The sequence below is a fragment of the Homo sapiens genome, chromosome 9 (assembly GCF_000001405.40).
Source record: "Homo sapiens chromosome 9, GRCh38.p14 Primary Assembly".
In the NCBI taxonomy this organism is placed as follows: Eukaryota; Metazoa; Chordata; class Mammalia; order Primates; family Hominidae; genus Homo; species Homo sapiens.
Genome location: NC_000009.12, coordinates 33,202,044 through 33,450,347, shown reverse-complemented (window position 1 = coordinate 33,450,347; position 248,304 = coordinate 33,202,044). Strand labels below are relative to the sequence as shown.

General features: G+C 46.9%; 6 protein-coding genes, 3 long non-coding RNA genes and 1 pseudogene across 38 annotated transcripts, besides 34 other annotated features; 4 read left to right on the top strand and 6 right to left on the bottom strand.

Moving 5' to 3' along the window:
* Positions 2,580-2,769: a silencer, noted in NCBI's record as "silent region_19834". NCBI's record gives its function as "represses an Ori minimal core promoter by ATAC-STARR-seq in GM12878 lymphoblastoid cells {active_cell/tissue: GM12878}" and the evidence as "EXISTENCE:reporter gene assay evidence [ECO:0000049][PMID:35858748]".
* Positions 2,755-9,188, top strand: AQP3 (aquaporin 3 (Gill blood group)). 3 transcript variants are annotated; one of them, NM_004925.5, is made up of 6 exons: positions 2,755-2,925; positions 6,456-6,582; positions 6,890-7,027; positions 7,378-7,496; positions 7,830-8,047; positions 8,137-9,188. In NM_004925.5, exons 1-6 carry the CDS (start codon positions 2,818-2,820, stop codon positions 8,303-8,305), a joined length of 879 nt encoding a protein of 292 aa, NP_004916.1. In that variant the 5' UTR covers positions 2,755-2,817; the 3' UTR covers positions 8,306-9,188. The 3 variants fall into 3 exon arrangements, with proteins under 3 accessions (NP_004916.1, NP_001305073.1, XP_047279304.1); NM_001318144.2 differs by lacking the exon at positions 7,830-8,047; XM_047423348.1 differs by lacking the exons at positions 7,830-8,047; positions 8,137-9,188 and having other exon boundaries at positions 6,890-7,169.
* Positions 6,403-7,602: an enhancer, noted in NCBI's record as "CDK7 strongly-dependent group 2 enhancer chr9:33442744-33443943 (GRCh37/hg19 assembly coordinates)". NCBI's record gives its function as "activates an origin of replication core promoter dependent on BRD2, BRD4, P300/CBP, MED14 and CDK7 cofactors, with strong dependence on CDK7, by STARR-seq in HCT116 cells {active_cell/tissue: HCT116}" and the evidence as "EXISTENCE:reporter gene assay evidence [ECO:0000049][PMID:35650434]".
* Positions 11,430-11,668: a silencer, noted in NCBI's record as "fragment chr9:33438678-33438916 (GRCh37/hg19 assembly coordinates)". NCBI's record gives its function as "represses an EF-1alpha promoter that drives an FKBP-Casp9 reporter gene in an ReSE screen in HepG2 liver carcinoma cells {active_cell/tissue: HepG2}" and the evidence as "EXISTENCE:reporter gene assay evidence [ECO:0000049][PMID:32094911]".
* Positions 14,560-15,061: an enhancer, noted in NCBI's record as "H3K4me1 hESC enhancer chr9:33435285-33435786 (GRCh37/hg19 assembly coordinates)". NCBI's record gives its function as "activates a minimal SCP1, AML or CMV promoter by ChIP-STARR-seq in naive H9 embryonic stem cells {active_cell/tissue: H9 hESC(naive)}" and the evidence as "EXISTENCE:reporter gene assay evidence [ECO:0000049][PMID:30033119]".
* Positions 34,712-35,242: an enhancer, noted in NCBI's record as "H3K4me1 hESC enhancer chr9:33415104-33415634 (GRCh37/hg19 assembly coordinates)". NCBI's record gives its function as "activates a minimal SCP1, AML or CMV promoter by ChIP-STARR-seq in naive H9 embryonic stem cells {active_cell/tissue: H9 hESC(naive)}" and the evidence as "EXISTENCE:reporter gene assay evidence [ECO:0000049][PMID:30033119]".
* Positions 35,243-35,774: an enhancer, noted in NCBI's record as "H3K4me1 hESC enhancer chr9:33414572-33415103 (GRCh37/hg19 assembly coordinates)". NCBI's record gives its function as "activates a minimal SCP1, AML or CMV promoter by ChIP-STARR-seq in naive H9 embryonic stem cells {active_cell/tissue: H9 hESC(naive)}" and the evidence as "EXISTENCE:reporter gene assay evidence [ECO:0000049][PMID:30033119]".
* On the bottom strand, positions 39,798-48,827 carry LOC105376020 (uncharacterized). Of its 8 annotated transcripts, NR_188541.1 has the most exons (5): positions 48,526-48,827; positions 48,200-48,440; positions 47,771-47,926; positions 40,386-40,466; positions 39,798-40,108 (listed from the first exon to the last, which is right to left on the bottom strand). It is a non-coding gene; the product is annotated as an uncharacterized LOC105376020 (long non-coding RNA). The 8 variants fall into 8 exon arrangements; NR_188542.1 differs by lacking the exon at positions 47,771-47,926; NR_188540.1 differs by lacking the exon at positions 47,771-47,926 and having other exon boundaries at positions 48,629-48,827.
* Positions 41,624-42,123: an enhancer, noted in NCBI's record as "H3K4me1 hESC enhancer chr9:33408223-33408722 (GRCh37/hg19 assembly coordinates)". NCBI's record gives its function as "activates a minimal SCP1, AML or CMV promoter by ChIP-STARR-seq in naive H9 embryonic stem cells {active_cell/tissue: H9 hESC(naive)}" and the evidence as "EXISTENCE:reporter gene assay evidence [ECO:0000049][PMID:30033119]".
* Positions 42,124-42,625: an enhancer, noted in NCBI's record as "H3K4me1 hESC enhancer chr9:33407721-33408222 (GRCh37/hg19 assembly coordinates)". NCBI's record gives its function as "activates a minimal SCP1, AML or CMV promoter by ChIP-STARR-seq in naive H9 embryonic stem cells {active_cell/tissue: H9 hESC(naive)}" and the evidence as "EXISTENCE:reporter gene assay evidence [ECO:0000049][PMID:30033119]".
* Positions 45,455-46,012: an enhancer, noted in NCBI's record as "H3K27ac-H3K4me1 hESC enhancer chr9:33404334-33404891 (GRCh37/hg19 assembly coordinates)". NCBI's record gives its function as "activates a minimal SCP1, AML or CMV promoter by ChIP-STARR-seq in naive H9 embryonic stem cells {active_cell/tissue: H9 hESC(naive)}" and the evidence as "EXISTENCE:reporter gene assay evidence [ECO:0000049][PMID:30033119]".
* AQP7 (aquaporin 7) lies at positions 47,780-67,157 on the top strand. Of its 12 annotated transcripts, none has more exons than NM_001376193.1 (9): positions 47,780-47,975; positions 48,676-48,812; positions 49,061-49,111; positions 55,153-55,270; positions 63,256-63,379; positions 63,807-63,944; positions 64,153-64,271; positions 64,482-64,699; positions 65,117-67,157. In NM_001376193.1, exons 3-9 carry the CDS (start codon positions 49,086-49,088, stop codon positions 65,193-65,195), a joined length of 822 nt encoding a protein of 273 aa, NP_001363122.1. In that variant the 5' UTR covers positions 47,780-47,975; positions 48,676-48,812; positions 49,061-49,085; the 3' UTR covers positions 65,196-67,157. The 12 variants fall into 12 exon arrangements, 7 of the variants coding, with proteins under 7 accessions (NP_001363122.1, NP_001363120.1, NP_001363121.1 ...); NM_001376191.1 differs by having other exon boundaries at positions 65,058-67,157; NR_164778.1 differs by lacking the exon at positions 63,256-63,379 and having other exon boundaries at positions 65,058-67,157.
* Positions 48,563-48,857: a silencer, noted in NCBI's record as "tiled region #4081; K562 Repressive DNase matched - State 4:PromP". NCBI's record gives its function as "represses a minimal TATA promoter and a strong SV40 promoter by Sharpr-MPRA in K562 cells {active_cell/tissue: K562}" and the evidence as "EXISTENCE:reporter gene assay evidence [ECO:0000049][PMID:27701403]".
* Positions 58,484-59,270: an enhancer, noted in NCBI's record as "H3K4me1 hESC enhancer chr9:33391076-33391862 (GRCh37/hg19 assembly coordinates)". NCBI's record gives its function as "activates a minimal SCP1, AML or CMV promoter by ChIP-STARR-seq in primed H9 embryonic stem cells {active_cell/tissue: H9 hESC(primed)}" and the evidence as "EXISTENCE:reporter gene assay evidence [ECO:0000049][PMID:30033119]".
* Positions 58,663-58,957: an enhancer, noted in NCBI's record as "tiled region #752; HepG2 Activating non-DNase unmatched - State 5:Enh". NCBI's record gives its function as "activates a minimal TATA promoter and a strong SV40 promoter by Sharpr-MPRA in HepG2 cells {active_cell/tissue: HepG2}" and the evidence as "EXISTENCE:reporter gene assay evidence [ECO:0000049][PMID:27701403]".
* Positions 59,271-60,058: an enhancer, noted in NCBI's record as "H3K4me1 hESC enhancer chr9:33390288-33391075 (GRCh37/hg19 assembly coordinates)". NCBI's record gives its function as "activates a minimal SCP1, AML or CMV promoter by ChIP-STARR-seq in primed H9 embryonic stem cells {active_cell/tissue: H9 hESC(primed)}" and the evidence as "EXISTENCE:reporter gene assay evidence [ECO:0000049][PMID:30033119]".
* Positions 63,284-64,483: an enhancer, noted in NCBI's record as "BRD4-independent group 4 enhancer chr9:33385863-33387062 (GRCh37/hg19 assembly coordinates)". NCBI's record gives its function as "activates an origin of replication core promoter dependent on BRD2, P300/CBP, MED14 and CDK7 cofactors, and independent of BRD4, by STARR-seq in HCT116 cells {active_cell/tissue: HCT116}" and the evidence as "EXISTENCE:reporter gene assay evidence [ECO:0000049][PMID:35650434]".
* Positions 65,975-66,475: an enhancer, noted in NCBI's record as "H3K4me1 hESC enhancer chr9:33383871-33384371 (GRCh37/hg19 assembly coordinates)". NCBI's record gives its function as "activates a minimal SCP1, AML or CMV promoter by ChIP-STARR-seq in primed H9 embryonic stem cells {active_cell/tissue: H9 hESC(primed)}" and the evidence as "EXISTENCE:reporter gene assay evidence [ECO:0000049][PMID:30033119]".
* Positions 66,476-66,976: an enhancer, noted in NCBI's record as "H3K4me1 hESC enhancer chr9:33383370-33383870 (GRCh37/hg19 assembly coordinates)". NCBI's record gives its function as "activates a minimal SCP1, AML or CMV promoter by ChIP-STARR-seq in primed H9 embryonic stem cells {active_cell/tissue: H9 hESC(primed)}" and the evidence as "EXISTENCE:reporter gene assay evidence [ECO:0000049][PMID:30033119]".
* LOC124902142 (uncharacterized) lies at positions 68,134-75,606 on the bottom strand. The gene is made up of 2 exons (XR_007061462.1): positions 74,372-75,606; positions 68,134-68,557 (listed from the first exon to the last, which is right to left on the bottom strand). It is a non-coding gene; the product is annotated as an uncharacterized LOC124902142 (long non-coding RNA).
* Positions 68,545-69,143: an enhancer, noted in NCBI's record as "NANOG-H3K27ac-H3K4me1 hESC enhancer chr9:33381203-33381801 (GRCh37/hg19 assembly coordinates)". NCBI's record gives its function as "activates a minimal SCP1, AML or CMV promoter by ChIP-STARR-seq in naive H9 embryonic stem cells {active_cell/tissue: H9 hESC(naive)}" and the evidence as "EXISTENCE:reporter gene assay evidence [ECO:0000049][PMID:30033119]".
* Positions 69,144-69,744: an enhancer, noted in NCBI's record as "H3K27ac-H3K4me1 hESC enhancer chr9:33380602-33381202 (GRCh37/hg19 assembly coordinates)". NCBI's record gives its function as "activates a minimal SCP1, AML or CMV promoter by ChIP-STARR-seq in naive H9 embryonic stem cells {active_cell/tissue: H9 hESC(naive)}" and the evidence as "EXISTENCE:reporter gene assay evidence [ECO:0000049][PMID:30033119]".
* Positions 77,228-77,728: an enhancer, noted in NCBI's record as "H3K27ac hESC enhancer chr9:33372618-33373118 (GRCh37/hg19 assembly coordinates)". NCBI's record gives its function as "activates a minimal SCP1, AML or CMV promoter by ChIP-STARR-seq in naive H9 embryonic stem cells {active_cell/tissue: H9 hESC(naive)}" and the evidence as "EXISTENCE:reporter gene assay evidence [ECO:0000049][PMID:30033119]".
* NFX1 (nuclear transcription factor, X-box binding 1) lies at positions 79,191-159,832 on the bottom strand. 6 transcript variants are annotated; one of them, NM_001318758.2, is made up of 24 exons: positions 159,751-159,832; positions 154,921-155,928; positions 148,927-149,085; positions 147,080-147,157; positions 143,049-143,154; positions 139,171-139,242; positions 136,555-136,694; positions 131,518-131,617; positions 131,221-131,438; positions 121,670-121,767; positions 117,846-117,876; positions 111,759-111,841; positions 107,494-107,602; positions 106,160-106,279; positions 103,231-103,310; positions 98,558-98,788; positions 97,629-97,702; positions 96,161-96,262; positions 95,456-95,497; positions 86,240-86,338; positions 85,574-85,640; positions 83,574-83,719; positions 82,729-82,833; positions 79,191-80,442 (listed from the first exon to the last, which is right to left on the bottom strand). In NM_001318758.2, exons 1-24 carry the CDS (start codon positions 159,773-159,775, stop codon positions 80,370-80,372), a joined length of 3,366 nt encoding a protein of 1,121 aa, NP_001305687.1. In that variant the 5' UTR covers positions 159,776-159,832; the 3' UTR covers positions 79,191-80,369. The 6 variants fall into 6 exon arrangements, with proteins under 6 accessions (NP_001305687.1, NP_002495.2, NP_667345.1 ...); NM_002504.6 differs by having other exon boundaries at positions 111,759-111,838; NM_147134.4 differs by lacking the exons at positions 79,191-80,442; positions 82,729-82,833; positions 83,574-83,719; ... (4 more) ...; positions 97,629-97,702; positions 98,558-98,788 and adding an exon at positions 101,617-102,685 and having other exon boundaries at positions 111,759-111,838.
* LOC105376018 (uncharacterized) lies at positions 98,755-101,555 on the top strand. The gene is made up of 2 exons (XR_929561.2): positions 98,755-98,837; positions 101,476-101,555. It is a non-coding gene; the product is annotated as an uncharacterized LOC105376018 (long non-coding RNA).
* Positions 109,711-109,911: a silencer, noted in NCBI's record as "peak7217 fragment used in MPRA reporter construct". NCBI's record gives its function as "represses an SCP1 promoter by STARR-seq MPRAs in K562 erythroleukemia cells {active_cell/tissue: K562}" and the evidence as "EXISTENCE:reporter gene assay evidence [ECO:0000049][PMID:32103011]".
* Positions 158,588-159,787: an enhancer, noted in NCBI's record as "BRD4-independent group 4 enhancer chr9:33290559-33291758 (GRCh37/hg19 assembly coordinates)". NCBI's record gives its function as "activates an origin of replication core promoter dependent on BRD2, P300/CBP, MED14 and CDK7 cofactors, and independent of BRD4, by STARR-seq in HCT116 cells {active_cell/tissue: HCT116}" and the evidence as "EXISTENCE:reporter gene assay evidence [ECO:0000049][PMID:35650434]".
* Positions 158,588-159,806: a biological region, named in NCBI's record as "BRD4-independent group 4 enhancer GRCh37_chr9:33290559-33291758".
* Positions 159,557-159,606: an enhancer, noted in NCBI's record as "active region_28294". NCBI's record gives its function as "activates an Ori minimal core promoter by ATAC-STARR-seq in GM12878 lymphoblastoid cells {active_cell/tissue: GM12878}" and the evidence as "EXISTENCE:reporter gene assay evidence [ECO:0000049][PMID:35858748]".
* Positions 159,757-159,806: an enhancer, noted in NCBI's record as "active region_28293". NCBI's record gives its function as "activates an Ori minimal core promoter by ATAC-STARR-seq in GM12878 lymphoblastoid cells {active_cell/tissue: GM12878}" and the evidence as "EXISTENCE:reporter gene assay evidence [ECO:0000049][PMID:35858748]".
* Positions 159,817-160,236: an enhancer, noted in NCBI's record as "active region_28292". NCBI's record gives its function as "activates an Ori minimal core promoter by ATAC-STARR-seq in GM12878 lymphoblastoid cells {active_cell/tissue: GM12878}" and the evidence as "EXISTENCE:reporter gene assay evidence [ECO:0000049][PMID:35858748]".
* On the bottom strand, positions 160,345-162,112 carry LOC100862682 (nucleus accumbens associated 1, BEN and BTB (POZ) domain containing pseudogene; annotated as a pseudogene).
* Positions 160,942-161,903: an enhancer, noted in NCBI's record as "H3K27ac-H3K4me1 hESC enhancer chr9:33288443-33289404 (GRCh37/hg19 assembly coordinates)". NCBI's record gives its function as "activates a minimal SCP1, AML or CMV promoter by ChIP-STARR-seq in primed H9 embryonic stem cells {active_cell/tissue: H9 hESC(primed)}" and the evidence as "EXISTENCE:reporter gene assay evidence [ECO:0000049][PMID:30033119]".
* On the bottom strand, positions 168,278-185,299 carry CHMP5 (charged multivesicular body protein 5). Of its 2 annotated transcripts, NM_016410.6 has the most exons (8): positions 185,201-185,299; positions 184,234-184,338; positions 182,449-182,495; positions 179,632-179,725; positions 179,125-179,196; positions 173,784-173,892; positions 172,123-172,235; positions 168,278-169,539 (listed from the first exon to the last, which is right to left on the bottom strand). In NM_016410.6, the coding sequence occupies exons 1-8, from the start codon at positions 185,267-185,269 to the stop codon at positions 169,489-169,491; spliced, it is 660 nt and encodes a 219-aa protein (NP_057494.3). In that variant the 5' UTR covers positions 185,270-185,299; the 3' UTR covers positions 168,278-169,488. The 2 variants fall into 2 exon arrangements, with proteins under 2 accessions (NP_057494.3, NP_001182465.1); NM_001195536.2 differs by lacking the exon at positions 172,123-172,235.
* Positions 185,092-185,331: an enhancer, noted in NCBI's record as "active region_28291". NCBI's record gives its function as "activates an Ori minimal core promoter by ATAC-STARR-seq in GM12878 lymphoblastoid cells {active_cell/tissue: GM12878}" and the evidence as "EXISTENCE:reporter gene assay evidence [ECO:0000049][PMID:35858748]".
* Positions 185,512-185,831: a silencer, noted in NCBI's record as "silent region_19833". NCBI's record gives its function as "represses an Ori minimal core promoter by ATAC-STARR-seq in GM12878 lymphoblastoid cells {active_cell/tissue: GM12878}" and the evidence as "EXISTENCE:reporter gene assay evidence [ECO:0000049][PMID:35858748]".
* On the top strand, positions 185,640-197,877 carry BAG1 (BAG cochaperone 1). Of its 4 annotated transcripts, none has more exons than NM_004323.6 (7): positions 185,640-186,124; positions 187,518-187,646; positions 189,179-189,261; positions 191,315-191,428; positions 193,440-193,547; positions 194,421-194,483; positions 195,040-197,877. In NM_004323.6, the coding sequence occupies exons 1-7, from the start codon at positions 185,674-185,676 to the stop codon at positions 195,127-195,129; spliced, it is 1,038 nt and encodes a 345-aa protein (NP_004314.6). In that variant the 5' UTR covers positions 185,640-185,673; the 3' UTR covers positions 195,130-197,877. All 4 variants share the same exon structure in this region, with proteins under 4 accessions (NP_004314.6, NP_001336215.1, NP_001336228.1 ...).
* Positions 185,862-186,451: an enhancer, noted in NCBI's record as "active region_28290". NCBI's record gives its function as "activates an Ori minimal core promoter by ATAC-STARR-seq in GM12878 lymphoblastoid cells {active_cell/tissue: GM12878}" and the evidence as "EXISTENCE:reporter gene assay evidence [ECO:0000049][PMID:35858748]".
* Positions 186,582-186,631: an enhancer, noted in NCBI's record as "active region_28289". NCBI's record gives its function as "activates an Ori minimal core promoter by ATAC-STARR-seq in GM12878 lymphoblastoid cells {active_cell/tissue: GM12878}" and the evidence as "EXISTENCE:reporter gene assay evidence [ECO:0000049][PMID:35858748]".
* Positions 201,326-201,435: an enhancer, noted in NCBI's record as "active region_28288". NCBI's record gives its function as "activates an Ori minimal core promoter by ATAC-STARR-seq in GM12878 lymphoblastoid cells {active_cell/tissue: GM12878}" and the evidence as "EXISTENCE:reporter gene assay evidence [ECO:0000049][PMID:35858748]".
* SPINK4 (serine peptidase inhibitor Kazal type 4) lies at positions 201,781-210,181 on the bottom strand. Its single transcript, NM_014471.3, has 4 exons — positions 210,079-210,181; positions 205,196-205,236; positions 203,620-203,732; positions 201,781-201,922 (listed from the first exon to the last, which is right to left on the bottom strand). Exons 1-4 carry the CDS (start codon positions 210,137-210,139, stop codon positions 201,877-201,879), a joined length of 261 nt encoding a protein of 86 aa, NP_055286.1. The 5' UTR covers positions 210,140-210,181; the 3' UTR covers positions 201,781-201,876.
* Positions 215,746-216,945: an enhancer, noted in NCBI's record as "MED14-independent group 3 enhancer chr9:33233401-33234600 (GRCh37/hg19 assembly coordinates)". NCBI's record gives its function as "activates an origin of replication core promoter dependent on BRD2, BRD4, P300/CBP and CDK7 cofactors, and independent of MED14, by STARR-seq in HCT116 cells {active_cell/tissue: HCT116}" and the evidence as "EXISTENCE:reporter gene assay evidence [ECO:0000049][PMID:35650434]".
* Positions 223,083-223,252: an enhancer, noted in NCBI's record as "active region_28287". NCBI's record gives its function as "activates an Ori minimal core promoter by ATAC-STARR-seq in GM12878 lymphoblastoid cells {active_cell/tissue: GM12878}" and the evidence as "EXISTENCE:reporter gene assay evidence [ECO:0000049][PMID:35858748]".
* Positions 247,982-248,031: an enhancer, noted in NCBI's record as "active region_28286". NCBI's record gives its function as "activates an Ori minimal core promoter by ATAC-STARR-seq in GM12878 lymphoblastoid cells {active_cell/tissue: GM12878}" and the evidence as "EXISTENCE:reporter gene assay evidence [ECO:0000049][PMID:35858748]".

Genomic DNA, 248,304 nt, shown 5'->3' with positions numbered 1-248,304 from the left:
TGTAATCCCAGCTACTCGGGAAGCTGAAGCAGGAGAATCGCTTGAACCCAGGTGGGGTGATCTTGGCTCACTGCAACCTCTGCCTCCTGGGTTCAAGTGATCCTCCTGTCTCAGCCTCCCGAGTAGCTGGGATTACAGGCATGTGGCAGAGGTGGTTGATGCCCAAAGAGATGGGTTTAGCAATACTCATAATCCTACAATCCAAGCACTCTAGGAGGCCAAGGTGGGCAAATTGCTTGAGCTCGGGAGTTCCAGACCAGCCTGGCCAACATGGCGAAACCCCTTCTCTACAAACAATACAAAAATTAGCCGGGCATCGTGATGCATGCCTGTAGTCCCAGCTATTTGAGAGGCTGAGGTGGGAGGATTGTTTGATCCCATGAGCTAGAGGCTGGAGTGAGTCATCATCCATGTTTTTAAGAGCTTGTTTAGCTTCTTCTGCTACCTCTCCTGACACAACCTGTCCACTTGAAGGGTCCATGCCTATCTGTCCTGAAATGTCAATGGTCCTGTCACCTAACATAGTTTGACTGTAGGTCCCAGTGGCCCCTGGGGCTTTCTTGGTGCTGATCACATTTCTGATCAAGGACGACAGGACTAACCCTTCTCTCTTTTGGTCCCTCTGGGAGAAGAACCTCTGCACTAGCCCTGCTCGCTTCTCAATGAACCGTGGGAGCCCTTTTTTTTTTTTTTTTTTTTGAGATGGAGTTTGGCTCTTGTTGCCCAGGCTGGAGTGCAATGGCATGATCTCAGGTCACTGCAACTTCCGCCTCCTGGGTTCAAGTGATTCTCCTGCCTCAGCCTCCCGAACAGCTGAGATTACAGGCACCCGCCATCACGCCCGGCTAATTTTTGGTATTTTTAGTAGAGACAGGGTTTCACCATGTTGGTCAGTGTGGTCTTGAACTCCTGACCTCAGGTGATCTGCCCGCCTCGGCCTCCCAAAGTGCTGGGATTATAGGCGTGAGCCACCACGCCCAGCCGGGGGCCCTTATTTCTCATATTCGTCCCTCAAGGGACAAGTCCTCAGGGTCATTAGCCCACCTGGATTAAGTCCCTCTGGAAAATGATTTCTTTGATCTCCTCTGGCAATGCTGCCATAGAAGCTCAGCCTAAGGGCATGTTGTTTGCTCCCAGGCCACCAGATGTTTCCTTGTTATTAAAAGCAGCATAGAGGGCAAGGTTGCACTTCGGGAGGCCGAGGTGGGAGGATCGTTTAAAGCCAGGAGTTTGAGACTAACCTGGGCAACATAGCAAGACCTCATTTTTACAACAGATTTTTAAAAATTAGCTGAGTGTCATGGTGGCACATAGTCCCTATAGTCCCATCCATTCTGGAGGCTGAGGTGGGAGGATCACTTGGGCCCAGGAGTTCGAGGCTACAGTGAGCTGTGATTGCACCACAGCCTGGGTGATGGAGCAAGACCCTACTCTTTAAAAAGAGAGAGAGGGCAAGGTTGTCCCATGATCCCCCTCAGATAGGGCTGACTCCCCCATAATTAAGTTTGCTTAAAGAGGCAGACTTGCTGGGCTCAGTGGCTCACGCCTGTAATCCCAGCACTTTGGGAGGCTGAGGCGGGTGGATAACTTGTGGTCAGGAGTTCGAAATCAGCCTGGTCAACATGGTGAATCCCCATCTCCACTAAAAAAACAAAAATTAGCTGGGCATGGTGGTGTGCACCTGTAATCCCAGCTAATCGGGAGGCTGAAGCAGGAGAATCACTTGAACCTGGGAGGTGGAGGTTGCAGGGAGCCGAGATCACGCCATTGCACTCCACCTAGGCGACAGAGAGAGACTCCGTCTAAAAAAAAAAAAGAGACAGACTCTTCCTTGGCTGGGGGTAAGTCAGATGGGAGAGGAGAGGGTTAAAAACAGCTGGGACTCAGCCTGCTGGCAAACATGTGGCATGTGGCATGTCGGGGCAACTGCAGCTCAGCCTCTGGAGCCATGTGAGCAATGCACGCAGGTACACGTGTGACAAGCTAGGTCACCTAGCCATGTTCAACAGGCATGTGCACAGCCACGAGGAATGCCCAGCCGTACAATTAGGCACACAGGACATCCGCCATGTGTAGACACAGCTGTGGACATAGCTGGCCAGGACATGCGACACACGACGTGCTCATAGCACAGGGAGAAGGGCCCATGAAGTCTGGTTGGAACTCAGCACGTGTGTCTGTGTGCCCACCTGAGTCTGGACTGCTGCCCCTCTGACACTAGCTGTCCCCTTGAAGGGTCGGTGCCTTATCTGTCCTGACAGAAGAGACAGTGTTGCTTCTCACTTGGGGCTCGCAGCCTCCTCCTCCTGCCTCGAACTGAGGATCTGTTGGGTCCAGTCATCCTGGAGAGATGCGGCCAGTTTCTTTCTGACAGGTCTCCTCCTGCCCGCAAGGAAGTGGGGTGATCACAGGGCGCAGGTGGTCTCTATGACAGCTGCATCCTCTCCAGCCATGGCCCTGAACCCTGCCTATAATCCCACCATTGGCTCTCAGATCTGCCTAAGCCTCTCAGCCCCCTTGACGTCCCCTCCCTTAAGCGCCCTCCGAAGGCCACCCGTCCCTCAAAGCTCCTCACACTCCATGCCCGCAGCTCCCTCCACCCGGCGTCCGCACCAGCCTCCCAGCCGAGGTGGGGCGGGGGCGAGGGGGCGCGCACTCCTCGGCGCTCCGGGACTGCAGGGCGGGGCTGCAGGGCGGGCGGGGCCCGTGTCTCCAGCGCTCCTATAAAGGGAGCCACCAGCGCTGGAGGCCGCTGCTCGCTGCGCCACCGCCTCCCGCCACCCCTGCCCGCCCGACAGCGCCGCCGCCTGCCCCGCCATGGGTCGACAGAAGGAGCTGGTGTCCCGCTGCGGGGAGATGCTCCACATCCGCTACCGGCTGCTCCGACAGGCGCTGGCCGAGTGCCTGGGGACCCTCATCCTGGTGGTGAGTGGAGGGAGCCGGGGAAGCCCTTCTCTCTCCAGCCCTTGCACTCCCCAAACTCTCACTTCCCCGAAGGGGCTGTGTTTTCCAAGGTAGCCTGGACCCACCTCCCCAGCTGTGACCCCCACGCTTAACCGCGGAGGATCAAGCTGACTTCCAAAGTCCTCTTCCCCACGGTTCTAACCCCCTCTCTGACAGCTCCGACTCTTGCCAGAATGACAGCTGTTACTCCCCAGTGATAGTGCCGATCGTTTACCCTCCCACAAGTGACTCAGCCAACAGGCTGGGGGCAGCGGTCACGCTTGCAGTCTGGGACAGCCAGCCACTTCCCCTGCCTCCCACACCCCTCCAGATTCCCAGAATCCCAGCCCCCAGATGTAGGGGAGGGGGCGGAGGCAAATGAGCCATTATTAGGTTATTTGGGTCCTGGGTGTCTGGCCTCTAATGAATAATTAAGCCTCAAAAAGTCCAAAGGTTGAAGTGAGTGAGGACAGTTTGCACGAGTGGGGGCAGAGGGTGCAGGCCACATGGGCTGCGAACAGCGAAGTGGGAAGGGAGGCAGATTCTGACGGTAGAAGGGTGGGAGGAAGCTAGGCCCAGGCACAGAGGACGCGTGTCTAAAGTTGCTCACCTGGTGCTCAGCGACTCCCAGGCCCTGTCTGTTATCCAGACAGATGCTGTCAGCGTCTGTGCAGAAGACGACAAGCATTCTGGTTACTCCCTGGCCTCTTGGTTACTCTGTGGGTTCTCTGAGTGAGCATTTCCCTGCCTGAGTTACTCCTCAGTCCTAGTTACTCCTTGGTCACACCAGTTTCACCCTGGTTTTGTTCTGAGTGACTCTGTTTGCACTTCTTAGGTCTGGCAGACCCACCAGTTATGTTCTATTTCCTGTCCCAGTTACTCTGATTTTTCAGCCGCTCATGTGGTTACACCTGTTTTCCTCTGTGTTCAGTTGCTACATTGCAGTGAGTGGGTTACTCCGTTCCTGCCCCAGCCCTGGGTAGTACAGACCAGCTGGCCCACTGTGGACTAGGAAGCCTAACTAAGGGCAAGTAGGGATCCCCAAATGGTTGAGGATCAGGATCTATGGGCAGAGGAGGGCTGAAACCCACTTCTGGCTTCCAAGAATAGGAAGTGGGGAAGCCACAGGGGGCATTTTATCCACAGCCTCCCATAAGATTAGTCGTCCTATCAGCCAGCCCTAGCCCCTCTCTCCTGTGCCAAGAAGGCAATAGGAGGTGGCCTTTATCACTCTCCTGCCTCGGAGCCCTCACTCCTATCGGAGTCCTGAGTCCAGCCACCTGTTTTAGAGCAGCCAGGCTAGGGGAGGATGATGTCTTCTATTTTCCTAGAGGGGCCTCCTCATTCCCTCCCAAGTCTCAGTTCACTCTCTCACAAAGGAGCCGTTAGTCCTCCCACTGAGCCCCAGGATCATCAGGCTTATCCCAGACCACAAAAGAAGAGTGTTAAATTTTAGGGGAAGGGTTGCAGACTCAGATGGATGTGAGGTATTGGATATCAGTGAGAAGCAGAACTTCAAGGACTGCATGAACTGGAGGGGCAGGCCTGGGGATCCCTTTGTAGTGGGTGAGTGCCTGCCTGCCTACCTGCGTGTTGGGAGCCTAGGCCTGCAGTGGCAGAATCAGGGTTGGCTTTGGGGTGAGGAAAGCCCCTTTCTCTGAGATACCTGGTGTGAGGGCAGGGGGCGGTGCTGGCCGAGAACTCAGGGCAGGGGTTGGGGGAGGAAGAGGAAGATTAGCCCCAAGGTGGTGGAACTGGCTCTGACAGCTCCTCCCTCCAAGGCGTCCTGGGATGGAGCCAGGTCTGAGCCTTTGGCAGGCAAGGAGCTGCTGCCAGGGCCTCCCAAGCAGGGCAGGGCGCCTCAGACCCTCACGTGCCTGTCTCCCACCACCCCTCCTCACACATACACCTGCAATCTCTGATCTTTGCTCTCACCTGCCTGCACACCTTTGCCCCATGTCATTGCCGCTGGCTTCTCCGTTATCTCTTGGTCTTTCTGGGATGATAATCAAAATGCTTAACTATCCAGTACAACAGGCACTGACCCGTCAGAATAAACAAGGTCTGTAGCACAGGTCCTGGAAACTGCCTGCTCTGTGGGCATAAAACCTTTAGTTATGGGCAGGTGGGAGAGGAGACCAGGGCAAGGCATTGGAGCAGCTTTGAGGGACACTCAGGGGGCTCAGGGCAACAATGCTTTACAGCTGCTGCAGAAGTATTTTCAGGCTTGAACAAGGGGAACAGACATAGTACGTTCTTTTTCTTTTTTAAATAGAGACAAAGTCTCACTATGTTGCCCAGGCTGTTCTCAAACTCCTGGGTTCAAGATCCTCCCATCTCAGCCTCCAAAGTGCTGGGATTACAGGTGTGAGCCACCACAGCTGGCTCCAGTATGTTCTATATTTGTAGAACACCAGGGCTCTTAGTCTCTTTTAGTTCCCCCATTTTTGGCAGAAAGTTTAGAACCGATCTCCCCATTTCTACAGCCCTGGGTCCCGGGCTGGGGATAGTGAGAGGAGCCACACAGATCCCTGTCTGTAGGACCTCCAAATCTGAGTGGGGAATCTGGACCCCTGAGAGCAGAGAGGTCATGGGTGGAGAGAGGAGACGCTGGGACAGGGACAGGTAAAGGAAGGGGAGGTTGTTGAGGGGGACATGGTGAAGGCTGGGGCTCTGGCATCCTGGACTCAGGAGAAGTGGATTCAACCTCACTTCTGGTCTCCTCCCTATTTATTTATGCCGCCCATTGCCACCACTACCACCACCACATGAGCTTTTCTTTTCAACTCTTTTTTTTTTTTTTTTGAGATGGAGTCCCGCTCTGTCGCCCAGGCTGAAGTGCAGTGGCGCAATCTTGGCTCACTGCAACATCTGCCTCCCATTTTCAAGTGATTCTCCTGCCTCAGCCTCCCGAGTAGCTGGGATTACAGGCACCTGCCACCACGCCTGGCTAATTTTTGTACTTTTAGTAGAGATGGGGTTTCACTATGTTGGCCAGGCTGGTCTCAAACTCCTGACCTCAGGTGATCCACCCACCTCGGCCTACCAAAGTGCTGGGATTACAGTGTGAGCCACTGCACCGGGCCTACATGAGCTTTTCTTTGGGGCAGCTGGGGGATGAGTGAGAGGCTTCCCACCTTTATGGTCCAGGCCTGAAGGGCTGTGGAGAAACTTGTGCTAAGGTGAAAGCTGTTCCCCTACACCTACGCCTGCTGAAATTCAAGGAAAATCAGTGAAGATGGTTCAGTCATCTTCTAGGATCCCAGTCGCAGACCCTGCTTCCAGCCCTTTCCATAGGGCCCTCTCATATTAGAGTTGGGACAGTGGGGTGGGAAGGCATGTGTCCTTTTTCTGGAAAGTGCAATTACAGCAGAAGGGGTTTGGGCTGGGTTCCAGGAAGCGCCTCTAGTCCTCCCAGTGGTGGCGAGTGGGCATGTTGCTGGCTTCACCCCTTCCTTCTGGAGTGAGAGTTGCTGGTCCTCACCCTCCCTGCCTGTTCTTCTTCCTGACAGATGTTTGGCTGTGGCTCCGTGGCCCAGGTTGTGCTCAGCCGGGGCACCCACGGTGGTTTCCTCACCATCAACCTGGCCTTTGGCTTTGCTGTCACTCTGGGCATCCTCATCGCTGGCCAGGTCTCTGGTAAGGCCTTAACCCTGCCCCCAGCCCTTGGCCCTCAATAGCATTCCCACTAGGTGTCCTGGCATTCCTAAGGGCAGGTCACAGCTGTGGCCTCTGCTTTGGCCCCTTGGGAAAGGAGGGTGGAGAAGAAACTTGACACTTAGAACTTTCGACTCTCACCTTGGAATCAGAGATTATCAGCTGACCTGTTACATAGACCAACCGCCATCCTGTGCAAGAAACCCCTCTCTGCACCCCTTCTCAGGGGACCCTAGCCTGCCGACTGTGGCAGGCTGCAGCTAATAGGTCCCTTGTCCCCTCTGCCCAGGGGCCCACCTGAACCCTGCCGTGACCTTTGCCATGTGCTTCCTGGCTCGTGAGCCCTGGATCAAGCTGCCCATCTACACCCTGGCACAGACGCTGGGAGCCTTCTTGGGTGCTGGAATAGTTTTTGGGCTGTATTATGGTAAGCATTCCCCACCCTGTCCTCCTCCACTACCCCCGTCCCTCTGTTCAGGACCTGCTGGCACCAGGCCTTTTGATGACAGACGGCTAGGACCTGCCCAGGCCCCGGGCTCATGACTCACTCATTCACGCACAGGGTCAAGGTAGGGGGCACGAAGGGAAAGAAACAAGTTGGGCAATAACAGAGTCTCAGGCCCTCCACCCCACCCCACGCCACCCCCTCTGCCTGCTGCAATACAGCAGTATTGCTACTTACCCATAACTCATGGGAGGGTGGGGAGGGCACACCTGAGAGGGAAGTCTGGGCTCAGGCCTCTCCCCCGACTCACTGTGTGTCTAATCTGTCACCAGATGCAATCTGGCACTTCGCCGACAACCAGCTTTTTGTTTCGGGCCCCAATGGCACAGCCGGCATCTTTGCTACCTACCCCTCTGGACACTTGGATATGATCAATGGCTTCTTTGACCAGGTATGGGCTGGGGACGTGTGAGGGGAACGCAGGGAGGGGACCGAGTTGCCTTGGTAGCTCATGGGCTGGTTGGGGGACAGGACTCCTCGACTGTAGCAGGGTTTCTCCAATCTGTGGGGTAACCCGCATCAGAACATGGTGGCAAGTACTTACAAAACATGCGGCTCTCCAGCGGGTTCTTGTCACGCAGACATTCTAGCACCATTGCTTTCAGGAGAAGAGCATGGGCGGGCGCTGACAAGAGTTTAAGAGCTAGAGGGAAGACGGGGGATGGAAGGAGGGGTCAGAGAAAGGGAGGGAGCTGCAGCTCACCCTGTTCTCCCCACTCCCCAGTTCATAGGCACAGCCTCCCTTATCGTGTGTGTGCTGGCCATTGTTGACCCCTACAACAACCCCGTCCCCCGAGGCCTGGAGGCCTTCACCGTGGGCCTGGTGGTCCTGGTCATTGGCACCTCCATGGGCTTCAACTCCGGCTATGCCGTCAACCCTGCCCGGGACTTTGGCCCCCGCCTTTTTACAGCCCTTGCGGGCTGGGGCTCTGCAGTCTTCACGTGAGTACAGCCCCCACCCAGCTCACCCCAGCCTGCCTCTCCTCTGCCCTGCCCCCCATGTCCCTGACTATGAGTGTCTGTCCCCCCAGGACCGGCCAGCATTGGTGGTGGGTGCCCATCGTGTCCCCACTCCTGGGCTCCATTGCGGGTGTCTTCGTGTACCAGCTGATGATCGGCTGCCACCTGGAGCAGCCCCCACCCTCCAACGAGGAAGAGAATGTGAAGCTGGCCCATGTGAAGCACAAGGAGCAGATCTGAGTGGGCAGGGGCCATCTCCCCACTCCGCTGCCCTGGCCTTGAGCATCCACTGACTGTCCAAGGGCCACTCCCAAGAAGCCCCCTTCACGATCCACCCTTTCAGGCTAAGGAGCTCCCTATCTACCCTCACCCCACGAGACAGCCCCTTCAGGATTTCCACTGGACCTTGCCCAAATAGCACCTTAGGCCACTGCCCCTAAGCTGGGGTGGAACCGGAATTTGGGTCAATACATCCTTTTGTCTCCCAAGGGAAGAGAATGGGCAGCAGGTATGTGTGTGTGTGCATGTGTGTGCATGTGTGTGCATGTGTGTGCAGGGGTGTGTGTGTGTGGGGGGGGTTCCCAGATATTCAGGGCAAGGGACCAGTCGGAAGGGATTCTGGCTATTGGGGGAGCCCAGAGACAGGGGAAGGCAGCCTGTCCATCTGTGCATAAGGAGAGGAAAGTTCCAGGGTGTGTATGTTTCAGGGGCTTCACATGGAGGAGCTGCAGATAGATATGTGTTTCTGTGTATGTGTATGTCTGCCTTTTTTTCTAAGTGGGGGCTTCTACAGGCTTTTGGGAAGTAGGGTGGATGTGGGTAGGGCTGGGAGGAGGGGGCCACAGCTTAGGTTTGGAGCTCTGGATGTACATACATAAGTAGGAGCAGTGGGACGTGTTTCTGTCATAATGCAGGCATGAAGGGTGGAGTGAAGTCAGGTCATAAGTTTCATGTTTGCTTTTGTTTTGTTTTGTTTTTAATGTATGTAGCAGATGTTACAGTCTTAGGGATCCGGGATGGGAGACCCCACTTTAGAAAGGGTCGTCACTCCTTTAATCCTCTACTCAACAATGTACTCTTTTACTTTTATATTAAAAAAAATAAAATAAATATGTGCCTAAAACCTCCAGTTGTGCAAATATCTTTCTGCTTGCTCTGCTGCTTTTCTGGGGCCAGTTAAGGAGCTTCCGCATGCCCACACTGACCCAGGGTGCCCGGCTGAGTGTCTGATCTGGTCAGGTTACCCTGGGGGTCATACAGAGAGGTTAGAGAGCCTCTTCACCAAGGCTCTCAGTTTGAACTCAGTGGTCCCAAACTTTCCCCCAAGTTTCCGTCCTCATGGGTACCCCCAGCATAATGAATGGAATCTTCTTCCCAATCCCTGTACCCACACATCACCCCAGAAAGGCTTGAGCCCTATGCAGGGAAGATCTTGCTGCAGAGCTACCCAATGGGGAGAACTGCTGCCCAGGAGGTGGTGAGTTCCCTGTTCCTGGAGGAGACCCATCAGACTGGGAACCTGTATTGTCCTCCACAACCTGCAGCTATTCAGGCTCCATAACCTCCACCCAGACCTTGGCCACAGCCCCCCTGGCAGCCTCCCTGCCTCCAGGCCTGCCCCAGTCAGTCCACAAAGCAACCAGAGGGATCTCTTCAAAACCTCTGCTGAAAGTGCCCATCTGGAGACCATCCACAATGCTCCATCTGGCGTTCAGGACCTCCAGGTAGGGTCAGGAGCCTACCCCTCCTCTCACATGGCTCCATCCACCTCAGCCTACTTTATGTGTTTCTGTGTTTTTGTGTCTTCAGACTTTGCTCCAAAGTCCCAACTCACATCTTTGCTCATTAAAGTCCTCATGATCTGCTTTAACGCCTCTTCCTCCGGGAAGCCATCCCTGCTCTGCCTCACTCTTCCAGCAACTTCTAGTCAGCTGTCTTAAGTGCCAAGACCCGCAGTTGCGTTCACGCTCATCTCCCCTTCTGCTTCATTTCTTCAGTCATTTCTTCACTTCTACAGAGGCACCTCTGTGCCCAGTAAGGCAGGGGGTTGGAAGACTGACTCTGGCGCTCTGACTTGCCCAGAAAAGCAACGGGCTCGGCACACCTGAGAACAGGAAGCTTTTCTCATTTGCTTCTTCCTTACCATACCCTCCTCAAGTTTCATCAAGGGAAACTTCATGCAATACAAGGGAAGGCATCCCCTACCCAATCCCTCCTCTGAGCGAACCCCATGGGAGCCAGAGGATCCCTGGGTGTGGCAGGCGAATTGTGGTTTTTAGAAGCTAAGCCAGCTTTTGCTCTCCAGCCTTCACAGATGAGATCATGGTCCAGAGAGGGCGGGTGGCAAACACAGGGTCACACAGCCAAGAATCTGCCTACGGAGGTGAGGGCAGGAGAAGGCAATACCATTTTAGGTTTCTATCCCTTCTTTGTCCCCAGCTCCCAAGAGGCGTGTCTGGAATGCTGGAGGGACCTGAGCCAGAGGGAGTGTCCCCTTCCCAGGCCCTGGGGGGAGGAAGGGCAAACCTTGGGAGGGGAATACGGCTGCAGAGGGTCATTCCAGCCACACCAGTCCCACCTGGGCTGCCCTCACCTTGCTGTCCTCCCCAGCATGCCCCATGTCCTTCTGTCACCCATTTCTCTCAAATCCTGCTGCTGACCCTGACCAGTCAGCCTAGGGGGTGTTGGCAGCACTTTTGGTGCTGCCACCTGGCCCAGCAAGGATTCTCTAGCTGGGTGACCTTGGGGTAGTCATGTTCTTTTCCTGAACCTCCCTTATCTGTGAATTGGGAGATATTGAGAGGAGGAAATAATGGAAGATGATTCATGGAAAGGACTTAACACAGTGATTAGCAGATGGTAAATCCTCAATAAATGTCACCTCATGATTTTTCCTGCAGAACCAGAGATGGGGGTGGGGAGGCAGTGGAGGGAGGATGCTAAAGGCTGTTTTTTTTAAAGGTCATTGAATTCAATATCCTCTTCCTCCTCAGATTCCTTCCATGGATTCTGAATTTCCCGAGAAAGGGGAGGGAGGAAGTGTGAGGGCGATAGCGTGCTGTGTCCTGACTTCAGAAGGCTCTTGGGAGAGATGGAGGGGAGACAAGAGGGGCTCACACACAGGATGCAGGGCAAAGAAGCACGTGGCCGCAACCAAGGGAACGTGTTGCCTGGAGGGTCAGGCCATGTGAGAGAGGGTAAGGCCCGGCCAGGACCAGGAGCAGTGGGTCAGGGCAGGGGCTGAAAGGGACATGAGCCAGGCAGCAGCTGTGTCACCCCTCCAGGGGTAGAAGGGAAGCTCCCCACCTCCTCACCCCACCTCCAGGTGTACCTTCCACCAGCAGTTCTGGCTGTCAGAAAGTTCTAGCAAAACAACTCTTCATCTCCTTTAGGAAGGTGTCTTCTCCCGGCCGGGCACGGTGGCTCACACCTGTAATCCCAGCACTTTGGGAGGCCGAGGCGGGCGGATCACGAGGTCAGGAGATCGAGACCATCCTGGCTAACACGGTGAAACCCTGTCTCTACTAAAAAATACAAAAAACTAGCTGGGCGTGGCAGCGGGTGCCTGTGGTTCCAGCTACTCGGGAGGCTGAGGCAGGAGAATGGCATAAACCCAGGAGGCGGAGCTTGCAGTGAGCCGAGATCGCACCACTGCACTCTAGCCTGGGCGACAGAGCAAGACTCCGTCTCAAAAAAAAAAAAAAAAAGCCGGGCGCAGTGGCTGACGCTTGTAATCCCAGCACTTTGGGAGGCCGAGGCGGGCGGATCATGAGGTCAGGAGTTCGAGACCAGCGCGGCCAACATAGTGAAACCCCATCTCCACTAAAAATACAAAAATTAGCTGGGCGTGGTGACACACGCTTGTAGTCCCAGCTACTTGGGAGGCTGAGGTGGGAGAACCGCTTGAACCCAGGAGGCAGAAGTTGCAGTGACCTGAGACCATGCCATTGCACTCCAGCCTGGGTGACAGAGTGAGACTCTGTCTAAAAAAAAAAAAAAAGGAAGTTATCTTCTCCCATTCCATGTAATCCATTTTCTGGTGAGGACATGAAGGGAGAATTGCATCCCCTATCTCACCTCTGTCCCTTCTTCCTGTGCTGAGCCATCTCCACAGCCCACTTTGGAGGAGCTCATGTTTCCTTAAAATTCAGATCTGCTTGGGTTAAAATCAGTCTCTGTGAAACTTGAGCTTGGTTCCTGTTTCTTAGTGTGCCTGCCTCAGTGTGTGTGTGCACCCAAGCAAATGCACTTAGTGTTTCTGGTTGTGCCTTTCTTTCAATGTATCTGGTTATGTCTCTGTGGGTCCAAACCTCTGGCAGACCATGTCTCTGTCTCTTTCCGAGTATCTCTTACTGCCTGACTCTTTGTGTCTGGGTCTTTCTTTTATTATTATTATTATTATTATTTTTGAGATGGAGTTTCACTCTTGTCATCCAGGCTGGAGTGCAATGGTGTGATCTCAGCTCACTGCAACCTCTGCCTCCTGGGTTGAAGCAATTCTCCTGCCTCAGCCTCCCGAGTAGCTGGGATTACAAGCACATGCCACCACGCCCAGCTAATTTTTGTATTTTTAGTAGAGACAGGGTTTCACCGTGTTGCCCAGGCTGGTGTCGAACTCCTGACCTCAGGTGATCCACCTGCCTTGGCCACCCAAAGTGCTGGGATTACAGGCATGAACCACAGTGCCCAGCCTTGTGTCTGGGTCTTTCTTTGTGTACCTCTGAGTGAACATCCTGGACTGTGACCCTCAGATCACATCTCTGCATGTTCCTCTGAGCCCCTCTCTCAGTGTACTTTGAGTACACCTCCATGTACTCAGTGCATATCTCTGCCTGCCAGCCAAGTCTCACTTGTGTTCCCCTAGGGCAGGCCTCCTCCTTAATTCCTGGTAATGAGCTCCCTCCTTCCTCTTTCCTCTTGATTTTGTTTTTCTGAAAACCTAGGTGGGGCACTTCTAGGCTTGGGGAAACGTGGGTGGGGTAGAGTTGGGTGGGGTGGGAAGGGGAGAAGAGGGACTACTCCACCCAGTACAGGGACCCCAGGGGCCAGAGACAGCCTGGATCCCCGAGGAACAGTTTGTGAGGTTGCTGGCCTAAGCAGGGCCTCGAACCTTCTGGCTGGGAGGAGGGAGCCTGTCTTGCGGGTAGGACCCCTGAGCTATGGGCCCTGGGAATGTGGTAGTACAAAGAAAGGAAATATGGAGATGGAGACCCTGGGGCCACCAGGGAGACTGGAAGGAGGCTTCCTGGGTAGAACCTCGGAGTCTGACGGGGGCAGGGGAATGAGTGCGTCTGCCCCCAGCTAGGGATGGGCTCCTCAGGGACTCAGCATCTCCATGTCCCGGGCTTTGGCTTTTGGTGCCAGGTTTGTCTGAGGTAAGGGAGGGGGTGGCAGTGGAAACACAGAGGATGTGTCTGGTCTGGGCACCTAGGCTGTGGAGGGTGCCAGGAGGGGACACCTCCTCTTTGTGTAAAGGCAAAACTAGAGTCTCATCTAGAGTCACAGAGCAGAGCGGCAGAGCCTGCACTAGACCCCAGTCTTCTCAATCCCTTCCCCAGAGAGCATTTCGCAACATCTCAGGGAGTAGGGCTCTGAATGCAGATTACCTAGGTTCCAAACGAGCCTTTCCCAGCCACGGGATCTTGGGTGGGTGGGAGTCTCCATCTGCTCCAGATCCAATCCCTATCCTGTTCTGTGTCTCAGGAGGCTAATCTCTACGGGCGGGGCGGCATTCCCGGGGCCTTCTTGCCCTCAGGCTTCCAGCTGGGTTTGGCAAATGGGAGACACAGCTAGGAAACCAGAGGGCAGGAAGGGTGGGGGGATAAAGGTCAGGCTATTCACGCCTTTTCCAGGGCTCTGGTTTTTCCTGCATTCTAGAACACTGCTCTCCCCTTGCCTCTTCTGGCTGAGGGGGAACGGCTGCTGTTGGTTAGTCCCCAAGCCGTCCCTGGTTGGTCCCCTTGACTCTACCGCCACCTCTGTAAATAGTCCCTCCTCAGGCTCTCTTCAGTGAAGCCTCAGAGGACACTATCTGTGCCTGCGGCATCCCTGACTGATGTCACCTCTCTGAATATCAGTTTCTTCCTCTGTGAAATGGGGATAGTAATAGTATCTACCTCATTAGGTTGTGCAAGGCGGGGTAAGTGGATTAACACACGCATCAGAACAATGCCAGATGTGGCAGGAAGGGCTTTGGAAGTGCAGGCTATAACGATGGTGACGATGACTCCTTCTGAGCTCCCTATGTACCGTGGGGAAGGAAAGCATGAAGACAGGCTTGCAAGTGACGCCTGATTCCCCAAGGCCATCTGCTCTAGTTCCGGGAGCTTGGAGCTTCTGTGGGGCCTTAGTCAGCCTGGGAGTTAAGCCCCAGTCCCTCCAGCTTCAGTGGAGTCAGCTTTCCCCAGGCAGCCTGGGCTTAGGGGAGATGGAAGCCAGAGACTCTTTCCCACCCTGGGTCCTCTCCAGAAAATTCAGGCTCCTGAGAAAGGGAGGGCTGGGCATCCCATCCCGTCGTGGGGCTCAGGGGATATGGTAGGGGTTGAGAGTGGTGATGGCGATGAAACGGGTTCACAGGGTGGTGTATGTGGCATCATGGCCAGGAGGCAATCCCAGAAGGTTGAGGGCACAAGCAAAAATCCCAATCTGTGTTTACTAATCTTGTTTCACAGCCTCCTATCAGGAAGTTCTTTCTGAGGTCTCATTGACATCCCACTTTAGCTCCTCAAGAACAGGGCAGAAACCAGGACAATTGCAGTGACTCTGGGGACCTCTTCCAGCTCTCACCAACACACTGAGAGACCCAGCAGCTTTGGGAGCCAGAAAAGGATCGGTGCCCCTTCCCAGCCCCGTGTATGGCCAAAGCACACTAGGGGACACTAACCGGCACGTCTTAGGGACAGCTGAGATTGACAGTGGGGTGGGGTGATGAGTGGGCTGCAAACCAGCCACCCTGACTCCTCTAGGGGCCCCCACCCTCTATTGCCTTGGTCATACCTCCAGGTCAGAGTGAAATATAATGGGCGAAGAAGGAATGGGTGGCATCGTCCCCTGCTTCTAGAGATCTCTGGGGATAAAGCCTTAAACCAGATCCAATTGCCTTGGCCAACTTCTTTGGTCTCTTGCGTCGGGGAAGCTGTTTCAGGGACAATCCCATGGCTCTGTGGTCTCTGCCTTTTTCAGAAGCTCCTGTGAGGAGCAATGGGTTCTTGTCACACTTCCTGGCACGGCTTAGTGCTGAAGAGGTCTGTTTGGGAGAGGCTGGGGGGGACCCTGGGAGCCCCGATAATCATCTTGTTATGGTCAGCTGCTCGTCTCCATGGAGATGCCCCCCACAGCCAGGGAGGCACCTGGAATGTCTGGCCACCAGCCCGTCCTTCGCCTCTCGGTCCAGGGTCACTGCCAGGGCTGGGCTGGAAAGCAGCTGAGAGAGAGGAGGAGGCGGCCTGGCTTGAGGTGGGAGGTGGGCCGTGGGCCGCAGTCTCAGGGTGCTCGTTCCTGACAGAGGCAACTTTTAGCTGGGGGATCCCCACTTCCATGTTGGGGTGGGGAGGGGAGAGTGATCCCTGGCCTGTGGACAAAGTCTTCCCTTATCGGAAGATGGGCTTACAGCTTAGCCACCTTCGACCCTTGGAATGCATATGTGCCCACATGCACGTGAGGGTGTGTCTTTGACTGATGAGGGACTGAGGCTTTGCACACCCTCACACAAAATCATGCACACCCACACTGGCTCATCCACACCCCCACACATGGCACACTCACTCCATACTTGACCCAACTACAGTCAAACAAGCCCTGACAGCGACTCTCACTCATTACACACACACGCTCAAACACACTCAGATACACACCCACACTCCACATCCTTATATTCACACAGCCTTACACTCTCAGGGGCACTCACACCCGAATACACACTCACCCACACTCCTACCTTGTGGGGCCAGAAGCCACACATCTATGTACTGAGTCGGACAGAGCGGCAGTGTGTGTGGAGGTGGGCACAGGACTGGGGGTACAGGATTGGGGGTTGCGATATTCCAAACAAGACACGGAGGTCAGGACGTGGGATTGGGAAGTCTTTAGGTTTTGAGATCACAACCCAGATTTTCAGAGCAAGTGGTCAGGAAGCGGGAGGTCTGTAGACTGTGGCTGAGTCTGAGTGCCTGGGTAGGCACACACCATAGCTGTTGACAAATACTTGCTGAATAAGCGAACAGCAGGATAGACTAAAACTTCTGATTTCTAACTGGTAGAGCAGCCACTGTCTCACAGTTTAGAAACTCAGGCACGAGAGTCAGGGCCATCTTACCCTCTGAAGTCAATGGATCCACACCGTTACTGCAGTTCTGCAGAGCAGGTAGCTGAGTCTCAAATACAGGTGACTTGCACGAAGCTACTGGGTAAGGCAGTGGCCTGTCCAGGCCTGGGTCCCCAGTCTCAGAGTACATCTTCTAAGCCCAGAGACATCTGACTGTAGAGAGAAGCCTTGGCGGGTCCAGCTGCCAGGGGCGGAACAGAAAGTGACAATGCTCTGTGCTGTCCCAGGGATGTGGACTCCCGCTAGGAAAGAGGAGGACCTGTAGGGGATGCCTTGAGGGGCACAGGGTTGAAGAGGCCAGCAGACATCTGCAGAAGGGCTCCTGGAAGAGTCTCATGTGGAAAAGAGTATCTCCTGGCCTTTCTACTAGAGAGCTTGTTTATTTTGTAATTATTACTAATTTATTTTGAGATGGAGTCTTGCTCTGTTGCCCAGGCTGGAGTGCAATGGCATGATCTTGGCTCACTGCAACTTCCCCCTCCTGAGTTCAAGCAATTCTCCCACCTCAGCCTCCCGAGTAGCTGGGACAACAGGCGCCTGCCACCACACCCAGCTAATTTTGTTTTGTATTTTTAGTAAAGACAGGGTTTCGCCATGTTGGCCAGGCTGGTCTCGAACTCCTGACCTCAAGAGACCTGCCCTTCTCGGCCTCCCAAAGTGCTGGGATTACAGGCGTGAGCTACCGTGCCCGGCCCTTATTTTATTATTGATTTTTTTTTTTTTTCTTGAGACAAGGTCTTGCTCTGTCACCCAGGCTGGAGTGCAGTGGCACGAACACAGCTCACGGCAGCCTCCATCTCCATTAGTGATCCTCTCACCTCAGCCTTCTGAGTAGCTGGCACCACAGCTACGCGCCACCATGCCTGGCTAATTTTTCAAATTTTTTGTAGAAATGGGGTCTTGCCATGTTCCTCAGGCTGGTCTTGAACTCCTAGCTTCAAGCGATCCTCCCACCTCAGCCTTCCAAAGTGCTAGAATTACAGGTATGAGCCACAGCACCTGGCTCATGTATTTCTTTATTATTTCATCAAACATTTATTGGCCAGGCGTGGTGGCTCATGCTTGTAATCCCAGCACTTTGGGAGGCCGAGGTGGGTGGATCACCTGAGGCCAGGAGTTCAAGACCAGCCTGCCCAACATGGTGAGACCCTGTCTCTACTAAAAATGCAAAAATTTGCCGGGTGTGGTGGCACGCACCTGTAGTCCCAGCTACTTGGGAGGCTGAGGCAAGAGAACCTCTTAAACCTGGGAGGAGGAGGTTGCAGTGCGCTGAGATCATGCCACTGTACTCCAGCCTGAGTGACAGAGTGAGACTCCGTCTCAAACAAAACAAAACAAAACAAAAAACATTTAAGCATCTTTTTTTAGTTTTTTAAATTTATTTTTATTTTTTATAGGCAGGGTTCCATCTGTTCTGCAGGCTGGAGTGCAGTGGTGTGATCCCAGCTCACTGCAACCTCAACCTCCTGGGGTCAAGTGATCCTCCCACCTCAGCCCCCAGAGTAGCTGGGACTATAGGTGTGTACCACCACACTGAGCTAATTTATTATTTTTTTCTACTTTTTGTAGATATGGTGTCCCCCTATGTTACTCACACGGGTCTCTAACTCTTGAAGTGAGCCTTCTGCCTTGGCCTCCCAAAATGCTGGGATTATAGTCATGAACCACCTCGCCTGACCACGCACTTTTTTTTTTTTTTGAGATGGAGTTTCGCTCTTGTTGCCCATGCTGGAGTGTAATAGTGTGATCTCGGTTCACTGCAACCTCCGCCTCCCGGGTTCAAGTGATTCTCCTGCCTCAGCCTCCTGAGTAGCTGGGATTATAGGTGTGTGCCACCACGCCCAGCTAATTTTTGTATTATTAGTAGAGATGGGGTTTCACCATATTGACCAGGCTGGTCTCGAAATCCTGACTTCAGGTGATCCTCCAACCTTGGCCTCCCAAAGTGCTGGGATTACAGGTGTGAGCTTCCAGGCCCGACCTCCCAAGCACCTATTTTTCAATGCCAGGTTGGCCATGGTAAGCACCAGAAATACTATGATGACTAATATCTTATATAATATTGTGATAAGATATACCACAATATTAGGTAAAAAGCATCTGGATGCCAGTAAGAGGAAATTTGACTCAATGTGGCTTGGGCAACGGTGGTAAATGGCTCACATAACTGAACAATTTAGAGGAAAACTTCACTTGAGGCTTGATCCAGCATACATGTCCTTTCTGTCTCTTCTGTCTTCCTTCCATGCTGTCAGCCTCATCCTAAGGCTAGATTCTCTGTGGTTTCAAGAGAGCTGGCAGTGGCTCTCGGGCCACATGCTTCCTTGTTAATGTTCAGCAGGGAAGATGGAACATCTTTGTCACTAGCTGTTCCAGTAAACACCCTAAGGTACACTCTGATTATATCAGCTTGGTCATGGGCCCATCCCTCATGTTTCCCACCTCTGGTCCCAAGAGAGATGTCAACTTCCTCTGAAAAAAATGGATTCCCAAATAGAAACTGAGGACTGTTCCTGCCTTCATGGAATCTAAAGGCTAATTAGTGGAGGATACTGCAAATACAAGCAACCAGAGGCAATTTGGACAGCATTAAATCAAGCGCGGAGCCCTTTTAAGGCCCACATCACCTTCCCATGCCCCTCCACCTTTATACTGAGTCCTGAAGGATGAGAAGGAATTAGCCTGTGGGCTGATCCAGGGAGAGGTAACAGCTTGTCTAAAAGCCTGAAGGCAGGAGATGAGGGTGACCTGCAAGAGCTGGACAGAGTTCAGTGTTGCTGGAGCTGAGAATGCCAGATGAGACTAGAAGGGTGTGTGGGGCCAAGTTAGGCAGGATCCAGGCCAGGGAGGTTCTGGGGAACCACAGCCTCCTACCGTTCTTGCTTAGTCATCCCTATAAGCTCATCCATCACCAACCTAGGGTGTCAGGAAGGAGTCAACTTGGGACCAGTTGCCACCTTGGATAGAGACCAATGCACACAGTGCAGGGAGGGGCCTGGGTGTCAGGACCTCCAAGTTATTCTGAGACCCAGAGTAATTCCCACTACCACTCTTTACCTCAGTTTCTCCCTCAGTACCACAGGGATGTGGCATGAGATGATTTGAGTCTCAATTTCCTTTCCCAGGCCTAGCATTCTTGGATTATTTTCTAGGGTCCTAACAGCCTTAAATTCAGATGAGAGAGGGCAGGGGGACATTGCATCAGAGGGCAGGGTGTGAGAAAAGGGACAGAGACACAGCTGAAGCAGAGAGATCCTGAAAGCCACACATGAAGCCAGAAGGCAGCAGCAATGGGAGGGGACTTGGCTGTGAGGACCTGGAATGCCAAGTTTAAGAATTAGAGGATGCAAATGAGAGGGGTGGGAAAATGTGTCCAAAATGGTACTTAAGAAAGGTGGATTTAAACAGCAGAAATACACAAAAAACAAACAAACAAAAAACAAAAAAACAAACAGAGGCTGGGTGCTGTAGCTCATGCATCTGTAATCCCAGCACTTTGGGAGGCCGAGGCGGGTGGATCATCTGAGAATAGGAGTTCAAGACCAGCCTGGTCAACAAGGCGAAACTCTGTTCTACGAAAAATACAAAAATTAGCCGAGTGTGGTGGCGGGCACCTGTAGTCCCAGCTACTCGGGAGGCTGAGGCAGGAGAATCGCTTGAACCTTGGAGGCAGAGGTTGCAGTGAGCCAAGATTGCGCTACTGCACTCCAGCCTGGGCAATACAGCGAGACTCTGTCTCAAAAACAACGAACAAACAAACAAACAAACAAACAAAGGTGGGTCAAGATAGTTGCCGGGGGCAGGATTGGGGGAGGTGGGAAGGCTGCTGAGAGATAGTAAGAATTCTGTCCTGAGTGGATCCTGTCAAAGGGGGAAAGGCTGAGGTCCTGACATTTTTGTCACCATCTTGGCCTGGACCCCTGGGTCCCTGAAACATACCGTGGTAACTCAGATGTGTATCTTGCTCTTTTTCTCTGAATTCCACTTGAAAAAGAAGAAAAGGAATCTCTGGCTGGGTGTGATGGCTCATGTCTGTAATCCCAATACTTTGGGAGGCCAAGGTGGGTGAATCACTTGAGCCCAGGAGTTTGAGACCAGCTTGGGAAACATGGTGAAACCTTATCTCTACAAAAAATTAAAAAAAAATTTATATGGGCATGGTGGTGCGTGCCTGTAGTCCCAGCTACTCAGGAGGTTAGGGTGGGAAGATTGCTTGATCCCAGTAGGTCAAGGCTGCAGTGAGCTGTGATTGTGCAACTGCACTCCAGCCTGGGCAACAGAGCGAGACTTTGTCTCAAAAAAAAAAAAAAAAAAAAAAAAGGAAATTGTTTATACATGCTATAACACAGATGAACCTTGGAAACAGTATGCTAAGTGAAAGAAGCCAGTCACAAAAGTCTACATGTTGTATAAAATGTCAGAACAGGCAAATCTATAGTGACAGAAAGTATGTTAGTGGTTGCCAGGGGCTGGGGCAGATGAGGACTGACTCCTAATGGGGCTGAGTTGTCTTTTTAGAGTGATGACATGTTCTGGAATTAGACAGTGATAAAGGTTGCATAACTTTGTGAATACACTAAAAAACCATTAAATTGTAAAATTTAGAAGGGTAAATATTATGGCATGTGAAGAAGTGTATCTCAATAAGAAGGAAGTAACAAACTTCTTTTTTTTTTTTTTGTGACGGAGTCTCATTCTGTCACCAGACTGGAGTGCAGTGGCTCGATCTCGGCTCACTGCAACCTCCGCTTCTCGAGTTCAAGCGATTCTTCTGCCTCGGCTTCCTGAGTAGCTGGGACTACAGGCACGCACCACCACACCCAGCTAATTTTTGTATTTTTTAGTAGAGACAGGGTTTCACCATGTTGGCCAAGATGGTCTCGATTTCTTTTCCTCGTGATCTGCCTGCCTCGGCCTCCCAAAGTGCTGGGATTACAGGTATGAGCCACCGTGCCCAGCCCTGGAAGTAACAAACTTCTTTGTTAGTAACAAACTGTGTGGAAAGTTTGGGGAGACAGAGGGAATTTACTTTGGTGGTTTTTTGTTTTGTTTTGTTTTGTTTTTGTTTGTTTTTTTTTTTGAGACGGAGTTTTGCTCTGTTGCCCAGGCTGGAATGTAGGGGCATGATCTTGGCTCACTGCAACCTCCACCTCCCGAGTTCAAGAGATTCTCCTGCCTCAGCCTCCCAAGTATCTGGGATTACAGGCGCGTGCCACTACGCCCGGCTAATTTTTGTATTTTTAGTAGAGACAGGGTTTCGCCATATTGCCCATGCTGGTCTCAAACTCCCAACCTCAAATGATCTGCCCACCTTGGCCTACCAAAGTGCTCGGAATACAGGCGTGAACCTCCGTGCCTGGTGGGGAATTTACCTTGTACAACACGTTCAAATTGAATATTAAACATCTCTATTCTTCGAAATCATTTTGGCTCCTCCACCAGAGGCTATTTCTCCCTGGCCCCTTCACCCCACTTAGTACCCCTGCCTCTGGCCACACTGCTGGTTTTCTCTACCCTCCCATCCCCCCCTCCTTACTTTCTCTCTCCTGATTGCTCACTATACTCTAAATTACTTTTTATACAGTGTTTAGCTTAGCCGAAGGGTCACTGGCACAGTCCCCAAGATTTCCTTTAATGAGACCCACTCTCTTCAGGGTTGTGTTTTGTTTTGGTTTGGTTTGTTTTGTTTTTTGAGATGGAGTTTTACTCTTGTTGCCCAGGCTGGAGTGCAATGGCATGATCTCGGCTCACTGCAACCTCTGCCTCCTGGGTTCAAGCGATTCTCCTGCCTCAGCCTCCCGAGTAGCTGGGATTACAGGCATGCGCTACCACGCCCGGCTAATTTTGTATTTTTAGTAGAGATGGGGTTTCTTCACGTTGGTCAGGCTGGTCTCGAACTCCCGACCTAGGGTGATCCGCCCTCCTCGGCCTCCCAAAGTGCTGGGATTACAGGCGTGAGCCACCGCGCCTGGTCTCTTCATGGTTTAAAAAGCAGTTTGCACCAGTCTGGGCAACATAGTGAGACCCTGTCTCTACAGAAAATAAAAAATAATAGCCGGGTGTCGTGGCACACACCTGTAGCCTCAGCTATTCAGGAGGCTGAGGCAGGAGGATCGCTTGAGTCCAGGAGGTCAAGGCTGCAGTGAGCCATGATCACACCCCTGTACTCCAGCCTGGGTGACAGAGTGAGATCCTGTCTCAAAAAAAAAAAAAAAAAGTTTGCCCCACTCTGTTACAAGTAAGTAGCACTGTCCCAATGGTGGCTGCCATTCGCTGCCATTGTTCTTCCAGACTGAGCTTCATGGAGACAGGGACACAGGTCTGGTTGTGCAAGTCAGCCCCTAGTACCTTGCAAGGAGTTTAATAAATATTTGTGGGATGAATGGATGGGATTATTCAGAACCCTCTTGAAGTCCACCTTCCTTTCTCTCTCCCCACAGGGGATAGTTACGAGAAAGAATTAGAGGCCCAGAAACTTCTAATGGGGTCAGCCGTGGAAGAAGCCTGGTGGAATAGACAAAGCTCTGGCTAGAACTTTTGTAGTCTGTAAGGAGAAGGAGGCTAAGTGTTTGTGGCCAACCCCAGATTGGAGTGGATGTGGACCCAGGAGGGAGGAGGCAGAGATGACATTAAGGTTCCATGCCTGGGTCCTTCGATGGGCCTGGGCACAGCCGACACAGGCACCTAGCCTGCCCCCACGGCTGGGGCTCCACCTAGAGATCTTATCCACGGCATGGCTGATACATGGTACTGAGTCATGAGACCTGCGGCCTAGGAAACAGTTCCGCTGTTGAAACAGGCCCAGGGGAGGGGGGCTAGATGGGTGTCTCTGACTTGCTACTGGCACAGACATCATTGCCACCCACACTTCCTGTCACCCCTGGGTCACCTTGATGGTCATCACTCCTCTCTGACCCTGTCACTCATTTGTCACCCTCACCATCATCCCTGCATCACAACCACTGCCCCTTTCTTACCCACGCTGTCACTTGACCCAGTTCCCATCATCGTGTTACCTTCTTGAGCATTGCCACCATCCCTGCCCCTGCCCCATGCCCAAGCCTGTGGCTATCTGGACCAACCCTTTGTCAACCACCTCCAACCCAACCTGTCACTTGCTAGTTCATTCCCATCTCTCCTGTCACCTTGACTGTCCCCACCCGACCCTGTCACCTTGTCACCTTTGCTGCCACAGCCCCAACATAGTCTCCCGCTCTTACCACCTATCTCAGTCCCCATCATCTCTAAGTCTTCTGGACTGTCACCACCCTCCTGCTGCCCCTTTGTTAGTCAACCACTACTGCCCTACCTCTGCCTCCTCCCGATCATCATCCACATCCTCTGATCTCAAGCCCCTCACTGAGGTCCCCTTGGTGTCTTTCTCTTTGACATGCTCAACATGTGCCCACATTTGAGACTTTGCCCCTGCCTTTCCAGCCTCTGGCCTCCTCTGGGCTTCCTGACCTGGATTTGCTACACTTAGCTTTGCCGTCTGCCCTGGCAAGCGATGCTTCATTTTGACCTCTAGGTGGGCTAGGCCTTGGGCCTAGGCACTTATTCCCAGGGTATTAAATAAATACCAGGTAGAAGCCTTTTCCAGGAAGCCCTGAATCTTCTCTGCATGCACTCATGACAACTGGCAGTTGCCTCTGCCCAGCCTGGCCCTAAAATCTCCATTTATTAACATGACAATTATTTTCCTTTTTAGAATTCCCCAATATATCCCCTTTTTTTTGAGACAGAGCCTCACTCTGTCCCCCAGGCTGCAGTGCAATGGCGAGATCTTGGCTCACTGCAACCTCTGCCTCCCGGGTTCAAGTGATTCTCCTGCCTCAGCCTCCCAAGTAGCTGGGATTACAGGTGTGCACCACCATGCCCAGCTAATTTTTTTGTATTTTTAGTAGAGACGGGGTTTCACCATGTTGGCCAGGCTGGTGTCGAACTCCTGACCTCAGGTGATCTGCCCACCTCGGCCTCCCAAAGTGCTGGGATTACAGGTGTGAGCCACCGTACCCCAACTGTGTTTTTGTTTTTTTTTTTTGAGACGGAGCGTCGCTCTGTCACCTAGGCTGGAGTGCAATGGCCCAATCTCAGCTCACTGCAACCTCCACCTCTCAGGTTCAAGTGATTCTCCTGCCTCAGCCTCCCGAGTAGCTGGGATTACAGGCATGCACCACCATGCCCGGCTAATTTTGTATTTTTAGTAGAGACGGGGTATCACCATGTTGGCCAGGCTCGTCTCAAACTCCTGACCTCAGGTGATCTGCCCTCCTTGGCTTCCAAAAGTGCTGGGATTCCAGGCGTGAACCACCATGCCCGACCCCAGTGTAACCTTATAATTCATCAGTGTCCCCTTATCCTGATGTGATAGCCCCCCAGTACCTTGACACTTAACACTTATAACTAACCACCATTCGTGTAATCATGTGTTTAAGGCTGTCTTGCCCACCAGGCAGGACGCTGTGGGAGGGCAGTAACTATGTTTTGGTCACTGCCAAGTCCCCATAGTGCCTGACTTCCAGTAGGAAATCCATAAATGTCTGTTGAGTTAATAAATACCATTTACCAAGTCCTTAATATGTGCTGGGCACTATGCTAAGCACTTGATTAACTTGTTTGTTTCCTGTTTTATGTTTGCGGTCCCTTTCTATTTTATGTACTTTTGAGCATTTCAAAGCTTTTTGGCACGGACACTTCTGACAAAGTTCAAACAGAGAAGTGCATTTTCAGTTACTCATCAGAGTGAGGCCACTTAGAGAAAGGCAGTTAGTTACTCACGGAACAGGGAAAACACTTTCTTGTAATTAGGGAAAAGGGAATCTGGGCATGACATGTCAACTCTGTATTTCATCTTCTGTTCTCCAAGGGAGTTTCAAGAAACTGAGGGAAGGCCGGGCGCCGTGGCTCACACCTGTAATCCCAGCACTTCAGGAGGCCGAGGCGGGCGGATCATGAGGTCAGGAGATAGAGACCATCCTGGCTAACACAGTGAAACCCTGTCTCTACTAAAAATACAAAAAATTAGCCGGGCGTGGTGGTGGACGCCTGTAGTCCCAGCTACTCAGGAGGCTGAGGCAGGAGAATGGCGTGAACCCAGGAGGTGGAGGTTGCAGTGAGCCAAGATCGGGCCACTGCACTCCAGCCTGGGCGACACAGCGATACTCCGTCTCAAAAAAAAAAAAAAAAGAATCAAAAAAATAAAGAATAAAAAAAAAACATAAACTGAGGGCTAAGAGGATGGGGCTCGGGGTTCCTGAAGAAGACCCCTTCTTCTCACCTCTGGAAAGCAAAAACTAGATTCTTTTTTTTTTTTGTTTGTTTTTTTTTTGTTGTTGTGTTCTAGGAAAACTTTATTCATAAACACAGGCAGCCAATAGTTTGCCAACTCCTATTTTAGAACATGAGTGAGAATCATCAATAAAACTACAAATCTTTGCAACAGTCAGAATAAGAAAATAGTGAATTAAAGACTATTAGCATTTCAGCCATCTAGGACAGTGTTCTTCTCATTATCATACGTAAATATTTGTTTTTTTGTTTTTTTTTTTTTAATTGATCATTCTTGGGTGTTTCTCGCAGAAGGGGATTTGGCAGGGTCATAGGACAATAGTGGAGGGAAGGTCAGCAGACAAACAAGCGAACAAAGGTCTCTGGTTCTCCTAGGCAGAGGACCCCGCTGCCTTCCGCAGTGTTTGTGTCCCTGGGTACTTAAGATTAGGGAGTGGTGATGACTCTCAACGAGCATGCTGCCTTCAAGCATCTGTTCAACAAAGCACATCTTGCACCGCCCTTAATCCATTCAACCCTGAGTGGACACAGCACATGTTTCAGAGAGCACAGGGTTGGGGATAAGGTCACAGATCAACAGGATCCCAAGGCAGAAGAATTTTTCTTAGTACAGAACAAAATGAAAAGTCTCCCATGTCTACTTCTATCCACACAGACCCGGCAACCATCCGATTTCTCAATTTTTTCCCCACCCTTCCCGCCTTTCTATTCCACAAAACCGCCATTGTCATCATGGCCCATCCCCAATGAGCCGCTGGGCACACCTCCCAGACGGGGTCGTGGCCGGGCAGAGGGGCTCCTCACTTCCCAGTAGGGGCGGCCGGGCAGAAGCGCCCCTCACCTCCCGGATGGGGCGGCTGGCCGGGCGGGGGGCTGACCCCCCACCACCCTCCCGGACGGGGCGGCTGGCCAGGCAGAGGGGCTCCTCACTTCCCAGTAGGGGCGGCCGGGCAGAGGCGCCCCTCACCTCCCGGATAGGGCGGCTGGCCGGGCGGGGGGCTGACCCCTCCACCCCCCTCCCGGACGGGGCGGCTGGCCGACCCCCCCCGCCGCCTCCCTCCCGGATGGGGCGGCTGGCCGGGCAGAGGGGCTCCTCACTTCCCAGTAGGGGCGGCCGGGCAGAGGCGCCCCTCACCTCCCGGACGGGGCGGCTGGCCAGGCGGGGGGCTGATCCCCCCACCTCCCTCCCGGACGGGGCGGCTGGCCGGGCGGGGGGCTGACCCCCCCACCTCCCTCCCGGACGGGGCGGCTGGCTGGGCAGAGGGGCTCCTCACCTCCCAGTAGGGGCGGCCGAAAAACTAGATTCTTACCTCATGCCATAAAATCGATGGATTCAAGAGGTAAATATAGGCAGGGTGGTAGTTCACACCTGTAATCCCAGCACTTTGGGAGACCGAGGCGGGCAGATCACTTGAGGTCAGGAATTCAAGACCAGCCTGGCCAACAAGACAAAACCCTGTCTTTACAAAAAAATACGAAAATTAGCCAGGCGTGGTGGCGGATGCCTGTAATCCCAGCTACTCCGGAGGCTGAGGTATGAGAACTGCTTGAATCAGGGAGGCAGAGGTTGCAGTGAGCCAAGATCGTGCCACTGCACTCCAGCCTAGGCAACAAAGACCCTGTCTCAAAAAAAAAAAGGTAAATATATAAAGGATTAAAAATTAAAACAAACCTGGATATTTCTCATATTCCTTCCTCAGCTATTTCATCTCTGAGTATGATCCTTGGGAAAGTAATTGCAGAGACAGACAAAGCCTTTGCCCAAAGATCATTCCAATGTTATTTATAATATTGAAACACTGAAATACAAATGTATATTTATGAATAAAAAAATAAAAAATTTAAAAGTTGGAAACAAACTACTCAGTGACAGTGACAGAAGGTAGTTAAATAAAGTATGGTTTGTCTCTTAGTTATTAAAATAATACTTCTGGAGTTGATAATCTATCATCATGGCATTAGCTAAAAAGGGCATTATACCAACAGGCTTATGGGAAATTATTTTCAATTATGTCAGTAGAGCACTTAGAAAGATTAATGGATGAAAAGAAGTGAAAGCATTAATAGGCATTATGTTATTTCTGAATTGTGAGCAATTTGTTTTTACTTGTAGTTTTCGCATTTTCTTTGGTAGGCATTATTACATTTAGAATAAAAGCTATGCATTTATAATAAAAAAAAGAGAGGCAAAAATGGCCAGGTGCGGTGGCTCACACCTGTAATCCCAGCACTTTAGGAGGCCAAGGCGGGTGGGTCACCTAAGGTTGGAAGTTCGAGACCAGCCTGGCCAACATGGTGAAACCTCGTCTCTACTAAAATTACAAAAATTAGCCAGGCATGGTGGCATGTGACTGTAATCCCAGCTCCTCAGGGGGCTGAGGCAGAAAAATTGCTTGAACCCAGGAGGTGGAGGCTGAAGTGAACTGAGATCACACCACTGCACTCCAGCCTTGGCGACAGCGAGGGGCTGGGCGTGGTAGCTCATGCCTGTAATCCCAGTACTTTAAGAGGTTGAGGCAGGTGGATCACCTGAGGTCAGGAGTTTGAGGCCAGCCTGACCAACATGGTGAAACCCCATCTCTACTAAATACAAAAAATTGGCCGGGAGTGGTGGCACGCGGCTGTGATCCCAGTTACTTGGGAGGCTGAGGCAGAATTGCTTGAATCTGGGAGGTGGAGTTTGCAGTGAGCAGAGATTGCACCATTGCACTCCAGCCTGGGCAACAAGAGGGAAACTCCATCTCAAAAAAAAATGTTTTATGTGAAAGTACCATTATTATTATTATTATTTTAGACAGATCTTGCTCTGTCACCCAGGCTGGAGTGCAGTGGCACAATCTCGGCTAATGCAACCTCTCCTTCCTGGGCTCAAGCAATTCTCCTGCCTCAGCCTCCCAAGTCGCTGGGATCACAGGTGTGTGCCACCACACCTGGCTAATTTTTGTATTTTTAGTAAAGACAGGGTTTCACCATGTTGACCAGGCTGGTCTCAAACTCCTGACCTCAAGTGATCTGCCTGCCTTGGCCTCCCAAAGTGCTGGGGTGACAGGCATGAGCCACCTAACCGGGCCATGTCAGTATTTTATAATCCTATATTACTTTTGATTTATGAGATTGTAAATTCTTTTTTTTCTTTTTTTTATATACAGAGTCTTGCTTTGTCACTCAGGCTGGAGTGCAGTGGCTGGATCATGGCTCATTGCAGCCTCCTGCCTCAGCCTTGAAAGTAGGTAGGATTACATGCCCATGCTACCATGTCCAGACAATTTTTTATTTTTTTGTACATAGGGGTTGTGCTGTGTTGCCCAGGCCGGTCTTGAACTCATGGCTTCAAGCGATCCCCCTACCTTGGTCTCCCACAGTGCTGGGATTAAAGGCATAAGCCAACACCTAGATTGAAAGTTTTATGAGGCCAGGATTCTTAGACAGTCTCTCGCTCTATTGCCCAAGCTGGAGAGTGCAGTGGCCCAATCTTGGCTCGCTGCAACCTCCGCCTCCCGGGTTCATGCAATTCTCATGCCTCAACCTCCTGAGTAGCTGGGATTGCAGGTGTGCGCCACCACACCTGGTTAATTTTTGTATTTTTCAGTAGAGACAGGGTTTCACCATGTTGGCCAGCCTGGTCTCGAACTCCTGGCCTCAAGCAATCCATCTGCCTTGGCCTCCCACAGTGCTGGAATTACAGGTGTGAGCCACTGTGCCTGGCTCAGGATTCTTTTCTATTTCCAAGCACCAGACTTTGTAGATGTTGAATGAAAGAGGGATAGGGAAAGTGCAGCGGAGTAATTAAGCAGACTTTTTTGCTGCACCTCTCATCTCTTTTACTTTAATTCTCCAGAGTAACCTCTCCTTACACAGAAAGAATGTTTTGGGGGCCGCCTTGATCTACAAAACCAAAAACCAAAAACAAAAAACAAAAAACAAAACAAAACAAAAAACCTCACACATGTGATGACATATTTAGGAAGTGCTGTAGACTTGAGAAAATCTTATCAGAAATATGAAAATAAGACCCGATTATGCACTAAGCCTGCTCCTCCTCCTTTGTTTCCATCAGAGAGGGGCACCACCCCACCAGAAACCCTGGGGCTACCCCACACACCTGCACCCCAACTCGATCATTCACTGGCACCATCCTCCAGTCCAGCCCCTTTTTCCAATCCTGATGCGACTCCCTTTGTTCCAGTTACCACCAACTCCTGCCGTTATTACTGCAACTGCTTCCTAACCAGTTTCTCTGCTCCACTCCTACTCTTCCCACCAAATTCGTGCCTTCTGAGCTCCAGCAATGCTTTAGAGCTTTCTAACATACTAATCTTTCCCTGCCACTCCCGTTTACAGACTTTCAGTGACCCCCATCAGTCCCTCGAGCAAGGACAAGACCATTCATGGTCCAGCCCGGGCTTAGCTCTCTAGTGTCAGGGGCTCCCATCCTGCTCCAGCCACACATTTCCCAGGCTCCCTCGGGGCCTTTGCATGAGTTGACTTATTCTTTCTGTCCCTCACCCTTTTGCCTGGCTAACTCTTTCTCATTTCTGCTGTTAAAGAGGATGTCCCTTCCTCCAGGAAGGCTTCCCTGATATTCCCAAGCTCCAAGCTTGGTTCAGCGCTGTCCTCTCAACTCCCACAGACCCGTGTGCTTATCACCTCTATACTTGCATTGTAGCTTCTTGTTTACTCACCAGCTTCTCTACATGCCTTGTAAGTCCTCCAGGTCTGGGACTGGGACTTGTTCTCCAGTGCGCATCTACCACCTAGCACTTGGGAGAGCTCCCACGGCTGAATACATGAATAATGAATAAATGAAGTACTCTTGTAGGAACTGATTAACATTTTTTCTTCTTCTTCTTTTTTTTTTTTTTGAGGCAGAGTTTTGCTCTTGTCGCCCAAGCTGGAGTGCAATGGTCCAATCTCGGCTCACTGCAACCTCTGCCTCCTGAGTTCAGGCGATTGTCTCGCCTCAGCCTCCCAAGTAGCTGGGATTACAGGTGCCCGCCACCACGCCCGGCTAATTTTTCTATTTTTAGTACAGATGAGGTTTCACCATGTTGGCCAGACCTCAGGTGATCCATGCACCTCAGCCTTCCAAAGTCCTGAGCCACTGCGCCTGGCACATTCACACTTCTTAAGATGCTCGGTAGACATTCAGAAAAAAATGTCCTAAAAGGACGCATACATTCTCCAAAGAAGGCTTAATTGTCTTAGGATCTAAGAAATCATGTAGATTTGATTGGCAGGAATTTGGGGGTGAATATATAGATAGGAACTGTGGTGTACTAAGGGGAGGGGGCAGTTGGTTCACCCCATCTGTGTATTTTACCACGGACATTGTTTAACATTGCTGCTGATAGGGACAACAAGAAGCAGACTGACTTTTTTTTTTTTTTTTTGAGACGGAGTCTCGCTCTGTCGCACAGGCTGGAGTGCAGTGGTGCGATCTCGGCTCACTGCAAGCTCCGCCTCCCGGGTTCACGCCATTCTCCTGCCTCAGCCTCCTGAGTAGCTGGGACTACAGGCGCCCGCCACCATGCCCGGCTAATTTTTTTTGTATTTTTAGTAGAGACGGGGTTTCACCGTCTGGTGGTCCTCCCGTCTCAGCCTCCCGAAGTGCTGGGATTACAGGCGTGAGCCACTGCGCCCGGCTGCAGACTGACTTTTAGTCAGTTTTATTGTTTTTAAGTTCATTGCATCGCTTCTTAGCCTTTTGGCTAAGATCAAGTGTTTTTAAGTTCATTGCCAATGATGCGCCCCCTATTGCCGGCCCCTGGGGAGGACAGCACCCACCCCCACGCCCCCATTTAAGTATGCCACCTGTAAGGAACACTGATTACTGGGTGAGCTGGTCTGTTTTCCTTCCCTCAGCACTGAGCTGGGAAGTATCCAACCTCCCAAAACCCTGCAGGGCAAGATTGTCCCTCCTGGACTGGGACCCACTCCCTGTAACTCCTCTAGCAACCCCTACTCTCTCAGGGGAGCCCTCTGAGTCTCCTCCCTGGAGGCTGTCTGTGGGAAGAAGTCTCCCTGTGTAGGGATGGGAGGCCTTCCCTTGCGTAGGATCTAGCCTAGGATCTAGTCTTGTCCCAGCCACTAATCCACCCTGAAGCCTTGGTCTGGCCCTCAGGGCTTTACTCCACCTACCTATAAAGCTTGAGGAGTTTGGTGAACTGGGTCCTGAGGTCCTTCAGGGACCTTCCCGAGTTGCGGAAGGGGTGTCAGCCATGGGGATGGGTGGAAGGTGCCCCCTCAAGCCCCCTCTTCCTGCTGTACTCTCTGACCTGAGTGAGACATTCTACCACAGGGCACTGGCTGGGTTGGGCGTGTCGGCCCGCAGGATGGAAGGCAAGTCTGGACAGGTGGATAGTGGAGCCTCGGCCCCAGGGTGGGGTGTGTGCCCTGGAGAACCAGGAGACAGGCAGGAGCAGATCCTAGGCAAAGATCAGAGGTGGGTGAGGTGGCTCCAGCAGGCCAGCTGCCCTTACCTGGCGACTGTCTCCAGGAATTGCAGAGACAGATACTGGGCTAGGCTAGGTCCTGGCTCTGCGGTAGGGATGGGGAGTGGCTAGAGGGTGGAGAACAGTCCCTTGGTGAGGTCACTTGTATGGTGGGACCCCAGGTAGAGATGGGGTTTTACCAGGTTGGCCAGGCTGGTCTCAAATTCCTGACCTCAAGTGATCTGCCTGCCTCAGCCTCCCAAATTGCTGGGATTACAGGTGTGAGCCACCATGCCCAGCCGAGTGACGCATGTACAAAGTTGACCATGTATTTACAGATACGTCTGGCACAGAGTAGGAGTTGAGGACATTCTTTAGACCCAGCAAGACTTGTCTTGGTAACTAATTGGGTGTGCTGGCAAAGCACAGGAGGAGCCAGGAGGGCTTTTAACCAGCTTCCTTCATCTGGGGGACGATCAACTCACCTGGGCTACTCGGGTTTCCTGGTTTTCTGTCTATGTTTGCAGACTGCCCCTCTGTCCTCAGGGAGTTCCCAGACTTGGGGACAGACTTCTGAGCAGGAATACAGAGGTGAGAGAGGGCAGGAGGGGACAGAGCCCGTCTGGGCCTAGAATGGGGCTCTGTGCTCAATAAGAGGCGCAAAAGGTATGAATTATCAACAAGAAGGGGTTCCATGGGGGGCATAGTTAGGAGTCTCAGGGTTTGGACAGAGGAGAGGAGAGGGATGGGTCCTGCTGCCACCCTGGTTTTTCCCTGAGGCATCTGTACAGAAGCAGAGGTCTGGTAGTAGCCCATGAGGTGCAGCGACAGCTCAGCTGCAGATATATATTGTAAAGGAATAGAGGTGCCTTTCTGGCATGAGTCTTGGCTGAGGGTGTGGGTAGGATTTAATAAGGGTGGAGGTAAGGGGTTTGGGGGCGCTGGAGGCTGGTGGTTGGGCGGGCCCCACGCAGGGTGTTGGTCCCTTGAAGCCACAGCTGTCAGCTTGTGGCTTCCCATCCTGCTAGCTCAGCAGGTCCCACAGGTTGGCAGGTGACTCACCCCTCACCCTCAAATGGTCCTTGCTCTGAAAGGGGTAGGAGGGATGCAGAATATAGCACCTGTGTGTTCACCTATATGGGCGCAATGCTGTGTTACACACCTGGGTCCAAGATGTGTACCCGTGTCTGACTGAGCATACATAGGGAGTCCCCAGGCACACAGCCCCCTAGACTGTGTGCCACAGGTGCGAAGGGGGCATGTGGCATGGGCGGAGGTAGTGTGGATGAACACACAGCACTTCCCAGAGCACACGCACATGTGACAGGTGTCTTCCTGAAAAGAAGGATTGCAGCTTCAGAGCCTGTCGAGCCATAAGAAGCGGAGGTCTGAGAGGTGGGAAGGGCTCTCTAATGACAGCTCATCTTCCCCAAGAAGGACTTGGCTGGATCAGCTGGCAGAGCTGGGCACCCTAAGCCTGTGGTGACGGCAGCAGCTTCCCTAACCTTATCCCTAAGCTCCCGGCTGCAGGCCAGGGTGGTTCCACTGTCCTAACCCTGAGACGGCATTTACACCCCACAGGCCACACAGGCAGGCTGGGAGCAGTGAGTGGCAGGTGGGCACTCAGTCATTGCTTTCTCTTACCCCCTCTGCAGGCAGGAGGGACGTGAGGGTCCTGGCTGCGTCTGGTCTGAGGGGCTGTGGGGTGAGCACGTCAGCCCCAGGTTGCGCATGCCCCTGGTTTGTGTGGCACTGTATGCACACTCCACAACTTGGTGTGTTGGCCCCTGCCCCGGCACCTGGGGCCTGGTGCTGCCTTCCCATCACACTCCATGATCTGAGAGATGCTTGAAGAGGGCCAAAGAGTCTGGACTAGGAGCCAGGAAGCTCTCACTTGGTGACTTTGGAGATGTCCCTTTACCATGTCTGGGGCTCAATTTGTAGAGGGGCAATAATCCCTGTGGGGTCACCTTGCCAGGCTGCTGGGTAACAGATTCTCATGGAGGCGCACGGAAAGTCAGGAAAGCTCGGTCCTGGAGGCTTCCTATGGGGGATGGTGGTGTCCCCTGTGTTGCTCGGTTGAAGGACTAGGGGCTGAAATCAGATCGCAGCCTCCAGGGAACTTGCACTGCCCCACAGAGGGGTTCAGACCTCCTGGAGATGTGAGGCATTAGAGTTCTGGGGCTGAGCTTCCAAATAAACTTCAAAACAGTGATGTGACAGGCCAAGACCTGCTCTCAGTGAGGCTGGAAAAATCCTTCCACCCATCCCTGCCCATGGGCCCCGACCCTGCTGCTGGAGTGAGCTGCCATGAACTCCAGCCTGAGCCCGGGAACCAGCTCAGATCTTACCCTGTCTCTCATTTGCCTCCGTCCCCACCCCCAGCCTGCTGCCTCTCAGGTTCACACTTCCTGGGCTCAGAGTTTCATCCTGAGGCTGTTGGCTCAGCCAGAGCAAACAGAGACAGCACTAAAGTCAACAAAACCAGAGAGCAAGCAGCGCAGGTGACGTGGAAAAGAAAACTTGGAAGCCACAACAAAGGCATGTGGGCTGGGCCGGGTGGAGCCCTTGAGGGGACTGGAGTTGGGGACGCACGGGTGACACCTCCAGTGGACTCAGGCTAAAGGAGTCAGCTTCGGCTGCCAGCAGGGGGTGCTAGAGCCAGTCTCATGGGTGCTGAAAACAGGATGAGGTTGGGAGTCTGGGGGTTAAGGTTCCACCTTACCCAAACCCATCTCACTGAGGCTCTTGGCTGGGTTGCCTCAGCTGCTGTGAAAGGAGTGAGAGGCTCAACTAGGGGCCAGGGTTGTGGGTAGGGGCGTGCAGGGCGGGAGTAGACAGGCTGGAACAGGAGAAAGGAGGAGCTCCCGGCTCACTGCCCCACCCCAGGTGCTTCCCCCGCACCCCCTCGCCCAGGGCTCAAGGGCTTGGAGCCGTGAATTCCTGGGGATGCCCAGGACGCCCCCACAGGCAGAGTCACCTGACAAACTGTTTCTCTCCCACTCAGTGGGGGAAAGCTCCATTCTCTCAACATTTATTGTGCATCTGCTATGTTCCCAGTGTAGGAGAAATCGTCTGGGAATCAAATGGCCCCACCCGTCACGGGCTCAGCAAGCCAGTTGTCCCCAGGAGGCAGCCTGCCCAAGGCCCTGTCATGCCTGGAACCCCCACCCGCTCAGTGAGTCGGCTGCCTGTTAACTGGGCTGGCAATTGCAGGGTGCCTGGGGCAGCCTGGCCCCTAGACTGAGGGGGTGACCAAGGGTTCAAGTCCAGAAAGCTAAGCCACTAGGCTGCAATGGCAAGGGCTGGGAGACCAGACACACCATTGGAGCGGCTGAAGAGGAAGGTGGATGTCCCTGAGCATTGCTCTTGCTGTCTGCAGAATGAGCATATTATACTCTACTCCCAGCACTTCTAGTTTGGCCCTGGCATCAGGCAAGAATCTGTTAGGGCAGGAGAAGGACAGGAGGTGTGGAGTACAGAGTTTCCCTCCCTCAGATGGGCTTCCTACCCACCACCCAGAGAGTTTACTCTACCAGGCCCTTGCCATGCCCCCTGCCCACTCAGTCCATTCTCCCAACAACCCTGCAAGATAAGGATTCATATCTTCATTTTACAGATGAAGAAGCCCAGTTAAATTTCTTGCTTTAAGTCACCCAATGCTGATTAAGAAGCTGAGCTGGATTCAAGTTCAGGTCTGTCTGTCTAAAAAGCCTGAGCTATAAACAACTCACACCCAGGTGGGGCCCTGAGTAGGGAAACTTCAAACCAGCCTCAAACTCAGGCTCCTGGCCAGGAGGTCTCTGGGTTTTTCCACTGCTCCTTCCGGCCACCACTTCAGTCTCTCCTTCCTCCTTCTCATGATGCGTCCCTTATCCTGAGCCTCCTCCCTGCTCCGATTAACCTGGTACCTGAGTCTCTACCATTTTTAGACTCTTTCTTTCCTGTGGGTTAGGAAATTGCTGCTTGGAGCTTTTCCTTTAAAATGCTTTACTGTGGAAAGATTATGAAATGGGTTTAGGCAGAAATCAAAGAATAAAAGCAGAAGGCGAAGTACTGATGCGGGGGACGGGGGGAATGTGACAATGGAGGGGTCAGGCTGTCACTCCCTGAAGCCACTGAGCAGTTGGCATCACTGAGCATGGGCAGCTAGACATGACGTGTCTCCTGATGGGATGAAATAGGAAGCATGCAGCACCTCCACAGAGGACCCGCTGCTCCAGCCCACATGCAAGACTGAACCTAAATAAAATCACACCAGACCGGGCGCGGTGGCTCGTGCCTGTAGTCCCAGCACTTTGGATGGCCGAGGTGGGTGGGTTGCTTGAGCCCAGGAGTTCGAGACCAGCCTGGGTACATGGCGAGACCCCATCTCTACAAAAAATACAAAAATTAGCGTGGCATGGTGGCATGCGCCTGTCGTCCCAGCTGAGAGAATCACTTGAACCCGGGAAGTCAAGGCTGCAGTGAGCAACATTCACGCCACTGCATTGCAGCCTGGGCAACAGAGCGAGACTGTCTCAAAAAAATAAACAAAGCCAGGCAGGGTGTGTTGGCTCACGCCTGTAATCCCAGCACTTTGGGAGGCCAAGACGGGCGGATCATGAGGTCAGGAGATCGAGACCATCCTGGCTAACACGGTGAAACCCTGTCTCTACTAAAAATACAAAAAAATTAGCCAGGCATGGCGGTGGGTGCCTGTAGTCCCAGCTACTCAGGAGGCTGAGGCAGGAGAGTGGCGTGAACCCGGGAGGCAGAGCTTGCAGTGAGCTGAGATCACACCACTGCACTCCAGCCTGGGTGACAGAGTGAGACGCTGTCTCAAAATAAATAAATAAATAAAATTAATAAAAAATAAATAAACCATACACCATTAGAGCTCTTTTTTTTTTTTTTTTTTTTTTTTGAGACAGAGTCTTGATCTGCCACCCAGGCTGGAGTGCAGTGGCACAATCTTGGCTCACTGCAACTTCTGCCTCCCAGGTTCAAGCAATTCTTGTGACTCAGCCTCCTGAGTAGCTGGGACTACTCAGGCACCCACCACCCCACCTGGCTAATTTTTTTGTATTTTTAGTAGAGACGGGGTTTCACCGTGTTGGCCAGGTTGGTCTCGAACTCCTGACCTCAGGTGATCCTCTCGCCTCAGCTTCCCAAAGTGCTGGGATTACAGGAGTGAGCCACCACACCTGGCCACTTTTTTTTGTTTTTGAGGCAGAGTCTTGTTCTGTTGCCCAGGCTGGAGTGCAGTGGTGCAATCTTCGCTCACTGCAATCTCTGCCACCTGGGTTCAAGTGATTCTCCTGCCTCAGCTTCCCCAGTGGCTAGGACTACAGGCGTGCACCACCACGCCCAGTTAATTTTTGTATTTTTAATAGAGACGGAGTTTCATCATGTTAGCCAGGCTGGTCTCAAACTCCTGACCTCAGACGATCCTCCTGCCTTGGTTTCCTAAAGTGCTGGGATTACAGGTGTGAGCCACTGCGCCCAGCCCAGAGCTGACTTCTCATATTTTTTTTTTATTTCTTTCTCTTTTTTTTTTTCTTTTTTTTTTGAGACAGGGACTTGCTCAATGGCACAGACATGGCTCACTGCAGCCTTGACTTCCCAGGTTCAAGTGATCCTGCTGCCTCAGGCTCCTGAGTAGCTGGGACTACAGGTGCATGCCACCATGCCTGGCTAATTTTTTTCCTTTGAGATGGAGTCTCGCTCTGTCGCCCAGGCTGGAGTGCAGTGGTGTGATCTTGGCTCACTGCAAGCTCCGCCTCCCGGGTTCACGCCATTCTCCTGCCTCAGCCTCCTGAGTAGCTGGGACTACAGGCGCCCACCACCACGCCCAGCTAATTTTTTGTATTTTTAGTGGAGATGGGGTTTCACCATGTTAGCCAGGATGGTCTCGATCTCCTGACCTCATGATCCGCCTGCCCCGGCCTCCCAAAGTGCTGGGATTACAGGTGTGAGCCACTGCGCCTGGCAATTTTCGTGTTTTCTGTAGAGATTGGAATTCTCCATGTTGCCCAGGCTGGCATTGAACTCCTGGGCTCTAATGATCCACTTGCCTTGGCCTCCCACAGTGCTGGAATTAGGGGTGTGGGCCACTGTGCCCAGCCACTTACTCAAAGAAATACAGGGGATGACGGAAAAGCTGAATGACACTACAAAGAAAAAACACAGACAAATCTAGAATGTGGGACTCTTACAGGACTACATTTATTCAGCAAGTCAATGACATGAAAAAATAATGATGGAGAAAGGGGAATTCCTCTTGTTTAAGAGAACATTTAACCCAACGTAATGTGTGACCTTGTTTGGATCCTGATGCAAACAATCCAACAAATCAATGCAAAAAGACACTTTGAAACAATTCCAAGTATTTGATCATTCTATGGAATTGTATATTTTGTCAGGTATGGCACTGATTATTTAAGAAAATGTTCCTATATTTTAGAGGGAACACTGAAGAATGTAGGAATGAAATGACAGAGTAGCTGGAATTTAACATATTTCAGAAAAATAAAAATAAAATAAAATAGGCAGTTTGAGACCAGCCTGGCCAACATGGTGAAACCCCATCTCTACTAAAAATACAAAAATTAGCCGGGCCTGGTGGTGGGTGCCTGTAATTCCAGCTACTTGGGAGGCTGAGGCACAAGAATCTCTTGAACCTGGGAGGTGGAGGATGCAGTGAGCTGAGATCGCTCCATTGCACTCCAGCCTGGGCAACAGAGCGAGACTCCGTCTCAAAAAGGGGAAAAAAATGGCTGTAAAATGGAGAATGAGTGAGGGTGATGCAGGAGAGGTGAGCCCCAAAGTGGGGCTTGGCCTGCGAGGGTTCTCGGCTTTGCCTCTCAAGGGCAATGCAGAGAGAAGTAGAAGAAAACAGCTTTATTGAAGCGGCAGTGTTACAGCTCCATGACTGCCCCTGCACAGCAGGGCTATACAGAGGCGGAGAGCAGCAGCCCAGGGCAGTTTTGCAGTTATATTTATACCCACTTTTAATTGTATGCAGATTAAGAGGCAATTTATGCAGAAATTCCTAGGGAAGGGGTGGTAACTTTTGGGCCATTGGGTCATTGCCATGGAAAGGGGTGATAACTCCCAGGTGTTGAGATGGCAATGATAAATTAACATGGCACATTGGGGCGCATGTCTGATTAGAAAGCTGCTTCCAGCCCTGTTTTAGCTAGTCCTCAATCTGGTCCAGTGTCCAAGCCCCACCTCTGGAGTCAAGTCCCGCCTCCTACTTCAAGGGGGATGCAGACCGGGAGACCCGTGGAGAGGCTCTTGGAGATTAGATTTGGGGCTGATTGAGGGGGCCACGAGAGAGGGAGTAGTTGAGTGACTCCTGGAGGGAAAGCTTCAGAGATGTGGTGGGGAGGAGCATTCCTTGGGCTAGGCCCTTGGGAAGGGGGCAGACTGTGGGGAGGTGAGGTTGGGTTGGGGCAGGTGAAGGTAATGTGCTTGTTACACATACGAGATAACAAGAGAGGAGGCTGGACCACTTGTTCTTGAGCTCCGGGCTGGAGATGGAGGCTGGGGAGGTGGCAGCATTTGCGTGGGGGAAGAGGATGTGAGAGCCATGCAGGGCTGCCTTCTCCATGACGCACAGGAGGCACAGGACCCATGAGAATGTTCAATCTAAGGGCCCACAAAATGTTTTAGTTTGCATCCAAATAAGAAAAAGAAGAACTTGTAGGCTGAAGAAAATGTTTTAATATTGATACATCAGGGCCGGCGTGGTGGCTCACACCTATAATTCCACTTATTTGGGAGGCCGAGGCGGGTGGATTGCTTGAGCTCAGGAGTTTGAGACTAGCCTGGGCAACATGGAGAAACTCCGCCTTTACAAAAAATACAAAAATTAGCCAGGAGTGGTGGCAGGCACCTGTAATCCCAGCTACTTGGGAGGCCAAGGCAGGAGAATCGCTTAAGCCCAGGAGGCAGAGGTTGCAGTGAGCTGAGATCGCACCATTGTACTCCAGTCTGGGTGACGGGAGTGAAACCCTGTCTCGGAAAAAAAAAAAAAATTAATATATTTGTCTTTATACCAATAGTTGTAAAATAGAATTAATTATTACTATTATTATTATTTGCTGGAAGAAGGGGCCCAAAAGGGCAAAAATGCCAAGGGCACATATATCTAAAAGAATGGAAAGCATTGGGAGCTAAATGATAAGAACTTACGAACACAAAGAAGGAAAGTGCAGACACGGGGGTCTTCTTGAGGGCGGGAGGAGGGAGAGGAGCAGAAAAGACAACTATTGGGTACTGGGCTTAGTACCTGGGTGATGTAATAATCTGTACAACAAACCACCATGACATGTGTTTACTATATGTCAAACCTTCACGTGTGCCCCCAAACCTGAAATTAAAAAAAAAATAATTGAAAGCAGGATCTCAAAAAGATAATTGCACACCCATGTTCATATCGGCACTATTCCCAATAGCCGAAAGAGGGGAGCAACTCAAGTCCAGGGATAACTGAATGGATAGACAAAATGTGGTACATTCATACAATGGAATATTGTTCAGCCTTAAGAAGAAGGAAATTAGCTGGACATGGTGGTGGGCACCCGTAATCGCAGCTACTTGGGAGGCTGAGGCAGTAGAATCACTTGAATCCAGGAGGCGGAGGTTGCAGCGAGCCAAGATTGTGCCATTGCACTCCAGCCTGAGCAAGCGACAAGAGCAAAACTCCATCTCAAAAAAAAAAAGGAAGGAAATTCTGACACGTTACATGGAGGGAGCTTTGAGAACACTATACTAAGTGAACTAAGCCAGGCACAGGTAGACACACAGTGTATGGTTTCACTCATATAAAGTATCTAGAGTAGTCAAACTCATAGAGATGGAAAGTAGAATGGTGGTTGCCAGGAGTAGGAGAAAGGGAATTGAGGAATGATTTAATGGGTATAGAGTTTGCTTTGCAAGATGACAAAGTTCTGGAGATTGTACAACAATGTGAATATACTTTCCACTATTGGACTCTACCTAAAAAATAGTTAAGATTGGGCTGGGCATGGTGGCTCATGCCTGTAATCCCAGCACTCTGGGAGGCCGAGGCGGGCAGATCATGAGGTCAGGAGTTTGAGACCAGCCTGACCAACATGGTGAAGCCCCGTCTCTACTAAAAATACAAAAATTAGGTGGGTGTGGTGGGGCACGCCTATAGTACCAGCTACTCGGGAGGCTGAGGCAGGAGAATCGCTTGAACCTGGAAGGTGGAGGTTGTAGTGAGCCGAGATCGAACCACTGCACTCCAGGCTGGATGACAGGGCAAGACTCACCAAAAAAAAAAAAAAGTTAAGACCCGCCACCCCCCAACCAAAAAAAATAGTTAAGATCACTAAGTTTATGTTGCATTTTTTACCACACACATACACACACACACACGCCAGGCTGGGCACGGTGTCTCACATCTGTAATCCCAGCACTCTAGGAAGCCAAGGTGGAAGGATTGCTTGAGCCCAGGAGTTTGAGAATAGTCTAGGCAACAAAGTGAGACCTCGTCTTCACAAAAAGAATTCAAAAAATAGTTTGGCATCTTGGTGTGCGCCTGTAGTCCGAGCTACTCAGTGAGAAGAAGCTGAGGTGAGAGGACTGCTCAAGCCCAGGAGTTTGAGGTTGCACTGAGCCAAGTTCGCACCACTGCACTCCAGCCTGGGTGACAGAGCGAGACCCTGTCTCTAGGAAAAAAAAAAAATGCCAAGGGCCTATGAAAGTCCTAATGTGCCCCTAGGGTGGAGAGGAGACCACCCAGAGATGGAGCCTGAGAGAGGTGGAGGCAGAGGGGCTATGCTGTGGGAAGAGCCTTAGCGGTGAGTGTCTCCCTCTGTCCATGCTCCAGCCTTCTCTCTCCTCCCGTTCAGGGAAGCACTGGGGCATCCTCTAGCTGGGCTAGGAGCCAGGACACCTGGGTTTGACTCACGCTAGCCCTTGGGCTGTCCCAAAAGCAGAAGAGACAGTGTCTGCTCACCCAGCCCAGCCTGGCCCAGCCTGCACCCCAGGGACCAGTGCAGGCATGGGAGGGTTCTCCATCAACCCAGGGAGAGGCCCAGCATCTAGGGAGTTGCCACTCTCCCTGGGGCCCACATGTCCCACCAAGCCTTCCTGGCTGAAGCTTAATGCCCGTGGGTGCCGGTACCCCAGACCCTGACCACACAGATCTCTGCACAGGCCCTTGCTGCAATCACTGTTCTCCTGGAAAGCTGCCAATTGAATCCCACCTTCCCACTGGCTCACCTGGACATTTCAAAGCTGCTTTCCTGCTGAAGGGAGGGGCTCATTGTGAGCATTTCCTAGGGTCTTTGCTCCCTGTTTGCCCTTAAGGGGACAACTATGCATAGAGAGGCCTCAGGATTTGGGCAGAGATGAGGGAGTCGGGAGGGTCTTTCAGGGAACGGCTGGCCTTGGCCTATGTGGAGGCAAGCAAGGAGGCTGTTCCATCAGGGAGTCCCCAGCGTGAGTGGGGAGACCGGGCAGTCACACTACACTGGGGCTACCTCCTTTCTCTGGCTGAGCAGGAGAGTGGAGAGAGTGCAGCTTGCCCGGGGGAAACTGAGATGGGCTCCCTGCCCGCCCTAATCCCCCTGTTCCCGACCCACAGCCCCTGACCAGATCAGATAGGGCACGTTCCTGCATGGAGCTGCTCACTTACTGGGACCGTGCTGACGCAGGCAGGGAAATATTAACCTGGAAGAATGGTCGCATGTTCACGTGTGCACAACTTGGGGAGTGTGTGTGTGTGTGTGTGTGTGTCTCACTACAGAGAGGCTTCCGCGTGCAAGACCAGACACACATAAGCAGATGCATGTGTGCGCACATACACACATACACAACACACACACACACACACACCTGTCCATCCACACAGGCACATGCTCACATATAGGTATATACAAAGACACAAATGCTTCTCACACATGCAAATTTCTTCAGTGTTGTCTCCCTGGCTGCTTCCGTTAATAAGACCCCTCTTCCTTCAGGAAGCCTTCCCTGATAGCTCCAGCTCATACTAGAAAGTGACAAGTCTGAGCTCAATCCCTGGTTTCAGATGCCAAGTTAGGCAGCTCCATATAGGCTCTTTTAGGATGGAGTAGGCCTAGGTTGGAATTCTGGGTTCTCGACTTCAGGGGATCTTTGCCCTTGGACAAGTGGCTGTGCCTGATCCTGTCTGCCTTGGTCTCCATCTGCTCTGTCCTGAAGGCCCATGGATGATTCTGAGAAGGATGAGAGCCTGGGCGGGGGGCGAGGGGGAGTTCTGGTAATTGGTGGGTGTGAGAGTTAAAGACCTTCCTGGGTCCTGCCTCTGCCCTTGCCCCTCCCCAGCCTCGCCGCCTAGTAGGGGAACCCTGGTCTCCTTGGGGTGAGCCAGAGCCCTGGTCTGGATGTTCTAGTTCTAGGTGATCTTGGGCAAGTTGTTACCTTGCTCTGAATCTGTTTTCCTACCTGAAAAATGAGTTTGGAAGGAGATGCTTACTTGGGTGGGGCTTAAGTGTCTTTTCTTTTTGGGGCATTCTGAGAACCTTCATGGCTTCAGATGATTCGAGAGAGACCAGGGCTCCTTGAGGGACCTGCCCTGCCCTCCTACCCCCACCCCTGCGCCTGGAACCAGAGTGGCTCCTTCCTTGCTTGTTTATACCATGGGCTCCTGAGTTATGCAAAGGATTCCGTGGCTCGAAAGAGTCGGAAAAACCACAAGTGTAAAGCAGCGTGATGAAAAGCAGTTTTTGTGATAAGTTAATCCAATGGCATGTTGATTGAAACAAATAATTAATCAAAATGTTTAGTTTTTGTGCGTGTGTCAACACTTTGGGGGACATTCGGGGACAGTTTTTAGCACCTTTAGTCATTTTTGTTTCTTCATTCTGATATTTTAAAATTTCGATTTGCATTTTCATCCTTAATTGAGTTTCAGCCAATTGTGTTTATCCCATGTTGTTCACAATAGAGAAGTGTTGGGTCCATTTAAAATTGGAGACAATCTAAACGCTCATCAATAGAAGGATTCCTTATTATATAATCTCCATCAGGTGGAATGCTGTACAACAGGCATGAGGTGGACATGGACCTACTGTCATAGAAAGATATTCTTAACAAATGTTTGAATGAAAAAAGTATTTTAGACCAAGTGCGGTGGCTCACGCCTGTAATCCCAGCACTCTGGGAGCCCGAGGCGGGTGGATCACCTGAGATCAGAAGTTTGAGACCAGCCTAGCCAACATGGTGAAACCCCATCTCTACTAAAAATACAAAAATTAGCTGGGTGTAGTGGCTCATGCCTGTAGTCCCAGCTACTCGGGAGGCTGAGGCAAGAGAATCACTCGAATCCGGGAAGTGGAGGTGGCAGTGAGCCAAGATTGTACCACTGCACTCCAGCCTGGGTGACAACAGCGAAACTCTGGCTCAAAAGATAAAATAAAATAAAAAAGTATTTTGTTTTATTTTTATATATTTATTTATTTTGAGACAGAGTCTTACTCTATCACCCATGGTGGAGTGCAGTGGTGCCATCTCAGCTCACTGCAACCTCTGCCTCCTGGGTTCAAGTAATTCTCCTGTCTCAGCCTCTTGAGTAGCTGGGATTACAGGCACCTGCCACCATACCTGGCTAATTTTTGTATTCTTAGTAGAGACGGGGTTTCACCATGTTGGCCAGGCTGGTCTCGAACTCCTGATCTCAGGTGATCCACCAACCTCAGCCTCCCAAAGTGTTGGGATTACAGGAGTGAGCCAATGCACCTGGCTATATTTTTATTTGCTAAAAATAAAACTCTGTGTGTGTGTGTGTGTGTGTGTGTGTGTGTGTGTGTGTGTGTGTGTGTGTAGGTCCTGGACAGTCACAGTTTAAGCATCAAGAGGGCCTGAGTTTAGACCAAAGGTATACCAGGTATAAGGTTGTGGCAAATATTGTTTCTTTGAAATTTAAATTTAACTGGGCATCTTATATTTTATCTGGTAACTCTACTCAAGCCCATCCTATGAAGAAAGGACCCCGGGTGTCCCCTCCCTCTCTGCCCCCCAACTATCTCCACTGGCTCAGAGACCCAGAGACCCCCCGCCGCAGGCTCTGTGCAGACTAACATGCTTCACAGCTCTGACCCAAACTCCCACCTTGGTGGCCCCTTTAGCTGCCTCTCTTCTCTCTGCAGTTGAACTTTCTGCCTCCTCAGCCTCTGCTTCTTCAGTGCTGTTGCCACCCTCTATCCCCACCAGCTCATCCAGGCAGCTGTCTGCAAACACCTGCCTGGCCAGCCCCTCCCAGCACCCAACTCTGGGGCAACAGCCCCCTACTGGCTCCCATCAGCCTCTGGGCAGCCCTGTGTCTGGGTTTCCAGCTCCTTCCACACCCACTCCTTCTTCGTCATCCTTCTTCCCCAGAATCCTGGCCCTGGCCCTTGCCTCACTCCCTGTGCTTCTTGGGCAGCCCCAGCAACTCTAGTGCTGAATGTCCAGGGGCTGATATCTCCTCTTCTCTTTCTCCAGCTAGACTCCTCTCCCCAGCCCAGGCCCAACTGCGCCTCTGCCTGCTGGATGCCCTGGGGCCTCAGGGACCTCAGGTTGACCCTGTTGCTCTTCTCTTTGTTTAGAACCCTTTGCAGGCTCCTCAGGCCCTCGGGTTAAAGTCAGAACTCCTTGGCCTGGCTGACAAAGCCCTTCATGGTCTATCCCTGCCCACTTCCGCAGCCCTCTGCAAGTCACTCGCAGTTCCCAGGTTTTCTCACAATCCCATCAAGCTTCAAATGCCCCGGTGCCCCATCCCCCTGCTCGTTTTGGAAAACTCAGTTCCCACGTCACCTCTAACGGAAGACCCTTGTACCCCTCCAGCTTGGGATAGCCCCGTCTGTATTCCTTCCAGCCTATCTGGTGTGTCCTAAGTCACCTGCTGCTTACCTGTCTCTGCCGTGAGACAGATGGGACTGTGTCTTCTCCACCTCTCAGTCCCCAGGGTCAAGCCCTGTAAAAGAGCTTAGAGCCTGATCTCTGACCCCAGCATGGATCCCAATTCCCTCCCTCACCAACCTGACACCAGCCCATTCCAACTCTGCCCAAGTGCTGACCTCATCCAAGACCCCAGATCCACTTCTAACATGACCTCATCCCGGCCCTGGGAGCACACATGGGAAAGGAAAAAAGGCAGGACTCTCCCATTTCCAAGCGTGCACCCCTCCCTTCCTGAGGAAGAAAGGCTGAATCTTGAGCCCACGTAGAATCTGCAGAGGGAGGCCGGGCGCAGTGGCTCACACCTATAATCCCAGCACTTTGGGAGGCCGAGGCGGGTGCATTACCTGAGGTCAGGAGTTCGAGACCAGCCTGACCAACATGGTGACACCCCGTCTTTACTAAAAATCCAAAAAAACTAGCTGGGCTTGGTGGTGCATGCCTGTAATCCCAGCTACTTGGGAGGCTGAGGCAGGAGAATCACTTGAACTGGGAGGCAGAGATTGTGGTGAGACAAGACTGTGCCACTGCACTCCAGCCTGGGCGGAGCGGGACTCCGTCTCAAAAAAAAAAGAATCTGCAGAGGGAAGTTAGTGCCTTACAGAGGGCTTCTGACTAGGAAGCCCCGGGACTGTGGCCGACCCCTTCCTCTCCCTGCCTCACCCCTGCAGAAAGATCTGCAGAAAAAGCTGGAAGGGGTGGGAGGGTGTGTGCAGGGGTGGGGACTGGGGCTATGCAGGTTCCAGACCTGGTCTTTGGCACCCTCTACAGGACAGTTCCATTCCCAGACCTGAGCTTTGGACAACTGAATCTTATGCCCCTTCCCACCCATGGAGCCTGGTGCCGGAAGTTCCCAGGACTTACCCACCGTCCACCACGCCACATAGCAAGCGTCCTCAGTGTCTGCAGACCAGAAACACCTCCCTTGTGTCTCAGCACTGGGCCACCTGCTGAAACCCCAAACTGCCTGCCCCATTGTTTGAGACCCAGTCAGGCCTTGGCTCCAAAAGTCCTCTGGGACTGCTGCTGGCCCCCAGGGTCTCTCCTGACTGCACCTCGGTCCCGGAGCTCCCACACCGCTGAGCCCCGAGCCCGATGTCCCGATCCAGCTCTGGGTCCTTTACGGGGGCCTTGCTGGCCTTTCCTAAGGGAGGTGTTTTCCCGAGGACAGGTGGACTGCTCCTCAGACTAGGGGCCCTCGGAGGGCCAGGCCTGGGCTTCTACCTCCTCTCGCAGGCTGGTGTTTCTCTGCAAATATGGCTCGTGTGTCCTCCTTCCTCTCAGACTGGGGGCCCCTGAGGACTGGGCCTGAGTTTCCCTTTCCCCCTTCACAATGGGGGTTCCCTGAGGACTGACCCAGGGCCTCCCCCGTCCCCTCCACCTGGCTGTTAATCTCCAACACTTCCACCTCCAGTCCTATTCTGCACAGCTCTCCCCAGCGCTGGGGGCTCAGAGGCCTCTTCAGCCTTCCCCAGGGCTGGGGCTCAGGGAGGGCTTCCTCAGGCGCTGGCCCCAGAGTCAGGCTGCACATTGGCTTGGAGGACAGGCCTTTCCTCTGGGACTGAGAGGCCCAGAGTGCCCACCCAGAGCTCCACCTCTGACCTCACAAAGGCCTGCTTCAGAACTCGGTCTCCACGGCACTGCTGGCCGGACGAGGGATGTTATTTTGGGCAGTGCATCTGGACTTGGTTCAAGTGGCACCAGCCAAACCCCTGCCTTACTGACCTCTCCCCTGGAGGAGCAGGAGCAGCGCTCGAGGCCGCCCTGGGAGAGCTGAGAGGCAGGCTCTGGACTGGGGACACAGGGATAGCTGAGCCCCAGCTGGGGGTGGAAGCTGAGCCAGGGACAGTCACGGAGGAACAAGATCAAGATGCGCTGTAACTGAGAAGCCCCCAAGGCGGAGGCTGAGAATCAGAGACATTTCAGCAGAGTGAGTGGGGCTCCAGGCAGGGTGGGGATGGGGCAGCCTCCTCAGCGCCCAGATCTGGAAGGGCCATTCCCTGGGTACCATACAGGGAGGAGGTGACTGAGGGATTGTTTGGGGAAGGAGCCCCGTCTGGGAGTGGAAGTCCCGGCTTTCTTGTTATGGTGCAGTCCTGTGTTGCTGTGTGACACAGGCACATACACCCTCTCTCTGGGCCTCAGTTTCCTTACCTGTAAGTTGGTTGTTGGGAGGACCAGCGGTAGAGCAGAGATGGCAGGGATGCACTGAGCTGGGCTGTCAGCAGACCATGGGGGTGGGACGAGGAGAGAGCTGAAGACCACCGGCAGTGGACCACAGCGGGAGGCGTGCAGGCAGGAGACGGGTCAGCTGCCGGCTTGCTGGAGTCATTCCTCCCACGCAGTCCCCTCCTGAGGGGCTGGAGCTGGGGCTGGAGGGTTTCGGCAGTCAGGGCTGGAGATAAGAGTCTGTGCTGGAGCTAGAGGGAACTGGGCTAGAGAATCAGGAGGACAGACAGGGTGAGGGGACTTCGGGCTACCTTCATGCTGTCAGTTAGAGATAAAGATAGGAGTACAAAGGGGAATTTTTGGGTGAGGTACACGGGTGAAATGAGTTTTCAGGGCCTCATCCTGTGTGTTCACCTTCTGTGTGTGTGTGTGTGCATGCGTGCATGTGTGTGTGTGTGCAGGTCCTGGACAGTCGCAGCTTAAGTTAGCAGCAAGAGGACTTGAGGTTAAAGGTATAGCACGCAAATATGAGGCTGGAGCCACTGAGTAGAGGCTGAGGGCATCTCCACAGTCCAAAGCCGGGCTGCAGACACGGAAGGTCAGCAGGAGCACTGGAGGGTCTGGCCTGGGGCTGGGGTCCTGGGGCCAGCATGGGTGGGGTGGGGCTCCAGGGCGTCGCCTCATTGGCTGAGCACCGCTCCTCCCTCCCTGTTCCTTGGCTGGGTTAAGGGAGTGGCACTAGCAGGAGCTGCCCCAGGGCTTCTCCCCTGGGGACCAAGGTCTGATGGAAGTGTGGGGCCAAGTTCTGTGTCCTCCAGCCCTAGTGACCTCTCTTTGGCTCCTCAGCATCTACAAATCTGAAAGACAAAACATGGTTCAAGCATCCGGGCACAGGCGGTAAGTACCCCACCCTCTTCTCACCCTCCAGCCCCCTGTCCTTCACCCAGCCCACTTCAGTGCCCTCCCTGTTCCATCCTCAGCCTCTCCCTTGGGGCAGCTGTCCCCACTCGACCTCCTCCTCCCCACCCACCCACTCGCCTCTGAGGTCCCAGAAGAAGAGCATCTTCCACCTGTTGCCTGGGCTGGGTCCTGGGGTGAGGGGAGGCTCAGAAATACTTGGATGAGGGTCAAGGCATGCAGGTGGCCTTCAACTCAACTGCACTCAGCACCTCTCACCCTCTCAGGCTCAGCTGTCTTTGGGGTGAACAAGAGCCAGTCCTTGCAATGGCCAAGGCCCAGCCTTGTTAGCTTTCTGGCCTCCCCACTCCAGCCCCCTGCTCTCCCTCCTCCAGCCACACTGAGTTTCTTTTCAGGTTTTTTTTTTTTTCCGAGATGGAATCCAGTTCTGTCGCCCAGGCTGGAGTGCAATGGCATGATCTTGGCTCACTGCAACCTCCTCCTCCCGGGTTCAAGCGATTCTCTTGCCTCAGCCTCCTGAGTAGCTGTGATTACAGGATTACAAGCACACACTACCACACCCAGCTAATTATTATTATTATTATTTTGGTATTTTTAGTAGAAATGGGGTTTCGCCATGTTCGCCAGGCTGTTCTTGAACTCCTGACCTCAGGTGATCCACCCGCCTTGGCCTCCCAAAAGGTTGGGATTACAGGTGTGAGCCACTGCACCTGGCCTCACACTGACTTTCTTTGCTTTCTTCAAACATGCTGAGAGTCCTCTGGTGACTAGTCTCCCTCCACCTGAGAGGCTTTCTGCAGCTAACATACAGCCCACTCTCGTCTCCTTCATGGCTTTGCTCCAAGGCCACCTTCTCAACAAGGATTACTCTGGCTGCCCTATTTGAAATCACACCCCATCTCCAGCCCCTGCACTCCCAATTCCCCTCTCCTTGCTCTGTTTTTTTCCGTAGGAGCTGGTACCTTCGCTTATACAAATGTACTTACTTATTACATTTCATTGCTGTCAGCTCCACGCAAGCAGGGATATTTGCCTGTTGTACACTTGGACGGAGAGAATGAATAGTGCCACTCTGTTGACATCATTGCCTCTAGCCTACATCGCTCTCCAGGGCTTTAGATCCTGTTTCTAGAGACCCACTGGTGTCTCACAGGCAACTCAGCTCCTAGATGGAAACAGCCTCCTCCGCCCCCTGCAAGTCCACTCCTCCTGTGCTCTTGGCTCAGTCAGGGGTCCCCTTCTCCTCAGTTGCTCAAGCCAGAAGTCAAGGTCATGTCCTTCATACTTCCCTCTCCCCCATGTCTCACATCCAGTCACCAATCTCCTAAAATATCTAGAATGTGCACAGCTTCCACCATTCTTTCTACCACCACCCTACTCCCCCATGGCCATGTCAGGCCACCACCCGCCCATTCTTCAAAACCCCCTTCAGGCCTCACCTCCCATGCCTTCCCTGAGCTCCCCCAGTCCCAGGCTGCTTCTCTCTGGTGTTGTTGCCATTACCCATCTCTTCCATTAAACAGAGTGACCCAAGGGTGGAGAGTGGGTTTTGACTTTGTATCCCTGGTGCTTGACTCATAAGTAGATGCTCAACAAAAAAAAATTTTTTTTTTTTGAGATGGAGTCTTGCTCTGTTGCCCATGCTGGAGTGCAGTGGCATGATCTCGGCTCACTGCAACTTCTGCTTCTTGGGTTCAAGCGATTCTCATGTCTCAGCCCCTCCCCCCCCAGCTGGTATTACAGGTGCCTGCCACCATGCCCAGCTAATTTTTTTTTTATTATTAGTGGAAATGGGGTTCTGCCATGTTGGCCAGGCTGGTCTTGAACTCCTGACCTCAAGTGATCCACCTGCCTCGGCCTCCTAAAGTGTTGGGATTACAGGCATGAGTCACCATGCCTGGCCAACCAATGTTTGTTGAATTAAGAAATGTTGGTTAGCAGGTTGAATTGTTGGCTCGTGGTTAGTTGGATAGTTTATGGTTGGCTGGTTGATTAGATAATTAAATGAGTTAATAGCTGGTTAACAGGAGAATCAGTTAGTTGGTTTTTGATAGGTTAGTCAAAGGGTTAGTAAGCCACCAGGCGTGGTGGCTCATGCCTGAAATCCCTGCACCTTGGGAGGCTGAGGCGGGAGGATTGCTTGAACCCTGGGAAGTCTAGGCTTCAGTGAGCTGTGACTGTGCCACCACCGCACTTCAGCCTGGGCGACAGAGTGAGACCCTGTCTCAAAAAAAAAAAAAAAGGAAAAAGAAAAAGAAAAGAAACAGGCTTTTAGTGAGCTGTTAGCTATTTAGTTCCTTGGTTAGCAGATTACTTAGGGAATCTGGTTGGCTGCCAGTTTCTTGCTTTGTAGGCTGGCTTTCTTGGGCCCCTCTTCTTAGTCTGTACCCTCTCCTTGAGCTCTCTCATCTATGCCCATGGCTCAGATGACCATCTGTGATTTGCTGTCCTCCAAATGTGTCTGTAAGTGAGACCACATGACCAGCTGCCTCCTCACTGGCCATCCCACCCAAGTGTCTAGCGGGCTCCTCACACTCAACATGCCCAGAAAGGGCCTCCTTGTCCATTCTCCCACAGCTTCTCTGCTGCGCCCCACACTAGTCAGGACCTGCCCTAGCCAGGACCTGAGGGCATCGCTGAGCTGCCCCGCTCTCTTCCCTCTCTAACCAAACACCAAGCCTGTCAGCTTGACTGTGCTCTTTTGGCCATTGGCGCTGCCATCTCTGTGGCTCAGGCTGCCGCCACTTCTCCACCCATCTGTGGAGAAGCTGATGCTCACCCTGCCTCCACTCCACTTCCTCCATCCTGGCCTCCACAGGGGAGGCAGCTCTCCTGCTGAAACCCTCCACTTGGCCCATGGCCCTCTGGTAGAGTTCAGACTCCCTAATGTGGGCCATGAGGCCTTCTGCCACCTGGCCCTGGCCCCTCTCTGCCCATCTCATGCCACCTCCACTCCTCCGTGGCCAGCCCATTCCTGCACATTGGATACTGCCTTAGCTGCAGGCCTTTGCACATGCCAGTCCTACGCCCAGAGTGATCCCTGCCTCCCTGGAGGCTCCTTTACCCTCCAGCCTTCTTTTCTTGACCTAAATTTCCCTTTCTCTGGGAGCCTCCTACCCCCTCCTCTAGGCCATTCACTTCCTCCACATGCCCCACGGTGCCCACTCTTTCAGCTGGGGCAGTGCTCATCACACTGCATAGTAATTGCTCAATTGATTGCTTTTCTTCCCACGGGCTGGATCGTACCAGTGTCCTTTACTGCAGTGTCTGAACATTCTAGGCACAGTAGATTCAAGAAATCTTGAGTTCATTGGCTGGTTGGTGGTTATCTGTTGCTTACTGTGTCTTGCCAGCTGTGTGGTGATGAGGAAGGAGCCAGGCTTCCAGGATTCTCTTGGTGTTCTTGGCTTTCTGCTCTATCCACTTCTCTCTCCTCTTCTGTGGTTACCTCCAGCATGGGAGCTGGGGTTGGATGGGGGCCAGTGGAGGGTCACCTCGCCCTGCTAGGGAGAGCAGCAGCATTCCTCAGGGCTCCTAAATTCCCCTGACCTCACAGCAGCAAAAAGTAAGCAGAGGGAATGAGAGATGTCCAGGCATGGAATAAAACATCTTCCACTTTTCAGCTGAGACCCTCTGTTCATAGCTCACCCATCCCAGTCTTTGCTCTATTCCTTACCCCAGAGAAACAAAACCAGGGAGGAGTAGATGGAGGGGGATGCAGAGTTGCGCGGATAATCCACTGGCCCCCATCCAACTCCAGCTCCCATGCAGCATCGTATAGGGGTCTCATTATCCCATGAGCAGCCTCCTCAGCCCTGAAGAAGAGACCCTACCAATGCAAGCAGCAGCCCAAAGACAGTCCTGGGAAGGTACCATAGAGGCAGGGGAGAGGTAGACAGAGCAGGGAGCCAAGAACACCAAGGAAATCCTGGAAGCCTGGCTCCTTTCTCATCAGCACACGGCAGGCAACAACCAGCCAATGAACCAAAGATTTATTGAATCTACTATGCCTACTATGTTCAGGCACTGCAGTGAAGGAAACTGGTATGATCCCAGCCCTTAGGAAGAAAAACCGTTAATTAATTATTAATCAAGCTTTTTTTTTTTTTTTTTTTGAGACAGGGTGTCACTCTGTCACCCATGCTGGAGTGCAGTGGTGTGATCTCAGCTCACTGCAACCTCTGCCTTCTGAGCTCAGGCAATCCTCCCACCTCAGCCTCCCCATTAGCTGGGACCACAGGCGTACACCACAACACCTGACTAATTTTTGTATTTTTTTTTTTGTAGAGATGAGGTTTTGTCATACTGCCCAGGCTGGTCTTGAACTCCTGGGCTCAAGCGATCAGCTCGCCTCGGCAAGTGCTGGGATTACAGGCGTGAGACACTGTGCCTGGCCTAACTGAGCAATTACTATGCAGTGTGATGAGCATTGCCCCAGCTGAAAGAGTGGGCACCGTGGGGCATGTGGAAGAAGTGAATGGCCTAGAGGAGAGGGTAGGAGGCTCTCCCAGAGAAAGGGAAATTTAGGTCAAGAAAAGAAGGCTGGTGGGTAAAGGAGCCTCTGGGGAGGCAGGGGACCATTCTGGGCGTAGGACTGGCATGTGCAAAGGCCTGCAGCTAAGGCAGTACGTGATGTGCAAGGATGGGCTGGCCAGAGGAGTTGAGGGGCTGGTGTCAGCTTCCGGGCATGCAGACAGTGAGATAGCAGAGTGACTAAGGCCACACTTAGAGGTATCTGTATCCCTCTTCTTCCTCTTTTTTTTTTTTTTTTTTTTTTGAGATGGAGTCTCGCTCTTGTTGCCCAGGCTGGAGTGCAGTGGCAAGATCTCGGCTCACCACAACCTCCATCTCCCATGTTCAAGCGATTCTCCTGCCTCAGCCTCCAAAGTAGCTGGGATTACAGGCATGCGCCATCATGCCTGGCTAATTTTGTATTTTTTAGTAGAGATGGGGTTTCTCTATCTTGGTCAGGCTGGTCTCGAACTCCCGACCTCAGGTGATCTGCCCACCTTGGCCTACCAAAGTGCTGGGATTATAGGCGTGAGCCACCGGGCCCAGCCCCTCTTCTTCCTCTTTATCCTCCAGGCCCACCCCGCCACCTTCCCCAAACTCCAGTCCTATACCTCTCTCTATATGCAGATTTGGGCCCTGTTACTCACCTGTTTCATCTACCTTTCCATCTAACCGTGCACTTAACTCAATATAAATCAAGTGCCAGGCCCTTTGGGAAGCTCTGAGGATCTAGTTGGGAGTAAGACAGATTCCCCAGTTTTCACTCATTCAACAAATACTTATTGCACATCTACTATGTGCCTGGCGTGGTGCTGGGCACTGAAGATACACCAGGAAGTAGATCCAGTCCTTCCTTTTCTCCCTCCCTCTCTCTTGGTCATTCATTCATTCACTCACTCTCTCACAAACCTCTGTTTGCACTGACCTGGTTGCACAGCCTGGTGCATTTTGCTGACCCCTTCATTTTTGACAGAACCTGGCGCTTGTTTCAGCGCTCAGTGCTGTTTATAGAGCTCGGCAGCAGACTTTGTCACACCTCATGCTGTTTGTAGAGTGCCTCACTGTTGCCAGGCCCTGGCCTGTGACCCCAAAGTTCTGGCTCTAGCAGATAGGCAGACGGACAGACGGACAGACATAGACAACTGAGCTCCACTTTCCAGCCTGCTCTCTCCCACCCTGCTTTTTTCCAGAGGCTTGTTGGCACCGTGGATTGCACTTTCAGCTCCCCACCCGCCCATCTGCAAAGTGGCCTCATTGGTGTGCCATTTTTACTGGTCCAGTCCCAACTAGAAGGGGCATGGCCTGGCCATCTACCCCAGTTCCTCTCCATGTCCCCGTGGCTCTCAAGTGTCTCCAATTCCAGCTGTCCCAGCTGCCCTGCGCAAGAGGAGGCGTGTGTGGGCGAGGCTGCTGGGTTACCTATTAACTCAGCTGGGAGTTGAAGAGCCGATGGGCAGCAGGCAGACTTGAGTCTCCTTTCTGTCCATGGGCTCGGGCCACTGTCTTAGGTCCACCCGTGGCTCCAAAATGGTCTCCTGGTCCGTGATAGCAAAGATCCAGGAAATACTGCAGAGGAAGATGGTGCGAGAGTTCCTGGCCGAGTTCATGAGCACATATGTCATGATGGTGAGTGGGTGGGCAGCACGAAGTGGGTGGGGCTCCGCCAGGGCCGTCCATGACCCCCTCCCCATGCTGACCCCATGGGTCACATTGTCCATTCCTTGCCTCTGAGCTGGGAGCCTGGGGAAGCAGCAGAGGAAAGTAAGGAGGGGGGGCTTTCTCATCAAGCCTTTTTGGACAGAAAGGGCTCATAATATGTGGGGGTCAAATGAAACCATGCACTGGGGTATCCGGGGCACGGCTGGAAATGGGGAGAAGGGAAACCCAGGATAAAGAGATTGAAGAGGCCCAGGTGCGGTGGCTCATGCCTGTAATTCCAGCACTTTGGGAGGCTTAGGCAGGTGGATCACCTGAGGTCAAGAGTTCGAAACCAGCCTGGCCAACATGGTGAAACCCCGTCTCTACTAAAAATACAAAAATTAGCTGGGCATGGTGGCGGACGCCTGTAATCTCAGTTATTCAGGAGGCTGAGGCAGGAGAATCACTTGAGCCCAGGAGGCGGAGGTTGCAGTGAGCTGAGATCACACCATTGCACTCCAGCCTGGGTGACAGGAGCGAAACTCTGTCTCAAAAAAAAAAAAGAAAAAAAAAAAAAAAGAGAGAGAGAGATTGAAGAGAAACTTGATGATCGGGCTCTGATAATGAATCCAGAGGGCAGTGGGTGATGTTGAAGGCTGGCAAGCAGGGGAGTGACATGATCAGATTTGGGTTTTAAAGGTAATTTTGGGTGCAGTGTGGAGCATAAGCAGAACAGGCAAGGCTGGCAAGAGGGAACCAGTTAAGAGGCTGTTTTTGATCTGGGACAGAGAGAAGGTGATGACTGGTTTGGGGTTGGAGAAGAAAGCACATGTTTGAGAGGGCTGTGGAAGACAGAATCAGGGAGACTCTGCCAGCAGAAGATGTGGGCAAAGCGCCGATGAGCTGTTCTGGAGCACGGGGCCCAGCACAGGGTGAGAGGTGAGATGCCTGTGGGGAAATCCAGGAGATAGTTAAACACATGCAAGGGGCTGGAGCTCAGGAGAGGCTTGGTCTGGAAGGAAAAAGTTGAAGTTCATCACAACACAGGTGGTAGTTGTCAATACTGTCCAGAGACAGTGTACAGAAAGAGAAAAGGATGGGTTGAGGACAGAGCCCTGAGGAATGAAGAAGGGCATGCAAAGGAGCCTGAGAAGGAACGGTCAGAGAGGTGGGAGGAGAACCAGAGCAGACTGCATGACAGAGGGGGGCAGTGGTTCCACCAGGAAGAAGCCGTCAGCGGCGTGGGCAGCGGCAGATGGGCCACGCGAGGTGAGTACTGGCAAGAGGCCTTTGGGTTTGGCAACGTGGAGGTTGCTGGTAACCTTGACAAGGGCTCTTCTTTAGTGTGTGATTGGGACAGAATCCAGACTGCAGGCGGGATGTGAGGTTGCTCCCTCTCCACCTGCTTCAGCCCTGCCACTTACCCCAGCGAGCCTCTGCCCTTAACGTGACTGTAGCCATGTTTATTGCATCTTATGCAGGGTCCAGGGTCTAGAGAAAGAAGGGGCAGCCTCTGGGAAGGGAGGCAAAGGCAGCCAGGTGCATGCTAGAGGAAGGTGGGGTGAGAGAGGCTGTTTGTGTGTGTGGTGGGGCCCATGGAGCTCAAGGGAGACAGGAAATCGGAACACCGGGGTTCTTAGCCTGACCCTGCCACTGAGTGACCAGTTGGCCTTGGGCATGTCTCTGCATGGCTTAAAGCCTGACTTCTCACTTATATCATGTAGAATTAGGCTTTCGTGGGCTTTGGAGCTGTGTTTGAATCCTAGCTCTGTTATCTTCTAGCTGTGCGACTATCCACAAGTATCTTAACTGTTCACAAATTTAGCTTTCTTATTTTTGAGACAGGGTCTCACTCTGTCTCCTAGGATGGAGTGCAGTGGTGTGATCTCAGCTCACTGCAGCCCCCACCTCCCATACTCAAGTGACTCTCTTGCCTCAGCCTCCTGAGTAGCTGGGACTACAGGCGCGTGCCAGTGTGCTCAGCTAATTTTTCTATTTTTAGTAGAGATGGGGTTTCACCATGTTGGCCAGGCTGGTTTCGAACTCCCGAATTCAGGTGATCTGCCTGCCTCAGCCTCCCAAAGTGCTGGGATTGCTGGCGTGAGTCACCTCGCCCGGCCCACAACTGTAGCTTCCTTATTGGTTAACAGGAGCACTAACATCAAACTGGAGGACTTGTGTGAAGAAGGCCAAGTCTCAGCACCCAGTACACCTGTGGTACCCATGTATTGGTCCCTTGTTATTAGGACGGGTGCTCTAGCTGCTCTCTCCTCTCTGCCTCTAGCCCTCCTTTGCTCCTCTCCTACCTCCCCACCTGCTTTGGCTCCTGAGCTGTGAGGACAGCAGTTGGATCCTGTCCCTCCTTAATCCAGGGCAAAGTAATGATCTTATCACAAGACATTCCAGCCCCATGAGGGCTGTTAACCCTTGGAACCTCGGAGGCAGGAGGGTGCGTCCTCTGAGAGCTGTTAGGGAAATAGGCACCGCCCACATGCTTGATACCTGCCCACATCTGTGTTCCTCTTCCTTTTGTTGAGATTTTCATTGAGCACCTAATGCATCCCGGGCTCTGTGATGCTAAGCCCCTTACGTGCAGCATCTTCCCAAATCCTCGCAATAGCCCTGTGAAGTAGGTACTATTATTATCCCAGTTTCACAGATGGGAAAACTGAGGCTCCTTGAGACTAAGCCTTTTGCCCAAGGTCACACTGTAAGTCAAGATTAAATCCAGTGCAGTCTAATATCACAGTCTTTTTTTTTTTTTTTGAGATACAGTCTTGCTTTGTCACAGTGGCGCGATCTCAGCTCACTGCAACCTCCATCTCCCGGGTTCAAGCGATTCTTGCGCCTCAGCCTCTGGAGTAGCTGGAATTACAGGTGCATGCCACCATGCCCAGCCAATTTTTGTATTTTTAGGAAAGACGAGGTTTCACCATGTTGTCAAGGCTGGTCTTGAACTCCTGACTTCAAGTGATCCTCCCACCTCGGCCTCCCAAAGTGCTGGGATTACAGGCATGAGTCACCGTGCCCGGCCCAGTATCACAGTCTTGACCGTTAACCTCTATGCTCTGTCCCTTAGCTTAAATATTGCCAGCTTTTGAAGACTCTGGCTTGTTAATGCTCCCCCAGCCAGGGTAAGGTCCTCACTTTCAGGTAGTTCAAGATGCCTCTCTCGGCCTCAGTTTCCCCATTTATAGAGTGGGAGAAAAATTCTTGCCGTGCAGATTTGCTGTGAGGATTGAAGACAGTAGCACTTGTAAAAGAACTTTGTGAGGTGTAAGCCTATATCGGACATTGTGTTGTTGTTATTTTTAGTTGCCAGGCTGTGCCAAGAAGTGAGGGCTTTTTGTTTTTGTTTTTATATATATATACAGGAATCTCAGTGAGTCACCAGGGTGAAGGTTTTGCCAAAAAAGCTAGTGTGACCTTGGCCCCATTTATTGCAGCCAGGATGAGGGAAGTGGACTGATCCATGTTGCAGCTTCCAGGGGTGTTGCCCTTGGAGCTGGCCTCCTGGCTGTGGGGGAGAGTTGGATGGGCTGGGCCACATTCACTGATCAGGGAGAGGAGGGGCTGGAGCCATCCGGGCCCTGGAAAACCAGCCATACACGTGAGACACGGGGCAAGGGTTGTAGATCACATGCTACGGGGGCCAAGAGAGCGGCAACTCAGGGCGGTGGGGACTTTGGCTGGCTGCAGAGTGCCAATCTGTGCAAGGCTGTAGAGCTGCCGCCACTCCAGCTGACTGTTGCCATGGAGAGTGGAATGCAGGCCAGTGTTGCCTGAGCTGCTCATTTTTCAAGAGAGAAGGAAACTTCTGTTCTTCAAAACCAAGTTATCTAAACAAAACCTGTGCGCTGGATGAATTACGTGCATGAGTTGCCAGTTGGCAACCCTGACACAGGGAATCATGTGGGGTTCATTCACTCACCCAGTATTTTATTTTATTTATTTATTTTGAGACCGAGTCTCACCCTGTTGCCCAGGCTGGAGTGCAGTGGTGTGATCTCAGTTCACTACTCTGCCTCCCAGGTTCAAGTGATTCTCCTGCCTCAGCCTCCTGAGTAGCTGGGATTACAGGCATGTGCCACCACGCCTGGCTAATTTTTTGTATCTTTAGTAGAGACGGGGTTTCACCATGTCGGCCAGGCAGGTCTCGAACTCCTGACCTCATGATCGGCCTGCCTCGGCCTCCCAAAGTGCTGGGATTACAGGCGTGAGCCACCGCGCCCAGCCTATGCTCATCCAGTATTTTTAGCACATGGTATTGGAATGGGGGAAAGGCCATGGGGGCCCCTCTGTTTTCAGACCCTCCATGCCTGCTCCAGTCCCTCTACCTCTTGACCCTGCCAGCCTGTCAACCTGTCCTGGCCTCACTCCCCCCTGCACCCCCATCTGTTCCTGTCCTCTCCTGCTGTATCTTATCCTGGATCTGAAGCCAGCCTAGCTCTGGGCTCCCCTGCTTCTGTCCTGGGGCTTCTGAGGGACCCAGTGGGCCCTGCTCAGCTGCCTCTCCCCCACCATATCTGGGCTATTTCACATTTTCTCAGACTTCCCCAAAGCTGCTCTGTACTCTGACTTTTTTTTTTTTTTAAATCAGCAAATGGCTTGATCTGCTGCTTGACAGGTAAAATAATCAACACTTCCTGTGTTCAGCTCACCCTCTTGTCCCTCTCACCACCAGACCCATTAACCACCCATGTATCCACATATCACCCCTTGGCTGGGGCGGGGTCCTCTCCTTCCTGGAGGACCCCTCCACTTCTGCACCAATCCAGCTGTCCAGCCTATTCAGGTACTTTACTCTGTCCTTTTTCTCTGTCCTTTATCTTCAGCCTGTCCCTCTCTCAGCCTATAAATATACTGAAGTTTCTCCACTGAAAACAACACAAAATGAAACATCCCTCCCTTCACCCTGTCAGCCCCTTCGCGGGATCATGTTCTCTCTCCCCCGCTCCTCAGGCGAGTTCTCGAAGAGGAGTCTACACTGGTGTCTTTCAACTCTTTTTCTTTCTTTTCTTTTTTTTTTTTTTTTTTTGAGACGGAGTCTTGCTCTGTCACCCAGGCTGGAGTGTAGTGGCGTGATCTCGGCTCACTGCAAGCTCCGCGTCTTGGGTTCAAGCAATTCTCCTGTCTCAGCCTCCTGAGTAGCTGGGATTACAGGCAAGCGCCACCACACCTGGCTAATTTTTGTATTATTAGTAGAGACGGGGTTTTGTCATGCTGGTCTTGAACTCCTGACCTAAAGTGATCCATCCACCTCGGCCTCCCAAAGTGCTGGGATTACAGGCATGAGCCACCGCATCCGGCCTGGTCTGCCTTCTTACCCTGTACCCTCTCCTGGGGCCTTCTCCTCTGACGGCTTTGACTTCGGCCCTCATGTCTACAATTCTCCAGGTTTTCTCTTTTATCAACTCTAGAACAGAGTTCTCCAGGGGAAATACAATACAAGCCATCTGTATAATTTAAATTTTTCTAGTATCCACATTAAAAAGGTAAAAAGCAACAGGTGAAATTAATTTTAATAATTAACCCATATATCCAAAATCCTATTTCAAGATGCAGTCAATGTAAAATTATTAGGATATTCTGGCCAGGCATGGTGGCTCACACCTGTAATCCCAGCACTCTGGGAGGCTGAGGTGAGAGGACTGCTTAAGGCCAGGAGCTCGAGACCAGCCCGGGCAACATAGTGAAACCTCATCTCTACACAAAATAAATTGAAAAAATTAGCTGGGACAGGGCGCAGTGGCTCATGCCTGTAATCCCAGGACTTTGGGAGGCCAAGGCAGGCGGATCATCTGAGGTCAGGTGTTTGAGACCAGTCTGGCCAACATCGTGAAACCCTGTCTCTACTAAAAATACAAAAAAATAGTTGGGCATGGTGGCGTGCACCTATTATCTCAACTACTCGGGAGGCTAAGGCAGGAGAATCACTTGAACCCGGGAGTTGGAGGTTGCAGTGAGTAGAGATCGTGCCATTGCACTCCAGCTTGGGCGACAGAGCAAGACTCTGTCTCAAAAAAAAAAAAAAAAAAAAAATTGGCTGGGTGCCGAGGCACATGCCCATAGTCCCAACTACTTGGGAGGCTGAGGTGGGAGGATCACTTGGGCCCAGGAGATGGAGGCTGCAATGAGCCCTGATCATGGCACTGCACTCCAGCCTGGGTGATAGAGCAAAACCCTGTCTCAAACATCAAACAAACAAACAAAACAGTGGCACAAGAAAGCAAGGCATGCATGGAGCAGCACAGTTGTTTGGTTTGAGGCCATCTGGCACAGGTAACTGCCTGGATTTAATCCTGGCTCACCAGGTACAGGCTGTGTGACCTTGGACAAGCCATTCAAGTTCTCTAAGCTTCAGATTACCCTCTGTCAAGTGGGGGAGAATAATAGTGCTTAAGTCATAAGATTGGTGTTAAGGGTTAAAGGAGGTGATCAGTATAACTCGCTGGCATGTAGGCAGTGCTCAATAAATGGTTATTATTATTTAGTAGTAATACTATTGCTGAATACAAAGAGTATTGGGGCAGATATGAAACAGGCAGAAAGGATGAAATTATGCAGGGTCTTCAATGGTGGCCTACTGAGTTTGGACTTTATCCTAGAAGTGGAGGAGAGCCAGTGAGTGAGTCTGGGGAAGACGCGATGGGGTTTTTGTTAGGAAGATCACTCTGGCTGCAAGGAGGAGGCTGGGTGAGGTTTGGGGAGAATGTAAGCAGAGCTGATTGGATGCTGGGGAGGATGGCGAGGAAGCTCTCATTTGCAACATCTGTTTCTGGCTCGGCCAACGGGGATGGGGAACATAGAGTGAGGAGCAGGTGTGCTGTGAGATGGCGAACCTTCAACAGAGCCTGAGACGCCCGCGGAACACCAGGAGAGTTCCAGTGGGGATTTGCAAATAGGGATCCGGCTCCCCCGCGGAGATGACGGGAATTTTAGCGCATCAGGCATAGCTGAGACTGTCTACGTGGTAAAACCATGCCTGAAAAGACCTTTGGAAAATCAGGAGGTTGCTGGAGCCCTTGGAGAGAGCTTTGGTGTCTGTGACATGTGGAAGTGGAAGCCAGATTGAGGAGGGGGTGCGAGGGAAGGGGTGAAGCAGCTGGCCAGCGTGTTCTCTCCTGCGGCCTGACTGAAGCAGGGAGGAGGCAACCAGGAACCCACAGCTGGAGAAGGACGCTGGGCAGGGGTGGGACAGTTTGCTGGGAAGGATGAGACTCCAGTGTGTGGGAGCCGATCAGTGGGAGGATGGAAGGTATGGGGGAGACGGAGGCCTCTGCAGAGGGAGAGGATAGCACAGGAGCCAGGGCTGAAGGGAACAGTGGCTCTGGACTGAGGCTAATGGGCCTGAAGGTAGGCCCCTTCCCCTGTGAAGGCGTCATTATCTGAGGAGCCGTGAGGGATGGGCAAGAAGCAGCAGCTTGGGAATGCCGCCTGAGGTCAGTGGAAATGAAGCTGAGGGCAAGACAGTTAGGGCCCCACTGTTCCAGCATTGTGGGAATTGCGGTGGAGTGTGTGTGTGTGTGTTTGTGCAGGGAGGGGTTCCTGGCAGAGTCAGGCACGGATGGATTTGGAGGTCCCTTGAAGAAACTTCCTTCAGGCCAGCCTGAAGTGTGAGAGACTCTGAGGGGGTGCAATGCATGCCAGCCATCCCCTCCTCGCAGCCCTGCCTCACCCCAAAACTTCAGGTGGGCCTGGGGCTGAGGTGCTTGGATGTTTGTCGTAAGAGCTTCTAACTCTGCCGCTCCACCCGGCTCTCAGTGGCTCAGGTCTGAGAGGCCTCAGCAGGGGCAAGGAGAGGAGGCAGTGAGGAGGGAAGGCTCTGGAGGAAGAGGGCGTGGCAGCGGGTCTTCGAGGCAATGCCAGGGAGGCCCAGGGCATGGGGGTGAGGAGCTAGAACTGAGCTCTGAGCCCTCCTCTGAGGTTGGGGCTTCTGGGCAGGCAGCCCCCTTAGAGGCCCTCCCTTGTAGGTATTCGGCCTTGGTTCCGTGGCCCATATGGTTCTAAATAAAAAATATGGGAGCTACCTTGGTGTCAACTTGGGTTTTGGCTTCGGAGTCACCATGGGAGTGCACGTGGCAGGCCGCATCTCTGGTGAGTGAGCCCAGGCCCTGCCGGACCGGGCAAGACCAGGTGTCCCCAACAGGCTCTTTCCTGCCCGCCTCAGCCAGCTTCTTTGCCAGCACAGCCAGTGCCTCAGCCTGGCCACCGGGCGGGAGGAAGTCTCCTCTGAACCCCGTGCCTATGACGTGTTTGCCCCAGATTCTTCCTGGGCCCCCCGACCTACCATTTTCACTGGCTGGGTCATCTTAGGCAAGCCATCGCCTCTGTGTTCCTCAGTTTCCTTGAGAGTGAAACGAAGATGGTGGCCCCTGCCTCACGGGGTGGTTGTGAGGGCTCAAGGAGAGAGCTCTGTCACGGAGCATGCTGTCATACACACTAGCCATCGTTGTTCTCATACTGTTTGTCACTGTTGTTTGTTCTGCTCTCACTCCCTGACACACTTGCCTGCTGCCCGCAGGAGCCCACATGAACGCAGCTGTGACCTTTGCTAACTGTGCGCTGGGCCGCGTGCCCTGGAGGAAGTTTCCGGTCTATGTGCTGGGGCAGTTCCTGGGCTCCTTCCTGGCGGCTGCCACCATCTACAGTCTCTTCTACAGTGAGTATCCTGCCCGGGTGTCCGCCTCTGGCCTCAGCCGCCTCCTATGAAATATGGGCAGATTGGACCTCAGTGTCCTGATTTGTAAAAAATAGCTGGGAGAAAAAAGCCTTGGAGATCCCCCACCCTCTAACCTATAACCTCATTTCTGGGACCCCGGTGGGGCTTAGTTGGGAGCAGGTTCGCATGACAGTCTGTGTCTCCGCAGCGGCCATTCTCCACTTTTCGGGTGGACAGCTGATGGTGACCGGTCCCGTCGCTACAGCTGGCATTTTTGCCACCTACCTTCCTGATCACATGACATTGTGGCGGGGCTTCCTGAATGAGGTCAGTGGTCGAGGATGAGTATCCCTCCCCCTGCCCTCCACCCCTCAGGACGGAGCCAGCAGGGAGTCCCTCCGGATAGACAGGACAAGAACTCTGGATGGAGACTGTACCGAGACGTGTCTCTGCTGGTGGGCTTGGGTCTGGGGCACTGCCGAGGTCCTGTGGCTTGGGGAGGGGCCCAGGTGAGCTGCCACAGCATCTGCTCCTCAGGCGTGGCTGACCGGGATGCTCCAGCTGTGTCTCTTCGCCATCACGGACCAGGAGAACAACCCAGCACTGCCAGGAACAGAGGCGCTGGTGATAGGCATCCTCGTGGTCATCATCGGGGTGTCCCTTGGCATGAACACAGGATATGCCATCAACCCGTCCCGGGACCTGCCCCCCCGCATCTTCACCTTCATTGCTGGTTGGGGCAAACAGGTCTTCAGGTACTGCCCCTGCCCAGGCCCATTCCTTTGAGTTTTTCTGTGGGTCCCCTGTGTGTTGAGGGGTGGGGGGTGATGTGAGGGGCAGCACAGGAGGGTCCTGCTGAGCCCCCAGGTAGCCTGGGGAGCAGGAGTGAGTCCCAACATTTCCCCAGGCCAGTACAGATACAGATCCTGCACCTGCACTGAGTGTCAACGCTGTCCCTGAATTGGGCTGAGGCTGACCAGGGCCCTGGGTTGGGGGTGTTTCCTGGGGTAGCCTGGGGATGACTCCTCTGCTCAACCTGTCTTGGCCCGAGGTGGATGAGGGTGCTGTCCTGGGCATCAGCCCCCTCAGCAGGCCTCTGCCTCTTGCCTGCAGCAATGGGGAGAACTGGTGGTGGGTGCCAGTGGTGGCACCACTTCTGGGTGCCTATCTAGGTGGCATCATCTACCTGGTCTTCATTGGCTCCACCATCCCACGGGAGCCCCTGAAATTGGAGGATTCTGTGGCGTATGAAGACCACGGGATAACCGTATTGCCCAAGATGGGATCTCATGAACCCACGATCTCTCCCCTCACCCCCGTCTCTGTGAGCCCTGCCAACAGATCTTCAGTCCACCCTGCCCCACCCTTACATGAATCCATGGCCCTAGAGCACTTCTAAGCAGAGATTATTTGTGATCCCATCCATTCCCCAATAAAGCAAGGCTTGTCCGACAGCAGTACCCCCACTTCCTGGGGGCCTCCTGTGGTTGGGCTTCCCTCCTGGGTTCTTACAGGAGCTCCAGGGCTATGTCTTAGCCCAAGGTGTAGAGGTGAGGCACCTCAAGTCTTTCATGCCCTGGGAACTGGGGTGCCCCAGGGGGAGAATGGGGAAGAGATGACCTGCGCCCTCAGTAGGAACAGGGTGAGATGAAAGAACGACAGAATGAGGGATTTTCAGGCACGGGGGAAGGAAGGGTGGTTTTGGGGAACAGACCGTAGCTGACTGGTTGGGGGCCGGCTTTGGAAATACTTTGAGGGGATCCTGAGATTGGACTCTAGACTCTCCCCTGGTTCTTCCCTTCCCTGAGTTCTGGCCGGTTCTTGGACCAGACAAGGCAAGGCCCAAGAATGTAGATCAGAATTTTTTAGCCTTTTTTTCATTAGTTCCTTCCCTAGTATTCTTCTAGATTTTTTTTTTCTTAATCACATGAAATTTTAATACCACAGATGTACTATATATCTGTTTATGTTCTGTATATGTTCTGTGCTTTATACATAAAAAAGAGTAAGATTTTTTTTTCACCTCCCCTTTTAAGAATCAGTTTTAATTCCCTTGAGAATGCTTGTTATAGATTGAAGGCTGTTAAGGGGTTGGGCTCCTCTTTCTTCTTCCTGGTGCCAGAGTGCTCCCACATGAAGGAATAGGAAAGGAAGATGCAAAGAGGGAAATCCTTCGACCACATGAAGACACAGGAAGAGGCCTCATAGGGCTCCAAGGGCTCCAGGGAAGCAGGTGCAGAGGTTGGGTGGGGTGAGGGGCCAGGATCCACTGACCCTGGGGCCAGGCAGGAATCACTCTGTTGCCTGGGGCTCAGAAGGCAGCATCACCCATGGTTCCTGTCCTTGCTCATGCATTTTGCCTTTCAATAATTATTGTGCATCTACTGTGTGCAGGCCCTGCCTGGACACTGGGGATGCGCAGTGGATGCGCTGGGCTCTGCCTTTGAGGGTTGCAGTTTAATGGGGGACAGGTAATTATATGGAAGAAGGTGAGTGCAGAGTGGGAGGCTTGGAGGCTGTGGGGCTCGGGGTAGGGGAGCTCACATCCAGCCTCTGGGCCAAGGCCAGGAGGCTTCCCAGAGGAGGAGACAGAGCAGGGTATGGTGGTGGGGGGTGTCCTTTTTGGGGGTGGGAGCTGCACTTTACAGTTTGAGGGGATGGGCAGAGGAGGCTGGGCTTCGTTCTGGAGGTGGGGACACGGTGAGGTGAGGTTTAGAAAGCACACCTGAGCCGCAGTGTGTAGGATGCTGGAAATGGTGGAGATGGGCCTGCGAAAGTGATGACCCAGGAGCAGCAGCCGGGCACCTAACAATGGGTCAGCACCGTGGGCGTGGAGACGAGAGCGGGGATTGATCAATACCGGAGAAGTACAATGTACAGGACTTGGGTTCCATTTGGATGGAGTGGGTGAGGGAGAGGGAGGAGTCAGAAATGGCTTCCGGTTTCCAGCTTGGGCCTGGGGATTGGAGATGTCCCCACTGAGAGTAGGGCACAAGTGAGGAAATGGTTTGGAGAGGAAGATAAGTTACATCATGGACATGCTGAGTCTGAGTTGCCTATGGGACTTGGAATGGGGGGTGGCAAAATGTGTGTGATCTTGAGCAAGATATTCAACCCTTCTGGGCCTTGGTCTTCTTATTTGTAAAATGGCGATAAGAATATTACTTCCCATTTGTGTTGCTGTGAATATTAAATGCGCTACCACATGTAAAATGTTGAGAATCATTTCTGGCTCAGAGTAAGTGCTCAATAAACACAGTTATGCCTTTTATATGGTCTGGAGCTCAGAAGCGGAAGACAGGGTTTCGTGAAGTCATGGCTTTGTGGATGTAGCTAGATTGTGGAGTAATGACAGGAGGGTTGGGGGCATGGCACAAGGTAGGTGGTCAAGAGACACTGGACACAACCCAAATGTCCATCCACAGGGGAACAGATACATACACTGCTGCGCAATTGCACATAATAGAACCCTCTACAATAGCAAAAATTAAGGCACAACAGACACCTGCAACAACACAGAAAAATTCTGGAGGCATAAAAGGTAATACAGTAGCCGGGCGTGGTGGTTCACGCCTGTAATCCCAGCACTTTGGGAGGCCAAGGCGGGTGGATCACGAGGTCAAGAGATCGAGACCATCCTGGCCAACATGGTGAAACCCTGTCTCTACTAAAAATACAAAAATTATCTGGGTGTTGTGGCACACACCTGTAGTCCCAGCTACTCGGGAGGTTGAGGCGGGAGAACTGCTTGAACCTGGGAGGCGGAGGTTGCAGTGAGCCAAGATTGCATCACTGCATTCCAGCCTGGCGACAGAGCTAGACTCGGTCTCAAAAAAAAAAAAAAAAAAAGAGCCTGGTGTAGTTGGGCACCTGTAATCCCAGCTACTCAAAAGGCTGAGGCAGGAGAGAATCCCTTGAACACGGGAGGCGGAGGTTGCAGTGAATGGAGATTGTGCCACCGCACTCCAGCTTGGGTGACAGAGTGAGACTGTGCCTCAAAAAAAACAACAACAAAGTAATACAGTAGACTATATACAGTGTGACACCAGTCTTGTAGCTGAAAAATAAGCAAAAATACATTCTTTGCTATATATATGTATGTAAGAAAACTATTTTAGAAAAAGAAATAATTCCTACAGGCAGATGGAGAGGAACACAGGAGTAGTACAAACTATTAATAATTTTCTAGTTTTGGGTTTGGACATTTGCGGGTTTATTACATGATCGTGCTTGATAACATATAAATGTGATACATATTGTTTGTATGAGATATATATATTATATATATATATATATATATATATATTTTTTTTTTTTATGGAGTCTCTCTCCCGTCATGCAGGCTGGAGTGCCAGTGGTGTGATCTCGGCTCACTGAAACCTCTGCCTCCTGGGTTCAAGCAATTCTCCTTCCTCAGCCTTTCAAGTAGCTGGGATTACAGGCATGCGCCACCACGCCTGGCTAATTTTTGTATTTTTAGTAGAGACCAGGTTTCGCCATGTTGGCCAGGCTGGTCTCAAACTCTTGACCTCAGGTGATCCACCCGCTTCCGCCTCCTAAATTGTTAGGATTACAGGCGTGAGCTCCACCGCCTGGCCAGTATGTAGGTATATCTAAAAACACAAAGAAGGAATAGCTGTAGTGTGAGGACGGCGGAGTTGGGGGGCGGAGTGGGGGGCGCCAGGGGGAGGGGAGGGGTAACAGGTGGGAGCCTGGTGAGATCACAGGGAATCCAGGGAGGATGACTGTATCTGACGTCCCACGGTGGGAGGAGCCGAGCCAGGGGAACCAGGGCTGGGAGTGACCAGGGAAGGGCCCACAGCTGGAAGTCCCCAGCTGTACAGTAGCCTTCCTCGGTAACCTTCTACAAGCCCCTTCCCCCCTCTCACGCTCAGTGGCCCTGTGAGCCTTTCTCATTGTTGGCATTCCAGAGCAGCATGGTCCCAAGGCCTCAGTTACAGCTTAGAGAGGCATATACGGGGCCCAGGGTTCTGGTTCCTACCCTCCTCTGTCCCTCCCTGAGCACTTCAGCCCTCTGGCATCCTCCTGTCCCTGGGAGGGGCCCTGGAGGCAGGGCGGCCATGGGTTCATACAGAGCCCCCACCTGCTGTCCACTGCTCTGCCACAGGCTTGCACTAGGCCTGTTGCCCCTAACACCTTGCAGTTTCTGGTCCCAACGTCAGGCTCAGATGAGCCCTGACCAGTCGCAGAGCAATCCTTTCCATTCTCTTGGCAGGTATCAGGTGAGAGCCCCCAACGTGCCAGGCACCATTCCAGCATTGAGGACACAGGCGTAAGGAAGATAAAAGTCCTTGTCCTCATGGAGCTAGCGTTCTATGTAAAATATATGGCATGTTATAGATGCTATGGAGAAAAAGCAGGCACAGTGTCTAGAAAGTGTGGGGAGGTGTGAAGAGAAGATGGCCTCACTGAGAAGGTGACTTTGAGTAAAGACCTGAAGGAGTGAGGGAGTGAGCCATGTGGACACTTGGGGAAAGAACATGCCAGGCTGAAGGAACAGCCAGTTCCCTGAGGGGGAGCTGGAGGGGCCATGGTGCTGGAATGGAAAGAGGAAAGGGGAGATGTCAGAGAAGTAAAGGGGATGGTGGGTGGACTGAGGCCAGGCCTTGGGGAGAGATGAAAACAAGGGTTGGGGCAGAGGTGAGGGAAGTCTCTGGAGGAGAAAGGCAGGTCCTTCTTCAGGAAGGAAGGAAGGAAAGAAGGAGAGAGGGAGGAAGGAAGGGAGGGAGGGAGGCATTAGGATAAGGTGGGGTGGGCATCATAGCACCTTGTGGGTCCCTGCTCTTGGTTTTGCTGTCACGCACACACGTGCATGCACGCACACACATGCACGCACATGCATGCATATGCATGGTTCCTCCTGTAGATGGATCTGTGCAGCTGTGGGACCCAGGCTGGGACATGAGCCATGGGAGCACTGGACCCTCTCCCATTCTCCCAGTCCCAGCATGGACTGGTTGTGTGACCTGGATAGGACCCCTCCACTCTCTGGGCCTCAGTTTCCCCATACAGAAGGCTTGGATCTTTTGGTATCTGGGGAGCCCCCCAGCTCTTCTTACAGCACTTTGAAGCCTCACGTCATGGCCCCACTCCCAGGCCAGGCCCATCCAGGGCTCTGCAGATGAATGTATGGTCCTCAGCCTGGTAGTCCCAGCTTTGAGAGGAGCCCCTTACCCTTGCCTGGCCTGCTCTCCCATTCAGCTCCAGGGATTCCAAGGGATACTGGCAGCACCCTGGTCTGGCTAGTCTTAGGTTTCCTCCCTCAGATGGGGTCCTGCCGCCTAGGAAGAGGTGGGAGCAGCCACCTCAGGCCTGGCCTGGTGCTGGCACCCTCAGTGTGAAGAGGCCGGAGTCACTCCGAACAGCACAGCTGCTCCACACCCACCTCTGTGCTGATCTTACAGTAGGAACAGTGAAACTCAGGGTGACCCCGGCCCTCCTGTACATGGCAGGGGCTCATACTCTGGCACTTAGCACAGACAACGAAGCCAGCCCGCCCGGATCCAAATACCGGCCCTGCCACTCACTAGCCGTATGACCTTAGGTAAGATAATAGCTCCCACTTCACAGCGCCACTGGGAGGATGACACGGGCGATGCCTGGCACATGGGAGTGTGTGTGCTGCTGTCACTAAGCACCCTCTAAAGGGAGCTGCATGTCGTCATGCACATCTGACACACAGGGAAACTGAGGCTGGGGAGATTGGCTCAGTAAGGGGCAGAGAGCAGGAATTACAGCCCTTGTCAATGTGCCCGTGAAGCCTGTGCTTTCACCCAGAAACCAAGGAGGTGACCTTGGCTAGTTTTTGTTTGGTTTTTATTTTATTTTTTTATTTTTTGAGACGGAGTCTTGCTCTGTTGCCCAGACTGGAGTGCAGTGGCGCGATCTCGGCTCACTGAAACCTCTGCCTTCCGGGTTCAAGTGAATCTTCTGCCTCAGCCTCCTGAGTAGCTAGGACTACAGGCATGCGTTACCACGCCCGGTTAATTTTTGTATTTTTAGTAGAGACGGGGTTTCGCCATGTTGGCCAGGCTGATCTTCAACTCCTGATCTCAGGTGATCCACCTGCCTCCGCCTCCCAAAGTGCTGGGATTACAGGCCTGAGCTACCACACCCAGCCTTGTTTGGTTTTTAAACTGTGTATTAAGTATATTTTGTAAACATGAGTATATATAACATATAGGTATAGTTAAAATAACAAACACACAAAACAAAACTACAGATAAAAAAAAAAGGCCGGGCGCGGTGGCTCACGCCTGTAATCCCAGCACTTTGGGAGGCCGAGGCGGGCGGATCACGAGGTCAGGAGATCGAGACCATCCTGGCTAACACGGTGAAACCCCATCTCTACTAAAAATACAAAAAATTAGCCGGGCGAGGTGGCGGGCGCCTGTAGTCCCAGCTACTCGGGAGGCTGAGGCAGGAGAATGGCGTGAACCCCAGGGGGCGGAGCCTGCAGTGAGCCGAGATTGCGCCACTGCACTCCAGCCTGGGCGACAGCGAGACTCCGTCTCAAAAAAAAAAAAAAAAAAAACACTCAAGTGTGCACCCTGAACTTTGGGCAAGTGATTTAACTTCTGTGGGCCTCAGTTTTCATACCTCAAAAATGGGATAATGGGGCTGAGAGGAACTGAGATGCTTCAAGTTTAATTCTTGACACTGGCATTCCCTTGTGACAGAGCAAGGCTGGGTGGAGTTTACCAGAGCTCATGGTCTCTCCTTGTCTCTGCGGTCAGGAGCCAAGGTGGGGGTTCTGGAGAGGATGCTCTGGGCCTAGTGGGAGGGCCTGGTGAGTCGAGGGTGGAGGCTCCGAGGCTGGGTCAGGGGCTGAGGGAGAAGACATACAAAGCTCACACAGATGAGGCCCCAAATTTTGGGTTGATCCTTTGAGTCCTCCAGGGACCCAACCAAACCCTCACTGGCCAATGAGGAGAAGTCCTTAGATGGGGGTTGCAACAGGCCCCTGGAAGAGCCCCGTCAGGGCTAGCAAAACTGTGTTCTTGCCCTCCCCAACCCTCGCCATTCCCCAAGCCCTGCCTTGGCCTCTGGTCCTGTGCCAGGGGATATGAGATGATAAACTTCTAAGGGAAAGGGAGACTCAGTTTTTGGGCGGAGGAAGGCCAGTTGAAGGTGCCCTCCTGGGCCCATCCAACCCTTTCGCCCTGCAGAAGTCTCTGATGTGGGAAGGGGATGCCTCATTTTAGAGGCCCTCCAGAGCCCCGCTGGAAGGACTCCCTCTTTCCCCACCACGCCTGACCCTCAACCCAGTGCCTACCCCAGCTCTCAAGGAACTTCTCACCCATACCAGGCAGTCTTGTTCACCAGGGACAGGGGTTAGGGGGGCTCCAGCTAGAGGGAATGGCAGGAACAAAGGCACAGAGATTGGAGCCCCAGGCTGCTCAGAGTGGCTGCAGAGGAGTGTCAGGCCTCTGAGCCCAAGCTAAGCCATCATATCCCCTGTGACCTGCATGTATACATCCAGATGGCCTGAAGCAATTGAAGATCCACAGAAGAAGTGAAAATAGCCTTAACTGATGACATTCCATCGTGATTTGTTTCTGCCCCACCCTAACTGATCAATGTACTTTGTAATCTCCCCCCACCCTTAAGAAGTTTCTTTGTAATTCTCCCCACCCTTGAGAATGTACTTTGTGAGATTCACCCCTTGCCCGCAAAACACTGCTCCTAACTCCACCGCCTATCCCAAAACCTATAAGAACTAATGATAATCCCAGCACCCTTTGCTGACTCCTTTTTCGGACTGAGCCCGCCTGCACCCAGGTGAAATAAACAGCCTTGTTGCTCACACAAAGCATGTTGGTGGACTCTCTTCACACGGATGCGCGTGACAGGGAGCAGGCAAGGTAGGGAGTGGCTGGAGGTGCTTAGGGCCAGGGTGGGCAGCGGGGACTTTCATCTCTTAGAAAGTCAGAGAAGAGTGTTAAGCCAAGTCATGGCAGAGCCAGATTTGTGCCTGAGAAGAGGCCCTTTAGCCCTGTGTGGAGGCTGAATTGGAAGGGGAGGGACTGGAGGCAGGAGAGCAAGGAGAGGCAGCTGAATTGACACAGCTGGTGAAGGGTGGGGGAGAAGAGAGGATGACCAGATAAGAGATTCAGAAGCTGGAAGTTATGGACCTTGAGTCGGCTGTGGGAAGGGTGGAAGGTGTTGTCCAGGGCTCTGTCTAGGAACTGGGTAGGTGGCAGAGACATCAGAAGACAGTTTGCGGGGGAAAGATGGCTGCGGTATTGAACATGCTGAGTAGGAGAGGCTCGTGGGACATCTAGGGAAAGCCAGGGATCTGGGCTGGAGACAGAGCACTGAAGCCCAGCAGTGGCAGTTGAAGGCTTGCAGGTGGACGAGGTGGCCCAGGGAGAGATTGCGGAGCCCTCTAGAGCACCCATATTGGGGGATAAGAAAAGGAGAGGAAGTCGGCCGGGCGCGGTGGCTCACTCCTGTAATCCCAGCACTTTGGGAGGCCGAGGCGGGCAGATCATGAGGTCAGGAGATCGAGACCATCCTGGCTAACACGGTGAAACCCCATCTCTACTAAAAATACAAAAGATTAGCTGGGTGCGGTGGCAGGTGCCTGTAGTCCCAGCTACTCGGGAGGCTGAGGCAGGAGAATGGCGTGAACCCGGGAGGTGGAGCTTGCAGTGAGCAGAGATTGCACCACTGCACTCCAGCCTGGGTGACAGAGCAAGACTCCGTCTCAAAAAAGAAAAGAAAAGGAGAGGAAGTAGCCAAGGCTCATGGCCTCCTTTGGCCCTGGGAGCCTGAACACTCTGAGGCCTTAACTGACTATGTGCCCTGGGGCCAGGCCCTTCTCTCAAGGGGTTCAGACAGGTCAGGATAAGTGAGAGAAACTCATCCTCTCCTAGGCAACCTGGAAGAAAACCCTAGAGCCCCTCACCCTACAGGACTTCCTGTAGCACTGAGTCCTGCAGCTTCAGCCCCTGTCTCTGGCTTTGGACATCTCTAACTTTCCCTGTTCTCAGCTTCCTGCCTTCAGGATGAGGGTGTGCCCGGGGCACAGTTGTCTTTGGATATCTTCTCTTTCACCCTCCTTCCCTACATGGTTTCACCAGCCTTTAAATACCATTATAGGCGCCATTAACAGCTCCACAAATTAGATTTCCAGCCCAGTCCTGCCTCCAGACTTCAGACTCCCACGCACAACTGCCTACTGGACAGATTTTCATCCCCAAGCCTGCTCCTCCCACAGGCTTTCCTATCTCAGTAAACAGCGCACTCAGTCTTCCAATTGCTCAGGCCAAAAACTTTAAAGTCATCCCTGACTCTCCGCTCACTCTCACACCCCACGTCCCAGCTGTCGGCAAAAGCTGTAGGTGTTAATCTGCAACATGTATCCAGAATCCAGCCACTCCTCACCGCTACAGCACTGTTACCTTGGTTCCAGCCAGTGCTGCCTCTTTCAGACTATAGCAGGGGCCTTCTGGTCTTCCAGCCTCTTCCCTTGTTCCCACTCAGCCCTGTGGTCTAGTCTCAGTACAGCAGCTGGCATTACCCTTTAAAAAATGAGCTAGGGGGCTGGGTGCGGTGGCTCAAACCTGTAATCCCAGCACTTTGGGAAGACAAGGCAGGCGGATTACCTGAGGTCATGAGGTTGAGACCAGAATGGCCAACATGGTGAAACCTCGCCTCTACTAAAAATACAAAACTAGCCGGGCGTGGTGGTGCAGGCCTGTAATCTGAGCTACTCGGGAGGCTGACACAGGAGAATCGCTGGAACCCAGGAGGCGGAGGTTGCAGTGAGCTGAGATCATACCATTGCACTCCAGTCTGGGGGACAGAGCGAGACTAGTCTCAAAAACAACAGCAACAGTAACAACAAAAGCTAGCTTCATCATTCACTCCTTTGCCTTAAACCTTCCCATGGCCTACAAAGGCCCACCCTATCAGGTTCCCTTTGTTACTGTTCTGAGCCCTGCTACTTCCCCCATCAATCACTCCCCTACAGCCTGACGGCCTTGCTGTTCCTTCAAGTTGTATAGCGCGCTGCCACCTCAGAGCCTTTGCAACGGCTTTCCCTCTCTGCCTTGAATTTCCTTCCGAACTGTGTGCGTTTTTTTTTTCCCCTGGTGCCCATACTGTGTATATCAACTAGCAGAGAGAAAATAATATTAAAAAAATGAAAATGTGACAAATTTTGAAAATATTGGTTATAAACTCTACTGAAGAGTTTTAAATAAAGAGAGCTTTCCTGAGGCAAAGTGTAAGCGTTCCTCCACCCCACCCCCAGGCTCCAGGTTTAGGGATACATACTGCACCCTAGTGGCCACTGGAGAAAAAGCCCTGTCTTCTAGAGCAGGAGTTGGGGATTAACCGGTGTTTCCTGCTTTGGGACATGTGTAAACTTCCCTCCCCCTTGGACTGACCTGGGCCACTCTGCCCCAGGAACTCCAAGAGGAGCTGTACAAATGCTCCAATTCCAAGGCAGTTTTAAGACAGTTTCAGGGGCAATTCACAGCTCTTGTCAAGGACACAGACCTGAGAGGAATTTCAGATCACCGGTTGTTTGCTGAGTGATCTTCGGCAAGTGACCTAACTTCTCTGATCTTTAGTTTCCCCTCTAGTAAAATGAGGATAATAAGAATACATACTTCATGGGGATTTTTTTTTTTTTGAGACATCTCTCTCTGTGGTGTAGGCTGGCGTGCAGTGACACAACCTTGGCTCATTGCAGCCTCAAACTCCTGGGCTCAAGCAATCCTCCCACCTCAGCCTCCCGAGTAGTTGGGACTACAGGTGCATGCCACCACAACTGGCTAATTTTTGCATTTTTTGTAGAGACGGGGTCTCACTTTGCTGCCCAGGCTGGTCTTGAACTTCTGGGCTCCAGTGATTCCCTCCTGCCTCAGCCTCCCAAAGTGTTGGGATTACAGGCCTGAGCTACTGCACCTGGCCTTTGTTTTTTTGGAGGCAGGGTCCTGCTCTGTCGTCCAGGTTGCAGTGCAGTGGTACAAACGTGGCTCACTGTAGCCTCCTGGGCTCGCACAACTTCTGGGTTCAAGCGATTCTCCTGCCTCAGCCTCTTGAGTAGCTGAGATGTGTGCCACCATGCTGGTTTCATGGGGCTTCGAGGAGTAAGAGATGGCTGTGGTGCTCAGCACATATTAAGCGCTCAATAGCCGTTACGTACTGTTAAAAAAGGTTCTTGGGAAAATGTGAGCAGATGAGGACTTTCAACTCCCTCACTGATGTGTCAAGCTTGAAGCTAGTGAGGGGAGTGTCAGTGGGGGTGACCAAAACCTTGGCCCTTGTCTAAGCAGCTTGACTACGGCTCTGTTCCTTTCCCTCTTCCCCAAGAGCTATTCTCTGAGAGCTGTACCAGGTATGGGCTCCAGAGGTTTGACTGTGCTGAGATGCCACGTGGCACTGGGAGACTCTCCTGATCTCTGACCCTCATTGTCTACCCACCACCCTCAGGACGGCTCTGGGAAGCACATGATCAGGAACCATTATCTCACCTGACAGATGCAGAAACTGATGCCCAAACTGCCCAGGGACAGAGTGAGCTGAGGCAGCAACACAGACATCCTAGCTGTCCAGCTGGATTCTCTGCAGACAGCTCTCCCAGAAGGCTGTGCATTATGAAGAATGACCTTGCAAAGCCTGGGCTGAGGGGAGCCTGGGACACTGGCAAGGACTTCCCACTGAGCTGTGTTTGGGGAAGCCAGGAAGAAAAACAGCTCCCCTTGTCCTGAGGACTCAGCCCCCTCCTGGTACAGGATGTTTCTAGTGTGGCAGTGTGACCCCAGGGAACCTGTTCCTTCTGGGCTTGGCCTTTGTAGGCTGAGGGACTGACATGGCCTAGAGAAGCCCCTGGCTATCCTTGAGCCATGGGAGATGGTACGGGACATCTGTGTTGAGGCCATGTGGGAAGTTAGGGAGGCTGAACTTTCCAATATTTGTGTGTGAGGAAGGCTAATGAGGAAGGCAGGTCTGCCATGGTGAAGGAGCTGGCCTGGCCGTCCCTCCCCGATTTTAGAAGAGGAGGCACATCAGCAGGTTCTCCTTAGGGAACAAGGTCTCCAGGCTTTCAGGCATAAAGAAGGAAGGCCAGCACTACACAGGAGGGATTCTCCCCCAAACCTTAATCTATAGGACTCAGTGAGCGAGTCTTTGCCCTTCCCCCTCCCTCAAGACTGACACTCCTCCTCCTCCTCCTCCCCTGCCACCTTCTCTGGCCTCTCCAAGACAGGATCTAGGGCTGTGGCCAACAGACCTGCAATTAGGAGGGCCTGCTCTCATCTCCACAGTCCCGCACACACCCACTATTGCATGCCAGGCAGGTAACACTATTGAGAACAGCCGGCCCTGCCAAACAAGCCAGAGGGAATTTCAGAGAGAAGAATTTGGTCGCTGGAAAGCTCTAGCCCATAAAAACTCTCCTGCTGAAAGAGAGTATGGGAGCAGGGAGAGAAGTTACCACCTGATTCTCAGGGAGCAACAGCTTGGGGTCCTGGTGCCCTCCCTCCATGCATGGGGTGGTGGAGGCACAGGGGTCTTCCCGTCTAGCTCATGCTCCTGTACACTCTTGTCCAGTGCCACTGCTCAGTGAGGAATCCACCAAAGCTACAAGCAGCAGCTTCCCCTTGCTGAGGAGACCGGGGGTCTCCCCTTGGTGATATGAGGGGGGCTAGTTCTCCCGCTAACCTCTGGCATCCAATCCTACCTCCCTGATCTGAATCTCTTCCCTCTTTGCAGTGCCAACCCCCATCACCCTCATTTTCTCTCACCCGGATCACTTCTGCAGCTTCCTGGCTGAGCTTCCTGCCTCCAAGTAGCCCTCCAATCCCTTCTATACTCTTCTGCCTGAGGGACTGCTCCAGAACAGGGTGGGTAAAATAAAGTCCCTGGTCAAATCTAGCCTGCTGCCTGTTTTTGCACAACTCATGAGCTAAGAATGGTTTTTATGTTTATAAATCGTTGGGGAAAAAAGTCAAAAGAATATTTTGTGACATAAAAATCATATGAAATTATTTCGGTGTGCACAAATAAAGCATTAGAACAGAGCCTTACTCTTTTCATTTGCATATTGTCTACGGCTGCTTTCACACTACGATGGCAGAGTTGGATAGCTGCAACAGAAACTATAAGTCTCACAGTCTACAATATTTACTATCTGATCTTTTTTCACAAAACATTTGCTGAATCCTGGTCTAGATCCTAAATCTGGCCATGCCACTCTGCTTAGAATTCTTGTCACTCCCTGTGGCTCTCCACGAGCTGACCCCTGTCCACCTGTCCAGCCTCATCACCTGTGCCCCTAGTTGTCTGCCTGCTCTGGACAACCCTTACTCAACCATTCCCCCAGCCCTGTCTCCTGCTGTTTACCTTCTCTCAGCATGGGCCTCTTTCCTCCTCCAAATGGCAGCCTACCATCTCAAGCCTCAGCTCAAATGCTTCCTCCCATTTCACTTTCCCACACGTGTCCTGCTCTGACCCCCAGAGCTAACCCATTTCTACCGCAACTTCACAAAATATTCCTCTTAGGACTCTTCAGCTTTTAATAACCGATTAACAACCTGTTGGTGGCAGACTAGCCAATTCCACTGAGAACATCTGTTCACGTGTGTCCTCCCTGGATTACTAAATGTACGAAACCAGGCTGCTTCCCACAGCCCTGGCACAAGGCTGGCACAGGGTAGGCATGCAAATATTCACCAGAAGAGGCCTGGTTAGCATTCCACACCTTCTACTTGGCTAGTATTATGGAGGAAGATGTGTACATATTTTCTAGATACTAAGTATCATTTTTATGAACTTTGAGGATCAGGTACCTCCACGTGTATTACTCCTTTAATCTTCATAACCCTAATGAGGTCAGTGAAACTTTCATCGCATCAAGCGGCAAATTATGTGGCACAGCTAGAATCTGAAGTCAGGTCTCCTGCCTTTTGCTGATTCTGAGATACTCTCACACGTACTATTCACCCACTGAACCCACTGCTTGAAAGAGGTAACAGATGCTCATGGGCTTCCTGTTGTGTGTGGGGCCACTGACCTGCACTACATGGGTCCAGAGAGAGGTGGTTTTGTTTTGTGTCACTTCCCTCCAGTCACCTGTTCCTGCTGCTGTACCTGATCCCTTTTGAAGCAGACTGGGTAAGGACCAAAGGACAGCCCTGCTACAGGAGGAGGAGGATTGAGGAAAAAAAATGAAAAGAAATAAAAAAATGAAAACACCAAAAGGCAGCCCTATAAAGTTAAATTTTATAATTTAATTAAGTGCTTGTTTTTGTCACTCTACTTCTCAAGTCTCCTGCTACTGCTCTGGGGCTCATGGCTTGCTCTAGGGCAGAAGGAAGTTGCTGGAAGCCTGGCCTCCAGGCTGGAGGGGTGCCAATGCAAGGGTCACACTAATGGAACTATCAATGCACCTGCCTTAAAGGAGCCTGAAGAATGCCTCCAGTGGGCTGCTGGGCATAAGCCCTGGACTGTCCATATACTACTTGGAATATTCAAACAGAGTCCAGAGCTCAGAGGCAGGGAGAGCCAATAGGCTGCTGAAGGCCTAGGGAAAGCAACACAGGACAGTTGTCCATTTGAGACTCTTTCTCTATCAAAGAGGAGTTAGGGATATACTGGTCAGTTCAGAGACCACAGTGTGACCCTGGCAGAAGAACTTGCTCTCTATATTTCCTACCATCATGGGGGACGGCCAAACTGATTGTTACTGAACAGGTTCAGTGATGTGGTATGAGAAGTGCCAGGGACTTAAGGAAATAGAATTCTGTAAAGCAGCCTGACCCCCTTCTAGGTCTAGAACTGATCACATTGAAAATGCCAAAATAAGTTCAGCTAGATATACCTATGAGAGGTTTTGGCAAAAGACTTAGGTATGATGGCTGGGTTTAAGATAACATGTGTGATTCCGGATATGGTATACCAATTCATTATTTGGTATTTCAGACTAAAAAATTCATTTGTGCTCCTAAAGATTTTGATCAGTTTGGGTAAAGCAAGCAATGTCTGTCTGATGTTTCAGGCATTTTCAGGAGGACAAATAACTGGGACAACTGAGGCTATGACTTAGTGGCATAAAGTTGGTTTCAGGCTAAAAGTTTGGTTTGTCCAAATAAAGCCCAATAGTCCCTCAACTCTCAGAGCAATCACAGTGATGGTGTAAAGAGCCTCTTTGAATGCGTGATTGCATACCTAGTGACCATACAATCAGAGATCTGGTCATAATGAAACACTTTATACAGACAGGAATAGACAAGGGATTTCTGACACACTCATGCTTTGGATGTGTCAGTACAAGACAGTATGTGAGACTGTGATTCTGCCAGGCAGAGGGGAACGGGCATGATTTATCTGCTGGCAAATAAGTCTCCACTATACCTAATCATTCTTTTATCTAAGTGCATCATGATCTTCTTAGTCCTGGACGTCAAAATAGTCAATTATTGGCTCCTTGGTTATTTTCTGTAAATTACTGCTCCCAGGATTCCTGAAAAACAAACAAAGAATGATCAGTCTTTTCTTCTTTGGGGGAAACAGATACAGGACTTCAGAAAGTTAAGGATCAGCTGATTTACCATTTGTGAATCTTAAACATTTATTTTATTTTTATTTTAGTCTTACTTTTTTTCCTTCTGCCCTTTGTGAGCAATTTTTTTAACTTTTGTGTTTCCTTCTAGATTTACATATTACATGGGGAATTTTATTCTGTGAGATAACAAATTCTCTATTTACACTTTACAGTTTAGAGGTAACCTTTCACAATCTATTTACAGGATTTCATATATGATGATGATTTTACTCTGCCTTCACAGTTCAATGAATGCTCAGTTAACAGCTTAAGCCAAGCGAGCATCTCACTTGTGAAGTTTTGATAGTGGGACAAACATGAGCTGGTGATTTTGAAATTTGGTAATGGGCACATGGGCATTTATGATAGTAATACTATTCTCTCTACTCTAAAACATTTCCATAATAGAGTTTTATACAAAAATAAAGCAAGCCAAGGGTTTTTAAAAAGATAGCATGGGATGGCCAGGTGTGGTGGCTCACGCCTGTAATCTCAGCACTTTGGGAGGCCAAGGCGGACGGATCACGAGGTCAGGAGATTGAGACCATCCTAACACATGGTGAAACCCCGTTTCTACTAAAAATACAAAAAATTAGCCGGGCGTGGTGGCAGGCGCCTGTAGTCCCAGCTACTCAGGAGGCTGAGGCAGGAGAATGGCATGAACCCGGGAGGCGGAGCTTGCAGTGAGCTGAGATCGCGCCACTGCACTCCAGCCTGGGCGGCAGAGCGAGACTCCATCTCAAAAAAAAAGAAAAAAAGAAAAAAGATAGCATGGGATAAACGGGCCAATAACTCCACATGGTTGTGTCTAAGCAGGACTGGACCCGACTCTGGCAGTTTCTGAGAAAACCCCTCATGTTTCCAAAGTGACCGCCCATATGGATTTGCAGACTGTGCTGACCAGAACCTAGGACACCTGGCTCCCAGGAGTGGAGAGGGGCTGGTCCTGGGGACCAGGACGCTCTTGGCTGAGTCTGAGCTCAATGGGCAACACCTAGCTGTCTTCTTGTCCAGTCCCACAGGAACACTAAGTGCTGTGACCTTCATGGTGACCTTGTGAACTGCCGTAACCACCCTTCAGAGGTTTTGTGCAGGAATCACAGAGGAGGTACTGCTAGGACTTGTCTGTGGAAAGCCAGAACAGGAGTAGGCACCCCTCTCCTTCTGGGCTTTGAAGTAACTTTTAGCCACACTGCCTTGGTTACACTAGGGCAGCAGAGAAGGAGCACCATCCTGCCTTCCCTTCCTCTCCCTGACAAGTGACAAACAACTGGGACAACTGGGGCTATGACCAAGTGCTCTAAAGTTGGTTTCAGCCCACAATTCTGGTTTCTCCAAATAAAGCCCAACAGTCACCCAACTCTCAGAGCTCCTTCCCTGCTCCTGTCTGAGAAAACATCTGGCAGACTTGCCCCTTGCCAACTTGGTTTTCTTTTCTCTTTAAATCATGAATATGTTTGTTATAAAAATTATTCAAACCATATAGAAGCAGACAGAGCAAAACAAGAAAGTACTATCCACCCCCGTCACCGGCAATTCTCACCCCCACACCCACTTGCATCTTCAGAGTAACTATTCTTTTTTTTTTGAGATGGAGTCTGTCTCTCTGTCGCCCAGGGTGGAGTGCAGTGGTGCGATCTCGGCTCACTGCAACCTCTGCCTCCAAGGTTCAAGTGATTCTCTTGCCTCAGTCTCCCAAGTAGCTGTGTTTACAGGTGCCCGCCACCACACCCGGCTACTTTTTTATATTTTTAGTAGAGATGGGTTTTCACCTTGTTGGCCAGGCTGGTCTCGAACTCCTGACCTTAAGTGATCCACCCGCCTTGGCCTCCCAAAGTGCTGGGATTACAGGCGTGAGCCACCGCGCCCGGCCCAGAGTAACTATTCCTAACTACACGATGTTTCAGTCTTAAACTATCTGGTATGACAGACTGAATCCACTTCCCAGTGTCACCATCTACACCATGGAAATTATGTCCAGTGACTGCTCTCTCTAGAATCAAGCACTACAAACAACAAACTTAGGACCCCTCTGGTGGGAACAAACGTGTCTGATACCCTAACTAAACATTACATATTTGAACATGGTACCCCAAGGCCAGGCCTGAGGAGGCCACCAATGGCTGGTGCAGCTCAGGACAATTCAGCCCCTGCTAGCTTTTCTGGACAGACAGGTCCCCTTGGAAAGCAGCTGGAGAATCTTACTTGTCTGACTGATGTCTGTGATGAGGAATCGGTGGTGGAGGCCGTGCCTGCATTTCCCTTTCAAGCACACCTGTCAGCGTGGTAGGAGGACAAACGGACTTCCCCCTGATAAAAGTCAAAACACCAAGCATTGAAAAGTGAGAATTGTTTGTGGAGATGGACAGAAAGCTAGAAACTCAGCCCTTGATTTTGGCACTATGACACTACTGAGCACTCTCTGGTATGAACTGTCTGCTCTCAGACATGGCCACCTGCATTTAACCCCCTGTCCCTTCCACCCACCTATGCCAGGCCCGTGGCTTGCTTCATGTCAGACTTGTTTTCTTCACTGGCAAGTTCTTCCTATTCCCAGGTTCTGAGAGTGATCCTAGGTCCTCCCTGTCCCCTCCTGGTCACATTATTGCTTCAGTTTCCTCTGATGGCAAAAACACCATTCACAGGGGATGCCTCGAACCAGAGTCCAGCATTCTTTCTGTTTTCCCCATGCCAAGAGGACAGAGCCAAGGAGAGGACAGACAGAGGAACAGGAGACAGAAGGAGAAAAGAGCAGATATGATGGGCAGGCCCCCTTGCCTGAAGAAATGCTGCTTCCAGCATCTGCTATGACTGTAGGCAGATGTGACACTTGTGCATTTTGAGTGCATCTGCCCTGTGGGTCGAGGCATAGGTTTTGCTCTTTGGCTCAGGCCTTTAGATTATCTGGGAAGTGCCAGAGAAGCAGATTTTCCTTCTACTTTTCCAAGAGGGAGAGTGGTAGTAAGAAAGACAAGTATTGACAGACCCTGCTTCTTGGGTCCAGTTTGCCCTGCTTAGGAGTTCTTCCTCTGACGGCGGGATTGACCTACCTGATGGCAGTGACCACCACATTGCGCTTCGGTTCACTGTCATAGCTCACGCTCTCCAGGCCATAAACTTGGGCCAAGTCATGGATGATCCGGCGGTGGTCTCTGTTCATGGGAGGGAAGCTGTGGCTTTTCTTACTATTCTTTCCCTGTATTGAGGGAAAAGATGACTGATTGATCATATCATTCTGAAAACAAAATGCTTACAACTAATCTTACCACACAAGAATTGCAGGGATCAATAAGAGGTGATTTTAGAGGCCCACAGCATAGAGCATTTTACTAACTGCCAAGCAAGCCTGGAGGGGTTTGGGAAGATGGGCACTGATGCACTTCTTTCACCTACTCTGTGAGCCACAACAGTCGCAGCTGGACAGGGTTAGGGACAAAGGGTAAGTGAACTGCGACTTAGGTAGACAGCATAATGGTTCTTCCTGATGGGTTCCATAACTGGGGAGTGGGTGATATTCCCCAAAAATGACTAAAGACTTACAAAACAAGAAAATATTATTTCCTTTAAAAGTATGTTCTACTTTAAAAATCGTGAGTATTCAGATACAGACACACAAGCAGAGAAACACATCTGTTGGGGTTTCTTAATTAGGAGAGGAATAATGCATTCCATTTTCTCCTTCATGTTAATATTCTGCTGGGAAGTGGTAACAGAAGGGAGGAAAGGAGGGGAATGGGAAGAGGGTAAGGAGACTGGGAAGGAAAACCACCAGCATTAGATACAGGGGCTAAAGCAACCATCTTGTCCTTACTCACCGTCCCCCCTGATGGAAGGGGGAGGAAGCCAATGCAGCGCTGGGGGCTTCTGACTAAACTCAAGACTTTTCCACTTAAAGCTACCTCCGTGACATCCCTGGCCGCCTCCAGGACAGGGGTCTCCCTCTTCTGAAGGAGTCTATCCCACTGCTCTCCAGCTGTAGTCATACAACTTTCATCCTTCCCAAAGGGGACATTCCTGCCTTTGGAATTATAAAGAACAGTGGGCTTTCCTAGCATACAATAGCCCTTCAAAGATCTGAGGGGCTAGAGTGTCTTCCTAAGTGTCCCACACAGTCACTCAACTATCACTATTGAGCCCCCTCACCCAGAGTTTCTTCATCCATTCTTAGGCACTTGGCCAGCATCTTTATTTTCTTTTTCTTTCTTTCTTTTTTATTGAGACAGGATCTCAAGCTGGAGATCCAAGCTGGAGTACAGTGACTCAACCTCAGCTTACTGCAGGCTTGACCTCCTGGGCTTAAGCAATCCTCCTGCCTCAGCCCCCTGAGTAGCTGGGATTATGGGTGTGCACCACCACACCTGGCTAATTTTTTATTTTTTGTAGAGACAGGGTTTTGCCACGTTGCCCAGGCTGGTCGTGAACTCCTGGACTCAAGTGATCCGCCTGCTGCCTCAGCCTCCCAAAGCGCTGGGATTACAGGTGTGAGCCACCGTGCCTGGCATTTACTTACAGCTGACTGCAGAGCTTTCTTTCTTTCTTTCTTTCTTTTTGAGACAGAGTTTCACTCTTGTTGCCCAGGCTGGAGTGCAGTGGCAGAATCTCAGCTCACAGCAACCTCTGCCTCCCGGGTTCAAGGAATTCTCCTGCCTAAGCCTTGCAAGTAGCTGGAATAACAGGTGCCCGCCACCACACCCAGCTAATTTTTATATTTTTAGTAGAGACAGGGTTTCGTCATGTTGGCCAAGCTGATCTAGAACTCCTGACCTCAAGTGATCTGCCTGCCTTGGCCTCCCAAAGTGCTGGCATTACAGGCATGAGACACTGTGCCCAGCCGACTGTAGATCTTTTCTGCAGTCAACTGTCCTGAACCAGGACAGGCTTCCACAGATGTTATAATGGCTGTGTTTTGAGAAAGATAAGGATCCTCAAAGAAGTTGTGACTTTTTCCTACAACTACTCTAGGTTGAAAGTGTTTCCAGGACTTGATTGCTTTTTTTTTTTCATCAAGCTGGCCTTAGAGAAATGTCCAGTGGGATGTTTCGACTTCAACCTTATTCACGGCCTCCACGAGGGTTTCCATTTCCTTCTCAACGTCACTGACAAACTTTAAGTCCTTCCTGAAATGAGAAATCACCAGTTAATTTTGTCTGTCCCTGCCCTTCTGAGAACCCCTTTCACCCATCCTCTCCCTGTAAAGCGTAGACAATAGACAATGCTGGCAGTAAAACTGCAGAGATCAGGAATTGTCAGAAAACAGAAGGATGACTGACGGAAGAACAAAAGAGAAAAATATAAGAAATGAGAAGATGAAAGGAGAAGTAGCCACTGAAAGGCCAGGGACTCCAGGAGAAAAATAAGAGCTGTTATAGCTCCAACTGAGAACGCATGTGAATGTGAGACTGGGGTGGACAGAAGTGGAATGAAGCCCAGAGATCCTCCAATTTAGTCTAGTCCAGCCCTTGGGAGGCCCAAACTCTTACCACCACCCCACCCAAACTCTTATCTCAACCCTACCCCAAGTTCAGTTCTTTAAGGGGACAGTTTCGAGAAACCAAGAGAAGGATATTTATTAAACAGCACATAATCTCTTACAATAGATAAACAAACAAACTTGAACTGGCTTAATCACAGGAGGAGTACATATTAGTTATGACATCTCAAAAGACCAAACACCCTGACAAGCCACAATTAAGAAAGCAGGTAACAAGTTACATACCTGGCATCTTCTTTCAAACTATCACTGAATTTTGACCCTGAAGAACGTATATTGAAAGGATCAGAATCCTCACTGATATGAAATGCCTCTGCTAATCTCCTGAAAGAGAGAGAGAGGTATGCAAATAAAAGGAGTGGGAGGGAAACTATCTTGCAGTAACCCCGAGTGCCTACTATATCCTAAATTCTTTACACATTATTTATCTCTATTTTGGTAAACTGGATTATTAAGGAGAGAATAACAACAACTTGGGACATGAGGTGGTATTGTCTTCATAAAAGAAAATAAACAGATCTATAAGGATCTGAGCAAGTCATAGGCTGAACACTGGGGACTTAGATTATTTGGGGAAGAGGAGTTTGGGGGTGTGGGATCACTGAGAATGGTCAATGGGGGATGACTTTCTCTGAGGCTTTGTTTAAAGATAAGGTACATAAAATAGACATACAAATGTTAAAATTAATATAGAAATCTGAAAAGTAAAGAATTCCATTAACATATACACTTCATTTTTATACATTTCTTGGCTGGGTGCGGTGGCTCACACCAGTAATCCTAGGACTCTGGGAGGCCAAGGTAGATGGATCACTTGAGGCCAGGAGTTCGAGACCAGCCTGGCCAATATGGTGAAACCCTGTCTCTACTAAAAATACAAAAATTAGCCGGGTGTGGTAGCACGTGCCTGTAATCCTAGCTGCTAGGAGGCTGAGGCATGAGAATCACTTGAACTCAGGAGAAAGAGGTTGCAGTGAACCGAGATTGTGCCACTACACTCCAGCCTGGGCAACACAGTGAGACTCTGTCTAAAAATAATAATAATAATAATAATAATAATAATAATAATACATTTCTTTATTATTTTATTTTTATTGACCCATTGTCATTGCTTCATATTTATGAAGCAGTTTGATGTTGATGTCTCGGTACATATATACTATGTTGTATAATGACCAAATCAGTGTATTAGGCATATCCATCACCTGATGCCCTTATTATTTCACTGTGGTGAGAATACACAGAAGCCTCTTTTCTAGCTATTTTGTAAAATACTACACCTTACCGTTAACCATCATCACCCCAGTGTGCCATAGAACACGAGAACTTAGGCTGGGTACGGTGGCTCACGCCTGTAATCCCAGCACTTTGGGAGGCCGAGGCGGGCGGATCACCTGAAGCTGGGAGCTCGAGACCAGCCTGACCAACATGGAGAAACCTCGTCTCTACTAAAAACACAAAAATTAGTCAGGTGTGGTTGTGCATGCCTGTAATCCCAGCTACTCAGGAGGCTGGGGCAGGAGAATCGCTTGAACCCGGGAGGCAGAGCTTGCAGTGAGCTGAGATAGCGCCATTGCACTACAGCCTGGGCAACAAGAGCAAAACTCCTTCTCAAAAAAAAAAAAAAAAAAAAAAAAAAAACCACAGGAACTTATTACTACCATCTATTTGTAACTTTATATCCACTGACCAACCTCTCCTCAACCTCCCTTTTCCACCCTGTCCCTCTTCTCAGTCAGACAACACTGGTCTACTCTCTGCTTCTGTATTATTTTTTAAATATTCTACATATGAGTGAGATCGTGTGGTGTCTGTCTTTCTGTGTCTGGCTTATTTCACTTAACATGATGTCCTCCAGGTCCATCCATGTTGTTGCAAATGACAGGGTTTCATTTTTTTTATGGCCGAATAGTATTTCATTCTGTATATATACCCCATTTTCTTTATCCATGCAGCCATGTTGGCCACTTCAGTTGATTTCATATCTTGGCTATTGTAAATAGTGCTGCAACAAATATGAGAGTACAGGTATCTCTACAGATTTTATTTCCTCTGTAGAGATACCAAGTAATAGGATTGCTGGATCATATGGTAGTTCTATTTTTAATGTGAGGAAATTCCATACTGTTTTCCATAGTGGCTGTACTAATTTACAATCCCACCAAGAATGTGTAAGTGTTCCCTTTTTTCTAATTGTTTTTTTTTTTTTTTTGAGGCTGGGTCTGGCTCTTGTTGCCCAGGCTGGAGTGCAGTGGCATGATCTCAGCTCACTGTAACTTCCACCTCCTGGGCTTAAGCCATCCTCCTACCTCAACCTCTCCAGTAGCTGGCACTACAAGTGTGCCACCATGCCCGGCTAATTTTTGTATTTTTTGTAGAGACAGGGTTTTGCTATGTCGCCCAGGCTGGTCTTGAACTCCTGAGCTCAAGTGATCCGCTGGCCTCAGCCACCCAAATGCTGGGATTATGGGGATGAGCCGCTGTAACGGGCCCCTTTTTTCACTATAACGTTTCTCTCTATGTGTATATATATATATTTTTGGAGATGGAGTCTTGCTCTTGTCGCCCAGGCTGCTCTTGTCGCCCAGGCTGGAGTACAATAGCATGATCTCGGTTCACTGCAACCTCCACCTCCTGGATTCAAGCGATTCTCCTGCCTCAGCCTCCCGAGTAGCTGGGATTACAGGCGCCCGCAACCATGCCCAGCTAATTTTTGTATCTTTAGTAGAGATGGGGTTTCACCATGTTGGCCAGGCTGGTCTTGAACTCCTGACCTCAGGTGATCCACCCGCCTCGACCTCCCAAAGTGCTGGGATTACGGGTGTGAGCCACTGCGCCCAGCCTTTCTCTATAATTTTAAGTACCGCCATTATTATATTCAAAATTGTCTCACCCCCCCAAAAATAAGAATGTGAGGTAATGCATATGCTAATTAGCTTGATTTAGCCATTCCACAATGTATACATACACATCATGCTGTATTACCATAAATATATACCATTTTTATTTAATAAAAAAATTTTAAAAATTAAAAAAACCTTGTTTCTTTGCCTCTCAGCATTATCTTGTTAGCATTTCTCATATTATTATTTTGTTTTCACACTTAACTGTCTTCATGGCTCATAGTCTTCTAATTATGTTCCCATATTTTAATCATTTCCCATTTAGGTTTCTTTAACAGTTCCTCAGTTTCTCAATATTATATACGACACAATTAATATCTCTGTGCAAAAAGCTTTGAAAATGTTTCCAGTTGTGGGGTACATGGAGTGGACATAAGACTCTTGATCAATGTGGAGTAAGTGGTCTCCAGAAATGCCACTTAGTGCCCTAGCCATCAGTGTCTGAATCTCATGGCATCTCACCAACATTCAAGTTATTTTATTTTTTTAAAGCTAGATTTCAGCTTAGCACTTAGTACAATTTTCATTTACACTGCACCAAGAGTCACTTACAAGCTTAGTGCCCACAAGAATCTGGTTCACACTGCTAGATTTCCAATTTTTCAAAAGACACTTACTTTTCAAATTTTCAAGAGAATTTCTAGGGGAAGATCTTTTGATGTTTTGGTTAGTTGGCCACTAATTCAAATTTAAACACCAATAAAACCTGTCTGTGGGCTGAATTTGGCCTGCTAGGTTTTTATTTCTACAATAGAGATATACACACATACATATATATACACACAGGTGTATGCGTGTATATATGTGTGTGTATATATAGATATAACTTTAGATGGACTTTTCTTTAAATTTGCATTTTTTTCTCTTAGGTTTGTGTGTATTTATGAAAGACTCTATCCAGTAAGGGTCATTATGTCATCACCAAGATTGAGGAGAAATTCAAAAGGCTTTCAAAAATAGCTAGTTTTAATCAATAACATTTACTGAGTACCTACTATGTGCCAAGCTCTTGTGCCAAGAGCTTTATGAGTATCATTTTTAATGTATTAATCCTCACAACAACTCTGGAAGGTAAATACTGTTATTGTCATCATTTCTAGATTTTTAAGAAACCTAAGGCTTACAGACAATATGTGACTTGCCCAAGGTCTCATAGCTAAGTGATTTGTGAAGCCAGGATTCAAATCCAGACAATCTGACTCCAGAGCTCTGGCTCTAACTAGTATACAATATGTCTTTCAACCACCAAAAGTACATTTCCATGTTTGGAGACCTTCTGTGTATTCACTATAGCATTTCTGAATACCTAGGACTCCTAATTTACATTCTGCAGCTGAGAACACTGACTGACGGTTCCTAAAGGGCAAGGGTTTTGAACGGCACTCACTAGAAAGTTATTATAAGGGTCAAACCAAGGAAAATTTGGACAGCACTACTAGTCATCATATTACCTTCTACACACTTAATATGTAAAGAGGTACTATTAAAATTGCTGAAAGTCAAACTTCAAGGTAAAATAGGGCTATACTTTGTCTGCATTTGTCTAACTTTTTATCTTAAACAAATTTCAAAGACAAGTTATGAGAATATTACCATAAACTTCTATATAACCTTCACCTAAATTCTCCAATTATTAACAATTTGCAGGGCTATTCAATTTAATCAATCTTTGCTAGAATCAGAAAGTTTGTCAGTTGTTGAATAAATGCCTCTTGATCTGATAGAGTATCCTCAAATAACTTACTGCAGACATCATATTTAATGGTGAAATACTTAAAGTTTTCCCCATGAGATGGAGGATTAGTCAGGAACATCTATTTTTTTTTTTTGGTGAGACTGAGTCTTGCTGTATCGTCTAGGCTAGAGTGTGGTGGCGCCATCTCGGCTCACTGCACCCTCTGCCTCCCAGGTTCAAGCAATTCTCTTGCCTTAGCCTCCTGAGTAGCTGGGACTACAGGCGTCTGCCACCATGCCCGGCTAATTTTTGTATTTTTAGTAGAGACAGGGTTTCACCATGTTGACCAGGCTGGTCTCGAACTCTTGACCTCAAGTGATCCGCCCGCCTCAGTCTCCCAAAGTGCTGGGATTACAGGCGTGAGCCACCGCGCCCGGCCAAGGAATATCTATTATTACCACCCTCCATTCAACAATATACTGAAGGCCCTAACCAATACAATGAGGTAAGAAGAAGAAATAAAAGTTAAGAATTGGAAAGAAGGAAAAAAGATAAAAGAAAAAAGAAAGGAAAAAAATAACAGGAATTGACAATAAATAAAATTACTATTATTAGAAGACATGACTGTGTATATACAAAATCCAAAATAATCTACAATATCAGAAATAAGTGAATTTAGCGAGGTTGCTAAATAAGTCAATAATTATCAATTGTATTTCTAAATACCAGCAACAAGCAATTAGAAAATACCAATTTAGGCCGGGTGTGGTGGCTCACGCCTGTAAACCCAGCACTTTGGAAGGCTGAGGCAGGAGGATTGCTTGAGCCCAGGAATGTGAGACCAGCCTGGCCAACATAGCGAGATGCCATCTCTACCAAAAAAAAAACAAAAAAATTAGCTGGGTGTGGTACAAAAAAATGTAAAAATTAGCTGGGTGTGGTGGCATGCACTTGCAGTTCCAGCTACTTGGGAGGTGAGGTGGGAGGATCACTTGAACCCAGGAGGTAGAGGCTGCAGTGAGCTGTAATTGTGCCATTGCACTCCAGCCTGGGAGACAGAGTGAGACTCTGTATCAAAAAAAAAAAAAAAAAAAAAAAAAAAAAAAAATCAAGCCATTCACAGAATTTTTTTGCCTTATCTGTGATATATTTTTATGCCTGCTGAAGCACATAAATATCTTCTGTAACACATTTCTAAAATGAGCATTTGCTTTAAAATGAAGTCCTTGTAATTTGCATTTTTTTTTGAGGATGTCAACCTGGTCAAAAACAAAATAAACAAAACACTTGTCACATTAAATAATAATAATAATTTAAAAAAAATTAAAAGTTGGCCAGGCGCAGTGGCTCATGCCTGTAATCCCAGCACTCTGGGAGGCTGAGGCGGGCAGATCATAAGGTCAGGAGATTGAGACTGTCCTGGCTAACATGGTGAAACACCATCTCTACTAAAAATACAAAAAATTAGCCGGGTGTAGTGGTGGGCACCTGCAGTCCCAGCTACTTGGGACGCTGAGGCAGGAGAATGGCGTGAACCCGGGAGGTGGAGCTTGCAGTGAGCCGAGATCACACCATTGCACTCCAGCCTGGGAAACAGAACGAGACTCTGTCTCAAAAAAAAAATTACAAGTAATACAAGAAAAATAAACCCATCTATAGCAGCATCAAAAAGCAAGAAACAAATCTACTGAAAGAATACAAAATTTATATATAGAAAACCATAAAGTATCATTGAGAGAAATCAAAGAAGACATGAAATGCAAGAATACACCTTCTCTTGGACTAGAAAATTTAACATTGTAAAGATTCCAAATTGACCTACAAGTTAAATACCAACTCAATCAAAATCCCAGCAGGTTTCTTGGGTATATATTATAATAACAAGCCAATTGTGAAATATAAGTGGAAATGGGCTGGGTGCAGTAACTCATGCTTATAATCCCAGCACTTTGTGGGGCCAAGGCAGGAGGTTCGCTTGAGCCAGAAGTTTGAGACCACCCTGGTCAACATAGTAAAACCCTGTCTTTACAAAAGAAAAAAAAAAAAAAAAGAAAATCTTAGCCAGGCGTAGTGGTGTGTGCCTGTAGTCCTATCTATTTTGGAGGCTGAGGCACGAGGATCCCTTGAGCCCAGGAGTTCAAGGGTACAGTGAACTATGATTGTGCCACTACATTCCAGCATGGGTGACAGAGCAAGATCCTATCTCAATAAATAAATACATAAATGAAAAAGACATTAAGTGGAAATGTAAAGGGCTAAGAATAAAGAATAATCAAAGACAATATTGAAGAAAAGTCATGGTTGAGGATATATACTACCAGATATTAAGACTTGTTATAAAGGTACAGTAATTAAGACAGTGTGATACTAGTGCAGTTGAACAGGATGAGCTCAGAAACAGACTCACATATATATATATATTTGATATACTTTATTTATTTATTATTATTTTTTGATGCGGAGTCTCCCACTGTCGCCCAGGCTAGAGTGCAGTGGCACCATCTCGGCTCACTGCAAGCTCCGCCTCCTGGGTTCATGCCATTCTCCTGCCTCAGCTTCCCGAGTAGCTGGGACTACAAGTGCCCGCCACCATGCCCGGCTAATTTTTTGTATTTTTAGTAGAGATGGGGTTTTACCAGGATGGTCTCGATCTGCTGACCTTGTGATCTGCCCACCTCAACCTCCCAAAGTGCTGGGATTATAGGCACCACCATTACGGCCATGGTGAGCCACCATGCCCGGCTTATTTTTTTTTTTTTTTTTTGAGACAGCATTTCACTCTGTCACCAAAAGTATAGTCCAGACTGGTGATCATGGCTCACTGTAGCCTCAACCTCGCAGGTTCAAGCAATCTTCCCACCTCAAGCCTCCCAAGTAGCTGGGACTACAGGTGTGCACCACCACACCTGGCTAATTTTATTTTATTTTTTGTACAGATGAGGTTTTGCCAAGTTGCCCAGGCTTATATGTGATGTATGACAGAGGTGGCACTGCAGAGTGCTGGGAAAAGGACAATCTTGGTACTCGTCAAATGGATATTCACGTGGAAAAAAGCTGAATTGTAAACTCTCCTTATCCATACTCAAAAAAATCAGTACAGGTCAACTGTAGATTTAAAATGTGAAAGGTAAAATAACACAGTTTCTAGATAATAACAGAATATTGTCATTGCCTCAGGATAGACAAATTTTTCTAAATAGGACATGAAAAGTGCTTATTAAGAAACTCAAATAAACTGGATAATATTAACATTAAAAATTTCTGTTTATCAAAAGACAACAAGAGTTCTTTAGCTTCTGGGATTAAAAAAAGGCATCAAGAGAGTAAAAAATGAAGGTACAGAGTGCAACAAAGTACTCACAATGTATACATAGAGCCAACAAAGGACTCATATTCAGAATACATAAAGAATTCCTACTAATCAATACAAAAAGAGCACAAAAAAATAAGCAAAGGACTTGTACAGGCACTTCAAAAATGAGGCTATCCAATGGCCAGTAACTACAAGAAAGGTGCTCAATCTCTTAAGTCATCAGGAAAATAGAAATTAAAAGCTCAATGACATCTTGTTATACACATCTACAAAATGGCTAAAATTAAAAAGTGACAATTTCAAGTGCTGACAAAAATGTACAGCAATGGGAATTATCCTTAGCTGGTGGGAGTGTAATTTGGTACAATCACTTTGGACATGGGCAGAATCTACTAATGCTGAACACACATAAACCCTATTAATCAGCAATTCTACTTCTGGCTTATATCCAACAGAAATGTACAGAAATATAGAGCAAGCAAGTTTAAGAATGTTCTGGGCTGGGCGTGGTGGCTCAAGCTTGTAATCCCAACACTTTGGGAGGTCGAGGCAGGTGGATCACCTGAGGTCAGGAGTTCGAGACCAGCCTGGCCAACATGGTGAAACCCCATTTCTACTAAAAATACAAAAATCAGCTGGGCATGGTGGTACACACCTGTAATGCCAACTACTCTGGAGGCTAAGGCAAGAGAATCGCTTGAACCCGGGAGGCAGAGGTGGCAGTGAGCCAAGATCATGCCATTGCACTCCAGCCTAGGCGACAAGAGAAAAACTCCATCTCAAAAAAAAAAAAAAAAAAAAGAATTCTTAACAGTTTTATTTGTAATAGTCTAACAGTTAATACAAAGATATCCATTAACAGTATAATGGGTAAATGAATAGTAATACAAAAAAAATCATGCAGGAATAAAAATGAATAAAGCATTGCTACATGCAACAACAGGAGTGAATGTCACAAAAATATAACGAAAGAAGCCAGACAAAAATAATACAAACTACATGATTTCATCACTTACATAAAGTTCAAAAACTAATCTAAAGAGAAATTAGGATAGAGGTTTCACCTTTATGTAGAGTACAAGAGACGGTTCTGGTAATTATCTTTTCACCTGTATCCATACTCAACTGTATTCATTTAGTGACACAAATGATTACACAACTGTAATCATTTAGTGACGATTCACTGATCTGCACACTTCCAATCTTCAATATGTATGCTAAACTTCAACGAAAAGTTAACTAAACATTGTTTTAAACCTCTTATCTCTGAGTCAGGAAGTTGGCCAGTCCCTGAATAAGTATGCTGTGTTATGTGATGTTTATATCATGCCCAAAACCACACAGCTCATGTTTCTCAATATGCTGAAATCACCTGAGTGGTTTATCCTTAAGACAATTCAATTCTTGGTAACGGCATTTCTCTTGCTCTTTGATAACGGTAAAAGACGCAGCGCAGTGCTGAGTGAATGACGTTTGAAGGGTTGCTCCCTCCCATTAATTTCACAGAGCTCAAGGGCAAGGAGATTAAAAAAGCAGCTGCAACTACTTACTTTTTCCTTTCCAAGGCTGAACACTCCTCATCACACTCCAGCCTTGATAAGCAAATGAAAAAAAATTAAAGTCAGAATACAGACTGTACAGCTCCCATCCAGCAAGAAAAGGAAGTCTCAGTCAACCTGGAAGCACAGCTGACTCTTGCCAAAAAACAATCCCTCAGGCCAGGAAGCAGCCTGTGAGGCCACCTGCTCTTCAGTTTCCATTAGTAACCTTGCCCTAGAAATACCATTTCCCCAGGGACCCCAATCCAGGAATGGCTGGATGAGGTCCCTCTGAAGGACAGGTGGGATGATGGCCTCTCTGTTATGGGGTCTAGGAGTCCTCCAGTGGCCTCAGAGTGTTCCCTGGCTGCTCAGCCCCAAATGCTCCACAGGTGCCCCTCTTAACAGCCCAATCTCCCTCTCCAGAGATGGCCACCTCTCTGGGTTCTCTATTCTCATATGGGTTAAGCTAAACACCTATAGGTCTCTGCTTCCTTCGGTTACTGTGAGGCCTGGAAAAGTCTCCTTTAGTCTTAGCCATCTCCTGAGTAGGATTCATTGGGGATGGAGCAGATGTCTCAACATCAAATTGTCTATTGAATACTTATTGTGTATGCAAGGCTCTACTATGAAGGATTGAGATAAATGAATAATCTCTGCCCTCTAATTGAAGTCTAATTGAAGAAAGAAGGCACATATATGCATTTTAAAAATTACCTGGCTTGATGAACTTCCTTTTTGGTAATTAACTTGCTGATCTCCACTGAACCTCCAAGCTGCATGTCTGTTATCTTAGAGGCCATGGAGATTGCAGCTATTCTGAAATATAAAAAAGAAAGGGAAAAAGAGGCATTGCAGTTTCACAAGAACCTCCTTATACTTGGGATACAGAAGACCTCTTTAAAAGCAAATCTAGGCCAGGTGTGGTGGCTCACGCCTGTAAGCCCAGCACTTTGGGAAACCAAGGCAGGTGGATCACCTGAGGTCAGGAGTTCATGACCAGCCTGGCCAATATGGTGAAACCCCGTCTCTACTAAAAATACAAAAAATTAGCCAGGCATGGTAGCAGGTGCCTGTGATCCCCGCTACTCAGGAGGCTGAAGCAGGAGAATCACTTGAACCTGGGAGGTGCAGGTTGCAGTGAGCCGAGATTGCACCATTGCACTCTAGCCTGGGCAACAGGAGCGAAACTCCATTTCAAAAAAAAAAAAAAAAAAAAAAGCAAATCTATCAGATGAAAACTGGTGTGGCCTTGGAAGCCCGGCTACTATGAACTACCTACATATTTATGTCATATCTCTTCAATTATATTCAAAGCAGCTACATGGGAAGCGATGAGGTGACTCAATCCCTCAGTATCCCCTAGAGCAACACTTGGCACTTAGTAGGTATTCAAACACAGCCAATCTGATGTGTGCATCCTCTTAAAGTCCTATATCCATGGCACCTCTCCCCATCTAACCAGATATATATATATATAACCATTCATTCTCTAACACCTCCATCTCAGCACTCAGATCCCTGTACGGCTACACAGGTCCCAAGACTTCAGGAGGCTGCAGAGATACCTCACAGAACAATTAGAAACCCTCACACCAGAGGAGCACAGAGCTTAGCCCTGGCTGTGTCAATGACAAATGGTAGGATGTGAAAGCAATTCACCTAACTTCAGGACATCTTCCCTTCTTATCTCACAATGTAATACGACCAAAAGAGAGAAAAAAAGAAAGAGGAAGGAGGAAGCGGAGAAATTTCAAAGTTATTTTACACACTAAAGTTAGGGAAGAAAAGGTATATAAAGCAGCACTGTTTCTTTGAACTAGAGAAACCAGATTTTTAAAAATGTATGTAAGAAACTTTCCAGCCAGGTGTAGTGGCTCACGCCTGTGATCCCAGCACTTTGGGAGGCCAAGGTGGGAGACCAGCCTGGGAAACAGGGCGAGACCCCTCTCAATAAAACAAAACAAAACAAACAAAAAAACCTTTCCAGCTTTTAGAAAAGTTGCAAGGATACTATGATAAACACATGTATCTGTGCAGTGGTGTTTACAACTGATTACAACAGTTACAGACTTCGTTTCTTCTCCACTCCCACTGCTTCACTTGACTAGCTTTAAAAACAAAACAAAACACATGTATCTGTTTCACCTAGGCCATCAGTTGTTAACATTTAAGTAACACTAACCTTTGATAAGTACTAGATGCTTCAGAGCAAATCACCATCTCTTTTCTTCGTCCACATTCACACTGTAGCTCTACCTGAAGTCAGATGAACATGGAACGACTTTTAGCACACTGGAACTATGTGAATAAAGCACTTTTCACTCTTAAATCCTCTCTTAAACCATAGCAGAGACTAGAGAGTCAGTGGGTGGCCACTCTCCAAGCTGGAAGAAGCTAACCACACATGCAAACTGACACAGTTGTTGACATGCTAGGAAAGAATTGCCCCGTCCACAATGCCCCCTTTTGGAAACCACCTCTGTTCTTAATCCTGGCTGAAGGGGCAGGCCTAGGATGAAGTTTGTACCATCAGAGACAGACACTTGCCCTAGGCCCAACTGTGGCCTAGCCAACTCCAAGCCAACTCCACATCCTCAAGGTGGCCACACTTGATCCTTTAGACCAGGCTTAACCTCCCATTTACCTGCTCTCATAGCCCCCTCCACAAGGCTTAAACTACTCCCTCATGACACCACAGCCATAATTAGTTATCTAAGTAATAATCAAGTATCTGTCCTATCAGATTGTGAGGAACCATGTGTCTCTTGTTCACTAATTTATCCCTAGCACCTCATACTATGTCTTGCACAAAAGACATTTATACATTTATTAAATAAATGGAGTAAACAATCAGTGACTATTGAGAATCTCACCCAAGGGAGACACAGACTGTGGTCCGGTGGCAGTGGGTACCTGCTGAATCAAAAGGCCATACCAAGTTGGGCAGGCAGAAACTTGTATGACTTACTCTACCTTTCTCTAACTTGTGGTTATTTGCAACCAATGACCCTTAATTAAGATGCATGCCCAGGGGCCACTGTAGACAGTTCTGGATTCACTAGTAGCCTCAGAACTACAGTCAATGCTGCATCTGTGGCCAGAAATACCCACCTTAGCTTTACAAGCAGTCACAGGGCAGGGTGAGCTGGTATGGCAGGGTGCCATACACGGGTGACCACAGTCAGCTCTGGGGGTGGTGCAGGGCTGCTTGCAGGGCTCATCCACAAGACACTCCCCTTTGTGACAGAGTCTCTGACATTTGTGCATCCCACATGGTAGCGTGGCACTGCAGGGTAATCCGCAAGAGATATCAACCAGGTGACAGGGGATGTTGCTCCGAAACTAGGAGAGACAGAAGTAGCCAGATTCTCATCTCCATGTGGGATTTGGGGTGAGTTTTAACTTTCTCTTTAAACATTTCTAAGCTTATGGCAGGGTTTGGTTTTGTTTTGTTTTCGGATATAGGGTTTCACTGTTGCCCAGGCTGGAGTGCAACAGTGTGATTATGACTTTCCTGGGGCTCAGGTGATCCTCCCATCTCAGTCTCCCAAGTAGCTGGGATTGCAGGTGCATGCCACCACGCCCAGCTAATTTTTGAATTTTTTTTTAAGAGATGGGGTTTCACCATGTTGCCCAGGCTGGTCTCGAACTCTTGAGTGGAAGCGATCCACCCGCCTAGGCCTCCCAAAGTGCCGAAATTACAGGTGTGAACCACTGCATCTGGCAATAACAGTTTGTATTTATTTATTTATTTTGAGACGAAGTCTCACTCTGTTGCCCAGGCTGGAGTACAGTGGCGCCAATCTCGGGGCTCACTGCAACCTCCACCTCCAGGGTTCAAGTGATTCTCCAGCCTCAGCCTCCCGAGTAGCTGGGGTTACAGGTGTGTACCACCACGACCAGCTAATTTTTGTATTTTTAGTTGGGGTTTCGCCATGTTGGCCAGATGGCTGGTCTTGAACTCCTGACTTCAAGTGATCCACTTGCCTTGGCCTCCCAAAGTGCTGGGATTACAGGCATGAACCACCACACTCAGCTCAGTTTTTAAAATAAGGATTATTATTACTTTAATTTTTAGAGACAGGGTCTCACTATGTTGCCTAAGCTGGACTTGAACTTCTGGGCTCAAGTGAGCCTCTTGCCTTAGTCTTCTGATTAGCTGGGACTACAGGTACATGCCACTGCATCCAGCTTAAAAGCTGTATTTTTAAAAAAGCTCTATTTATCTGAAAAGAAATCAGTTTGATTTTCAAAGTCTGAAAGGTTAGTTTGAGATGAAGAAAACAAACCTTAACTTTATTTAATAATCCCTGTTATGACTCAAAAGGATTTGCAGCAGAAGCCAAAAATGTGATCTGGAACATAAACTTTCCAAAGTGACAACAAACAAATGTAACTAGGTAACTAGGGAGTGCTTGAAAATGCTATGACTAACTGGCAGGGGCAGATGATCTTTTCCCTCCTTTCTGAACTGCTAAAGCAGAGTCAATAGACTAATTCTTATAGATGCGGGGTGGAGGGCAACCTTAGCCCAGGGTTCTGAGACTGATGGCAGGGCCATTTTTTCGTTTTATTTTGCCTTTTTTTTTTTTTTTTTTGAGATGGAGTCTCGCTCTGTCGCCCAGGCTGGAGTGCGGTGGCGCCATCTCAGCTCACTGCAACCTCCACCTCCTGGGTTCAAGCGATTCTCCTACCTCAGCCTCCCAAGTAGCTGGGACTACAGGTGTGTGCCACCATGCCCAGCTAATTTTTGTATTTTTAGTAGAGACAGGGTTTCACTATGTTGGCCAGGCTGGTCTCCAACTGCTGACCTCAGGTGATCCACTTGCCTCAGCCTATCAAAGTGTTGGGATTACAGGCATGAGAAACCACGCCTGGCCTGTTTTGTTTTTTTTGAGGCAGAATCTTGCTCTGTTGCCTAGGCTGGAGGGCAGTTGCACAATCGTGTCTCACTGCAGCCTTGAACTCCTGAGTTCAAGTGATCCTCCTGCCTTAGCCTTCCAAGTAGCTGGGAGTACAGGCATGCCACTAAACCCAGCTAATTTTTGTATTATTTGTAGAGACAGGATCCCACTAGGTTGCCCAGGCTAGGAGGCTGTTTTCTGTAATTAAATACTTAACTCTCCTCATGTCTCCCAACTCATGGTCTCCACAGCTTCACGCAGTCCTGTCCTTTAAAAAATTAAGAGACAACAGGGGATAGAACCCCCAATTCTTTTTTTTTTTCTTGAAAAATGGCCTGTTTCCACGCTTCCTCACCATAGGAAAAAGCTGCTGAAATTTTACTCTCGTAGGACCAAAGGCTAGTCTTGAACCCTCGAAATGAGGGATATACTTCTACTGCAGTGACACACAACTTCTCCCCCTGAAGAGACTTCCAACATCTAGGACATACATATTTCCCATCGCACTGGAATCCATATTTTAGTAGAATGTAGTTCTCAATCATTAAACACTTACCCATTCTACTACCAGGGCAAAGGGGATAATTTTTGCCCATGCTCTGCCCTGTCATCCTCTCCACATTACTTTCTTCTCACTATCCTTTAGGATGTTAATTTTTCCAGAACACCTGGAGAGCCCTTCCATCCTCCTTAGCCCTCTGTATTTCCCGCATTACTGCTATTGTCTGTTTTCATGCCTGCCTCCTAACCCAAAGTGAAGGCTTCATAAGGGCAAGGGTTAGTCTCGTTCACTTCCAAAGCACCCAAACCTAGCCTGTTACCTAGCACATAGTAGGTACTCATACTCGATATCTGTTGAATGAAGTCTTAATAAGCCATCAGTACGAAGATAACACATTGATGTTTTAGAATGGATAAACTGGAAAAGGTGAGACATATAGAAAAGAATAAATACCAAGGACTTGAGAACCACCCACAGGAAATCAGTGGAGGAATATACGTCCATGAAGATAAAAGAATATAGCATGTTGTTATAGATGTCAAGAGTTTCATGAAATGTTGGCCAATACGTCATGATGCAAAAAAAGCAGGTTACAAAACAATATCTTTTTTTTTTTGGTATAGGACAGTTGGAATGTAGCAAACAGTATCATCTTAACCACAGCAAGGAAAAATGTGTACCACGTCTGGTGGTTTATATGCCAGAATGGTAGAGTATTTCTTTCTCAGTAGCAGAATTAAATCTTCTCAACTGTACAATAAATATGCATTTCTTATTGGACTTCACTTTATTGCATTTCATAGATATCACATTTTTTACAAATTGAAACTTTGTGGCAACCCTGTCTCCAGCAAGTCTATCTGTTCCACTTTTCCAACAGCACATGCTCATTTCGTGTCTGCATCACATTTTGGTAATTCTCGCAACATCTCAGACTTTTTCATTATTATATCTGTTAGGGTGACCTGCAATCAGTGATTTTTTTTTTTTCTTTTTTCTTATTTCAATAGTTCTTGGGGAACAGGTGGTGTTTGGTTACATGGATAAGTTCCTTAGTAGTGATTTTTGAGATTTTGGTGCACCCATCACCCGAGGAGTGTACATTGTACCCAATGTGTAGTTTTTAAAATTTATTTTTTTTTTCGAGACGGAGTCTTGCTCTGTTGCCCAGGCTGGAGTGCAGTGGTGCGATATTGGCTCACTGCAACATCCGCCTCCCGAGTTCAAGCAATTCTCCTGCCTCAGCCTCCCAAGTAAAGTAGCTGGGATTACAGGGATGCGCCACCAGGCCCGGCTAATTATTTTAGTAGAGATGGGGGGGGTCTCACCTTGTTGGCCAGGCTGGTTTCGAACTCCCGACCTCATAATCTACCTGCCTTGGCCTCCCAAAGTGCTGGGATTATAGGCATGAGCCACCGTGCTCGGACCCAGTGTGTAGTTTTTTATCCCTCACCCGCCTCCCGTCCTTTCCCCAGAGTCCCCAAAGTCCATTGTATCATTCTCATGCCTTTGCGTCCTCATAGCTTAGCTCCCTCTTATAATTGAGAACATACGATGTTTGGTTTTCCATTCCTGAGTTACTTCACTTAGAATAATGGTCTCCAAATCCATCCAGGTTGCTGTGAATGCCATTATTTCGTTCCTGGCTGAGTAGTATTCCATGGTACGTATAGATACACCACAATTTCTTTATCCACTTGTTGACTGATGGGCAGTTGGGCTGGTTCCACATTTTTGCAATTGTGAATTGTGCTGCTATAAACATGCGTGTGCAGGTATCTTTTTCATATAATGACTTCTTTTCTTCTGGGTAGACGCCCAGTAGTGGGACTGCTGGATCAAACGGTAAATCTACTTTTAGTTCTTTAAGGAATCTCCACAGTTTTCCACAGTGGTTGTACTAGTTTACATTCCCACCAGCAGTGTAAAAGTGTTCCCTTTTCACCACATCCACGCCAACATCTATTATTTTTTGATTATTGCCATTCTTGCAGGAATAAGGAGGTTATTAAAAAAAAATTTGGTATTTTAAAGTAAAATGATTGGAACAGACAACATTGGTTTTCAGAAGTTGGAAGTAGGGGACATTGAGTATACAGGGGCATGAAGGATATTTGGGGGTGACTGAACTGTTCTATATCTTGATTGTGGTAGTGGTTTGATGGTATGTATGCTTTTGCTAAAACTCATGGATCTGTACAATAAAAAGGGTAAATTCTGTTGTATGCAAATTATATCTTAAGAAAAAATTTTTAAGCAATGGAAAGCTTCTACTTCTGAGTGTATTTACTTTGACAGACGATGAGACTAACAATTCTTAAGTAATAAAATCATGAACCTCTGCCTGGAACAATGAGCACTTGAGAGAGAAAACTTACCTCATGCTTGCCCATGCACCACTTCTGAGTTAGGAAAGTGCAAGGGGGACACTTCTCCTCACTATGACAAGAATGATATACTGCAGAAAGAGAAAGGTAACTTTAGGAATACTTTCTAAATAAAGCCATGTAAACCATTATACATCATATAAGTGGCATACGGCATGAAACTTTTAAATTCAGAAACTGGGAGTACTTTTGAAAAACGGTCACAGGAAAGTAAAAAGTACCTTGCTTTATGTTAAAGTGTTGAAGGACAAGCATGAGTGAGAAAAAGAAACCCAACCAAGGAGGAAGAGACATGCCAAAACAGAAGCAGATGAGGCAGCTTTCCCATCTCATCTCTTGCAGCACAGCCATATGGTCCATCCAATTCTACTACGTCATTCTTTTGGCCCTACTTTAACCGCAACTGCTCACTTCTGCTCAGATATCTTTGCTATTAATTCCATCTAAAATGCTTCTGCTGACTCCTTCCAATTTCATTACTGCCTATAAGGGGAGGTTCATCAAAACTCACCTCCTACAATGAACCTTTCCTTGGCTACCACACTCTCGTCTGGGCTCCCTCACACTTCCTGGTGTCTCAGTTCCTATGCAGATGGGTTGCTGCCACATTATTTAGCCCATCTTCATGTGAAGGGTGGTTGTATCATGTGTATTGAACTACTGTCCTCCTCCTCTCGGAGAATGTTAAGAACCTCAAGGTCACAGGGTATTTTTCTCTTCCTCTGAAGTTCCCTCTATGTCTGACACCATGTTAGAAATACAATAAACACTTAAGAAAATGGAAATGAATGGGGAACAAAATAGGCTAAAACAACACAATTCACAAATGGTGAAGTTCTTACTATGGACCTTGCCCAGCAGCATTTGGAATTCATCTGCAGGTTAAGTGTAAAGGAGGCAATCGGTGGGGACTGGCCTGGGCATGTACTTCATGCTGGTATGAATGCCACAGGAGGGGCTTGCAAACTACGCTGGGAGGGCTATCCTAAGATCCCCAAGGAAGGAGGGAACATTCCACTTAATGAAGAATTTGTTAAGTTCTGTTTTACTCCATTAACTTAAAAAATCAAGAGTTGGTTTTCTAGTTTTAAGTCTGAATCATACTGCCAGACTAACTGTGGGTATCAAATCTGGTCCCCTGAATTACTTCAGGTTTGCCTCTGGTATTTGGTAAAATGAAATGATGGGCCCGGTATGGTGCTAGAGAAAAGCCAGCAACTAGACTTGACAGATACGGAAATTGAGTGATGTCAAATGGTTGTTGGCCTGGTATCTGAGCAGTTTATCAGAGGAAAACTGAAAACACTAAAATGTCCAGCAACACAAGACTGACTGAATAAGTTATGGCCCATCCATGTAACAGGACACTCAATTGAAATTAAAAGTTTATATTGTAAAAAAATACTTACAAGGGGACAGATCAAAAATATAATAATAAGAGTGGGAAAAAAAGCTAGTTAAAAGCATTAAGTTCAGTAGGATCCCACTTTTACATTGGGGAAAAAATGCAAACATATATATTTGCACATGGCAAAAGACCCTGAGAAATACATATAAGGTATAATTCTTTGGAGGTGACATATAATAGATTATTTAATTTCAAACTTTTGACTTTATCTCTCTTTTTTTTTTGAGACAGAGTCTCACTCTGTCACCCAGGCTGGAGTGCAATGGCACAGTCTCGGCTCACTGCAACCTCTGCCTCCCGGGTTCAAGTGATTCTCTTGCCTCAGCCTCCCAAGTAGCTGGGATTACAGGCGTCCACCACCACGCCAGGCTAAGTTTTGTATTTTTAGTAGAGACAGGGTTTTACCATGTTGGCCAGACTGGTCTCAACCTCCTGACCTCAGGTGATCCACCTGCCTCAGCTTCCCAAAGTGCTGGGATTACAGGTGTGAGTCACTGCACCCGGCCTTTTTTTTCTTTTTCTTTTTCTTTTCTTTTTTTGAGATGGAGTCTCACTCTGTTGCCCAGGCTGAAGTGCAGTGGCACAATCTTGGCTCACTGCAACCTCTGCCTCCCGGATTCAAACAATTCTCCTGCCTCAGCCTCCTGAGTAGCTGAGATTACAGGTGCCCGCCACAATGCCTGGCTAACTTTTGTATTTTTAGTAGAGACATGGTTTCACCATGTTGGCCAGAGTGGTCTCGAACTCCTGACCTCAAGTGACCCGCCCATCTCAGCCTCCCAAAGTGCTAGGATTACAGGCATGAGCCACTGTGCCTGGCCTCTATTTTCTTTTTTGAGACAGAGTCTTGGTCTGTCGCCAGGCTGGAGTGCAGTGGTGCGATCTCAGCTTACTGCAACCTCTGCCTCCCGGGTTCAAGTGATTCTCCTGCCTCAGCCTCCCGAGTAGCTGGGACTACAGGCGTGCACCACCATGCCCAGCTAATTTTTGTATTTTTAGTAGAGACGGGGTTTCACCATGTTGGGCAGGATGGTCTCAATCTTTTGACCTCATGATCTGCCCCTCCTTGCTCTCCCAAAGTGCTGGGATTACAGGCATGAGCCACTGCGCCTGGCCCTGGCCTCTATTTTCTTAATTTTAATACGATAAATATATATTGCTTCTATAACAACAAAAAAGTCACTTTTAATTTTGTAAAAAGATGCTAAATTTCAAAACATGCACCAAAGTGGAGACCACAAAGAAAGAAAAGTTCTTGAGAGATAAGATCAGCTGGGGAGTCTTCCAACGTTTTTAGGTGTGTTTGACATCCCTAGAGTAAACCAATGGAGGGCACTGTGATTCCAAGCTGTGGCCCAGATCACAGACCCACCTTCAGAGAACCAGCCCCTGAGCCGGGAGCAAGGGGCAGCCATCACAGCATGACTCTAGAGCAGTGAAGACAGTAACACAGCAGGATCCTAAATGACATGGTGTGAGCAGGCTGAAGTGTGAAGACAAGTTGGTACTCACCTGGATGGTCACACTCATGGACTCTAGCGCAGGTTTGGGTACATTCAGGGGGCCTAGTACCACAGGGAACTGGAGGGTAAATCACTGATGCACCACAATGGCAGGTTAATTCATCAAAACCTGGTGGAGCAGCAGGTAAAACAAAAGAATCCTTTCTGAGTTTGGGATGTGCAAGTACATACTAACACACACAAACACACACATTTTTGCTTGTATTTTTAGAGGAGAATTTATGGGGGTGCTACTTTTTTCAAAAGAGGTTTTTATTTTATTAAACTTTTATTTTATTAAAGCTAAGCTGGTGAAAAAGGCATGAACAGATATGAAGTTTCATTTATTACTATGACCCTGACAACTTCCCAATACTTTTCCCAACATATTTCTAGACTGGAGATTATATTAATGACTGAGTTTTTAATATTATAATAGGAAATTTATCAACATTTCAAAGATCACATAACTCAGTGAAGAATTATTTTCCAAATGATCAATGTGGGCTATTATAAAATCATGCACGGGTAAAAAGATCCATTCAAAGTACAAGAAAGTCCAATAAATTTTTGTGACAGAGAATAAAAACACCGAGTCAAGTCCTTTCTAAAATGAGGTTGAATTTTGGTGTAATTTCAAAGAATATCAATAATTATTTGAAAACATCTTTAAAATACTCTTCCCTTCTCCTGTGTAAGGCTATCTGTGTAAGGCTGGATTTTTTTCATATGCCTCAACTATATCACGACAGACTGGATGCAGAAGTAGATACAAGAATCCAGCTACCTTCTATTAAACCAAGTATCCGCTATTCTACTTTTTTGAAAAGTTATTTAAAAAAATTTTTGTGATTACATGCAATGAGGTATATTATTATTCTTAAATATACTAATCAATTATTTTTTAAATTTCTCAGTTTTAATTTCTAATATGGTAGATAAAGATAAATACAATTCACATAAAAATGACTCTTTAGGATAGTTTTTGGTAATGTAAATGAGCCCTACAACCAAAAAGTTTGCAAACTGCTGCTAATAATATAGAGAAAGAAGATTGTTGAGGACAGAACCTAGGTCAATAACACATATGAGGCATGTAGCAGAGAAGGAATCTATTAACGAACTAGGCCCCATCTCAGGATCACTGTTCATATCCCAAGTTTTGCACATTCAGGGACTACAACACAGCATTAGAAGTAACTTTAAAAAAAGTCTCAACATATTGGAAATACGAAGGCTTAGTTCAAGAATCCATACAATTCTAAGTAAATCAATCTCTCAAAGTATATTATGTCTGAATTTCTAAAAAACTCTTCTAATAAACTATACAGTAAAGACACTCACTGGCTTGCCAGCATGTCTGGCAGTTTCCACGATGACAAGGTTCTTCACACCTATGAAGGCCACAACGGAGTTTCCTCCCACAAATCAAAGGACACTTGTGCTCCTTATCCTGGGAAAAGAGATTTATATTTGTTCATAAAATGGTCTTCATTTTATATTTTCCATAAATAACAACAAGATTAATAAAAACAAAGCTCTACACATTTATGGATAAAATGATATCTGGAAATACCTTCAAAATAGCCACAGAAGGGAGAGTAGGTGGGGATGAAGATAAAACAAAATTCGTCATGAGGTGATCAATACTGAAACTGGATGTTGTGTATATGGGACTCTCTATACTAGTAGTCTCTCTGCTTCTGCATATATTTGATACATACATATATATTTTTTGAGATGGAGTCTCGCTCTGTCGCCCAGGCTGGAGTGCAGTGGAGCAATCTTGGCTCACTGCAAGTTCCGCCTCCCAGGTTCACACCGTTCTCCTGCCTCAGCCTCCTGAGTAGCTGGGACTACAGGCATCCACCACCATGCCTGGCTAATTTTTTTGTATTTTTAGTAGAGACGAGGTTTCACCGTGTTAGCCAGGATGGTCTCAATCTCCTGACCTCATGATCCGCCCACCTTGGCCTCCCAAAGTGCTGGGGGGTTACAGGCATGAGCCAGTTTGAAATTTTAAAAAAATATATTTTATTTTTACATCGTGTGTGTGTGTGTGTGTGTGTGAGAGAGAGAGACAGAGACAGGGTCTCACTCTGTTGCCCAGGCTGGAGTGTGGTGGTGCGATCTTGGCTCACTGCAACCTCCACCTCCTGGGTTCAAGCAATTCTCCTACCTCAGCCTCCTGAGTAGCTGGGATTACAGGTGCCCACAACAATGTCCAGGTAAGTTTTGTATTTCTAGTAGAGACAGGGTTCACCATGTTGGCCAGGCTGGTCTGGAACTCCTGACCTCAAGTGATCTGCCTGCCTTTGCCTCCCAAAGTGCTGGGATTACAGGCATGAGCCACCGCATCCAGCCTTATTTTTACATTTAAATCTATTTATTTAGAGACCGGGTTATGAAACTGGCTAATTTTTGTATTTTTGGCAGAGATGGGGTTTTACCATGTTGCCAAGGCTGGCCTTGAATTCCTTGGATCAAGCAAGATCCACCCACCTCGGCCTCAAAAAGTGGAATTACAGGTGTGAGCCACAATGCCTGGCTGCAAATTTTTTTATAATAAGAGGAAGTCTTTAAGCCTTCTAACACTAGTTTATAATACTTGCACAATTCATCACTCTTCACTTAAATATATAAATTTAAAAAATAATTATGTATGCTATATACATACATACACACGTACTACCTTGCTATTGGTACTGTGTTACCTTGTTTATGTATATATATATACACTGATACAGTTTGGCTGTGTCTCCACCCAAATCTTATCTTGAATTCCCACATGTTGTAGGAAGGACCTGGTAGGAGTTAACTAAATCATGGTGGGGGAGGTCTTTCCCGTGCTGTTCTCATGATAGTGAATAAGTCTCATGAGATCTAATGGCTTTATAAGGCCGAGTTTCCCTGCACAAGCTCTCTCCCTCTGCCTGCTGCCATCCATGTTAAAATGTGACTTGCTCCTCCTTGCCTCCCACCATGATTGTGAGGCCTCCCCAGCCACTTGGAACTGTAAGTCCATTAAAACTCTTTCTTTTGTAACTTGCCCAGTCTTGGATATGTCTCTATCAGCAGTGTGAAAACAGACTAATACAGTAAACTGGTACCAGCAGAGTGGGGCACTGCTGAAAAGATACCCGAAAATGTGGAAGTGACTTTGGAACTGGGTAACAGGCAGATGTTGGAACAGTCTGGAGGGCTCAGAAGAGGACAGGAGAATGTGGGAAAGTTTGGAACTTCCTAGAGACTTGCTGAATGGCTTTGCCCAAAATGCTGATAATGATATGGACAATAATGTCCAGGCTGAGGTGGTCTCAGATAGAGATGAGGAATTTGTTGGGAACTGGAGCAAAGGTGACTCTTGTTGTTTATCAAAGAGAGTGGCAACATTTTGCCCCTGCCCTAGAGATCTGTGGAACTTTGAACTTGAGAAAGATGATTAAGGGTATCTGGTGGAAGAAATTTCTAAGTAGCGAAGCATTCAAGAGGTGACTTGGGTGCTGTTAAAGGCACTCAGTTTTAAAAGGGAAACAGAGCATAAAAGTTTGGAAAATTTGCAGCCTGACAATGTGAGAGAAAAGAAAATCCTATTTTCTGAGAAGAAAATCAAGCTGGCTGCAGAAATTTGCATAAGTGACAAGGAGCCAAATGTAAAACCCCAAGACAATGGGGAAAATGTCTCCAGAGCACATCAGAGGTCTTCATGGCAGCCCCTTCCATGACAGGCCTGGAGGCTCAGGAGGAAAAAATGGTTTTGTGGGCTGGCCCCAGGGTCCCCCTGCTGCATGCAGCCTCGGGACTTGGTGCCCTGCATCCCAGCCACTCCAGCTGTAGCTGAAAGGGGCCAACACAGAGCTTGGGCCAAGGCTTCAGAGTGCAGGCACCAAACCTTGGCAGCTTCCATGTGGTGCTGAGCCTGCGGGTGCACAGAAATCAATAACTGAGGTTGGAAACGTCTGCCTAGGTTTCAAAAGATGTATGGAAATGCCTGGATGTCCAGGCAGAAGTTTGCTGCAGGGGTGGGGCTCTCATGGAGAACCTCTGCTAGGGCAGTACAGAAGGGAAATGTGGGGTTGCAGCCCCCACACGGAGTCCCTACTAGGGCACCACCTAGTGGAGCTGTGAGAAGAAGGCCACTGTCCTCCAGACCCCAGAATGGGAGATCCACTGACAGCTTGCACTGTGTGCCTGGAAAAGCCACAGACACTCAATGACAGCCTGTGAAAGCAGCTGGGAGGGGGGCTGCACACTGCAAAGCCACATGGGCGGAGCTGTCCAAGACCATGGGAACCCACTTCCTGCATCAGTGTTACCTAGATGTGAGACATGGAGTCAAAGGAGAGCATTTTGTAGCTTTAAGATTTGACTGCCCCACTGAATTTCGGACTTGCATGGGGCCTGTAGCCCCTTTGTTTTGGCCAATTTCTCCCATTTGGAATGGCTGTATATACCCAATGCCTGTACTCCCATTGGACCTAGGAAGTAACTAATTTGCTTTTGAATTTACAGGCTCATAGGCAAAGCGACTTGCCTTGTCTTGGATGAGACTTTGGACTGTAGACTTTTGCGTTAATGCTGAAATGAGTTAAGACTTTGGGGGACAGTTGGAAAGGCATGATTGGTTTTGAAATGTGAGGACATGAAATTTGGGAGGGGCCAGGGGCAGAATGATATAGTTTGGCTGTGTCCCCACCCAAATCTCATCTTGACTTCCCACATGTTGTGGGAGGGACCTGGTGGGAGGTAATTGAATCGTGGGGGCAGGTCTTTCTTGTGCTGTTCTCGTGATAGTGAATAAGTCTCATGAGATCTGATGGCTTTCTAAGGCCATTTCCTGGACAAACTCTCTTTCTCTGCCTGCTGCTATCCATGTGAGAAGTGACTTGCTCTTCCTTGCCTTCCACCATGATTGTGAGGCCTCCCCACCGACTTGGAACTGTAGATCCATTAATCCTCTTTCTTTTGTAACTTCCCTAGTCTTGGGTATGTCTTTACTGACAGTGTGAAAATGGACTAATACATACATACACATTTATATATACATGTTATGTCATATATAGCATACGTTATATTTTTTATATATAAAAGAGTATATGAGATAACAGAGTACAAATAGCCAGCTAGTGATTTAATTAGTTCCATAAAAGCAAATATTTTAAATAAATATTTTATTTTAAAAAATCTTTTTAAAAAATGTCCTAATAATTTTTCCTACTGACCTGACCTAAGCAGTACATGAAACCTGAAGCCCAAGTTGCTAAGTCCAGGCCAGTTTGTGTTGGGACAACACACAATCTTCTGCCGAAGACTGTGTGCTCATCTAGGGGTCTTGGGCTCTGGGGTGTGAGACCTTCTCTTATCTCTTTCTCTTCCTCTGTGTTGCTACCAGATGCCACTGGCTGACTTCTTAACCTGGGTGAGGCTAAAAAGGCCCAGTCTGTCTCTTTGCAGAGAGGTTATGGGGACTATGAGAGCTCTCTGACTGCTGCTTAGGGGCCTGTCCCAGTGACTTTTAAATCCGGGCTGCATTCTCCACATGGCTCAGGCTTCCAGAAGCCCAGCACCTGGATGAATGGAATCTGATTATGCCTAATAAGTCCACTTACCACACAGCATATCTCATTACATTTATGCCGTCCACACAACCGTTTCTTGTTACACCGCTTGTCACACATAAATGTAGCATCTGCTGTGGCAAATTAAAAAGAAAAAAAAAACCAGACAAAGGATATGAACATTCATACAACAAATATTTGAGTAACTATAGGCTCAAAGAATACAATAGTAATAATACAATTGTAATAATGTAAATGCAGTTTTTTTTGTTTTGTTTTGTTTTTTGAGATGGAGTCTTTCTCTGTCGCCCAGGCTGGAGTGCAGTGGTGTGATCTCGGCTCACTGCAACATCCACCTCTCAGGTTCAAGTGATTCTCATGCCTCAGCCTCCCAAGTAGCTGGGCTTACAGGTGCCTGCCACCACACCCAGCTAATTTTTGTATTTTTAGTAGAGGCAGGGTTTCACCATGTTGTCCAAACTGGTCTTTAACTCCTGATCTCAGGTGATCCACCTCCCATGGCCTCCCAAAGTGCTGAGATTACAGGTGTGAGCCAACACGCCTGGCCTTTTTGCTTTCTTTTTTTTTTTCTGAGACAGGGTCTCACTCTGCTGCCCAGGCTGGAGTGCAATGGCGCAATCTTGGCTCACTGCAACCTCCACCTCCCAGGTTCAAGCGATTCTCCTGCCTCAGCCTCCCGAGTAGCTGGGATTACAGGTGTGCGCCACCACGCCCGGCTAATTTTTGTATTTTTAGTAGAGACAGGGTTTCGCCATGTTGGCCAGGCTGGTCTTGAACACCTGACCTCAGGTGATTCACCTGCTTTGACCTCCCAAAGTGCTGGGATTACAGGTGTGAACCACCATGCCCGGCCATCAGTTTTTGTTTTGTTTTGTTTTGTTTTGTTTTAAAGAGACAGGGTCTCTTTCTGTCACCCAGGCTGGAGTGCAGTAGCATTAACATAGCTCACTGTAACCTCGAATTCCTGCACTCAAATGAGCCTCCCATCTTGGCCTTCCAAATGTTGGGATTACAGGTGTAAGCCACTCTGCCCAGCTGAAAATGCATATTAAAATATCAATTTTCACCTTTAAAACTCAAAAAATAAAAAAAATAGCAACGGTAGTGTTTAAGGTGTGGAGGAGAAGCCATGCTCATCTTAGTAGATGGGTGTACAAACTTTTGGAGTCCATGGGGGACTGATTCCAGGACCTCCCTTGGATATCAAAATCCACAGATATTGAAGTCTCTTATACAAAATGGTATAATATTTGCATATAACCTATGCACACCCTCCCTTATACTTCAAATCTTCTCTAGATTACTTATAACACCAAATATAATGTAAATGCTATTAGAAAATGATGAGAAAAAATTTTGTACATGTTCAGTACAGATGTAATTTGTTTCTTTGAATATTTTCAATCTGTGGTTGGTTGAATCCATGGATATGGAACCCATGGATATGGAAGGCTGGCTGAGTGTGTTTCTATCGAAAATTTAAGTGTGGCTAGGGCAGGAGGATTGCTCGAGCCCAGGAATTTGAGACCAGCCTGGCCAACATAATGAGACCCTGTCTCTACAAAAATTTGCTCACTGCAACCTCCGCCTCCTGGGTTCAAGCGATTCTCTTGCCTCAGCCTCCCGAGTAGCTGGGATTACAGGTGCCTGCCACCATGCCGGCTAATTTTTTGTATTTTTAGTAGAGACGGGGTTTCACCTTGTTGGCCAGGCTAGTCTTGAACTCCTGACCTCAAGTGATCCGCCTGCCTTGGCCTCCCAAAGTGCTGGGATTACAGGCGTGAGCTACTGCGCCCAGCCCTGGAAAAACTTTTAAAAATTAAGTTTTTAAAACTTAATTAAAAGTTAATTAAGCAAAGGGCATGGTGGCACATGCCTGTGGTCCCAGCTATTTGGGAGGCTTGTGTGGGAGGACCACTGGAGCCCAGGAGATCAAGGCTGCAGTGAGCTGTGGTCTGCCACTGCACTCCAGTCAAGGTGACAGAGACCCTGTCTTAAACAATAAATAGATTTTAAAACCTAACATTGAGATATCAGAGACATCACATCATGTGGTAGTGATATATCACTTCACTAGGATGGCTATGATTTAAAAAGCCCCAAAAATGGTCGGTGCGGTGGCTCACGCCTGTAATCCCAGCACTTTGAGAGGCTGAGGCAGGCGGATCACGAGGTCAGGAGTTCGAGACCAGCCTGACCAACATGGTAAAACCCCATCTCTACTAAAAATACAAAAATTAGCCGGGCGCGGTGGCGGGCACCTGTAATCCCAGCTACTCGGGAGGCTGAGGCAGGTGAATCACTCGAACCTGGGAGGTGGAGTTTGCAGTGAGCTGAGATAGCGCCACAGCACTCCAGCCTGGGCAACAGAGTGGGACTCCATCTCAAAAAAACAAAAACCAAAAAAACCCAGAAAATAACAAGTATTGGCAAGGATGTGGAGAAAATGAAACCCTCATACACTGATGGTAGGAATATAAAATGGTGTAGCCACTGTGGAAAACAGAATGGCAGTTTTTCAAAAAAATTAAACACAAGATTACCATTGGATCCAGCAATTCTACTCCTAGGTATATACCCCAAAGAAATGAAAATAGGTATTGGAACAAAAACTTGTATACAAATGTTCATAACAGCACTATTCACAATAGCCAAAAAGTAGAAACAATTCTAATATCCATCAACCAGTGAATGGATAAAATGTATATTCATAAAATGAATTATTATTCAATCATAAAAAGGAATGAAGTGCTGATATATACTACAGTATGATAAACTTAGAAAACATGCTAAGTGAAAGAAGCAGGGCACAAAAGAATATATATTGTGACTCCATTTAGATGAAGTATTCGAAAATAGTAAATCCATACAGATAGAAAGCAGATCAGTGGTTACCTGGGGGAGGACTGAGTGGGGAGTAAATGCTTAATTAATACAGGGCTTCCTTTCAGGGTGACGAAAATGTTTTTCCCCAGCACTTTGGGAGGCCAACATGGGAGGATCACTTGAGACCAAGCATTCAAGACCAGCCTGGTCAACAAAGTGAGACCCTGTCTCAACATATTTTTAAAATAAAATTTAAAAAAAGGTTGGGCACGGTGGCTCATGACTGTAATCCCAGCACTTTGGGAGGCTGAGGCAGGCGGATTACATGAGGCCAGGAGTTCGAGACCAGCCTGGGCAACATGGTGAAACCCCGTCTCTACTAAAAATACAAAAAAATTAGCCAGGCATGGTGGTGGGTGCCTGTAATTCCAGCTACTCAGGAGGCTAAGACAGGAGAATTGCTTGAGCCCAGGAGGTGGAGGTTGCAGTAAGCTGAGATTGCGCCACTGCACTCCAGCCTGGGCAACAAGAGCAAAACTCCGTCTCAAAAAAAAAAAAAAAAAAAAGAAAAAGAAAGATAAAATAGAGAAGAAGAAAAAATGTAAGACAGAGAAAATATTTTGGAACTAGATTGTGAAAGAACTAAGTGCCACTGAACTGTACATTTAAAATGGTTAATTATGTTATGTGAATTTCAACTAAAAAAAAAGTGGGCTAACCACTGAAGTATTTATGGGTGAAATGATATTTGAGATTTGTTTTCAAAGTACTTCAGCATAAATAAAATGTAGGGAAGGAGGGATGGATGAAAACGAGAGGTAAAATGTTGACAACTGATGATGACAGGTCATAGGTACGTGGGGATTCATTATACCAGTTTCTCCACTTTCACGTATGGTTGAAATTTTGCATCATAAAGTTATAAAAAGTGGGACAGGACGGTTCCTGCTTATTAATAATGGGGAAAAACTGGAGACAACCTAAATGACCACCAAAAGGGTCATGGTGAACTATGACAAGGCAGATCCACATATGGAATACTCTGCAAGAACAAGAGTTATGCATACTGACATGGAAATACGTCTTTGAGATATTAGTGAGGGAAAATAAGCTGCAGACAGTATCTTTAGTATAAGCCTAAATCTAGGGAAAAACAAAACTATGCTGGCATGTTTATACATCTGTATGAATAGGGAAAAAGATCTGAAACCCTAACTAACAAACTACTATTAGAGGGCAAATTTTCATCTTTCACTTCATATTTTTTTTTAAACTTCATAAGTGTATTAATTTTGTATTTTTTCAAATTATGTTTTTATTATTTTGTTTTATTGTTTTAGAGATAGGGTCTCGCTCTGTCACCAGGATAGAGTGCAATGGCACAATCACAGCTCACTGCAACCTCAAACTCCTGGACTCAAGCAATCCTCTGCCTCAGCCTCCCGAGTATCTAGGACTATGGGCACATGCCACTATGCCTGGCTAACTTTAAAAATTCTTTTGCAAAGACAGTGCCTCACTATGTTGCCCAGGCTGGTCTTGAACTCCTGGCTTTAAGTGATCCCCCAGCCCTGGCCTCCCAAAGCATAAGGATTACAGATGTGAGCCACTGCATCTGGCCCAAATTATGTTTTTCTTGTTTCTTTTTTGATACGGAGTCTCACTCTGTCGCCCAGGCTGGAGAGCAATGGTGTGATCTCAGTTCACTGCAACCTCTGTCTCCTGAGTTCAAGTGATTCTCCTGCCTCAGCCTCCTGAGTAGCTGGGATTACAGGGGTGCGCCACTGTACTTGGCTAATTTTTGTATTTTTAGTAGAGATGGGGTTTCACCATGTTGGCTAGGCTGGCCTTGAACTCCTGACCTCAGGTGATCCGCCCACCTTGGCCTCCCAAAGTGCTGGGATTACAGGCATGAGCCACCAGGCTTGGACCCAAATTATGTTTTTAATAACCAAACTTTTTTTCCTTGATACAGATGGCACACTGAACCAAAAGTTTAAATACGGTTTTGAGGCAGATATTGCTGGGTACCTCCCAAACGGCCACTCTTCTCTTTCAGGCAAAGACAGCCTTAATTTTGTTCAGAAACTGGGAGCCAGTGTGCTCCTCAGTTCCAGGGGTGGATGTTGTGTACCTTTACCCACCATGGTAATTCCATTCACTTTGCTAGTTACAGGTTTAGGCAGAAGAATTGGACACAGTGTACTGAGAACCTTTCAGGACTGTTTTCCTTGCTCTTACATAGGAAGAGAACAACAACACTCTCTTCATGGATTTTGTTTAGATGTTGTTGGGCAGAGACCCAATGTGTGAAGCTGCAGCAGCTAACATACCCACGAGGAGAAAATCAAGAAAACCACAGAGAAGCCAAATTGAAGTCTTCAAAATCACTGAGCTAAAATTAACCAATCTCGGACTTGTTCTGCCTCCAGATATCCTATCAGGTGTGGCAGTAAACACCCTTATCGTAAAAGTCACTTTTTCTTGGGTTTTGTTACCTGCATCCAGAAGCTTCCTAACCAATACAGCTTTCTTTCTGACTACAGTAAGACCTTTTATTTTGCATATCCTTATCTTCCATCACTTTTCCAAAAAGGTTTTAAAATGGCTTCAACAACAGTATGTGTCGGTTATAAAAACAGGAATCGAGGCCGGTGTGGTGACTCATGCCTGTAATCCCAACACTTTGGGAGGCCGAGGCGGGTGGATCACTTGAGGTCAGGAGTTAGAGACCAGCCTGGCCAACACAGTGAAACCCCGTCTCTACCAAAAATACAAAAATCAGCCAGGTGTAGTGGTGGACACCTGTAATCCCAGCTACTTGGGAGGCTGAGGCAGGGGAATCACTTGAACCTGGGAGGTGGAGGTTGCAGTGAGCCGAGATCGCGCCACTGCACTCTGGCCTGCGAAACAGAGCGAGACTCCGTCTCAAAAGGAAAAAGAAAAAAAGTTCAAAGTATTTTACAGTGAACATCCATATGCCCATATCTAGATTCTACCATTAACATATTTTTTCATATACATATCCATTCTTCTACCTACCCACTAATTTTCTTTTTTAATGCATTTCAAAGCAAGCTGTAGACATGAGTGCACTTAGCTTATATTTTTCAGCATTTCATCAATTAGAATTCAATTTATATTTTTTTCCTTTTGAGGTGAAAGTTATACCACAAATCTTAAGTATGCCTTCACTGAATTTTGACAAATACATAACCCAACTCCCTAACAAGATTCAGAGTGACGACACTTTCACCCCAGAAATTCCCTCATGCCCCACCCCAGTCATACCTTCACTTTTGAGACTGGTACATGGAAGCTCCTATGGAAAAAGAAAAAGAAATGGTAACTACTTTAGGAATAACTAAAATAATACAACTATAATATAATGCCATAGGTAACAAGAATATCCCAAATATCCCATACTTCTCTGATAGTCACTTATTCACCAACTTCACTTGCCATGTCTGGAGCGAGCCTAATCCCTATATGAATGAGCTTTACTCACAAGAGGACTCCAGGCTTACAGACTTTTCATGAAAATACAATTCTAACAATTTTTGTGGTCTGGTCTCCAAATTCACAGTAGACTAATAATTACAAAATCTAAATAGAAAGAGGGCTGCTAAAGGCATGCAAAGGAAAGAGAAGTCATCACCAAACAAGGGTACAGACAGAAAAAGCCATAAAAAGCAGATATAAGAATTGAAAACAGATGACAATCTGTACCATTTAATGCAGGGACAAACGGCTCTACACACTTCAGAGCACACCTGATAATATCACAAAACTACAGCAAAGTGAAATAAAGCAGGATCTTTGGTTTGGCCTCTAAAGTTTGGTTTCCACTACATGTGAGTGGTCTAAAAGGTCTATCACGTAATTTTGCTAAGGCATGATCCTAAAAATCGTGTGTAGTGATGATGGTGTGTGGGAAGGAAGTCAGTCACTTGGGGTAGAATGAGTCTGGCTAGCTGCCCGGCTTCTACATCTGATTTTGGCTTTGATGTCATTTACAGGTTGCCATGTACTCAGAAATGAGAAAAATGACTTTAAAAGTCCCCTCTTCGTAAAAATTATCCTGAAAAAAAAAAAAAAAGCAGCTACTGAAGTTGATAACAGATGTGAAGAAGTCTAAGCAATAAAAGGTTCTTGGCTGGAAAATATACATTTCAGATAAAAAATGAGGTGTCTGGGATTGATGATATGAAAAAGTTCCCTATATGCTCTCTACAGATATAAAGCAAAAGTGACTCATGAAACTGAGTTAATGCTCCCATCAGTGAACACTGGATTATATGGAAGAAATGATATGCAGGAGTGGTTATCTACAATTGTCAGGAAAGGCAGAACTCCCATAAATTCCTGCACATGAATTACCATAAAGACTTAAATATAGCATGCTTTATGAAGACATAGACACAGCATACATTTATCAGAATCCCACCAAAGTGATGAAATGAAAACAACCTTTGAAGTTTTAAGAAATGTTTTATTTATCTAGAAAACTCACTTCTGTGGAAAAGCCCATTCCATTACCAAAACCATGTCATGAAAAATCCATATTCATGAAAAATCTAGTTAAACAATGAGGTGATAATTATCAGCTTATTTTTTTTATTTTTTTTTTGAGACAGTCTTGCTCTGTTGCCCTGGCTGGAGCGCAGTGGTGCAATCTCGGTTCACTGCAAGCTCCACTTCCTGGGTTCACACCATTCTCCTGCCTCAGCCTCCCGAGTAGCTGGGACTACAGGCGCCCACCACCGTGCCTGGCTAATTTTTTGTATTTTTAGTAGAGACGGGGTTTCACCATGGTCTCAATCTCCTGACCTCATGATCCGCCCACCTCAGCCTCCCAAAGTGCTGGGATTACAGGCGTGAGCCACCACACCCAGCCAATTATCAGCTTTTTGAAGAGTTTTTTTTTTACTTTGTCAAACAGGTTTAACAGAGTTTGTATTGACAGTGAGCTCCTCCTGCAATTTAAGGACTTCTACTTGCAAAAATTCAACTTACACATAGCTTTTCAAGAATACACTCACTGCCATGGAGTCCACTATTAGAGGGAGTGAGGACAAAGAGTCAATGAGAAGCAAGAAAACGTAGAGATAGAAAGAGGGATTGTGGGAGAATGAAGAAAACTGACAGCAGCCACTTCCAGCTTACATGTCCCAACCCTGCTTACAATTTTCAGTCACACAGATCACAAAGAGCATCTCTGGGCATTACTAAATTTATGATTGCCAAATCACAGCATCTCAGTCTTTAATACAGTATTTACAAAGTACAAAAGTGGTCCCATACCTGACATTCAAAAATGCCTCTGTTATCCTATGTATATTGTAATTTCTTTCAGGAAAAAACCCATATATGATTACACAACTTTTGTAACATGTAAATTATACTACTTTTCCCTTTTTTCTGAAGTTTTCCTATTAAACTAGCTTCCCATTTATGGACTATATCCTCAGAATTATTCGCAAGTCAGATGCTGCCAGACCCTGCATTGTGTTTAACAGAACCAACGGTTCACAATTCTGTCTCCACCCTGGCTTGTACTCTACTGGGACAAATGTTGATATACACTAAAATGACTAAGTAGGTCAAAGAGCAGGATAAATCAACACTCAGTGTGTTCCCCAAGCTGAATCACCCGAAGACTTTTTATAACATAAAGTCTGATGAAAACTATCCAAGGTAGGCTGGGCACAGTGGCTCACGTCTGTAATCCCAGCATTTTGGGAGGCTGAGGCGGGTAGATTACCTGAGGTCAGGAGTTCAAGACCAGCCTGGCCAACATGGTGAAACCCCACCTCTACTAAAAATACAAAAATTAGCCAGGAGTGGTGGTGCACACCTGTAATCCCAGCACTTTGGGAGGCTGAGGCAGGAGGATCACTTGAGGTCAGGAGTTTGAGACCAGCCTGGCCAACATGGCAAAATCCCGTCTCTACTAAAAATACAAAAATTAGCCGGGTGTGATGGCATGCACCTGTAATTCCAGCTACTCCAGAGGCTAAGGCATAAGAATCACTTGAATCTGGGAGGTGGAGGCTGCAGTGAGCCAAGACTGCGCCTCTGCACTCCATCCTGGGTGATGGAGTGAGACTCTGTCTCAAAATAAATAAATAAAATTAAAAAAAAAAAAAGAAAAATAAAAACCATCCAGGCTTTCACCAGAAAGTAGAAACTGACAAAACAGATGTACAGTGAAGAATTAAACCTTACTTAAAGAGAGTCTGGCCTTTGTGCTTGGCTTCTGAGAGGTAATCTCTAAGCCTAGTGGAATGCCATGCCTGATATAAGTGTCATTGTTTGCCTGGAGTCTTGAGTCACTGGATAGTCCAATTACGTGATTTAGGAGCAGGCTGGCCACACTGGATAGTTTTAGGGCAGGGGTTTTGGGTCACATGGTATCGGTACACCTCGGGAGAGACTGGAGACTGAGATTAGCCACATGGGCAGTCAACTATGATTGCACAATAGAGCACCAATAAAAACTGAACACACAGGTCTGGGTGAACTTTCCTGGTTGGCAATATTCCATGTATGCTGGCACACACTGAAGCGGAGAGAGTAATACTTTCCTGACTCCACAGGGAAAGGACAAATGAAGTTCCACCTTTGGTATTTTTTTGGACTCTGTCCTACATACTTCTTCCCTTGGCTGATTTAATCTGTATCCTTTTCCTTGTAATAAAACTGTAACCTCCTTGTAGTAAAGCTCTAACCATGAGTGTAACCACCAGCAAGTTCGGTGAGTCCTTTTATCAAATTATCAAGCCTCGCAGGTGGTCTTAGGGACCACTGAACTTTCAATTGGTATCAAAAGTTGGTGCCACAAGTGGGTGGTCATATGGACTGTGTTTCCTCTAACTTCTTAGTTGGCTGACTCCTTGCAACAGTGCTACTGTTCCCCTTTTCAGACTATCACACCTGTATTTGGTAGAGTGATCTGTATATTTGCCTTATCCCACTATAGGCCTCTGGACCTTGAGTGCCACAACCACTTCCCATACCTAATCTACTGAGGTTATTTTGATTCCTCCCCTCCCATAATCACCATTTTAAAGAAAACATTGATGGCAACAACTCTAGCATTGTTTAGGATTTACCTTTGTTCTGAAAGAGCATCTGCAGGAAATAACTGATGTGCGAGAGCATGGTCCACAGTCTCCTTCATGGCAGAGCTTTTCACAGGTATGAATGAAATCTTTAATAAAAACGAAAAGAGCTGGAAATGAAAACTGCAACTACTCATTTTCATACTCCCAAATTTGCTAGCCACACTGGTCTTCCCCTCCATGCCCTGCAACTCCAGAATCAGAGTTGAGGGAAGTATGCAGTCAATGCTTCTTCCCTATCTTCCCTTCATCTGGCAGACTGGGCCTTTTCTGACAACTTCAGGGCCCAGCTTAGACACTGGAATATGCTTTAAAGTATACGACGATTTGCCTAAGTCAAAAAAAGGCCAAGTGTGGTGGCTCATGCCTATAATTCCAGCACTTTGAGAGGCTGAGGTGGGAGGATCGCTTGACCCCAGGAGCTCGAGATCACCTGGGAACATGGTGAAACCCTGTGTCTACCAAAAAAAAAAAAAGCACAAAAACAAGAAATTAGCCAGGAGTGGTGATGCAGGCCTACAGTCCCAGCTACTCAGGAGTCTGAGGTGGGAAAATCTCCTGAGCATGGGACGTTGAGGCTACAGTGAACTGTGATCGCACCACTGAACTCCAGTCTAGGTGACAGAGCAAGACCCTGTTTCAAAACAAATAACAAAAACACAGAATAAATCTTCTTTTTCCTCAGGCCCCACATCTCCAGTGTAGACTTGAATCTCCCTAAAACTGTAGCCATGGATGACTTTAGTGGAATGCTGTCGACTCTGAAAGTCATCTGGGGATTATAAATAATCAGAAGCCATGATCCACAGTCTGACTGACTAGAGCTCTGTGAATGTCTGGTGGTGCCTGCATCCATGCTGCTAAACTAGGTTTAGGACAAGTCCTGTTTCCAGGACCCTATGGGGATCACCTGGGGTCTCTTATGGCTACTGTTTACATGGTGTACTTTTTCTATTCTTTAACTTTCAGCCTCATTGTATCTTTGACTATAAAGATTGTCTCCATGGCCTGGTGCGGTGGCTCACGCCTGTAATCCCAGCACTTTGGGAGACCGAGGTGGGCAGATCATGAGGTCAGGAGTTTGAGACCAGCCTGACCAACATGGTGAAACCCTGTCTCTACTAAAAATACAAAAAAATTAGCCAGGCGTGGTGGCGCCCACCTGTAATCCCAGCGACTCAGGAGGCTGAGGCAGGAGAATCGCTTGAACCTGGGAGGCGGAGGTTGCAGTGAGCCAAGATCATGCCACTGCACTCCAGCCTGGGCAACAGAGCAAGACTCCATCTCAAGAGAGCATATAGTTGGATCTTGTTTTTTAAATCCAGTCTAAAAAATTTCTGCTTTTGGCTGGGTGCAGTGGCTCATGCCTGTAATCCCAGCACTTTGAGAAGCCAAGGTGGGAGGACTGCTTGAGCCTAGGAGTTCGGGATCAGCCCAGGAAATAGAGTGAGATTCCACCTCTATAAAAAATAAATAAATCAAAACTCAAAAATATCTGCTTTTGCTCAATCCATTCACATTTAATGTTACTGTTATAGCTGGATTTATGTTCGTCTTTTTTAGTTTTCTGTAAGTCTCATGTCTTTTTTGTTATTCTAATACTCCTTTCCTATTTTCATTTGCATTTTGTCAATATTTTTTATAGTGTAATTCCCTTAATTATATTTTTCACTAAATGTTTTGAGTTATTTTCTTAATGGTCCCTCTAGGGCTTACCATATACATCTTATCAGAATCTACTTCAGATTTATACTAACTCCAGTAAGATACAGAAGGTTTACCCTTACACAGCTCTATTCTTCTCCCCTTTTGTGCAGTTATTGTTATACATATCACATCTATATGTTATAAACCCAATACTACTTTGTTAGAACTTTATATAATGTTATATCTATTAAAGAAGCTGAAAAAGATAACAAATATATATATTTATAGCTTTATTAATTTTTGGAGACAGGGTCCCACTCTTGTCACTCAGGCTGGAATGCAGTGGCATGATCATAGCTGACTGCAGTCTTGAACTCTTGGCCTCAAGTGATCCCCCACTTTAGCCTCTTGAGTAGGTGGGACTACAGGCACATACCACCATGTCTGGGTAATTTTACAAATTTCTTTGAGGGATTAAATCTCACTACGTTGCCCAGGCTGGCCTTGAACTCCTAGCCTCAAGTGATCCTTCCACCTCAGCCTCCTGAGTAGCTGGGATTACAGGTGAGAGCTACAGTGCCCAGCTTTTTTTTTTTTTTTTTTTTTTTTAAAGACAGAGGCTTGCTCTGTTGCCCAGGCTGAAGTGCAGTGGCATGATCTTGGCTCACTGCAGCCTCTGCCTCCTGAATTCAAACAATTTTTGTGCCTCAGCCTCCTGAGTAGCTGGGATCACAGGCATATGCCACCACACCACACTAATTTTTGTATTTTTAGTAGAAACGGAGTTTCACCATGTTGGTCAGGCTGGTCTCAAACTCCTGACATCAAGTGATCTGCCCACCTTGGCCTCCCAAAGAGCTGGGATTACAGGTGTGAGTCACTGCGCCTAGCCCCCCTCTTATACAAAATTTACCACTTATGGCTTCCCTCATTTGTTCCTGTAGGTTTGAGTTGTGATCTGGTATCATTTTCTTATTCTAACACAACTTTGATCCCATCTATCTCCTTTATGCTATAATTATCAAATATACTTCTACAGGTTATAGGCCTAAAATATAATTTTATACATATTATTTTATACAGTTGTTTTTTAAATCAGTTGAGAAGAAGAAATATGCATTTATACTGCCTTTTATGATTACATAATCATCTTTACTAGTGCTCTTTGTCTTTTCATGTGGATTTGAAATTCTATTTGGGTTTACTTGCTTATAGCCTGAAGAATTTCTTTTAGTACTTACTGTAAGGCAAGTCTGCCTGCTAGCAATAAATTTTGTTTTTATCTTCATTTTCTAAAGTTAGTTTCATGAGATGTAAGATTCTTGGTTGACAGTTTTCTTTTTTTCTTTTTCTTTTTTTGAGACAGAGTCTCTCTCTGTTGCCCAGGCTGGAGTGCAGTGGCGCAATCTCGGCTCACTGCAAGCTACGCCTCCCGGGTTCATGCCATTCTCCTGCCTCAGCATCCCGAGTAGCTGGGACTACAGGTGCCCGCCACCATGCCCGGCTAATTTTTTGTATTTTTTAGTAGAGACAGGGTTTCACCGTGTTAGCCAGGATGGTCTCAATATCCTGACCTCGTGATCCACCCGCCTCGGCCTCTCAAAGTGCTGGGATTACAGGCGTGAGCCACCGCGCCCGGCCAGTTGCCAGTTTTCTTTCAGCACTTTGAATATGTCATCCTACTGCCTTCTGGTTGTGATGTGTTCTCCATTGTTTCTGATGAGAAGTCCACTGTTAAGCTTACAGAGGTTCCCTTGTATGTGATAAGTCATTTTTCTCTTGCTGCTTTCAAGACTTTCTCCTTATCATTAACTTTTAGCATTTTTATTATATGTCTAGATGTGGATCTCTTTCCTACCTGGAGTTTACTGAGTTTCCTGGATGTGTAGTGTTTTTCAATACATTTGAAAGTTTTTATCTATTATTTCATTAAATATTTTTCCACTTCTTTCTACTCTCCTCCTCATATTCCAATTACATGTACACTGATACAGTTAAAGGTGTCCCACATTTCTGAGGCTTTGTTCATTTCTCTTCATTATATTTTCTCTCTGTCCGTTGGGTTATATAATCTCTTTCTTTTTTTTTTTTTTTGAGATGGAATCTCACTCTGTTGCCCAGGCTGGAGTGCAGTGGCACAATCTCAGCTCACTGCAACCTCCGCCTCCCAGGTTCACACCATTCTCCTGCCTCAGCCTCCCGAGTAGCTGGGACTACAGGTGCCCGCCACCACACCTGGCTAATTTTTTTTTTGTATATAGTAGAGACGGGGTTTCACCATGTTAGCCAGGATGGTCTCGATCTCCTGACCTCGTGATTCGCCTGCCTCAGCCTCCCAAAATGCTGGGATTACAGGCATGAGCCACTGTGCCTGACCAAATCTCTTTCAATCTATTTTCATGTTCACTGATCGTTTCTTCTGCCAGCTCAAATCTACTATTGAGCCCCTTTAATGAAGTTTTCTTCTTCCTTTGAGAAAGGGTCTTGCTTTCTTGCCCACCTGAAGCGCAGTGGCATGATCATGGCTTGCTGCAACCTCAACCTCTTGGACTCAAGCAATCTTCCCACCTCAGCCTCCTGAGTAGCTGGGATCACAGGTGTGTGCCACCATGCCCAGCTAAATTTAATTATTATTATTTTTTTTGAGATGGAGTCTTACTCCCTCGTCCAGGCTGGAGTACAGTGGTGCGATCTCGGCTCACTGCAACCTCCGCCTACTGGGTTCAAGCGATTCTCCTGCCTTAGCCTTCCAAATAGCCAGGATTACAGGCGTGTGCCGCCACACCCAGCTAATTTTTATATTTTTAGTAGAGACGAGATTTCACCATGTTGGCCAGGCTGATCTCAAACTCCTGATCCCAAGTGATCTGCCTGCCTCAGCCTCCCAAAGTGCTGGGATTACAGGCATGAGCCACTGTGCCTGGCCTAAGTTTTTAAAATTTTTTGTAGAGATAGGGTCTCACTACGTGCTCAGGCTGGTCTTGAACTCCTGGGCTTAAGCAATTCTCCTGCCTCCATCTCTCAAAGCACTGAGATTCAGGCATAAGCCACGGTACCCAGCCTAATGAATTTTGCATTTCGGTTATCCTACTTTTAAACTTCAGAATTTCCATTTGGGCCTCTTTTAAAACTAGTTTCTATCTCTTTATCAATATTCTCTATTTGATAAGACATCATCTTCACATCTTTCTTTACCTCTTTAAGTATGGTTTCCCTTCAATTCTTTGAAGATATTTATTTATTTGTTTTTTTTTGTTTGTTTTTTTTTTTGAGATGAAGTCTTGCTCTGTTGCCCAGGCTGTAGTGCAGTGGCGCAATCGCGGCTCACTGCAACCTCTGCCTCCTGGGTTCAAGGGATTCTCCTGCCTCAGCCGCCGGAGCAGCTGGGACCACAGGCGCATACCAACATGCCCAGCTAATTTTTGTATTTTTAGTAGAGATGGGGTTTCACCATGTCGGCCAGGCTGGTCTTGAACTCCTGACCTCGTGATCCTCCTGCCTCAGCCTCCCAAAGTGCTGGGATTACAGGCGTGAGCCACCATGCCTGGCCCAGTTCTTTGAACATATTTATTATGATTATCCTACAGTCTTTGTGAAATCTGACATCTGGTCACTCTCACAAGGCAGTTTCTGTTGCCTGTTTTTTTCCCTGTTTCTTTGCACATTTCATACTTTTTCTTGGAAACTAGACATTTTAGCTATATAGCAACTCTGGATACTGCTTCCCCTCTCCACAGCTTGTTTTTGTTGTGGTTGCTTATTTATTTGTTTTGTGACTTGGCTAGACTATTTCAGTGAAGTCTATTTTCCCTACAGTATGTAGCCGCTGGTGTCACTCTTTGGATGGCACAACCTTAGGGGTACAAACTGACCCTGGAATGACAGTCGTTTCAAGCAGGGCTCTCTTTGTCTTGATTCCCGATCTCTCTGTTAAACTGTGTGCCTTATTTGGATTACGCTCAGTCTCAAGGATCCATTAATTGCAGTTCTATTGTTTTTGACAATGTTCCAGGGCATCAATTGCTCAGCAGTCTGATCCAATTAAATTTGGGAAGGAATAGTCTTTGCTGTAAGTCTTTGAGATTTGTTCTGACCTGAAGAGGGCTCCTCTTAGCTACCTTTCCCTGATTCTCTCTGATGAACTAGATGGCCTACAGTTTAGTTACTGTTCTTTAAGGTATGTTATCATTTTCTAAAGTGTCCTTAGGCCTGTACTTCCCCACACTGTTTCAAATAAAGTCAGTTCCTTTGGAGAGTACCTCGGAGCTCTCTTTTGTTATGAACTGTCTCTCGCCCTGGGAAAGGTCTCTGAGGCACTACTCTGGGTGCTGGGTGGGATAGTAGCCTCTTGCCTTCTTGGCTTGCTTCTCTCAGTGGAACCTCTGCCCTACGAGTGAGCTGGGGTGAGGACGATTAGGGCTCCAGTATTCTGCTGCAAATGGGATGAAGCCTCCATTCTGTAAGTGGGAGCTTGGTGGAGAAAGGGAGCCCTAACTGCTCAGCTGCACTCACCAGAATTTCAGCCTCTTCAACTTGGAGTTGGAGGGGTAGAGAAATGTTGACAATGTGGCCTTCCCAGTGAGATATGGTAAACCTGACTGGGAGCTGAGGGGAGAAGAAGCCCCATCTTCTTGTCCACACTTATCCTGAGTGGAGATCTGTCAAGCTGAGCTGAGGGGAGGAGGAAGGAACTAGCTAGGGCTCAATGCCACAGACTCTTGCTGTTGTTTACCAGAGTTTTAGAAGATTTTGTTGAATAAATATGTCTTCATTTGAGGTATGCTCTTAGGGCAATTTCTAGAGACTTTTTTTTTTTTTTTTCGAGATGGAGTCTCACTCTGTCACCTAGGCTGGAGTGCAGTGGCATGATCTGAGTTCACTGCAACTACTGCCCCCCAGGTTCAAGCAATTCCCCTGCCTCAGCCTCCCGAGTAGCTGGGATTGCAGGCATGTGCCACCATGCCTGGCTAATTTTTGTATTTTTAGTAGAGACGGGGTTTCATCATGTTGGCCAGGCTAGTCCTGAACTCCTGACCTCAAGTGATCTGCCCACCTCAGCATCCCAAAGTGTGGGGGATTACAGATGTGAACCACTGCACCCAGCCTCCAGAAACTTTAAATGGTTGATTTTTTTTTTTTTTTTTGAGACAGGGTCTCACTCTGTCAGCCTAGCTGGAGTGCAGTGCTGCATTCATGGCTCACTGCAGCCTCAACATCCCAGGGTCAAATGATCCTTTTGCCTCAGCCTCCCAAGTAGCTGGGACCACAGGCACGTGCCGCCATACCCAGGTAAATAAAAAATGTTTTTTGGTACATACAGGGTCTTGCCATGTTGCCCAGGCTGGTCTCAAAGTCCTGGACTCAAGCAGTTCTCCCACCTTGGCCTCCCAAAGTGCTGAGATTATAGGTATGAGCCACCATGCCCAGCCTTGATGGTTGCTTTTTTATAGTTTTCCCTAGCTTTGTTTGCTTTACTGGGAAGCAGATCTATGGGAGCTCTTCATGCTACCATCTTTAAAGTAGAACTCTATCCAGTCTCTTATACTGAAGCTGTGTCTCTGGGATGGAAATTTCCTACTGAGTGAGATACAAAAGACCTAAGCGAGCTTTCTATAGATAAGCTAGGTCTGAACAAACCTGACAGTCATTGTTATCGCTAGCCACACGCTTGTCTCTGAGCTTCTCAGTCAACTCAGCCTATTTCCTTAAAGGTTTTCCATGATACCTGCTGAGGTATAGCAGGTACCCTCTTATCCCTTAACCTGGTCTTGTCCCATCCCAAGGTCTGTTACTGCCAGTTACTACCCTTCTCTTGCTCAAGTCCCTTTGCATTACCCATTTCACATTTCCTTCTTCTCTCATCACCAACAGGATACATGAGTGCCAGGGTAGGATTTCTGGTCATTATATGTGAAATTCTTATAAAACTGACTCATGTGCTTTCCGAAAGGGGATTTGATTTACTAGTCATTTGATCTCCATATCATAAACACATTTTCATGGCAAGCAGAGAACCAACAGATGACTGGCTTTCCTAATGCAGCTGGAATGTATATTAAAATACAAGAAGACAGCACTTCTCCTCTATACACAATTTTAAGGTCAGATTGAGAAAAAGGATTAAGTAGGGTGTTCCCACTGATTCACGCTGGCACTTGAAAGAAATGTGAACTCTCTCCTTTTGATGAAATGGAAACCAAACCTAAAGATTCTAGCTTTACCTCACAAGATACATGGTTAGTTTTAGAAATAATTTTCCTATTCAATCTCAGTTGCCTACTTTCCATTTTTTTCTAAATGCATGGCCTTTCAACACCCACTCAGGAGAGAAGTTGCCAAGTCATTGCAAAACTGCAGACATACATTCCCAAAAGACTGAGTCAGATAGGCTCAGTATAGTATTACTTTGTATCTAATTCCAATGAGCTTTTTCTGGTTTCTATATTCAAGTAATCAGAAGCCACAAATCAGAAGAAAGGGGGAATTACTAAAAGTAGACAGGCAAGCATACTAAAAGCACTGATAAGAATATAAACAACAAAAAGCTTCAACAAGCAGATACAACAATTCAAACTGCTCATTGGTATGGGGCATCAGTCTGAGAAACCTCAGCAGGCCAAGGGCACCACTGCATTCAGTGTAATACAGTAACTGGAGTTCATAAAAATGATGACTCTGGGTCAATGAGAGAAAAATTACAACACCTTCAGTAAACTCTGTTTAAACATGAAATGTAAATTTTAGAAAAATATTCATCCAGCCGGGCATGGTGGCTCACACCTATAATCCCAGCACTTTGGGAGGCCAAGGCGGGCAGATCACCCAAGGTCAGGAGTTCAAGACCAGCTTGGCCAACATGGTGAAACCCCGTCTCTACAAAAATACAAAAAAAAATTAGCTGGGCATGATTGCAGGTGCCTGTAATCCCAGCTACTCGGGAGGCCAAGGCAGGAGAATTGCTTGAACCCAGGAGGTAGAGGTTGCAGTGAGCCAAAATCACGCCACTGCACTCTAGCCTGGGCAACAGAGCGAGACTCTGTCTCAAAAAAAAAAAAAAGAAAAGAAAAGAAAAGAAAAATATTCATCCAAAATGATGTTCAATAGGTGCTATCCTCGTATCCTCAGCTAGATGGGAAACTTAGCTACAGAGGCTGACATTCCTTGAATGATCTAAATGGCTGAGGTTCTATTGTACTTACAATTTTAGTTCTTTGGCCAGGTACAGTGGCTTACACCTGTAATCCCAGCACTTTGGGAACCCAAGGCGGGTGGATCACTTGGTGCCAGGAGTTCGAGACCAGCCTGGTCAACATGGTGAAACCCCGTCTCTATTAAAAATACAAAAATTAGCCGGGCGTGGTGGTGTGCGCCTGTAGTCCCAGCTACTTGGGAGGCTGAGACACAAGAATCATTTGAGCCCAGGAGTCAGAGGCTGCAGTGAGCTGAGATCCTACCACTGCACTCGAGCTGGGGCGACAGAGCGAGACTCTGTCTCCAAACCAGACTCTGTCTCACCCACAATTATTTTAGCATGTTCCTATTATGTGAAAAGGGTTTTCAACACTTGCTGAACCCTGGATTGGTATAAATACATATAGTGTTCATTACAGTACAGGCTCCTAAGAGAAATCATAACCCCTATGGAACAGTAACTCACCACAGTTGTCCAGAGTTAACAATAAAATACCTGAATCAGAGAGATCATTTGGGCAAATGTATGGGTTTTCACAAGTATATGTTGAGGAGGAAAGAAAACGTACCTACATAAATATGATCATAATATTTAGAAACCTCTGATATTGTAACTAGCACTTACTTCTACATTGCTTAAACACTCACTGCTGCCAACCATTTACAATAATATTTTTAAAGCCAACTTTACGCTTACTAGTTACCTAAGGAACCACAAGGCAGAGGCTTGCCGCACACTTTTCCACATGAAGGCACAGGGTCCATGCATGTTTTCCGACTACTACTTCCAAGTTCTAGCAATTGGCTGAGAGGAGTTTGGCCACAGGGGCAACAGCGCACCAGCTGGGGGAGCCGTGGGCATTGCTGGCAGGGCTGAGGGTGGCACACTTGCGAACATGTATGGTTACCGCATTTCAAGTCCCTGTTAAGAAAACACACTATTACATAATTGTTGCATAAAGTGCAGCTTTAGTTCAACTGAAGAAAACGTAAAACCTTACTTGCCACATATCTTTAAACAGCTGAAATCCCCAAATCCATCAGACTTTCCTACATCGGTTCCACATAACACATCTCGGGAGGTGCTGCCGCAATAGCATACTTGAAGAGAAAATTTCAAAAACAAAACGTTAGTAACATGTATGGGTTCTTAAAATGTCACAAATAATCTATAAGAAAATACAAAATGCGGGCCTGGCACAGTCGCTCATGCCTGTAATCTGGGAGGCCAAATAGAGTACTGATCAGACCTATGCAGAAATGAGTATAGTTCATACAGCAGCTCTAAGACCCGCCTAAGAGCTTTACCATAGGAAGAAATTAAAAAAGCCTTGTTAAACTATTAATATCTCATAGTGCCTCTGCAGCACATTCCAAGAACAGCATCAGAGTGAAGCAACCTCTAAATTAAGAGAACACTATCTGGTCCATAAGGCCGTGGCTGAACACCATTCACTGTGAGGCTCCTGCGGGTCCTCTGGTGATGTTACAGGAGATAGACAAGCTAAGCTGGTAGTAGTGGTGGAGGAGTTGACATCTGGATTTCCCATCCTCACTTCAACCCAAGAAGCACAGGTTTCATACTTTATGTCAGGTTTTACATAAAACACTTGTAAAAAGGTCCCCGTTGCCAAAAAGAAATTTAAAAATTGGCATGAGAGTATAAGATCTAATGATCAGAATAAATGCAGTATTATAAAAACATCACATTTTTAAAATCACATATACAATAAAAATAAAATAGAAACCTTCTAATAAGGTATTAAAAATAATACTCATAAAATAAAATCGTACATTAAACAGAACCAAAAGGTTTCACTATAATGAAGATTTTTTTTTTTTTTTTTTTTTTTTTTTTGAGACAGAGTCTCACTCTTGCCCAGGCTGGAGTGCAATGGCATGATCTTGGCTCACTGCAACCTCCACCTCCCCGGTTCATGCAATTCTCTTGCCTCAGCCTCCCAAGTAGCTGGGATTATAGGGGCCCGCCACCACGCCCAGCTAATTTCTGTATTTTTAGGAGAGATGGAGTTTCACCACGTTGGCCAGGCTGGTCTTGAACTCCTGAGCTCAGGTGATCCACCTGCCTCAGCTTCCCAAAGGGCTGGGACTACAGGCGTGAGCCACCACGCCCGGCCATAATTAAGACTCTAGATTTTTTTTTTTTTAAAGACAGGATCTCACTTTGTTGCCCAGCTGGAGTACAGTGGTGTGAACACAGCTTACTGCGGCCTCGACCTCCCAAAGTGCTGGGATTACAGGTGTGAGCCACTGTGCCTGCCTTGATTTTTTTTTTTTAATTAGCTGAATTTAAGATTCAAGGACTCTTTATTTTTAAAATACACATTTCATCTTCCAGTAAGTGCATGTGCAATTTCTTTTCTTTTCTTTCTTTCTTTTTTTTTTTTTTTTGGAGACAGGGCCTCACTTTGTCACCCAGGCTGGAGTGCAGTCATGTGAACACAGCTCACTGCAGCCTCAAACTCCCGGGCTCAAGCAATGTTCTCACTTCAGCCCCTCAAGTAGCTGGGAGTACAGGTGCGTGCCACTACACCTGGCTAGCTTTTGTATTTTTTGTAGAGATGGGGTTTTGCCATGTTGCCCAAGCTGGTCTCAAACTCCTGGGCTCAAGTGATCAGCCCATCCTGGCCTCCTAAAGTGCTGGGATTACAGGTGTGAGCCACTACACCCGGCCTATATGCAATTTTTTCCCCCGTTCTAAAACTCATTTGTTCATTTAATAAAGACTGATTTGATAAATTAATAAAGATTCAGAAAACACAATAAATATTTGTAGAATCAATGAACTGGTAAAGAAACCCTGGAAACTGGAAGCTTTTGCTAGTAGGCTTTTCTTTGCTAAGTTTCTGCTCAAACAGAACAAAGGCTTTTTACAGAGGTAATGAATAGAAAGCTGTGAGCAAAAGAATCAAGGGTCAGAACAGGTAACAATAAAAAAATTGAGTTCCTGATGAAAAAATCTGAGTAAATACTAAAAAGCTCTCCTAGGCACGAGAGACAGAAATATGAGCAGGTGACAGAAGAATTAGGTAGAGTCACAGCTGGTTAAATAATATTAAGGAACCAAAGGACCCTGTTGCCAGCCTTAACCCATTTAGTATTTTATCAACATATGAATAAAGACCCAAAAAGAATGCTTATTAATCTCTAGATAAGGCTGAAAGGGATCCTAGAAGATTATAATTCAAGAAGATAAACTATTTACATGGCCAAAATATTCTGCTAGATAACTAATGTGGAAAAACAAAAAGTCTTCAAAACTGGGTTTGAAAAATCAACTAAACAGAAACAAGGAGGAAGAGACTGGGATCCACAGAAATTTGTACAAAAAAGACTTGGGTGATTTAGCTGAGTAAAAGCCCAATATGAATCAAGAGCTAAAAACAGCTGAAGCCAGGCATGGTGGTGTGCATCTGTAGTGCCAGCTACTTGGGAGGCTGAGGCAGGAGAATCTGCACTCTGGCCTGGATGACAGAACGAGATCCAAAAAAAAAAAAAAGGCTTGGTAAGTACCAGGATAGAGAGCTTTTCTGCACTTCCTGTTAATTACAGATCCATATGACATAATGGATAATCAAACTGGGCACAGGCAACTCTTCATTCTCTTGAAGAGACTATTAAAAACAGGGGCTGGAACATATTATCCCATTTTCAGCCTGGGATAAAACTGGAGGGAGCACCCACAGGCAGGGTCAGGATTCACAATAGGTGATGGAAGCCTTGAAGTTCTATTCCACAGAGAACAGACCAGAAATTTTAGTCTGGAAAATAATCAGGACACATTTAATCAGTCCTCCGTCTCAGTGAAAAATCTCAAGAATGTACTCAAAGAACACCGAGTTTCGAACAATACTGGTTTTCGTGGATCCCACAAAAAGACTGGCATTGTTGTGAACAATCTGGCCACTTTTTTTTTTTTGAGACAGAGGTGGGTACTGTCACCTAGGCTGGAGTGCGGTAGCATGATCTCAGCTCACTGCAACCTCCGCCTCCTGGGCTCAAGCCATCCTTCCACCTCAGCCTCCCAAGTAGCTAGGACTACAGATACATGCCACCATGTCTGGCTAATTTTTTTTTTTTGTTGTTGTTAGAGACTGGTTTTCGCCATGTTGCCCAGGCTGGTCTCAAACTCCTAGGCTCAAGTGATCCACCTGCCCTGGCCTCCCAGAGTGCATGAGCTACCGTGCCCAGGCCAATCTAGCCACTTTTAAGAGGATGTGTGGTCTCTGAGCATGTTTCACAGGGAAGAAATGAAGCAATCACAGCTGTTAGGCCTGAAAGGAAACGCTGGGGAAAGAATATATGACAGCTGATTTTGAACAACCCAGGAGGAACATAAAATGTAGAGAAAGGCAGACGAAGGAGAGAGTATATTTCAGGGAAGCAGATTTTGGCTCAATAAAAGAAAAAACTGGGACGATTAGAGTTGTATCATGACTAAACAGCCTACCTAAAAATACAGTGAGCTTTCAGGCTGTTTAATCAGCGACTGGGTAACTGACAATATTCACTCTGGAGAGCAAAAAGGGGATAATTGCATTGCACTAAGAGAAAATAAAACTAGATTCCTTTTTTTTTTTTTTTTGAGACAGAGTTCCGCTCTTGTTGCCCAGGCTGGAGTGCAATGGCACGATCTTAGCTCACTGCAACCTCCGCCTCCCAGGTTCAAGCGATTCTCCTGCCTCAGCCTCCAAGTACCTGGGATTACCGGCGCCCGCCAACACGCCCCAACTATAAAATTAGATTCTTCTGTTCCATTTCTAGATTGCAGTAATGGAGAGGAAGAGAAAAACTGAAAACATCAAAAACATAAACTTATATTCACAATTAAAAAATTTTTTTCTATTCATGTAGATACTTTCTACTTTTTTTCCCATTGATGTACAGCTAGCATATAATAAACACAAATATTTTACATATTCAGTTTTGATTGGTTTCGGATATCTTTTGGTAATTGTATACATCTGTGTGACCACCACCCAAAACAAGATATCAAACATTTCTATCAACCCAGAAAATTTGTGTCCCTTCCCCCAATTTCCACCACTAGGCAACCATTTTCTAATTTTTATTATGAAAAATTAGTTTTATATGTTCTTAGATTTCACATATGTTCATTTTATTATTATTATTTTAGACTGAGCCTCATTCTGTCATCCAGGCTAGAGTGCAGTGGCACCATCTCTGCTCACTGCAACCTCCGCCTCCCGGGTTCAAGTGATTCTCTTGATTCAGCCTCCCGAATAGCTGGGATTACAGGCGCCCACCACCACGCCCAGTTAATTTTTGTATTTTTAGTAGAGACAGGGTTTCACCATGCTGGCCAGGCTGGTCTCAATCTGCTGACCTCGAGTGATCCACCGGCCTCACCCTCTCAAAGTGCTGGGATTACAGGCATGAGCCACTATGCCCGGCCAGTTCATTTTTAAAAAGATTATTTTGGTCTTTCTAGGTCCATAATAATCTGGTCCTTTTCAAGCAGTTACTTTTAAACAGCATTTTAAAATCTACTATTTAAATTAGATAGGCCAGGCACTGTGGCTCACGCCTGTAATCCCAGCACTTTGGGAGGCCCAGGCAGGCATTATCACTTGAGGTCAGGAGTTCAAGACCAGCCTGGCCAACATTGTGAAACCCTATCTCTACTAAAAACACAAAAATTAGCAAGGCGTGATAGCAGGCACCTGTAATCCCAGCTACTCGGGAGGCTGAGACAGGAGAATTGCTTGAACTTGGGAGGTGGAGGTTGCAGTGAGCTAGGATCACGCCACTGCACTCCAGCCTGGGCGGCAGAGTGAGACTTATCTCAAAAAGAAAAAAAAAATTATATAGGACAATGACCTATACTGGTATGCAGGTAAAATAATAAAAACCGTCTAAGCATCGTATCTCCAGTTCTCTCTACTCAAGGTCTTTGTGACTAAAAGTCTGACACCAATCAAAGTTTATCAAGACAATCATTAATAAGGTTCCAGAAAAGAACACAAGCATTGCTAGCTGGTGTGCCCACCACTTACCCTGGTTCAAAATGATCTGGCAAGGCTGGCACTGACCCCCATGGCACAGCTCAGCACACTGGTGCTGACCACAGTTCAAAATATTCTCACATGGGTTAGAACAGTGGACTGAGACAGCCTGACCACAGCGAACTGTGTGCCTGTAAAGACAATAGATGTAAAGACAGCATCAGTGTAAAAGTTCCTGTTGGACAACCAAACTAACACTGCGGCCCCTAACTCTCCCCTCAAAACCCACTAAGCCTTTCTCTAACTTCATTTCCCTCACTTTTTCCTATGTCTCCCTCCTCCAATTCTTATTTTCTCAATTACTCTCCCTTTCTCCACTCTTTTTCTTCTTCTGTTTTTGTTTTTGTTTTTTTTTTTAAATAGAGACAGGGTCTCACTATATTGCCCAGACTAATCTTAAACTCCTAGGCTTAAGCGATCCTCCTGCCTCAGGCTCCCAAAGTGTTGGGATTACAGGCTTGAGCCACCACGCCCGGCCCACTCTTTCTTCTTTCTCCTCCTTTTTCTTTTTCTTTTCCATCCTGTCTTTCTTTCCTATTTTCTGAGTGGTGAGGAACTGAAGGCTATTCCTGAGTATTTGCTTTATGTGATTTCATCTCTGAGTTCCATGAAGCAGCATGCGTAAGGAGAAAGAATGCTGGGGTGAGGAGTTAGAAGATCTGGGTTCTGGTCCTAGCTCTGCCTGGAGCTTCCACAGTACTTTACAGACGGGAGGACAGCTATCATGTACCCAGATCTGACACACTCAGACTAACAGCACAATGGCATTATCCTGAGACCCAGCACTTAGAACATACTATATGTGACTTTGCTTCAGGGTAGGGAAATAAGCTAATTCTAGTTTTGTTCTAATAAACATCCTGATTTTGCTGAGAGAAGGATATAAGAAAGTCCTTTTTTGTTGTTGTTTATTTGAGACAGAGTCTTGCTCTGTTGCCCAGGCTGGAGTGCAGTGGAGCCATCTCGGCTCACTGCAACCTCCACCTCCTGGTTTCAAGCGATTCTCCTACCTCAACCTCCCCAGTAGCTGGGGCTACAGGCACGTGTCACCACACCCAGCCAATTTTTGTATTTTTAGTAGAGACGGGGTTTCACCATGTTGGCCCACCTGGTCTCGAACTCTTAACCTCAAGTGATCCACCCACCTCGGCCTCCCGAAATGCTGGGATTACAGGCGTGGGCCACTGCGCCCAGCCGCAAAAAGTACTTTTAGACAATTGTCTTCAAGTCTCTTTCTAGGGTAATGGTTAAGCACTTGGAGTCTACTCTCCTGCAAGAAGAGTTTTATTTCATCCCTGACTCTCATCTCAACTCCATATTTTGTTTTTAAAAGTCACTGTTATGTACATAAATGATCAGCTTGCAGTACTTGACATAATGGCTAACACTAGCCTATTATGCTGCCATTCTGCCTAGCACCATGGCTAACAGTAACCCCTTGAAGTAGACACTATTATTTCTACTTTATAAGAAAAATGAGGTTCAGTGAGACCAAGCAACTTGCCCAGAATCAACAACCAGTAAGTGACAGAACCAGGATCTGACCTTTCTGAGTCAAAACACTTACATGTAATCTCAGGCCACATGGCTGTCCACATAAGTTCAGTAAAGGCTAAACAAACGCACCTCACCGAAAATCTGCATGATTCATCTCATCCTGTGGTTCAAAAATCATTTTAAGATCTTACTGGGCCTCAGAGACACTCCACAGCTATCAGTAATCCTTGTACTAATGATGTAGGAGACCTTGTATTATAATGGAACAAGGGTGGGCTCTGGAGTCACCTATTCTTTCATTCAACAATATTCATTAAAAGACTCTTAGATGCCAGATACTGTGCTAGGCACAGGAAACTGGTCCCAGCCTCCTTAGGCCTGGGTTCAACTCCTGGTTCTGTCACCCACTTAGAGAGGTTAAAAAAAAAATCCTTGCCGACCGAGCGCGGTAGCTCATGCCTGTAATCCCAACACTTTGGGAGGCCGAGGCGGGTGGATCACGAAGTCAATAGTTCAAGACCAGCCTGGCCAAGATGGTGAAATCCCATCTCTACTAAAAATACAAAAACTAGCCAGGTGCGGTGGCAGGCGCCTGTAATCCCAGCTACTTGGGAGGCTGAGGCAGGAGAATTGCTTGAACCCAGGCAGCAGAGGTTGCAGTGAGCCGAGATCGCACCACTGCACTCCAGCATGGGTGACAGACCGAGACTCCGTCTCAAAAAAAAAAAAATCCTTGTCACTTTGGTATTTTACCCGAAATAATGGGTAGTCTCACAATCTCATTGTGCATATAACTTCTTAATCACTTATAAGATTACAAAATAGGGTCATGGGCAGCACAGGGAACTACTAGTTACAGAAAAGTACTATCCATGGCACATTTGGTCTCTCAAGTTGCCCACTTGGCTCTCTTCCAAGTTGTACTTTCCTTCTGTCCTTTCCTTCCTGTTCTAAAGCTTTTTAATAAACTTTCACTCCTGAAAAAAAAAAAGTACTATTCATGCCTACCATTTATTTGTATCTACCTACTATTCTTTTATTTCAGAAATTCACAAGTCAATCATGCATGTGAAAACTGAGGTCTTCTTTAGGGTGTAATTTTAACTTTACCTGGTTCGTCCACATTCACATGTTTTTGTCATAAAGGCAGGGCAGGGTGGGCAGGGTCCTGGATGGCAGAGACTGAAAGAGAAAGGTTTCACTGAATAAACCACAGCCATGTATCCAAACCCGAACAAAGCTGTCCCAGCTGGGTCTTATTGTGAATATGGCAACAAATACATCTACTATGACATGTCTTTGTATTTGTTTAAAGTTGATTAAACTATTTGAACAAAGATATCAACTGTACTTTTATGTGCAAAAAATCGACATCATTATCACCACAGACTATTTAACCACAGAAGTAAATCCCAAGTCAAAATACTGGTTATATTTGGGTCTGAGAGTCAAAGATGACATTTTCAAATACAGTCTTGGCCCACTTACAGCAGTGTGTGGGGATAAAAATAGTTTGCTACTCAGGTAAAAGGCAGAATGGCTAATAGGGTCCTGTAGAAGATCAGAGTCTAAGCAAAGTAATAGAACTCAAATCTACCTGGTCCGTAAGAAGTACAGACATACTATCAGCTAGTGAAGTAATAATCAGGCACTGGGCAAACAATGGAACAGTGAAAAGAAGGCTGACATGAGGGGAGGCATGCTAGTGAGTAACATGGAGAGAATGAAAGGGAAGGGGGTCATGGAAAGAACTGGGCTGAGTGATATGCTATAGGTCAGAATTAGCCCTCTGAAAAATGCTATTTTAGGAGCTATATTATAGAGACCAATAGAAAAAAGTTACAATACGGAATTTGTATATTCAAATATATACTGCCCTCTTCAAAGCAGACACTTTGGCAAATTACACAGTGGTACAGAAATACCACTACTTAAAACATTTTGGGAACTTCTACGACAACTGTTTTTGGAGTAGGAGGGGTATATTCTAGGTGGCAAATTACAACCCTTTGGGAATCAAAAGCCAATCAGAGCCAAGACTAATTAATCAGATGGGTAACAGAATTTGCTGTAAAACATTAGTGTGCTTATAAAGTGGTCTGGCTGGAATGTTTAGTTTCTATGAAACTCCTAAACAAGCTCTGATAATTCTTAAATAAAGTTTAAACATTGAAAACAATCCAGGAACAAGTGTCTAGTCTTCTAAGATGACTCATTTTGATAGACAATACCCATAGGAGACATAAGTTTAAGCATGTTTCTTTAAAGATGAGTATCATTATTCAACAGTTATATTTTATATATACCTCAATCCTTTCGGGTGAAACAATTTTCATTGCTTGTCAGGTGTGGGTGATTCTAGGTTATGTCAAATATCTCAGAAGCCTGGACTCAATCTCCTCAATCTCAGGTTTTCTTAACTTTTAGACCAGAGGTCCACAACACTGGCTATATATTGGAAGTGCCTGGAGAGCTTTTAAAAATATTGATGTTCACACCAGGCATGGTGGCTCATGCCTGTACTCTCAGCACTTTGGGAGGCTGAGGTGGGAGGATCGCTTGAGCCCAGGAGTTCAAGGGTGCAGTGAGCTACGATAGCACCACTGCACTCAAGCCTGGGCAACAGAGCGAGACCCTGTCTCTGTCACTTTTGAGTCCTAACAAGTGTAAATGAGAGAAAGCAAAGCTTTCTTGGAGACCAGAAAAGTGCTACTGGGGAATGGGCTTCTATGGTCCTGAAAGTAAAAGAAAGTTCCCAAGTCAAGTGTGAAAGCTCCAGAGCCACAAAAGAGCAGGAGCAGGTTTTAAGGTGTTCTTTTCTTTCAGACATGGTGCTGATCACTTGATCTGCAACAGTTTTAATCTCTGGTAGTCATGAAGGGTTTGGAAAAATAGTCCATGCAGAGGATTAAGTTTTTTTTTTTTTTCTCTGAGACGGAGTCTTGCTCTGTAGCCCAGGCTGGAGTGCAGTGGCATGATCTCGGCTCACTGCAACCTCCGCCTCCCGGGTTCACGCCATTCTCCTGCATCAGCCTCTCCAGTAGGTGGGACTACAGGTGCCCACCACCACACCCGGCTAATTTTTTATATTTTTAGTAGAGACAGGGTTGCACCGTCTTAGCCAGGATGGTCTCGATCTCCTGGCCTCGTGATCCACCCGCCTTGGCCTCCCAAAGTGCTGGGATTACAGGCATGAGCCACCGCGCCCAGCCAGGATTAACTTCTTATTACTGAATTTACTGAAAATGACAACTAATGGCAAGAATAGCTTAACTCCTTCCTAAGGAAGGACCTATGCGAGCAGTCAAAGGGAATGAGGTATCTGACTGCCCAGCAGATCACAGGCCATGCTGTCTAGCCCAGTTTAAAACAGCTCTACCCCCACTGACATTTCCCCAGCGCCACCACCATGCCTTGATCACAAGGCCCTGGTCCAATATTATCCCTCCTCCAAGCAGTAGAAATACCAAGATAACACTCTGATGTCTGGTTTACTCTTAGATTTGGGTAGTAAAAGTAAGAATTGTCATTTTTTGATCACTTGCCAGAAAGACTCTATATCGAGCCGCATAGATGCACTAATTCATTTAATTTTCATAGAACCCTATAAGTGTTATTATTACTATCATTATTATTTTACAGATGCAGGCTTAGATAAATTAATAACTTGTCCAAGGTTACATAACTATTTAAGTAACTTGAACCTAAGATTTAAACCTTTGTCTGAGGTTAAGGCCTGTAGAAATTTATTTGTAACTGATCAACTGTTTTTCTATTACTGTGCATTTTTTGGTATTTAGAAGCTGACTGCATACAGTCTACTTATTTATTTATTTATTATTTTTAGAGACATGGTCTTGCTTTGTTGCCCAGGCTGGAGTGCAATAGTGCAATCACAGCTCACTGCAGCCGTGAACTCCTGGACTCAAATGATCCTCCTTGCTCAGCCTCCCAAGTAGCTGGGACTACAGGTGTGTGCCACCACAGCTGGCTAATTTTAAATTTTTTTGTAGAGACGGGGTCTCATTTTGTTGCCTAGTCTGGTCTAGAACTCCTGGCCTCAAGCAATCCTCCTGCCTTGGCTTCCCAACGTGTTGGGATTATAGGCATGAGCCACCGTGTCTGGCTTATGGATATAATCTACAGCTGGCTATTTATTGTAGGGAAAAGACTGACATCCTATGGCTGGGTGTGGTGGCTCACACCAGTAATCCTGGCATGTTGGGAGGCTGAGGAGAGCAGATTGCTTGAGCCCAGGAGTTCGAGACCAACCTGGGCAACACGGCAAAACCCCATTTCTACCAAAACATACAAAAATTAGCCAGGCGTGGTGGCACACGCCTGTAGTCCCAGCTACTCAGGAGGATGAGGTGGGAGGATGGCTTGAGCACAAGAGGCGGCGGTTGCAGTGAGCTGTGATCACACCACCACACTCACACTCCAGCCTGGGTGACAAAGCGAGACCCTGTCTCAAAAAAAAAAAAAAAAAAAAAGAAAGAAAGAAAGAAAAAGATTGACATCTTGACATCTTGGAAATACTGTCCGACCGGGACCCTAAACAATTGTCTTTCCCCAGACAGAAGGTTCTCCCATACATTCTCTTGGACCTGGATATCAATGCGGGATAAAACATATGAGTCACATTTCTTCTTAGAAGCAAGCAGTGTAATGTAATGGAAGCAGCACTGGCTTTGGAAACCCTAGCTCCACCATCCACGCCCTGCCACTGTGATGCTGGGCAAGAGGCTTGGCCTTTCTGAGCCTCATCTGTAAAGCAGAGATGGTAAATATCTATTACTGGGCTGTGGTAAGGATTCAACAAGTTAACTGATGTAGAGTGCCTGGCACAGGGTGATTTGAGACCATTTACTGAGGTCCCATATCACCCTTCATCCCAAACCATTACATGCTAACCAGGTATGTTTACTTAGAGCCACCAGCAAAGCATGTCCACCAGCAATCCCAACGGAATTAGCATTCCAACTTACAGGTTACAGGAATGTGGGCAGTCCTGGCCAGGCTGTTTCTTTCTACAAACCTCACCACAGCTATGTGGAATTTCATTTCTGCTCCACTCAGGATTCTTTACCTTGCCTAGAACATATCAGATCAGAGAGTCAATGGTACAAACTTCAACCACATTCTCAACTTTAATGAAACAGTAAAGTATAGCTAGGCAGCATGCAACTTTAGTGTGGTTTTTATTATTTCAACAAATGTATTATCCCATATCTTAAAATAAAAAGATAAATATAATGCTATTCATAAAAAGTTTCACTGAGTATGATAAATCTTAAATCTTGGATTACCTGGGAAAGATAAATAAAAAGTCACTTTTACTTACGAAAATACTATCTTGACTAATGGAAACGTTTAATTTAAGATAAATACCTATAAGACAAGTCGTCTATAACTGGACTTCTGAACTGATATGCGAATTGCTGCTGGAAGGATCAGAGAGAGGGAATAAGAGAAGAGCACCGTGGGGAAAGGGGGGAGGCAGTAAGAAATGGAAAGGACATAAATCCCGAGTAGCAGGAACTCACCTATTCCAGAACTATAAAGTCGGCATAAAAGACCTTATACTTTTATAATCAATGTCACTGCAAATCTTCATGGCACATCTTCCATGGACTCAGCAGAGACAGGGAAGAGTAAAACGAAGGCACAGGATTCCTCCTTGCCCTTGAGGAATTCATCCTCACTTGGGCAATTTGCACACTAAATTGCAGCCATCCCCAGTCCATGGCCTCTGCTTTTCTCTCTATACTATCTCTTTCAGAAATTTTATTCATGTTGAGAGGTGCAATCCACCTAAAGGCCATTGATCCCCAAATCCACATTTTCTCTCTTGCCCTGAATCTTCAGTTTCAGACCCATATGTCCAAATGTCTGCTGAACATTCTTGCTTGGGGTTTCACAGTCACCTCAAACTGGCTTTATCCACAGTCAAAGTTCACATCTTCCCTCTATAACTCCTCCCTTTTCAGGGTTTCCTATTTCTGTCAGTGACGTCAACTCTGTCAGAGTCACACACGCTCAAAAACTACAGTCATCTCTGACACCTCTTTCTACTTAATCACCAAGTTGTGTCAATTTTTCCTACAAAGTGGCTCTCACCTCATCGCTCTCCTGTTCCTGCCTCTCTAACTGGCCAAAACCTCATCTCCAGACTATCACAAAAGCCTCCCTGCCTCTGTGCTTTTTTGCTCCAATACAGTGCCCTGGTTTTCCTCTAACATCTCTCAAGAGCTCTACCTTTTGTCCCTGACTCCAAATGATGTTTTGGGGTTTTTTGCTTTTCTTTCCCCTGCAAGTGTTCTGCATTACACCCTTTTCTCACTCTGTACCCTTTCATCCGCTAGGGTCTTAACTACTCCTCTCAGCTGTGATTCTCATCCTTAAGTCCTGGTCTTTCCTCAAATATTGCTACCTGCCTGTTGGACATATTTCACTGTATGTTCTGCTCACTCCTCCAGCTCAACATTTCTAAACTGTAGTCACTGTCCCCACCAGACCTTCTTCTTTTGACCTGCCCTTTTCCTTGGTATCACCATTTCCAAAAGCATGAAACTTTGGGTGACTCCCATTCCTACTACTGTCAGGAATCAACCTAACACCATATTTTTCTATCACACTCCTTAGAGGCTTGTACTACTCTTCATCTGGATTATAAGTCCCAAATTATTTAGGCTCCAAAATACTCTACTCACTGCTACCAAACTAATCTCCATAAAGAATCATGTTGATGCCCTCAGTGGCTTCCCACAGCCTTCCAAATGAAGTCCCAACATCTGAGACTGGTATCAAAGGGTCAGCCCTTCCTTTCCAGTCATCTCCCACTCCCCTACCATCATAGATCCTGGGCTCTGTAAGTGGATGAATCACTCTTCTCCCAATATACCCTAAACCCTGTTGATTTTGAACTGCCTATGCTATTCCCTTCAACATATCTTTCTGCCTACAAAGATTTTACCTAGTTTACAATGCCAGTTCAATTCTACCTCCTCCAAGAAGGCTTCTCTTAATCATCCAGCTGTAAGTCGTAACTACCCCAAAGATCTCCCATAGTACTTTGTACTTCTAGCAGAGTATCAGGCTAATTGTGTTTTAACTCTTAGACTGTAAGCTCTGGTAAGTTAACCGTTTTATTCGCCTCTGTTTCTTCACAGTGCCTTGAACATTAATAAGTTCTCAATAAAAACATGTTAAATTAATGGTCCCCTGGAAGAACAGTGTGGGGCAAAGTCATCTGCAAATAAGGCCTTTATGTGCATTCTCACATCATTTTACCACTTTCAGATCATCTTGACCTTCACTCCACATTCTTATACTGCCTTAGAGTCTCTCATCTAATTTGCCAGTAGAGGCTTTAACAAGATTTTTAATTCCATTGTGGTACTTTATGTAATCCTTCAAAATAAGGTATTAAGTATTGGTATTGTCCTATTTGCCCAAATTTCCACTGATCTCTTACTTCCAGTTTCATGCTGCCTTTCTGGTAGTATATTCAAGAATATTTATTCCCTCATCTAATACCAATTTAGTATCTATTAAGGCTGAGATTCTGTCAATAAAACATGTAAGACCGGAAAATTCCAAATAAAACAGAGGCCAAAGTGAGACAGAGAATAACAAAGGAAAGCTTCCTTTGTAAGAGGGTGTTTGGGGTCAGATCTTAAATGATACTGTGGTTAAGAATTGAAAGAAAAGAAGGGGAAGTCAAAGAGTTCACCAAGGTATTGCATCTAGAAGATTCAGAGTTGATGGTAAATGACTTGACTCTTTGTGAAAGCTGCTAGCTAAGTAATGGGAAAGGAGAAATATGAGCAAATTGGTTAGAAAAATAAGGAGAGCATGCAGAAACAAACAGGAAGAGCTACTTATTTCAAGAAGGGAATGGTCAAAGGTGTCAAGGGCTATCACTCTACCAAAAAGATTATGAGCTTATAAAATCAGCCCTAGATATGGCTGGAAAGGAGTCATTGGTGATTTCTTTGTTTTTATTTTATTTATTTATTTTTTTGAGATGGAGTCTCACTCTGTCGCCCAGGCTGGAGTGCAATGGCATGATCTTGGATCATTGCAACCTCTGCCTCCCAGGTTCAAGCGATTCTCCTGCCTCAGCCTCCCAAGTAGCTGGGATTACAGACATGCAACACTATGCCCAGCTAACTTATTTTAGTAGAGACGGGGTTTCACCATGTTGGCCAGGCTGGTGTCGAACTCCTGATCTCAGGTGATCCACCTACCTTGGCCTCCCAAAGTGCTGGGATTACAGGCGTGAGCCACTAAGCCCGGCCCATTGGTAATTTCTGAATACGGTTTCAGTGAGGCAACAAGACAGAAGCAAAAATGCAATGCTTCAGGGAGGGAGACAGACAGTAAAGAAACAAAATCTGAAAAATCAACAACTAGAGGGAAGTTAGTCATTAAAAGGCAGGAAAGGAAAAAAAACATGCAGAAATGGGCTAGCAGCAAGAATGAGCATCTGGGTTACAAGAAGTTTTCCCCTAATACTTGGGGGAACTGAGATATTCAAAAACAGAAAGAAGTATTCCATAAAGAGGGAAGATGCCAGGATAGAGTTTATAATGCTGGTTTATAAAAAATCTGATTATAAATACCAATGACTTATTTCCAGGATTAAAATAAACACTATTATTTACTCATACTGCTCAAATCTGGACTATCAAAGCTGTAACTGCTGGGGGTGAGATGAAGCCCACGTCCACACCTATCTCTGCTACATGGTCAGGCCTGGTCTCAAGACCAAGGAGACAAGCACTACAGCCCAGAAGCAGCATGAGCCTGGTTGGCCATCTCCAGAACAGCTTGCCAGGAGCACAAAGGCTGTGGCTCTAGCTGTGTGATGGACCACATAATTACAGTCTTATAGACTCCTAGAGCTTTGAAGTCTCATTAGTAACTTCTAAAACATGCCCCGCAGACCACCTTTCCTGAACTGAGGTACAATGTATGTAGTAAAAGAGACTCCAGTGTATATAAACAAACTTACCACAGAAACAAGTGTAGGTATTAGGAACATGTGCAGAAACATTCTGACAGGCAGGGCACCTCCAACCACTCTGGCCATCTGTCAGGAAAAATGGGAGTAGGCCAAATAAATTTTCTTCCAAAAGCTACATGTAATTAAAAAAATTTAAATCTATAGGAAGACACAATATTGAAGTAGTGGTAATAATTTCAATGTTAAGCATATCAGACATTTAAGGAACAAATTCACAATACTGACTGCTTAGCTTGAATACAGCATTTTCCACTAAATATGGGGTTCATTAAAAAAAAAAAAAAAAAAAGGCCAGGTGTGGTGGCTCATGCCTATAATCCCAGCGCTTTGTGAAGCAGAGGTGGGTGGATCACAAGGTCAGGAGATTGAGACCACCCTGGCTAACATGATGAAACATCATCTCTACTAAAAATGCAAAAATTAGCTGGGCGTGGTGGTGCGCGCCTGTAATCCCAGCTACTCAGGAGGCTGAGGCAGAAGAATCACTTGAACCTGGGAGGTGGAGGCTGCAGTGAGCCGAGATCGTGCCACTGCACTCCAGCCTGGGCAACAGAGTGAGACTCCCTCTCAAAAAAAAAACAAAAACAAACAAAAAAAAACCACTAGCTAGGCATGGTGGCTCATGTGTCTAATCCCAGCATTTTAGGAGGCTGATGCAGAATTGCTTGAGCCTGGGAGTTCAAGACAAGACTGGGCAACACAGCAGACCGTCTCAAAAAAAAAAAAAATTAGCTGGATGTGGTGGCATGTGCCTGTAGTCTCAGCTGCTTGGGAGTCTGAGGCAGGAGGATCATTTGAGTCCAGGAATTCAAGGCTGCAGTGAGACATGATCACACCACTGGACTCCAGCCTGGGTAACAGAGTAAGACTCTGTCTCAAAAAAAAAAAAAAAAAAAAAATACAGTTAGATAGAAGGAATAAGATCTAGTGTTTAGTAGCACTATGGCTAACAACAATTTATTATATATTTCAAAATAACTAGAAGAGTAGAAATGGGATGCTCCTAACACAAAGAAATGATAAATATTTGAGGTGTTGGAATCCCCATATGCCAATTACCCTGATTTGATCATTACACATTGTACGCTTGTATCAAAATATCATGTGTACCCCATAAACATGTAAACTATTACGTATGCATAGTAAAAATTTAAAAATGAAAAAAAAATGTTTTTTTGTTTGTTTGAGACAGGGTCTTGCTCTGTCACCCAGGCTGGAGGGCAGTGGTGCAATCTCAGATCACTGCAATCTCCACCTCCTGGATTCAAGCAATTCTTGTGCCTCAGCCTCCCGAGTAGCTGGGATTACAGGTGCCCGCCACCACGCCTGGCTAATTTTTATATCTTTAGTAGAGATGGAGTTTTGCCATGTTGGCCAGGCTAATCTTGAACTTCTGACTTCAGATGATCCGCCTGCCTTGGCCTCCCAAAGCGCTGGGATTACAGGCGTGAGCCATCATGCCTGGCCAAAAATGAGAAGAAGATAAATTAAAAATAGAATTACCATATGATCCTGCAATCACACTTCTGTTTATGTATCCACAGGAAATAAAATCAGTAGGTCAAAGAAAAAATAATAAGTAAAAGCCATCATTTTCAATAAGAGTGACTGATTTTGTCGTATCTTAAAATATATTTTAATATTGTTGTTTAGCTGGTTTATTTAAGATCTATAACTTAATTCTGGTCATATGAAACACATGATCAAGGTAACATACTCTCCCTGCAGAAAAAGTAGTTAAGAGAAATTAAACTGTATTTTTAAAGCTGGGCTTAATAATACTTAAACGTATCAAATAGGGGAGAATAACTACTCAGAAGAGAGAATTAATTGACCTGCTTGAGATGCTGGAGACCTTGCCCATTTCTTTATGCAGTTCAAATGAAACACATGGTAACAGCTCTGACAACTCCACACTGGGGCCGTGACACGAACCAATTCACAGCACACCATGCACTCGTATTTTTCTGTTGTTAGTTGTTCAATTAGAGAACCTGTTTAAAAAACAAAATAACAAAAAAGATTAACTCAAACACAAAAAACCATTCCTCACTTTAATCAACCAAGGATCAGCAAGTCACTCAAGAGAAGAATCCAAACACAGAGATTTTAAGGGATATCTGATTCTGGGTAAGGCAGCTGGCTATTCAGACTGAGGCCAAAAAGGGGCAGGAATTTGCTGAGGAAGAGGATTTAGGAAGGAGACACTCAGGTGGGGATTCCCACAATTAAGGAAACATTCCCAGGAAAACAGCAGAGTAGCCAAATGCCCCTTGTAACATAGCCTGAGGATCCACTGGGCAATACAGGATCTTGCTTTGCATTTTCTATTTTCCAGGATCCTCTAAATCTATCAGATCCATGGATTTAGGTTAGAAAGAGGCTCGTGAAGCTGTAGTGTCAGCTATAAGAAGCCCAAGTCTGGGCAGGTTCCAACAACCCATGAGTGGTGAGATGGCTCTAGCCGTTGCCCTCAAAGTCTTTAGTCATTCACTTAACAAAGATATTCTTGGTGCCTACCATAAGCCCCATGGTGGTGTTACAGTCCCTGGCTCCAGGAGCTCAAAGTCCAGTGACACAGACCAGTGTGTAGTATCAGAATAATCCTCCCAGATCTATTCCTGAATACCTTCACCCACTTCCAGATTTTTTTCCTCAAACACAATTGCAGCAAAGTCTTTCTAGATTTCAATACAGCCAGATACTCTCAAAACTGAGTGTGAGTGTGTGTATATGCTTTTTTGAGTACATACTTTTAGCACTGCATTTATTTCATAATATTATTGTTATTTGCTTTCAGGTCTAAATAAGTTAAAAGAATAAAATTAACCTTAAATACAACATTGCAAGCACATTACATATTATTATTTAGTCCTCTCAAAAAGGCTGTAACAGGTTGGACACGGTGGCTTACACCTGTAATACCAGCACTTTGGGAGGCCAAGGCGGGCAGATCATGAGGTCGGGAGATCAAGACCATCCTGGCCAACATGGTGAAACCCCATCTCTACTAAGAATACAAAAATTAGCTGGGCGTGGTGGAGTGTGGCTGTAATCCCAGTAGTAATCCAAGGAGGATGAGGCAGGAGAATCTCTTGAACCCGGGGGCGGAGGTTGCAGTGAGCCGAGATTGCACCACTGCACTCCAGAGTGAGACTCCGTCTCAAAAAAAAAAAAAAAAAAAAAAAAAATGCTATAACATAGGTACCATTTTACAGATGAAGAAACTGGCTTCATGTAGTTAGATCATTTATCCAAGGTCACACAACTAGAAATTTAAAAGTCAAAATTCAAACTTGTCAAACTATCTGACTCAAAAGCGCACACTGTAATATTCCATAATATTGGCTCTCCTAAGATTTACTTTCTGATTGTTCAGTTTAATGTCAAAAGAAATAGAGAACACCCTGAGACTGAAAGCTCAGGAGAAGGGAGAGTTTTGTCTACCTTGCTGAGTGTAGTATTTCCAGTGTCTGGCATATACTAGGTGCTCCATTAAATATTTGTTAAATTCATGGATAAAGGAATAAATGAGTGATATTTAGTCTGTTCCACAACCTCTTTCTGTGAAAGTTACAGGCGTCACCAAAGTTTAGGCTCGAGTGCAGTGGCATGATCGTGGCTCACTGCATCTTCAAACTCCTGGGCCCAAGCGATCCTCCCACCTCAGCATCCTGAGTAGCTGGGACCACAAGCGTGTGCCACTATACCTGGCTGATTTTTTTGTTAGTTTTTGTAGAGATGGGGTCTACCTCTGTTGCCCAGGATGGTCTTGAACTCCTGGGCTCAGGTGATCCTCTTGACTCGGTTTCCCAAAGTACTGGGATTACAGAAATTTAACCAAATTAAACAAAAATCTTCCCTGAATAAGAAGTAAATAAAACAAGAGCAGAAACATCTTTTCCAAAAAGGAAAGATGAAGAAACTGTCAGAGATGGTAGGAGACTCAGGAGACATGACTAAATGCAACGTGGTATCCTGGATTGGGTCCTCAAACAGAAAAAGGACATTGGCAGAAAAACTGGTGAAATCTGAATAACATCTGTAGTTTAGTTAATATGATTATACCAGTGCTAATTTCTTAGTTTTAACAAAGGCAGTCTGGTTATGTAAGACGTTAACATTAGAGGAAGTTGGGTGAAAGATATATGGGAATTCTTTGAACTATCTTTGCAACTTTTCTATAAATCTGAAATTATTCCAAACTGAAACATTTTACAGACAAACACCTTTTTCTCTACTAGGCTTTGACACTTCAGTAAATGCCAATTCCATTCTTTTAAGTTGCTCAGGCATAAAATCTTCCTTCCAAATACATCCAAAATCTATCCAATTGTTACCTTTTCCACACTATTACTCCAGTCTAAGTCTCCATCATCTCCTACCTGAACAACTGCAATAGCCTCCTAACTTGTCCTGTTGCCTTCTTAGAGCCTATTCTCCACACAGCAGCTTAATAATATTTTTTTTTTTGAGACAGGTTCTTATTCTGTCACCCAGGCTAGAGTGCAGTGGCACAACCACTACTTACTGCAGCCTTGACCCACTGGGCTCAAGCGATCCTCCTAGTTCAACCTCTTGAGTAGCTGGGACTATAGGCATGTGCCACCACGTCCAGCTAATTTTTATTTTTTTGCCTTTTGCAGAGATGGGGTCTCATTAAGTTGTCCAGGCAGGTCTTGAACTCCTGGGCTTAAGCAATCCTTCTGCCTTGGCCTTCCAAAGTGCTGGGATTACAGATGTGAGCCACCACATCCAGACCCTAAGTGATTATTTTAGAATGTAAGTTCATGACATCCCTCTTCCCAGGACCTTCCAGCAGCCTCTCATCTTACTCAGAACCAAATCCAAGGGACTCACATGATCCAGCCCTTGCTATTTCTCTGACCACCTTTCCTGCCCCTATCTTCATTGCCTATAATACCCCTCCCCACATCTAAATTTGCTCCTCCCTCTGCCTAGAATGCTCTTTCTCAAGCTAGCCACATGGTGCATTTCTGTACTTCATTCTTGTCTCTGTTCAAATGTCTCCTTATCAAAGAGGTCAACCTATGTAAAATAGCACTCTTGTCACTCTGTCTTCTTAACCTTCTTAATATTTCTTTTTAGTCCTTATCACCACCTGACATATTAAATATCTAAGTGCTTTCTGCCTGTCTTCCCTACCAGAATGTAAATTCCATCAGCATTCCCTGTACCTAGAACAGTGCTTGGTATATAGTATTTATGCAACAAATATGAATGAAGTGTTCTCAAAAATGATATGAATAATGTGAGAATGTTAAGGCCCCAAGAGATTTGTTAAATAGAATTCTAAGATGGTCTTCCAGATTCCCACCTCCCTGGTATGCATACCCTATATAATCTCCTCCCCTTGAGTATGGGTGGGCCTGACTTAATCAAGTAAGCCATTTTAAAAGAGTTGAAAATCAAACAGAAGTCAGAGAGATCTGAAGTGGCAGCAGCTGCTTTCCCGCAGGCCTCAAAGAAGCAAACTATCATGTTGTGTACAGAGTCATGTGGCAGGGAAACACAGGTGGCCTCTAGGAGCTGAGAGAGACACCCCTGGCCAACAGCCAGCAAGAAAACAGGAACCTCAGTCCTACATCTGTAAGGAACTGAATCCTACCAACAACCAGTGACTGAAAGAGAACCCTGAGCCTCAGATGAGATCACATGCCTAGCCAAATTTGGAGACACTGAGCAGAGAACCCAGCTAACCAGGACCCATTCATCTGACCCACAGAAACAGTGGCATAGTAAATGTGTGTTATCATAAGCCACTACATTGTGATAATTCACTATAAAGCAAGAGGTAATTATTAACCAGCCTTAAGGATTCAGTAACAACTCTGGTATAACATTGCTTTGCTTCACATATACATTGAGGTTCCAAGAATAATCCTGATAAAGCAAGAAACTAGAACTATAGGCTGGTGTAAAAACAGGCCCTGGGTAGATGGTGGCTTCAAGGGTTGGGCTGTATCTCACATTAAACTGGAGAGGGATTAAGATAGTGAAGGTCCAGGAGGAAGAGCTAGCAGAATAAAACTATTCAGCTTGATGAAATATACACTTAGGGCAAAATGATAGATGTCTTCGAATACTGCAAAAAGCTGATTTGCAGTAAGGAGAGGGGGAGCTGTGAGAAGACAGACTAGTTACTATGCTGCTCCGGAGGATAAAACTTGAACCAAAGGATAGGAAGGAAAGGAAAGAAGCTTTCAGTTCAATATAAGGATGAACTTTTTAATGGTCAGAACTGAGTACCTACTATGTTTCAAGAGCTGTGTGGGGCAGCAGGGTCACAAAAAAAGAAAAGAAATATACAGTGTCTGTTTTTAAGGAGCTTACAGACTAGTGGAGGACAATGAAGCATAAATAAATTATGGTTTCCAGTGTAAGTTCTGTAATAGAAGCATGCAAATTTAAGAGAAAGACATAAGCGTGAGGGCTGTAAGAGATTAACGCTATCTATAAAGGTGAGAAAAGGTTCCCTGGACATGTGACTAAAGTAACTTTTTTCCCCCCGCAAAACAGGGTCTTGCTCTGTTATCCAGGCTGGAGTACAATAGCTCACTGCAGCCTCGATCTCCTGGGCTCAAGTGATCCTCTCACTTCAGCTTCCTGAGTGTCTGGGACTACAGGCATGTGCTAACATGCCTGGCTAATTTTTTTATTTTAATTCTTTTGTAGTGACAGGGTCTCCTTATGTTGCCCAGGCTGGTCTTGAACACCTGTGTTCAAGTGATCCTCTCACCTCAGCCTCCCCAAGTGCAGGAATTACAGGTGTGAGCCACCATGCCTGGCCTAAAGTAGCTTTTGAAAAATGAGTAAGACTTCGTCAGCGAACTGAGTGACAGAAATTCTAAAGAGAGGGAGCCACATGCAACACCATGCAAAGACAAAAAAGTGTAGAATCCAGGGAATAAAATGTGGTAGATATTGAGGCAGCAGAAGATGGGACTGTTGAGTAAGGCAGAAGCAGTAAACGGAATTAAGCAGAGGAGTGACACAGTTTAATGTGTGTTTTAGGCAGGGCGCAGTGGCTCACGCCTGTAATCTCAGCACTTTGGGAAGCCGAGGCGGATCACCCGAGGTCAGAAGTTTGAGACTAGCCTGGCCAACATGGTGAAACCCCATTTCTACTAAAAATACAAAAATCAGCCAAGCATGGTGGCGGGCGCCTGTAATCCCAGCTACTCGGGAGGCTGATGCAGGAGAATCATCTGAACCCAGGAGGAGTTGCAGTGAGCTGGGATCGCACCACTGCACTCTAGCCTGGGCAACAGTGAGACTCCTCTCAAAAAAACAAATAAATAAAATATGTGTTTTATAAAGATTGCTCTCTGATGCTGGTTTAAGAGGTGAACTGAAAGAGAGAAATTAAGAGATGATAAGACCAGTTAGGAACTGCTGCAACTAAGCAGACCAGATGAGGCAGATTAGATGATGCAGGATGAAACCAAAAGAGGCAGCAGAGATGTTACCACCCACCACTTGTTTTCACAACTCAAAAAAAATCTTGTAACCAGACATCTACACCACCCGTATTTGCATTTTTGAAAACCCTTACAAAATTCCTCATTTGGAAAAGAAAAAGAATTCTTATTTGTATTTGCTTGTGATATGCATAAAACTAAGTGGTTACCTATTGGGGCAGGGAGCAGCGAGTGGTGGTAGAACTTAGGCAGACAGTGAATAAAGATTGAGACTTTTTACAGTGTAACTTTCCATACTTTCTGCTTTCTAAATTATGTGAATATATGACTTATTTAAAAATTTAAATTAAAAAGACAACAAAATATTTCCTATCTAGGTAGGTTTACCTGTGTGCGTTTCCACATTCTTTAGCACATGGTTCTGTTTGCCTCGGGAGAAAGGAGATACTACTTGAGGATCCTGCCTCCGTACAGTGCATTTCTCTTGGTCAACCCTCCTGGAAGACTTGTTGATGACTGCCAAGTTCTCACTGTCACAGGTAGATTTTGCTGGTCTTTCATTGAGGTCATCCTTTGGAATGGGGCCCATGTTGTTTCTGTGTCCTGCGTTTGTATGTCGGTGGCCCTCCTGTTTTGGTGGATTTCTGCCTGGTCGTGGCCTGGCCCCCTCCACTTCCCAGGGAGGCCTTTTCTGTGGGTATCTTCTCTGCTCATTTCGTCTGGCTCCATACCCATCCAATACTCCTTTTCTAGAGGATGCCTCTGAAGAGTCAGGGTGGAAAACCCCCACAGGTTTGGTACTTTCGGGTCCAGCATCCTCCGGTTTTGGAGTTGTTCGGTTACTCCATTCACATTTGAGTTTCCCCTTGACTTTTGGTCCTCTACCATAGCTGTATACAAACTGTGTTGCTTTTTTGGGTTTTGCTCCCCTGGGATCTGCACCCACAACTTCCTTCTCACTCTCAGAAGGACTATGCTCTCTGAGGTCTGTCCCACTCTCTGATCTGGTCGAGCTCTCTAATCCAGCTGTATCTGAGGTCTGCTCAGCAAGACTCTGTGCTTTCTTGACTCTGATATGGTGCTTCTCATTCCTCAATTTCTGCCAAGGTTGATTCTGAAGGCCATGGCTCTTGGGCGATTTATTACAAGGAGAGGACTGGAAAGACGTCTGCTGACTCTTAGGTTTGCTTCCTGACGGATGATAACTATGCTGATGAACAGCAGAGATTTCATCATAAGGGACCTGCCTGGAAAGGTGACAGGGAGGTGGTGAACTGTAATTTCTTCTACCAATCCTATTAGAGTCTAGTCTCCTTTGAGTCCCACAATTTAGACCAGAATTTTTTTTCTCCTGAGGAATGAATTCAGCAGCATCTGTATTGAATTTAAAAGTACCTAGGACATAAAAAATAGACATGCCAGTAAAGAGATTAAACTTCATCCATGAAACTCATAGACTCCAAGCCAAATCTAAAAATTACTTTCCTTAGAACTTTGTATAAAACATGCTGTTAAGTAAGAACTATGTTTCCAGTGAAGGTGATGGGTTCAAGGTGCTTGTGGAGGACTAATCAATCATTATTCCATGTCCAAAAACCAAACACCAATAGCCAATGACAGCTAAGTGTTGTCGAGTAAAAATGCTCACCTGGGCCATAAAGTACTATGTATACATCTATTCATTTTATTACAAAAATTTAAGGCCAGCTAACAGTTCAGGGGTATCAATCATCAGGTTCCATGTGGTCTTCTTTCAAAACAGTAAAGTAGCATTGTGTAATATCAAGTAAACAGGCTTTGGACTAAGCCAAAATGGGTTAAAGTCCACCTGTCCAACTTATTGTATGAACTTAGGGATATCACGTGCCTGCTTTTAGCCTTAGTTTCCTTGTCTATGGTAAAGGATGACAATACTTATTTCAACGGTTACTGAGAAATTTAAATATGATTTCATAGATAGTACTTAATAAGTGTATTAGTTTTCATCTCTTTCCCCTAGGAATATATTTTGGGTTTTCCATACATAACCTCTATAATCTGGTCTACAATCCCAAAGTGGAAAAAATTAAGCATACTCCCCTTCAACCCACTCATGTTCCCCCAGAAGATGCTTCTTGGTACAGTCAATTCAGTCCCTGAAGCACAAAGACAAAATGGTTTGCCTAAGGACATAAAATTAGTAGCAAAGTCAGAACTATGTGTAGCATACAGAATATACTATAAATTGGTAAGACCTGGAAGACATGGGTTTAAGTCACTTATCACTTATTTTAACTTCAGGAAAGTTACTTAGCCCCATTTTCCTTACATGTAATGAAGATAGTAACAACCTCTATATCAAAGAGTTGCAGTGAAGAGTAAAGCAAGTTAATAACACACACAAAATGGTTAAAATGGTACTCTATCATTGCTGTTAGGACTACAGAGGATCTGAAACACACAGGCTTGAGCATTGATGGGTGCAGTATAGAGCCTGAGGGTTTCAGGTTTAATAATAAGGCCTAACATTTATTAGGTATTATGTGCCAGGCACTATCCTAAGCACTTTACATGTATTAACTCATTTAATCCTTACATTCCTGATGAGAAAACTGAAGCACAGAGAGTAGGAACTTGCCCAAGGCCACAGAGGAATTCCAAGGAAGACTCGGGGTTCCAACTCAGTTTGTGTATTAGAGACTGCGCTCTTACACTAACAGAGCTTGGGCAGTGGGTACCATAGAAACATACAGTGAAAAATGGAATGATCATAAAGGTCATAGAGTAACCTCTCACCCAATTCAGGATTTGTCCTGAAAGCTTTCACATAGGCAGAATTCTAGGGGATGGGATGGAGGGCCTCACAAAATCACAAAAGGATTAGACAAATGCAGAGGGTGGCAGAGGTATTCTGGAAACATAAGATAATTTAAAGGTTGGAATGGTTAAATTGGACCAGTGGGTATTGTGTAGTTCTCGCTTGCTTGAAAAAGCGAGACTGGAAAGAGGGGCAGAAATAAGATCAGTAAAGATGTCTAGAGAAGCCTAGTAAAGGATAGGAAAAGAGTGTTTCTCGTTAAGCAGTAATGAGTTGATGCAACTAGAGAATCCAGAGAAGGCTGCATGTACTCATATACAGGATATGTTCAACTAGACATGAGGCAGCAGGCAAAGCCCTCAGGAAAAAAACCCATAAGAGACATGAGGAAGGGAAACAGGACACATTGATCAGGAAACTGGCCATGGCAAAGATCAGAGGCACCATTTTTATTTCACTATTTCAAGTAGCTGGAAGTTAGTAAACAGGATGTCTAGTCACCACGGCTAGAATACAAGTGGTACCCTAAATCCAAGATAACACAGCAGCACAGTAGGTGTCCAACAGGTGGGAAAGGCAGACTAAAGGGAAATCCAACTGGCAGATTACAAAGTCCAGAGACAAGGCTGGCATTGCAGAGTCTGCTCACCGGCAGAAAAGTATCCTCTGCACTGGGCTTCTGTTTAAAGACTTTGATGATGAGGGTGTGGGCTAAAGATGATGCTAAAATACGAACATGGAATGGGAACTAAAGCAAAATCAAACTAAAGCACATGAAAAGGAGTAAGGAGGTCTTTGGACTAGAAGATTTTGCCTCATTAGATACTTTCTGGGTTGGAGGTAATAACTTGGGCACAACACCAAAGTTCAACACGAAGACTCACAACTAGGCCCCACCGAATTCTTCTTCAAACACTGAAGGGTACAGAAATGAGTCAGAAACGAGCCTGTGGATGAGACGATCAATAGATCCAGTTTAGAGAATCTGGTGAAGGACTAGGTGAGGAGAATAACAAAATACCCAGCCCAAAAAGTTTTCCAACCCCAAGGAAGACTTAATATCCACATCAAGACTAGGGTACACCAATGCAGTGTGTTTTCCAACTTTTTTTTTTGAGACGAAGTCACACTCTGTCGCCCAGGCTGGAGTGCAGTGGCACGATCTTGGCTCACTGCAACTTCCGCCTCCAGGGTTCAAGCAATTCTCTTGCCTCAGCCTCCGGAGTAGCTGGGACTACAGGCGCGTGCCACCATGCCCAGCTAATTTTTTGTATTTTTAGTAGAGACGGGGTTTCACCGTGTTAGCCAGGATGGTCTCGATCTCCTGACCTCGTGATCCGTCCACCTCGGCCTCCCAAAGTGCTAGGATTACAGGCGTGAGCCACCACGCCCGGCCCTAACTTTTTAAACTAAGAACCATAGTAATAAATACATTTTACCTGCCACCCAGTATACAAATACATATATGGTCTTCTTGGTGCCCCAACGGCTGGTCAGGGACAGAGCTGAGATTCAAACCAATGGTTTCCAAACTCCATTCTGCAAACTGCTGCCCTGTTTTCCAGAGTGGGCCATAAAATCAAATGAAGGCAGTGGGCTGTGACATATTTTTAAACGAAACAGAAAACAGAATATATTGCTGATTGTAAAACAAACCAACCAACCTCACTGCTTCCAGAAACTTCTGGTTCGCTTTTATATTTATGTAAGTGTACAATATTTAAGGTCGCGATGCAAAATGTTTCTTTTGGTTGCTGTCCAACACATTTGGAAAACACTGATCTATGGAACACCCTGAGGAAATGGATGTTATATCAACGAACAAATGAGGCTGTCTCTACACACTGAGGCAACTCCAGGAGGGGGAGTGAGTGAACAATTACAGAATAGGTACAGTACAGGGCGGGAGCCATCACAGGAATTAACTTATCTACTCCCAACTGACAGATGAGGAGACTGAGACTGAGTCACACGGGGTTCGCAGCAGGCTGAGACTCTAAACTACTGGAATTCGGCTCGCGCCCACGCCACCACTCCAGGCGGTATGAGCACACCACACCCTACACGTCAAGAGCCCGCCACCGTCACTGGCTGTGACCTGGCCGACGCCCGCCTGTCGAAGGTCAGTGCGCCGCTGCCCCAGAAACAGCCTGTGGGAAGGCAGGGCACCCACATCGACTCGCAGCGCCGGGACAAGTCCTCTCTCCTCCGAAACCCAGCTACTGGGCTTCACCATCTAGTCCAAGAAGACACAGATCTTCGTACGCACGATGCGCGGGGCTTGGCCCTTCCGAGCCACTATCCTACGCCCTAGCATGTGCTACTCTCGCGATATGAGTGGCTGAGGCCCTAGAACTTCGTCACTGACCCAATTTCCGCTCCCTGAAAGGGGCCCAGTCCCGCTCGGGCCGGGACAATACCTGAGACAGGAGGCGCCTCCGCCATCCCGTGCCGCAGAACCTAGATCGAGCTGTACAGCCAAGTCAGCACTGTCACCAGGTCACGTGCCCCGGACTTCCGGCGCCGCGAGAATATTCGCATCTGCGCGCCGTGTAGACGGCCACAGAGGTTGCGCAGCCCGAATCTGTGTGGCGCGTTCGTGACGTCAGATAGACGCGCCAGGTGTCGGGCGGGAGGAGGAGACTAGTAGCTGGATGGAAATAGCAACAATCGCAGGAGGGAGGGCGGCGACTTGCGTAATCATTGTGGTTTTCCTTTTTTTATTTTTTGATATAGGGTCTTGCTGCCTTACCCAGGCTTGAGTGCAGTGGTCTGATCATGGCTCACTATAGCTTCAGTCTCTAATCCTCCCGCCTCAGCCTTCCGGTAGCTGGAACTACAGGCGGAGCCACCATGCGCAGCTATTTTTAGTAGAGACGGGTTTCGCCATGTTGCCCAGGCTAGTCTCTCCAACTCCTGGCCTCAAGCGATCCTGCCGCTTTGGCCTCCTAAAGTGCTTGGCTTACAGGCGAGCCACCACGCCTGGCTCCAGACTTTTTTTTTTTTTTTTTTTTTTACAAAGGCGTTTATTCTCATCAGTATCACCGATATTCTCATGGTTCACATTTGCCAACGCCGCTCCTCTCCTTACAGTAGTTAAATGTGCAATCTCACTTGGGGGCCCAGGGAGGGGTGGGGGCTCGGCCCAGGGTGGGGAGGGCGTTGGCACTTCACGTGGACAGGGTGGGCAGCCTGTCCTGCGTGAAAGAGGTGTGGGTGAGTGGGCGGCCAGGGAAGGGGAGTTGGCAGGGGAGGGCCCCGCAGTCTTTTTTTCTTTGGTGGTTGGTGATTCTCCATTCAGATTCCTTCCTGGCTTCCCAGGGTAGGGGAACCATGCAGCTCAGGGCAGGGCAGGGGAGGAAGAGAAGGAAAAAGCAGCAGGCCGCCCGGGGGGAAAGGTGGAGGGTGAACGGCAGGGCAAGGGGGAACGGGTGGCTCCTGAGGTAAGGCACAACCCTGTCTTTGGCTTTCCTGGTGAGGAGTTTCCTCCCCTGCACCCCCTGCCCGACGCTTCTCCCCACCCCCCCACCCCCCAGACCCACACACAGTCCCAGGAGCCAGGGGGCACCACCTCCTGGGGTCCCTGAAACAAGTGGGCTCTGCCACCCAAGCCAGTGCCGCAGGGGCTCGAGGAGGGACACCCGAGGAAAAGGCAGAGAGGGGCAGGCAGGGGCCTACCCAGGACAAGGGGGTGGGGGTGAGAAGACCCTAGGCCCAGGAGCTGGGCCCCCCGCCCCAACTAAGTCCTGGAAGTGGGGGAGCACCTGCTTCCTTTCGGGGGTCTGGCTGGAGCCCCGGTCTGCCCCTTGGCCTCCGTCAGGCCCAGCCACTTGCCAAGTGACCAGGGCATTGTGCTTTGGGGTAAACGCTGGGGTGGGGTGGCAGGCCAGGAGGCAGGGGGAGAGGAGGGATGACTAAGGTGCTTGTGCTTTAGCTGGGGGTGTCGATATCCCCCACTCGGGCCGGCTGGGGGCTAAGGTGCCAGGCCCCGGCCAGGAAGACAGTGCCAAGACCCCAGCAGACCGTGGCACTGACCCCCACAACAAGCAGATGTTAAGAGGGACCCCCAGTGGGCCAGCGGGGCTGCTGGTCCCATCAGGGGGATGGTCTTCAAATCAGATTACAAGGGTCCAGTAGGGGCTGGCCCCCACCCCATCTCCTGAAATCCCCCTGCCCCTGGAGAGACCCCTGGGAGCAGTAGGTAGGCGGGGGTTGGGGAGGCAGAGGAGAGGCAGGGAGGACGAGGGCCAGAAACGCAAACAAGGATGTGGATGGTGAAATGACACCCCGCATAGGGGGATGGGGAGTTAAAAAAGAAAAAAAACTCTCTGCCTTCACATGAAAATCTAAAACAACAACAAAAAACCACCCACTCTGGGCGAGAACAAAAAGAGAGGAATGGTAACAGAGAAAATTCTGCAAACAACTGCTAACAATGGAAGTGGACCCGGCCCTGCCCTGCCCTGCCCTGCCCAGCCCCCAGGAGCTGGGCCCAGCCAACCAGCCAAGGCCTGGGACACCCTGAAACTATAGCCCTGTTGGGGAAGGTGGACAGGGGAGGGGGAACCCGGTCGGACCCACAGGAGCCTAGGCAGCAGCTGGGACTGGAGTCCTACACCCACACTCCACACACACCCACACCCACACACACACACACACACACACTCAGCCTGCCCCCCAGCCCCCCAACACCACCCTGCCTTCCAAGGCCCCCCCACCCCTGGGGACCGAGGGGGACAACAGACACAGCCCCATTGGTTTGAAAAATAAAAGGAATCTTATCACTCTGTCGCCTAGGCTGGAGTGAAGTGGCACCATCTCGGCTCACTGCAAACTGCCTCCCGGGTTCAAGCGATTCTTGCGCCTCAGCCTCCCAAGTAGCTGGGATTACAGGCACCCACCACCACGCCCGGCTAATTTTTGTATTTTTAGTAGAGACGGGGTTTCATCCTGTTGGCCAGCTGGTCTTGAACTCCTGACCTCAGGTGATCCACCCACCTAGGCCTCCCAAAGTGTTGGGATTACAGGCGTGAGCCACCGTGCCGGGCCAAACATTTAATGATGGTCTTTTGAGTTTCCTCCTTTTAAAACTGCTTATCCATATCCACTGCCCATTTTTCTTCCTGATGGTTTCTTGTATATTACAGGTGTCACTCGTCAGTTTTAGACATTTAAATTGTCTTCTATTCCATTAAATATTAATTTTGTCCTTTGTTGAACATAAATCCTTAATTTTGACAGCTCATCAAACTTTATAGTCACCTTTAAAAATTACCAGGTGTATCAGTCTGGGTCCAATCAGGAGAGAAGAACCCCACTTTTTGAACAGGAATTACATTTTTTTAATAAGGAAAGTTTTATTTAAAGATTTATTAAGTATAATAGGGGGTTGGAATAATAATGGATTGGCTAGTAAAGAAGCAAGATAATTCCAAAACAGGATTACCATATATAAAGAGCAGCTAGGGCTGAGGTAAGAGTGTCAAAGAAGAGCCGAGACCAGAGCTGGCCTGCAGACCTCGTTAGAGAAAAGACCTGTGGCTCACTGGATGGCATGGAAGTTGCCAGACATTTTTCTTACGGAGTGCTGGTTGAAGCCATTCTTGGGGAGGTGTCTCACCAGAGGTACTCTACTACAAACCATCTGCGGGGAGTGCTAGGAGAAGTTTCTGACAACTGGTCACTATATAGTGCGATAGCCAGGCACTGAAGAAGCCAGTGCATTGCAGAAGCCATTGAAGAAGTTGCCCAGACTACAGAAGCCTGCCCCACTGAAATCAGAAACAGGAGCCAAAACCCTTTTCCTCCTGCAGTATCTCTCCAGTGCCCTCTGCTGACAAGGTTTAATATCTGCCAGCTGGCAAAGAATAAATAAAAGGCCGAAATCCATTTCACAGAGCAAGCAAAAACAATAAATGTAGAACTGAAAGCAAATTCATAATTGGCACTCTACAGAATCTACTCATTATTTTCAAAACTTGTGAATAAATGAAAGTAAGCAAGCATTTATCTTGCCTTTCCTATACAAACTATTTCATGCAACATACTAAAGCTTATGGCAGGTGGTGAAAGCTGCAGGTGGTGAAAGATGGAAATATATAGCTGTAAACACTTATATTTGAAAAAGAACTCCAGATAATGGAATATTATTCAGTGCCCAAAACAAATGAAGCCAGCATGTTGGTGTTTACCTGTAGTCTCAGATACTTGGGAGGCTGAGGCAAGAGGATTGTCTGAGCCCAGGTGATTTCAAGCCCAACCTGGGCAACATAGCGAGATACTATCAAAAAACAAACAAACAAAAAATACCCAAAGACCAGGCATGGTGGCTCATGCCTGTAATCTCAGCACTTTGGGAGGCCAAAGCAGGTGGATCGCTTGAGTCCAGGAGTTCGAGACCAGCCTGGGCAACATGGCGAAACCCAGTCTCTACCAAAAATACAAAAATTAGTCAAGCTTGGTGGTGCATACCTGTAGTCCCAGTTACACAGGAGGCTGAAGTGGGAGGATCACTTGAGCCCAGGAGGCGGAGGCTGCAGTGAGCCAAGATTGCACCACAGCACTCCAGCCTGGGTGACAGAGCGAGATCCTGTCTCAAAAACACCAAACAAGACAAAAAATCCCAAATCCATATGAACTATCAAGCCATGAAAAGACATGGAGAAAACTTAAATGCATATTGCTAAGTGAAAGAAGGCAATCTGGAAAGACCATTTACTATTTGATTCCAACTATGTAACAGTCTGGAAAAGGCAAAATTATAGAGACAGTAAAAAGATCAGTGGTTGACAGGAGTTAAAGGGGAGAGAAGGATGAATAGGCAGAGTACAGAGGACTGCTAGGGTAGTGAACTATTGCTAGGGCAGTGAACTATTCTGCATGATACTACAAAGGGGGATACATGTCATTATATTTGTTAAAACCCATAGAATCACTAGCATGGCGGCTCATGCCTGTAATCCCAGCACTTTGGGAGGCCAAGGCGGATGGATCGCCTGAGCCCAGGAGTTCAAGACCAGCCTGGGTAACGTGGTGAAACCCCATCTCTACTAAAAATACAAAAATTAGTTGGGCATGGTAGCATGCGCCTGAGGTCCCAGCTACTCAGGAAGCTGAGGTGGGATCACTTGAGCCCGGGAGGCGGAGGTTGTGGTGAGCTGAGATCATGCCACTGCACTCCAGCCTGGGTAACACAGTGAGACCCCATCTCAAGCAAAAAACAACAAAAAACCCCATAGAATGTACATCAAGAGTGAACCCTAATGTAAACTATAGACTTCGTGTGATAATAATGTGTCAGTGTAGATTCACTGATTGCAACATACCACCGTGGTGAGGGAAGCTGATAGCGGGAAGGTTGTGTGTTATATGGGAGCTCTCTGTGTTTTCCACTCAATTTGTTGTGAACCCAAAACTCTAAAAAAATAAAGTTTATTAATAAAAAAGAAGAAAAATTGCAAATCAATAGCCTAAACTTCCACCTTAAGAAATTGGAAAAAGAATAACAGGGCTGGGGTGGGGGTGGTTCACACCTGTAATCCCAGCACTTTGGGAGGCCAAGGCGAGAGGATCGCTTGAGGCTAGGAGTTTCAGACTAGCCTGGGCAACATAGTGATACCCCATCCCTACTAAAAATTGAAAAAAAAATTAGCTGGGCTTGATAGCACATGTCTGTAGTTCCAGCTACTAGGGAGGCTGGGGAGGACTGCTTGAATCTGGGAGGCTGAGATTGCAGTGAGCTATGATTGTACCACTGCACTCCAGCCTGGGCAGTAGAGTGAGGCCCTGTCTCAAAAAAAAAAAAAAAAAAAAAAAGGAAAAAAGAAAAAGAAGAGCAAACAAACTAAACCAAAGCATGTAGAAGGAAAAGAAATAATAAAAGACCAGAAATTATTGAAATAGAAAAAGAACGGAAAAAAATCAACAGTTCATTGAACCAAAGTGATAAAAATGTTTAGAGAGAATAATCAAGAAAAAAGGAGAAAAACTGAAATTACTAAAATGATGGATGAAAACATAGGCATTACTACCCACATTACAGAAATAAAAAGGATCAAAAGGGACTACTATGAACAACTGCATGCCAACCAAATTAGATTACTTAGATGAAGTGGAAAAATTCCTAGGAAGACACAGAGTACTCAAGAATAAATAGAACATCTGAATACACCTATAACAAGTAGAGACTGAATCAGTAATTTTAAAAACTTCCCATAAAGAAACACCCAAACCCACATGATTCTACCAAATGTTCAAGGAAGAATGAACACTAATCCTTCACAAACTCTTCCAAAAAATACAGGAGGAGGGAGTACTTCCCAATTTATTCCGTGGACGAACAACTTTACCTTAGGGCAATCATTGCCTACTCCTTCACTGCAGAAATTGATGGTAACAGTCCAGAATGCTTAACCATGAAAATAGGTTCAGACTGATCAGGCACCACAGAGCAGCAGTTAACTCTGGATACACTTAAGTACTTGGGGGAGCTTTTAAAAATCCAAATGCCCACACTGTATCCAGATCTATTATATCAGAATCTATGGGGGTAGGACCCAGACATCAATATTTTTAATAACTCTCTTGGTGACATAACTATAAGAAAACACAAAAGGAAAGCTAAGGGATATGGATGATAGAAGTGCCAAACTTTTTCTATACAGAATCATATCAATCTCCTTCCCCATTCCTGCTAAACTCTCAGAACTGACAGATTAAAACCTAGGACCCCCTGCACTCAATTCTGCTCTTTCCTAGTAGTTAACAGGTGAAATATTGACCAGTGAGGTTGTCTGGTGGTAGCTATAGGAGTGATGATCACAGGCTTTATGGTACCTAGGGCTTTCTAATACAGGACTCACTCCTTCCACTTTCCTTTAATTCACTGGTATTGATGCAGACCAGGGCATGCCCTTTGGCCTTTCCCCAATACAGGAAGAATTAGCAGAATGACAAAGACATAAGGAAGCTTCAGGTAGGAGAAACCATGAACAGAGGCAAGGAATCATGGCTATATGGTGGATGTGGGGGGACCAGATGCAGAACAATTACTAGATCACAAAATTGAAAAGTGTGACATGACACAAGCTGCAGAGCAATTATTCTGTCTCTTACTGGCAAGTGACAGGAACCCAATGCCAACTACTTTAAGCAGAAAAGGGGGTTAAGTTTATTTGCAGAATCCTCAAATACCTCACAGAACGAAGAGTTGTAGAGACTTGGAATGTCAAGGATCAGAATTCAGAGCTGAGTGCCATGGACATCTTTCAGTCTGTCTCTCATCTTGGCTCCCCTCTGGCTTCAATCTCTCATACTGACAAAGAGTAGCACTTCCCCTACTTTCTATTTAGAAAATGTGAGTTATGGACTCTGATAGACACAGCGTGACCACATACACACTTCCATAGCTTGGAAGGGTAAGGACAGTACTACTCTAAAATTGGCATGTTCCTAATAATCGCACAGTTGAAATGGGGGAGCAGTTCCCTTGAAAGAAAGGAAATGCTTTCTGAAAAGACTAGGCAATAAACCATTACAGATAGGCAGAGGCCAGGTCATTGGCAGCTTTTTATGCCCCGGTGGAAGTATTAGAGGACATTAAAGAATTCAAGTCAGATTTATATTTTAGAAAGGTAAGAGTAGCTATATGTGATCAGTGTACTCAAGGAAGTGAAACTATGCGAGAAGAGAAGACATTCCAAAAGACTATGTGAGAGACATCTAGGCCAGCGAGAGTTGAGAGAAGGAGAGGAGGAGTTAGATTTGAGAAACAGGGATTAGGGTTTAAGGATAATTGACTGTGTAGGCAAAATGTAGGCATCAAGGACAACTCAAGCGCTTTCTGTTTTAAATGATAGGAGAATAATAATTCCATTAGCCTCACAGCCTCCCATCATGAGACAATGGTTTCCCTGTCTCACATCTCCCATCATGAGACAGGGAAAACAGAAGCAGGAGATTCAGGTCTGAGGAAAGGTGATAGGCTGTTTCAGCTATTTGAATGTGAGGTGCTTGTGGGCTTCTGGAACATCCAAATATTTGTTAGGCAAACAGCTGGATATAAATAAGATTCTGAAACTCAGGGGCAAGTTCAGGGATAGAAGTATAGATTTGGAAGTTAGCAGTTAAAGCCATGAGAATAGCTGAGATCACTAAATGTAAGTAAACAGAGAAAGAAGTCTGGGGGGTAAAAGCTAGAATCCAGAGGAGCAGTAACATTACAGTTAGAGAGTTGAGGATTTCAGAAAGAAGCCTTAGAGGGAATAGTTAGAGGAACAGGAGAACCGGAGAGTACTATCACAAAACCCAAGAGAGTAGAGATTTAGGTAGAATGATTGCTCACTCATATCCAATGCACTAATGTGGTCTAGCTAAAGGGCTAAATATCACCCACTAAAATGGGCAATATATGAATCACTGGTAACACTAAGCAAGACGAGAAATCAACGAGAAATGTTTGCTGACAGTGAACCCCAAGATAATGAGCTTAATTTGGATATGTTAGATTCTAGGTAACGATGGGGCATTTAAGTGGAAATGCCCAGAATTGAAAATAAGGATAAGAAGTCTAGGCTAGTGACAGTCATTTTGAGTCATTAGTGTGTAGGTAATAGTTGATATCATGGGTGTGAGATTTCTCAAGTAGAATACAGATTGGAACTCTAATGGAAGAAATATTCAAGGGGCTAAGAAAGAGGTATCCATATAAGAGAGTAAGTGGGCCAGATTAGAAGAAAACACAGAACTCACAGAAAAGCCAAGAAAGGTTTCAAGAAGGTAATGATGAATACTATAATGTTTGCTCCCTCTGGAAGGCTTCTTGAGAAGGTGAGGTTGGAGATAGGAGAGGGTTACATACGTTATCTCATCTCCACTTGTAACTAGACAAGAACTCCTGAAGAGAGGAACTTGGTAACCCCTGGGCTGGTACAGAGACTTCTACAAAGCTGGTGTTCCTAAATGTTTATTGGTTTGATCTGCAGACACATGAGAGTCAGGTGCACATAGCACTGTGAGGCACCCAGCTAGGCTGGAGGGGCCATGCTGTTGGCAACAAGTTGAATGAGGAAGGGAGGACAGGATCATTAAAGACCCTGAAATTGGGCAGGAGTTTGAACTTGCTGTAGTACTCCAGGCACCTTCCAAGAAAAGAATGAAGCAGTTTCTTTTTTATTGTTAACAATCCCTCATATAAGAATAGCCCCTTGCAGTTAACAAGGTACTTATGACCATTACCTCAATTATTCCTCACAAAAGCTCTGTGAGTTAAGCATGATTTTACTAATAAGGAAACAGAAGGTTAGAGAGGTTGAATAGACTACTCAGTAGTTAGTAAATGGTAGACCCAGGGCCCAAGCCCAGATTGTTCCTTGCTCTTTCCTCACAATGCTACTGGTTAATTTGGTTTCTGTAGTGGAGTTATAGGCTGAAATGACATTAAAATTCTATTAAATTTGGTTTCCGCAGTAGAGGTTTTAAGCTGAAGTGATATTATTAAAATTATATCCTTTTGAAAAATATTTATTGAGTATAAATAAATGTCCTATACATTAAATATCAAGAAATATTCATAATTGATTACAAGTCAAGATGTAATACTGAGGGAACCATAGAATCAAAATACCCACTCATGATACAGTAGTGATAATTCCATTCCAATAATGGACACAGTAACGACTTGTTCACAAGACACAACAAAACCCATCAAAAAGGCCATCACTTTAACCAACCTATAATACCACAATAGAAAATGATTCTGAATCATAATATGAACAGCCCCAATAATCTCATCTTTGTCTTATCAATTTATCAGGTCATTTTGAGACTGTAGAGTTACACTGTCATAGACTTTTAAGATTCCATTTCCTTAGTTTTATTTCAAATTATTATTAATGAATGAAAACAAGTCATACGAGCTAAAAATACTTTTAAACTGAGTTCGTTTTTCATAAGAAAAAAAGGAATCAAATTTTAGTACGAAGAAAGCATTTCCCAAGCAATGAGTCTCTTAATGGAAAAAATAAAAGAGCAATGTAATTAAACTTTCCTTCAAAGAAAGGAAAGAAACCTAAATCTGTTATGGCAAATTTGGAAAGATAAATATTTCCTAGTCCCATAATATGTGTTTGTTTTACAAGATATGCTTGAATGATGCAAATCTATGAAGCAGGGATCTGTGGCAATCCAAATTCATCCACCAGAACTCCATCCTGTAAAAAGGAAGCAATGTTTAGTGCCACTATTTTTCTATTTGATAAAAAAAAAAAGGATTACAAACATTTAATAGTTAAAACTCATTTCCAAGTATTTAATCAATCAAAACCAAAATCGCAGTCATAAGATGAGAACAAGCTTTTTCATGAAAGGTAAAGGAGGAAGTGATGAATCAAGAAGAGAACTAGAAAGGGCCAAAAGGGGGCTCCTCCACAGGGGAAAGAGAGTGAAAGAGGGAGAAAGAGAAATCTAAGAGTAAACCTGGAAAGGGGAAAAGGAGGCTGGGAGAGTCAAAAAGGAAAGGTTGAGGAGTGGGTCCTTGCCTCCAGATTTGCATTTTCACTCTGGACCAATACCTTTCTTAGCCTCCCAAATCCTTGAAGGAGCAGTGCCCGTGGATAGGCAGTCACTTCCATATCATGCTTTACTATAATCATAGGCAGCGACATCACTATCAATGAAAACACCAGGGCTGCTCTGCCTATGGAGTAGCCATTCTTTTATTCCTTTACTTTAAAAACAACAACAGGCCGGGCGCGGTGGCTCAGGCCTGTAATCCCAGCACTTTGGGAGGCTGAAGCAGGTGGATCATTTGAGGTCAGGAGTTCGAGGCCAGCCTGACCAACATAGTGAAATCCCATCTCTATTAAAAACAAAAAAATTAGCCAGGTGTGGTGAAGCATGCCTGTAATCTCAGCTACTTGGGAGGCTGAGGTGGGTGGATTGCTTGAATCCGGGGGTGGAGGTTGCAGTGAGCTGAGATTGTGCCACTGCACTCCAGCCTGGGTGACACAGCGGGACTCCATCTCAAAAAGATAAAACAACAACAACAACAAAACCCCCATATATCCACAGCATATATAACTCAGGAATCTGTGACCTTCTCAAAGTGGAAATAACATAGATGCTTCAGGGACTTTTTTTTTTTTTTTTTTTTTGAGATTGAGTTTTGCTCTTTTTGCCCAGGCTGGAGTGGTACAATGGCACGACCTCGGCTCACTGCAAGCTCCGCCTCCCGGCTTCAAGTGATTCTCCTGCCTCAGCCTCCCAAGTAGCTGGGATTACAGGAGCCTGCCACCACGCCCAGCTAATTTTTTATATTTTTAGTAGAGACGGGGTTTCACCATGTTGGCCAGGATGGTCTCGATCTCTTGACCTCGTGATCCGCCTGCCCCAGCCTCCCAAAGTGTTGGGATTACAGGCTTGAGCCACCGCGCCTGGCCGCTACAGGGACTTGTTACTAGAAAATTAACAAGGTGGACTATGGTAGTATTAATAAAAATTATTTCATGGGTTGCTGAGAAAAAGCAACCCATGGACCTGGGACCTTGAAGTTGCCAGAGAGGTCGGGGAGGAGTGGGCAGTTCAGAAAGGCAAGACTATCCCAGGCTCAACAGAGAAGGGAAGGATACAATAGAGGAAGATGCATACTCACAGAAACCAGTAATAATGGACCTAAGAAATTACCTGCTCCCTGCCCTTTGCTCTCACATTTTACAGGTAGGAAAAACTGATGAGGTTCAAAAAGAAGACATAAATTTCTGCTATTTTGCTCAAAGTCACACCTTGCCCAGCCTGGTTGTCATTATTAGTGGCTCATGCCTGTAATCCCAGCACTTTGGAAGGCTGAGGCAGGCAGATCACCTGAGACCAGGAGTTTGAGACCAGTCTGGCCAACATGGTGAAACCCCGTCTCTACTAAAAATACAAAAATTAGCCAGGCATGTTGGCGCGCACCTGTAATCGCAGCTACCTGGGGTGGCTGAGGCACGAGGATTGCTTGAACCAGGGGGGCGGAGGTTGCAGTGAGCTGAGATCACGCCACTGCACTCCAGCCTGAGTGACAGAATGAGTCTCTGTCTCAAAAAAAAAGACAATCATGTAGATTTGGACAGAGCTTTAAGTTTGCACAGTCCTTTACATACAAGATCTAATTTGCTTGCACAACAATTACGTGAGATACTTGTAATTATCTGCATTTTACAGATGCAAGGAAAAGAAAAGCTTACAATAGCTAAGTAATTAGTCATACTTAGTGTCAGGTGTTCTGATTCTTTTGCCTTAAATTAGAATCTTTCTACATTAAGTTTTATGCTTAAATTATTAATCCATAGTTTAGAAAATCCACCCATTCTAAACTCCTGTGTGTACAGGAAAAAAAAAAAAGAAAAAGAAAGGAAAATAAAATTAAAAATCCAGCCAGTAATTAACTGGTGTGTATGAAGAGTGAGACTTTTTCACTGCTGCCTAGCAAGTCTCATGCATGTGTTGCTTACGCTTTTACAGGAAATGTCTAAGACCCATCAATGGTACCCAGTGCCAGCTCACAACAAGGGTGATCATGTATGTTACACAAATTGTCATTCTATAAAAATATTCCTGAGCCTCAGTGACAGTGTTTATGCAGTCAGTTCATCATCCAATGCAGAAAAACCGGACCTTCAAGGGTTCACAAAATAATGACCAGGACTGTCTTTCTTTGTTCTAATGTTAAGACTACCTTTTAGATTCCCAGACTTATGGTCAAGCATAAAGCCTTTGCTATTTTGCATTGAAATATAAACAGAAAAAGCTTTCACCTTGTTTTTTGTATCAGTGGGAACACCTTCTGGAATTGCAGGTGCAGATGCTGCCTCATCCAAATAAGAACTGTCTTCATCAGCCAGAAGCTCATCACCTAGTGCATCCAACTCTGAGATTGAAACAGTCAACATTTAAAAAAAATGTAACCAAGAAAACTGGCAGCTAATAATTTCTCTCATTTATCGATGGACTTGAAAGAAGGCAGTGAAGAGGGCATGAGATTGTTGTATGCTGTGTGACCATTACGTGAAATCAGACTCCAAAAATAAGTCTGTGGTAAAATGAGTTGGAAGTGGCCAAGAGGAATGACAATAGCAGGTAGAGACTTATCAGGGGCAATTGAAGATGGGAAATTAAAAAATAAAGAAATAAGTGGAAAAAAAATGAAAGGTTCTAGGCAAAAATAGACCATGGAGAGAGCGGGAAAGCAGCAGTAGTAATGTAACAGGGGAATCACACAATAGAAATCCAGTGTGGAATGGTTCTGTCATCTACCCAGTTACTCATGCTAGAAACTGACAGCCACCCTTGACACCTCCCACTTCTTCCACATCCTGTCAATCATTAAGTCTTGTCCACTCAATTTTCTAAGATGTCTTCAATCTGTCCACTTCTGTCTGTTTCTGCTACCATCACCCTAGCTAGTCTCGGCCACCATCATCTCTTAAATGGCTATCGCAATAACTTCCAGACTGCTCTCCCTGAGGCCATTCGACAACCCTTCTCATTTTTTCATGCTATCCCCTACTCACCCTTCAGGTCCCATGCCTCTCTCCCACTACTAACTAGGTTAGAGTCCCTTAGTATGTGCTCCCATGCTACCCCATACTTCTTCCCTATAGTCTGTGCTCTAGTAATTAATTACTTGAAGCAAACCATTTATGTCTTCCACTGCTAGAGAAGGTTCATGAATGTAGGGGCTGCATTTTTATTCAGTGCTAAATTCCCACCACCTAGTAGAGTACCTGGCATAGAGTAGATGCACACTAAGTATTTGCCAACTATTCTTTTTTTTTTTTTTTTTTTTTTTTGAGAGAAGGTCTCACTCTGTTGCCCAGGCTGCAGTGGGGCAATCTCGGCTCACTGGAACCTCTACCTCCTGGGATCAAGTGATCCTTCCACCTCAGCCTCCCGAGTAGCTAGGACCGCAGGCGCACACCACCATGCCTGGGTAATTTTTGTATTTTTTATAGAGACGGGGTGACGCCATATTGCTCAGCCAGGTCTCGAACTCCTGGGCTTGAGTGGATCCGCCTACCTTGGCCTTCCAAAGTGCTGGGATTAGGGCACCTGGCCCTAATTATTGTTTCTTAATTGGTTTTGCTGTTCTGAGGGAGAGGACTCCAACTAGGAAAATAGTGAGAACAAAATCAAAAGGAATACAGCAAGGAAAGGCCACGTGGAGGACACTTACAGATACCAAGCACCAGGTCAGCCTGTACCTGGACTTCCTTCAGAGTTGATCCATCCCACTGTTGTTGGTGGAGTATGCAATCTGATGTGGCTGCCTCACAAGCTCTTTGCCCAGGGACAGTACCATAAACTAACCTTCAGGAAATCCTGATAGAAATTTTCACTAGCATTTGAGAAAAGGTCCCAGGCAGCTGTTGCTTTTGGACTCCAAAACTAAATATACATTACTTTTCTCATAACTTACCTGCTTCTAAATCATCTTCATCCAGTTCTGGGGTGCCATAACTGCGACTCAGTGCTTCTTGGATTTCATTTGCATCTTCCATCATATCCTCTAGCTGGTCTTGTAAATCCTACGGAAATATATATGAGAGGATTTTCTCTCATTTACCATTTTCTTTTAACTACCCTTTTCCCCTACATTCTCCTTTGAATCTAGACATGAGCAATTTTTAAAAAGATAATGTATATAAAATGCCAAGCACATAAACAGTTCTCAACAACTGTTAGTTCACCTCCCCTATCCCAGTCTTTGGCTAGCAATTTTTTAATGTTAACAACTGAGCAGACACTCCTCTAAAGGACAGGTTCAAGTAACTCTTAAAACATCCCTTCTAATTAAAAGTATGAGAGAATGCTTAAAGAATTAAAAACCATAAGCCCAAAGACCTCCTCTAACAATAATTATGAATGTTACTGACCCACATAATCCCTTGCCTATTTTTGGTGGCAAAATGTGAACTTAAAGAATAGAATTGATGATCTCTCATTTTATTTTTTACTTTATTTATTTATTTATTGAGATGGAGTCTCGCTTTGTCACCCAGGCTGGAGTGCAATGGTGCAATCTCAGCTCACTGCAACCTTCACTTCCCGGGTTCAAGTGATTCTCCTGCCTCAGCCTCCAAATAGCTGACATTACAAGTGTGCACCACCACGCCTAGCTAATTTTTGTATTTTCAGTAGAGGTGGGGTTTTGCCATGTTGGTTAGGCTGGTCTCAAACTCCTGACCTCAGGTGATCTGCCCACCTCAGCCTCCCAAAGTGCTGGGATTATAGGCATGAGCTACTGTGCCCGGCTGGATTTGATTTTAAAGTGCCTCATGGAAGCCCAAAGTCCTATGTGAGAATAGATGATTGTCAGCTGTCTACTATTACAGAAAGTTTTACTTGAAACATTAAATCAAGCAATTATCTTGATCTAAACTGTCAATCATTTTCTAGTTAATGAAGACAGGGAGGTTACTGAGACAAGCAAATTATTCTTCTCAAGTCAGCGAAAGACAGATTACACTGTGTAGAGAAAGGAGGCAAGAGTAGAAACAACTGAAGTGGTACAAAAAGTGAGTTGTACATGGGCCCACCCTGGATGGAGAATCAGAAAGGGAATCAGGATAGGTGTCACAGCCAAGACAAGGCTGGTGAAAAAAATGGACCAAGGGCATAAACCCTGTGTGAATAATCTACCTGTGCTTAACTGGGAGATTACTACAAGGCTAAAAATGCAGTTGTCCCTTGGTACACGCAAGGGATTGGTTCCAGGATGTCTGTCTATACCAAAATCTGCCCACACCCAAGTCCCCAGTTGGTCCTCCATATGGGTGGTTTCGCATCCTGCAAACACTATATTTTCGATCCTCGTTTGGTTGAAAAATATCTGCATATAAGTGACTCGTGCAGTTCAAACTGCATTTGCTGTTCAAGGGTAAACTGTAATATGAAACCAATCTAAGAAGTGGTATAGCATAACAAAGGGCAGCTGGTATAATGGTTAGGAGTGAGACTCTGGAGTCAGATATACCCAAGTTCAATTTTGCCATTACTCAATGAGAAGTAATGTCTCTAAGCCTTATTTTCCTCATCTGTAAAATGGAATTATTAATAGCCATATCTGGCCAGGCGCGGTGGCTCATGCCTGTAATCCTAGCACTTCAGGAGGCCAAAGTGGGTGGATTGCCTGAACTCAGGAGTTCGCAACCAGTCTGGGCAACATGGTGAAACCCCATCTCTACTAAAATACAAAAAATTAGCCAGGCATGGTGGCATGCGCCTGTAATCCCAGCTACCCGGGAGGCTGAGGCAGGAAAATCGTTTGAACCCAGGAGGCAGAGGTTGCAGTGAGCCGAGATCGCGCCACCGCACTCTAGCCTGGGCGACAGAGCGAGACTCTGTTTCAAAAATAAATAAATAAATAAAATAGCCATATCTCACTGGGGTTATTGTAAGGATTTATTGCAATAATATATGTAAAACACTAAGCACCTAATACTATATATATTTTACTGTGTTAATTATGTGCGGAACAACAATACACTCTTCATATACTAAAATTCCACACAGACAGGAACAGAACTAGTGTTGATAAAGCAAAAGGACCAAATCAGCACCATTTATCCTTCAGAATTTCTAAAGCAATGCAAGACATTTGAAAATTCTGCTGGGTGCAGTAGCTTATGCCTGTAATCCAAGCACTCTGGGAGGCAAAAGAGGGCGGATCACTTGAGCTCAGGAGTTTGGGACCAACCTGGGGAACATGGCAAAACCTCATCTCCACAAAAAAATACAAAAATTAGCTGGGCATGGTGCATGCTTGTAGTCTCAGCTACTCAGGAGACTGAAGTAGAAGGATGGCTTGAGCCTGGGAGGCAGAGGTTGCGGTGAGCTGAGACTGAGTCACTATAATCCAGCCTAGGCAACAGCAAAAAAAAAAGAAAAAAGAAAATTCCTTCCTGGCCCCCATAAAGGTGAAAGGTGAAAAGGGTAGTAAAATGGAGGGGAAATTTTTTTTTTAAACTTTGATTTTCTGTATTTCCAAGTACCAAACTGCCAAATTATATGCATATTTAACACTCTGCTACACAGAGAAGCACTGGCTGAGTAATAATTAAAGACAATGAAAATAACATAGAGAAAGCTAATCAAGTCAAGCTTATACAATAGTATTACACATCAAGACACATCTTCCCGGATCATCTATGAATAGGATTCCTAGCAAGACTCCAGGATAGACACAGAAAAAATTTATCCCACAAACCATTAACTGGTTCTCTATTGTATAAACAAACAAAAGCAATATAAAAAAAAAAAGCACTAAGCTAAAAAGAACATTGACAAAGTGATATGCAGCAACTGAAAAAGCAGAAGAAAAACAGACCTACACACACACAACAGCAAAATAAAAAGTTAAAGCTATAAAACAATGAAAATATTTTCTAAGTAAAGCATTTTAGGAAAATAAATCTGACCAAAAAATTCGATCTAACCAAAGACACATACACACCAAAAGAGTTAAAGGGGCTCTCCACCTGTCATGCTGGCAATCTATTGGAGGACAGGAAAAGGATAATTAGGCAGGGAGACAGACAGACAACCACAGGTGAAAGACGAAGAGACATACAAAGCATTCACCAAGACCAAAGTTTCTCTTTTGTTCCTATTAAATAGCTTTAATTAAAACACAAGGAACCCTAAAAGCAGAAAATACCATTGCATTTCATTATATTTTAATGGCAAATGATATTATACAAAAAAAAAAATGGCTGGGAGTGGTGGCTCATACCTGTAATCCCAGCACTTTGGGAGGCCGAGGTGGGCGGATCACTTGAGGTCAGGAGTTTGAGACTAGCCTGGCCAACATGGCGAAACCCCATCTCTACTAAAAAAATACAAAAATTAGCTGGGTGTGGTGGCAGGCACCTGTAATCCCAGCTATCTGGAAGGCTGAGGCAGGAGAATTGCTTGAACCCAGGAGGCGGAGGTTGCAGTGAGCCGAGATCACACTGCACTCCAGCCTTGGTGACAGAACGAGACTCTGTCTCAACAACAACAACAAAAAAAGACAAGCATATACAGAACACTTTCATCAGTGAAGCTCTTAGAGAGTATCACAAAGTTTAATTCCATGTATGCAAACATTTGTGGAGGATTAGAGACAGACAAAGGCAACCTAAGAGGGATGCTTGAAAAAATAAGAGAGGGGAGGAATGCCTTCACTCTTTTATTTTTTTTTGAGACGGAGTCTTGCTCTGTCGCCCAGGCTGGAGTGCAGTGGCGCAATCTTGGCTCACTGCAAGCTCTGCTCTCGGGTTGCCATTCTCCTGCCTCAGCCTCCCGAACAGCTGGGACTACAGGCACACACCACCATGCTCGGCTAATTTTTTGTATTTTTGGTAGAGACAGGGTTTCACCGTGTTAGCCAGGATGGTCTTGATCTCCTGACCTCATGATCCACCCGCCTCGGCCTCCCAAAGTGCTGGGATTACAGGAGTGAGCCACCATGCCCAGCCTGCCTTCACTCTTACTAAAGATCAGCTTTATGAGAGAATATCTTTGCAGAGGCAATAAAATGCCTGGTATTTTAACAAACACTGCTTGAATCAGGCTGTACTGCTTTCTCTCTTTTTTTTTTTTTTTTTGCTTTATCTCCCTTTATAGCCTCTGATTCATCAACCAGCAAATACTTTCTGAGCACCAACCATGGCAGGGCATTGTTATGGGCACTGGGGACACAGTAGTGAACAAAATCAAGTCCCTGCATTCAAGGAAATGGACATTCTAGTCAGGGGGGTAAAGGTCAAGAGCGCCATTTTATATGCAGAAAGGAAGCCTCTCTCCTCTGACCAGTCACCACTCACTCCCTCTGCTATCTCTTCTTGCCACCTGGGCTGTTCATCTGACAGCTGAGAGCTGCCAAGCTCTTAGGGCTCATCTCCCTGGTCAAAACCCAATTCCAATAAGAAATGCTAACTTTAAGGAACTAATGACATTATTATTAAAAATCTAAAGAGAATTACTAGAAAAGGGAACCAAGTCTACCACGCCAGGAGTTGGGTTAAACATTTTACATACACTTTACCTACATACCTTCATTTAACACTCATGACAATCCTGGGAATAGGCAACAACACCACTACCATCGAAGAAACAGACTAAATATCATCGAATTAGTTAAAAGTAACTACTGGATGCTTATCATAGGCCAGGCATTGTGTGTGTAGAGATACTAGCTCATTTATTTCATCCTCATAATATAGAAGTTCCTTGACTTATGATAGGGTTACATCCTGATAAACCCATCTTAAGTTCAAAATATCTTAAGTAGAAAGTGCATTCAATACACCTAACTTACTGAACCATCACTTAGCCTAGCCTACCTTAATTGTGCTCAGAACACTTACATTAGCCTACAGTTGGGCAAAATCATCTAACAGCCTATTTCATAATAAAGTGTTGAGTATCTCATGTAATTTATTAAATATTGTATGGAAACTGAAAAACAGAATGGTTACGTGGATACTCAAAGTATGGTTTCTACTGAATGCATATAGTTTTCGCACCATCATCAAACTGAAAAATCGTTAAGTTGAACCGTCTTAAATCGGGGACTGTCTGTAACTGTATGTGGTATTAGGATCCTTGCACTGAGGAAACTGAGACATTTGGTACCCTTTCTCGAAGTTACTCTACTAGTAAATGGCAGCCCCAAGATTCAGTTCCTCTCCTGTGCTCTTCCTATCACATGCACACTCGTTTGGATTCTCTCAGAAACTAGTGCACATTCTTGCAGAAACTAGCATATGTCTCACCTCAATCTGGTCGATCTTCACTTGCTTGTATGCCTTCTTCATTTCCTTTACTCCCAGTTTCATAGCATCAACCTAAGAAAAGGAAGAAGAAAACACAATGTTTTAGTAAGTCATGTTGGTTAAATTGTCTTTATTTATTTATTTATTTATTTGAGACAGAGTTGCACTCTTGCTGCCCAGGCTGGAGTGCAATGGCTCACTGCAACCTCCGCCTCCTGGGTTCAAGTGATTCTCCTGCCTCAGACTCCCAGGTAGCTGGGATTACAGGTGCACGCCACCACACCCAGCTAATTTTTGTATTTTTAGTAGAGGCAGGGTTTCACCATGTTGGTCAGGCTGGTCTCAAACTCCTGACATCAGGTGATCCACCCACCTCAGCCTCCCAAAGTGTTGGGATTACAGGCGTGAGCCACTGTGCCTGGCTGGTTAAACTGTCTTTAAAAAGCCATCGGAAAAGAGAATAAGAATAAATACATGAAATAACAGGAAAAGGTGTTTTGGGAGTACCGTGGTCTTGGTGTCCTTCAAAGACTGGATGGTATAATTGGCTTGTTCCATGTTGAATGACTGTTGGGCAAGATTGTCCCGCTGCTGCTCATACCTTTTTAGAGTCAATTGAGAATGGCAAATATATGAACCAGATAGAAATCCTCAAGAACAAAGTATCCCCACACTAAATAAGAGTATTTAAAAAAAAAACAACGGAACAAAAAACTTAAAAATTAGGTATCACGCAGAAAAATTGGCAAAAACAATTTAATCACTCTAACACAAATATCATTTGATGTGTCCCTCCAGTCTTTTTCCTTTGCATGTACAGTCATGCATCGCTTAACAATGGGGATATGTTCTGAGAAATATGTTGTTAGGCACTTTCATCATTGTGCAAACATCAGACAATGTATTTACACAAACCTAGGTGGTATAGCCCACTATTCACCTAAGCTATATGATATAGCCTACTGCTTGCTCCTAGGCTACAAACCTGTACAGCATGTTACTGTACTGAATATTGTAGCCAATTGTAACACAATGGTATTTGTGTATCTAAACATCCTATAGAAAAGGTACAGTAAAAATACAGTATTATAACCTTATAGGGGCCAGAGTGGTATAATGCAGTCTGTTCTGTCATTCATTGACAAAAACATTGTTATGCAGCACATGACTGTATTTTAGTTATAACACTATTTTCCACTTAACATTATAGCATTTGCTTTTTTCTGTGTTGCTGCATATCTTTTTTTTTGAGACAGAGTTTCACTTTTGTTGCCCAGGCTGGAGTGCAATGGTACGATCTCGGCTCACTGCAGCCTCCACCTTCCTGGGTTCAAGAGATTCTCCTGCCTCAGCCTCCGGAGTAGCTGGGATCACAGGCATGCGCCACCACGCTTGGTTAATTTTGTATTTTTAGTAGAGACGGGTTCTTCCATGTTGGTCAGGCTGGTCTCGAACTCCCAACCTCAGATGATCCGCCCACCTCGGCCTCCCAAAGTGCTGGGATTACAGGCATGAGCCACCGCACCCGGCCTGCTACATATCTTAATAAGGCTTTATAATTATTTTCTATGATAAATATACAGAAGTGAAATTCTTAGAGCAAAGGGTAAAACTATTTTTAAGGCTCTTCATACATATAGCTAAATGGTTTTCCAGAATTTTGAACTCCTTGAAGACAGGCATATTTTATTTTGTTTATTTATTTACTTATTTATTTGTTTAGAGCCAGTCTTGCTCTGTTGCCCAGGCTGGAGTATAGTGGTGCCATCTCAGCTCACTGTAACCTCTGCCTCCTGGGTTCAAGCGATTCTCCTGCCTCAGCCTCCCAAGTAGGTGGGATTACAAGCGCATGCAAACACGCCCAGCTAATTTTTGTATTTTTAGTGGAGATGGGGTTTCACCATGTTGGCCAGGCTTATCTCCAACTCCTGACCTCAAGTGAGCTTCTGTCTTGGCCTCCCAAAGTGCTGGGATTATAGGTGTGAGCCACTGTGCCCAGCCCCAGGTGTTTTATTAATTTTGCACCCATAATTAGGTAATCCATCTGACCTAATGTGTGGTGTTCAAAATGTTTTTAAAATACAGTTTTATATCAAATTATAATATTACCTCAAAGACTTATGTCACTATGTTCTTTATACAATATTGGAAACAATCTAACTATCCAACTAGAAAAAGAATGGTCCGTTCATGGTGCAAGCAAATGGTAGAATATTATAATCTCATTAAAAAGTGTAAAGTTTCCAAAGAATATTTAAAAGAACAGGGAGATGCTCATGATATAACATTAAGTGGAAAAGGAAAACCTACATATACACACTACAATTTCATTTCTTCTAAAAAGTTATATGCACACATACCACGTATGCAGAAGCAGAGGAAAGAAACTGGAAGAAATTAGCATTTTAAAGGTGGTTATTTCTAGTAGTAAGAATCTAGGTAAATTTTATTTTCTTCTGTTCATATTTATGTATTTTCCAAGTTTCTACAATGAACCTATATTCTTTTTATAACAAAAAAGGTTACTTAAAACTAGCAATGCCACCAATTAAGAAGGTAAATCATTTCACCACACCCTCACCAGTCTAGGCATTACAATTTCTTTTTCCAATTTGATCTAATCTAAAAGGAGGAAGATGGCATCTGGTATCTTATAAAAAGTCATTTTAATATAGGAAGAGAGACACTGACAATCTTTCTGGCTCCTCGATAGCTAATTATACCTGACCTCTATAACCCTGCAGAGGATCTCATCAGCTGAACAGTCTACAGAGGTAGGCACCAAAGATACTAGTTAGCTTCTGCTCAAAATTGGGACATAGTCACCTAAAACAAATTAAGGATCTTTAAATTTATTCTGGTGGGAGGGAACAAACATTTAGGATTCCTAACTTCACAAACAAAAACAAAAAAGGTACACTCTAAAATAAATAATAGGAAAACCAAACCCTACAGATCTGGTCAGTCCAAAACAGTAGTCACTAACCATATAAGGCTACTTAAATTATTTAAATTGAATAAAATTTAAACTTCATTTCCTTAGTCACACTAGCCACATTTCAAGTGCTCAATAGCCACATGTTGCTAATAGCTACTGTATTGAACACACAGATATAGAGCATCTCCATCATGGCAAAAAGTTCTATTTAGATGGAAGTTGTTACAACAGATAACAACCCAGCTAACTGTATTTAATTACACGTCAATGAAAATTTGTAATTAAATCAAGAGTGCTTAGAAAATAGTATGAAAACCTGAAGGAATGGAAGACCATTTCTCTTTTAGTTAAACCTGCTAGAGGTAGAAATTGTGTGTGTAACTTACATCCTCTTTTGCTTTAAAACTCGCAAGGCTTTCTGCTTGACCATATTCTGGAGAGAAAAACAGATTTAATAAAAATAAGGTGGAAAACACATATACGGTAAAAGAAATTTCCCATAGCCTCAAACTCACATGCCTACTTCCTCTCTTCTTCAAAGTAGTAGGCATAATGGCTCCTGGATTCTGTACTTCCCCTCCCAAAAACAGGTATCTCTAAGGTCCAGTCTTTAAGCCTTTGCTCCTATCTGTCTTTGCATCCCACATCCCAGAGTCCTCAACTACTTTCTCTTTTCCTAATGCATATTATCTCTGCCTCTAGCCCCAAAAGTGCTGAGTCTGTATATCCAGTTGCCTTAGGGAGATTCTTCACTTGTACAGCCCATCAACTTAACCTCAACAATTCCAAACTCCTGAACCTTATCTCACCTTTGAAATAAGTAACAATGGCCCACCAATCTCTCACCTCTCTAGGTTGAAAACCTTTTTATCAACCTTATCTTTCCTCTTTCTGTTGTTTCTTCATGCACAGTCATCCTGTTAGCTGATTTCAGAACTCACTTTCAAACTGATTCTTTGGTTTCCTACCACCATGGTTTGGGCTTTCATTGTCTCAAATCTAAATGGGCTTTCCTACCTCTGGTTGCTCTTCATTCCACACCATCCACTAAGATGGCTGGGAAAAGCCTTCCTTTTCTATAGAATTCTGTAGATCATTTTATTTGTCTTCTCCAGTGAGGAAGGAAAAACAGGTATTATTACTTCACAGATGATCATAACTCATATTTACTGAGTACTACTTTATCCTAGACATAGTGGTACACAGGTCACATCAATTACCTCATTTAATCCTCATACTGTAAGGTGGGTATTATCTCTGTTTTACAGATGGGGAAAGAGAGGTTCAGTGATACCCAGGCTCACATGGTTAATAAGTTATGGATCTGGAAAAAACAAGGTAGTTCTATATCCACAGTCCATGTGCTTAAACACAGTATTTTATGTTTCTACCTAACAGGAGTGGAAAATAAGTGACTTTATCAAGGTCACAACTAGAAGGCAGTGACAGTGTATTAGAACACTGGTCCCAGATGCCTAGTTCAGTTTTTCCCAGCAGGCCACTCCTTAAGCAGTCTAATATACCAACCTAACCTGACCAGCTTAGCAAGTCATTGATCTTGAGCACAGCCTAGTCTTCCTCTCCAGATTACCACCTTCTCAGTATAATATGCTAATTCTCATGTACATGCTTTTAGACGTGTGACCAGCATCTCTTTCCACCAGATCAATCCCCAGCCTCCCTTCCATATTTGATTGCAAACTCTCCTCCCTAAAGGATACACCCTCACATGTTTTCTCCTTACCAGACTGTAAGCATCTCTTCTGTAGGGATGCTCACAGCCCCTGCACTAGGTCCTATTTCACTTATTTTTTGAGACGGAGTCTCACACTGTCACTTGGGCTAGAGTGCTATGGTGTGGTCTCTGCTCACTGCAACCTCCGCCTCCCAGGTTCAAGCGATTCTCCTGCCTCAGCCTCCTGAGTAGCTGGGATTACAGGCGCCTGCCACCATGCCCAGCTAAGTTTTTGTATTTTCAGTAGAGACAGGGTTTCGCTATGTTGGCCAGGCTAGTCTCAAATGCCTGACCTCGTGATCCACCCGCCTCAGCCTCCCAAAGTGCTGGGATTACATGCATGAGCCACTGCGCCCAGCCGAACTAGGCCCTATTTCTATAGGTGCTAAAACTAGGCTCTGCCAGCACCTTGTGCAGCAGTTGCTGCCCACCTTACCTTTGCAGGACCCTCTCTCATCTTCTTGATCTGATCCTTATACTTCACTAGCTCAGCATCCAATCGAGAAATCTTCTTGTCAATGGATTCTGCTCTACTGTCCACCTTAGGGGAAAATATCAAATGCACTGGTAGTTACTGCAATACACTTATTCCAGAAGGGGCAGGTAGAGAGGAAGGAATACAGAGGAAGAAAAGAGGAGCTTAAGGGGAAGGGTGAAAAACAGTGGTTCACAAAGAAGGGTATTCCCAACCAGAAACCCTGGGCTTTATAAATTATTCTCTTACCCCCCGCCACACTGCCCCGATTCTGATATACCAGGTAGCCTTCAAGTGGGTTGGGGCAGAAAATAATTTGAGAATCACTGAGTTGAGTTGGAATTTCCCTAGAATCAGAGACTAGCCAGGCTGAGAGTTCCTCCAAGAGGCACATGAAATGGGCCAGTGCCAAGTGAAACCAGCTGATTGTAGATCTAATGCCATTCCCTAAATCGGGGATGGTGGCTTAATCTGAGGGGCTAGGGTTCTGAGTTTTGTGTTACTGAGATCCAGGACGAAGGCACAGATATGTTGACCTAGGATATCAAGCTGAGTCCTGATGTGGACTGGGGATGACAGATGGAAGAAGGGTAAGGGATCAGGCAGGATGAGGTGGGAAGGGTGTATGGGCCTAGGGCTGGGTGAGGTGAGAGGATCAAGGCGAGAGCGAGTGGACGGGCAATGGGCATCAAAACGGGTTGGGTGCTGGCAGGGCAAGGCAGTGATGGGGTTAGGGGTTCCCTGGTTTGTGGCGTTAGGAATGACTTGGGTAACAGGGATGAAGGGGAGAAGGTGAGATAGAGAGGGACGACGTGTAAGGGGCCCAGGACCCGAAATGAAGTGGAAGAATATGGGCCCGGGGCTGGGGGTGGGCGGGGTCGGGTGTGTCAGAGGTCCTGAGCCTACTTATGCATGATCAAATGCCCACCGTGCCAATGCAGTCAGTCAGGCTGGGCGGCGGAGCCTTGGGTTTCGCTTTCCCGAAGAGTCGGTTCATCTTGAGCAGCCGCGAAGAAACCCAAACACTAGAGCAAAACCAGAAACGGAAGCAGAGTCACTCCCGCCTCGACTTCCGGCCCCTCCGTGCGCAAGCGCAATATGCCTCCTGGCGTTTCCCGATTCTTTTTCCGGATTTTCAGCCGGGTCTTCCGGGGATGGAGAGCAAAAGGACTTGGTGCTCTCGGAGAGAGCCTGCAGGGGGCGGGGTGTTGGTAGAAGGAGTGGGAGGGGTTTTACTGTAGCAAGGCGGGGCCTCAGTTGAGTGGGTGGGGCCTGGAGGCAACTAACGCGGCATAGGGCGAGGGCGGGGCCGGCAGGCCGGGGCGGGGCTGGGAAGTAGTCGGGCGGGGTTGTGAGACGCCGCGCTCAGCTTCCATCGCTGGGCGGTCAACAAGTGCGGGCCTGGCTCAGCGCGGGGGGGCGCGGAGACCGCGAGGCGACCGGGAGCGGCTGGGTTCCCGGCTGCGCGCCCTTCGGCCAGGCCGGGAGCCGCGCCAGTCGGAGCCCCCGGCCCAGCGTGGTCCGCCTCCCTCTGGGCGTCCACCTGCCCGGAGTACTGCCAGCGGGCATGACCGACCCACCAGGGGCGCCGCCGCCGGCGCTCGCAGGCCGCGGATGAAGAAGAAAACCCGGCGCCGCTCGACCCGGAGCGAGGAGTTGACCCGGAGCGAGGAGTTGACCCTGAGTGAGGAAGCGACCTGGAGTGAAGAGGCGACCCAGAGTGAGGAGGCGACCCAGGGCGAAGAGATGAATCGGAGCCAGGAGGTGACCCGGGACGAGGAGTCGACCCGGAGCGAGGAGGTGACCAGGGAGGAAATGGCGGCAGCTGGGCTCACCGTGACTGTCACCCACAGTGAGTGTCGGGCGCCAGGTGGGCTCCATGCAGGTCCCGAAAGCCCGGCGGGGTCTGTGGGTTTAGTCACGTGTCCTCCAGAAGCGTGTGACCTTGCGCTTGTCCTGGCGTCCGGAAGCGTGGGTTATTGGTTGTGTCCGTGGAACTGTCTTTTGTCCCGGGCTTGTGTCTGTACACTTTTCCATGTGGCCGGTGTATTTTGTCTCTGGTCATTTGTGCGATCCTGGGTGTTTGAGCTTCTCCGTGCTTTACGTCGTGGGCCTGGTTGTGTTTGTGTGCCCGCGCAGTTATTGTGCCCTTTGTGTCAGGCATATATTGGGCCATGTGGTCTACGACTGCTCCGTGTGTGATAAGTCAGAACTTCGTGCATGCCGGGGTGCTCCTCGTGTGCTGAGTGCCTTCTCCGTGTGCGCCGCTTGAGTTGGCCGTGGGTCCAAGCGTTGTACTCTGGGCACCCTTTGGGTCTGCCTACTGTTGGAGTTGACACACCACCAAATGAAGTCAGTACACCGGAGAGCTGAGTCCATGAGGTTTCTCTAGAACCAGCTAGGGGAGGCCCAAGGGTCTGGGAATCTGGAGACCTGGATTCTAGATCCTGCGGTTTTGAGTGACCTTGGGATGGACGGCTTCTTCTAAGAATCCGGTTTCTCCTCTGTGAAGTAGATTTGGTAACCCTGGCTCCTGCTGACCTCACGGAGCTGTTGGGGGAACCAAACCTTGGTGTAATGTACTGTACACAGGCTCCCTCCTTGCTGTCCGCATCCCTGGAAAAGAATTGGCGTCTCTTCTTCAGAAAGAAAGGCTCTGCTGTTCGTATGCATTTGTCTGTTTACTTAGCACAAATCATGGATGCACTCAAGTGTGTTCAGTGGGAGAGACTTGGAGGAAAACAGTCACTTGCCCATTACAGCAAGCGAGACGAGACCAATACAATACAGGGTACAGGGCAGTCAAGCCACAGGAAGCAGATGGCTTGTGATGAAAAAGGTGGGCTTGGGAATCAGCTAGATCTGATATCAACTTCTGATTCCAACAGTTGAGTCTCCATAGGCAGTCCTTAACTTGCCTGAAGTCACAGTTTGCTCATCTGTGAAATAAGAAGTAATAGGTAGATCTACTTCGTGGGGTTTATCTGAGGATTAAATTAGATTATGCATGAAATGCTTAAAATGTTAGCAGATATCATTCATATTGTTAGTTATTATAATAGAGGAAACAGAGATACTTGAGGAGGTCACCAGAGGAAAGCTGGGTGGCATGGGGGCAGGCTCTGTGGAGTAGGTGGCATATGAGCTGGGCCTTGAAGGCTGGGTAAATAAATGTGATAAAGTGTCATCCTATATTGGTGTATGTGAAAGAATCATATTCGTCAAATGCTTTTCTTTCTCCCCAGGCAATGAGAAGCACGACCTTCATGTTACCTCCCAGCAGGGCAGCAGTGAACCAGTTGTCCAAGACCTGGCCCAGGTTGTTGAAGAGGTCATAGGGGTTCCACAGTCTTTTCAGAAACTCATATTTAAGGGTAAGCATTTCTTTTTCTTTCTTTCTTTTTCTTTTTTTTTTTTTGAGACGAAGTTTCACTCTTGTCGCCCAGGCTGGAGTGCAATGGCACGATCTAGGCTCACTGCAACCTCCGCCTCCCGGATTCAAGTGATTCTCCTGCCTCAGCCTCTCAAGTAGCTGGGATTACAGGTGCATACCACCATGCCCGGCTAATTTTTGTATTTTTAGTAGAGACAGGGTTTCACCATGTTGGCCAGGCTGGTCTCGAACTCCTGATCTCAGGTGATCCACCCGCCTCGGCCTCCCAAAGTGCTGGGATTACAGGTGTGAGCCACTGCACCTGGCCAAGGGTAAGCATTTCTTTTCCGGCTTTTCCTTATGGCCAAAGGACAGTTTTAAAACTGCTGAACTTTTCCTAATAGTCACTCTGTTTTCAAACTGGGACAATTTTTATTTATTTGTTTATTCATTCAGTTCTTCAACAGATATTTATTGAGGACCTGCTAGGTATTGGACACTCTCAAACACCTGGACAGGTGTCAGATTTGAAGTCTTATGATGATGGCAGAAATCTCACCATTTTCGATGAAGCTCATGGGCAGTCTTCCCTCGCTAGGTTAGATCATCTTCCCATTATATGTTACCATGGTACTCCCTGCTATTTTTGCATCACTTCTATGAAATTACTATTAAATAATCATTTTCTTAGTTGCTTAACATCTGATTTCTCTGTTAAAATAACAGCCTCCGTGAGGGTGGAGATACTGCTGTGTTTCCAGTGCCTCCCATTGTTCTGACTCAAAGGAGGTTTTGAGCAAACTTACCTGAGGCCTGGATGTGGCGGGCTCAGTGGATGCATGATGCTCATTTCTGCCAGGACCCACACCCTCCTGGCCCCTGCCCTCTGTCTTCCCACCCCCCTGAGAATCTATCATTCTGGTATCCACTGGGGAAAGACTTACCCCATTGGGTGTCAGTCATTATAAAGAATTTAGTAATAGGAGGCATTTTTATTTATATTTCATAGTGTAACATATTGTCTTTAATTTTTAAAAATATTTTATTTCTGAATTATAAAGACAATAGAAATTCATGTTTCAAAATAGAGGAATGCATGAAAAAGAAAATGTTCCCCTGGATAAAACCCCTCATAATAACACTGTGTCATCAGCATTCATTGTGGTATTGGGGTTTCCTGCAAAAAATGAGCTTTAATGGCTACTGTAGACCTTAATGCCTACTGAAGACTTTAAAGTCTTCTGTAGTGTGGTTCGTTGGTCCCTGATTCCTGAATATTTGGCTCTTTCCAGTTTCTCACTATTATGAAAAGGTTGCACTGAATATTATCGTATAGTAGTTACTGTGGAGTCGCATGTCCAATTATTTGTTTAGGATAAATATCTGGAAATGAAATTACTGGGTCATGACACCCTCTAAAAAGATACCAGTTCTCATTAGTGAACACACTTGTCTATTTCCTGTATCCTGCTGAAATTTATTTTCAGTGTTGTACAATTATTACAACTTGGCCTACCTTTCTCCTCTTTTTAGGAAAATCTCTGAAGGAAATGGAAACACCGTTGTCAGCACTTGGAATACAAGATGGTTGCCGGGTCATGTTAATTGGGAAAAAGGTAAATTGCTTTTTCCATCAGAAATCCTCAGAATCAAATGACTGAAGTCTTTTATACATGTTTCTGTTTAGAAGACCAAACTGGGGACCCAGATTCTGCATTGATAAAACACCTCTCTAAACAAATACAATCTTTATTGGTTTTACAGGATTACCAGTTTTGTTGTTCTCATACCCTCCTGCTCCTGTTGGTTAGAACTTTTGCTCTAGGAATTAGGAGCGGTTGTGCTGCCTTAATAATATGTTTTTTGTTTTGGTGGTGGAATCTTGGTCTGGTTAAAATGGTGCCTGGGACAGGTCTCATTCACTTGGAGTAGAATTTGCAAGAGTCTTTTGTTAAAATAAACTTGTAGATATTAAGAATAATCACTCTGTTCCAGTTCAGGAGCCTCTCTCCCTTTAACCAACCTTTTAACTAAAATCTCCCACAAGGGAAAACCTTCGACTGGAAAGGAAGGTTCAGACTAAAGAACTGAGGGGAAAAAAAGACAGATGAGGTCAGCAACCCTTAAGGTGATGAGAGAGGGCTGTGGCCAGCCCTGCATTGTGACACAGCAGAATTATGAGCATATGAAGTTCCCTTATTGTGAGTTAGGTGGCTGAGTAGAGAGAGGGCAGATAAACAAAGTGAAGGCAAAAAAAATCTAATCCAGACTTGGAACTGCCAGGAGACTGGAACTCAGGACTTGCCACAAAGAGAAGTGAATAATTTGGGATAGCATAACTAAGCAGAAAGCTGCTAGACCTATCTATCAATTGTTTACCTGAGAGAAGAGGGAAATATTCTAAATTTCTTGCTTCAGGGTCAGGGAGAATGGTGATGGGCAACAGGCAGAACCAAAGAGTCAAGTTTGAAGAAACTATAGGACTTTTACTTGGAGCTGACACAGAGCGTATGGAGCGAAGTGTGAACTCAAGGAAGGCACCATGGCACATGCCTATTGTCCCAGCAAGTTGGGAGTCTGAGACAGGAGGATCACTTGAGTCCAGGGGTTTGAGGCTGCAGTGAGTTATGATCATGCCTGTAAACAGCCACTGCACTCCAACCTGGGAACCGTAGTGAGACCCTATCTCAAAAAAGAAAAAAGTCTGAACTTAAGTCTAATCTACCTCTTTTGGACTGTGTGATCTCATGTTACTTTACTACATTAAGCCTCAGTTTCATCATCTGTAAAACAGCAGTACTTCCCTGATGGAGTTGTGGTAAGGCTTAAAAAATAGGTAAGGTGCTTAGGATAGTGTGTGGCATGTAGGAAGTGTTCAATAAAAGTATTCATCGTTGTTAACCAGCATCACATTAAACAGGAGCGCTCAATTGGAGGCTGCCATTTAGGAATTCCATTTAAAGGAATGGTAGAATTCCACCTTTCTTGCCATTCTGGACTCCTCACAAGTGTTTACTGAAATGTGATTACCCTCCAGGCTTCAGTCTTGGTTGTTGATCAGTATAGGGCTGAGACTGAATCTGGCACTTGGATTGTCTCCATTCTCTGCACCCAAGCTGTCAGGGCCCTCACCAGAATGTTTACCTAACACCTTCTCTCTAGTCTGGAGTCTTTGTAGATGGAAAACTTGATGTATAACCCTTTGACTTGATTTCCAAGAAGCAACAGAGTTAAAACTGTTATTTCTAGGTGAGTGGCTTCATGCAGGTGTGGTCAGGTATTTTTCCTGACAGAGGCTGCTGTTCTTGTTGATTGCTTTTTCTTTTTTCTTTTTTTTTTTTGAGACAGTCTCGCTCTGTCACCCTGGCTGGAGTACAGGTGCACGATCTCAGCTCACTACAAACCTCCACCTCCCAGGTTCAAGCTATACTCCTGCCTCAGCCTCCCGAGTAGCTAGGACTACAGGTGCACGCCAGCATGCCTGGCTAATTTTTTTGTTTTTTTAGTAGAGACAGTGTTTCACCATGTTGGCCAGGCTGGTCTTGAACTCCTGACCTCAAATGATCTGCCCATCTCGGCCTCCCAAAGTGCTGGGATTACAGGCATGAGCCACCATGCCCAGCCTGTTCTTTTTGACTATTGGCTTTATTTTCTTCTTAAACATTTTAGAACAGTCCACAGGAAGAGGTTGAACTAAAGAAGTTGAAACATTTGGAGAAGTCTGTGGAGAAGATAGCTGACCAGCTGGAAGAGTTGAATAAAGAGCTTACTGGAATCCAGCAGGTAACTCTCTTCATGGACCTTAACTTTCTGCCTTCTATCAGAGCTTCCTGGATATAACTTGTGGTTATGGGGACATGTTCTGCAGTCAGACTCCCTGGGTTCAGATCCTGGATTCACCCTTTCTCTTACTGTGAACAAGTTTATCTTTGTCTCAAGTTCCTCATCTGTAAAAATGGAATAATGGTGACATTTCCCTATTAGGATTGTTGGGAGAATTAAATAATGTAGATTGAGCTTGACACATACTAAGTGCTTTATAAGCATTTATTGTCATAGTTATTGTCAAACCCCAGCCAGCATCCATTTATGCTCACAGGAGAGCACCTGCCTTGCTAGGATCATGTATTGTCTGAAATAGAACAAGTAGCTTCTCTCTGGGCTGTTGTAATGTGTTTGGCAAGGCAAATAACATTTTGTTGGTTCATAGAAGGTCCAAGTTGAACATGATAGTGGGGTTGGGGGAGTCATCCTATTCAATTCCTTATATTAGAGATGGGGTACTAAAACCCAGTAAGGATTAGGACTAGCTCAAGACCACTTTTATTTATTTTTCCCTCTCATTTTATAGCATTAATTGGGGTGTGTTTGTGTTTTGGCTTTTTTTTTTTTTTTTTTTTTTTTGATATGGAGTCTCGCTCTGTCACCCAGGCTGGAGTGCAGTGGTGCAATCTCAGTGGCTCCCTGTAGCCTCTGCCTGCCAGGTTCAAGTGATTCTCCTGCCTCAGCCTCCCGAGTAGCTGGGATTACAGGTGCCGCCTGCCACCACATCTGTCTGATTTTTTTGTATTTTTAATAGAGATGGGGTTTCACCATGTTGGCCAGACTGGTCTCAAACTCCTGACCTCAAGTGATCTGCCCGCCTCGGCCTCCCAAAGTGCTGGGATTACAGGCATGAGCCACTGCGCCCGGCCTATATGTTTGTGTTTTAATTACAGAATACATGCTGACTGTACAAAAGTTTTAAGTACATGTATAGGCACTAATATGGAAAATAAAAATTACCCATGGGGCACCAACTCAGAGATGACGATTACCAAAGCCTGAAATATATTTTTCATCTTAAAAAAATTTGATATAATGTTATTTACACTTTATAAACTATTCTTTTATTGGATAAAAAATTAAACATTTTCCTGTGATGGTATTTTTCAAAGCTCGCATGCATTTCATCTTGTATAAATGTATTATTTACCTAGCCAACTCTGTATTGTTCATTTAATATTATTTTTACCATTATGTGTAATGCTTCTTTGACTGTCCTTGGACGTAAATCTTTTTTGACCATTCCTGGTTTTTTTGGTAGAATAAATTCTTTGAGTTGGAATTGCTGGGTGATGTTTAAAGCTCTTGCTACGTGTTGTGAAATCTGTGTCTGTAGCTCGTGGCTGTGATAAACATCCTCAGAGATCCCTGCTATCCAACTCTTGTCACCAGCTAACTGGTCATTAGGCCAAGCTGTGTGAGTGAACCATTAGACAATTTGATAAAAATAAGCACTGCTGCCATTCTTTAGCATGCGTCTGTGCCACAAGTTAGTGACACATGTACATATATTCCCTTTACCTCACAGTAACCATCTAGGGTGTGGGCATCATAATCTTCATTTTTAAAATGAGGGTACTGAGGCATGAATAGGCTAAATAATTTGCTCAAGATCACAAGTTAGTAAATGGCAGTCAGTTTTCAGGCGTAGGCTTTGAAGACTCTAAACCTGTGCTTTTAACATCTGCCTCTTCTTGTGACTGGGGGCTTCACTGGAGCCAAGCCTCAGGAGGCATTTGCAGCCACAGTGGGTCATGCGAGGTAGAGCAGACTGCAACCTGATAGAATTCTTGGACTGGCCCACGGCCAGCCTTTTTAATTTTTCCAAGAGTTAAAGTTGTGGATCTGAGATGTGGCCTGGCCTGCCAGGGCTATGGTGGGCTCAGTGTGATTGCATCATTAGTATTGTGGCATGGAGTCTTCCGTCAGCCTCAGAGAACCCTTGCAATAATGCATTATTTCCCCGCAGGGTTTTCTGCCCAAGGATTTGCAAGCTGAAGCTCTCTGCAAACTTGATAGGAGAGTAAAAGCCACAATAGAGCAGTTTATGAAGATCTTGGAGGAGATTGACACACTGGTAAGTAAATATTCAGCTGAGAAGAACTAGTTTTCTTTGACTTTATTTCAGTCACATTCACTCTTTCAGTAATTTACTCTCCTATTGCCTGAGCAAACCCATCACTTGAGAATATTAAGCATCTACTATTGTGTGCCAGTCATGTTGCTAGGTCCTGGGTGAATGCATGATGATAAGACAGTTCCTGCTTTCTAGGCACTCACAGCCCTCCAGCATAGGACTTTTATCATTTACACTTATGTTTGCCAGTAGCATCTGTAATCGTCATGAAGCTGGGACCCAAGGAGTCCACGATCTCATGGTCCAGGAAACAGAGGATTTAACTTTCTCTGATGAATATGTGACTGATAATTCTGCAGGGCTCATTACTTATAGATGATTCAGCCAGACCCAGGTCATGTGAGGCCATTGAAAATCATTAACTCTTTTGCAGATGATAGTAATGATATCTCTAGCCTGATGCTTCATTCTTGAAGGTGAACTGCACTGTGTACTTCTGTTGGCCAGGGTGGGTGTAAAGAAGCAGCAGCAGGCACTTTTCCTGTCACAATGAGCCCATGGTGTGGCCAGGGCAGAGTATCCATACATAGGAAACAATAAAAGAACAAAGTCTGTGTTAAAGATCAGTTCCTATGGCCCAGACATTGAGAACACAGGGAGCTTTTATAGGGACAAGAGCCATGGAAAGGCCATACAGGATACAGACCCAGGGAAAGGGTTCCTGAAAATGGATATCACATTTACATTGGTGACCTGTGACCTGTTTTGTGTACTGTGGGTGTTTCTTATGTGCTCTCATGTCATTTTCACTGAGGATTATTTGTTACATGTTTACTATTTACTAACTTGTATTATCAACTTACTCTTCCATAGATCCTGCCAGAAAATTTCAAAGACAGTAGATTGAAAAGGAAAGGCTTGGTAAAAAAGGTTCAGGTGAGTTGTGTAATAGTGCACGACAAGGTGTAATATGTTAATGTGTAGGTATGTGTGTTTATCTGTTCAAAATCAGGTAGTGTAGGAGCGTGGTGTGTGGTATGGGCTTGTTTTGGTTATATTTATCAGCAGGAACCCCAAACGTCAGAGAAGAGCCACCTGTGTCCCTGTAATTATATTTGAATTTAAACTATTTAGGGAGGGAACTCACTGGAGAGCAGGTAGGGCTGACACATTACACAATTCCAGGAGGCAGTATTCATGCACACAGTGCTTCCTGCGATTGTGCAGTTGCTGTGCAGTGGCCCTGAGGCAAAGCTCCCTGCCTTTACCACCTTTTAGGGGATTGCTGGCCTAGAGCATGGTCAGAATGCTGGTCCTATGCTCCCTCCCTCCCCTTACCTTGGAACCCAGGCCAGTGGCCCATCTCCATTCATGCACAATCTGTTTTGAGTCTCAGCCATGGGTTCCCCAGAATGGGTAAGCAAGGAGCCTTGTGTGGGCAGTGGTCGGCTACCCCTGGATGGGCCCTTACTGCCCCGTGTGTATTTTCTAGGCATTCCTAGCCGAGTGTGACACAGTGGAGCAGAACATCTGCCAGGAGACTGAGCGGCTGCAGTCTACAAACTTTGCCCTGGCCGAGTGAGGTGTAGCAGAAAAAGGCTGTGCTGCCCTGAAGAATGGCGCCACCAGCTCTGCCGTCTCTGGAGCGGAATTTACCTGATTTCTTCAGGGCTGCTGGGGGCAACTGGCCATTTGCCAATTTTCCTACTCTCACACTGGTTCTCAATGAAAAATAGTGTCTTTGTGATTTTGAGTAAAGCTCCTATCTGTTTTCTCCTTCTGTCTCTGTGGTTGTACTGTCCAGCAATCCACCTTTTCTGGAGAGGGCCACCTCTGCCCAAATTTTCCCAGCTGTTTGGACCTCTGGGTGCTTTCTTTGGGCTGGTGAGAGCTCTAATTTGCCTTGGGCCAGTTTCAGGTTTATAGGCCCCCTCAGTCTTCAGATACATGAGGGCTTCTTTGCTCTTGTGATCGTGTAGTCCCATAGCTGTAAAACCAGAATCACCAGGAGGTTGCACCTAGTCAGGAATATTGGGAATGGCCTAGAACAAGGTGTTTGGCACATAAGTAGACCACTTATCCCTCATTGTGACCTAATTCCAGAGCATCTGGCTGGGTTGTTGGGTTCTAGACTTTGTCCTCACCTCCCAGTGACCCTGACTAGCCACAGGCCATGAGATACCAGGGGGCCGTTCCTTGGATGGAGCCTGTGGTTGATGCAAGGCTTCCTTGTCCCCAAGCAAGTCTTCAGAAGGTTAGAACCCAGTGTTGACTGAGTCTGTGCTTGAAACCAGGCCAGAGCCATGGATTAGGAAGGGCAAAGAGAAGGCACCAGAATGAGTAAAGCAGGCAGGTGGTGAAGCCAACCATAAACTTCTCAGGAGTGACATGTGCTTCCTTCAAAGGCATTTTTGTTAACCATATCCTTCTGAGTTCTATGTTTCCTTCACAGCTGTTCTATCCATTTTGTGGACTGTCCCCCACCCCCACCCCATCATTGTTTTTAAAAAATTAAGGCCTGGCGCAGCAGCTCATGCCTATAATCCCAGCACTTTGGGAGGCTGAGGCGGGCGGATCACTTGAGGCCAGGAGTTTGAGACCAGCCCAGGCAACATAGCAAAACCCCATTCTGCTTTAAAAAAAAAAAAAAAAAAAATTAGCTTGGCGTAGTGGCATGTGCCTATAATCCCAGCTACTGGGGAGGCTGAGGCACAAGAATCATTTGAACCTGGGAGGTAGAGGTTGCTGTGAGCCGAGATTACGCCCCTGCACTCCAGCCTGGGTCACAGAGTGAGACTCCATCTCAGAAAAAAAAAAAATTGAGTCAGGTGCAGTAGCTCCTTCCTGTAGTCCCAGCTACTTGGGAGGCTGAGGCTAGAGGATCACTTGAGCCCAGGAGTTTGAGTCTAGTCTGGGCAACATAGCAAGACCCCATCTCTAAAATTTAAGTAAGTAAAAGTAGATAAATAAAAAGAAAAAAAAACTGTTTATGTGCTCATCATAAAGTAGAAGAGTGGTTTGCTTTTTTTTTTTTTTTTGGATTAATGAGGAAATCATTCTGTGGCTCTAGTCATAATTTATGCTTAATAACATTGATAGTAGCCCTTTGCGCTATAACTCTACCTAAAGACTCACATCATTTGGCAGAGAGAGAGTCGTTGAAGTCCCAGGAATTCAGGACTGGGCAGGTTAAGACCTCAGACAAGGTAGTAGAGGTAGACTTGTGGACAAGGCTCGGGTCCCAGCCCACCGCACCCCAACTTTAATCAGAGTGGTTCACTATTGATCTATTTTTGTGTGATAGCTGTGTGGCGTGGGCCACAACATTTAATGAGAAGTTACTGTGCACCAAACTGCCGAACACCATTCTAAACTATTCATATATATTAGTCATTTAATTCTTACATAACTTGAGAGGTAGACAGATATCCTTATTTTAGAGATGAGGAAACCAAGAGAACTTAGGTCATTAGCGCAAGGTTGTAGAGTAAGCGGCAAAGCCAAGACACAAAGCTGGGTGGTTTGGTTTCAGAGCCAGTGCTTTTCCCCTCTACTGTACTGCCTCTCAACCAACACAGGGTTGCACAGGCCCATTCTCTGATTTTTTTCCTCTTGTCCTCTGCCTCTCCCTCTAGCTCCCACTTCCTCTCTGCTCTAGTTCATTTTCTTTAGAGCAGCCCGAGTGATCATGAAGTGCAAATCTTGCCATGTCAGTCCCCTGCTTAGAACCCTCCAATGGCTCACTTTCTCTTTAGGCAAAAGTCTTTACCCCATGCCTTCTCCCATCTCATCTCAACCCCCTCATTTGTTGGCTGTCTGCTGTCAGCCACTCTTCTTTCAGGTCCTCAGATGCACTGCACCCTCTCCTGCCTGGGGGTCTTTGCTCCTGCTACTACCTCTGCTTGAACAGCTCCTCACCTTCCTTCCTCCAACCCTACCCTTGTATAGGTGACTTTTGTTCATCCTTCAGAATTCAACTCACATGTCTCTTGCATGGAGAACCCTCACCTACTGTGTTGAGACCCTGTCCAGCCCCCAGGTGGGATCCTCTCTCGACTTCCCATACATTTCTTTCACAGCATTTACATAGTCCATGATAGTTTACTTGTGGGATTATTTGGTTAATCTTTGCCTTTAACACCAGGGTTCCTTGGGTGAAGGAGCTTCTTTATCTTGGTAACAGCATTATTTCAAGCATAACTTGTAATATAGTTATATTACATATATAACATATATATATATAACATAACATATATAACATATATAACAAGCATAACTTGTTATATAGTCTTGTATATAGTAAGACCTCAATAAATATTTGGAGAACAAATGAATGTTGAATGCACACATCAATAGTGAAACTTCTATAGCTGCATTTGGCCTCAGAATCTCCGTCAGCATTGGAATTTACAGCCTTAACAGCCTTTATTGTCTTAAGGGTTGAGAAAAGAGGCCCTAATGCATGGACTGCTGGGCAGATGTGATAGGTGATTGCACAGGCCCCACCCACGCAGATCTGCTCACCCAAGGGGTTTCTGCCTGTGAAACTCTTCTCCCGTGAGAAGGGGAGAGAGCACCCCTTCTTCTCCCGTGAGAAGGGGAGAGAGCACCCCTTCTTCTCCCGTGAGAAGGGGAGAGAGCACCCCTTCTTCTCCCGTGAGAAGGGGAGAGAGCACCCCTTCTTCTCCCGTGAGAAGGGGAGAGAGCACCCCTTCTTCTCCCGTGAGAAGGGGAGAGAGCACCCCTTCTTCTCCCGTGAGAAGGGGAGAGAGCACCCCTTCTTCTCCCGTGAGAAGGGGAGAGAGCACCCCTTCTTCTCCCGTGAGAAGGGGAGAGAGCACCCCTTCTTCTCCCGTGAGAAGGGGAGAGAGCACCCCTTCTTCTCCCGTGAGAAGGGGAGAGAGCACCCCTTCTCAGGTGCCCACTTGCCTGGGACATGGTAAGTCTTACCACAGGGAGAACAGATGGGAATGTGTGCTCCCACAAACGAATTCTTCGGCCTCAGGGCTGGAAGGATTCTCCCACATTGTTTTTTGTTTTTGTTTTTTTTTGAGATGGGTTCTTGCTCTCTTGCCCAGGCTAGAGTGCAGTGGCTTGATCTCTGCTCACTGCAACCTCCACCTCCTGGGCTCAAGCGATCCTCCCACCTCAGCCTCCCGAGTAGCTGGGACCACAGGTGCGTGCCACCATGCCCGGCTAATTTTTTGTGTTTTTGGTAGAGACAGGGTCTTGCCATGTTGGCCAGGCTGGTCTCGAACTCCTGAGCTTAAGCAATCTGTCTGTCTTGGCCTCCCAAAGTGATTGGATTACAGGCGTGGGCCACCATGCCCGGCCTCGACATTGTCTATTTAGTTAATGGTTTCTACTTATCCTTCAAGGCACAACTTAAAGGTTACCTCTTCTGAGACTCCTTCATATAGTAGTCAGGACCTTTGTCAAAAGTACCAGAAGCCAAGCTGGGCACAGTGGCTCACGCCAGTAATTCCAGCACTTTGGGAGGCTGAGGCAGGTGGATCACCTGAGGTTGAGAGTTCAAGACCAGCCTGACCAACATGGAGAAATCCCATCTCTACTAAAAATACAAAATTAGCCAGGCATAGTGGCGCATGCCTGTAATCCCAACTACTCAGGAGGCTGAGGCAGGAGAATCGCTTGAACCTGGGAGGCGGAGGTTGCGGTGAGCCGAGATTGCGCCATTGCACTCCAGCCTGGGCAACAAGAGCAAAACTCCATCTCAAAAAGAAAGAAGAAAGAAAAAAGGAAGAAAGAAAGAAGAAAAAGGAAGGAAGGAAAAAAAGGAAAGAAAGAAAAAGAATCAGAAGCCTAATTCCAAAGAGACTGGGCAAAATAGAAACTTTATGGTCATGATATCAAGTTATCCCATGTAATTTTGGGAAGGTCAAAGGCAGCCGGGCTTCAGGAACTCAAACACTGCCTGTAATCACTCTGCCTCTGCATGCCTGCATCATCCTCTCATTCCTCCTTCTTCCACAAAGCAGGACATGTGACTGCTGACAACCCCTGTGTTGCTCATCCTACAGCTTCAGTGCCAGAGGGGAACTGCCTCTGTTTGCTTGTTTCTAATTTGAAAGATCCTGGGGAAGAATCTTTTGGCTAATCAGCAATGGCCAGGGCAGCAGGGTCTCATGCCACACATAAGGTCTTTAGGGGCCAACACTTAGGTTTTGGGGTAGTTCCCAGAGAGGGGGCCACAGAGTCCACATCTGTAAGTGGTAAATTAGGTATTCCTTCCAGGTGGTGCCTGGCACATTGTTCAGGCTTAATCTCTGATTCCTCAGATGATGAGTAGAAGCCTGGGAAGGAAGGGTCACTGATGAGATGCTTGGCTGGGCTATGCCACTTGGGTATAAGAGGGGTGTCCCACTTAGGGCAGAAACTTTTAGATGTCACCAATATCCACTTTCTCCTCCTACAAAAAGTGAACTAATTTTTAGTTTAATGCATGGCCAACCAGATAGACTGTATTTCTCAGTCTCCCTGCTCAGAAGGCCATGAGACTACATTTTAGCTAATGTGGTTTATACAGAGTGTGTATGTCTTAAGGGAAATGTCTTCAGAGGCAAGTGGCGTGCCCTTTCTCTCTGTGGCCTAGAATGCAGATGTGATGGCTGTGGTTGGAGTAGCTGTCTTGGACCTGAGGTAGAAACTGTGATGCGGATGGCAGAGTAACAAAATAGAGGAGCATGGAGTTGTCATACTACATAGGTCTATGTGTAGGAGAAATGAAGTTCTGGCTATAAGTCACTGTTATTTTGGGTTTTCTGCCTCTCACAGCCAAACTTAATCCTACATCATTCATATGCAGGTATGAAACAGGTATGAATCAGTCCCAGTAGAAGGCCTTATTCATAGATGGCCTCCTAGGCCTGCCACCTGCAAATCTATCAGCAACAATTCCTGCTCAGTGTTCCCATTCCAGTGGTCCAAGAGAAAGTAGCTTCCTGCCTTCCTGTGCCCATTCTCTCAGACATGTGTCTTCTACAGAGCATTTCCTGCCCTTTCTGCCCACTCTGCAGCAGGAATCAGAGTCTGTGTGAAACTGCTTTCACCTGCCCAGGCCTCTCTCCATACCCCTTTCTCCTGCCACCATTATCAAGAGGCTCTGCCTAGGGGCTTTGGCCAAAAGAGGAGGTATTCAACATATACCACAGGAGGGAGTCTCTGTCTATGGTGACAATTCTGAACACTGTGTGTCCCTGTGGGACATTGTGTGAGTGCATGTGTGCAGGACGTGCCTGGGGCTGTGTCTAATGTCAGAATATTTGACAACCAGTCAGAGCAGATGTTGACCAAAAGAGCAGAGCAGCATCTCGAAATCATCCCACAGTGCCAGGAATTAACCCCAGACTGTGGAAACCGAGAGACCCAGGTGTTTCCAGGGGACAATCTGGGTGGCTAGGGTATGGGGGGGCACTCAAAGGGCTTGGGGCATCACCTGTTTTCGATTGTGAAAAACCTAGTTCAATGTTACAACAAGCAGTTCAGCTGTACTGTGTACACTGCCTGAATATCAGCCATTGCTGTGCCACGTGTCTGTGTGTACATGCCTTGGAGTGCTGGCACAACCCAGGAGGAAGCCATGGGGGGCACAGGATGACTCTCACAAAGCTTTTTTTTTTCTTTTTTGAGGCAGGGTTTCACTTTGTCACTCAGGCTGGAGTGCAGTGATGCGATCATGGGTCACTGCAGCCTCGACTTCCTGGGCTCAAGCAATCCCCTCCCACCTCAGCCTCCTGAATAGCTGGGACTACAGGTGCATGCCACCAAGCCTGGCTAATTAAAAAAAAAAAAAATTGTAAAGACAGTCTTGCTATGTTGCCCAGGCTGGCCTGAAGCAATCCTGCCACCCTCAGCCTCCCAAAGTGCTGGGATTATAGGTATGAGCTACTGTTCCTGATTTCACAGAGGCTTTCTGAGGCTGGGCCGTGCACCCCAGCAGTGGCAGAGGATACAGACCTCACCTAGGTTCTTGGCCTGAATGATAGTCCAGGCTGGGGCAGACAGGAGTACTAGGCAGCATCCTGGGGTCAGGGACTGGCCTCTCAGGCAGGCAGAAGATAACTGGGACCTCTGAGGGGACATGTGACAGGGTTGAGGAGCACCAGAGGGACGGAGAGAAGCTGGACATCAAATTCAGAGTAGAGGCGACAATGCAAGATCCACCTCCTATCCCCTCTGCAACCAGTGTCCCCAGAGACACTGACCACTTCACTCAGTTGGGCTGGATCTTTTATTTCATGTCATATCCTCTCCATGCCCACCACTGTTCTCCAGCTGACACTTCATGGCTTGAGGTGCTCCTGTGGGATCAGCATTTGCCATCTTTCATGATCTGGATGTCCTGTTTGGTTTTTCTAGGATCAAAGAAGACAGGCATGAGGCTACCTTCTCAGGAGCTGTAGTGTACCATTCAGGGACCTGGCACAGTCCATCCAGACATCCTGCTGAGCGTCGCCCACATATGCAGTGTATGGATACAGGGCAGATCCCAAGGGTCCATGGGCACATCCTTCTACAGCTTTTCCTTTTTTGTACACCCTTCCCCTGGGGGATTTTAGCTTCCTGGGGTTTCCACCACCAGCGCACGCTGATGGCTGCCAAATCTGTCTCCAGCTCGGACCTATGTCCTACCTGTTCATGCAGTTGTCCATATCCAGTGGGATGTCCTAGGGGCTCAACTGTCCACAAACATCACTGCCCCCCACAGAACTGGTACAGACCCCCAAACCACCCATCTCAGCCCATGAAACCACTGGCCACCCAAGCCCACAAATCAGAAACCAGTATGCTGCCTCCTTCCCCTCAGCCTTTACATACAGTCACATACCAAGCCTGTCAATTCCACTCCCAATGTACCTCCTAACCATGAGTCTTTGATTAGCATGATCTTTCTCTAAGCTAGGACAACATCCTGATGTTCCTTATATTTCCTCAAATACAAACTTTCACATCTATCCAGAGCTTTGCAGCTTCCGAGGACTTTCTTCACTTCCATGGTCTCATTTAGTTCTCAGGATCATAGAAGATGGGTTTTATTGATGAAGAAACTAAGAGCCAATAGGTGATCTGATGTAGGGAGGTCATGTTCTAGCCCTGCTCATCTTTCTGGACTCACTTCTTGCCTCTCCCTGATTCTCCCTTAAACCTTATACTCCAACATGTCCAACTTCTTATATTTCCTCAAATGTAAACTTTTCCTTGTAGACCTTTTCAAATTCATCTACTTGGAATTATCTTCCCTTGCTCCTTTTTCCTAGCTAATTTCTACTTATTCCTGTGTGCCCCACTGATCCCTTAGAATTCTGTGCTGAAGGCCGGGCACGGTGGCTCATGCCTGTAATCCTAGCACTTTGGGAGGCTGAGGCGGGTGGATCACTTGAGATCGGGAGTTCGAGACCAGCCTGGCCAACATGGTGAAACCCCATGTCTACTTAAAATACAAAAAAAAAAAAAAATTAGCCAGGTGTGGTGGTGGGCGCCTGTAATCCCAGCTATTCGGGAGGCTGAGGCAGGAGAATACTTGAACCCAGGAGGCGGAGGTTGCAATGAGCCAAGATCGTGCCACTGCACTCCAGCCTGAGTGACAGTGAGAGTCTGTCTCAAAAAAAAAAAAAAAAAATTCTGTGCTGCAATTGGCTGACTATCAGCCTGGCTTCCCCCTTACACCAATTGTATGTTCCAGAAGGCCAGTGATGCTGTCTAACTTAGGCTCTGTTCTAGCCCCAGTGCCTAGCACATAGTAAATGCTCAATAAATAATTGCTGGCTAGACGAATGAAAAAACAGATGAGGTCACCTAGTCAATCAAGGCAGAACAAGGAAAATGGTTTCTGCCCCTACTCCCTATCCACCACCAGCTTCTAGATTTCTGCTTGGAACCATGTGCCTTCTTTGAGTTAATCTGGCACTCATTCTATTAGGGGCATATGTTGGAGGACTCTTCTCAGGTCAAGCGTGTATGAAGGAAGAAGCAGGTCAAGTCTTGCTCCTTTCAGACTGTGCACCAGAGATGGGGCCCACCCAAGCAAGCAGGGGTTGTGGGGCAGACTTACATCCGGGCCAAGCAGAGCTGGCATTCATTCGTATATGTGAGCCCATCAGTGCCGCAGACCAGGTTGGACATCTGGGAACAGGTTGGAGACTCTACCATGTGTTCACAGATGGGCTGTGGAAGAGAAGGGAGGGAGAGGACTCAGGGATTCAGAGGCAGTGGGGAGGGATACAGGGGTTCTGCTCGGAACCAGTGGGGCCCCAGTGAGGTATCAGAGTCAAGAAGGCCCCCAGTGTGGGTCCAGTGAAGATGAAACCAACCACTCAGAGCCCCTTGGTGTGTTTGCTTGTATGTGCGTGTGCATGACCACGTGTGTGCCTATGGCTGGATGTGTACATATGTGTACCTGTGTCTCTGGAGCCCCCGGTGTGCAGGCATTCAAGCGTATGCCTGTGTTTATGTCTATGTGTGTGGAGTGAGTTTGTGCCCTCAAGCTCCTGGGGACTTGTTCACACCCTCTTCAGAGGCACTAATCAGAACTTCTGCTGGTCCCATTGAAGACCCCAGGATACGGAACCACCCATCATTCCCAGGAGGCCCCTCTCTCCCTGGGGGCTCCTGAACTCTCCCTGGCCTGCATGATCTATCAGGCCCATGTCAGAAAGGCTGCAAAGTGTGCGAAGGCTGAAGAAATGGGGCAGAGCTTGGGGCTTAATTGAGGCTGTCTGAAAGGGTTTTAGGACAGGCCTGAGGTCAAGGTGAGAACTCAGTCAGGACTGGCATTAGTGCCTGAGACAGGGATAGGCTGAGAAAGGTTGTGCGGTGCAACCGTGAAGGCCCGAACCCTAGAAACCTGAATTTTGCCACTGATTAGCTGTATAACCTTAATTGAGGTATTTCCACTCTCTGAGTCTCAGTTTCCTCATCTGTAAAAATTATAATAGTGGCGTTTCTCTCACATAGGGCTAATTGAAATAATGTATGTAAACTATTTGGCTCTTTGGCACTGAATAAGCGGGGCTGGATTCTGATGGACTGACGGGGACGATGCTGAGGCTGTGGATGGGAAGGTGGCTCCGAGCCTCCTCATTCCACTACATGAAGGGGCAATCTCAAGAGTCTCAAGGATGCCAGTACCACTGCCTTCTGGGTCACTGGGGGCATTAGGCCAAGGGCCAAGGTGGAATCAGGATTCGGGGACAACTTGGTGTTTAGACAATCAGATGGAATGTGGTGGTGGGAGGCTGGCACACTCCACAGGTGCTTTCAGTGTGCCAGGGTCCCCTCTTTGGCCTGAACTCTGTGGCCTGCCTGTCTGCACTATACAGAGCAGAGAGCACACCCTGTCCTGCTAAGCCTGGGTGGGGAGATCTCACTGATGGAAGGGGCCTTGGACACCAGGTGGGGGACATCATAAGGGCTTTGAGGCCAATCTTGGGACTTGGGTGAGGGGGCTGGGCCTACTCAGCCTTGGGGGCTAATGTGGGGAATGTGCAGGCCAGGAGGCCACCTTGGCCACCTTGGAGCCATTGAAGGTGTCTGAGCAGGATCGTGGAGAAGAATAACTGGTTTCTCAGCATGGACGAGAGGACTCCTCTCAGCAGAGAGAAGGTGAGAACAACACGCAGCTGCCTTACCATTCTTGAGAAAGGGAGCTTTCCTGCTGCCACTGGCACTTCTGAAACACAAAGAAGCAAGAATTAGATTATGCCGGCTCTAGACCCCAGGTCTAGGGGTCTGAGGACTGCTTCTGCTTCAGGGAGCTTGGTCCAGCAACTACCCAACCTGGAATTCCTCAAGGAAAGGTGATGAGCCACCAGACAATGGGGCTGCCAGAAAGCTGATGTGATCTTGGGTTCCATAAACAGAGACAGAAATTCAAAAATTAGGAAGGTGACAGTCCAGCCTATTCCTTGTTAGTTAGATCCCACTGGAATTGTTGTGTCCCATATAATAATTATAAAATAGCAATTCAGCAGTTATTATGTGCCGGGCATTGAGAACACATGATTTTAACTCCTCTCCACCCCTATCTTACTGCTGTGTAACAGAGGGAAGAAAGGAGATAGTAGTGGATGCTGTGTTCTGCCATCAAGAGCCCTCGCGCAAGTCTGAGGCACTCATTTCCCCTGCTGCCAGAAATATTGACCACTCACTGCAAGTCTCTTCCTAGGAATTACCCTCAGAGAATGAAGCTGCCTTGCCCAGGGCTGCATCCACTACCCAGGAACAGCCCATATCCCATGTCGGGTTGATGTGGTTACAAAGGGCCTGATCCCCTCGCCCAAAGCTGCCTGTAGGATCATCTGAAGCCTCTGTTGTGCTGCATGGAAGTCAACTTCCCTCATCCTTCATGGATGTTACTCCCATGAACGCTCCCCAGTAAATTGCATGTATAGCTCAGAATCTGTTTCCTGGGGCATAGGTCAGTTTAACGAACTACGAAAGAGGCTCAAAGAGGTGACGCAATGCAGTTTGTTAAGGCAGAGGTAGGATTTTCCCACACGTCTGTTGCAGTCCAGAGCCTGACTCTTTCTACATACACTGGTGTACCCCTCAAGGTCTGGCTGAACTGCTTAAAGGACATGAGCAAACTGTGATGTGACTGACAAGCATGATGGGTGGATGAGGGAACTGGAGCTATGTCTAATGGCACAGGTGGAAGGAAGGGCGTTTATGTAAATTAGAGAAGGGCAGGATGCTCCCTGAAGTCTCTGAAGGGCTATCCTGGGGCTGAGGGAGAGATGGACTCTTTTCAACCTCACAAAGCAGAGCCCATCTCTGTGAGGAGGCTGCAGGGAAGCAGGTTTGGGTTCCATATGAAGCAGAATTTTCTCTCAGTGGGAGCTATGCCACAGTGAAAGAGGCTTTCTCCAGAAGTAGTGAGTTTCCCATCACTGGAGGTGTGCAAGGCAATGTAGTTTTATATTTTCCTGGAGATGCTATTACAGGGTATTTCCACAGAGAGAGGGAAACAGAAACTTAGACTAAGTCACCCCAATGTGCTGTTTAAGCCTGGCATTGGGGTATCAAAATGCAAACCTAGACCTGTCACTGAACTGCTTAAAACCCTTCCATGTCAAATTGCCCAAACTGAAAGTGATCCAAATGTCCTTCAACAGGAGAATGGATAAATAAATACAATGGGGCACTACTGAACAATTAAAACAAGCAACTGATACATGCAATAACGTGGCTGAATCTCAAAAATAGTTTGCTGAGCATAAGAAACCACACACAAAAGATTATATACCCTATGATTCCATTTATGTGAAATCCTAGAACAGGCCAACTAATCTATGATGGAAAAAAATCACATTGGGAAGCTGGGGCAGGAGGATCACTTGAAGCCAGGAGTTTGAGACCAGCCTGGGCAACATAGCAAGACCTCATCTCTACAAAAAATTTAACAATGAGGGCAGGTTGCAGTAGCACACACCTGTAATCCCAGCGCTTTGGGAAGCTGAGGCAGGTGGATCACCTGAAGTCAGGAGTTCGAGACCAGCCTGACCAACATGGTGAAACCCCATATCTACTAAAAATACAAAATTTGCTGGGCGTGGTGGTGCACACCTATAATCCCAGCTATTTAGGAGGCTGTGGCAGGAGAATCACTTGAACCCAGTAGGCAGAGATTGCAGTGAGCCAAGATTGTGCCACTGGACTCCAACCTGGGTGACAGAGCAAAACTCCGTCTCAAAAATAAATAAATAAATAAATAAAAATAAATTTAAAAAAATTTTTAAATTAGCTGAGTGTGGTGGCACGCACCTGTAGTCCCAGCTACTTGTGAGGCTGAGATAGGAGGATCGTTTGAATCCAGGAGGTTGAAGCTGCAGTGAGCTATGATTGCACCACTGCACTCCAGCCTGGGCAACAGAGTGAGACTTTGTCTCTTAAAAAAAAAAAAAAAGTGTCAGAGCACTGGGATGGGGGCAGGGATTGACTGACATAGGGGAATTTCTGGGGCTATGGAAATGTTCTGTATTTATTTTTCTTCCCTAAGTCCTTGTCTCAAGAGGTCCTGTATCTTGATGGGGGTTTGGGTTACACGAGTGTATACATTGTCAAGATTCATCGAGTGATAAGATTTGTGCATTTCTTGATATTTAACTGTTAGGGAAAAGAAAAGCATTTAAAAAATATAAAGCCCTTCCGTGGTTCCCTGTCCTGATCACTAAGCCTCCCTATGGACCTGAGCTGCTTAGTCTTATGTTTAGGGTACTGCGTAAGCTGACCCTAAACTTGCTTCTTGGGCTGACTTCCCAGTACACCTCTCCATGCCCCAGCTATTCCTCTCTGCTCACGGGTCCTAGATTGGGCCCTGCTTTGGCTCATGCCATGTCCCCTCCCTGAAATGTCTTCGTCTCCGTTCTCCTCCCGCCGAATCATACCCTCCTTTCAAGGCTTGATGCTGCCCCCCAGTGAAGCTGTCCTTGACGTCCCCAACAGTTTCCTGAGCAGATCTGGATGGAGGCTTCTTTCACACCACCATGTACTGTCCCACTCACTGGGTCACCCCGCCTCCCTATGCACCTGAGCTCCTTGGGGTTCCTTTATGTCTGCCTTTGCGCAGCACTTGGTTCAATGTCCTACACTGTGGGTGTTCAGGAATTGAATACTAAAGTGCATTGGTGTAATCCCAGCACCTTGGGAAGCCGAGGCGGGCAAATCTTGGGGTTGGAAGTTCGAGACCAGCCTGGCCAACATGGTGAAACTCCGTCTCTACTAAAAATACAAAAATTAGTTGGGTGTGGTGGCATGTGCCTGTAATCCCAGCTACTCAGGAGGCTGAGGCAGGATAATTGCTTCAACCTAGGAGGCAGAGGTTGCAGTGAGCCAAGATCGTGCCACTGCACTCCAGCCTGGGCAACAAAGCAAGACTCTGTCTTGAAAAAAAAATTTTTGTTTAAATAAAAAAAAAAATTAAAGTGTATTGGGAGGAGGGGGTGTTCAGAACTCTAAGATGTCAGAGTTTCTTTCTGGGGGATGTGGGGAAAAGCTACATTTACCCCCAGGCTGCCCTTGACCTTGACCCAAAATGCCCCCTCCTCACTCAGCCCAGGCAGTAGTCTGAAATGTGCAAAAAACAAAAACAAAAACAAACAAACAAAAACCAAACTTCTTCAGAGCAGGCTTTTCAGTGTTCCCAACTGCTCAAGGAGTAGGTAGGTGTAGGTGCCAGGCTGGGCGTAAGCAGGCTGCTCCTGAACAGGTCCCCAGACCCGTTTCCCTTTCCCCCTGTGCCCAGGTCTGTTTCCAGCTGGGGAAATGGGTGTGGGACTGGCCATGAGGTCAGTGGCCCTGGATCCTGCCAGGCGTTGCCTTATAACTTATGGCTTTTGTCCAGGCGGGTCCTAACTGGTCTCCCCGCTTCCCTGTTCAGTTTATTCTCAATGTACCAACCAGAGCAACCCTTGAAAGACATAACTCTCTGCTCAAAGCTTTCAGTGCCTCCCATTTTAGTCAGAGGAAAAGCCAAGTTCTTATGTTGGCCAACAAGGTCTTTCCCGGTACAGTTCCAATTTGCCTCTCTCATCTCCTCTCCTATCACTCCGTACAATGTCCCCTCCTGCCACACTGGTCTTACAGTACCTCAGTCACTCCAGGCATGCCCCTGCCTCAGGTCCTTTGCACCTGAGCTGTTCCCTCTGCCTGGAATCTTCTCCCAGATATCCACATGGCTTAGTCCCTCATCTCCTTCAAGCTTTGCTCAAACATCGGACTCTCAGAGATACCTCCCCTGATTTGAAATTGCAACCCCCTTCCAGTGCCCATCACCCTGCCAAGTATTTTTTCCTTAACTTTTATCAGCTTCTAACATACCGTTTAACATACATTGTAACCATCTTGTTTATTGCCTTTCCCCTTTTCCTCTACCCCATTGGATTTATGCTCCATCAGGACCGTGCTTTTTCTGTTTGGGTCACTAATCTGTCTTAAGGGCTCAGAACAGTGCCTGACATGGTAGCTGTGAGATTGCAGGGATGGCCCAGATCCTGAGAGGGCCCTGCCCCAAGTATATGTGTCCAGTCCTGGGAAAGGGCTCTGTCGTGCTCACATGGCTGCCCAAGTCCCAAACCACAGCCTTTCAGAGAGATCGGGAGCTCAGAAGACCTCGGCCAGGTCTCTCTTAGCATCCACCACCCTGCACCCAGCATACTTGTCAGTCTCTCCTGAGAGCTGGGACCTACCTGCTCCCTTCTGTCCCCACAGCCTCCAGCCCAATAGTTGCTCAGTGCAGCTTTGAACTGGAACAATGCCCTCTTTTACAGCTGGAGAAACTGAGGCCCCAAGAGGGTAGGGGACTTTGGTAATTCTGCGCCAGTCAGGATTTGAACCCAAGTTTCTTTTCTCCCAGCCCAGAACTTTCCCCAGCACAGTGGAGGGTGCATATGCAGAATGAAGGTACATGGAAAAAGCTGAGGCCTCACAGGGTGCTCCAGGCCCTGCTTCTGCTCTCACCCCAAGCTCACCTACCAACACAAAGCCACAGAGAATCCAGGTTCTGCCCACTCACCCCTGTCCACAACAAGGAGGGCAGCCAAGGCCAGGGCGATTACCCACTGGCGGACGGCCATGCTGATCCTGGGATAGTGTAGCCTGAGCTGGCTGGGGCCTGCGCCTGAGGAAGGATGGGGGCCTATTTATAGTGCCGCTCTCCTAATCTTATCTTATCTAGGGCCAGATGGAGAGACCAGAGTTAATCTTTGCACGCTGACATCCGGAAAGGGCTTGCTCTAGGTGCAGATGCTGAGCTTTTGATGAGATGGGGCTGTGGCCATGGGGCTGGCAGGTTTCCAGAGTGACAAAAAGTTTGGACAACTTGCAAAGCTGACTCCAATCTGAGGGTTGGAGCAAGGAGAGGAAAGTTGAAGTAGAAAGAGAGAGAGTTCAAGGCAGAGAGAAGGGGAAAGAGATAGAGAAAGAGAGAAAGGAAAAAAGCAACTGGAAGATGGCAGGAGGCAGAGAAGGGGGCTGGAGCCTGGATTCCTTTGCCAGTGCCTCCAGCAACCAACTCTGGGACCTCGGTAGAGCCACTTTTCTTAACTGGGCCTCAGATCACCCATGCACGAAGTGGAGATGAGACTTTTGGCTCTGCCTTTCTCCCAGGCTGCTGTGAGGATGGCGGCGGTGATAGCAGACGGGAAAACATTTTGCAGAATATGAAATGAGCTGTAAACGTAAGCAGAAATGATCATTTTTACTTACTTTTATTTCACTTATTTTTTTGTACCGCAAAGTGGGCACAACTAACAGGCAAAACAAAGGCAAAATAAAACATTAAAAGGAAGATGCCTTCTTGCTTTGCAGGTATTATGTGTTCATTTGCTTTTTTTTTTTTTGAGACAGAGTCTCACACTGTTGCCCGGGCTGGTGTGCCTGGCGCGATCTCGGCTGGCTGCAACCCCTGCCTCCTGGGTTCAAGCGATTCTCCTGCCTCAGCCTCCTGAGTAGCTAGGATTACAGGCACCTGCCACCTGCCCAGCTAACTTTTTGTATTTTTAGTAGAGACGGGGTTTCACTATGTTGGCCAGGCTGATCTCGAACTCCTGACCTCGTGATCTGCCTGCCTCGGCCTCCCAAAGTGCTGGGATTATAGGCATGAGTCACTGCACGCGGCCTCATCTGTATCTTCATAGGTTAAATAAAGACAAGATTCTTTTAAAGAAAAATCAGTTTCTAAAACTCCCCCATACTTACATAGTATACATTAATAAGTCATTTGGATATTTGCTCTCAAAGAATTTCTGATATATAAAATACATTTTATTTACATACACGTTTCTCTAATTCATTTAGATCAGTGTTTTTCAGCTCTGTCTGCAGATTGGATTTCCCTGGGGGAGAATTTACAAATACAGATGCTGAGCTTCGCTCTGAAATATTTAAATCAGAATCTGTGTTTTTTTTTTTTAAAGAAAAACTTTATTTCGAAAGATTTCAAGCCTGCAGATAAGTTGCAAGAATATTCCAATGACAAGGCGAAGGATTCTTGTTTGAGGACAGCCCCAGCCAGGTGCGGTGGCTCATGCCTGTAATCCTAACACTTGGGAGGCTGAGGCAGGAGGATTGCTTGAGCCCAGAAATTAGAGACCAGCCTGGGCAATATAGCAAGACCCCAACTCTAAAAAAAAATTTTTTTTTTAATTAAAAAAAGAACAGTCCCTTTGGGGACACCAGCCATCCAGTCACCTCTACAGACCCATAGAAGCCCCAGACCTGTGGCCAAGACTAGCTTGAGGCCCCCAGTGATCCTTGACTCAGCTTCAAGATCCTTCCGTTCCTCCTTAGGAAACTGCACAGTCCCAGGGATGCCTCTGAGGCAGGTGGCAGCTATCTTTCCATTGCTTAGGCAGGTAGAGAAAATATTTAATGATGACTTCCTGTCCTAAAGCAAAAACGCCATCTTATAAAAGGGGAATTGGACTTTAAAGGTCATCTTGGGGCCAGGCACCATGGCTCACACCTGTAATCCCAGCACTTTGGGAGGAGGCTGAGGCGGGTGCATTCACTTGAGGTCAGGAGTTCGAGACCAGCCCTGGTCAACATGGTGACACCCATCTCTACCAAAAATACAAAAAATTAGCCAGGCGTGGTGGCGCATACCTGTAATCCCAGCTACTCAGGAGGCTGAGGCAGGAGAATTGCTTGAACCTGGGAGGTGGAGGGTGCAGTGAGCCAAGGTTGTGCCACTGCATTCCAGCCTGGTGACAGAGCGAGAAACTGCCTAAATAAATAAATAAATAAATAAATAAATAAAAATAGGCTTGGTGTGGTGGCTCACGCCTGTAATCCTAGCACTTTGGGAGGCCAAGCTGCATGGATCACCTGAGGTCAGGAGTTCGAGACCAGGCTGGCTGACATGGTGAAACCCCATCTCTACTAAAAATACACACACACACACACACACACACACACACACACACAAATTAGCTGGGTGTGGTGGCGTGTGCCTGTAATCTCAGTTACTTGGGAGGCTGAGGGAGGAGAATTACTTGAACTAGGGAGGCGGAGGTTGAAGTGAGCCGAGATTGCGCCACTGCACTCCAGCCTGGGTGATGGAGCCAGACGGTCTCAAAATAAATAAATAGATACATAAATAAATAAAATAATAAAATAAAAAATAATGGTCATCTGGGTTTCATCTCCCTTCTTCCACTAGGGCTTTCCTACAGCAGCCCCACTGGGAGGTCATTCATGGTGATGGGGAGCTCACTACCTACCAGTTTCGTTGTTGGATGGCTTCGAACAAAGACAGTCCTTCCTCACACAAGAGGTCTGCCTCCCTGAGAGTCCTTGGGGCTTATAGCTTTGTCTCTGGCCTCCTGTACTTGCATGAACCTCCTGTACTTGCACAAGCACCTTTAGGCTGAGCAGGTCTGCCATCTGCCTGCCTCCTACCCTTGCACATGTGAAGCTCCTGGGCCTCTCTCCATTTCTCATCTGATCACTGACAGGTCTGTCTGTCAGTGTCCCAGGTTACAGTGAGGAAGGGACAGAGGGGAGCAAAGGGATTTGATCCCTTCCTTGTTTTGGACCTTAGATTTCTATCCACGTGGCAGAAATGGCTACTGAACATTCTAGTTGCTGCAAGGAGCCAGGACGCTTGAATTTTGCATCCTTCAAAGTACAGAGTAAAGTCAAGGGCAGCCTGTGGAGTACTGAGCTCACTTACCATCCCAGCCCACCCCAAGGTCTCCTCTTCAGACAAATACCTTCTAGATTCACTCATAGTAACAAACTTCGTAATCTGTCATCCCATCAAAGTGTGAACCTAGCTCCTATATCCGACTGCTATTGAACAGCCCATTAAGGATGTCAGTGCATCCAAGAAAACCTCACCATTAATTCACCATTCATGTATTCAGTAAAAGTTTAACAAGCGGCTAAGTGCCATGCTCCATGCTGAGTGCTTGGATATGGCAGAGAGTGAGTCAGATACAGTTCCTGTCCTCCAGGAGCTTTGGTTAAGTAGAGGCACAGTACTGAACGGGCAGCAGCATTGTATCATCACTGCTGGAGTGAGTCCCATGAACCACACATGCTCTGTTCTGTGAGAGGATCCAAGAGTGACCTATCCATCTGAGATCAGAGACGCCAAGGGCTGAGTGGGCAGGGCAGGCTGTAGCCAAGTGGAACAGTGCTGCAGGTAGAGGAAACAGAATGTGTGAGAGCCCTGAGGCAAGAAGAAGCTTCTCACATCTGAAGAACAGAGAAGCCATGTGGGCAAAGTGGGGCCAGGGAGCCGGGGAGGGCCATGACAGGAGTCTGGAATGGTCAGTGGGGGCTAAATAAGCCTTGATCTCTGCTCCCCTGACCCACATCCCAGCAACCTCCGGCAGTGGAATCCCAGGCACTGACCCCTCAGCCTTGTTTGCCTTCCCATGGAGGGTCTAGGTTCTGCTTCCTACATAGCTCTTGAATCCATCCCTGCCCCTCCACACCCCCCACTCTACCCTAGTCCTGGCCACTGTTGTCTCCAACCTGGCCACCTCAATGGTGTCCTGTCTCATATCCCTGGCTCTCCACCTGCCACTCCAAATCACTCTGCACGCAGCGTCCCGGACAAGCGTCCTAAAGAGCAAAGCTGACCAGGTCATCTTGCCCAAAACACTGTAATGGCGTCCACTGCCAACAGGAAGAAGCCCAAACTCCTTAGCCTGGTGACCACACCCCTTCAACATCTGATCCCAACCCATCTTTCCAGCTTCACCTTCACCTTGCCCCACCCTGGACCTGCACTTCTTCAGTTCAACTGAACCCCTTGCACAATTTATTCTGTCTGCTGGCAATGCTGGGTCTCCCTTCTCTATCCCCCTACTCCCATCCTGTGAAACCTAGCTTAAACATTCCCTCTTCTGAAACCTTCCTAACTGCCTTTCACCAACAAGGTCATGACTGTTGTCACCCACCCTGAATGCCCCACTCGCATTGTGCCTTCTGTCTCCTCCATCCGTGTCTTCCCCCTGCACTTTGGTGGCCCTTGCTTATCCATCTGCTGACTAAGCTGCAAGCTGTCTGGGAAAAAGGACAATGTTTCAATTATCTCTATTGCCCTGGTGCCCAGTCCTGAGCGTGGGACACAGTAGGTGCTCAATAAGTGTTGAGGCTAGGCATGGTGGCTCATGCCTGTAATCCCAGCACTTTGGGAGGCTAAGGCAGGAGGATGGCTTGAGGCCAGGAGTTTGAGACCAGCCTGGGCAATGTAGTGAGACCCCATCTCTACAAATTTTTTAAAAATTAGCCAGGCAGTGTGGCACGTGCCTTGTAGTACCAGCTATTCTGGAGGCTAAGGCAGAAAGATTGCTTGAGCCTGGGAGGTAGAAGCTGCAGTAAGCTGTGATCACACCACTATACTCCAGCCTGGGTGACAGAGCGAGACCCTGTCTCAAAAAAATGTTGCGTGACAGATCCAAGAACGGGAAGAACACAGTGGGCCCAAGGGCAGAGATGGTGCCTGCTTTGGGAAAAGAGGAGGTAAGTGCTGATCCCTCCATGCCCCTGGGATGCCGTGAGTGCCCAAGAGAGCCCCCAGATACACACAGGCCCCAGGAGGTGTGGCCTGGGTCACAGTGCCTGTTGTGTCTCTGGCAAAGGAGTAAGGCTGCCACCCTCCAGCCTAAGCCAACCCCTCCTGCACTCTTTCCTCCTCTGGCTTCTCTGAGACATAGAGAGGTACAGGAGAGAGCTCCGGACCAGGAGTGAGGCAATCTGGGTTTGTGTGTTCATTCAACAAATACTTATGAAGTATCTACCATATTCTGTGCACTGTTCTGAGTCACCAGGGGGTCAGCTATAAATAAGATGGAGAAAGTCCCTGTCTTAAGGAGCTTACGTTCTAGTGGGGTGATAGACAACAAAGAAAGACAACAATAAACACATGACATGTGATGTGGAAGAGAAATCAAGTGGCCAAGAGGAGAGTGACAAAGGAGAGGCTTCTCTTTGAATAGTAGCACATGAGCAGAGAAGAAACGAGTCCTGCAGAGGTGGCAGGGGAAGAGCCTGCCAAGCAGAGGAACTGCAAGTGCAAAAGCCTTGACTTGGGAACAGGGTTGGCAGCTACAACACCAAGGAGTCCAGTAGAGCCAGAATGGAAAGAACAAGGAAGTCAGTGGCGGGAGGTGAGGGCCTCGTTGTACACTCAGCTCCCAGCCCAGCTACCAGTTTCTTAGGTGAGCTTAGGTGCATCCCTTCCCCTCTTTGGGCCTGCACATGTTCTTCCATCTCCCATGTTGGGTTCACCAATTTGTACCACCAGCAGCCTGACTCCCAGGGCACCTGTGAGGGCCCTGGAGAGGAGAATGTGAGATGAGATGTGTGTAGCTGCTGTGATACCAAGGAAAGGGTTTAAGTGGGGATTCCTGGAGGCAGAGGAGAGGCCAAGACCTAAATGCCCTGGGCACCTGCACAGGTCCTGGAATCAATACAATCAGGACACAGATGACCTAAAACAGGGCTCAGGCAGGAAAGCTGGGCAATTCCTGCATCTTCTGCCCCAGGTCAGAGTGAAAACCTGGGTCCTGTGCCTTGGCTGGGCCAACACTCCCCAGCCTCACCCAGCAGCCTTCATGCCATCTGCTTAGATTGGCCTGGTGCCCAGCTCCTTGAGGTAAACAGCCACTCCTTGATGACGGCAATGCTGGATCCATCAGGTCTGAGTCATGGGTTCTGCTGATGGGTGGTGGGGACAGAGGCCTTGTTTAGCTTAAGGTGGGGGAGCTGAGCTCCAGCAGAGCTTGGGTCTGCCAGATGGCATGGCCAGCATGGCCAGTTTGCCCTGGGACCACCTTCCCTGGCCTCCAGCTCACATCCTGCTCCACCCTTCCTCCAGCCCAAAGTGCCCCCACCTGCCTGGAAACCTGTGTGAGCTACCCAGGTGTGGGCATCCCCTCCAGGGAGACCTGGTCTGGACTGAGCCAGCTCCACAGCCTGTCCTGGGCCCCTCAGCCACCCAACTCTATGTCCCAGGTCTAGAGCCCACCTGCCCATTCCACTTGGTCCAGAGCTGTAGGGGGCAGGCAATGGGAGGACACTACTTTAAGGAGAGGTTTCATCTACTTTTTTGGGATTTGACTCCAAGGAATGCTCAGTGATGAAATGAGCTGAAGTCATCCCTCCATGGGGGCATCCACTCTACCATTCAATGGACACTTATTGAGCACCTGTTGTGGGGCACCAATCACTATGCCAGTCCCTGGGACTCCAGAGATGAGTGAGACTTGGACTCAAGGAGCTTGCAGTTCACCAGTGGTGGAGAGGTGGAATGGACTCTTGAGCAGGAATCTATAAAATGCTGTGGTGAGAGCTGTGATAGAAATAGAGATATTCCTTCCACCCCATTATCCTATGGACCCCCTTCTCAATATGTCCAAAAGTCAACTTTCCATCTTCTGTCCACCCAGAGCTGCCCTACCTCCCAGTTCCCCCACCTGGGTGGACAGCACCACCATCACCCCACTGCCTTAGGCTAATCTGGGGACCATCCTGAGCTTCTCCTTCACCTCTACATTCCAGGAACCAGGTCTTACTGATTTCACCTCCTCACCACCTCTCATATCCATCACCTCCTCTATATTTCCCCTAGTTCAGCCTCTGCGATCTCTCACCTTCATTACTCATGCTGTTTCCCTGCCTCCAGTCTCACCTCCTCCAATCCATTCTGCTTCCAGAGCCATCTTTCTGAATGCAAAAATGACCACATCATCCCTCTGCCTAATATTATTCAATTACAGATAGTCAATTCAACTAAAGTTACTCAATCACAATGACTCAAGCATGAAAACCAAGCTCCTTGGTTTGTATGACATAAAAGTTCCGCCACGACTGGTCCTCTGTTGGCCTCTCTAACTTCACCTCTGGCCACTTGAGCCTTCACCCCATCCGATAGAACCACCTGCAGGCTTTTACGCCTCCAAGCCTTTTCTTATGCTGTTCTTCCTGATTGGCGTGCCCCTCTATTACCTCCCCTTGGGCTCTCCTCTCAGACCCTCAGCCCACTCCAGTTTGGGGACCATGTTTGCACAGACATCTATCCCAGCAGCAGCTGTAATGTTTCATGACCTTATCTTGCCTATGTGACTATCTCTCATATTTCCTTAAAGAGAGGAACAGGGGGACATTTAAGTCACTTCATATCCCCAGTGCTCTGCCCAGGGCCTGGCATGTGTGTGTTGACTATTTGAATCCATCCTGCACTGGATGAAGTCTCAGGACAGTAAGGATGCCAGCTTCAGATGCTTGGTCTGCTGGACTGAGGGCTTGAGGAAGCTCTGAGGACAAGCTGGACTCTAGTGGGTCCACTGGGTCCAGCCAGTGACATCCTATGCTGTGTCCATATAGGTGGGAACAGAGGTGGCACTCTATTTCAAGGACCACATTTTCTACTAGCTCTTAGCCAACCTGGCTGGGGACCTAAGAACTTAGTATCTCCTCTAAGACCTGAGTGTGGTGCTTTGTCTCCATAAGCTACCCCAAGACCATCTGCTGAACTCACAGGAAACAGTTTCAGTGCCTATCTTCTCTCCTGGTGCATGGACTCTTGGCTTGATCACCTCCAACCATAAGGGATTATCATACAGACCCATCGAGGAGTGGGGCTGCTCAAGAGACCTGGTGTTCTGGGACCTTGTGCCATCCAAACATTTCCATTCATGGACATAACCAGTGGCTCAAGTCCTCTGAGCATACATACAAAAGAGCTTAGAACAAAGTCTCTTGATACCCCCTTCCGTTCCAGAGCTCTGATGGCCTTCAGAAAAATCAGATTATCACAGCCTGGTGCAACATGTCACAACTCCAGACCACTATGAATTTTGATAGGGTCCTTGGGTTGCAAGCAACAGAAGTAGATTTTGGCAAACCTCAGCAGAATAATAATTTTCCAGAAGGATGTGGTATTGTCTTAGGTTGGACTCAGGGGCAGACCATGAGAAAAGCACATTAGATTCCAAATCATTTTCTGGGAGGCAATCCCACGAAACACCTGCAGGAGAGTGGGAATAAGGAAGGCAGGGAAGGGAACTAATAATGTATGCATCGCTGAGGTTACCACTGGGGAAACTGGGCCTCAATCCAACCAGGGATGGCTGGGACACTGTGTGGCACACATGGCAGAGTTATCCCCACTGAGAGGTGAAGGAATTGGGGTATATATCCAGCAACTCCCAACAGTCGCTGATTGAGGGCTGCTGGAAGAGAGACCATTAACTCCCTGGCACTATCGGCTAGCTCCTTTCATGTCTCTGGGCTCCTAGAGAAAGCCTCCGGGCAAAGGATTGCAAGGGTTGCACAGGGAGGCCGCAGGTATGCACAAGAATGGGGAGTGGTAAACAGTGTGGGTGGGACACTGACAGTGCCTGCTACCACAGCTGCACAAAAAACTAGGTGACAAGCTGAAAAAACTATGCCCCAAAAGAACTGGGCTCAAAAAACCTAGAGTTATGTGTCCACATTCCGTTTTTTTGGTTTTTGTTTTAGAGACAAGGTCTTGCTCTGTTGCCCAGGCTGGAGTGCAGTGGTGAGATCACGGCTCACTGCAGCCTTGACCTTCCTGGCTTAAGCGATCTTCTCTCCTCAGCCTCCCAAGTAGCTGGAACCACAGGTATGCATCACCATGCCCAGCTAATTTTTTATTTTTATTTTGTAGAGACAGGGTCTTCTTATGTCGCCCAGGCTGTTCTCGAGCTCCTGGGCTCAAGTGATCCTCCCAAAGTGCTGGCATTATAGATGTGAGCACTGTGCCCAGCCCATGTCTACTTTCTGACCAGGGAAGGGAAGGCATTTTTATGGACAGTCCCTTATTTGTATCCAATGAAGGTAAGTAGGTCTCCAAAGAAAACCTGGGATTCTATTACCGAAAGGAGGAATGTTGCTGGTCAGACAAAAGCCACAGATGTTACTAAACCTTCCCCACATGCTTACTTTGTTTTGTTTTGTTTTGAGACAGAGTTTTGCTCTGTTGCACAGGCTGGAGTGCAGTGGCACGATCTCAGCTCACTGCAACCTCCGCCTCCCGGGTTCAAGGGATTCTCCCACCTCAGCCTCCCGAGTAGCTGGGATTATAGACGCGCACCACCACACCCAGCTAATTTTTGTATTTTAAGTAGAGACAGGGTTTCACCATGGCCACATGCTGATCTTTCACTTGTACGATGAATTCGCTCACAAGAGCCCAGGGCTTCATAAAGCTGGCCCAACAAGGGCCTCCTGATGGCTCCTGGACACAGGGGTGCCGTTGTCCAGAGTAACAGCTCCCAGACTCATGTTGGAGTCCTGAGTGCTGCCTCCCTTCTGGGCTGTGCCAGGGGTGGGCCAGGAGGCAGCCATGCCATCAGAACCTGGGCTCTGGAGTCTGGACACCTTGTCTGTGTGACCTTGGGTGTGTCATTGCACCTCTGAGCCTCAGTTGCTCACCTGTAATCAGGGCTACTTCATGTGGTTGTGTGGAATGTGTTCTGTTCATCTCCAGGGGGTGCCATTCCCCTTAGATTCCATGGGCCCTGTAGTGTGCACTTAACTGGAGTGGGGGCAGGTAAGGTATCCAGCAGCAAAGTTCAGAGGCCATGCAACCTGCCCAAAGGATCCTGGGGTGTGCTGGGGAGAACCAGAGTTTTGTTCACAATCTCCCACTCTCATACTTTTCTTTGGGGGGGCTGTCATCATGCTCTCCCACTTATAGACAGGCTTACTGTTTGCTATTAGGGATGGGGAGGTATGGCTGCAGACCGCTTTTCCCAACTTTGTGAACTAAAGGAACAGAAGGGACTTTTCTCCTCTCCCCACAGCCTCCTTCAGTGTATAAAAACCCAAGAGGAGACTCTGATTGGGTTGGGTAAGTCATGTGCTCATCTCTTGAACCAATCAATGTGGCCTGGAAATTGGGCATCTGTGATGGGCCGGGCTGAGGTCACATGTACCCTATTGTTGCCAAAGGAACAGGATAAAATGATTAGCGATTTTGGAGCCTGGCAAATGGCACAGCCTCAGAGCCCAAAAGGCTAAAGTCTTCAGTCGGTTCCAGGAGCCCTGGAAATTCTTTCCTTTTCATGATGTTTCTTTTCCATATCCAAGGTGGCCCTGGTTGGTACCCACCCTCTTAAGGCAGACTCTCTTCCAGGCAGGTGCTTTCAACATGCCCATGGGCACTGGTCCAAGGCAGGCAAGGGAGAGGTCTAGTTCTCATGCTCAAAGGCGCCCAGTAAATATTTGAGGTGAGTCAGTGCGTTGACAGGTGAGGCCTCAGGGCTTGTCTGCCCCTCCCTGGTGATTGTCTCCACCTGACCCTCAAGCTGCCCGAAGATCTCTGCTGCCCTCTCCCTGTGGTGGGTGTGATCTGGGCATGGTCCCCTGCCCAGGGTCTCCTGCCCACCTCTTTCTTCCCAGCCTCGAGGAGGGGTCCTTAGATCCGCACAAGGAGTTCCCCCTCTTAGCCTCTTAACCTGGCCTTATAATTCTATCTATTTTACAGACGAGAAAATTAAGGCTCAGAAAGATTAAATGACAAGTTCGAAGTTTCCAGCATTGTAAGTGGCAGAGCCGGCATTCAAAACAATATCTGATTTTAAATCTCAGACTCTTACCAGATTCCTCTGCCCACCATAGATTCTGGTTTTAAATACATACACCCAGAAGCCCATCCTGGCCCAGTAACTGAAATAGCAGGAGCTGAAAGAGCCGCACAATTTGAAGTGAGTTTCGTGGAAAATTCTGTGGTCCAGCCTTGGCAGGAAGTTGCCAAAATAGTCGAGTGTGGACCACAGGTGGAACCTCCTTGCATCTGGGCCCAGCTAAGGTCTAGAGGTCCCTGAATATAGACCCTCTCCAAAAGGCAGTCATTCCAGGGGGTCCAGGCAGAAGGTGGGAGGAGCTGCCACACATGCCCCACGGCACTTATAGGTTCAGCAGGCAGGACCCATGTGACCCCAGCTTGGCATCTTCCCAGACACAGCCACTGGCAGTATCTATGACCAGGCTGAATTTAGACACGGGGTCCAAAATACTGCTACTCATCCCACCACCGACCCCAGCAACCTGCACCCTCCTCACCAACATTCACATAGTACCTGTGCTGTCCTCGGCATTGTTCAGAGGGTACACTGCTCCCTTTGCAGAACCTCTCCTGTCTGGCCCTCAAGGCCAACCTCCCCCTCCCTTTATGGTGAATGGGGTATGGGCATGGAGTCTCCTGCCGTCTCTCCTCTTCCCTCCCAGATTTGAAAAGAAGTCTTTGGACTCTCACCAGGATATGTGATATCCTGATATGTCCAGCCTTAGGGTCTTCTGCTGTCCCTTTCTGAGAATCTGTGCTTGCTGGGAACCCAGGACAGCTCCAAGGACAGGAAGGACTGAAGGAAGGGGCAGTGTGGTTTGGAGAAAGATCCCAGATTCAGGAATACGACAGAACCGGGTTTGAACCCTCATTTGGCCACTCACTCACTGTGATAGGCAGACCGATGCTCCCATCCCCCCAAATACCTACCTCCTTATCCCCCAAACCTGTGAATATGTTACCTCACATGACAAAAGGGATTCTGCATCTGTGATCAAAGGAAGGATCCTGAAATGGGGAGGTTATCCTGGGTTACCTGGGTGAGCTTGGGCCATAAAGTTCTCATAAGAGGGAGGAGGGAGAGTCAAAGAAGGAGCTGTGATGATGAAAGCAGAGTGGGGGGTGATGCAGGCCTGGATCCCAGGGTTAGAGGCAGCCTTAAGAAGCTGGCAAGGGCAAGGGACGTTTTCTCCCGTAGGGCCCCCAGAGGGAGAGCAAGCCTGTGCCCCATTTCTGACTCTGACCCCCGAGTGGAACAGAATGCATTGATGTTGTTTGAAGCCTCTGCGTTTGTGGTAATTTGTGACTGCAGCCATGGGGTGTGAATCCACAAGTTCTGTGACCTCAAGCAAATTCCTTAACCGGAGAGCCCACATTCCCTCATGGGGTGAGGGTGCCGTGGCTCATGCCTATAATCCCAGCATTTTTGGGAGGCTGAAGTGAGAGGATTGCTCGATCCCAGGAGTTTGTGATCAGCCTGGGCAATATAGCGAGATCTCGTCTTGACAAAAAATTGTAAAATTAGCCAGGCATGGTAGCACACGCCTCTAGTCCCAGGTATTTGGGTGGCTGAGGTGGGAGGATCGATTGAGCCTGGAGGTGGAGGCTGCAGTTAGCACCACTGCACTTCTGCCTGGCCTACAGAGTGAGACCCTGTCTCAAAAATGACAACAACAACAATAATAACGCCTACCTTGAAGTGTTGTATTAAAAAGTATATATTAGGGCTGGGTGCGGTGGCTCACACCTGTAATCTTAGCACTTTGGGAGGCCAAGGCGGGCATATCACTTGAGGTCAGGAGTTCGAAACCAGCCTAGCCAACATGGTGAAACCTCGTCTCTACTAAAAATACAAAAAAACATTAGCCTGGCATGGTGGCGGGTGCCTGTAATCCCAGCTACTCAGGAGGCTGAGGCAGGAGAATCGCTTGAACTCCGGAAGGGGAGGTTGCAGTGAGCTGAGATTGCGTCACCGCGCTCTAGCCTCGGTGACAGAGTAAGACTCTGTCTCCAAAAAAAAAAAAATTAAACGCCTGGCTCATAACAAAACTTAATACATGATGCCGTTATGAAAAGGAGGAAGAGAGAGGTGAGGAGAAACAGAAAGAGGAAGAGGGAAGAGAGAAGTTGGGTGGTGAAGCTACAGCCAGCCCCATGTTCTGGGCAGCTCCAGGCAATGCGGGGCCCATGGAAACCTGCCCATCTCTTCACCTGGCTTTCATTCATTTTGACTTCAGGACACTCTTATTCTCCTTAGAAGGGTCAGGGCCAACCTCTACTAATAGACCCCTATGAAAGCTTTCCCTACTGAATGAAGAACTGCAGTAAAAAACAGGTATAAGAGCCTGCCCCAGTATACGCCTCTGGCACTCCTGTGGCTCCACGCCACCAATGCACAGCAGCAGATTTGTCTTTCCGCCTTTTTAACTTTCCAGGCTTGACCAACAGTAGCCTATGCAGAAATGTGCAAGTCACAAGCTGAATCCTTCTTTTGTGAAGGAATTGAGCTGGTGACCTGAGAGAGCTGGGGTGTGTGTGTGTGTGTGTGTGTGTGTGTGTGTGTGTGTGATTTCCAATTGCCTCCAATTTCTCCACATTCTCAACATTTTAACATTCTAGTGAGTGTAAAGTGATATCTCATTGTGGTTTTAGCTTGCATTTTCCTGAAAACTAATAATGGTGGGCACTTTTTCCTGTACTATATAGCTACTTATATATCTCCGAATGTTGATTCACGACTTTTTGCCTATTTAGATAAGCTGGGTTGTTCATCTTTTTATTGCTGATACAAATACATTGTTGGTGGATGTGTAAAATGATACAACTTATTTGGAGAATTGTTTTTCGCAATTAAAAAAATTACACATCTATCCATGCTATGACCTTGCAATTCCATCCACAGTAAATAAAAAGCATATGTCTACACAAAGCCTTATTCGTAAATATTCATAGAAGCTTTATTTGTATTAGGCAATAAGTGGAAATGATCCAAATGTCAGTCAGTTGGTGCACAGATAGACCAACTGGAATACAGCTATGCAATAGAATACCACCTGGCAATAAAAGTGAATTAACTATTGATACGTGCTACAACATGACTGAATCGCTAAAACATTATGATTCCTGAAAGAAGGCAAACACAAAAGAGTATGCACTGTATAATTCTGTATAATTCCACATATGTAAGTTCTACAACAGGGGAAGCTAATTGTGGTGACAGAGGCGGATCAGTTGTTGCTTTCAGGGTAGGGCATGGGGAGAGTAGGAGGGAACCTTCTGGGGCAGTGGAAATACCGTATATATTATTTAGAGTAGGGATTACACTGGGGTATACAGTTGTCGAAAAATCATCAAATGAAGATCTGTGCATTTCATTGTATGTAAATGTTATCTTGTTAAAAACAAAACTGAATTATGCCACAAATTTGAAGTGCTACCACCAGGTGGCACTGATGCGTAATTTCCAAGAGTTCAACTGTAAAGTTTATGCAGTGACTAAGACTCATAAATCATTCTATTTGCAAGTGTTCTCAAAAGCATGTGGCATTGTTTTGTGGGTATTTTTCATTTCAAAAAATAATATTGTGCTGGAGGCCTCCTTCTGTTCCTTTCTTCTTTTTTCCCCCATTCAGCATTGTGGAGTTTTGGCGTTTTTTGCTCTTGTTTATTTGTTTTTTGTAGAGACAGGGTCTCACCATCTTGCTCAGGCTGGTTTCATACTCCTGGGCTCAAGCAACCCTTCTGTCTCAGCCTCCCAAAGTGTTGGGATTACAGGCTTGAGCCACTGCAACTGGACAGAACCATGTTTTAAAGATTTCTTGACCTTTTGTGTGTATCTAATTCATTGCTTGTTACTGTGGTAGAATATTCTGTAGTGTGCTTATGTCACATTTTACTTACATTCATTTCCCCAATGATGAATGCCTCATTGCATCCAGCTCTCCAGCCATCACAAATAACTTGGTGATAAAATATCCTCTTATGGCCAGGCACAGTAGTTCACGCCTATAATCCACCCCCCCCAGACTTTGGAAGGCCGAGGCGGGTGAATCACCTGAGGTCGGGAGTTCGAGACCAGCCTGACCAACATGGAGAAACCCTGTCTCTACTAAAAACACAAAATTAGCCGGGCATGGTGGTGCATACCTATAATCTCAGCTACTTGGGAGGTTGAGGCAGGAGAATCGCTTGAACCCACGAGGTGGAGGTTGCGGTGAGCCGAGATCGCACCATTGCACTTCAGCCTGGGCAACAAGAGCGAAACTTTGTCTCAAAAAAAAAAAAAAATCCTCTTACATGTCTCTTTATGGAGTTGTGTGAGAATCTCTTTAATTATATAGCCAGTAGTGGGATCCTCCCCATCCCTACTCATAATATTTATTTATTTGTAGCATTTTATCCCCTTCTACTTAATACATTTCCTCCAGAATTGGTCATTATCTTGGGTGAAATAAGCCAGTCCCAAAAAGACAAACGTAGCATGTTCTCACATATGTGGGAGCCAAAAAAAATGTGATTACATTGAGGTAAAGAGAGGAAATACGGAGAACAGAGACTGAGAAGAATGAATGGAAGAGATGGGGAAGGATGAAGAGAAGTGGGTTAAAGTGTACAAACAGTTAGATAGAAGGAATACATTCATTGCTTGATAGCAGAGTAGGGTGACTATAGTTAAACAAAAATGTACTGTACTTGGGTGATGGACAGCCTAAATACCTTGACTTGATCACTATGCATTATATATATATGTAACGAGATTTCACATGTACCCCATAAATTTTTACAATTTTTACAAATAAAAAGATGCATCATAAAAAATTTCCTTCAAAATCTTCATGCTAAAAGTTATTAAGTATATTTAAGCAATGTCCTAAACTTTTAAATTAAAGGGAATATTTGCTGTGAATCCTTTTACTTCTCTCTTTGCAAAATAGCAAGTGTTGTTTGAGATGTGTTTTAAATTTACAAAATAGTATTGCTGACTAAGATTTGGATGTCCTTTTTTTTTTTTTTTTCATTCTCAAAGGAGGTGACCAAATTGTTAATCTGGATTTTTTTATACTGAATAAATTTCTCTCAATTTTTTTGTGGTATAGCAACTGAATTTGTGCACCATTGTAAATTGTAAATTAAAGCTGATATTTAAAAACAACTTTTAAGGCAAAGTTTCTCAATGGTGACACTACTGACATTTGGGACCTAATAATTCTTTGTTGTAAGGGGCTGCCCTGTGCCTTGTAGGAGGTTTGGCAGCATCTCTGGCTACTACCCACTAGATGCCAGTAGCACCTCTTTTCAGTTGTGACAACCAAAAATGTCCCCAGACCTTGTCAAATGTCCAATGGGAGACCAAAATTCACTCCAGCTGAGAATGACTGTTTTAAGATAAATGAAGTCTGGGATTCACTGGGGTCTTTTTCTAGATGTTTCCTTTCTTTTAATCAGTTCATTTCAATCCCAATCTCGGCTATAGACTTGTATTACATGGCCCTTTAAAAAAACATCCTCCCCTGCTTTCTAGCTGGAATAAAGCTCCTCCTGGAGACACTTTATCTCCAGATACTTTCTGGAGTCCTTTGTCTTTTAGCAGACTGAGCATCAACAGGCTTCCATGTTCGCTTCTCTCTAGGTTTCCTAACCTCCCCCTCTCAGCCACTGCAGAGGTCAGAGGAGGAAGACAGAGTCAGAATTTCTCCTGTGCTCCCCTCCCAGAGGAACCCAGAAGAGCAGAGAGAGCCCCACAGCAGTGTGATAAGAACTCCAAAGAAGTGGGGCGTGGTGGCTCATACCTGTAATCCCAGCACTTTGGGAAGCCGAGGCAGGCAGATCACCAGAGGTTGAGAGTTTGAGACCAGCCTGGCCAACACGGTGAAACCCCGTCTCTACTAAAAACACAAATTAGCCGGGCGTGGTGGCGGGCTACTTGGGAGGCTGAGGCAGGAGAATTGCTTGAACCCGGGAGGCGGAGGTTGCAGTGAGCCGAGATCGTGTCATTGCACTCCAGCCTGGGTGACAGAGCGAGACTCCATCTTAAAAACAAACAAACGAACAACCACCACCCCCCAAACAAAACAAAATCTCAAAAACAAACAAACAAAAAACCCCCAAAACAAAACAAAACAAAACTCCAAAGTGGGACGACTCAGTCTGTGAAAGAAACATCCTCCTCTGCTTTTCAGTTCTGACATCCCTCTCCCCTCATCAAGTGTCTATTAATTCTCTAGACCTTTGTAACTTAATTATCTCCAAGACTCGAGTGAACACTAGAGTGCTCACTGTGCCCCTCACCTCTGTTCCTCGGCATCCTAGCCCCGCAAGGTGCTTCTCAAGAGGTATTCTCTATGGTCAACGAAGTGAGCGAAATGCTGCTCACTGGATCTCTCTCTGGGACACTGGCACTGACCACTAGTTTATTAAAGGCTGTGAGAAGCTTTTCAGGAGTCTATTTTTCATCCAGCATTTCTTGGATTAAGTGATTACAAAAGCTTCCCACTTCCCCCACCACATTTAACAAATATCTGTTAACATCCCTCTGAATTGGTGTCAGAATTGGTGTCCCAGGGAACACGGTTTAGGAAATGTCTTAAATATTAACAACCTTCCAGCCTGGCCAACATGGGGAAATCCCGTCTCTACTAAAAATACAAAAAAATTAGCCAGGCATGGTGGTGCGTGCCTGTAGTCCCAGCTACTCAGGAGGCTGAGGCAGAAGAATTGCTTGAACCTGGGAGGCGGAGGTTGCAGTGAGCTGAGATTGTGCCACTGTACTACAGCCTGGGTGACACAGTGACACTCCATCTCAAAATATATATGTACATATTAATAACCTATACCTTTTGCAAATCACCTTCAAATGCCATTAATTTGTTCATTAATTTGCTCAAACAAACTGCTGAGCATCCTCCATGCTAGGGAGTACGGCTACAAAGACTACGTGTCCCAGTAGCCCCCAGACTAGTCAGGGAGCAGATGTGGGCAGACTGTGCTGGCACCTGGGACAACGGCTGAGCCAGGTGTTCAGGAAATGATGGATGAAGTGATTAATTCTGACATCAGCACTCTGATAATCTTCACAGAACAAGCAAGACCTCATCTGAGCCTAGAAATAAGCCTGGGTCCCTTCCATCTTTGCAGTATCAGGAGCTTGTTAGAAATGCAGAATGTCCTGACCTAGAACTCCCAAATCAGGACTTAGGCTGTGGCAAGATCCCTGGGTGATCCTTATGCGCATTCACGTTTGAGAGGCGCTGACTTAAAATAGCGGGCTTTCTGACAAGAATGTAAACAGAACCAAAATATACTTCTGTGTGGGGTATTGGTCAAAGGCTGACCTAGTGGGCTCCATACTAGGCCAGGCAGACAGAATACAAAGATAGGGTATAGAAAGACTGGTAGTGGCAACAAGTGAAGTGTCTTCTCTCCTGTCCTGGCCCTCACCTAACAAGGACTGTGATTCAGCAGGTTAGACTGCAGATATGCAGTGTGGAGGGAGCAAGGACAGGCAACGAGGCCACCCCTGTGGTCCCTTCTGCCTAGATGTCTGCCGTGACTGGCTCAGTGTAATGGGTATGGCTCGGAGGAAGGGAGCAGGGCATGAGGGAAGGATGCTTCCCATTACCCTCATCTAGAGACACCACCTCTGCTGTGGACCAGGTAAGTGACAGGCCACAGGGGCTCGGAGCCCAGGGCTCTGTGTGAAGAATTTTTGGCCTCTTCCTCTTCCTCTTGATCTTCAACACTGGTCACAAGAGGAAGCGCAGGGAGGGTTCAGGGCAGCCTGACCCTTCAGGAAGCAGACACATTTAGGGCCAGTGTGCCTGGAGGGTTCAGGGCGGCCTGACCTATCAGGAAGCACACACAATACCCTTGCCTGGGACTGGACCTGGGCCCAGACCTGGGCCCTGCTGGCCTCGGTGAGACTGTGGGCAGGTTGGGCCTTGGGAAGGGACCTTGGGAAGGGGCCTTGGTGAGGACCTAAGAGAAGCCCCTTCTCACAGACTTGGGCCTGTGATGGGTAGAGAGTGGCTAGCCCAGGTGGGGAGTAACTACGAGGGAAGGAAACTGAAAACCGCAACATCAATAACCACAGCACAACAAAACTAAATATAAAGAGATCCCAACACCCACCTGACAGCAGTTTCCCTGCCCCTGCCTCTGGAAGACGGTCTGTGTGCGAAGCATCCCCCAGCAGGGACCATATGTGTGTGCCCTCCAGAGTCCAGAGAAGGTGAGGTGAGCTCCCAATGCCCAGGATCATCAGGATGTAGACTTCTTGCTATTCTACCTAAACAAATAAATCAGACAGGAATCTCGCTAGTAGAGATGGCATTTCACATAGAGGGGAGGGCCCAAGGAAAGGCCCAAAGGCAGGACCACACTCATCCGGATAGGAAGACAAATGTCAACGTATACGTCTCTCTCCTATCCTGATTGAGCTGGCACTACTGTGTTTTCCAGTCTGAGGACACCAGTCACAACCTGTGCATATCACGGTGATAGAGTCACGTGGTTGCTCCTCAAGAACTGGGCTAGTTTGGACTCAACTTGTCTTCCAGCAGCCCACTGCACAGTGGCCCAACCTGGCCTCAGCTGGAAGACTAAGTACTCCCCATATCTCTACAACAGTTGCTCAGGACAATTCAGCTGGATCCACTGAAGCAGTCCCACTCCTAGAGGCAGCCCTCATCAGAAGGGTCTCTGCCTCCTGCTTTCTGAAGGGTTAACTCCAAGAGTCAACCAGGCCAAGGCATATCTGGAGACAGATTCCTTGGTTGGGACTTGCCAGGGTCAGTCTCATTTGTTTCTGATAACGTGAGCATAACATAATGTGTGTGTTTTCTTAAAAAACAACATAAGGCTAGGTGTGGTGGCTCAGGCCTGTAATCCCAGCACTTTTGGAGGCTGAGGTGGATGGATCACTTGAGGCCAGGAGTTTGAGACAAGCCTGACCAATGTGGTGAAACCCCGTCTCTACTAAAAATACAAAAATTAGCTGGGCGTGGTGGTGTGCACCTGTAATGCCAGCTACTCAGGAGACTGAGGCAGGAGAATTGCTTGAACCCGGGAGGTGGAGGTGGCAGTGAGCCGAGATCTCACCACTGCACTCCAGCCAGGGTGACAGAGTGAGACCCTGCCTCAAAAAGAAAAAAAAATAAAGCAAAAATAAAAAACAAAATAAGCAGGTTGGTGTTCCATGTAAGTCTGAAAGTCTGAATCTGCTAAGGAGTGTGTAACAATTGACCTGCCAAAAAAAAAAAAAAAACCGGAAAGGAAAAAGAGGCTGGGCATAGTGGCTCACACTTGTAATCACTTTGGGAGGCTGAAGTGTGCGGATCGCTTGAGCCCAAGAGTTTGCCACCAGCCTGGGCAATATAGGGAGACCCATCTCTACAAAATATATTTTAAAAAATTAGCCACATGTATTGGCATGCACCTGTGGTCCCAACTACTTGGGAGGCTAAGTTGGGAGGATTGTTTGAGTCTGGGAGGTCGAGGCTGCAGTGAGCTGTTATCACACCACTGCACTCCAGCCTGGGCAACAGAACAAGACCCTCTCTCATTAAAAAAAATGGAAGAAAAGAAAAATTATAATTACGAAAGTAATTCATGTTCATTACAGAAAAATTAGAAAATACAGAAAAATATAAGGAAAAAAATCCTGCCCCTAATTCCACCATCTAAAGGCATCTCTTTATACATTTTGGTGAATTTCTTACAAGTTTTTTTCCTACGCATATTTGTGTACATATTTAACATAGTTGACAGATCATAATGACCATACGTTTCATGCCCTACTTTTTCACTTAGCAGTACGTTATAAGCTTTTACTCATTAACGTTTGCTGTAATCATAATTAAATATTCCATCCTATAATCCTCTAAATTAGTTAGTCACATCCCTGAGAGTGGTGACAGATTTATATCACACTTCGACTAAGAATGTGCAGAGAAACTGTGATTTCTATATTCTTTCTCCCTAACTGATGTAGTCTTCTTCACAATGTCCCACCCACTGGTTAATAGGGAAAAATGACAACGGGCCTAACTAAAGAAAAATCTGAAGCAATAACCTAAATAGCCTGTATTTAAGGCTTTTGTTTTTCTTTTTTATTTTTATTTGTATTTTTTTAGATGGAGTCTCACTCTATCGCCCAGGCTGGAGTGCAGTGGCACGATCTCGGCTTACTGCAACCTCTGCCTCCAGGGTTTAAGCGATTCTCCTGCTTCAGCTTCCTGAGGAGCTGGGACTACAGTGCCTGCCACCACACCCTGCTAAGTTTTTGTATTTTTAGTAGAGACGGGGTTTCACCATGTTGGTCAGGCTGGTCTCGAACTCCTGACCTTGTGATCTGCCCGCCTCAGCCTCCCAAAGTGCTGGGATTACAGGCTTGAGCCACCACGCCTGGCAAAGGCTTTTGTTTTTCTATGTAATCCAATTTTGTATGTCAGAAGCCTCAGTATTTCTCTTCGTATTTTTTCTGTAGTAAATTCTAATCCCTGCCCTCCCTTTTTCCCCATGGATGCTATATTAGCCAGGGTCTCGGCAGAAAACAGATGGGTTACTCAGTGTGGTCATTGAAGGGTTTAATGAAGACATTGTTTATGAAAGTGCCAGCAAGGCTAAGGTAGTGAATAAGAAATGACAAAACACTCAGGGACTAGAAATGTGGGAGAGCATCGCTACCCTGAGGCCCAAAGGAGCAACAATACAGACTGCAGCGATGGGTGAGGGACAGCTCGAAAGGAATTTAGGTGGAGAAATGCAGTCGTTTCTTACCTGTGGTCTGGCAGAGGGGGAGCTAGGGCAATAAATACCCTGGCATATCTCTCCTCCTGCCCTCACGTTCTTTCCAGTACCTCCCATTTGCAGAACTGAAATGGAAGGCAGAGAGGTAAGTATATTCCGCAGAAAGGTGGCCTCCCAGTGCACAAAGCAGAGTGGAAAATGGTGGACCATGGATCTGAAGAAGCAGGTGGAAAATAACCAGCCCATGAGATTTGTGCTGAAGGGGAAAAGACAAAAGAAACAAGAACATTAGTACATTTCAAAATGCAGTACTATTCTCATTGCATATCTATGATTGAGCTTTTAAGTTATTTCTCATTTTCAGTTTTATAAATAATATTGTCTCAAAAGGGGACGTCTTTCAAACTCTAAAGGTTCCAATGAAATGAATACACAGTGAGAGGAGGCGCAGTATCTCCCAGAGTCAGATTGTATTAGATAAGGATCCTTTGGTTGTGAATTATAGAAACACACTAGAAGGCCCAGCATGGTGGCTCACACCTGTAAACCTAGCACTTTGGGAGGCCGAGGCGGTCTGATTGCCCGAGCTCACGATTTCGAGACCAGCCTGGGCAACATGGTGAAACCCCATCTCTACTAAAAATACAAAAAATTAGCCAGGCGTGGTGGCACACGCCTGTAGTCCCAGCTATTCGGGAGGCTGAAACATGAGAATTACTTGAACCCGGGAGGGCGGAGGTTGCAGTGAGCCAAGATCGCTCTGCACTCTAGTGGGGTGACAGAGCGAGACTGTCTCAAAAAAGAATTATTAACTATCTGTAACGGGGATTGGAGTAGTGAAGGATTGGCCAGTAGGAAGTAAAGAGAATTTTAAAGAGTATGGGAATAACAACTAGAAGGAGCAGTTACTACCTCTAGGGCTGAGATATCCCATCCAAGACAGAAACCAATCCCCAATCCCCACCCCAAGGGCTGAGATCCAGACATTGTTGGAGCAGGTATGGCTGTGGTTCACTGGATTGTAAAGAAGTCCATGTGGCGCTGTGTTGATGGAACTTGCTGGAAATCTACCCTCTGGGATTCTTGGGAGGTGTCTGTCAGAGTCACTCCTATAAAACTACCTGTAGTAGGGAGTGCCAGGGGAAGCTGCTGCTGGCCTTTGGTTGATGCTGGCCACCATGCATGGTAGGAGCCAGACCCTGGAGAAGCCATCTGTCTTTGCGGGAACCTGATGCTAAAGAAGTTGCTTGCACTGCAGACGCTGGATACTGGAGAGGTTTATCTATAGAACCCAGGTGTTGCATGCTGAAACATGCAGGGGATCCGCTAAGCAGAGCACACCAGAATAACGAAAAAAGAAAAATTTCTTTCTCCTATAATGTCTCTCTAGTGCCCTTTACTAACAAAGTTTAACCTTTGTCAGCTGACAAAGGAAAAATATTAAGACTGTCCAGCTACATTTTTGCAGAGCAGGGAATGAAGTTTGAGTTTGGCACTGAGAGGCAATAGATTGATAAGTAGCACAATCCCAAGTCCATATCCCCAGAGAAGGGACTATGACTGGGCCAGCTGGACCTGCCAGTGCCCCCTCTCAATTGCTCAGTTACCTTTGCTAGGAATGGAATTGATTAATAAAAAGAGAAGCAGTGAACATGGAAAAGCAGGTGCAGGAAAGTAAACTGGTCAGCTAGCCGCCTACACACTCCAGAGGAGAGAGACACTTTGTCAGGAGAAACAAGCAATTTAGTCACAGAGAACTTGTCTCTCCTATCAATCAGGGACATTTCCCCAGGTCTCATCATGATTTGAAAAAGTACTCCTCAAGCCTGTCCATTTCCTTTTATTCAAACACGCTGCTCACCAAGAAACCTTCTGATTTTTCTTCCTGTCTACCCTAGTACCAGCTGGAGAATAGATATTGGGCAGTGGATATACATACTATGCTGTTTGCAAAAGGATGTCATCCACTGTGCTCTAATAAATTGGTATTTGATGGCTACAGCAGCCTTGGATGGTATTAGTGAGAGTAAGTCTGTCCCCAAGGGACCACTCTTCTCTACTACACTAAGAAAATCCAGTTTCTGACCCAGAGAAGCTGAGAACCAGGTTTTGGACTTGAGAGACTCAACCAAGGCACTTTCCTGAAGGATCTGGAGACTGCACCCTATACAACAGCCTGCTAGCACATTCCCCAGGGAAGAACCCTGCAGAACCCATAAGTGGGCATTGATAAAGAATATTCTAAGGCCAGGCATGGTGGCTCATGCCTATAATCTCAGCACTTTGGGAGGCTGAGGTGGGAGAATTGCTTGAGCCCAGGAGTTCAAGACCAGCCTGGGCCACAGAGGAAAATCTTATCTCTACAAAAAATAAAAAATTATCTGTGATGGTATATACCCTTAGTCCCAGCTACTGGGAAGGCTGAGGCAGAAGGGTCCCTTGAGTTTGGGAGGTCAAGGCTGCAATGATCCGTGATTGTGCCATTGCACTTCAGCCTTGGTGACAGAGTGAGACTCTGTCTCAAAAAAAAAAAAAAGAGTATTCTATAAATGTCTAACCAATAGCCATTTTCTGATTGCTGGACTTTAAGGCTATTTCCAGCCTTTGGCTATTACATACAACACAGAGATGAACATCTTTGTGATTAGTGTTCATGATTAGTATTCTTTTTGCTATTTTGTTTTTTGTATTTCAAATGTTCCCTTAGGATGGATGATCAGAATTAGGGATAAATTGATATCATATCCTTTCCTCCTATATTTTTTGGGGAAAAGTAAGAACATTTCAGAGACACTTGAGACCTACTGCCCAAGGATTTCAGAAGCCTATTACCAATTACAGTCACATGAGAAACCATTTCAGGACATCCTGACACACATAGAGTCTTACAGTGTAAAATGTGTGTATGTGTGTATACATATATACATGGAGACATATACAATCTTTCTTTATTTGCATTTCTTTCATTACTTTTAGGGTTAGATATTCATGCCCATATTTGTTAATTCCTTGCCCTCTTTTAGGAATTGTCTATTCAGGCCGTTCACAATTAAGAAGTATTTTATTTCAATCTCTGGGGACTGTCATGTCCCAGATTCTTTATCTTGCCCTCTTTTGAATAGAGAGGGGCTCTGTTCCCATCTTCAAGCCCTTTGGAAATTCTCATCTGAATTCAAGCTCCTTTGACATAGAACTGGGCTTGGGTAGCTAAGAGCTTTGATGAGACTGGAAACAAGTGTATGGGAGTCTTAAAGCATGCAAAGCCAGGTGAGCGTTCATCCTCCAGTGGGGAATGCAAAGGCAGATGAGCGTTCATCCGCAGGTGAGGAATGCAAAGCCAGGTGAGCATTCATTTTCAGGCAGAGATTGTTTAAAGGGAAGAGAGTGGTCTGTGTATAATTTTCTTTTCTCTGTTCATTTTTAAAAAGATCCCAGAGGGACCCTGGGTGTTTTTTTTAACTCTTTATTGTGACTCAAACTGGGTCTCTAAATAAACTCCTCTTAGGAGGCCTAAGACACATATCTAGAAAAAATGTGTCATTTAAAGTGCTTTTTTGAAGTCATGTGATGAATTATCAGAGCAAGAATCTCCTCACTGCCCACTGAGCTCTGTACCTTCTTTGGCTCAGATGTAGGAAAGAAACTTTCTTTTCTTCCTCTCTCTATCCCTTTATCCCTTCTAAGACTGACACAGAGAGCATGGCTTGCCCTGAGAAACCTGTACCCCAGGTGATCAGTAGATGGCAAGCGCAAGGCAATTACGTTTGTCGACGTAAGTGTGGTGTGGCATGTGTGGGAGTACAGGAGGTGACAGCAATTCATTCACGTGTGGAGTAGGGCTTAGCAATGGTAATCAAGGGGCTTTTTGGGGAGGAGAGGCCATTGGTGGTCACCTTAAATGATGGACATGGTTTGGAAATATAGTAAAGGAATCAGCTAAGTTCCTATCAGTTTCTACTCTTGTCTCACTGGTACCACCAGGAATCCTGGTTGTCAGTGTTGCTGCTGGAGACAGTCACCCATCCCTCCGTTACCTATCCATCATCCATTCATGCAAGTATGCACTCATACAGCCACCTGATGTTTCCTTTATTTATTTGCTCATTCTTCCCATGATCCCTCCATCTTTCCATTCATTCTTTCACTAGCTACCAAGGCCCTACTCTGTGCAGCATGCTGAGGGCACAAATATTGACAAGATTCTACATTTCAAGAAGTACACAGTCTGGTGGTTAGCTGGACAACTTAAACCTAGGTAACAATACAGTGCAATAAACACACCTTATAGAAGTTTGTTTACAGTACTGGATGTCTGCCTGTATAAACGTCCCCTTCCCAAAAAGGTCTTACCTGACCACATAATCTGAAATAGGTTCTTGATATTATTCTTTCTTGTAATATTCTTTTCTTTCAGATCAATTATCACAGTTTGTTATTATGTACTTTTTTTTTTTTTTTGAGACAGAGTCTTGCTCTGTCGCCCATGCTGGAGTGCAATGGCGCTATCTCAGCTCACTGTAACCTCCGCCTCCTGGGTTCAAGTGATTCTCCTGCCTCAACCTCCTGAGCAGCTGGGATTACAAGTGCATGCCACCACACCCAGCTAATTTTTTTGTATTTCTAGTAGAGACGGGGTTTCACCATGTTGGTCAGGCTGGTTTCGAACTCCTGACCTCGTGATCCGCCCGCCTCGGCCTCCCAAAGTATTATGTACTTCTTTTTTGAGATAGAGTCTTACTCTGTCACCCAGGCTGGAGTGTAAGTGCTGTCTCAGTACACCTCTGCCTCCTGAGCTCAAGCTATCCTCCCACCTCAGCCTCCTAAGTAGCAAGGACTCCAAGTGTGTGCTACCATGCTTGGCTAATTTTTAAATTTTTTGTAGAGACGAGGTGTCACTATATTGCCCAGGCTGGTCTCAAACTCCTGGGCTCAAGCAAGCCTCTGTCTCTACCTCCCAAAGTGCTGGGATTACAGGCATGAGCCACCACTCCTGGCCTGTTATTATATACTTAATGGTATTTTTATTTGCTTAATATGTCTTCCATAGTTGACTGGAAGCTCCATAGAGGCAAGTCCTATGTGGGCAAGTTCAATGTGGGCTTTGCTTACCATTGAACACTCAACACCTGGTCCATGTCTGGCACATAGCAGGCCCTCAGTAGACATTCACTGAATAAATTAATAAGTAAGCACTGACCATACTGAGGGTTGAGAATTTCTTGTGGTAAATCAGTGGTTCTCAAAGTGTGATCCTTGGACCAGCAGGATCAACAATACATGGGAACTTGTTAGAAGTGAACATTCTTTTTTATTTTTTGAGATGGAGTCTCACTCTGTTGCCCAGGCTAGAGTGCAGTGGCGCTATCTCGGCTCACTGCAACCTCTGCCTCCTGGGTTCAAGCGATTCTCCTGCCTCAGCCTCCTGAGTAGCTGGGCTTACAGGCACCCGCCACCACATCCGGCTAATTTTTGCATTTTTAGTAGAGGTGGGGTTTCACTATGTTGGCCAGACTGGTCTCGAACTCCTGACCTCAAGTGATCCACCCGCCTCAGCCTCCCAAAGTGCTGGGATTTACAGGTGTGAGCCACTGCGCCCAGCCAGAAGTGAACATTCTTGACCCCACTACAGGTCAGAACTGAAATCAGAAATCTGGGGTTGGATCCCAGTAATCTGTGTTTTAACAAGACTCCCAGGTCATTCTGATGCACACTAAAGTTTGAGAATACTTACTAGATTAATAAATGGTCATTCTAATGTATCTTAGACACCTAGATTTGAACACAGAGGCAAGAATAATTTTATCAGAATTGGGGAATACTTCATGGAGAAGGTGATATTTTAAGGAAATTTCCAGCTAGATAAATCATGGAAAGGCAATTCAAACAGAGAACTGTATACCCAAAGGCATGTAGTCATGGATTAGCATGGCCTTTGGAGGGATCTATAAGTGATTCTATGGGAAGGTCCATGCATGGCGGGAAATGGTCTGAGATGAAATAAAGATGAAGACATAGGCAGGGGTTTTGGACGTCAGTTGTTAAGCGGGGAGATAACATGCATCGGATTACTCCACTTTACAGCTGGAGGAATCCTGCTCCCAGGCTGAAGTGTAGTGGTACACTACCGCTAGAGAAATTCCTCCACCCTACAGCAAAAGCCTGTCCTGAGCAAACTTCCCTGGGCTCACTTTCCTTTTCCTGCTTTTCCTCCTCCCTTCTTCTGCTGCTCCCTCTTCTTCTCTCCTCCCCTATGGGTGAGACAGCCCAGCTGCTGGGGGCTAACCCTACCCTTCCCCAACCTGGCCTAACTGCTGATGTCAGCTCTGTCCAGGCTGTTCGCAGCTCTGGAGCCAAGCCTGGCCCAGCCCCCTGCTTTAGTGGGAAACTTGAGATGCTGGTATGCTCAGAGGGAACACTGTAGATCTACCTAGTAGGAGGGTTAATCTGGGATTTCCAGGGCTCTAGAGAAATAGTCCTTTCCCCTGGAGACTTCCTGCTCCCAGAGAGGGGGCAGCAGCATCAGGGCCAGGGTTTCTTGGGACCCAGGCTTGCATCACTCAGTGCCACCCTCCCCAGGGGAACAGGCTCCAAGCTGTGCCTGCTCCTCTCTGGTGACTCACAACACGACTGATCTCCAAGATCTAAACCTGATTGTGCCTGGAAGTGAAGAAGGGTGATAACACCCTTAATAAAAATAGATACTATGCAGTGAACACTTAGTGCTTGCTCTAGGTGGAGCTATGAGTCACCTACACCTGTAGTTCTCAGTGTTATGTGATCCAGTGCCCCTTTCTTATAATAAATACTTTACAACACCACCTTTAGCATACGTAGATAATATAACCAAACTACATCATGATTTCATAAAATTAGGCCATAAATGTCACAGTGAAGGTGAGGTGAAATAAAAGAAACATATAGGCCAGGCATGGTTGCTCACGCCTATAATCCCAGCACTTTGGGAGGCTGAGGCAGGCGGATCACTTGAGGTCAGGAGTTCGTGACCAGTCGGCCAACATGGTGAAACCCTGTCTCTACTGAAAATATAAAAATTAGCTGGGCATGGTGGTGCATGCCTGTAATCCCAGCTACTTGGGAGGCTGAGGCAGGAGAATCGTTTGAACCTGGAAGGCGAAAGTTGCAGTCAGCCGAGATCATGCCACTGCACTCCAGCCTGGGTGACAGAGCAAGACGCCATCTCAAAAAAAAAAAAAAGAAAAGAAAAGAAAAGAAAAATGTATAGCACAAGGTTGTATACTTCAACATGTAAATGCTTGGACAGACCCCTCCTAGAAGATATAGTAGTCATATGCTTGTACCTTACACAGAATCCCTGTGAATGTGCAACAGTTACAAGTGCCAACTGATACAGGTCTGTTACATGACTGGCTCAAATACCACCAGTCCCATTCCCATTCAACTATGATTTACTGCAAGAGAACTCTCTTACTAGAGTTCTAAATAAGAGTCCAATCTTCCCTTGATTTACATGGTGGGCTACTATCAGTTTTGTTTGTCCCTCCAGATACGTGCTCCTTCCCTTTCTACTCTGCTGCCAGCCCTGGGAGCCTGACCCACCAACCATGTTCACGCCCTCTGGTTTATGAGAGCCCTGGTAGGAGATGGACCGAGGGAAGAAAGGAAGATTGGGACATTTATTTCTCTGGCTACCTCCTTGGCTATATACCTCAAACTGCTGCTATATATCACTGCTGCTCTCAAGATGGCTGATATGGTTTGGATCTGTGTCCCCACCCAAATCTCATGTCGAATTGTAATCCCCAATGTTGAAGGTGGGGCCTGGTGGGAGGTGATTGGATCATGGGGATGGATTTCTCATGCATGCTTTAACACCATCCTCTTGGTATTGTTCTAAAAATAGTGAGTTCTCATGAGATTTGGTGGTTTAAAAGTGTGTGTCACCTTTCCCCTCTCTCTCTTGCTCCTGCTCTGGCCATGTGACGTGCCTGCTTATGTAACACACTGTATCAGTCTGCACTTGTAACTGTTGCACAGTCACGAAGATTCTGTGTAAGGTACAAGCTTATGACTACTTATTATATCTTCTAGCAGGGGTCTGTCCAAGCATTTACATGTTGAAATATACATCCTTGTGTTAAACATTTATTTTAATTCACCTTTACATTAATTGTGACATATTATGGCCTAATTTTATGAAGCCATGATGTACTTTGGTTATATTACCTATGTAGGCTAAAGGTGGTGTCGCAAAATATTTATTATAAGAAAGGGGCTTTAGATCACATAACATTGAGAATTACAGGTGTAGGTGACTCATAGCTCCACCCAGAGGTGGAAACAGAGGATCACTTGAGTCCAGGAATTTGAGACCAGCCTGGGCAATATAGTTACACCTCATCTCTACAAAATTGTAAGTTTCCTGAGGCCTCCTCAGAAGCCAAGCAAATGCTAGCGTCATGCTTCCTGTACAGCCTGCAGAACTGTGAGTCAATTAAACCTCTTTTCTTTATAAATTACCCAGTCTTAGGTATTTCTTTATAGCAATGTGAGAACAGACTAATACAGTGGCCATGGTGGATTGAATGGGGGCCCCCAAAAAGATATGCCCACGTTTTGACTCCCAGAACCTGTGAACATGACCTTATTTGGAGAAAGGATCTTTGCTGATGTAATTCAGGATCTCAAGATAAGATCGTGCTGTATGATCTGGGTGGGCCCTGAATCTAATCACAAGTATCTTTATAAGAGACAGAAGAGAAATCAGAGAAGAAGAGATGGCTGCATGAGGATGGAGGCACAGATTGGAGTTATGCAGCCACAAGCCAAGGAGCCCTTGGAAGCTGGAAGAGCAGGATTCTTCCCTGGGGCCTTTGAAAGGAATGTGACCTTGCTTTGATTTTAAACTTTTGGCCTCTGGAAATTTGAGAATCTTTTTTCTGTTTTAAGTCACCAAGTTTGCAGTAATTTGTTATGGCAGCCCTAGGAAATGAACACTTTCTGCAACACTCCGCCCACTCTGCAACATACACTCTTCTTCCAGGTTCTAGTAATCTCCCACCCCTCACTCCCTGGGCATAGTGGTGGTGATAGCTCTGCTCCTGCCAGACCTGGGTTTCTGCCATATCCCTTCTGTCTTCCCCATCCTTGTCCACACCCTTGGATATTCCTGGACTATTTAATATATCTTAAAACCACACAGCTGGGTGTGGCAGCATGCACCTGTAATTCTAGATAATCAGGAGGCTGAGACAGGAAGATTGCTTGAGCCCAGGAGTGCAAGACCAGCCGGGGAAACACAGAGAGACCTCATTGCAATTAAAAAGTAAGAATCAATAAATTAAAAGTCAATTAAAGCCACACAACAATATTTTGTGATTATATGTAAGAGTTAGGTTCTAGGCTCATGTAATTGTAATGTCAGACAAATGAATGATGAACCATATGAAAGGTGTGGGGAACAAGCAACAATTTATCATTGTGTGGGAGTGCCCTGTCACAGTACCTCTAGCATCCCTAGCCAGAAGGGTTCCACAATCATCATTACAACTAAAAATGGCCCTACAAACTTCCAATCCCCTGTCCTCAGAGAGTGGCATCATCTTATTGTGAACCATTGATTATATAATATCTCGTTTAATCCTTACAACCACATTTTGACATGGGTACCATCTCTACAGATGCAGAAACAGTCTTAAAGAGGTCAAGAAACCTGCTTAGGTCTGTCTGAGGTGGACCTGGAGTTCAGACTCAGTTCTGAGGAGACCTAAGGTCTGTGTTTCTAATTGCAAAACTGTACTTTGGGTCTTTGTCAGGGGAGAAGGTGGTGAGGGCTGGGGCAGATACAGTGCTGTGGGAGATCAAGTCTAACTCTTTGTGGAGAAGAGGGGCTCCATCAGAGATGTGCTAGTCTGGGTATGCTAGGCTATGTATAAGAACTTATAGCCTCAAAATCTTAGTGGCTTAAGAGTAAAGATTGATTACTTGCTTCAGCAAAATCCAATGCAGATCTTGATAGGGAACTCTCTCCTGGGTGAAATCAGAGATTTGGCCTTCTTCCATTAGGAGGTTTCACCATTCTCAGACCCTTTTGCTTCCAGCCTCACAGGTGGAGGAGATAGTGTGTAGAATTTTTTTTTTTTTTTAAGATGGAGTCTCGCTCTGTCACCCGGGCTAGAGTACAGTGGCACGATCTTGGCTCACTTCAACCTCCACCTCCCCAGTTCAAGCGATTCTTCTGCCTCAACCTCCGGAATAGCTGGGATTATAAGCGTCTGTCATCACGCCCAGCTAATTTTTTGTGTTTTTAGTAGAGACAGGGTTTCACCATGTTGGCCATGGCTGGTCTCGAACTCCTGACCTCAGGTGATCCACCCGCCTTGGCCTCCCAAAGTGCTGGGATTACAGGCATGAGCCACTGCACCCAGCTTAAGTGTGTAGAATATTTCATGGCCAAATGTGAAAGTGGTATGCATCTCTTCCACCTCCTTCCATTGGCAGAACTCAGTCACACAACATACCTACATGCAAGGGATCCTGGGAAACGTAGTCTATATCTGTTGAACACAGCATTGTCTCTGCAGAAGAGATGTTAAACTCATCCAGTCCCTATAGCTGGAGCATAAAGAAGGGAAGCTTAAGTTCAAGTGTTTTCTTTGCTATTTATCTATTGCTATGGTTTGAAGGTGTCCCCCAAGTTTATGTGTTGGAAACTTAATACCCAATGCAACAGTGTTGGAGATGGGGCTGAATAAGAGGTGATTAGGTTGTGGAGGCTCTGCCCTAATGAATGAATTAATGTCATTATCTCAGGAGTGGATTAGTTCTTGAGAGATTGGGTCTGTAAGAAAAGTGAGTTCAGCACACTTTTGCACTCTTGCTTTCACCCCTCTTGCCTTTCCACCTTTCATGAGGGGATGATGCAGCATGAAGGCCCTCACCAGATGCCAACACCTTGATATTGGACTTCCCAGCCTCCTGAACTGTGAGAAATAAATTTCTTTATAAACTACCCAGCCTGAGATGTTCTGTTATAGCAATACATAATGAACTGAGACATCTGTTAAATGACCATGCTCATGTCCTGCCCCCTTTAAGGACCTCAGTTTCCTCATTTGTCAGATGGTTATGGAGGCCCATCCCTCACAGCTGCATGATGACCAGATGTAAGAGGAGTAGGGTGCTAGTTGAAGGAAATCATGAAGAGAGCTGCCCCCACCTGAGGTCTGTCCTTGTCCAACAGCTCTCCTGACTCCACTGTCACCTTCTGCAGGCAGTAAAGCCCAGCAAGATCTCTTGGATCTTGAGGAGGCCAGGCTGCCTCTTCCTCCCTGTGAAGTCTCAAGCACCCATGGTATCTCTAAATACTGGCATTATTGGGGGAAAATGGTTCAGGGGAGTAAACAAAGAATCGGATTAGAAACTATCAGAGGCCTCTGGCAAGGGCCCTCAAGACCCATTGGAGGTGCTAGGGATCCAGGCATCAATCTAAGGAAATGCTAGAGCTATGGTCAAGGAGCCAGTGCTGGGGCAGGGATGAGTGATGCTCGCTCCAATGGACACCCATTTTTTTTGTCTTCCTAAAACCTCTTTTCCAGGAAACAACTCTCCCATACCCAAACCACAAGGTTGTAGTGGGAGCTGCCATGTTTCTACAATATGACCCTGACCCTTTGTCACTTGATTGGTCCAGGGTCAGGCACCTGAGCCATGCTGGAATATTGAAGAAAGAGAGAACAGAGAGCTATATTAACTCCCCTCCAGCTGATTGGCCCAACAACATATAACAGTTAGGTGCTCTTGGCAGCCATATTTTCCTTACTATATAGGAGTAACAAGCAGAAGAATCTGGTTTTATGAGAGAGAATGACAAACAGAAAGATTCCCAGTGGCATTTGAGTTTCTAGTTCTACTCCATTCCTGAGGCTAGGCTATAATCTAGTCCCTTGTCTCTATGAGATGTTCCAGTATCATTATAAATAAGTTCCCCTTCTTGATTAAACTAGTTTAGGTAGATTTTTGTTAATTACAATCCAAAGATCGCTAAGAAATAGTATGAACTTTATTATAAGATATATTTATTCATTCAGAAAATATTTGTGGAGCAACTACTGTGTTCTGGGTACAGTACAAAATGCTTGAAATTCACTGATGAATAGGATAGACATGGTATCTCCCCTCAGGGACCTTCTACTTGGAGGTAGAATAAAAGACTGGGGCAGGAACAGATCTCAAACAAGTAAATTTCAAGGGTTTTTTTGTTTTTGTTTTTTGAGACAAGGTCTCGCACTGTCACCTAGGCTGGAATACAGTGACACAAACATGGATCACTGCAAATTCGATCCCCTGGGCTCAAGCAATCCTCCCGCCTCAGCCTCTCAAGTAGCTAGGATTACAGGTGTGTACCACCACACCCAGCTAATTTTTTAATTTTTTTTGTAGAGACAGGATACCACTATGTTTCCCAAGCTGATCTTGAACTCCTGGGCTCAAGCAATCCTCCTGCCTCAGCCTCTCAAAGTGCTAGGATTACAGGCGTAAGCCACCACACCTGACCAAATTCCAGGTTTATGAGAACATGTAACAAGGTTATGAGAACATATGAGCTTTGGCCAGGTGAGGTGGCTCATGCCTGTAATCCCAGCACTTTGGGAGGCCGAGGCGGGCAGATCATGAGGTCAGGAGATCGAGACCATGCTGGCTAACATGGTGAAACCCCATTTCTACTAAAAATACAAAAAATTAGCCAGGCATCGTGGTGGGCGCCTGTAGTCCCAGCTACTTGGGAGGCTGAGGCAGGAGAATGGCATGAACCCGGGAGGCAGAGCTTGCAGTGAGCCGAGATTGCGCCACTGCACTCCAGCCCGGGCGACAGAGCAAGAGAAAAAAAAGAAAAAAGAACCTATGAGCTAAGAACTGAGGACTGAGTGGGAGTTGCGTAGAAGGAGCTGGGAATTCAGATGTAGAGTGAGGGGAGCATCCCATATAGGAAGAAGAGCATGAGTGATGATAACTCCATCATTAAGCCAGCATCTTTTGAAGAGAGAGCAATACTTCAGCTGAGTTGGGCCAGCTGAGAGTCCTGGTTTCTCACATTACCCAACTTTGGGCCCTCAGCTAATACATCAGTGAAAGACATTTTCTTTTTCCCCAGAAGCAGCCCAGCAGAGACCACTCCATCCTGTCCTGACTCTTTTCCTTGTTGAGCCATTACATAAGGAGAAATACGAAACACTTCCAGAAAGGCCTTGGCACACTGAACATGATTTGTATATCAATCTCTCCCTTTCATTCATGCTCCTGTCATTCATGCCATAGGAAGAATGCTAGTTTTCTTCCTTATAGCCACTATCCCACCTTCCTTACTCCTATATTGGGGGCAGCAATGTGCCTAGTCTTAGCTAAGACTACATTTTCCTTGCAGATAGGGATGGCTAATGAGAAGTAAGGGGAAGTGATTGGGTGGCGTTTTGAGAAAGCTGTATAAAGGAGGCTAACTTAGCTAGCAAGTACCACTTCATCTTTCCCCCCATCATTCTTCCTTTACCTCCCTGGGACATGGACTTGATGGGTGAGGCCCTAGCAGTCATTTTTTATCCGTGAGGTGATCTTAAGGAGTAAAGTCATGTGCCACAGATAGCAGAGCAGAAGACAAAATAATTCTAATCTGGAGACCTTGTAGATAGAGTCCCCATACCTGCCTGGCCTTTCCTAGGAGAAAACTAAGACCCTGTCTTATTTAGACCACTGTTGACTTGGATCTCTCTTAGTAGCAGCTGAGCAAAATTCTTCACTGATATAACCTCAAAATCCTCTTATAATCCAGTTTCTCTCCACCAAATAGCCCCAAGTCATTCATTCATTCATCAATTCACTGATTGATAACTATTCCATATTCTAGAATCAGATGAGATTATGTGGGTATAAAAGCATGTTGTAAATACCAAAGCATTAAACACATGTTACACTGTGCTATAATTTTCATTAATATTATGACTTATTGTTACTCCAGTATCATAATCAAGGAGATTTTAGTAAGTAGTATGCAATTTGCTGGGGGGAAACTCCTGTTAGTGGTGTGAATTATTGAAACCAGTGCTATTTGATGTCATAAATTAAAGAAGAAAGGGGTGATCTAGTACAAGCACGTCTCAAAGTTTAGTATGCACAGAGAAAAACTTGGGAATCTTGTTAAAATGCCGATTCAGATTCAGAGAGGGTCTGTGGTGGGCCCTGAGATTCTGCATTTCTAAAAAGGTCCTAAGTGATACTGCTTGCCCTGAACCTTTGAATAGCAGGGACCTAGGAGACCTTCCAGGTGCTGGGGAAGAAAATGATAAGAGAAGAGAAAGGTAAGCCGAAAGCAGAGAGGAGAGAATTTCTGAAAATGGGAAACAAGAAGTTATTCTGAAGCTTTACCTTCAAGCAGGTTAGTAACTTAATAAAAGTCAAGAACTGTGCATGCATAATTTCATTTAATTTTTTACAATTTTAGGTAAAAGGAAATATAAGCCTTGTTTTACAATTGAGAAAGTGGAAACTCAAAGAAGTTAAAAATATACCCATAGGAGTCAGGTACAGTGGGCTCACGCCGATAGTCCCAGCCACACAGGAGGCTGACGCAGGAGGATCACTTGAGCCCAGGAGTTCATGACACCCACCTGGGCAACGTGGTGAGATCTTGTCTCAAAAAAAAGAACCCAAAGTCAGCAGTGGCAGGGATAGGATCAGCCCCAAGCTTTTCAGTGTCCAGAGTGTGTATTTTTTCCTAAGCACCTTGAGGGAAGCTTGCTCCTTTTGCTGAATTCTTCCTCCTCATCCAGGACATATTGGTCAGAGGAGGGCAAGACCATTGTAGGGTACCAGACCTACTGCTATTTGAATCTGCTTGGCTCAACTCTTATCAATCCTGAAGGCTTTCTGTGGCTGCTATATTTTGATTTAAAACACTGGAAGCTGGGTTTTGATGGGGCCCCAGGAGTGGGGAGCAGGAGAGGTTTCTGAGGGATGCTTATAAGTTTTTTGAGACACTTTCTGTGTTGTAAGCCCAGTATCACTTGCAGAGGCTGCCATATTCCAGAGTAGCAAGAGCACATCCTGGAGATGGGGAGCTGCCAAGGTGAGAGCAACCCCTGCTTGGGCTCAGACATGGGACCCTCACTTTCTCCTTGGATACATGAGACCATTGAGGGGCTAATAAAACCTGAGATTCGTCCCAGCAATTGGCAGACTGGCAAGTGCCAGGCCCTCGTGAGGACCCTCACTTCTTCCCAAGATAGGAGATAAATGGACACTTTATGTCCCCGCAAAGGGTCAGCCACTCAGGGAGGATCCTCTGTGATTGGCTGCTGGTTCTGCTCCCCACAGCTCTGGTGTAAATCTGGGCCATTTCCTTCTCCAGTTTCCCCCATGTGATTCGCCTTTGGCTAATCTCACTACCGTGGGGAGCTGGGAAAACTTCCCTGCACAATAAATCTTTGATTGGGAAGGTGGTTTTATCATTTGAGAGGAAAGAAAGTTGAAGAAGGAGAGGACGTAAGTGACTAGTGTGTTCAGGGAGTGATGTAAGGGATGTGAAAAGGCAGGGAGGGGTTCCCAGCTGAGCACAAGGTGACAAGAAACGGATAAACCTGGGACTGCAGGGCGGGGTTGAGGAGGTGCCAAGGGGAAGAATCCCAGAGGCACATCAGGAAAGCTAGCCAGGGGCCTGAGTGCAGAAAAGGGCGAAAGAGCTTTCAGATAGAAGAGAAACCAACACACATACTGTGGTTCCCTTTCCTCCCCAGAGGACAAACTGTGGTCTGCTTTGACGTCAGCTATGCAGATGTGCTGAGGCTGTTCGGCATGTTGGTTCCAGGCCTGGGATGCAGCCGGCAGCACCAGAGGCGGGGAGGGAGGGGACACTAGGGGCAGCCTCTCGCTGAAGGATGCCCAGAGGCACCCCAGTGTGGAGCAGCCCAACGGGAAGGACTTAACAGCATCTACTCTGGCTGAGCCTAAATCATCCTCCAGCCTCCTTTATTCCAGGTTCCCACTATCCCCTTGTTTCTGAGACAGCATCAGCATTTCCAGGGCTATGAAGGCCACAGCCACCAGATGGGCTGCAACACTGAATGACATTGGATATCCCAGGCCACCCTTGCTCTGTCTGCCCTGGTCCTAAAAGTAGAGAAAAGCCAGGAAAACCCTCCATGGAGCCCACAGCCTTCACTGTCTCCTGATCACCATGTCATGCTGCTCAAAGTGGTTGACAGTACTTGCTCCCTCTACTTTCTCGATTCTCATTCTCCCAGCAGTCTCTAGTCTAGCTTCTGCCCTGCCCCTTCTACTGAAACTGCTCTTGCTAATGTCATCAACAGTCTAGGGCCAAATCCAGGGGCCACTTCTCAGGCCTTACTTTTTCTATCAGCTATTGCCTGTTGATTATACTCTTTTTTTTTTTGGAGACAAAGTCTAGCTCTGTTGCTC

Excerpts from the sequence above, each read along its gene's own strand:
- AQP3 (NM_004925.5), top strand. The coding sequence starts at position 2,818 with ATGGGTCGACAGAAGGAGCTGGTGTCCCGCTGCGGGGAGATGCTCCAC. Across the intron at positions 2,926-6,455 it reads TGGGGACCCTCATCCTGGTG|ATGTTTGGCTGTGGCTCCGT; the intron begins GTGAGTGGAGGG and ends TCTTCCTGACAG. Across the intron at positions 7,028-7,377 it reads AGTTTTTGGGCTGTATTATG|ATGCAATCTGGCACTTCGCC; the intron begins GTAAGCATTCCC and ends ATCTGTCACCAG.
- AQP7 (NM_001170.3), top strand. The coding sequence starts at position 49,086 with ATGGTTCAAGCATCCGGGCACAGGCG. Across the intron at positions 55,271-63,255 it reads TGAGCACATATGTCATGATG|GTATTCGGCCTTGGTTCCGT; the intron begins GTGAGTGGGTGG and ends CCTCCCTTGTAG. Across the intron at positions 63,945-64,152 it reads CATCTACAGTCTCTTCTACA|CGGCCATTCTCCACTTTTCG; the intron begins GTGAGTATCCTG and ends GTGTCTCCGCAG.
- NFX1 (NM_001318758.2), bottom strand. The coding sequence starts at position 159,775 with ATGGCGGAGGCGCCTCCTGTCTCAG. Across the intron at positions 131,618-136,554 it reads CCAGATCATTTTGAACCAGG|TATGCTATTGCGGCAGCACC; the intron begins GTAAGTGGTGGG and ends TTTCTCTTCAAG. Across the intron at positions 97,703-98,557 it reads TGACTGCTTGTAAAGCTAAG|GTAGAGCTACAGTGTGAATG; the intron begins GTGGGTATTTCT and ends ATCTGACTTCAG.
- CHMP5 (NM_016410.6), bottom strand. The coding sequence starts at position 185,269 with ATGAACCGACTCTTCGGGAAAGCGAAACCCAAGGCTCCGCCGCCCAGC. Across the intron at positions 184,339-185,200 it reads TGACTGACTGCATTGGCACG|GTGGACAGTAGAGCAGAATC; the intron begins GTGGGCATTTGA and ends TTTTCCCCTAAG. Across the intron at positions 173,893-179,124 it reads TGAAGATCGACCAGATTGAG|GATTTACAAGACCAGCTAGA; the intron begins GTGAGACATATG and ends ATATTTCCGTAG.
- SPINK4 (NM_014471.3), bottom strand. The coding sequence starts at position 210,139 with ATGGCCGTCCGCCAGTGGGTAATCGCCCTGGCCTTGGCTGCCCTCCTT. Across the intron at positions 205,237-210,078 it reads CCTCCTTGTTGTGGACAGGG|AAGTGCCAGTGGCAGCAGGA; the intron begins GTGAGTGGGCAG and ends TTTGTGTTTCAG. Across the intron at positions 203,733-205,195 it reads AGCTCCCTTTCTCAAGAATG|CCCATCTGTGAACACATGGT; the intron begins GTAAGGCAGCTG and ends TCTCTTCCACAG.